The 245,947-nt window shown below is 43.7% G+C and overlaps 6 protein-coding genes across 8 annotated transcripts; 4 read left to right on the top strand and 2 right to left on the bottom strand.

The window, feature by feature from the left end:
- The first annotated feature begins 37,378 nt into the window (after positions 1–37,378).
- On the top strand, positions 37,379–111,887 carry CASQ1 (calsequestrin 1). Of its 2 annotated transcripts, none has more exons than XM_072114843.1 (11): positions 37,379–37,897; positions 59,845–59,929; positions 78,420–78,520; positions 84,783–84,894; positions 89,997–90,070; positions 92,527–92,657; positions 101,767–101,812; positions 103,068–103,122; positions 104,143–104,243; positions 104,680–104,754; positions 111,708–111,887. In XM_072114843.1, exons 1-11 carry the CDS (start codon positions 37,655–37,657, stop codon positions 111,885–111,887), a joined length of 1,203 nt encoding a protein of 400 aa, XP_071970944.1. In that variant the 5' UTR covers positions 37,379–37,654. The 2 variants fall into 2 exon arrangements, with proteins under 2 accessions (XP_071970944.1, XP_071970943.1); XM_072114842.1 differs by lacking the exon at positions 111,708–111,887 and adding an exon at positions 108,150–108,423 and having other exon boundaries at positions 37,380–37,897.
- A 15,166-nt stretch (positions 111,888–127,053) lies between these two features.
- On the top strand, positions 127,054–170,318 carry PEA15 (proliferation and apoptosis adaptor protein 15). The gene is made up of 4 exons (XM_072114841.1): positions 127,054–127,377; positions 156,001–156,178; positions 159,815–159,970; positions 161,145–170,318. The coding sequence occupies exons 2-4, from the start codon at positions 156,007–156,009 to the stop codon at positions 161,207–161,209; spliced, it is 393 nt and encodes a 130-aa protein (XP_071970942.1). The 5' UTR covers positions 127,054–127,377; positions 156,001–156,006; the 3' UTR covers positions 161,210–170,318.
- A 3,052-nt stretch (positions 170,319–173,370) lies between these two features.
- DCAF8 (DDB1 and CUL4 associated factor 8) lies at positions 173,371–195,402 on the bottom strand. Its single transcript, XM_072114840.1, has 13 exons — positions 195,085–195,402; positions 193,868–193,956; positions 189,118–189,791; positions 186,394–186,534; positions 186,215–186,309; positions 186,021–186,131; positions 185,808–185,880; positions 184,733–184,790; positions 182,748–182,855; positions 179,989–180,119; positions 178,453–178,572; positions 178,054–178,170; positions 173,371–174,894 (listed from the first exon to the last, which is right to left on the bottom strand). Exons 2-13 carry the CDS (start codon positions 193,914–193,916, stop codon positions 174,775–174,777), a joined length of 1,797 nt encoding a protein of 598 aa, XP_071970941.1. The 5' UTR covers positions 193,917–193,956; positions 195,085–195,402; the 3' UTR covers positions 173,371–174,774.
- A 6,636-nt stretch (positions 195,403–202,038) lies between these two features.
- Positions 202,039–207,080, bottom strand: PEX19 (peroxisomal biogenesis factor 19). Its single transcript, XM_072114839.1, has 8 exons — positions 206,928–207,080; positions 206,187–206,302; positions 205,926–206,091; positions 205,625–205,710; positions 205,384–205,545; positions 205,132–205,296; positions 203,056–203,100; positions 202,039–202,563 (listed from the first exon to the last, which is right to left on the bottom strand). The coding sequence occupies exons 1-8, from the start codon at positions 206,977–206,979 to the stop codon at positions 202,483–202,485; spliced, it is 873 nt and encodes a 290-aa protein (XP_071970940.1). The 5' UTR covers positions 206,980–207,080; the 3' UTR covers positions 202,039–202,482.
- Positions 207,081–207,118: 38 nt separating this feature from the next.
- On the top strand, positions 207,119–213,148 carry VPS72 (vacuolar protein sorting 72 homolog). Its single transcript, XM_072114838.1, has 6 exons — positions 207,119–207,383; positions 210,931–211,083; positions 211,415–211,529; positions 211,851–212,027; positions 212,147–212,291; positions 212,368–213,148. Exons 1-6 carry the CDS (start codon positions 207,267–207,269, stop codon positions 212,741–212,743), a joined length of 1,083 nt encoding a protein of 360 aa, XP_071970939.1. The 5' UTR covers positions 207,119–207,266; the 3' UTR covers positions 212,744–213,148.
- Positions 213,149–215,333: 2,185 nt separating this feature from the next.
- On the top strand, positions 215,334–244,266 carry TMOD4 (tropomodulin 4). Of its 2 annotated transcripts, none has more exons than XM_072114835.1 (10): positions 215,334–215,425; positions 229,566–229,722; positions 231,568–231,724; positions 232,228–232,350; positions 236,479–236,568; positions 236,713–236,843; positions 236,936–237,043; positions 238,843–238,986; positions 242,669–242,813; positions 243,506–244,266. In XM_072114835.1, exons 2-10 carry the CDS (start codon positions 229,603–229,605, stop codon positions 243,529–243,531), a joined length of 1,044 nt encoding a protein of 347 aa, XP_071970936.1. In that variant the 5' UTR covers positions 215,334–215,425; positions 229,566–229,602; the 3' UTR covers positions 243,532–244,266. The 2 variants fall into 2 exon arrangements, with proteins under 2 accessions (XP_071970936.1, XP_071970937.1); XM_072114836.1 differs by lacking the exon at positions 215,334–215,425 and adding an exon at positions 221,890–222,027.
- Positions 244,267–245,947: the final 1,681 nt, after the last annotated feature.

The following is a 245,947-nucleotide window of genomic DNA, read 5'->3' as shown; positions in this document are numbered from 1 at the left end:
TATTTGAGCTTGTTCACATATTCTAGAAGGTTCTTGAAGATTCTTGAGGTCTATAAATGTTGCATCTTTTAAAAGAACTTTATATACTAATAAGCCAATTCCCATGACTTGAGGGGTCATCATGGCCACCTACGTAGGTAAAGTTGAGTTGATATGATGACCAGTAGGGGTTAGTGTTGGTTCTCCATTCTTCAGGAATATGAACAGCCACCATAAGAATGGTGCTTTCCTGTGGTCTCAGGGTTATTGTTTTTTTAAAACTATAGGTTTGTAGAAGGAGGACAAGGCAGGAGGACATAGGACACTTTTGAGAAGCTGTGTTGACCACATGACTAAATGATGGTTTCATGGGTGCACTGGATAAAATGATACTGAAGGTCCAACCTTTAGGATCTTAGTAATCTTCAAACTGGGTTGTCTTCTGCTGGTCCTATGAAACTCATCATTGCGTTGAAGCCTTGGCCCACTGGAGGATACTCAGGCACTCTGGATGTTCACGACGAGTCTAGGAGTCACAAGATCAGGGACAGAAACATCTGACAATACAAACATCATGCCTCTTATGGATTCAGTTCACCACTGAAGATCCTTTTGAGCCCAGATTTGGTCCATGGCTCCTGTAAAATTATTCTTACATACACGTAAGGGTCAAGAAGAGTAAAAAAAATTGAAGGGAACCTACAATGACTCCTAAACAATCACGACCAATCCTTTCACAATCTTTGAGGTAGCTTCCAGGGTGGTGTCACCTTATGCTGGTAGCCATTGGTTGTCACATTTATGCCAAAAGCTGCTAAACCTGGTGCCACAATTCCACTTCTTGGTTTGGGTGCCTCTTCGCATCATTCTACGTCATCTGATCATGGCCACCGATTGACATATTTGTCAGGTGGTACTAAACGTAATGTCAGAATTTTACTACATGGGTCAGGTGCCTTTTCCCATTATTGAGGCAACAGTTAAGATGATACCAACACAACATGATAAAGATGGTCATGATCCGAAATTAATAAAACTCTTTTGACCAATGATATATATGCTCTAGATTGACCACTAAAGAGTCCACATAGCAGTCCACAAACAAAAGTTAGGCCCTATTCACAGGATAGGGTCTAACTCGCTGATCAGTGGGGGTTTCAGTGATGAGACTGCCAACAGATCACGAAAACGAGGGGTCCGATGGAGTCCCACATACCTCGTTGCTCCGTCAGACTAATGGAGCAGATGGCCTTGCATGACTGTTCTGCTCCATTAATCTCTATGGAGCTGACAGAGATAGACGAGCATGGCGGTCGGCAATTTCCGTCAGCTCCAAAGAGACCCCCACTGATCGGCAAGTTAGGCCCTATCCCGTGGGTACTTTCAGTATATCCTTATGGGTAAACATGTCAACACGGGAAGGAAGAATACAAGGGGTCAAAGGAGGCTCCCTAAGAATCTGCAATGACATCATGACCTCTTGTCCCTGTTAACAATCCATCAGGATATGTTTTCAATGGTGGTGTCACCTCAACTGGCGTCCATAGGTTGTCACATAGATGGTCACATTTATGTAAAGAAGCGTAAACCTAGTCCTACAATTTAGCATAGGATAACACTGTTAGGAACACGAAGAGTCCCTGTCCCACGTAGACTATAACGGACATGAGGTTAATGGTCCCTTTATAAGGATTATTAGTACAAGAAGTCAACAAAGGAAAGAAGAATACAAGGGATTAGAGAAGGTTCCTCTAGAACCTACAACAACACACCTTGACCACTTCTTTCGATTGACATCCATCCTCAGGATGTGTTGTCCATGCTTGAGCTACCTCAACTGGTAGCCATTGGTTGTCAAGGATGGAAGGCACATGAGGCACAAAATCTCGTTCTAAAGTTGGTCAGAACTGGACAACTCTCTTTCCAACAGTCACACTTTTACATATATCAGTTGACAATTATAGCGTCAATATATCCATAGTTTTGAGAGGACATTAGGTCAGACCATGGCCTCATGACCATGACCATGGTTCAGGATGTCAACGCAGGATGAAAGAATATGAGAAGTCAAAAGAGGTTCCTCAAGAACTTGCAATGACTCCAGAGCCATGACCATCATAATGTCTGACCTGATGGTGCAATCTCAGACATTGGTCATCATTCGATTACTCTTTTATAAAAGTTCTTATGAAATTTGGAATAAATAGGTGGACACTCATCACGAGCCTAAGAAGAGAACAACCCCCAAAACATATGTTGTAGAGGATGGGTTACTAAGTGGAGATGTATCTATCTAGAGAAGGGGTGAGGTGTAGACCCTCAGCAGATTCCTCAGGAGACCTCAATCCTTGACCATCCCTCCCTTCTTCTCCTTGGCTATTTATACACAGTCCAGGCTGGCAGCTGTAAAATGTAGCACTCTCTGAAATAAGGTATGAAGCCTGCTGGCGGAGGATAAAGTGTGCCTCATACCAAGTGCGTATCATTACACCACTCCACCACGCCAACAGCTCGAATACATGTACAGCGCTGACCTTTTCTGACCTCACCTGCTCACTGCAACACGTATTCACTCAGACTGTAGAATATTAAAGGAGTCATTTGTGTAATCTGGAAAATCTCCTGGAAACTAGACATAAGATCCCAAAGAGAAATATGATTATGAAGTATGTAGTAATAATTCCTAAGTCATGCACAATTATGTAATATTACCTCCTACTATAATACTGCCCCCTATGTACAAGAATATAACTACTATAATACTTCACCTATGTACAAGAATATAACTACTATAATACTGCCCCCTATGTACAAGAATATAACTACTATAATACTGCCCCCTATGTACAGGAATATAACTACTATAATACTGCCCCCTATGTACAGGAATATAACTACTATAATACTGCCCCCTATGTACAAGAATATAACTACTATAATACTGCCCCCTATGTACAAGAATATAACTACTATAATACTGCCCCCTATGTACAAGAATATAACTACTATAATACTGCCCCCTATGTACAAGACTATAACTACTATAATACTGCCCCCTATGTACAAGAATATAACTACTATAATACTGCCCCCTATGCACAAGAATATAACTACTATAAAACTACCCCTATGTGCAAGAATATAACTACTATAATACTGCCCCCTATGTACAAGAATATAACTACTATAATACTGCCCCCCTATGTACAAGAATATAACTACTATAATACCGCCCCCTATGTACAAGAATATAACTACTATAATACTGCCCCCTATGTACAAGAATATAACTACTATAATACTGCCCCCTATGTACAAAAATATAACTACTATAATACTGCCCCTATGTACAAGAATATAACTACTATAATACTGCCCCCTACGTACAAGAATATAACTACTATAATACTGCCTCCTATGTACAGGAATATAACTACTATAATACTGCTCCCTATGTACAAGAATATAACTACTATAATACTGCCCCCTATGTACAAGAATATAACTACTATAATACTGCCTCCTATGTACAGGACTATAACTACTGTAATACTGCTCCCTATGTACAAGAATATAACTACTATAATACTGCCCCCTATGTACAGGAATATAACTACTATAATACTGCCCCCTATGTACAAGAATATAACTACTATAATACTGCCCCCTATGTACAAGAATATAACTACTATAATACTGCCTACTATGTACAAGACTATAACTACTATAATACTGCCCCCTATGTACAAGAATATAACTACTATAATACTGCCCCCATGTACAAGACTATAACTACTATAATACTGCCCCCTATGTACAAGAATATAACTACTATAATACTGCCCCCAATGTACAAGAATATAACTACTATAATACTGCCCCCCTATGTACAAGAATATAACTACTATAATACTGCCCCCTATGTACAAAAATATAACTACTATAATACTGCCCCTATGTACAAGAATATAACTACTATAATACTGCCCCCTATGTACAAGAATATCACTACTATAATACTGCCTCCTATGTACAGGAATATAACTACTATAATACTGCTCCCTATGTACAAGAATATAACTACTATAATACTGCCCCCTATGTACAAGAATATAACTACTATAATACTGCCTCCTATGTACAGGACTATAACTACTATAATACTGCCTCCTATGTACAGGAATATAACTACTATAATACTGCCCCCTATGTACAGGAATATAACTACTATAATACTGCCCCCTATGTACAGGAATATAACTACTATAATACTGCCCCCTATGTACAGGAATATAACTGCTATAATACTGCCCCCTATGTACAGGATTATAACTACTATAATACAGCCCCCTGTGTCCAAGAATATTATTACTATAATACTGCCCCCTATGTACAAGAATATAACTACTATAATACTGTTCCCCATGTACAGGGATATAACTACTATAATACTGCCCCCTATGTACAGGAATAAAACTACTATAATACTGTCCCCTATGTACAAGAATATAACTACTATAATACTTCCCCCTATGTACAAGAATATAACTACTATAATACTGCCCCCTATGTACAAGAATATAACTACTATAATACTACCCCCTATGTACAGGAATATAACTACTATAGTACTGCCCCCTATGTACAATAATAATATCTACTATAATACTGCCCCTATGTACAAGAATATAACTACAATAATACTGCCACCTATGTACAAGATTATAACTACTATAATACTGCCCCTATGTACAAGAATATAACTGCTATAATACTGCCCCCTATGTACAAGAATATAACTGCTATAATACTGCCCCCTATGTACAGGAATATAACTACTATAATACTGCCCCCTATGTACAAGAATATAACTACTATAATACTGCCCCCTATGCACAAGAATATAACTACTATAATACTACCCCTATGTACAAGAATATAACTACTATAATACTGCCCCCTATGTACAAGAATATAACTACTATAATACTGCCCCCCTATGTACAAGAATATAACTACTATAATACTGCCCCCTATGTACAGAAATATAACTACTATAATACTGCCCCCTATGTACAAGAATATAACTACTATAATACTGCCCCTATGTACAAGAATATAACTACTGTAATACTGCCCCCTATGTACAAGAATATAATTACTATAATACTGCCCCCTATGTACAGGAATATAACTACTATAATGCTGCCCCCTATGTACAAGAATATAACTACTATAATACTGCCCCCTATGTACAAGAATATAACTACTATACTACTGCCCCTTATGTACAAGAATATAACTACTATAATACTGCCCCCTATGTACAAGAATATAACTACTATAATTCTGCCCCCTATGTACAGGAATATAACTACTATAATACTGCCCCCTATGTACAGGAATATAACTACTATAATACTGCCCCTATGTACAGGAATATAACTACTATAATACTGCTCCCTATGTACAGGAATATAACTACTATAATACTGTCCCCTATGTATAAGAATATAACTACTATAATACTGCTCCCTATGTACAGGAATATAACTACTACAATACTGTCCCCTATGTACAAGAATATAACTACTATAATACTGCCCCCTATGTACAGAAATATAACTACTATAATACTGCCCCCTATGTACAAGAATATAACTACTATAATACTGCCCCTATGTACAAGAATATAACTACTATAATACTTCCCCCTATGTACAAGAATATAACTACTCTAATTCTGCCCCCTATGTACAGGAATATAACTACTATAATACTGCCCCCTATGTACAGGAATATAACTACTATAATACTGCCCCTATGTACAGGAATATAACTACTATAATACTGCTCCCTATGTACAGGAATATAACTACTATAATACTGTCCCCTATGTATAAGAATATAACTACTATAATACTGCTCCCTATGTACAGGAATATAACTACTATAATACTGTCCCCTATGTACAAGAATATAACTACTATAATACTGCCCCCTATGTACAGAAATATAACTACTATAATACTGCCCCCTATGTACAAGAATATAACTACTATAATACTGCCCCTATGTACAAGAATATAACTACTATAATACTGCCCCCTATGTACAAGAATATAACTACTATAATACTGCCCCCTATGTACAAGAATATAACTACTATACTACTGCCCCTTATGTACAAGAATATAACTACTATAATACTGCCCCCTATGTACAAGAATATAACTACTATAATTCTGCCCCCTATGTACAGGAATATAACTACTATAATACTGCCCCCTATGTATAGGAATATAACTACTATAATACTGCCCCCTATGTACAGGAATATAACTACTATAATACTGCCCCCTATGTACAGGAATATAACTACTATAATACTGCCCCTATGTACAGGAATATAACTACTATAATACTGCTCCCTATGTACAAGAATATAACTACTATAATACTGTCCCCTATGTACAAGAATATAACTACTATAATACTGCCCCCTATGTACAAGAATATAACTACTATAATACTGCCCCCTATGTACAAGAATATAAATACTATAATACTGCCCCCTATGTACAAGAATATAACTGCTATAATTCTGCCTCCAAGAGGTGAGATTGATGTCCGTAGACAGCCCAGGGAAGGGCCACCCTGGGTGGGGAAGCTCCCTAAGCAAGGCCCAGGTTCCAAGGCCTAATATGGCAAGTAAGCCACCCAGTCAGCCAATGAAAGGGACGAAAGAAGTCAAAGAAATGTATAGACCAAGAACAAGAAGCTGTAAAGAGTAAGATCATGATGAAACTACCTCCCAGTGAAGGATCACCTGCAAGCAAAGGTGAAGTATTAGAAAGTCAAAATGCGAGGAACATGCAGAGTGAGCAGCAGCTTCCATTGCAGGTCACAGGTGGACAATCCACCTCCACCGCAAGCAGGCGGAGGTGGACATTTCTGGAGAGACAGACCATCCAGGAGAACCTGAAGCGGCATGTGATGTTACCATCTGAGCATAGCAGGTCTGGGGTCCTGCAGGCGGTGAGCAGAGGCCGCCATGATGCAAGGCCTACAGTTGCTGCTAATGTTGTATCAGCAAGAAATCTGGGACCCAGTCACCCATCAGGAGATTGTGACCACGAGCAGTGACAGCTTAACGCCTACAGGATCCATGCTAGACAACAAGCTGGACTTGCTTACCAAACAGCTTCCTGGCATTGTGCAGGAGATGAAGGCCACTAGTGAGAAAATGGGATTAGTTAGAGAGACCTACAGGAACCAGCAGAGGCTTGGGGCTTTCCGCTGGACTTTTGTCAGACTGTGCTCCTTTTTCGGGGCTTGCACGAGTATTTAAGAAGTGTGAATGCTTCTATCGTGGCGCGCGCAACCCTTTTGTGGCACACTTGCGCTTTCCTCCATGCAACGCAAATTAGGGGGCGTGCCGTTTAAGTGCAGTTTCCGACTTTCTAAGTAAATGTGCCCCAATGCCTCAACAATGTCCGTTGTCACACCCCTCGCCCCACCCCACATATTATAATATCGTCACTTATGGCTCCCACATAGAAGAATACCCCTTCCTGTGGCCAACCCCCAAAGGACCCATATAATACCCCCAATGGAGCTCAGCAACATATAGTACCCCCTCTTTATCCTCCCTTTACATTTGTTCTCCCACTTATCTCCCTTTCACATACAAATATAATACTTTCTGTACTCCTATCCCTCTCCCCTCCTTATATTGTGGCCCTCCTTTACTCCCCTTCCGATTGTGCCCCCTGTCCCCCATTCCTTTCATAGTGTGGCCCCCTGTTCTCCATCCTACTTCATATTGTGGCCTTCATCTTCCTTCATATTGTGGCCTCCTGTCCTCCATCCTTCATCATATTGTCACCCTCTGTCCTCCTCCCCCCTCCCTCATATTGTGGCCTCCTGTCCTCCATCTTTCATCCCCCTCATATAATGGCCTCCTTTCCTCCTCCATCATCCCTCATATTGTGGCCTCCTGTCCTCCATCACCCTCATATAGTGGCATACTGTCCTCTTCCTTGCTCCCTCATATTGTGACCTCCTTTCCTCCATCCTCCCTCGTATTGTGGCCTCTGTGCTTCATCCTCTTCATACTGTGGCATCGCATCTCCCTCATATTGTGGCTTCCCTCCTCAATAATATAGTGGCCTCCTGTCCTCCATCCCCTCATATTGTGGCCTCCTGTCCTCCATCCTCAATTATATTTAGCCCCTGTCCTCCTCCATTCTCTAAATATTGTGGCCCCCTGTCCTCTATCCTCACTTATATTGTGGCCCCTCCTGGTTATTAAACAAAAAAAACCCTTTCCATCATTCCCTCGCGCCACCCCCTCCTTGTCATGTTGGAGCCCTGGTAAGAGGAGGAATCAGGACTGCAGGGGAAGAAAGGAAAGGTAAGTAAAGTTTTTTTTTAATTAAATACAGAGGAGGCAGCAGGATGTGGTCCTGCCTCCTGGTCTCGGCTCTGGACCACTAGTGTGTTGGGGTGGAGATCAGGAGGCGGGGCATTATAGGACACCACGGGACATTCTCCCTACTGCCCGCGACAGCGGGGCAGTGCCCAAAAAACGGGACTGTCCTGAGTTACTGTACATCTTTGTTGTTTACCCTTTGCCAGAATCTTTCTCTGCTAGGCTCCTTAGCCTGTTCTTCAAACTTTCATGGGGGAAGAAAGGGTGTGTTGCATACGCTAAATCCAAGGGTCTTATTTGACTTTCTGAAAGTTAATTTTGGTAACCTGGACTCAAACAACCATCCCCTGTGAATGAATAGTATCAGGGACTGAATATTGCCTTCTGCAGAATCTTTAATGCAAGGTGGCAATCCCAAGAAGGGTCGATGGACTAATGGCTTCCTTCCCACCACAATATGAATGGGAGGGGATAGGCCACAAATATAAGTGGGAAGTTAGAGGCCACAATATGAGGGGGAGATGAGATGGGCCCAAATATGATCTAACCAAAAGGTTATATGAGAGGCCACAATATGAGGTGGACCACAGAATGAGGTGGACATAACAGGCTACAATATTAGGGGGCCCATAGCATGAGGTGTACATAGGGGGCCACAATGTGAATGGGAGATGTGGGGCCACAATATGAGGAGAAGATGAGAGACCACAATATGAGGAGGAGATGAGAGACCACAATATGAGGAGGAGATGAGAGGCCACAATATGAGAAGGAGATGAAAGACCACAATATGAGAAGGAGATGAGAGGCCACAATATGAGGAGGAGATGAGAGACCACAATATGAGGAGGAGATGAGAGGCCACAATATGAGGAGGAGATGAGAGGCCACAATATGAGGAGGAGATGAGAGGACACAATATGAGGAGGAGATGAGAGGCCACAATATGAGGAGGAGATGAAAGGCCACAATATGAGGAGGAGATGAGAGGCCACAATATGAGGAGGAGATGAGAGGCCACAATATGAGGAGGAGATGAGAGGCCACACTATGAGGAGGAGATGAGAGGCCACAATATGAGGAGGAGATGAGAGGCCACAATATGAGGAGGAGATGAGAGGCCACAATATGAGGAGGAGATGAGAGGCCACAATATGAGGAGGAGATGAAAGGCCACAATATGAGGAGGAGATGAGAGGCCACAATATGAGGAGGAGATGAAAGGCCACAATATGAGGGAGAGTTTAATATGAGGAGGAGATGAAAGGCCACAATATAAGTGGGGGATGAGGGACTACAATATGAGGAGATGAGGGGCCTCAATATGAGAGAGATATCAGAGGCCAGAATATGAGAGGGAGTTAAAAGGGGTCACAATATGAAGGAGAGATAAAGGGGCAAAATATGAGGATGCGATGAGGGTGGCCACAAGAGATTAGTGGCCACAATATGAGTGGGAGATGAAGGGCCACAACATGAGGAGAGATTAGTGGCCACAATATGAGTGGGAGATGAAGGGCCACAACATGAGGAGATGTTGGGTAACAATATAAGAAGAAGATGAGGGGGCCACAAGAAGAGGGAGAGATTAGTGGCCACAATATGAGTGGGAGATGAGAGGCTACAATATAAGGGAGAGATGAGGGGCCATAATATGAGGGGGAGATGAGGAGGGCCACAATATGAGAAGGAGATGATGGCCACAATTTGAGGAGGAGTTGACTCACCAAAATATGAGGAGGAGATAAAGGCCACAATATGAGTGGGAGATGAAAGGCTACAATATGACGGGGAGATGAGGGGCTACAATACGAGGAGGAGATGACTGACCACCATATGAGGAGGAGAAGAAAGGCCACAATATGAGTGGGAGATGAAGAGCCATAATATGAGGGGTAGATGAGGGGCAAAAATATGAGCGGGAGATGAGGGGCCACAATATGAGGATAAAATGAGAGGCCACGAGATTAGGGGCAGATGAGAGGGGACCACAAAATAAGGGAGGAGATTGGGTGTTACAATATGAGGAAGGAGATGAAAGGCCACAATGTTTGGAGAAGATGAGGGTACCACAAAAACAGGGGTATATGAGAGGCCAAAATATGAAGGGTAGATGAGAGGGGTCACAATATGAGGGGGAGATAAGGGGCCAACATATTAGGACGAGATGAGGGGGGCCACAATATGAGGGAGAGATTAGTTGCCACAATATGAGTGGGAGATGAGAGACCACAATACCATCATCCACAAAGCTCTGCATAATGCTGCACCTTCCTCCCTCTCCTCTCTCATCTCATCCTATCGCCCAACCCGTGCTTTTCAATCTGCCAGTGATCTTAGATTAATCTCTACCATAATTCGAACCTCTCACTAACGTCTCCAAGACTTCTTGAGAGCTGCACCTATTCTATGGAATGACTATCAGACTAACACCCAACCTCCAAAGTTTCAAAAGTGCTCTTAAAACCCATCACTTTAGGCACGCCTATAACACTCGTTTACTACATGAAGTTTTAACTCTCGCTACTTACCCATTCTGTTCCCTCCTCCCATCTGTTATCCAGAAACCACATTATGAGGGAGGACATAAAAGGCCACATAAAAGGCCACAATATAAGGTAGGAGAAGAAAGGACACAATGGGGGTCATTTACTAAGGGCCCGATTCGCGTTTTCCCACCGTGTCACCCGAATATTTCCGATTTGCGTCGATTTCCCCTGAATTGCCCCGGGATTTTCGGATTGTGGCGCATCGGCGCTGGCATGCACGCGACGGAAATCGGGGGGCGTGGCCGAACGAAAACCCGACGGATTCGAAAAAACGCCGCATTTAAAACAAAAAATGTGTCGCGGAGCTTGCACTTACCTTCACTCAGCCCGAGCCGGTGAACTCCAGTGCGTTCCGATGCTCTTCAGCGCAGCAGCGCCACCTGGTGGACGGCGGAGGAACTACCTTAATGAATTCCGGCCGGACCCAAATCCAGCGCAGAGAACGCGCTGCTGGATCGCGAATGGACCGGGTAAGTAAATCTGCGGGAGGGAGGAGATGAGTGGCCGCAATATGAGGAGGGAGATTAGAAGCCACATATGAGAGGGAGATGTGAGGGTCCACAATATGAGAGGAAGATTCGAGGCCACAATATGATGGGAAGATGAGAGGTCACAATAGAGGAGGAGATGATGGGCCACAATATGAGATGGAGTTGAAAGTGGACTAGAATATAAGCGGGAGATGAGAGCCAGAATATGAGGGAGAGATGAGAAGCCACAATATGAGTGGGAGATGAGGGACCACAATATGAGGGGAGATGAGAGGCCACAATATGAGGAGAAGATGAGAGACCACAATATGAGGGGAGATGAAAGGCCACAATATGAGGGGGAGATGAGAGGCCACAATATGAGGGGGAGATGAGAGGCCACAATATGAGGAGAAGATGAGAGGCCACAATATGAGGAGAAGATGAGAGGCCACATTAAGGAGAAGATGAGAGGTCACAATATGAGGGGGAGATGAGAGGCCACAATATGAGGAGAAGATGAGAGGCCACAATATGAGGAGAAGATGAGAGGCCACAATATGAGGAGAAGATGAGAGGCCACAATATGAGGAGAAGATGAGAGGTCACAATATGAGGAGAAGATGAGAGGCCACAATATGAGGAGAAGATGAGAGGTCACAATATGAGGAGAAGATGAGAGGCCACAATATGAGGAGAAGATGAGAGGCCACATTAAGGAGAAGATGAGAGGTCACAATATGAGGGGGAGATGAGAGGCCACAATATGAGGAGAAGATGAGAGGCCACAATATGAGGAGAAGATGAGAGGCCACAATATGAGGAGAAGATGAGAGGCCACAATATGAGAGGAAGATTCGAGGCCACAATATGATGGGGAGATGAGAGGCCACAATATGAGGAGAAGATGAGAGGCGGAGAAAATATGAGACCACAATACAAGGGTTAGATGAGAAGGGACCACAATATATGTGAGAGATGAGAGGCCATAATATGAGGAGCAGATGTGAGGGGCCACAATGTGGCATAGGTATAAATGCAGGCGGCAAATTTTCACGCATGTAAATTCGCCAGCTGCAGCAATTGCGTTAATGCAGGGACTGCAATGCTCAGCTTCGGCCCGCTCCCCGCCAGCATCCTCACTTACCTAGTGCGGGGGCATCTAAAATTTAAAGGGCCAGCGCATCGCTAATCGGCGCTAGCCACCTAACTGCCTATAAATACTCAGCCTCTTCCTTTGATACCTGCCAGATCTTTGTGGTTCTATGCCTGAGAGAAAGCTTTGTTTCATGCCTCTTGCGATTATCCTGATTTCCCGTTGTGACCTCGATTCCGTTCCTTACTTTGCTCCCCTGCCGTCTGTCCTGACCGCGACGTCCGCGACTATGATCCTGTCCACGACCTCCTGCCTGTCCCCCAACACGCTTCTGCCTCACAACTTTGTACTAGTTCTTGGCCGCCTCGTAGACAAAGTCACGCCTGTGGAGCGACCTGGTGGTACTGTGCCGCAACAAGTTCAATCTGCTATGCGGCGGCTCTGGTGAAAACCGGGTGCCACTTAGACTCCGGTCCCAGGTGTCGGCTTACGTCATCGTCCACGGTGGTCCAGTGGGTCCACTACCCCTGGAGCCTGACAGTACATGTTATATTCCCATGGAGTAGTAGATAGGCCCCCAGTATTTCACTGGTGGGCTCTAGGTTCCCCAGTCCCTGGGTACATGGCCAACACATGGTCCAAATTTAATTACCTGAACAATGTTATCACCGACCAAAATCACAAAGCAAATGCAGTGCTAAAAATTTTTTGGGGTGCAAATTCTTTCCCTAAAATATCACAAAACCTCTCAATATTCATAGATTTTTCATCACTACAAACAACATGGGGACTAGTGCTTCCCAATCTTGAGGCCTGGAGAGTGACAGGTGTATATAAGCACCGATCTGTCAGCCTCTGATAAGTCGTGTATCGTCTTTCCCCCCTCGTGTGCTCCGTGCCCTCCTGTCCATTTAATTACATTAGTGCGGATGCAATGTGTCAGGGGCGCGACACCAGACAACGCGCTCCACTATCTACGGGAATTTGCATATTTTTGGTGGAGGACATATTTCGTGCCTCTTCCCGCTGACACCTCGTCTGTTATTGTTAGGCTCTTCTTCTGTCTTTAGGAGATTTCTGTGTAATCGGGCTGGAGTGTTAATCGGGGTAAGAGGATACAAGCTGCATTTTAAAAATAAAGCCCCCGGGGTCAGCAGAAAGAAGTGAAATTCTGTCGGGAGCCGTCAGCCACAAAACATTTCACACTTTTCAAAATAACCGCAGCTGTGGAGCCAAAATGCAGATACGATTGTAATTATACCGTAATGCAGAGTAACGGGGAGGCGAGAGCTGCCGGGTGGGCTGCGGAGGGGGCTTATGTCATGGTGGTAGAGGCCTCAGCAGGTGTATGGAAACTGGGTCCATCCATATAGACCCTCAAATACAGGTCAATCAAATTTCAAAGGGGGTTCTAAAGAACTGGCTGTATCCATGCTTTGATATCTGGGGGGTCCAAAAGTCTTCGCGGTCCTTACTAAAGTACATAATGGGGCACATGTACTAAAGGTCCGTGCACTGAATTTCCGTTGGGTTTCCCGACTATTTCCGATTTGCGCCACATTTAACGGGGGTTTTTGGTGCACGCAATCAGATTTTGGCACAATCGCGCCGACTTTCATGCGACACAAATCGGGCCGTGGCCGTCGGACAACCCGACTGATTCGGACTGAGAGTAGGATTTACAATTCAAATTGTGTCGCAAGACAATGCACTTACATGCACCGGGAAGAAGAGGGTGAACTCCGGCGGACTTCAGCGGAGAAGCTACACATGCAGGAAATCGGGCACACAATCTTGAAGAATCGCGCCGGACTTCATCCTCGTCGGAGAACGCACCTCGGGGATCGCGACAAGACCGGGTAAGTAAATCTGCCCCAATATCTTTTGGTCTTGATCATGGCTAAAGTCAGAAATATAAAGGCTCTTGTCAGGATCGGAGGTAGTGGATCCTCTGAACCACCGCAGACGATGACACAAGCCAACACTTATGACCGGCGTGTGAGAGCCCGCAGCAATGCAGGATGGTCATGCTGCAGCGTGGTACCACCAGGTCGTTCAACAGGCGTGACTTGTCCGCGGTGGCAGCCAAGGTCGAGGTACAGGAACGGCAGGCAATCTCGAAGTCGGGGACAGGAGGGAGGTCAGGATTGTTATCAGAGTCGGGTATGTAGCAATAAGTCAATGCAGGCAGGAGTGTAGTTAGGAACGGAACCGGGTCACAATGGGAAATCACAATAATAGCGCTGGGCATCAGACACAGCTTTCTCTAAGGCACAAGGCACAAAGATCTGGCAGGGTGCACAGGAAGAGGTAGGTTTATATGCTATTCTGAAAATGTCCAGCGCTGGCCCTTTAAATCTAGTTAAGCCGGCATATGCGCGCCCTAGAAGGCGAGAACATGCACACACACGGCAGAGGGAGGCAAGACAGGAGGTGTGATGGGTAAGGCACGCGGGCGACTCACCAGCGGGGGCAGAGGGGGAAGTGTGAGCCCACAACCCGTGACGGCTCTTGTGCCATATTTCAGCCTCTCTACACACAAAAGTTGTGTTTGTGCTCCTGATAATCTGAGCACATTGTCAGCACACAGCATCTCACAGCACTAGATGGATCGTGAAGTGTCTGCTTAAAGAGTCCACACTCTGGGATCTTACACTGACCATCACTGAGTGATAGGAGCTAAAACAGCCATAAAACGGAGTAAAATTGTAAAGTAAGGGGTAAAAATGATCTTTATTGTGTAAATATCGCTAGGGGATTCAAATTTCAGAATTTTTTTCCTGGGAAAACCCCTTTGAGTCTCAGGCAGCAACAATCAGCTGTAAGGTATCCGTAATGAAGCGTTATTGTTCGACAAAATTTTGAACAGAATTTTGAAAAAAATTTTGCCTGGTGTTACAAGTATGAAATACACCTGTTCACGGACTTACACACAAATTCAACTTAAAAACAAACCTACAGAACCTATGCTGTACGCACCCTCCTATATAGATCAATTAATTCTGGGAGACAATTTTGTTTGGCCTTCACATAAGGTATTGTAGCCTTCAGTTAGTTCCATCTACATTTCTTAAATTTAGAGAGTGGAAACATATTAGCTCCACCCACGAGGAACTAAAAATAAATCTATATAAGCTGCAATTATTATCCCATACTATAATATAACTATAATACTGCCGCTATGTAAAAGAGAATATAACTACTATAATACTGCCCCCTATGTACAAGAATATAACTACTATAATACTGCCCCATATCTACAAGAATATAACTACTATAATACTGCCCCCTATGTACAAGAATATAACTACAATAATACTGGCCCCTATGTACAAGAATATAACTAATATAATACTGCACCCTATGTACAAGAATATAACTGCTATAATACTGCCCCTATGTACAAGAATATAACTGCTATGATACTGCCCCTATGTACAAAAATATAACTACTATAATACTGCCCCTATGTACAAGAATATAACTACTATAATACTGCCCCCTATGTACAAGAATATAACAACTATAATACTGCCCCCTACGTACAAGAATATAACTACTATAATACTGCCCCCTATGTACAAGAATATAACTACTATAATACTGCCCCCTATGTACAAGAATATAACTACTATAATACTGCCCCCTATGTACAGGAATATAACTACTATAATACTGCCCCCTATGTACAAGAATATAACTACTATAATACTGCCCCCTATGTACAGGAATATAACTACTATAATACTGCCCCCTATGTACAGGAATATAACTACTATAATACTGCCCCCTATGTACAAGAATATAACAACTATAATACTGCCCCCTATGTACAAGAATATAACTACTATAATACTGCCCCCTATGTACAGGAATATAACTACTATAATACTGTCCCCTATGTACAAGAATATAACTACTATAATACTGCCCCCTAAGTACAAGAGTAAAACTACTATAATACTGTCCCCTATGTACAAGAATATAACTACTATAATACTGCCCCCTATGTACAGGAATATAACTACTATAATACTGCCCCTATGTACAAGGATATAACTACTATAATACTGCCCCCTATGTACAAGAATATAACTACTATAATACTGGCCCCTATGTACAAGAATATAACTACTATAATACTGGCCCCTATGTACAAGAATATAACTACTATAATACTGCCCCTATGTACAAGAATATAACTACTATAATACTGCCCCCTATGTACAAGAATATAACTACTATAATACTGCCCCTATGTACAAGAATATAACTACTATAATACTGCCCCCTATGTACAAGAATATAACTACTATAATACTGCCCCCTATGTACAAGAATATAACTACTATAATACTGTCCCCTATGTACAGGAATATAACTACTATAATATTGCCCCCTATGTACAAGAATATAACTACTATAATACTGCCCCCTATGTACAAGAATATAACTACTATAATACTGCCCCCTAAGTACAAGAGTAAAACTACTATAATACTGTCCCCTATGTACAAGAATATAACTACTATAATACTGCCCCCTATGTACAGGAATATAACTACTATAATACTGCCCCTATGTACAAGGATATAACTACTATAATACTGCCCCATATGTACAAGAATATAACAACTATAATACTGCCCCATATCTACAAGAATATAACTACTATAATACTGCCCCCTATGTACAAGAATATAACTACTATAATACTGGCCCCTATGTACAAGAATATAACTACTATAATACTGGCCCCTATGTACAAGAATATAACTACTATAATACTGCCTCCTATGTACAAGAATATAACTACTATAATACTGCCCCCTATGTACAAGAATATAACTACTATAATACTGCCCCTATGTACAAGAATATAACTACTATAATACTGCCCCTATGTACAAGAATATAACTACTATAATACTGCCCCCTATGTACAAGAATATAACTACTATAATACTGCCCCCTATGTACAAGAATATAACTACTATAATACTGCCCCCTATGTACAGGAATATAACTACTATAATATTGCCCCCTATGTACAAGAATATAACTACTATAATACTGCCCCCTATGTACAAGAATATAACTACTATAATACTGCCCCCTATGTACAAGAATATAACTACTATTATACTGACCCTTATGTACAAGATTATAACTACTATAATACTGCTCCCTATGTACAAGAATATAACTATTATAATACTGCCCCCTATGTACAAGAATATAACTACTATAATACTGCCCCCTATGTACAGGAATATAAATACTATAATACTGCCCCCTATGTACAGGAATATAAATACTATAATACTGCCCCCTATGTACAAGAATATAACTACTATAATACTGCCCCTATGTACAGGAATATAACTACTATAATACTGCCCCCTATGTACAGGAATATAACTACTATAATACTGCCCCCTATGTACAGGGATATAACTACTATAATACCGCCCCCTATGTACAAGTATATCACTACTATTATACTGACCCTTATGTACAAGATTATAACTACTATAATACTGCCCCATATGTACAAGAATATAACTACTATAATACTGCCCCCTATGTACAAGAATATAACTACTATAATACTGCCCCCTAAGTACAAGCGTAAAACTACTATAATACTGTCCCCTATGTACAAGAATATAACTACTATAATACTGCCCCCTATGTACAGGAATATAACTACTATAATACTGCCCCTATGTACAAGGATATAACTACTATAATACTGCCCCCTATGTACAAGAATATAACAACTATAATACTGCCCCATATCTACAAGAATATAACTACTATAATACTGCCCCCTATGTACAAGAATATAACTACTATAATACTGGCCCCTATGTACAAGAATATAACTACTATAACACTGGCCCCTATGTACAAGAATATAACTACTATAATACTGCCTCCTATGTACAAGAATATAACTACTATAATACTGCCCCCTATGTACAAGAATATAACTACTATAATACTGCCCCTATGTACAAGAATATAACTACTATAATACTGCCCCTATGTACAAGAATATAACTACTATAATACTGCCCCCTATCTACAAGAATATAACTACTATAATACTGCCCCCTATGTACAAGAATATAACTACTATAATACTGCCCCCTATGTACAGGAATATAACTACTATAATATTGCCCCCTATGTACAAGAATATAACTACTATAATACTGCCCCCTATGTACAAGAATATAACTACTATAATACTGCCCCCTATGTACAAGAATATAACTACTATAATACTGGCCCCTATGTACAAGAATATAACTACTATAATACTGCCTCCTATGTACAAGAATATAACTACTATAATACTGCCTCCTATGTACAAGAATATAACTACTATAATACTGCCCCTATGTACAAGAATATAACTACTATAATACTGCCCCTATGTACAAGAATATAACTACTATAATACTGCCCCTATGTACAAGAATATAACTACTATAATACTGCCCCCTAAGTACAAGAGTAAAACTACTATAATACTGTCCCCTATGTACAAGAATATAACTACTATAATACTGCCCCCTATGTACAGGAATATAACTACTATAATACTGCCCCTATGTACAAGGATATAACTACTATAATACTGCCCCCTATGTACAAGAATATAACAACTATAATACTGCCCCATATCTACAAGAATATAACTACTATAATACTGCCCCCTATGTACAAGAATATAACTACTATAATACTGACCCCTATGTACAAGAATATAACTACTATAATACTGCCCCCTATGTACAAGAATATAACTACTATAATACTGCCCCCTATGTACAAGAATATAACTACTATAATACTGCCCCCTATGTACAGGAATATAACTACTATAATATTGCCCCCTATGTACAAGAATATAACTACTATAATACTGACCCTTATGTACAAGATTATAACTACTATAATACTGCCCCTATGTACAAGAATATAACTACTATAATACTGCCCCCTATGTACAAGAATATAACTACTATAATACTGCCCCCTATGTACAAGAATATAACTACTATAATACTGCCCCTATGTACAAGGATATAACTACTATAATACTGCCCCCTATGTACAAGAATATAACAACTATAATACTGCCCCATATCTACAAGAATATAACTACTATAATACTGCCCCCTATGTACAAGAATATAACTACTATAATACTGACCCCTATGTACAAGAATATAACTACTATAATACTGGCCCCTATGTACAAGAATATAACTACTATAATACTGCCTCCTATGTACAAGAATATAACTACTATAATACTGCCCCCTATGTACAAGAATATAACTACTATAATACTGCCCCTATGTACAAGAATATAACTATTATAATACTGCCCCTATGTACAAGAATATAACTACTATAATACTGCCCCCTATGTACAAGAATATAACTACTATAATACTGCCCCCTATGTACAAGAATATAACTACTATAATACTGCCCCCTATGTACAGGAATATAACTACTATAATATTGCCCCCTATGTACAAGAATATAACTACTATAATACTGACCCTTATGTACAAGATTATAACTACTATAATACTGCCCCTATGTACAAGAATATAACTACTATAATACTGACCCTTATGTACAGGAATATAAATACTATAATACTGCCCCCTATGTACAAGAATATAAATACTATAATACTGCCCCCTATGTACAAGAATATAACTACTATAATACTGCCCCTATGTACAAGATTATAACTACTATAATACTGCCCCTATGTACAAGAATATAACTACTATAATACTGACCCTTATGTACAGGAATATAACTACTATAATACTGCTCCCTATGTACAAGAATATAACTACTATAATACTGCCCCCTATGTACAGGAATATAACTACTATAATACTGCCCCCTATGTACAGGAATATAACTACTATAATACTGCCCCCTATGTACAGGGATATAACTACTATAATACCGCCCCCTATGTACAAGAATATAACTACTATAATACTGCCCCCTATGTACAGGAATATAACTACTATAATACTGCCCCCTATGTACAAGAATATAACTACTATAATACTGCCCCCTATGTACAGGAATATAACTACTATAATACTGCCCCCTATGTACAGGAATATAACTACTATAATACTGCCCCCTATGTACAGGGATATAACTACTATAATACCGCCCCCTATGTACAAGAATATAACTACTATAATACCGCCCCCTATGTACAAGAATATAACTACTATAATACTGCCCCCTATGTACAGGAATATAACTACTATAATACTGCCCCCTATGTACAGGAATATAACTACTATAATACTGCCCCCTATGTACAGGAATATAACTACTATAATACTGCCCCCTATGTACAGGAATATAACTACTATAATACTGCCCCCTATGTACAAGATTATAACTACTATAATACTGCCCCATATGTATCCTATACATGATAACCTGTGTGGAGTTATAGCTGGTGACCCTTATAGTTGTATATAATATGTAATGTCCTCTCTCTCTGTAGTCAGTGTCTGTCTCCTCCGCTCAGTTACTGCTGTCTGGTTGCGGTATCCTGCGGCACTTCTACAGAACAGGACAGGGATATAAATTGGCTTTGTCTGGGGAAATCTCATATAGTTCTTGTTCGTCTACAATCGATTTTCCCTGTTGGATTGAGCAGAGGACGCAGGTGTCTGTCGCCCCGCAGGGTCCTCTCTGCGTTAATTGGGCCCCATGATGAAAAAGTGAGCGAGATGCTTGACTTTATAAAGATTCAGATGTTTCGGGGCTTTGTCTGGATCACTGTAGTGAACTAGAATTAATGTGACGGCCTGTTTACCACCGGCAGGGGTAGGAGAGAACTCGGAGGGGGGGGGGGGGCATGCTGACTTGCAGGAAAACAAAAATAATCCTGTGGAAGAGGCAGAGAGGCTGAGGAGGGCCGGGGAGGGGGATTAAATTACGGCCTGGAGACTTAAATCACCCTGAGGGTAAATATAGAGCGGCGGTCTTGGTCATCCGGAATCTGCGCACAGCTTAGAGATGAGCAGTGAAATCACCGAGCCGAGCCTTGCAACCCTTACCCAAGGAATGTCAACTCTCGGAGGCATGTGGCCGGCTCCGGGATATTTCAGGGGGTTCTTGGGTTCAGTTATGTTGTGAGTTAACAGAGATAAACTCAGAGGAATTGTCCGGAAAAGTCAAAAACTTTCCAAAATTTTTTTAAGACTACTCACAAGCCACACATTCTGGGCTCACCTCGTGGTTACCAGCTGGTTCTGTGGTGGCATTTGTCATGGACACTTAAATATGGCGTAGCGTGCAGATAACATCAGTCATATTTGGAACTCTGTGGCCACAAGTCAGAGTCATAGCTGCAAGACTTCATCGAATATCTATATATGGACCCCAATGGCTCCTTAGACCTTAAAAAAAATATATGAGATGTAGATACCTTCAACTTAGACGTTCACCACAGGGAGTCTTGAGGCAAGACCTCCACCATCTGTCACTTATTTCTATGTCCATCTTTTGTTTCAGTCTTCCAGGATCTGTAGGGATCCAACATCTGATCAGCTTGTTGAAGGAACTTCATTTGTAGAGTCAGGTGTCTACTGATCTATTGATAGTTTATGCTTCTAATTGTCTTTCAATAATCTGATCTTAGAAGTCCTCTATGACCATGTAAAACTGTTGACTGAATTCTTGATGGACAGTAGCTATTCTTCCCAAGGTCAACTAGAAGATACTTTGGTGGGCTGACGATGGAACACACCAATGGGCAAAGCCTAAAAGTGTCTATTTCTTTAGTGATGATGGGCCCCTTCCAATTTATTTCATAGAGTAGCCTCAAGAAGCTCAGATTGATGTCAACTGGACCTCTGTGTATGCAGCTGGCCAAACCCTCATTGGGCCCTAAAGCCATCCAATGGGTAATACGAACCCAGTCCTAATACTACAGGCTGATGCCACTAAACTTTTTAGCGACCGAGTGCCAAAACTGTAACCCCAAACCCTCATTTATTGCGAGGTGCCAACCAAAAATTAAAGCAGTAACTTATTGCTGCCTGTTCTTCAACAACGTTCAATCATACTGGCCTCCTGAGGACACCAACACAGTAGAAAGAAGGAGGAAAAATTTTCATCATTGTAGCTTCTTTCCAGTGTCCCTCTGTACACAGAGAATCATGGGTCCAGCAGCAGGTCCGCCAAAGATAATTTGGCCCTGTCTCCCAAGTAGCCAAGTAAGTATCACTTTAAAATATCACTGAAAGCAGCATCTTTGTTTCCAAGTTGCTTTGAGTCCTGTCTGGTGTGCGATGGCCCGGGTGCCCAAAGAGAGGGCTCAGAGAGCCGCCTCTGGCACCCGTGCCATAGGTTCGCCACCACTGCACTAGGCCATCAATATTTACTGAGCTATGAAACCCCTTAATCACCAGGCCATACAAAACAGATAGTTGTTGGCCCTATGTAGGCCAAAAGCTAGTAAGGCCCAAAGGTTCTTCTGCTGTGCCAAAGCTTTAAAATATAGGCAGAAGCTACTAAGGGTTCATTGACTCAGTGTTGATGGATGTCGACATCCCTGCATTTATTTTATTCATTGTGCCCAAGTAATCCAGTCTGACATTTATTGGTCATTCCAAAGACCCCTTGTAGGAGGAGTTAGATAGCTGTTGTCCCACTGTTGTCCCGACATTCCGGACAGAACCAACTATGGACAGTTTCTTTCATCCTGACCAACACCCGATTTATTCTATACCGTAGGCCCGAGAAGCCTACTTAGACCCTGATTCTTCTTCAGTGGTAGGTGCTGTCATTTATTTACATAGTTTCATCAACAACAAAACTCAGTTGAGGGAGGACATGTTTTTGGGCAATGATCTGGAATGAACATTCCGTGGAAAATTCATTCAACCAACCATCAGTATGTTAGGCCATTAAAAACATGTGTGATGTAGGCACAAAGTTTGCTTACAAAAGGGTTTCTCAGATTGTAGAGAATGCGTTGGTCTACAATGAGTGGGAACTCAACATTTCACAGCAATGGTTGTCCTATAAAACTTCCATGAGAAAACTCAACTTGTCGTTGAGCTACAGAGAATCTCATTCTCTCTACGGAATCTGGTTTCTATGGGGGTTCACCACCTATAAGAAAATTTCTAAAGGGAATATCTGACTAGGACCGACCTTCATCCATCAAATTTTTGATGTTTAACTGAGATGTTTGCCAATAGATCCCACATCAACCCAACAACTATATGTGCTGGTGGGCTAGTAAACCAACCTTGGACATCTACCACTGGGGGAGCAAGCAACGGACCGGCTACTTTTCATGGGTAGTGGATGAGTTAACAGACTGTTGGCTGATTAGAACATTTCAAGTACTCAATAATTCATGCAGCTATAAATATTACGGCCTCAATAATTAAAACCCTTTTAGCAATGTTCCCTATGAGCACAAAGCTATGGAGCTATCATTTAACAAAGGAGGGTTACCGACATCTTAGGTGGAGTCCACATCGATGACATGTGTGGATGAAGAAGGGCATAATGATGAGGGCTCGTCAAGAGAAGTCCTCATTTCTTGAGATAGTCAGCTATCTGATCGGTAGTGGTGGGAGAGGATTTTGGCACAATTATTTGAGGAAAACTGATAAGTTTGAGGTCTTAAACATCTGCTCTGCTAATGGCCAAGAGCGTAGAAAAAAATAGGTGATCAAAGTTCTACAAAGCGCAGATGAAACAAGTTATATGTCCAAGATTTCGGCAGATGTAGAGGGTACTAGATTGGTGCTGATACATTTAGAGGGGATGTGCCAAATTGTGTAGGGTCTATGTACTAATGATCTGTCATGTGCTGACTCGTAAGCCTCGAAAAAATTCCCACAACTCCCAAAATATTGTCACTGCAGAGGTCGATTGGGAGCCAATGACCTTGAAGAGAGTCATGAGTCTTGACAAAACCTCTGGACTGTGAAGGAAGACAAATATATTGCCAGGGCAAAGTGACGTATTCCGAGGTGAGGAGACAGAGTATATTGGGACCAAACCATCGAAAGCACCCGGTATGATATGTCCCATCAACGCATTCAGAAGAAATTGACTTACTCTGAACACCGCAGTTAAGAGTAGAAATGTCTTGGGGAAAACCCATTTCTCCAGAATGGGAAATCCAGAACGGGTTGGGAGAAATCATAGATCAATGTCATCTTCATAGGTGGTGATATGGGAAAGAAGCAAGAAAAAAAAAGATAAACACGTCATGGAAATGGGATGGAGCAGGAGGGGGGAAGTGGATGGTGGGTGGGGGTAGTACTTTGGTCCTAGGGCAGTGACGGCAAACCTTTTAGACACTGAGTGCCCAAACTACAACCAAAACCCACATATTTTTTGCAAAGTTCCAAAACCACAATTTAAGCAGGAACTCCCTGCTCTGTCACAGGTTTAAATTGTATAGGCACCTGAGGACACCAATACAGTAGAAAGAAGGAGAAGAAGTTTGGATCATCATTGTAGCTTCCTTCCAGGGTCCTGGGCTGCCTGTGATTGCAATAGGCATTGAGTCCTGTCTAGAGGGCTCTGAGTGCCACCTCTGGCACCAGTGCCATAGGTTCGCCACCACTGTCCAAGGGGGTCTGATCTTTGGTACCCAAACCAATAACGAAAACAGGGGTCCTATTTCCAAGCCTAATGGAGAGGCAGGTTGAGCATGCACTCTACTCCATTCACAATGGAACTTCTGGAGAAGGCCAAGTCCTGACCTATGCATACGTAGAGAATGTAAGTAAGAACATGGTTTCCCATTCTCATGATCTGACCTCTAGGGCCCTTCCAATCTATGTGTCCTGTAGCATAAAGGTTATCTTTTATAGGTCACCATGAAATCTTAGGTGAACTGAAACATATCCTAAGTTCAGGGCTCCTCAACTACATTGCTGTCATCCTGTTGTCACAGTAACACAACATCTAGGTCAGTGGTGGTGAACCTATGGCACTGGTGCCAGAGGCGGCACTCGGAGCCCTTTCTGTGGGCACCCAGGCCATCACCCCAGCATGAAGTTCACCAGACAGGACTCAAAGAATCTTCCTTTAGAATCTTCCTACAATGATAGGTGAATTTGCCCTCCTTCTTTCAACTGCGTTGGTGTTTTTAGGAGGCTGAACGATTGAAAGTTGTCAAAGAACAAGGAGAAATACATTACTGCTTAAATTGCCGTGGTGGCACTTTGCAATAAATACGTGGCTTTTGGTTGAAGTTTGGGCGCTCAGGCTCTAAAAGGTTCGCCATCACTGATCTAGGGGGTCCAGAAATTAAGCATTTCTAAACCCTGTCCAGCATGAAAGCTTCTGAAACAGTAGGATCCAATATTACTTCTGTCTAATGGTCTACATGCAGATAAAGAAACCCCATAACAGAAATTCGACCAGGGTCAACACCAACTATGTCCCCACCATTACGCTTGGGCCTACACCTTACCACCTTGTTTATAGTACATCTCCTCAAGAGAGTTGAGTCCATCCTCACAATTCGGCACATAAAAAGAATGGAACCAACCAGAATTGACCCCCCACCCCATGTAGACCAACAAAAGCTATGTAGTCCTTTGAGGATTTTCTAATTTTTTTTCTCAATTTTGTACATTTTATTTGTCTATTTCGGATTAATTAGGCCACACTCATTTTAAAGTTCCTTCTGCTAGAAAGAGATGCCTTGACCCTGCAGTGTGATTCAGTCTCAGAGATGTCAGCATAATCTAATTATAAAATTTGTGGGCATAACTCAGGGGCTCAAAGTGCTGACCCACCACTAGCAGCAGTGGAAGCCGCCTGCTATGTAGAGTTACTTGGGGAATGGTTATAGATACTGAGTGATATCTGACCCACTCTAACGTAGGAAAGACAGGAAAAAGATGATGGCTGCCCCAAAATGCATTGCCTTGTAGCCAACAGAGGCCAACGAGACAATGGGTCCAGTGTCCAAGTAATGAGAAAATAGTACACAAGGATAGGAAACATCCAGAGCTGGATAATCCTTAAAGACACATGGCAAAGACTAAACCGCAACTCAATGGTCAACAATCCTAGTTGTCAAAAGGTTTTGATGCACTGTGTTCTTCATAGGACTTTCATGGGGGTTTCATGGGACAACTAGTTGAGCGACTGTGGTATGCTACCTCGGCATTGTGTGTGTGATGCTATAGAAGTGTAAAGATTTGAGCGTATTCTGGGTGTCAAATGCAGGAGAGGTAAACAGGACTGGTTATGACCACAAAGAGCTAGGTCCTTTTTTTGGGACAAGGCACCATTTTGAATCACAATGTTGAGTGTAAGGAGAAGACATCTCATAAAAGAAGAAGGCTTGGGGTCTCTGCCAGAGAAAGCAGATGATCCACATGAGGCCTAAATCTTGTAGTGCCTTGTTCTTCGGGGATAAGGTAGTAAAGTTGAATTTGGAGGTCCAGAGATGTGATCTGAAACCCATGAGGGAAGCACTATGGAAGCTTTCCCTTGGAAAACCTAACTAGCAAATTCCCATTAGCCATAGAAGAATTTCACGTAGGAGAAAAACTTAACTGTATTCTGTGTAGGACGCTTCGAGATATTGATGGCTATGCTGTATTATTGGATCACGTGGTTGCTCTGGGGCAACTGATGGGCCAGTGAAAAGAGCTAATATGGGAACTAGTGTCTTGGATAAGCAGGGCTGTGGAGGGGCTTAGGTTTGGGATTCGAGAAGATACCTTTCTTGGTTGGCCAATGAGGTATCTACAGTAGGTTATGTTGCCCTGGAGAACTGGTGGATGAGTTGTGGCCGAGTGGCAGAATTTAATGGGCATTTCATTGAGTCAGGACCATAGTGTGAAAGGTGGCCTATTGTCCGTGTGACAGTGAGGAGAAGACCCGATCCTTGGTTTGAATTTTCCCGACTGAGCCAACTATGTAAACGTAGAGGAACATGGGAAAGGCCAAACCCTTGAAATGCTCAATATAGTGACAAAGGGAAGAACCCTACAGCCTTAAGATATCTTATGAGACCAGAGCTTCAAAGAGAAGGACTGGCATTAGACTTGTGGCAGGTCCCGAGAAACTGTCGCGAAACTGGTTGACGTAAAGTAGTCGAGGCGTGGTCTTTGTCGGCTGACCATGAGCTTTATTAGTAGAATTTTAATTGCTCTGATTGTATCCTTATCTCTGCTTCCACCTCCCTGGCCTACGATGTCATGTTCACTAGTCACATGAATGTGCTTACAATGTCTGGCTTCATGCTTGGTGGGCCTTGAAGGGTTTTGACACCTTTCGTGGACTAAAATCTAGAGTTTCAGTTGGGGGGGTCTGGCACCGATCCGCTCCCATCTCTTCAAACATTTGATCTGGTTTGAAAAGATGGGAGCGGATCGGTGCCCAACCCCCCCCCCCCAACTGAAACTCTAGTTTTTAGTCCAAAGAAACCACTTTAAATGCCACTCATTTGGTTACATACAAAAAAAAATTTAAAAAGTCTCAGTGCCATTATCTCGGAAGAACTTATGAAGCCAAAGATGGCCAGTTCCGCTACGTAGACAAAGTGGAACAACCTTACAAACTTAAGGAGTCCGAGTCCAGGCTTCGAGCTGACAGGGTAATTCTAGATAAATTCTGGGTGCCTCAGGGACTCACCCACGCAACGTTGTCTCCTATGTCTCCTCTCTCTCTCTCCCCAATCTCTCCCTACTCCTCTCCATCAATCTCTAATTACCCAGCATCCGCACAGGGCCTTCTTATCTTACTCCAGACTCATCTCAAATTATATTTAGATCCAGCGCTCCGTCTCCCTTCTTAATATGGTGATTGGAAAAAAAAAAAATCTCTATCCGTATTTCAGCAGCTTGAAGGAGAACTGCTTAGGGCCACGAAATTAATAGACAGGAGTCGTTAACAGATCGGAGGATTCCAATGGGAGAAGGACACCGAGATGAACGTGGATCACTGCCAAGGGGTTACAGGTGGAATGTACCTCACTGCAAGAAGATCCAGCGTGACCCAAACTGTAGGGGGCGCTAACAGAAACATGCAGAATCATAGGCTGCAGCATACTGACTATATACAGGGAGATGTATAATCAGCTGTACATATATCATCATATACAGGAGATCCCCAGGTTATACCAGCTGTACATATATCACTATATACAGGAGATCCCCAGGTTATACCAGCTGTACATATATCATTATATACAGGAGATCCCCAGGTTATACCAGCTGTACACATATCATTATATACAGGAGATCCGCACGTTATACCGGCTGTACACATATCATTATATACAGGAGATCCCCAGGTTATACCGGCTGTACATATATCATCATATACAGGAGATCCCCAGGTTATACCAGCTGTACATATATCATTATATACAGGAGATCCCCAGGTTATACCGGCTGTACATATATCATCATATACAGGAGATCCCCAGGTTATACCAGCTGTACATATATCATTATATACAGGAGATCTCCAGGTTATACCAGCTGTACATATATCATTATATACACGAGATCCCCAGGTTATACCAGCTGTACATATATCATTATATACAGGAGATCCCCAGGTTATACCAGCTGTACATATATCATTATATACAGGAGATCCCCAGGTTATACCGGCTGTACATATATCATTATATACAGGAGATCCCCAGGTTATACCGGCTGTACATATATCATTATATACAGGAGATCCTCAGGTTATACCAGCTGTACATATATCATCATATACAGGAGATCCCCAGGTTATACCGGCTGTACATATATCATTATATACAGGAGATCCCCAGGTTATACCAGCTGTACATATATCATTATATACAGGAGATCTCCAGGTTATACCGGCTGTACATATATCATTATATACAGGAGATCCCCAGGTTATACCGGCTGTACATATATCATTATATACAGGAGATCCCCATGTTATACCAGCTGTACATATATCATCATATACAGGAGATCCCCAGGTTATACCGGCTGTACATATATCATCATATACAGGAGATCCCCAGGTTATAGCGGCTGTACATATATCATTATATACAGGAGATCCCCAGGTTATACCGGCTGTACATATATCATCATATACAGGAGATCCCCAGGTTATAGCGGCTGTACATATATCATTATATACAGGAGATCCCCAGGTTATACCAGCTGTACATATATCATTATATAAAGGAGATCCCCAGGTTATACCAGCTGTACATATATCATTATATAAAGGAGATCCCCAGGTCATACCAGCTGTACATATATCATTATATACAGGAGATCCCCAGGTTATACCGGCTGTACATATATCATTATATACAGGAGATCCCCAGGTTATACCGGCTGTACATATATCATTATATACAGGAGATCCCCAGGTTATACCGGCTGTACATATATCATTATATACAGGAGATCCCCAGGTTATACCGGCTGTACATATATCATTATATACAGGAGATCCCCAGGTTATACCGGCTGTACATATATCATTATATACAGGAGATCCCCAGGTTATACCGGCTGTACATATATCATTATATACAGGAGCTCCCCAGGTTATACCGGCTGTACATATATCATCATATACAGGAGATCCCCAGGTTATACCAGCTGTACATATATCATTATATACAGGAGATCCCCAGGTTATACCGGCTGTACATATATCATCATATACAGGAGATCCCCAGGTTATACCAGCTGTACATATATCATTATATACAGGAGATCTCCAGGTTATACCAGCTGTACATATATCATTATATACACGAGATCCCCAGGTTATACCAGCTGTACATATATCATTATATACAGGAGATCCCCAGGTTATACCAGCTGTACATATATCATTATATACAGGAGATCCCCAGGTTATACCGGCTGTACATATATCATTATATACAGGAGATCCCCAGGTTATACCGGCTGTACATATATCATTATATACAGGAGATCCTCAGGTTATACCAGCTGTACATATATCATCATATACAGGAGATCCCCAGGTTATACCGGCTGTACATATATCATTATATACAGGAGATCCCCAGGTTATACCAGCTGTACATATATCATTATATACAGGAGATCTCCAGGTTATACCGGCTGTACATATATCATTATATACAGGAGATCCCCAGGTTATACCGGCTGTACATATATCATTATATACAGGAGATCCCCATGTTATACCAGCTGTACATATATCATCATATACAGGAGATCCCCAGGTTATACCGGCTGTACATATATCATCATATACAGGAGATCCCCAGGTTATAGCGGCTGTACATATATCATTATATACAGGAGATCCCCAGGTTATAGCGGCTGTACATATATCATCATATACAGGAGATCCCCAGGTTATAGCGGCTGTACATATATCATTATATACAGGAGATCCCCAGGTTATACCAGCTGTACATATATCATTATATAAAGGAGATCCCCAGGTTATACCAGCTGTACATATATCATTATATAAAGGAGATCCCCAGGTCATACCAGCTGTACATATATCATTATATACAGGAGATCCCCAGGTTATACCGGCTGTACATATATCATTATATACAGGAGATCCCCAGGTTATACCGGCTGTACATATATCATTATATACAGGAGATCCCCAGGTTATACCGGCTGTACATATATCATTATATACAGGAGATCCCCAGGTTATACCGGCTGTACATATATCATTATATACAGGAGATCCCCAGGTTATACCGGCTGTACATATATCATTATATACAGGAGATCCCCAGGTTATACCAGCTGTACATATATCATTATATACAGGAGATCCCCAGGTTATACCGGCTGTACACATATCATTATATACAGGAGATCCCCAGGTTATACCAGCTGTACATATATCATTATATACAGGAGATCCCCAGGTTATACCGGCTGTACATATATCATTATATACAGGAGATCCCCAGGTTATACCGGCTGTACATATATCATTATATACAGGAGATCCCCAGGTTATACCAGCTGTACATATATCATTATATACAGGAGATCCCCAGGTTATAGCGGTTGTACATATATCATTATATACAGGAGATCCCCAGGTTATACCAGCTGTACATATATCATTATATACAGGAGATCCCCAGGTTATACCGGCTGTACATATATCATCATATACAGGAGATCCCCAGGTTATACCAGCTGTACATATATCATCATATACCGGAGATCCCCAGGTTATACCAGCTGTACATATATCATCATATACAGGAGATCCCCAGGTTATACCGGCTGTACATATATCATTATATACAGGAGATCCCCAGGTTATACCAGCTGTACATATATCATTATATACAGGAGATCTCCAGGTTATACCGGCTGTACATATATCATTATATACAGGAGATCCCCAGGTTATACCGGCTGTACATATATCATTATATACAGGAGATCCCCATGTTATACCAGCTGTACATATATCATCATATACAGGAGATCCCCAGGTTATACCAGCTGTACATATATCATTATATACAGGAGATCCCCAGGTTATACCGGCTGTACATATATCATTATATACAGGAGATCCCCAGGTTATAGCGGCTGTACATATATCATTATATACAGGAGATCCCCAGGTTATACCGGCTGTACATATATCATCATATACAGGAGATCCCCAGGTTATAGCGGCTGTACATATATCATTATATACAGGAGATCCCCAGGTTATACCGGCTGTACATATATCATCATATACAGGAGATCCCCAGGTTATAGCGGCTGTACATATATCATTATATACAGGAGATCCCCAGGTTATACCAGCTGTACATATATCATTATATAAAGGAGATCCCCAGGTTATACCGGCTGTACATATATCATTATATACAGGAGATCCCCAGGTTATACCGGCTGTACATATATCATTATATACAGGAGATCCCCAGGTTATACCGGCTGTACATATATCATTATATACAGGAGATCCCCAGGTTATACCAGCTGTACATATATCATTATATACAGGAGATCCCCAGGTTATACCGGCTGTACATATATCATTATATACAGGAGATCCCCAGGTTATACCGGCTGTACATATATCATTATATACAGGATATCCCCAGGTTATACCGGCTGTACATATATCATTATATACAGGAGATCCCCAGGTTATACCGGCTGTACATATATCATTATATACAGGAGATCCCCAGGTTATACCAGCTGTACATATATCATTATATACAGGAGATCCCCAGGTTATACCGGCTGTACATATATCATTATATACAGGAGATCCCCAGGTTATACCGGCTGTACATATATCATTATATACAGGAGATCCCCAGGTTATACCAGCTGTACATATATCATTATATACAGGAGATCCCCAGGTTATAGCGGTTGTACATATATCATTATATACAGGAGATCCCCAGGTTATACCAGCTGTACATATATCATTATATACAGGAGATACCCAGGTTATACGAGCTGTACATATATCATTATATACAGGAGATCCCCAGGTTATACTGGCTGTACATATATCATTATATACAGGAGATCCCCAGGTTATACCGGCTGTACACATATCATTATATACAGGAGATCCCCAGGTTATACCAGCTGTACATATATCATTATATACAGGAGATCCCCAGGTTATACCGGCTGTACATATATCATTATATACAGGAGATCCCCAGGTTATACCAGCTGTACATATATCATTATATACAGGAGATCCCCAGGTTATACCGGCTGTACACATATCATTATATACAGGAGATCCCCAGGTTATACCAGCTGTACATATATCATTATATACAGGAGATCCCCAGGTTATACCGGCTGTACATATATCATTATATACAGGAGATCCCCAGGTTATACCGGCTGTACATATATCATTATATACAGGAGATCCCCAGGTTATACCGGCTGTACATATATTATTATATACAGGAGATCCCCAGGTTATACCAGCTGTACATATATCATTATATACAGGAGATCCCCAGGTTATACCGGCTGTACATATATCATTATATACATGGGATCCCCAGGTTATACCGGCTGTACATATATCATTATATACAGGAGATCCCCAGGTTATACCGGCTGTACATATATCATTATATACAGGAGATCCCCAGGTTATACCGGCTGTACATATATCATTATATACATGGGATCCCCAGGTTATACCGGCTGTACATATATCATTATATACAGGAGATCCCCAGGTTATACCGGCTGTACATATATCATTATATACAGGAGATCCCCAGGATATACTGGCTGTACATATATCACTATATACAGGAGATCCCCAGGTTATCCCGGCTGTACATATATCATTATATACAGGAGATCCCCAGGTTATACCAGCTGTACATATATCATTATATACAGGAGATCCCCAGGTTATACCGGCTGTACATATATCATTATATACAGGAGATCCCCAGGTTATAGCGGTTGTACATATATCATTATATACAGGAGATCCCCAGGTTATACCAGCTGTACATATATCATTATATACAGGAGATCCCCAGGTTATACCAGCTGTACATATATCATTATATACAGGAGATCCCCAGGTTATACCGGCTGTACATATATCATTATATACAGGAGATCCCCAGGTTATACCGGCTGTACATATATCATTATATACAGGATATCCCCAGGTTATACCGGCTGTACATATATCATTATATACAGGAGATCCCCAGGTTATACCGGCTGTACATATATCATTATATACAGGAGATCCCCAGGTTATACCAGCTGTACATATATCATTATATACAGGAGATCCCCAGGTTATACCGGCTGTACATATATCATTATATACAGGAGATCCCCAGGTTATACCGGCTGTACATATATCATTATATACAGGAGATCCCCAGGTTATACCAGCTGTACATATATCATTATATACAGGAGATCCCCAGGTTATAGCGGTTGTACATATATCATTATATACAGGAGATCCCCAGGGTATACCAGCTGTACATATATCATTATATACAGGAGATACCCAGGTTATACCAGCTGTACATATATCATTATATACAGGAGATCCCCAGGTTATACTGGCTGTACATATATCATTATATACAGGAGATCCCCAGGTTATACCGGCTGTACACATATCATTATATACAGGAGATCCCCAGGTTATACCAGCTGTACATATATCATTATATACAGGAGATCCCCAGGTTATACCGGCTGTACATATATCATTATATACAGGAGATCCCCAGGTTATACCAGCTGTACATATATCATTATATACAGGAGATCCCCAGGTTATACCGGCTGTACACATATCATTATATACAGGAGATCCCCAGGTTATACCAGCTGTACATATATCATTATATACAGGAGATCCCCAGGTTATACCGGCTGTACATATATCATTATATACAGGAGATCCCCAGGTTATACCGGCTGTACATATATCATTATATACAGGAGATCCCCAGGTTATACCGGCTGTACATATATTATTATATACAGGAGATCCCCAGGTTATACCAGCTGTACATATATCATTATATACAGGAGATCCCCAGGTTATACCGGCTGTACATATATCATTATATACATGGGATCCCCAGGTTATACCGGCTGTACATATATCATTATATACAGGAGATCCCCAGGTTATACCGGCTGTACATATATCATTATATACAGGAGATCCCCAGGTTATACCGGCTGTACATATATCATTATATACATGGGATCCCCAGGTTATACCGGCTGTACATATATCATTATATACAGGAGATCCCCAGGTTATACCGGCTGTACATATATCATTATATACAGGAGATCCCCAGGATATACTGGCTGTACATATATCACTATATACAGGAGATCCCCAGGTTATCCCGGCTGTACATATATCATTATATACAGGAGATCCCCAGGTTATACCAGCTGTACATATATCATTATATACAGGAGATCCCCAGGTTATACCGGCTGTACATATATCATTATATACAGGAGATCCCCAGGTTATAGCGGTTGTACATATATCATTATATACAGGAGATCCCCAGGTTATACCAGCTGTACATATATCATTATATACAGGAGATCCCCAGGTTATACCAGCTGTACATATATCATTATATACAGGAGATCCCCAGGTTATACCGGCTGTACATATATCATTATATACAGGGCATCCCCAGGTTATACCAGTGTGTTAGTACAATGGTGGTGGTACACCCAGGCTGTGTTTGATATGGCAGCTCACTTTCATTAAAGAGGTTTTCCAAAGGAGTATAATTTTTAGGATGTGACACGTAGGTCCTGGTGACATGTCTTAGCCAATGATTGGTTGGGTGTACAACTAAGAGCATATGTTGACGCTATTGCTAATATCTAGGGGAATATTGTTGTCCCAGAGAAGATGAGTTCAGTAGCGCTAAGCTCCAGACTAGACACTTTTTGCCCTCACATGTGGCACATTTCTTCTATAAAAAATGTCTGTGTTTTTCTACATCTAGATGTCTCCTCAGATATCATGGGGACCTATGATCCGGACGTGGGATGATGTATAAGGTATATATCGGAGGCTTTTATATATCGGAGGCTTTTGTGGTACTATAAGGGGCTGGACTCCTGGTGTTGGTGGCCTAAGAATTTTCGGTTCTCTAAATGTTGTGGGACTTTAGTTTCCATTGTAGGAGGTGGAGTATCAGGACTTTATGGAAGTTCTCCTCCTCAAATCTGAAACCACTACCCCACAAGAAGTTTACGCGGGACAGGCCAAAAAAAACAAGGTCTATGGCTTCGCCCCTGAAGCTCCTGCATGGTGTTTACAATGGTCATTCTGGCTGGATGTCACCTACATAGCAGTAATGTAGGACATCCAGTAGGACAACCAACCATCAGATCTTGATGGACATTATTCTACCAATGGTGATAGAATTTGACTGTTAGGCTGGAAGTTTTTGGTCTACCAAATACTGGAAGGTAACCAGCTTGGCCGGAAAAATACCAATCAAGTGGGAACCCTAACTGTTAGGGTAGGCTAGTCACAGGGGCTACCTAAGATGTCCCTTTTGTGACTGGAATGTCTAAGTCCACGCTGGTTCCTGTCAAAGGAAAAGGTGGAGAATATCCTACATAGCATAAAAAAAAAAACCCAGCCTAACAATAAAAATTCCATCCAGGGTGGTAAAATATCAAGAGGCAACCATACTCGTAAGGGTAGACCATCGATGATGCCCCACTTCCTGCTGCCCAGTATTTTTGAGTTGAATAGATGACAACCCACTAACGATAAGCCACCAATGTGGTCAGCCTGGAAATGAACCCTTTGAGGTCTACTTTATGCTCCTCAAGATATCCATATCTTCAAATCCTGAAGACCCAATAAGGACCATCACATCGAAGAGGCGAAAATATAACGACTCTACGACGAAGAGCTAAGCTCCCGCTACTACAAAATCAGCAGTTTCTGATGTAGAAGAGCCTGATATTCGGTGGTGTCTTAAGTTGTCTCGCTGCCCGTATCCCCCCTGTCTTGCTTCTGGCAGTAGGATACTTGAGGACTCATAGTATATTAGGAGACCGATCTCATGTAGACATATATAGACTGTGGTTACAGGAGGAGGGGGGCTCAAGTGACGAATGTCCAGACTGCCAAACCTGCTAGGATAGGATGTCCCTCCTAAGTTCTTGACCTCTTCCTATCCAGCCCCCTCATCCTCTTTTATGGACTGGGTGTCAGATTTTCCCTTTGCTTTTCAGTCTGTGCACCCTGGGATAGCCTCCACCACTTGTTCCCAGACTCTCGCCTCCATCTCAACCAGCTCGAGGAGCTGTCCCCAAAACCCCTAAGGAGAAGTGGAGCCACCTCACCAAGAAGCCAGAGGAGATACCTGTCCACCTGTAACTATTCCTGAAGGGGGCGGAGAAGGGGTTTTGGTACAATCCTCCTAGAGTTCCCACCCGTTGACTTTAAACTGGGACCCTAATCTGTAACCTGTTGATTTGGAACGTGCGAGAGGATGAAGGGGCTGTGGCTGGTTTTGGCAGCTCTGTGCCTCGCCCTGGCCAACCTGGGTGCCCGGGCCGAGGACGGACTCGACTTCCCAGAGTATGACGGAGAGGACAGAGTCATTCACATCAGCTTGAAAAACTATAAGGCTGCCTTAAAGAAGTACGAAGTATTGGCCTTGCTATACCATGAACCTATTGAGGATGACAAAGCTTCCCAAAGACAGTTTGAGATGGAGGAGCTGATACTGGAGGTACTAAGAGATATATGTCATGGCTGCATGAGACCAAAGTGGACAAATACAATCCTAAAAACTGGTACAGTCCAACTTGTGGTACCATTTAGTGGACCAAAACTCCAACTTTGGGGCTTGTCCCACTAAAATTCATCACAATTTGCTATACTTACTGCTTCTAGGTCTAAAGTTGCTTATTTTTGTCAGAATTCACATTTTGATACGCCCTCCTGCAAACTGTACTAATTTTTTGTGCTTTTCAATCATGTCTTGTAATACAGACGTAGCCAGATATCTTACTCATTCTTGATTAGATTAACTATATAACTGTACAGCTATGTACAAATACATGTTCACTCTCAGAACATGAATTCCTTATTAGTTTGATACACCGTCCTGCAACTTTTACTCTTATTTTGTACTTTTACTTGTGATGCAGACATAGTCGGATATCTTACTTGCCCTTGATTAGATTACTATATGCAGCTGTAGAGAAAAAAAGGTTCACCCTCATACAATGAATGCATTATTAGTTTTATGCGCCATCCTGCAAGTTTTACTCATATTTTGTGCTTTTTATCCATGTCTTGTGTTGTCAAGTATAGTCAGATATCTTACTCTCCTTGAGTAGATAAATTATATACCTGTACAGCTATGTACAAACACATGTTTACCCTCGGAACATGAATTCCTTATTAGTTTGATACGCCGTCCTGCAGCTTTTACTCATATTTTGTGCTTTTTATCCATGTCTTGTGTTGTCAGGTGTAGTCGGATATCTTACTTGCTTATGATTAAATGTAAGATATGCAGCTATATGCCAAACATTTTTACCCTCATGAAGTTGATTTAATATTGGTTAAATACACCCTCCTGCAACTTTTACTTATCACTAATACATTTTTTGCTTTTGATCTTTGCCTTGTGCTGTCACATATCTTAATTGCTTTTGACTACATTTACTTTACATAGCTATACACACAGCATTTTTGCCTTGGTAGTATTGGATTTGATACACCTTCTTGCAACTTTTACTTACTGCAGATACAATTTGTTCTTTTTTATCCATACTAACATTCATTATTGTTTTTTTATACACCCTTTTGTAACTTTTCCTTTTTCCAGATACTTTTTGTGCTTTCTATCTATGTCTTGTGCTGTCAGGAATAGTCAGATATATTACTGGCCCTTGATTGTAATAAATATATGCAAACATTTTCACCTTAGAGCCATTAATCTAGAATTGATTTGATTTGCCTTCCTGCAACTTTTACTAATTTACTGGCACTGATTACTTTTCTTTTATGTCCTGTGTTGGCACGTTCAGTCTAAAATCTTATTTTTCCTGAGTAAATTTCGTATATACAGTTATATAGAAATGTTCATCCGAAATAACATTCAGTTATGTTTTTAAACGCCCTCCTGCAACTTTTACTAATATTATTACTAATACAGTTATAAATTGGCTTTTATCACCCATGTCTTACAGTGTCAAGCATTGGCATGTATATCACTTATCCCTGATTACATTCAGTGTTCACTGCTTCACTCAAAGCGATAATGTGTTATAGAAACTGCCTCTGAAAATAAGTTAAAGTTGTCAGAGGGCTGAAAAACCAATTGACATTTCATGACACAGAAAACTATAGGATATTTTTTTTTATATGCCAATGCTAATATTATGAACAAGGGTGTGACTATTCCATTTATTTATGAATGATGTGCTAATATTCATATTTGTTTATTATGCAAATATATGCAAATTTGTAGGGAACAGCATCTTATTATAGAAGGTTATACCTCTTTTTATGTTATCACATAGGTTCCTTCTGATAATCACCCTTTTCATGCAGAAGCCCCTCACACATGGACATCACTCAACATTGTTGAAATTATGAATTCATTGCATTTTTAGAATTTTATAGATTTTTTTAAGAAAAAACATTCACTCAATTCTAAAAACTAGATACCAATGAACGCATGCATGTGATTGGCTAGTTTTCTAAATCTTATTTTTATACCTGTATCGGACATTTCTGTGGATACTGGGGCGATTGCTTTAAGCCTGTATGCAAAACGGGCCAAAAAGGGAATGCCAACATCGACCAATCAGAGCGCTCGGAATGTTGGGACTTGGAATCTTTGCTGAGATGGAACTAAGCAGTATTCCGAGCTCAGCAAAAGTTGAAGTGACAAGTGACACTGCTGGCAGGACAGATTTTCAGAATATCACTAAATTAGGTCACGGTGTCTGTGTCATAGATGTCATGGAGACATCTGCCATAGCTAGATACTTAAAGGGAATGTTCTAACTATCACCAATACTCCCTAATCCAATAATATATATTATTACAAATCTCTTGTTGCCATTTAAAAGTGTTGTTTTTAATTTTCAGCTGCATTTTTTTAAATTTTAAACATGTTTGTAGAAAACTTTTGTTGTTAGCTGCAGTACCACTTTTGACCATAACAATCTGCCATAGACTTTAATGCAACAGCGCCCCCATTAAGATCTAAACCATGGGAATGTGGTTGAGCTGCAATACCACATACAACCTGTGAACAGGTGTGGCGCTGTTTTGTTGTGAAGCGTATGATATAGGTCACTTCTTCCGTCAAGTTGATGGTAATGACACTCCGCCACTTACCTTAATTGCGGGTTATGAATTGTGGCCGCGTCCTCAGCCTAATCGGTGATATTAGATATTTCTGTGGGTACAGAGAATGAGGATCAGCAGAGAAGAAGTTTCCTTCCCCAGAAATGGCCTCTGCTCTAGGGTTTCATTGAGTGCACATTCTCCTCTGTAAGACAGATGCCAAGGGTTAATATTGCCCAAAATAATGCAAATCCAGATCCCAGGGGAAGAGATTGGGTGTCAGGGGGGTCTCACTGACATCACCCATCTGAGCAGCATACCTGTACACCGAGACCGCCATGGAAGATGATGGATGGATGGATAGATAGATAGATAGGAGATAGATAGATAGATAGATAGATAGATAGATAGATAGGAGATAGATAGATAGATATGAGATAGATAGATAGATATGAGATAGATAGATAGATAGATAGATAGATAGATAGATAGATAGATAGATAGATAGATAGATAGATATGAGATAGATAGATAGATATGAGATAGATAGATAGATAGTTATGAGATAGATAGATAGATAGATAGATAGATAGGAGATAGATAGATAGATAGGAGATAGATAGATAGGAGATAGATAGATATGAGATAGATAGATAGATAGATAGATAGATATGAGATAGATAGATAGATAGATAGATAGATAGATAGATAGGAGATAGATAGGAGATAGATAGATAGATAGATAGATAGATAGATAGATAGATAGATAGATAAATAGATATGAGATAGATATGAGATAGATAGATTTGAGATAGATAGATAGATAGATATGAGATAGATAGATATGAGATAGATAGATAGATAGATAGATAGATAGATAGATAGATAGATAGATAGATATGAGATAGATAGATAGATATGAGATAGATATGAGATAGATAGATAGATAGATAGATAGATATGAGATAGATAGATAGATAGATAGATAGATATGAGATAGATTGATAGATAGATAGGAGATAGATGGGAGATAGATAGATAGATAGATAGATAGATAGATAGATAGATAGATAGATAGATAGATATGAGATAGATAGATAGATATGAGATAGATAGATAGATATGAGATAGATATGAGATAGATAGATAGATAGATAGATAGATAGATAGATAGATATGAGATAGATATGAGATAGATAGATAGATAGATAGATAGATAGATAGATAGATAGATAGATATGAGATAGATAAATAGATAGATAGATAGATAGATAGATAGATAGATAGGAGATAGATGGGAGATAGATAGATAGATAGATAGATATGAGATAGAAATGAGATAGATAGATAGATAGATATGAGATAGATAGATAGATAGATAGATAGATAGATAGATAGATAGGAGATAGATATGAGATAGATAGATAGATAGATAGATAGATATATAGGAGATAGATAGATAGATAGATAGATAGATAGATAGATAGATAGGAGATAGATAGATAGATAGATAGATAGATAGATAGATATGAGATAGATAGATAGATATGAGATAGATAGATAGATAGATATGAGATAGATATGAGATAGATAGATAGATAGATAGATAGATAGATAGATAGATAGATAGATATGAGATAGATAGATAGATAGATAGATATGAGATAGATAAATAGATAGATAGATAGATAGATAGATAGATAGATAGATAGGAGATAGATGGGAGATAGATAGATAGATAGATAGATATGAGATAGATATGAGATAGATAGATAGATAGATAGATATGAGATAGATAGATAGATAGATAGATAGATAGATAGATAGATAGATATGAGATAGATAGATAGATAGATAGATAGATAGATAGATAGGAGATAGATAGATAGATAGATAGATAGATGATAGATAGATAGATATGAGATAGATAGATAGATATGAGATAGATAGATAGATAGATAGATAGATAGATATGAGATAGATAGATAGATAGTTATGAGATAGATAGATAGATAGATAGGAGATAGATAGATAGATAGGAGATAGATAGATAGGAGATAGATAGATATGAGATAGATAGATAGATAGATAGATAGATAGGAGATAGATAGATAGATAGGAGATAGATAGGAGATAGATAGATAGATAGATAGATAGATAGATAAATAGATATGAGATAGATATGAGATAGATAGATTTGAGATAGATAGATAGATAGATAGATATGAGATAGATAGATATGAGATAGATAGATAGATAGATAGATAGATAGATAGATATGAGATAGATAGATAGATATGAGATAGATATGAGATAGATAGATAGATAGATAGATAGATAGATAGATAGATAGATAGATAGATATGAGATAGATAGATAGATAGATAGATAGATATGAGATAGATTGATAGATAGATAGGAGATAGATGGGAGATAGATAGATAGATAGATAGATAGATAGATAGATAGATATGAGATAGATAGATAGATATGAGATAGATAGATAGATAGATATGAGATAGATATGAGATAGATAGATAGATAGATAGATAGATATGAGATAGATATGAGATAGATAGATAGATAGATAGATAGATATGAGATAGATAAATAGATAGATAGATAGATAGATAGATAGATAGATATGAGATAGATATGAGATAGATAGATAGATAGATAGATAGATAGATAGATAGATAGGAGATAGATATGAGATAGATAGATAGATAGATAGATAGATAGATAGATAGATAGGAGATAGATAGATAGATAGATAGATAGATAGATAGATAGGAGATAGATAGATAGATAGATATGTATGGGAAAGTCCAGAGCAGCACAGCACACTACTCTGGAGTGCTGCCTGCTTTTTGTATTATAGATAGATAGATAGATAGATATGAGATAGATAGATAGCTAGATAGATAGATATATAGATAGATAGATAGATAGATAGATAGATAGGAGATAGATAGATAGATATATAGATAGATAGATAGATAGATAGATAGATAGGAGATAGATAGATAGATAGATAGATAGATAGATAGATAGATAGATAGATGATATTAGTAATATTTCCTCTGGAGGGTGAGGTCAGTGATGTTACCGGACGCTTTGTTCCTCTGTGTGATATAACATTGTACGGCAGACATGTGGATTCCAGGTTGTAATGGCCATGGTGGTGGTATTAGGTGGTACCAGTATTAGTAGGGGATAGTAGTAGTACTAGGTGGTGATAGTAGGTGGTATTGGTAGTTACTGGTAATTGTAGTTGTTGCTGGTGATAGTAGGTGGTATTAGTACTTACTAATATGAGTAGGTGGTAGTAGATAATAGAAATAGTAGGTGATAGTTCTGGTAGTAGTAGTTGGTGATAGTGGTGGTAGCAGATGGTAGTAGTAGTAGTAGTAGTACTAGATGATAGCGGTGATAGTAGATGATAGTAGTAGTAGGTGTTAACGGTGGTATTTGATGGTAGTACTAGGTGATAGTGGTGGTAGTAGATGGTAGTAGTAGGTGATATTTGTTTTAGTAAAGTAGTAGTAGGTGATAGTGGTGGTAGTAGATGGTAGTAGTAGTAGTAGTAGTAGTAGGTGATAGTGGTGGTAGTAGATGGTAGTAGTAGTAGTAGTAGTAGTAGGTGATAGTGGTGGTAGTAGATGGTAGTAGTAGTAGTAGTAGTAGGTGATAGTGGTGGTAGTAGATGGTAGTAGTAGTAGTAGTAGTAGTAGGTGATAGTGGTGGTAGTAGATGGTAGTAGTAGTAGTAGTAGTAGGTGATAGTGGTGGTAGTAGATGGTAGTAGTAGGTGATAGTGGTGGTAGTAGATGGTAGTAGTAGTAGTAGTAGTAGGTGATAGTGGTGGTAGTAGATGGTAGTAGTAGGTGATATTTGTTTTAGTAAAGTAGTAGTAGGTGATAGTGGTGGTAGTAGATGGTAGTAGTAGTAGTAGTAGTAGGTGATAGTGGTGGTAGTAGATGGTAGTAGTAGGTGATAGTGATGGCAGTAGATGGTAGTAGTAGGTGATATTGGTGGTAGTAGATGGTAGTAGTAGGTTTTAGTGGTGGCAGTAGATGGTAGTAGTAGGTGATAGTGATGGTAGTAGATGGTAGTAGTAGGTTTTAGTGGTGGCAGTAGATGGTAGTAGTAGGTGATAGTGGTGGTAGTAGATGGTAGTAGTAGGTGATAGTGATGGTAGTAGATGGTAGTAGTAGGTGATAGTGATGGCAGTAAATGGTAGTAGTAGGTGATATTGGTGGTAGTAGATGGTAGTAGTAGGTGATATTGGTGGTAGTAGATGGTAGTAGTAGTAGGTGATAGTGGTGGTAGTAGATGGTAGTAGTAGGTGATAGGGGTGGCAGTAGATGGTAGTAGTAGGTGATAGGGGTGGCAGTAGATGGTAGTAGTAGGTGATAGTGATGGCAGTAGATGGTAGTAGTAGGTGATAGTGATGGCAGTAGATGGTAGTAGTAGGTGATAGTGATGGCAGTAGATGGTAGTAGTAGGTGATATTGGTGGTAGTAGTAGGTGGAATTGGTGGTAGTAGATGGTAGTAGTAGGTGATATTGGTGGTAGTAGATGGTAGTAGTAGGTTTTAGTGGTGGCAGTAGATGGTAGTAGTAGTAGGTGATAGTGGATGGTAGTAGATGATAGTAGTAGTAGGTGATAGTGGTGGTAGTAGATGGTAGTAGTAGGTGATAGTGGTGGTAGTAGATGGTAGTAGTAGGTGATAGTGATGGCAGTAGATGGTATTAGTAGGTGATAGTGGTGGTAGTAGATGGTAGTAGTAGGTGATAGTGGTGGTAGTAGATGGTAGTAGTAGGTGATAGTGGTGGTAGTAGATGGTAGTAGTAGGTGATAGTGATGGCAGTAGATGGTAGTAGTAGGTGATATTGGTGGTAGTAGATGGTAGTAGTAGGTTTTAGTGGTGGCAGTAGATGGTAGTAGTAGGTGATAGTGATGGCAGTAGATGGTAGTAGTAGGTGATAGTGGTGGTAGTAGATGGTAGTAGTAGGTGATAGTGGTGGCAGTAGATGGTAGTAGTAGGTGATAGTGATGGCAGTAGATGGTAGTAGTAGGTGATAGTGGTGGCAGTAGATGGTAGTACTAGGTGTTAGTGGTGGTAGTAGATGGTAGTACTAGGTGTTAGTGGTGGTAGTAGATGGCAGTAGTAGGTTTTAGTGGTGGCAGTAGATGGTAGTAGTAGGTGATAGTGGTGGTAGTAGATGGTAGTACTAGGTGTTAGTGGTGGTAGTAGATGGCAGTAGTAGGTTTTAGTGGTGGCAGTAGATGGTAGTAGTAGGTGATAGTGGTGGCAGTAGATGGTAGTACTAGGTGTTAGTGGTGGCAGTAGATGGTATTAGTAGGTTTTAGTGGTGGCAGTAGATGGTAGTAGTAGGTGATAGTGGTGGTAGTAGATGGCAGTAGTAGGTGATAGGGGTGGTAGTAGATGGTAGTAGTAGGTTTTAGTGGTGGCAGTAGATGGTAGTAGTAGGTGATAGTGGTGGTAGTAGATGGCAGTAGTAGGTGATATTGGTGGTAGTAGATGGTAGTAGTAGGTTTTAGTGGTGGCAGTAGATGGTAGTAGTAGGTGATAGTGGTGGTAGTAGATGGTAGTAGTAGGTGATAGTGGTGGTAGTAGATGGTAGTAGTAGGTGATAGTGGATGGTAGTAGTAGGTTTTAGTAGTAGTAGGTTTAGTAGTAGTAGGTTTTAGTGGTGGCAGTAGATGGTAGTAGTAGTAGGTGATAGTGATGGTAGTAGATGGTAGTAGTAGTAGGTGATAAGGGTGGTAGTAGATGGTAGTAGTAGGTGATAGTGGATGGTAGTAGATGATAGTAGTAGTAGGTTTTAGTGGTGGCAGTAGATGGTATTAGTAGGTGATAGTGGTGGTAGTAGATGGTAGTAGTAGGTGATAGTGGTGGTAGTAGATGGTAGTAGTAGGTGATAGTGGATGGTAGTAGTAGGTTTTAGTAGTAGTAGGTTTAGTAGTAGTAGGTTTTAGTGGTGGTAGTAGATGGTAGTAGTAGGTTTTAGTGGTGGCAGTAGATGGTAGTAGTAGGTGATAGTGGTGGTAGTAGATGGTAGTAGTAGGTGATAGTGGTGGTAGTAGATGGTAGTAGTAGGTGATAGTGGATGGTAGTAGTAGGTTTTAGTAGTAGTAGGTTTAGTAGTAGTAGGTTTTAGTGGTGGCAGTAGATGGTAGTAGTAGTAGGTGATAGTGGATGGTAGTAGTAGGTTTAGTAGTAGTAGGTTTTAGTGGTGGCAGTAGATGGTAGTAGTAGTAGGTGATAGTGGATGGTAGTAGATGATAGTAGTAGTAGGTGATAAGGGTGGTAGTAGATGGTAGTAGTAGGTGATAGTGGATGGTAGTAGATGATAGTAGTAGTAGGTTTTAGTGGTGGCAGTAGATGGTATTAGTAGGTGATAGTGGTGGTAGTAGATGGTAGTAGTAGGTGATAGTGGTGGTAGTAGATGGTAGTAGTAGGTGATAGTGGTGGTAGTAGATGGTAGTAGTAGGTGATATTGATGGTAGTAGATGGTAGTAGTAGGTGATAGTGGTGGTAGTAGATGGTAGTAGTAGGTGATAGTGGTGGTAGTAGATGGTAGTAGTAGGTGATATTGGTGGTAGTAGATGGTAGTAGTAGGTGATAGTGGTGGTAGTAGATGGTAGTAGTAGGTGATAGTGGTGGTAGTAGATGGTAGTAGTAGGTGATAGTGGTGGTAGTAGATGGTAGTAGTAGGTGATAGTGGTGGTAGTAGATGGTAGTAGTAGGTGATAGTGATGGTAGTAGATGGTAGTAGTAGGTGATAGTGGATGGTAGTAGATGTTAGTAGTAGTAGGTTTTAGTGGTGGCAGTAGATGGTAGTAGTAGGTGATAGTGGATGGTAGTAGATGATAGTAGTAGTAGGTTTTAGTGGTGGCAGTAGATGGTATTAGTAGGTGATAGTAGATAGTAGTAGCAGTAGTAGGGGGTAGTAGATGGTAGTAGTAGCAGGTGATAGTTGGGGTAGATAGTATTATTAGTAGGTGATAGTGGTGGTAGATGGTAGTAGCAGTAGGTGCTAGTGGTGGCAGTAAATAGTATTAGTAGTAGGTGCTAGTGGTGGTTGTAGATGGTAGTATTAGTAGGTGATAGTGGTGGTAGATTGTAGTAGTAGTAGGTGATAGTGGGGTAGATGGTAGCAGTACTAGGTGATAGTGATGGCAGTAGATGGTAGTTGTAGGTGATAGTGGTGGTAGTAGATGGTAGTAGGGGTAGGTGGTAGTAGATGGTAGTAGTTGTAGATGATTGTCATGGTAGTAGATGGTGGTAGTAGTAGGTGATAGTGGTGGTAGTAGTAGTAGGTGATAGTGGTGGTGGTAGTAGATGATAGTGGTGGTGGTAGATAGTAGTAGGTGATAGTGGTGGCAATAGATGGTAATAGTACTAGTTGATAGTGGTAGTAGTATATGGTAGTAGTAGTAGGCAGTAGTAGTTGCTGGCTGTGGTAGTAGTATATGGTAGTAGTAGTAGGCAGTAGTAGTTGCTGGCTGTGGTAGTTCCTCTCTGGTGTAATGTCCTGGGGGGATGTTTCTAATTCTGCAGTAGTTGTGTGAGTGGTGCCCGTACCTTTATAAGGTCTGCTGTATGTGGCAGGAATGGGCTGGCACACCTCCCCCGGGCACTGCTTAGGTTACAGGCTGAAGTGCAGGTGACAGTGGTGGTACAGTAGTAGATGGTAGTAGTAGTAGTGGGTGATAGTGGTGGTAGTAGATGAATAGTTGTAGTAGTAGGTGATAGTGGATAGTAGTAGATTATAGTAGTAGTAGGTGATAGTGGTGGTAGATGGTAATAGTAGTAGGTGATAGTGGGGGTAGATGGTAGTAGTACTAGGTGATAGTGATGTCAGTAGATTGTAGTAGTAGGTGATAGTGGTGGCAGTAGATGGTAGTAGTAGGTGATAGTGGTGTCAGTAGATGATAGTAGCAGAAGTAGGTGTAGTGGTAGTACTAGTAGTAGTAGTAGGTGCTAGTGGTGGTAGTAGATTGCACTAGTAGTAGGTGATAGTGGTGGCAGTAGATGGTAGTAGTAGGTGATAGTGGTGGCAGTAGATGGTAGTAGTAGTAAATGATAGTGGTGGCAGTAGATGCAAGTAGTAGTAGGTGTTAGTGGTGGCAGTAGATGGTAGTAGTAGAAGGTTATTGTGGTGGCAGTAGATGTTAGTAGTAGGTGATAGTGGTGGCAGTAGATTATAGTAGCAGTAGTAGGTGATTGTCATGGTAGTAGATGGTGGTAGTAATAGTAGGTGATAGTGGTGGTAGTAGATGGTAGTAGGTGTAGGTGGTAGTAGATGGTAGTAGTAGTAGGTGATTGTTATGGTAGTAGATGGTGGTAGTAATAGTAGGTGGTAGTAGATAGTAGATAGTAGTAGGTGATAGTGTTAGTAGGTTAGTAGGATAGTGTTAGTAGTTGCTAGTGGTGGTAGTAGATAGTAGTAGTAGGTGATAATGATGGTAGTAGATGGTAATAGTAGTAGTAATAAATAGTAGTAGTAGTAGTAGGTGATAGTGGTAGTAGTAGATGGTAGTAGTAGTAGGTGATAGTGGTAGTAGTATATGATAGTAGTAGTAGTAGGTGATAATGGTGGTAGTAGATGGTAGTAGTAGTAGGTAGTAGTAGATAGTAGTAGTAGGTGCTTGTGGTGATAGTAAATGGTAGTAGTAGTAGTAGGTGGTAGTAGATAGTAATAGTAGGTGATAATGGTGGTATCAGATGGTAATAGTTGTAGTTGATAGTGGTAGTAGTATATGGTAGTAGTAGTAGTAGTAGGTGATAGTGGTAGTAGTAGATGGTAGTAGTAGTAGGTGATAGTGGTAGTAGTATATGATAGTAGTAGTAGTAGGTGATAATGGTGGTAGTAGATGGTAGTAGTAGTAGTAGTAGGTGGTAGTAGATAGTAGTAGTAGGTGATAATGGTGGTAGTAGTAGTAGTAGGTGGTAGTAGTTGCTGGCTGTGGTAGTTCCTCTCTGGTGTAATGTCCTGGGGGGATGTTTCTAATTCCGCAGTAGTTGTGTGAGCGGTGCCCGTACCTTTATAAGGTCTGCTGTATGTGGCAGGAATGGGCTGGCACACCTCCCCCGGGCACTGCTTAGGTTACAGGCTGAAGTGCACACTCAGGGGATCTGCTCCATAAGGTCGTCTCACACTCCAGCAGCTCCGTCCAGCAGAATCAAAAATAGACTCTTTATAAGGTTCTGCCCGAGCCCAGACACCAGCACCCTGGACGCCTCTACAGCACCCAAAATACCCCCTGTGGCCTTACCCTAACACTCTGCTCTTACACAAAGTGGCTGATAACAGAGAGCAATAGATTGTGTTCCCCTCCCTTACTGTAAGCCTCTTCCTGACTTGGATTGGCTGATAACTGTGAGCAATAGCTTACATTCGGCAGTAACCCTTTGGTCAAATGACTGATAACAGAAGATCATCCATTATTAAATGTCCGTCTTCACCTGGGAAAGCTGGGTGACAACCCCTATGGCTGCTGTTTATGCTCGCATAAGGGTTTGTTTTATATTTACCAGCAGTTAAAGGGACGGGCACTTTTGTAAAAAAAATATATAATTTCTGCCATTTTCTGATTTTGGGGTGAACTTATGACCCTGTCTAAGCCCATGTTCACATGCAGCACTTTCATCATTGTGACTTGTATCAAGAAGCAATCCCAGAAAACTAGGCAGGGGCTGGGTGAGACTAAAACTGCACCCAAAAGGGGTGACACCGTCTGGTTTGGGACACCCCTTTTTTTTTTGGAGGAGTTCTTCAAAGCCAAATCCAGGCAAGATCTCAAGTGTAGTATCAGAAGTATCAGCAGGCAGTAGGACTATCAGAAGTATCAGCAGGCAGTGGGACTATCAGAAGTATCAGCAGGCAGTAGGACTATCAGAGTATCAGCAGGAGGAGTATCAAAGATATCAGCAGGCAGTGAGACTATCAGCAGTATCAGCAGACATTGGGAGTATCAGAAGTATCAGCAGGAGGAGTATCAGAGGTATCAACAGGCAGTGAGACTATCAGCAGTATCAGCAGACATTGGGAGTATCAGAAGTATCAGCAGGAGGAGTATCAGAGGTATCAGCAGGCAGTGAGACTATCAGAAGCATCAGCAGGAGGAGTATCAGCAGGTAGGGGGAGTATCAGAAGTATCAGCAGACAGTGGGACTATCAGAAGTATCAGCAGACATTGGGAGTATCAGCAGTATCAGCAGGCAGTGGGACTATTAGAAGTATCAGCAGGAGGAGTATCAAAGATATCAGCAGGCAGTGGGTCTATCAGAAGTATCAGCAGGAGGAGTATCAGAGGTATCAGCAGTATCAGCAGGTAGGGGGAGTATCAGAAGTTTCAGCAGGAGGAGTATCAGAGTATCAGCAGGCAGTGGGAATATCAGAAGTATCAGCAGACAGTGGGAATATCAGAAGCATCAGCAGAGAGTGGGACTATCAGAAGTATCAGCAGACAGTGGGAATATCAGAAGTATCAGCAGACAGTGGGGCTATCAGAAGTATCAGCAGACAGTAGGACTATCAGAAGTATCAGCAGCCATTGGGGGGAGCATCCATCAGAAGTATCAGCCATTGGGGGGAAGCATCAGAAGTATCAGCCATTGGGGGGAAGCATCAGAAGTATCAGCCATTGGGGGGAGCATTAGAAGTATCAGCCATTGGGGGGAAGCATCAGAAGTATCAGCCGTTGGGGGGGGGAGCATCAGAAGTATCAGCCGTTGGGGGGGGGGGTATCAGAAGTATCAGCCATTGGGGGGAGCATCAGAAGTATCAGCCATTGGGGGGAAAATCAGAAGTATCAGACATTGGGGGGGGGAGCATTAGAAGTATCAGCCATTGGGAGGAAGCATCAGAAGTATCACCCATTGGGGGGAAGCATCAGAAGTATCAGCCGTTGGGGGTGAGCATTAGAAGTATCAGCCATTAGGGGGGGGAAGCAACAGAAGTATCAGCCATTGGGGGGGGAGCAACAGAAGTATCAGCCTTTTGGGGGAGCATCAGAAGTATCTGCCATTAAGGGGAAGCATCAGAAGTATCAGCCATTGGGGGGAGCATCAGAAGTATCAGCCTTTGGGGGGGGGGGGCATGAGAGGTATCCGCCACTGGGGGGAGCATAAGAAGTATCAGCCGTTGGGGAGGAACATCAGAAGTATCAGCCATTGGGGGGGGCATCAGAAGTATCAGCCATTGGGGGGAAGCATCAGAAGTATCAGCCATTGGGGGGAAGCATCAGAAGTATCAGCCGTTGGAGGGGAGCATCGGAAGTATCAGCCATTGGGGGGGGGCATCAGAAGTATCAGCCGTTGGGGGGGAGCATCAGAAGTTTCAGCCATTGGGGGAGCATCAGAAGTATCAGCTGTTGGGGAGGAGCATCAGCAGTATCAGCCATTGGGAGGGGGGCATCAGAAGTATCGGCCGTTGGGGGGGAGCATCAGAAATATCAGCCGTTGGGGGGGAGCATCAGAAGTATCAGCCATTGGGGGGGAACATCAGAAATATCAGCCGTTGGGGGGGAGCATCAGAAGTATTAGCCGTTGGGGGGGGGGGCATCAGAAATATCAGCCGTTCGGGGGGAAGCATCAGAAGTATCAGCTGTTGGATGGGAGCATCAGAAGTATCAGCCGTTGGGGGGGAAGCATCAGAAGTATCAGCTGTTGGATGGGAGCCTCAGAAGTATCAGCCGTTAGGGGGGAGCATCAGAAGTATCAGCCGTTGGTGGAGAGCATCAGAAGTATTATCCATTGGGGGGAGTATCAGAAGTATCAGCCGTGGGGGGAGAAGAGCATCAGAAGTATCAGCCGTGGGGGGCATCAGAAGTATCAAACGAAGGTGGAACATCAGAAGTATGAGCCACTGGGGGGGGGGGGGGGCATTAGAAGTATCAGCCATTGGGAGAGCATCAGAAGTATCAGCTGTTGGGGAGGAGCATCAGCAGTATCAGCCATTGGGGGGTATCAGAGGTATCAGCCGTGGGAGGGAGGGTAGCATTAGAAGTATCAGCCATTGGGCGGGAGCATCAGAAGTATCAGACATTAGGGGTGAGCATCAGAAGTATTAACCATTGTAGGTGGAGCATCAGAAGTATCAGCCGTTGGGGGAGCATCAGAAGTATCAGCCGTTGGGGGGAGCATCAGAAGTATCAGTCATTGGGGATGGGGCATCAGAAGTATTAGCCGTTGGCCGTTGGGGGGGGGCATCAGAAGTATTAGCCGTTGGGGGCAAAGCATCAGAAGTATCAGCCGTTGCGGGTGGGGCATCAGAAGTATCAGCCATTGGGGGGGGGAGCATCAGAAGTATCAGCCATTTGGGGGGGTAGCATCAGAAGTATCAGCCATTTGGGGGGGTAGCATCAGAAGTATCAGTCGTTGGGGGTGGGGCATCAGAAGAATCACAAGTGCGGGAGGAGCATCAGCAGTATCAGCCGTTGGGGGGGGGCATCAGAAGTATCAGCCTTTGGGGGGGAGCATCAGAAGAATCAGCCTTTGGGGGGTAGCATTAGAAGTATCAGCCATTAGGGGGGAAGCATCAGAAGTATCAGCCTTTGGGGGGGGAGCATCAGAAGTATCAGCCATTGGGGGGGGGAGCATCAGAAGTATCAGCCATTTGGGGGGGTAGCATCAGAAGTATCAGCCATTGGGGGGGGGCATCAGAAGTATCAGCCTTTGGGGGGGAGCATCAGAAGAATCAGCCATTTGGGGGGGTAGCATCAGAAGTATCAGCCATTTGGGGGGGTAGCATTAGAAGTATCAGCCATTTGGGGGGGTAGCATCAGAATTATCAGCCGTTGGGGGGGGGGGCATCAGAAGTATCAGCCTTTGGGGGGGAGCATCAGAAGAATCAGCCTTTGGGGGGTAGCATTAGAAGTATCAGCCATTAGAGGGGAAGCATCAGAAGTATCAGCCATTGGGAGGGGGGGAGCATCAGAAGTATCAGCCATTTGGGGGGGTAGCATCAGAAGTATCAGCCGTTGGGGGTGGCATCAGAAGTATCAGCCGTTGGGGGGGAGCATCAGAAGTATTCGCCATTTGGGGGGGTAGCATCAGAAGTATCAGCCGTTGGGGGGGGCATCAGAAGTATCAGCCTTTGGGGGGTAGCATTAGAAGTATCAGCCATTAGGGGGGGAGCATCAGAAGTATCAGCCTTTGGGGGGGGGAGCATCAGAAGTATCAGCCATTTGGGGGGGTAGCATTAGAAGTATCAGCCATTTGGGGGGTAGCATCAGAAGTATCAGCCGTTGGGGGGGAACAGAAGTATCAGCCTTTGGGGGGGTAGCATCAGAAGTATCAGCCATTTGGGGGGGAGCATTAGAAGTATCAGCCATTTTGGGGGTAGCATCAGAAGTATCAGCCTTTGGGGGGGTAGCATCAGAAGTATCAGCCATTTGGGGGGGTAGCATTAGAAGTATCACCCATTTGGGGGGTAGCATCAGAAGTATTAGCCATTGGGGGGGCATCAGAAGTATCAGCCTTTGGGGGGGAGCATCAGAAGAATCAGCCTTTGGGGGGTAGCATTAGAAGTATCAGCCATTAGGGGGGGAGCATTAGAAGTATCAGCCATTTTGGGGGTAGCATCAGAAGTATCAGCCTTTGGGGGGGTAGCATCAGAAGTATCAGCCATTTGGGGGGGGTAGCATTAGAAGTATCAGCCATTTGGGGGGTAGCATCAGAAGTATTAGCCATTGGGGGGGCATCAGAAGTATCAGCCTTTGGGGGGGAGCATCAGAAGAATCAGCCTTTGGGGGGTAGCATTAGAAGTATCAGCCATTAGGGGGGAAGCATCAGAAGTATCAGCCATTGGGGGGGGGAGCATCAGAAGTATCAGCCATTTGGGGGGGTAGCATCAGAAGTATCAGCCGTTGGGGGGGGCATCAGAAGTATCAGCCGTTGGGGGGGGGGCATCAGAAGTATCAGCCTTTGGGGGGTAGCATTAGAAGTATCAGCCATTAGGGGGGAAGCATCAGAAGTATCAGCCTTTGGGGGGGGGGTAGCATCAGAAGTATCAGCCTTTGGGGGGGGGGGTAGCATCCGAAGTATCAGCCGCTGGGAGGCATCAGAAGTATCAGCTGTTGTGGGGAGAATCAGAAGTATCATACGGCAGGAGTAGTATCAGCTGGGAGAAGTATCCGGAGGAGTATTAGAAGTGGGACATGGAGTGTGCTTCAGTGACAGAATACAGCTGTGTGAATAGCGCCGTATACCCAGGTAGACAGCGGTGTAGAGGATACGGCAGCCACTAGATGGAGTCACATCCTACAATCCTCCCGCTCCTCCAGCTGCTGTTTACTGCCGAGATCACAGGATTTTTATTTTTTATTTTTCTCGTCGTGAGCATCTGTTCATCTCACTAACCGCATCCAAACATAATAGATTCCTACGTGGGCGACGTCACGAGAGCGGGTGTCATGGAAGACAGACGGGAGACCGGGATCAAGAGGCTCCATCATATATACAGTCTATACCTGAGTACAGGAAAGTGTATGGGAGGCGGGAACCAGAATTACTCATCACTTACACCACATGTGTCTACTGATACCCTGCCCAAATACTACACTACAGAGAGAAACACAGCGAGAAGTGTGAGAATAGTGAGACCAGGGATAGTAATCGGTATAGTAGTTATATTCCTGTACATAGGGGGCAGTAGTATAGTAGTTATATTCTTGTACATAGGGGGCAGTATTATAGTAGTTATATTCTTGTACATAGGGGGCAGTATTATAGTAGTTATATTCCTGTACATAGGGGCAGTATTATAGTAGTTATATTCTTGTACATAGGGGGCAGTATTATAGTAGTTATATTCCTGTACATAGGGGGCAGTATTATAGTAGTTATATTCCTGTACATAGGGGGCAGTATTATAGTAGTTATATTCTTGTACATAGGGGGCAGTATTATAGTAGTTATATTCTTGTACATAGGGGGCAGTATTATAGTAGTTATATTCTTGCACATAGGGGACAGTATTATAGTAGTTATATTCCTGTACATAGGGGCAGTATTATAGTAGTTATATTCTTGTACATAGGGGGCAGTATTATAGTAGTTATATTCCTGTACATAGGGGCAGTATTATAGTAGTTATATTCTTGTACATAGGGGACAGTATTATAGTAGTTATATTCTTGTACATAGGGGGCAGTATTATAGTAGTTATATTCCTGTACATAGGGGCAGTATTATAGTAGTTATATTCTTGAACATAGGGGCAGTATTATAGTAGTTATATTCTTGTACATAGGGGGCAGTATTATAGTAGTTATATTCTTGTACATAGGGGGCAGTATTATAGTAGTTATATTCTTCCACATAGGGGACAGTATTATAGTAGTTATATTCTTGTACATATGGGGCAGTATTATAGTAGTTATATTCTTGTACATATGGGGCAGTATTATAGTAGTTATATTCCTGTACATAGGGGGCAGTATTATAGTAGTTATATTTCTGTACATTGGGGGCAGTATTATAGTAGTTATATTCTTGTATATAGGGAGCAGTATTATAGTAGTTATATTCCTGTACATAGGGGGCAGTATTATAGTAGTTATATTCCTGTACATAGGGGGCAGTATTATAGTAGTTATATTCTTGTACATAGGGGGCAGTATTATAGTAGTTATATTCCTGTACATAGGGGGCAGTATTATAGTAGTTATATTCTTGTACATAGGGGCAGTATTATAGTAGTTATATTCCTGTACATAGGGGGCAGTATTATAGTAGTTATATTCCTGTACATAGGGGGCAGTATTATAGTAGTTATATTCCTGTACATAGGGGGCAGTATTATAGTAGTTATATTCCTGTACATAGGGGGCAGTATTATAGTAGTTATATTCTTGTACATAGGGGGCAGTATTATAGTAGTTATATTCTTGCACATAGGGGGCAGTATTATAGTAGTTATATTCTTTTATATAGGGTGCAGTATTATAGTAGTTATATTCCTGTACATAGAGGGCAGTATTATAGAAGTTATATTCTTGTACATAGGGGGCAGTATTATAGTAGTTATATTCCTGTACATAGGGGGCAGTATTATAGTAGTTATATTCTTGTACATAGGGGGCAGTATTATAGTAGTTATATTCTTGTACATAGGGGCAGTATTATAGTAGTTATATTCTTGTACATAGGGGGCAGTATTATAGTAGTTATATTCCTGTACATAGGGGCAGTATTATAGTAGTTATATTCTTGTACATATGGGGCAGTATTATAGTAGTTATATTCCTGTACATAGGGGGCAGTATTATAGTAGTTATATTTCTGTACATTGGGGGCAGTATTATAGTAGTTATATTCTTGTATATAGGGAGCAGTATTATAGTAGTTATATTCCTGTACATAGGGGGCAGTATTATAGTAGTTATATTCTTGTACATAGGGGGCAGTATTATAGTAGTTATATTCTTTTATATAGGGGGCAGTATTATTGTAGTTATATTCTTGTACATAGGGGGCAGTATTATAGTAGTTATATTCTTGTACATAGGGGGCAGTATTATAGTAGTTATATTCCTGTACATAGGGGGCAGTATTATAGTAGTTATATTCTTTTATATAGGGGGAAGTATTATAGTAGTTGTCTTCTTTTATATAGGGGGCAGTATTATAGTAGTTATATTCCTGTACATAGGGGCAGTATTATAGTAGTTATATTCCTGTACATAGGGGCAGTATTATAGTAGTTATATTCTTGTACAAAAAGGGGCAGTATTATAGTAGTTATATTCTTGCACATTGGGGACAGTATTATAGTAGTTATATTCTTGTACATATGGGGCAGTATTATAGTAGTTATATTTCTGTACATAGGGGGCAGTATTATAGTAGTTATATTCTTGTACATAGGGGGCAGTATTATAGTAGTTATATTCCTGTACATAGGGGGCAGTATTATAGTAGTTATATTCTTGTACTTAGGGGCAGTATTATAGTAGTTATATTCCTGTACATAGGGGGCAGTATTATAGTAGTTATATTCTTGTACTTAGGGGCAGTATTATAGTAGTTATATTCCTGTACATAGGGGGCAGTATTATAGTAGTTATATTCCTGTACATAGGGGGCAGTATTATAGTAGTTATATTCCTGTACATAGGGGGCAGTATTATAGTAGTTATATTCTTGTACTTAGGGGCAGTATTATAGTAGTTATATTCCTGTACATAGGGGGCAGTATTATAGTAGTTATATTCCTGTACATAGGGGGCAGTATTATAGTAGTTATATTCCTGTACATAGGGGGCAGTATTATAGTAGTTATATTCTTTTATATAGGGTGCAGTATTATAGTAGTTATATTCCTGTACATAGAGGGCAGTATTATAGAAGTTATATTTTTGTACATAGGGGGCAGTATTATAGTAGTTATATTCCTGTACATAGGGGGCAGTATTATAGTGGTTATATTCTTGTACTTAGGGGGCAGTATTATAGTAGTTATATTCTTGTACATAGGGGGCAGTATTATAGTAGTTATATTCCTGTACATAGGGGGCAGTATTATAGTAGTTATATTTTTTTATATAGGGGGCAGTATTATTGTAGTTATATTCTTGTACATAGGGGGCAGTATTATAGTAGTTATATTCTTGTACATAGGGGGCAGTATTATAGTAGTTATATTCTTGTACATAGTGGGCAGTATTATAGTAGTTATATTCCTGTACATAGGGGGCAGTATTATAGTAGCTATATTCTTGTACATAGGGGCAGTATTATAGTAGTTATTTTCTTGTACATAGGGGCAGTATTATAATAGTTATATTCTTGTACATAGGGGGCAGTATTATAGTAGTTATATTCTTGTACATAGGGGGCAGTATTATAGTAGTTATATTCTTGTACATAGGGGCAGTATTATAGTAGTTATATTCTTGTACATAGGGGGCAGTATTATAGTAGTTATATTCCTGTACATAGGGGGCAGTATTATAATAGTTATATTCTTGTACATAGGGGGCAGTATTATAGTAGTTATATTCTTGTACATAGGGACAGTATTATAGTAGTTATATTCTTTTACATAGGGGGCAGTATTATAGTAGTTATATTCTTGTACATAGGGAGCAGTATTATAGTAGTTATATTCTTGTACATAGGGTGCAGTATTATAGTAGTTATATTCTTGTACATAGGGGGGCAGTATTATAGTAGTTATATTCTTGTACATAGGGGGCAGTATTATAGTAGTTATATTCTTGTACATAGGGGGCAGTATTATAGTAGTTATATTCTTGTACTTAGGGGGCAGTATTATAGTAGTTATATTCTTGTACATAGGGGGCAGTATTATAGTAGTTATATTCTTGTACATAGGGAGCAGTATTATAGTAGTTATATTCTTGTACATAGGGGGCAGTATTATAGTAGTTATATTCTTGTACATAGGGGGGCAGTATTATAGTAGTTATATTCTTGTACATAGAGGGTAGTATTATAGTAGCTATATTCCTGTACATAGGGGGCAGTATTATAGTAGTTATATTCTTGTACATAGGGGCAGTATTATAGTAGTTATATTCTTGTACATAGGGGGCAGTATTATAGTAGTTATATTCTTGTACATAGGGGGCAGTATGATAATAGTTATATTCCTGTACATAGGGGGCAGTATTATAGTAGTTATATTCCTGTACACAGGGGGCAGTATTATAGTAGTTATATTCTTGTACATAGGGGGCAGTATTATAGTAGTTATATTCTTGTACATAGGGGCAGTATTATAGTAGTTATATTCCTGTACATAGGGGGCAGTATTATAGTATGTATATTCCTGTACATAGGGGGCAGTATTATAGTAGTTATATTCCTGTACATAGGGGGCAGTATTATAGTAGTTATATTCTTGTACATAGGGGACAGTATTATAGAAGTTATATTCTTGTACATAGGGGGCAGTATTATAGTAGTTATATTCTTGTACATAGGGGGCAGTATTATAGTAGTTATATTCCTGTACATAGGGGGCAGTATTATAGTAGTTATATTCCTGTACATAGGGGGCAGTATTATAGTAGTTATATTCTTGTACATAGGGGGCAGTATTATAGTAGTTATATTCTTGTACATAGGGGACAGTATTATAGAAGTTATATTCTTGTACATAGGGGGCAGTATTATAGTAGTTATATTCACTTATAGTCAGTTACTATGCATAGGGTGCGGTATAATTTTACAAAGCCTCTTCAGTTTCTTTGTGACTAGGATTGTGTATTGTAGATGCAGTGAATACTGAATCTGGATTCATTGTCCTAAAACATTCTCTCTCTTTTGTCTTTCTCTTCTCTCCCTTTTTGTCTTTTCCCCTAGTTAGCTGCCCAAGTCCTGGAAGATAAAGGTGTGGGATTTGGGTTGGTGGACTCTGAACAAGATGCCGCTGTAGCCAAGAAATTAGGTGAGTGTCCTGTATCTGTGATTGGTCATTGTGCCCGGTGTAGGGGCGGCTCAGACTGCCCTCTGGTGGACAAAACAGCAGAAACCTCCAATACTCCCAGTGACAGGTGGTGACCTATGATGGCCACAGGGTGTTCACTTACAAATTCCTTTAGTTTTCAAACGTCTCCTCTCCAGTGCTTACCACGCTACATAGGATTAGGGGTAAATTTATCTTTGTTGCCCATGACGACCCATTACTTATCAGACTGGAAGAAATGACAGCTGTGGCCTTCTGGATGCACCAGTATAGAAGTTTTGTTAGGACTCTCCTTGAGGAGTGACATACAGTCACTGTGTGGAAATGAAGGTGACCTGTGTATGATGAGTAACACTGCTGCGGGTGAGAGCTGTGTACCCAGGGGTGCTGCACGGTGCCTTGTACTGCTGCGTGAGTGATTACAGTCAGTAATAGATTGCTTTAATGTAAGGAAGTCTGTAGGATAGGGGAAAGGGGAGAAGTCTGTGGGATTGGTGTGTGTAGGAGGAGAAAAGTCTGTGGGATTGGTGTGTGTAGGAGAGAAGTCTGTGGGATTGGTGTGTGTAGGAGAGAAGTCTGTGGGATTGGTGTGTGTGTAGGAGAGAAGTCTGTGTGATTGGTGTGTGTAGGAGAGAAGTCTGTGGGATTGGTGTGTGTAGAAGAAAAGTCTGTGGGATTGGTGTGTAGGAGAAAAGTCTGTGGGATTGATGTGTGTAGGAGAGAAGTCTGTGGGGATTGGTGTGTGTAGGAGAAAAGTCTGTGGGATTGGTGTGTGTAGTAGAGAAGTCTGTGTGATTGGTTTGTGTAGGAGAGAAGTCTGCATGATTGGTGTGTAGGAGAGAGGTATGTGGGGTTGGTGTGTGTAGGAGAGAAGTCTGCGTGATTGGTGTGTAGGAGAGAGGTATGTGGGGTTGGTGTGTGTAGAGGAGAGAAGTCTGCGGGATTAGTGTGTGTAGGAGAGAAGTCTGCGGGATTGGTGTGTGTAGGAGAGAAGTCTGTGTGATTGGTGTGTGTAGGAGAAAAGTCTGTGGGATTGGTGTGTGTAGTAGAGAAGTCTGTGTGATTGGTTTGTGTAGGAGAGAAGTCTGCGTGATTGGTGTGTAGGAGAGAGGTATGTGGGGTTGGTGTGTGTAGAGGAGAGAAGTCTGCAGGATTAGTGTGTGTAGGAGAGAAGTCTGCGGGATTGGTGTGTGTAGGGGAGAAGTCTGTGGGATTGGTGTGTGTAGGAGAGAAGTCTGTGTGATTGGTGTGCAGGAGAGAAGTCTGTGGGGATTGGTGTGTGTAGGAGAGAAGTCTGTGGGATTGGTGTGTAGGAGAGAAGTCTGTGGGATTGGTGTGTGTAGGAGAGAAGTCTGTGGGATTGGTGTGTGTGTAGGAGAGAAGTCTGTGTGATTGGTGTGTGTAGGAGAGAAGTCTGTGGGATTGGTGTGTGTAGAAGAAAAGTCTGTGGGATTGGTGTGTAGGAGAAAAGTCTGTGGGATTGATGTGTGTAGGAGAGAAGTCTGTGGGGATTGGTGTGTGTAGGAGAAAAGTATGTGGGATTGGTGTGTGTAGTAGAGAAGTCTGTGTGATTGGTTTGTGTAGGAGAGAAGTCTGCATGATTGGTGTGTAGGAGAGAGGTATGTGGGGTTGGTGTGTGTAGGAGAGAAGTCTGCGTGATTGGTGTGTAGGAGAGAGGTATGTGGGGTTGGTGTGTGTAGAGGAGAGAAGTCTGCGGGATTAGTGTGTGTAGGAGAGAAGTCTGCGGGATTGGTGTGTGTAGGAGAGAAGTCTGTGTGATTGGTGTGTGTAGGAGAAAAGTATGTGGGATTGGTGTGTGTAGTAGAGAAGTCTGTGTGATTGGTTTGTGTAGGAGAGAAGTCTGCGTGATTGGTGTGTAGGAGAGAGGTATGTGGGGTTGGTGTGTGTAGAGGAGAGAAGTCTGCGGGATTAGTGTGTGTAGGAGAGAAGTCTGCGGGATTGGTGTGTGTAGGGGAGAAGTCTGTGGGATTGGTGTGTGTAGGAGAGAAGTCTGTGTGATTGGTGTGCAGGAGAGAAGTCTGTGGGGATTGGTGTGTGTAGGAGAGAAGTCTGTGTGATTGGTGTGTGTAGGAGAGAAGTCTGTGGGATTGGTGTGTGTAGGAGAGAAGTCTGTGGGATTGGTGTGTGTAGGAGAGAAGTCTGTGGGATTGGTGTGCGTAGGAGAGAAGTCTGTGGGATTGGTGTGTGTAGAGGAGAGAAGTCTATGGGATTGGTGTGTGTAGGAGAGAAGTCTGTGGGATTGGTGTGTGTAGGAGAGAAGTCTGTTGGATTGGTGTGTGTAGGAGAGAAGTCTGTGGGATTGGTGTGTGTAGGAGAGAAGTCTGTGGGATTGGTGTGTAGGAGAGAAGTCTGTGGGATTGGTGTGTGTAGGAGGGAAGTCTGTGTGATTGGTATGGTCCTACATACATACAGTCACTGTGTGGAAATGAAGGTGACCTGTGTATGATGAGTAACACTGCTGCGGGTGAGAGCTGTGTACCCGGTGCCTTGTACTGCTGCGTGAGTGATTACAGTCAGTAATAGATTGCTTTAATGTAAGGAAGTCTGTAGGATAGGGGAAAGGGGAGAAGTCTGTGGGATTGGTGTGTGTGTAGGAGAGAAGTCTGTGGGATTGGTGTTTGTAGGAGAGAAGTATGTGGGGTTGGTGTGTGTAGGAGAGAAGTCTGTAGGATTGGTGTGTAAAGGGGAGAAGTCTGTGGGATTGGTGTGTAGGAGAGAGGTCTGTGGGATTGGTGTGTGTAGGAGAGAAGTCTGTGGGGTTGGTGTGTGTAGGAGAGAAGTCTGGGGGATAGGTGTGTGTAGGAGAGAAGTCTGTGTGATTGGTGTGTGTAGGAGAGAAGTCTGTGGGATTGGTGTGTGTAGGAGAGAAGTCTGTGGGATTGGTGTGTGTAGAAGAAAAGTCTGTGGGATTGGTGTGTAGGAGAAAAGTCTGTGGGATTGGTGTGTGTAGGAGAGAAGTCTGTGGGGATTGGTGTGTGTAGGAGAAAAATCTGTGGGATTGGTGTGTGTAGTAGAGAAGTCTGTGTGATTGGTTTGTGTAGGAGAGAAGTCTGCGTGATTGGTGTGTAGGAGAGAGGTATGTGGGGTTGGTGTGTGTAGGAGAGAAGTCTGCGTGATTGGTGTGTAGGAGAGAGGTATGTGGTGTTGGTGTGTGTAGAGGAGAGAAGTCTGCGGGATTAGTGTGTGTAGGAGAGAAGTCTGCGGGATTGGTGTGTGTAGGAGAGAAGTCTGTGTGATTGGTGTGTGTAGGAGAAAAGTCTGTGGGATTGGTGTGTGTAGTAGAGAAGTCTGTGTGATTGGTTTGTGTAGGAGAGAAGTCTGCGTGATTGGTGTATAGGAGAGAGGTATGTGGGGTTGGTGTGTGTAGAGGAGAGAAGTCTGCGGGATTAGTGTGTGTAGGAGAGAAGTCTGCGGGATTGGTGTGTGTAGGAGAGAAGTCTGTGGGATTGGTGTGTGTAGGAGAGAAGTCTGGGGGATAGGTGTGTGTAGGAGAGAAGTCTGTGTGATTGGTGTGTGTAGGAGAGAAGTCTGTGGGATTGGTGTGTGTAGGAGAGAAGTCTGTGGGATTGGTGTGTGTAGAAGAAAAGTCTGTGGGATTGGTGTGTAGGAGAAAAGTCTGTGGGATTGGTGTGTGTAGGAGAGAAGTCTGTGGGGATTGGTGTGTGTAGGAGAAAAATCTGTGGGATTGGTGTGTGTAGTAGAGAAGTCTGTGTGATTGGTTTGTGTAGGAGAGAAGTCTGCGTGATTGGTGTGTAGGAGAGAGGTATGTGGGGTTGGTGTGTGTAGGAGAGAAGTCTGCGTGATTGGTGTGTAGGAGAGAGGTATGTGGTGTTGGTGTGTGTAGAGGAGAGAAGTCTGCGGGATTAGTGTGTGTAGGAGAGAAGTCTGCGGGATTGGTGTGTGTAGGAGAGAAGTCTGTGTGATTGGTGTGTGTAGGAGAAAAGTCTGTGGGATTGGTGTGTGTAGTAGAGAAGTCTGTGTGATTGGTTTGTGTAGGAGAGAAGTCTGCGTGATTGGTGTATAGGAGAGAGGTATGTGGGGTTGGTGTGTGTAGAGGAGAGAAGTCTGCGGGATTAGTGTGTGTAGGAGAGAAGTCTGCGGGATTGGTGTGTGTAGGAGAGAAGTCTGTGGGATTGGTGTGTGTAGGAGAGAAGTCTGTGTGATTGGTGTGCAGGAGAGAAGTCTGTGGGGATTGGTGTGTGTAGGAGAGAAGTCTGTGTGATTGGTGTGTGTAGGAGAGAAGTCTGTGGGATTGGTGTGTGTAGGAGAGAAGTCTGTGGGATTGGTGTGTGTAGGAGAGAAGTCTGTGGGATTGGTGTGCGTAGGAGAGAAGTCTGTGGGATTGGTGTGTGTAGAGGAGAGAAGTCTATGGGATTGGTGTGTGTAGGAGAGAAGTCTGTGGGATTGGTGTGTGTAGGAGAGAAGTCTGTGGGATTGGTGTGTGTAGGAGAGAAGTCTGTGGGATTGGTGTGTAGGAGAGAAGTCTGTGGGATTGGTGTGCGTAGGAGAGAAGTCTGTGGGATTGGTGTGTAGGAGAGAAGTCTGTGGGATTGGTGTGTGTAGGAGGGAAGTCTGTGTGATTGGTTTACGTAGGAGAGAAGTCTGTGTGATTGTTGTGTAGGAGAGAAGTCTGTGGGATTGGTGTGTGTAGGAAAGACGTGTGTGGGGTTGGTGTGTAGGAGAGAAGTCTGTGGGATTGGTGTGTGTAGGAGAGAAGTCTGTGTGATTGGTTTGTGTAGGAGAGAAGTCTGTGGGATTGGTGTGTAGGAGAGAAGTCTGTGGGATTGGTGTGTGCAGAGGAGAGAAGTCTGTGGGATTGGTGTGTAGGAGAGAAGTCTGTGGGATTGGTGTGTGCAGAGGAGAGACGTCTGTGGGATTGGTGTGTGTAGGAGAGAATTCTGTGTGATTGGTGTGCAGGAGAGACGTCTGTGGGATTGGTGTGTAGGAGAGACGTCTGTGGGATTGGTGTGTGTAGGAGAGAAGTCTGCGGCATAGATGTTTGCTAGTTGTGGGCAGAGGTTACCTCCATTTTGATTTTGCCCCATGTAAACGTCCCCCAACAGGGAAATAACAAAATGGCCGCCTCCTTGTGAGGGCGCGGCACAGTCTACACTTTCATCCTTCTAATTTATGCCATAGAGTGAGGCAGATTTCTCTTCCCCTTGTAAACAATCCTACAGACGGAGCAGGTTATAGACATTAAAGGCTAAGTCCAATTAAATTTAAAAGTGAAGCGCCGTGTTTCCATAGAGACCCCTATTCCGATGATCCGGGGAGGAGGGCGGGGGGGGGGGGCACGGAGCTTCCAGGAGAACACAATGTTTTGTCGGAATGAAGCACAAACAGAGCAGACTGCGCTAACCTCGCTCATCAAACATTTCTTCATTAGCGCTAGATTGGCGTAATGCTTGGCGAGGAGGGCCTGGCACGGAAATGAAAAGCCTCCAAATTGGAAGGGGCTGAGGACATCTGCAGCGGACTCGATAAGGTGCCCCCCTCTAAGGGCTCTCATGTAGAGGTTAGGAGCCCACCTCCAAGGGCTCTCATGTAGAGGTTAGGTGCCCCCCTCCAAGGGCTGTCATGTAGAGGTTAGGAGCCCCCCTCCAAGGGCTCTCATGTAGAGGTTAGGAGCCCCCCTCCAAGGGCTCTTATGTAGAGGTTAGGAGCCCTCTCCAAGGACTGTCATGTGGAGGTTAGGAGCCCACCTCCAAGGGCTGTCATGTAGAGGTTAGGAGCCCACCTCCAAGGGCTCTCATGTAGAGGTTAGGAGCCCACCTCCAAGGGCTCTCATGTAGAGGCTAGGAGCCCCCCTCCAAGGGCTTTCATGTAGAGGTTAGGAGCCCACCTCCAAGGGCTCTCATGAAGAGGTTAGGAGCCCCCCTCCGAGGGCCATCATGTAGAGGTTAGGAGCCCCCCTCCAAGGGCTGTCATGTAGAGGTTAGGAGCCCCACTCCAAGGGCTGTCATGTAGAGGTTAGGAGTCCCACTCCAAGGGCTCTCATGTAGAGGTTAGGAGCCCCACTCCAAGGGCTGTCATGTAGAGGTTAGGAGCCCCACTCCAAGGGCTCTCATGTAGAGGTTAGGAGCCCCACTCCAAGGGCTGTCATGTAGAGGTTAGGAGCCCTCTCCAAGGGCTGTCATGTAGAGGTTAGGAGCCCCACTCCAAGGACTGTCATGTAGAGGTTAGGAGCCCACCTCCAAGGGCTGTCATGTAGAGGTTAGGAGCCCCACTCCAAAGGCTCTCATGTAGAGGTTAGGAGCCCTCTCCAAGGACTGTCATGTAGAGGTTAGGAGCCCCCCTCCAAGGGCTGTCAGGTAGAGGTTAGGAGCCCCACTCCAAAGGCTGTCATGTAGAGGTTAGGAGCCCCCCTGCAAGGGCTCTCATGTAGAGGTTAGGAGCCCCCCTCCAAGGGTTCTCATGTAGAGGTTAGGAGCCCCCCTCCAAGGGTTGTCATGTAGAGATTAGGAGCCCACCTCCACGGGTTGTCATGTAGAGGTTAGGAGCCCACCTCCAAGGACTGTCATGTAGAGGTTAGGAGCCCCCCTGCAAGGGCTCTCATGTAGAGGTTAGGAGCCCCACTCCAAGGGCTCTCATGTAGAGGTTAGGAGCCCCACTCCAAGGGCTCTCATGTAGAGGTTAGGAGCCCCCCTCCAAGGGTTCTCATGTAGAGGTTAGGAGCCCCCCTCCAAGGGTTGTCATGTAGAGATTAGGAGCCCACCTCCACGGGTTGTCATGTAGAGGTTAGGAGCCCACCTCCAAGGACTGTCATGTAGAGGTTAGGAGCCCACCTCCAAGGGCTGTCATGTAGAGGTTAGGAGCCCCCTCCAAGGGCTGTCATGTAGAGGTTAGGAGCCCCCTCCAAGGGTTGTCATGTAGAGGTTAGGAGCCCCCTCCAAGGGTTGTCATGTAGAGGTTAGGAGCCCCACTCCAAGGGCTGTCATGTAGAGGTTAGGAGCCCCCTCCAAGGGCTGTCATGTAGAGGTTAGGAGCCCACCTCCAAGGGCTCTCATGTAGAGGTTAGGTGCCCACCTCCAAGGGCTCTCATGTAGAGGTTAGGAGCCCCCCTCAAGTGCTAATTGAGGAGATGCATTTATCCCCTGGACTCTCCATATGAGAGTACACAGTGACTGCACCAGCAGCAGAATAGTGAGTGCAGCTCTGGAGTATAATACAAATAATTTTGGCCATGGTTGGACAGCACGGTGGCTGAGTGGGTAGCATTTCTGCCATGCAGTGCTGGGGTCCCACCCAGGTCAACATCTGCAAAGAGTTTGTATGTTCTCTCCGTGTTTGCGTGGCTTTCCTCCGGTTTCCTCCCACACCCCGAAACATACTGGTGAGCCCCATTGGGGACAGGGGCCGATTTGGCAAACTCTGTGCAGCGCTGCGTAATCTGTAGGCGCTATATAAATAAAGTATTATTATTATTTATTATAGTATGATAGTATGTGGCGGAGGTGACCTTGGTTTGTATAACCTGTTATGATGTAGCAGCTGCGGTGGGTATCGCTGGATGCACTCGTTGTATACGGATTGTGTCATCTCTTTTTTTTTCTACTCAACAAAGAACCATTTCAAGTTCAGGAATTGGGGGGAGGGCGACGTCAATAAGCATCGTCATGGAAACCGCTTCTATAGTGATACACAACCTGGCTCCACAACACATACACAATACATATAGTGTAATACTGTATCCTGCCACAGAGGATGAGCCCCACATCCCAGGAGAACACAGTGATATTACACTCCGTGCCCCCCACCATATAATTATATATACACATCCCCCGATATGTGCTGATATCTGCTCTACTTGGTCTCAGTTCGGGATCATAATGCAATTTGGCAAAATACCCCTCAAAAACGATACTCCCGCATTTAAAAGAGGCGAATGAGATACAACTACTAGTGGTAATACCCAGTGTCATCACAAGATGGCGCTCAGAGCAACTGTCCCCTATTTATGGGACTAATTTAGGTGGATGGATGATAACAGAGTGCAGACTGGGCCAACAGCGCCAGGACCAGGAGGCCACCGAGGAGGAGATCCACCTCCTGCTACACTGCTCCAGATACTCAGCAGTGAGGGACACTCACTTCAGGACACTCTCAGATCTTCTCCTGGACTGGAGGAGGGAGAGGAGATCCATCCTGCTGGGGGAGAGGAGACCACAATGGCCATAGCACAATGAGGCACATTTACTGAGCGTCCGTCAGACGCATTTCCGTCGGGTTTCCCGAATTTTTCCGTTTTGCGCCGAATTGCCCCGGTTTTTTTGGTGCACACGACTGGATTGTGTCGCATCGGCGCCAGCTTGCATGCAACAGAAATGGGGGGGGGGGGGGCTGGCCGTCGGAAAACCCGGCTGATTCGGACAAACCGCGAAATTTAAAAATCAAATTGTGTCGCAAGATCATGCACTCATATGCACCGGGAAGAAGAAGGTGAACTCCGGCGGACCTTGGCGGGAAAGCGACGGAGGCAGGAACTCGGGTGCACGATCTTCTTGAATCGCGGCTGACCCGAATCCTCGTCGGACATTCGGGATCGGCGACGTCAATGGGACAGGTAAGTAAATGTGCCCCAAAATGTCACTGCCTGTCATAGGACATGTGATACCATGGACTAAGACATATATGAATTACTATTCCGGGGCAATTCAGCGCAAATCGGAAATATTCAGGAAACCCGACGAAAGTGCGGAGTTCGGACCTTTAGTAAATGAGCCCCAGTATATAGATGTAAGATAAACAGATAGATAAATATATAGTTATATATATTACCAATGGATATATACAAATGCAAAAACATGCGCAGTACTCCAATTGTCCAAATTTCAAAGTAAGGTGAACTTTATTGACACCGAAACATTGCCACAATTTCAATAAAGTTCACCTTACTTTGAAGTTTTGACTATTGGAGTGCTGAACATATTTTTGAATTTTGATTATTTTAGGGCCTTGCCCGGACCCTTGGGGGCGCTGCACCCCTGCTTTTGAGGAGCATCTACACTACGGGATTTTACTCCATCTAGATAGAAATGAGATAGATAGATATAATCCAGTGATACTTCCTCCGTCATTGCAAAAATTCTGTAAAAGGGGAGGAATTACTCCACAAAATACACGTTGTAGTAGCAGAACTTTCCCTCAGGCTGTGACGCAGGGGGGAAGGTTGTGGTAGGGAGGACTTGGTATTGGGTCTCTCCCGCCTGTGGGGTCAGATGTTCCAGCAGCGGGAGGATGAGTGGTGATAATTATAGGAGCTGCAGGTACTCATCTGCCATGATATGGAGAGATTTCCAGGAATCCCGGAGATGGCTGCCGCTGGCGATACCAGGAAAATCTGCAGCTGTGGGCCTTGTAATGTGTAGAGCAGACTGGGAGGGATAGGATCTGATTGTACATCAATGTATACACTCCCTAAGGGACATCTGGGAATTGTTCTTGAAGCCAACGTCACCAAATTTTCCATAGATCAGAAATATCACTATGTCTGGACTGACGTTATCCATTGCTTATCAGTTTTTTCCTCCGTAGGCTCAGGTGAGACTGGCTGCTATAATGTCTCCCATACACTGCACCATAACTCACTCAATCACTCAGAAGCATCATCTAGTATCATATAGGACATAATAGACAAGTATTGATGATTCAGATAGAAAACTTACCATTAGCAGCAGAGACTTCTGTCTATGCCCAGACCTCCCCACTAGCACCAGGAGGATCATGTTGGATATTATAGAGAAATTATGCCCTGTAATTAAAGCACTTGGGGTGAGATACCACATACAACTAACTGCAGAAGTTTCTTTTAGTTTCTCTCCTCCCTCACTCAGAAGCATCTGCAGGACCATATAGGACATTATGGAATAGCACGGACCTATACTGATGTAAAAAAAAGTATTTGGGGGGAGGGTATTCTTCAGGAGCAATGACAGGGTCATATAGGATTATATAAAGTGGTGCTCACCTGGACAGATGTAAATAAAGCATTTGGGTGATATAGAAACTTACTGGGGGTCATTTACTAAGGGCCCGATTCGCGGTTTCCCGACGTGTTACCCGAATATTTCCGATTTGCGCCGATTTCACCTATATTGCCCCGGGATTTTGGCGCACGCGATCGGATTGCGGTGCATCGGCGCTGGCATGCACGCGACGGAAATCGGGGGGCGTGGCCAAACAAAAACCCGACGGATTCGGAAAAACCGCCGCATTTAAAACAAAAAATCTCTCGCGGAGCTTGCACTTACCTTCACTCAGCCCGAGCCGGTGAACTCCACCGCGTCCCGATGCTTTTCAGTGCAGTAGCGCCACCTGGTGGACGGTGGAGGAACTACCTTAATGAATCCCGGCCGGACCCGAATCCACCGCAGAGAACGCGCTGCTGGATCGCGAATGGACCGAGTAAGTAAATCTGGCCCACTGTGATCTCTAGTAGCCTCTATCTGTGCCTCTTCTGTATCTTTTGACATAAAAGAATAATTATAACCTGAACAGGTATAAATAACTCACTTGTGAGAGACAGAAACTCACTGTTATCTCCTGAAGCCTCTGTTTATGCCTATGCCTCTCTTTTATCATTAAGAGGCACCAACAGGGTGATATAGGACATTATATAATAGCACTGACATGGCCTGATTGGAATAAAGCACTTGGGGTAAGATAGAAACTTGCTATTTTCTCCAGTAGCCTCTGTCTATGCCGGTGCATCTCCTCTATCCCTATGAAGCACCATCAAGGTCATATAGGACATTATAGAGTAATGCTGACCTGGCCTGATGGGAATAAACACTTGAGGTGAGATAGAAACTTAATATAAACTCCAGCAGCCTTTGTCTATACCTGTTCCTCTTCAGTATTTTTCAAAAGCAGTAGCATGATCATATAGGGACTAATAGAATAGTTCTGACCCGTACAGATGTAAATAAATCACTTGGGGTGAAATAGAAACTTACTATTATCTCTAATAGTCTCTGCCGATGTCTGTTCCTCTCCTCTATCCTTAGGAAGCAACAACAGGGTCAGATAGGGCATTATAGAGTAATGCTGACTTGGCCTGATGGGAATAAAGCACTTAGGGTGAGATAGAAACTTACTATTATCTCCAGTAGCCTCTGTCTATGCCTGTGCCTCTCCTCTATCCTTATGAAGCAACAACAGGGGCAAATAGGACACTATAGAGTAATGCTGACTTGGCCTAATGGGAATAAACCCCTTGAGGTGAGATAGAACCTTACTATAAGCTCTAGCAGCCTTTGTCTATACCTGTTCTTCTTCTGTATCTTTCGGAAGCAGTAGCATCAGATAGGACATAATATAATAGTTCTTACTAGTACAGATATAAATAAAGCACTTGGGGTGAGATAGAAACTTACTATTGTCTTCAGTAACCTCTGAACTATCATTATTGCGCAACAACTGGGTCATATAGGAAATTATAGGATAGTGATGAAAATAAAGCACTTTGGGTGAGATAAAAACTTACTTACTCATCATCCCCAGCTGTCTCTGTCTGTGCGTCTCTTCTGTCATACTGTTATTGGCAATAGCAATATATTAGCTGCTCTTATAATTTAGCTCCTGTTGGTGGGTACAGAGACCACAGGGGCCCTCCCCCCCCCCCCCCCTACCCCGTGTGTCCCTCTCCCATTTTCTAGTGGTGACACTCAGTACTTGCCGATCTTGGCTGTATTACAGCTCATTAGCATAATTAAGAGGCAGCGAGGTAGCACTACATCATGTTCCCGGCTGCTCAGGGTCATTATCACCGGTGCGCGGTACACTCATGTCACGCATGGACCTCCACGCGCTGTAGCAGCTGACATGGCCATGAATACCAGCCTCATTATATGGCCTGAACGTGCAGGATGACTCAGCCCAGGGGTTAACTAGCAGATAATATCCTCTGCGGAGTCAGAGCTGCTGCCCGCCAATGACAGCAGATACTGTGCTACATATGGTCTCTTAAAGGACCCACTTTTGGGTCACGACAGTAAAGATACACAGTGACGGAGCTTCTCTTTCAATTTCTGAAAAATCTTAGATTTTTTTTTAATATTACTTAGGCCCAAACCATATAGCAGCCCCCCCCCCCCCATTGTGTATCCTCCATATTAGCGCAGAGACTCCCCCAGAGAGAAGGCGCTTGTCATACATGGCTATCGGAAAGCGTCTTCTCATGCGCCCAGATGGGCAAATTTAACAAAAGCGAAAAATCTCGATGTTAGAGTCGCTCTAGTTTTCTGCACGCACCTGGTATGACAGCTAAGATAATTATTTCCCGCATTGGTTTGTAATTAGAGACGAGGAGAGAATGACACTACAATAAACAGTGCAGGGGAGGTGCGCGGCTCCCTACACCATCACCGGGGTACTAGTCTGTCATGTACATGGAGGAGAGGGGGCCTTCACCTGGGGCCCAATGACTGGATTCCCTGGACCTTTCTGGGAAGACGCTCATGGAGAGTTACCCATAATACACTGGGCCCTACAAGATATCAAAGGCCTATGATATCATATTACGGCCTAGAGAATGGCTAAGGCTTAAGATAGGCCTAAGATGTCAGAGGCCTGTGATATCATATTCACGGCCTAGAGAATGGCTAAGGCCTAAGATAAGCCTAAGGCCTAAGATGTCAAAGGCCTGTGATATTATATTCATGGCCTAGAGAATGGCTAAGGCCTAAGATAAGCCTAAGGCCTAAGATGTCAAAGGCCTGTGATATTATATTCATGGCCTAGAGAATGGCTAAGGCCTAAGATAAGCCTAAGGCCTAAGATGTCAGAGGCCTGTGATATCATATTCACGGCCTAGAGAATGGCTTAAGATAGGCCTAAGGCTACATTCACACATACTACGGCATGGCGGCATACATCGCTTCTCACCCCATAGAGTAACATAGGGCCCGGCGCCATATTCGGTTGAAAGATAGGACATGTCCAATCTTTCGACGGTGTGCTGCACCACACCGCTCCCGTACGGCGCCGTGAGGTCATTGAAGTGTATGAAGGACGTATATACGCCGTGTATACGTCTCCCGTATATACGTCCCCCATACGTTCGTGTGAATGTAGCCTAAGGCCTAAGATGTCGTAGGCCTATGATATCCTATTAACAGCCTAGAGAATGGCTAAGGCCTAAAATAGGCCTAAGATATCAGAGGCCTGTGATGTCATATTCACAGCCAAGTGAATGTGGCTATGGCTTAACATAGGCCTAAGTTATCAAAAGCCTGTGATATCCTAGTGAATAAGGCTATAATGTAATACCAAGCATGGCCACTATAGATTAGACCAGGGGTAGGGAACCTATGGCTCGGGAGCCAGATATGGCTCTTTTGTTGGCTGCATCTGGCTCTCAGACAGATCTTTAATACATAGTGATGGCTGCTGTGTGTGTCTTAGGCCCCTTCCACACTTGCGTTGCAGATCACGTCAGAGTTTGATCAGGGTACGATCAGGGTTTGGTCAGTAAAAAATGCACATTTTGCATCAGAGTTCAATCAGTTTTCAGTCTCAGTTTGTTCAGTGTCTCAGTTTTTCACGCGCATTTTCAATGCAATTTCAATGCGTTTTTCACGCACAGATAATGGCAATTGATGTGTGAAAAAATTGATTCGTCTCCATAGACTGGTGCGTTTTTCACGCGCGTGACTTGCAAAAGTAGAGCATGTCGAGATTTAAACGCACGTAAAAAAAAAAAAAACCTGCATGTGTGCGTGAAAAAATATGCAAGTCTGAAAAGACCCATTGATTACAATGGGTCAGAGTGCAATGCAAGTTCTGCGTGTCAAAAGCACCTGCAGAAAACACGCGTGAAAAACTCAAGTGTGAAAGGGGCCTTAGACTGATCACTGGACACAGGCAGCGATGTAACCGCAGCCTACATCCTTTGTATGACCCAGGCACCATCGCCTGGCTCAAAGAGAAGAGCGTGGGAGCGATGAGGAGCTGGCTGCAGGGAGCCCTTGTAAGTGAATATTCTTTTTTTTTTTTGCTGTGACTACCTATCTACTTGGAGTATGTGCTGTGGCTACTTATCTACTTGGGGGCATGTGCTGTGGCTACCTATCTACTGGCAGTATGTGCTGTGGCTACATATCTACTGGCAGTATGTGCTGTGGCTAACTTTCTACTGGGAGTATGTGCTGTGGCTACCTTTCTACTGGGAGTATGTGCTGTGGCTACCTATCCAACGGGAGTATGTGCTGTGGCTACCTATCCAACGGGAGTATGTGCTGTGGCTACCTTTCTACTGGGAGTATGTGCTGTGGCTACCTATCCAACGGGAGTATGTGCTGCAGCTACCTATCTAACAGGAGTATGTGCTGCAGATACCTATATACTGGGGGCATGTGCTATGGCTACATATATACTGGGGGACATGTGCTATGGCTATCTGGTAGCCCCTGGTCTTTATAGGAACTGCGAAAGTGGGAAGTGCCCCTTTAAATCCGCGAGTGATGGCGCATGTGCTGGCCAGCCGGGAGGCGGAAAGTGGTGAGTTGAATGAGCTCGGAAAGGGGCGCCGCCACAGAGAGGGGCACAGGTGTGCCTGCGATCCGAGACCTAGATTGCAGGGGCCCGTGACCCTGGGACTACCTATCTACTAGGGGGCATGTACACATGATATGGCTCTTCCGGAATAACATTTTAAAGTATGTGGCGTTCATGGCTCTCTCGGCCAAAAAGGTTCCTGACCCCTGGATTAGACTATATATCACGTTCGGTATGTTGTGGAGATATTGTAACACTCCTCCATACTCTGTGATCTCTTCACACCCTCAATCTAACAATAAGTATAGATTCATAAGTATTTCCTGAAAAAACTCTTTCAAAGGGGTCATCAATTACAAAAACCTATTTCCATTCATCCTATTAGAGAATTCTGAGGTTAAAAAAGGAGGAGTTACAAGTTACAAAGAGCGTCTCTCACTTTGGAGGACCTGTAACTACATAGTGATATGACTGTGCAGTACTTGTTTCCTCCTGCGGGGGTGCTATAGGGAAAGCGCACACTCACTACTAGTGTTTCCTACAGATGATCACTCAGGAGAAAGGAAGCTATGTTACTGACCAGATTGTTGTCCCTTCTAAAAGGGGATCTCCGGTAGTAATTATCTAAGGTGGAGAATCCCTTTAAGGTTTCAGATGCCAGGTGCATCACAGCTGCCAACCCTTGTGTATGGCGTCTAAGTCACCTCCAGAAGGTTTATTCGGCTGCTTGATAAACACCTTTACTTGGCTCCGCTCCGGTATTGATTCCTAGATTCCTGCCGGCAGCTTGCGGAGAGCTTTTATTTATCCAAATATAAATCACCCATCTGATCAAATATTTTACTCCACAACGAATCTCTGCAGAGCCGCAGGCAGATGTCTCCGACACACGGCCCAGCTGGCTTCACCGGCTCAAACGGCTGACAACTTGTGCCTGGAGAATAGCTAATAAGCCCGAAACTAAGAAAAAAACACTTGGTCCCAGAGCTTACAATCCAGGGATCCAAGGAGAACATGTTCACAAACAGCAGAAGAAAGAAAGACGAGATCATCATAGCTATCTGACATCTTTGTAATGGTCAGAGTTCAATTTTACTGATACAAAGCTCCAAATGCTCTACTTTCTTTCAAACGGCCATAGAAATAATACATTTCTGGCTGCCCGCAAAACCACTAGAGGGAGCTAACTAACAGTAGACAGAACTACTGTTGACTTCAATGGGAAGTGGGCTCCCCCTAGTGGTGGCTGCAGGGAGGTAGAATTTTATCAAGCTGAGAAAGTGGAACTATTTCCCCCATTACTCTACTTCCACACCAAGTAGGTGTAAAGGGGGGTACACCCGCTGGCAGAGTGGTCCGGGGAGAGGTATTCCTGCTCCTGTGCACTAGATTTAGCCAGCCCATTGAAGCCTCAATGGGCTCAGGTCAGCACCTTGCCCTATTACGGTACTGATGGGCCCAGCAGTCCGCCAGACACAATAGGAGGCCAGAGCCTCTGGATTAGAGATAAGCGGACTCGATGGTATAGGGCAGGGGTCAGGAACCTTTTTGGCCGAGAGAGCCATGAACGCCACATACTTTAAAATGTTATTCCGGAAGAGCCATATCATGTGTACATGCCCCCTAGTAGATAGGTAGTCCCAGGGTCACGGGCCCCTGCAATCTAGGTCTCGGATCGCAGGCACACCTGTGCCCCTCTCTGTGGCGGCGCCCCTTTCCGAGCTCATTCAACTCACCACTTTCCGCCTCCCGGCTGGCCAGCACATGCGCCATCACTCGCGGATTTAAAGGGGCACTTCCCACTTTCGCAGTTCCTATAAAGACCAGGGGCTACCAGATAGCCATAGCACATGTCCCCCAGTATATATGTAGCCATAGCACATGCCCCCAGTATATAGGTATCTGCAGCACATACTCCTGTTAGATAGGTAGCTGCAGCACATACTCCCGTTGGATAGGTAGCCACAGCACATACTCCCAGTAGAAAGGTAGCCACAGCACATACTCCCGTTGGATAGGTAGCCACAGCACATACTCCCGTTGGATAGGTAGCCACAGCACATACTCCCAGTAGAAAGGTAGCCACAGCACATACTCCCAGTAGAAAGTTAGCCACAGCACATACTGCCAGTAGATATGTAGCCACAGCACATACTGCCAGTAGATAGGTAGCCACAGCACATGCCCCCAAGTAGATAAGTAGCCACAGCACATACTCCAAGTAGATAGGTAGTCACAGCAAAAAAAAAAAAGAATATTCACTTACAAGGGCTCCCTGCAGCCAGCTCCTCATCGCTCCCACGCTCTTCTCTTTGAGCCAGGCGATGGTGCCTGGGTCATACAAAGGATGTAGGCTGCGGTTACATCGCTGCCTGTGTCCAGTGATCAGTCTAAGGCCCCTTTCACACTTGAGTTTTTCACGCGTGTTTTCTGCAGGTGCTTTTGACACGCAGAACTTGCATTGCACTCTGACCCATTGTAATCAATGGGTCTTTTCAGACTTGCATATTTTTTCACGCACACATGCAGGTTTTTTTTTTTTTTACGTGCGTTTAAATCTCGACATGCTCTACTTTTGCAAGTCACGCGCGTGAAAAACGCACCAGTCTATGGAGACGAATCAATTTTTTCACACATCAATTGCCATTATCTGTGCGTGAAAAACGCATTGAAATTGCATTGAAAATGCGCGTGAAAAACTGAGACACTGAACAAACTGAGACTGAAAACTGATTGAACTCTGATGCAAAATGTGCATTTTTTACTGACCAAACCCTGATCGTACCCTGATCAAACTCTGACGTGATCTGCAACGCAAGTGTGGAAGGGGCCTAAGACACACACAGCAGCCATCACTATGTATTAAAGATCTGTCTGAGAGCCAGATGCAGCCAACAAAAGAGCCATATCTGGCTCCCGAGCCATAGGTTCCCTACCCCTGGTATAGGGTTTCAGTATGGCTGCCAACTCTGACATATTGCCGGATTGGCCAGGGGGACAGACTACAGGAGCACTCCTGGCCAATCATAGCCCAAGCTAGTTGCTAGGGGCATTTCTATTCCTGATATATCAGATGCGCAGGTGGGGCAAGGGGAATATCATTCAACTCTGTGTCTCTGTGTATCTCCATGGTAACAGACTACAAATAAAGCCTGTGTAGTCTGTTACCATGTAGACATTTGTCTGCCTAGGAGCTGTATACAGAAAACGGTAGGAGATTCATAACCATGATTTTAAATGCGTCACATGTACAATGTACATATGACATAAACACGTGATTTTGGTAAGTAAATACCAGCATATAGGGGCCTAAAAGTAAAGTAAATCTACACCGAGGATACTAAAGCTTAGAGAGAGAAGAACATCTCCACTCTCTGTGCAGTGGTCTGGCTTGGTAACTACAGCTAGGCTCCCATTCAAGGTAGTAGGAGATGAGCTGTAGTAGCACAAATTGACCACTACATAGAGGACGGCGCTGTTTTCATTTTGACTCTGGCATTGCAGGCCACGAAAATCAGCTGATCAATGAGGGTCCTGGGTGTCCATAAAAAAAAATTATATATATATATATACTTATATATGTGTCGGAAAACTCATTTTATTAATTTTTACCACAAAAATGTAATTCTGTAAAAATGGTGAAAAGATGAAACTGTAATCCAACCCAAACAAAATCTGTAACACATCAATTTATGCCTGAAAACACAGCAATATTTTTTTTAATAAATAACAACAGTAACAGGAAAAATGTGTAATAATGAGCAAATGTGTGAAAAAGCTGCTGAAAATTAGAAAAAAAAGGGCAAATTTAAAAAAAAACAGATGTAATAATGAAATAAACAGCAATAAACAAATAAAATTAAAAAATAATTGCAAACATATGTTTACGAAGTTTACGGTTCTCGCCCAACAGGTCACATGACCACTTTTTTTTTGTCTTTTTTAAAATTAGGACTGGATGAGGAGGACAGTATCTACGTGTTCAAGGACGACGAGATCATTGAGTATGATGGAGAGTTTTCGGCAGACACTCTGGTGGAGTTCCTACTTGATGTAAGTCCATTTTTAGAGATGTTTTAAAGGATTTTATGTGCATATTATACACCTCCTACAAAAGGTAATGGGTATAAAGTAACGTGTGTAGACCCACTGTGTCACCCAACTCATTTGACTTTGATCTTTTCCTAATGGTGTCAAAGGTCAAAGATTTGACCGTTTAACCCATGTATAGGGATCTGGACCTCGTTGCAGGGAAATTACCTGGTGTCTACTTCTTGGACTAATCGCAGTGGCACCAAAGGAATAAGTTGACAACAGGGCATGTGAAGTTCATACCTACGTGGTCAAGAAGTGAGGGTGGGTTCAGGTACACGGTGTGGTCAACACGGGTGAAGCGTATGGTCTCTATTAGCTTGGATCTACATGTAACAGAGCAAATTGTGATTTAAAGGAAGAGTCCATATCTGACGTCCATCATGGTGGTCTAATAGGGTCTGTAGAAGAGGTTTAAGAATCATCCATGGGCCATAAGGTCACCGAATGAACAAATAATAAGCTAAGAAGAGTGAACTCAAGAGATGACTTCAAGAAATTCCACTTTGGACAGAGTAATAGGCTGCCTAGAGATGGGCTTGGTGGAGGCTCAAAATGGCTCTCAACATCTAGAGAAGGTTGGAAGGAAGAGGGAGAATAGGACAAGGTGATTGCTGATGAGCGTTAGAGAGGGCACACAAGACTCAGGATGAAGAGAGAATTAGGACTAGAAGTGGAGCGAGAAAAGGAGGTCTCAGGAGGGAAGAGAGAAAATGGAAGCAACAGAGAAAGAGGAAGAAGAAGAAGAAGTGCTAAGATGAAGAGGCAACCAGAGAGGAACAGAAATGGATGAGAAGACAACAACCTGCAAAGGATTGAATGACAAGTCAGAGAGAACTGGAGGAATGACAGGACAGAGATAAGTGGAGGAATGACCGGACAGAGAGAACTGGAGGAATGACAGAGATAACTGGAGGAATGACAGGACAGAGATAAAGTGGAGGAATGACAGGACAGAGAGAACTGGAGGAATGACAGGACAGAGAGAACTGGAGGAATGACAGGACAGAGATAACTGGAGGAATGACAGGACAGAGATAACTGCAGGAATGACAGGACAGAGAGAACTGGAGGAATGACAGGACAGAGATAAGTGGAGGAATTACAGGACAGAGAGAACTGGAGGAATGACAGGACAGCGATAACTGGAGGAATGACAGGACAGAGAGAACTGGTGGAATGACCAGACAGAGATGACTGGAGGAATAATAGGACAGAGAGAACTGGTGGAATGACCGAACAGAGATAACTGGAGGAATGACCGGACAGAGATAGCTGGAGGAATGACAGGACAGAGATAACTGGAGGAATGACCGGACAGAGATAACTGGAGGAATGACCGGACAGAGATAACTGCAGGAATGACAGGACAGAGAGAACTGAAGGAATGACAGAGATAACTGGAGGAATGACAGGACAGAGAGAACTGGAGGAATGATATGACAGAGAGAACTGGAGGAATGGCAGGACAGAGATAACTGGAGGAATGACAGGACAGCGATAACTGGAGGAATAACAGGACACAAAGAACTGGAGGAATGACAGAGATAACTGGAGGAATGACAGGACAGAGATAACTGAAGGAATGACAGGAGAGAGATAACTGGAGGAATGACAGGACAGAGATAACTGGAGGAATGACAGGACAGAGATAACTGGAGGAATGAAAGGACATAAATAACTGGAGGAATGATAGGACAGAGATAACTGGAGGAATGACAGGACAGAGATAACTGGAGGAATGACAGGACAGAGATAACTAGAGGAATGAAAGGACAGAGATAACTAAAGGAATGACAGAGATAACTGGAGGAATGACAGGACAGAGATAACTGGAGGAATAACAGGACAGAGATGACTGAAGGAATGACAGGACAGAGATAACTGGAGGAATGACAGAGATAACTGGAGGAATGACAGAGATAACTGGAGGAATGACTGGACAGAGATAGCTGGAGGAATGACAGGACAGAGATAACTGGAGGAATGACCGGACAGAGATAACTGAAGGAATGACAGAGATAACTGGAGGAATAACAGGACACAAAGAACTGGAGGAATGACAGAGATAACTGGAGGAATGACAGGACAGAGATAACTGAAGGAATGACAGGAGAGAGATAACTGGAGGAATGACAGGACAGAGATAACTGGAGGAATGACAGGACAGAGATAACTGGAGGAATGAAAGGACAGAGATAACTGGAGGAATGATAGGACAGAGATAACTGGAGGAATGACAGGACAGAGATAACTGGAGGAATGACAGGACAGAGATAACTAGAGGAATGAAAGGACAGAGATAACTGGAGGAATGACAGAGATAACTGGAGGAATGATATGACAGAGATAACTGGAGGAATGACAGGACAGAGATAACTGGAGGAATGATAGGACAGAGATAACTGGATGAATGACAGAGATAACTGGAGGAATGACAGAACAGAGATAACTGGAGGAATGATAGGAAAGAGAAAACTGGAGGAATGACAGGACAGAGATAACTGGAGGAATGATAGGAAAGAGAAAACTGGAGGAATGATAGGACAGAGATAACTGGATGAATGACAGGACAGAGGTAACTGGAGGAATGACAGGACACAGAAATAACTGGAGGAATGACAGGACAGACGTAACTGGAGGAATGACAGGACACAGAGATAACTGGAGGAATGACTGGACAGAGATAACTGGAGGAATGACAGGACAGAGATAACTGCAGGAATGACAGGACAGAGATAACTGGAGGAATGACAGGACACAGATAACTGGAGGAATGAGCGGACAGAGATAACTGGAGGAATGACCGGATACAGAGAACTGTTACATTATAATAGCCCTTTTTCTATATCCCCCACACACCTATTATGTCCCCTTGTCTTTGGAATTTTTGCTGTGAGGAAAAAAATATACATTCCACAGATATATGTAAGTATAAGCCGACCTGAGAGTAAAGCGAGGTACCTAATTTTACCACAAACAAAAAACGGGAAAAACGGGAATATAAGTCCAGGATGGGAATTTCAGCCGCTACTCTTTAATACAATGTCCAGCATCAGCCTCCCTCACTAGTAAAATGTCTGTAGCAGCCTCCCCTCACTAGTAAAATGTCTGTAGCAGCCTCCCCTCATTAATAAAATGTCTGCAGCAGCCTCCACTCAATTATAAAATGTCTGCAGCAGCCTCCCCTCATTAATAAAATGTCTGCAGCAGCCTCCCCTCATTCATAAAAGGTCTGCAGCAGCCTCCCTCATTTATGAAATGTCTGCAACAGAGGCCACACCATTAATGAAATGTCTGCAGCAGCCTACCCACAATTAATGAAAGATCCGCAGCAGAGCCCCCCAATGAAATGTCCACAGCAGAACCCTCTGCACTGAAATGTCCCCAGCAGTGCTCCTCCCAATGAAACATTCCCAACAGTGTTCCCCCCATTATTGAAATGTCCTCAGCAGAGCCCCCTTAATGAAATGCCCCCAGCAGTGCTCCTCTCATAAAATGTCACCAGCAATGCTCCCCCCATTATTTAAATGCCCCCAGAAGTGCTACCCCATAAAATGTCCCTAGCAATGCTCCCCCATAATTGAAATGCCCCCAGCAGTGCTTCCCTTATTATTGAAGTCCTCCAGCAGTGCTCCTCCCCCATAAAATGCCCCCATCAGTGCCCCCCCATAATGAAATGCCCACAGCAGTGCTCTCCACTAATGAAATACCCCTACAAGTGCCCCCCCTAATGAAATGCCCCTAGTAGTGCTCCACCCCACATAAAGTGCCCCCAGCAATGCTCCCCCTATAAAATTCCCCCAGCAGTGCTCCACCCATTAATTAAATGGCCCAACAGTGCTCCCCCCATTATTGAAATGCCCCCAGCAGTGCTCCCCCCCCCACCATAAACTGCCCCCAACAGTGCTCCCCCATCCCCCAATAAAATGTCCACAGCAGAAGTATCCTAAAATTCCCCCTGCAGTGCTCTCCCCTAATGAAATGCCCCCCGAAAAATAATAAAGTCATCACTTCCCTCCGGTGCTCTTCTTCACCCCTCGGCCCTGACAGTAATCTAAAGTGTATATCAGAAGACATGAAGACAAAAGTGATCGGGAGAGGAAGGAGTAAAAAAAAGCCACAAATCCGACATAAAAAATATAGAGAAATAAAGAGGACAAATGAAACCTGTAAGTGAGAAGAAAGATGACAAGAAGAGACAAGGAGCTTCACGAGGTGAAGAGACCGAGGAGTAAGACGAGGAATAAAGGACCGTAATGAGGAAGAGGAGACAGGAGTGACAGGAGGCCACCAGCTAGAAATGTGAAATTAGCAGGAGAGGTAAAATATGTCCAACCTCAGCCTAGTAGTCAGGAGACAGATGACGGGAGGCGGGAGGGACCTCATGGGGTGACGGGGACCTGGGCCGAGGGTGGAAGAGGCCTCATCCTCAAGTAGAGCAGCTCTGATGCCTATTCCTCATTATTAAGATGCCTTTTATTGGCGCCATTATTTAAAGAGCACACACTCTGCCGGGCACAGACCGTAAATCCAGTGTTTACAGAATTAAGTCCCGGCTGACCCCAATTACAGCTCCAGAATATCTCACGAAATCTCAAAGATTGCACAACTCAATCAGAAAAAGCAATTGAATTCCCGTCCCTAGGAAGGAGACATGTTTGGAATAACGCAGTCGGACACGGGCAGGTTATTAAGAATGAATACTAACAATCAAGCTTTCTTTTTTGAAGGTCCTCCAGGCTTCATTACCACAAGTGGTTGAGAAAAGACAAAATAAATAGAATTTTCCACATTAAGAGGATAAAACGTAACTTCTACAAAAATAACCAATACAAAATTATACTCAAAACATGTTATTTGGATGATAAAAAGAACGTAGTAACAAGTAACAAAGACCCAAGGAGTTGGGACTTCCATATAACGTATCTGTTTGTTAGTATCTTAAGAAATGCAGCAACGTTTCCACCACTTGTGGTCTTCATCTAAACACAATGGATTAAGAAACACGTGTGGGCAAATCAATGCCAGCCTTTTCTGGTGCCCAAGATCTTTTGAACTTTATGGATTGATGACCATCAAAAGGTTCAAGGTTGATCCTTGAGCAATGTTTCAGCCACATGTGTTTTTCGTCAGCACAAGAATAAGAATTCCTTGTCCAAGTCCATACGAGGCCAAAATGTTGCAACGTTTTAAAGTCTACGAGATTTAGTTACGCAGTCCATTCGCGATCCAGCGGTGGGTTCTCCGTCAAGGATTCGGGTCTTCCGGTGATTCACTAAGGTAGTGTGCCCGATGTCCACCAGGTGTTGCTGCTGCGCTGAAGTCCATCGGAGTTCACCATCCGTTGCTGGGTGCAGGTAAGCGCTTGTCAAGCGACACATATTTTTTTTTAAATTTTGCGTTTTTTCCGAATCCGTGGGGTTTTCCGACGGCCACACCCCCCGATTTCGGTCACGTGCATTCCGGCGCCAATGCGCCACAATCTGATCGCGTGCACCAAAAACCCGGGGCAATTCGGAGGGAAAACCTGACCAAAAAAAGCGATTCGGGCCCTTAGTAAATGACCCCCTATGTGTTAAGTATCTTCATTACTTTATGGGATGATGACCAAGCAGAAAGCCATACCGAGAGAAGCACAGAAGAAGACAATGGGGGTCATTTACTAAGGGCCCGATTCACGTTTTCCCGACATGTTACCCGAATTTTTCCCATTTGCGCCGATTTCCCCTGAATCACCCCGGGATTTCCCCTGAATCGCCCCTGAATCGCCCCGGCATTGGCGCACGTGATCAGATTGTGGCGCATCGGCGCCGGCATGCACACGACGGAAATGGGGGGGGGCGTGGCCGAACGAAAACCCGACGGATTCGGAAAAACCGCTGCATTTTTTTTAAAAAATGTGTCGCGAAAATTGCACTTACCTTCACTCAGCCCGGCTCGGTGTACTCCAGTGCGTTCCGATGCTCTTCAGCGCAGCCACTTGGTGGACGGCGGAGGAACTACCTTAGTGAATCCCGGCCGGACCCGAATCCAGCGCAGAGAACGCGCCGCTGGATCGCGAATGGGCCGGGTAAGTAAATCTGCCCCAATGTAGTTGGTCCATACAAGCTGTTGTACCAGAAACCTTACTTTTCCTAAGCTCATCCTCTCCCAATGCTCCATCTGAGGGCTAAGGCGTTGAAATATTTGGTCGTTGACCTTATGACGATCTTCTCTACAGGTTTTGGAGGACCCAGTTGAATTCATTGATGGAAGTCATGAACTTGCTGCCTTTGAGAATATTGATGATGAACCGAAGCTCATTGGATATTTCAAGAACGAAGAGTCAGAGCGTAAGTAGGATTGTATTTATTAGGTGGTCACCAAACTCTTGACCGATCCAAGATGGGCATAAATTTCTCTTGTGAGTGAGAATTCTGGGAGAGGAAGTTGTCAGGAGACAAAGCCATGGTTATCCAAAAAGCTCATGATACATTGACACAAGAATATCCATGGACACCTGTGATTATAGAACCTATGGGTGATGGATGTAGCTGTATGTCTGGTCTGCACTGGTCTTGGGGGTCCGGCCTTACATGGACATCTGTTGTGTATCTCTCTGCTCTGATGGCTCTTCTCTCTTTTGACTACGAGCAGTCACTATGTAATCGATGCATGTAAAATGCTGATGGAGGCGTTCCGGCCGGACTGCTGGAGGAATTTTCTATCCATGGTGCCTTGTGAAGAGGGATGAATCCAGATTATATGATGATACTCAGCAGATCCCAGCACAATGGACTCAAACACAGAGAACACAGCTGGGGCATAGCCGTCCATTCAATAGCCTTTATGTGTTATCTATACGTCTTTACATAGCGTCAGCATAGCCTTATGTACTATATACATCCTCACATACTATCTATAGCTCCTATGATATAATATCTACATGCCATAATGTACTCTCTATATGTCCTTATGTACTATATACATCCTCACATACTATCTACAGCTCCTATGACATAATATATACCTATCATAAGGTACTCTCTATATGTCCTCATGTACTATATACATCCTCAAATGTACTACATACAATACATTATCACTTACCATCCATATATCCTCCACTACCATCTATATGGCCTCATATACATCTACCTACTATTCAGAATCTCTAGATGTACAATGTATATCCTCACATACCATCTATTAATAGTAATGACCTGTATACACCCTCACGCGCTATCTATACACCTTGTCTACTTATATACTATCTATATGTCCTAATATCTCCACCTGTAATATCCATATATTATGTTGTACTACTTATATGTTTTCATGGTCAATCTATACATTGATTATGATAACCACTAAGAGTAAGCCATCCTCCAGTGCCAATCTGTAGGACCCCAAGATCTCATCTTGTGCGAGTTTCTGAGGTCGGACCCCACCAATGCCAGAGAGACATCATATCACGTATAATAGCAAGAGTCCCCTATCTGGAGGTGGTCTCATCAGTGCAGTCTGGGGGTCAATGGTGTCGATCCGATATCTGAGGATATGACATTGAGGGTTGGGTCATCTGTGGTCTTCTTAGAAGAACAAGACCATATGTACAGTGGTGACACCTTATCCCTTCACACATATATATGGCCGCTAATATCTTATCAGCATGGGCCAAGTCCAATTGTTGATGGTCTCGATGTAGCAGTTCTGCCAAGAACCTTATTTGGTGGAGTTCTCCTTTAAGATAGTTCTGTTCTGTCAGGAAACTTCTATTTGGCCACAATAGGCTAACGCTCTATAATGAATGCATGCAACTTACCAATGTGTGTCAGTATCAGAAATACATTGATGGTCACTTGAGGGTTAATTGCTCCAATGAAAGGCACATTTAATGGGGGTATTAAGAGATTTAGTGAGTCAGCAGCCAGCGTGCTACCGCTCCATTCACTGCGTCCGTACACAATACATGCTTCCGCAGCACTCCGGGCCTAGTGTCACAGCGAGACCCCCTCCTTGCTTCTTTGTTTGGACCATTAATAGAACTTTACATTCAACTGTTAAAAGATGTCAGGAAAATCCAACAAACAGAACTCAGAAATCATTACAAGAAATCCTTCAACACCTTACCCCCCCCCCCCCCCCTCCGAAACCAGGGGAACCAACAAAAACAGTATAGAATGTATGCCCATGGAGGGTCACTGTCATGTACCCCAAGTATTAGTGTGTCCCTGTCATGTCCCCCAAGTGTCAGCGTGTCCCTGTCCTGCCCCCCCAAGTGTCAGCGTGTCCCCGTCCTGTCCCCCAAGTGTCAGTGTGTCCCTGTCCTGTCCCCCCAAGTGTCAGCGTGTCCCTGTCCTGTCCCCCAATTGTCAGCGTGTCCCTGTCCCCCAAGTGTCAGCGTGTCCCTGTCCTGTCCACCAAGTGTCAGCGTGTCCCTGTCCTGTCCCCCCAAGTGTCAGCGTGTCCCTGTCCTGTACCCCAAGTGTCAGCGTGTCCCTGTCCCCCAAGTGTCAGCATGTCCCTGTCCTGTCCCCCAAGTGTCAGCGTGTCCCTGTCCTGTCCCCCAAGTGTCAGCGTGTCCCTGTCCTGTCCCCCCCAAGTGTCAGCATGTCCCTGTTCCCCAAGTGTCAGAGTGTTCCTGTCCTGTACCCCCCAAGTGTCAGCGGGTCCCTGTCCCCCAAGTGTCAGCATGTCCATGTCCTGTCCCCCAAGAGTCAGCATGTCCCTGTCCTGTCCTCCAAGTTTCAGCGTGTCCCTGTCCTGTCCCCCAAGTGTCAGCGTGTCCCTGTCCTCTCCCCCAAGTGTCACCGTGTCCCTGTCCTGTCCCCCCAAGTGTCAGCGTGTCCCTGTCCTGTCCCCCAAGTGTCACCATCCTGTCCCCCAAGTGTCAGCTTGTCCCTGTCCTGTACCCCCTAGTGTCAGCGTGTCCCTGTCCTGTCCCCCCAAGTGTCAGCGTGTCCCTGTCCTGTCCCCCAAGTGTCAGCGTGTCCCTGTCCTGTCCCCCCAAGTGTCAGCATGTCCCTGTCGTCCCAAATGTCAGCAAGTCCCTTTCATGTAGTGAAAAGTCCCTAAGAATACATGTAGTGTGTATGGATCAGGGACACTGTGTTTTAGAAGCTATTCATCTGCCCATGTTACAGTCATTATGGTGGCAGCTTGCTGGTTCTGGCTGGGCATCATGGTTCCTCTGTGCCAGTAGCAAATGTACTATAAAGCTTTCCAACCAAACATGGAGCCCTCATTGGAGGCATTGGATTCTGCTGGAACCATACCAGTGAATTATGGGAGATTTTTTCCACTATAAACATCCATAAACCATGTTATTGTGTTAATCTGACAAGGGGTTAATGAAACTTGGATTCCCATCCTCAGTATCCATGTCTATGAGCAGAACCCTCGGCAGATAGAGCGCCTTCTTCTCCAATAACATGAGGCTGTACATTGGGCTTCACAGTACATTACTCCTTGTTTATTTGCATATGGTTACCTTCTCCTGCCCACACAGTCCTGACAAGCGTGCTCCCTGAGTAATGAGAAAGCAACTGCGTGACTCGTACCTGGATCTGATACCAGCAATAACGTGAGACGGATCAGGAGACATTCATCATCTGAGAACAATACTTACATGATATATCTCTAGTCTCCTTCACCATGTATAAAACCTCAGAAGTTCACAAATCATGGGCGTTATATAGAGACTAGTGGTGATCACCTGGTGGTAGTTCTGTCTAGGAGATACCAACGTTCATTTGTAGAGGAACCTTAGGTTTTTCCTTTGCTCAACTTAGAGTTCTGCCTAAGGTTCCTGAAGGACAGCGAAGAGGGTCATAAAGATCATAGATCCAGACCTAACAGATGCCATGATGGGGTCCTTGAAAAGAAGAGGCCCAACCCTTGTTCTTTGGTACAATGACCTTTGGGTGGTGAGAACTAGTTCCTTACAGGGTGAATCAGACATAAGGTCCCTTTTTTGTGGTCAGTGAGGTCTTATCTCAAATCAAGAGGTCTACTTTAACGTTATTTATTGGATCCTCCATTTAGCAAAGTCCAATTAGTTTGAACCCATCATAAAGGGTAAAGAGAAGTTACGGAGATTTTGAGACATCTCCATAACTGGGTATGGTCTAGCAGTGGAGCTTTCTACCATACTCCTTAAAAATTAGGAGGGTAGGTAAGTGACCACTTCTCTGACCCCATTTCTTAGAAATTGGTTGTCTTTGGTTGTCAGGCAGTCAATGTTTCGGCAAGTTGAACTAAGGTACACATAGTATAATGCACGGAACTAAATCGGGAGCCCCCCCCTCTCTAAATTTTGCCATTGGAAAGGCAAATGCTAAATCCAATGGCGGCTACTACTCTGGTGACTGGCAAAAGGTAATGACCTCTCTCAAAATGGCCTTTTGGTCCATAAGTCAAAGGAGTCCAAGTTCAACCATATCCTCGGCTACAGAAATATCAAACCCCTCTTAGGAGGACCTTAACATCTTTTACACGTGCCTTCATTCAAAGGTTTCTGTCATGGAGCCCATATTGAAAAATTTCAACCAGATGAAGAGTAGGTTGAACACCGTTATAGTCCTGACCCAGTAGCTACAAGACAAGATCAACCATTTTTTCTACTGACCTCATCATCCAGCTGGTTGTTCTTTTATCGGATTCTTCAGCATAATGTTTAACATGTGTAATGCAATGATAAGAGGCTGACGCAGCCCACGGGGCTCCTAATAATGGAGGAGGCTAATGTGATGCTGCTAAATAAAACTCCATTAAAAATGGATGGCGGCTGCCTTTGAGACGGAGCAGCCATAGAAGTACAATGTATAGATGGATGAGGAAGGGAGACGTGCTTCATCTTCAGAATTCACACGTCCTTGAAGCTGTCATATTCTTCCATAACTATGGAGGCTTTATCTGAGGGAGTCAGAAGAACCCAGTTTATCATTGATGACAAATCACAAGATGTATGGGGCCTAAGAAAGAGCCTATATGTTACTGTAGTGAGGCCTGCAGAACCAGCAACCCCTCCCACAAGGAGTAATCTATAGAGTGTGAGCACTACAATGGTGCCAGATGAACAGTGGGTCTTGTTGGCTTCTTCCTTGTCCTTCCAGTGGGGGTTTATTTTGATTATAGATCCCAATCGAAGACAAATGGTTAACAGGTTCATAGCATCCTGGACCATAAATGGTCCAGCCCAGATGAATATGTCTTCTGATGAAGTCAATTTTCTTGAACCTTAAAAAAGAAGTGACCGAAAAGTCAAAGGAAGTTGAGTTGAAGTGCTGCTGGAGGCTTCCAATAACTGACTGTAGTGGTAGTGGTAGTGGAAGCCCCACCAATCTGTAGGTCCTGGTCTGGACAGCCACTTTGTATCTACCAATTTTGGACTGAGAGCTTTGGTACACTCAACCTATAGCTACTTCTTACAAAAAATATGTTCCTTTTACAGATTACAAGGCCTATGAAGATGCAGCTGAAGAATTCCACCCCTACATCCCATTCTTCGCTACTTTTGACAGCAAGGTAAGAGTCACTCAATACCAGTCCGAAAAAAGTTGATTTTCCTCTGAGCCTATAAGATCTACTTTGGACTCTTACATCCCTTAAATACTGGTTTGATCCTAAAGAGTTGGACCCCATCTATCTTACTCAATATTTAATTTTCGGCTAACTCAACCTTCGTTTAGCTTTGGTTGGTCAAGTCCTAAAATTTTGTTAGACTGGGCCTACTTTCAAGTTTATTTTAGATTTGCGACCATGTTGAAGCTCAAGCTACCAGATTCTTAATATCCAAGGTAGGTAAGCCACCACTAGAGGTATCTGATAAAGCTTTCATGATATGGCACCTGAAACAAGGGTTCATGTGTATAGGGTGGACGGCAAAATAGTTGTTGGCCAGAAGATATTAAATGCATCTAGCCCTTAGAGGTTAAGAAGATAACCTATTAAGGTCTGTTAAGGTTCATGATGGGCCAAACAGCTTTCCATAACCTAGTTAGACATGTCAACCAGGTCAATCAGCAGTACCCATAAATTTCAAGTAAACCCAGATGTTTGGTCAGCACCATGGTAAGTTGGGCTGACGTTGTGTACACTCATGAAACTTAAGATTGCAAACGTAGGACTTACATGTGCCTACTGTTGACCACTGATTTTGATGGTCCTCTTGAGCGTAAAGCACCAGTTAAAACTATGATGCTCTTAAGGACAGGATCATAGAAGTCATAGAAAATTCCCACCAACTCGAAAGGGTTCAACACAATTCTGCAATTAACAGAGATACTAGAGCATCCCATGATGGTCTTCCACTGCCGATATTGTCTCCTGACTAGTCTTGATGACTCCCTTAAAAGATAATGAGAGGATAATCACCTGCTATAAGTTACACACACACTCATAATGTTTGTTGCATCCCTCTAATGTCAGTACACAAAACACAATTTTCAGATGTGACGGAAAGACAAGACACAATTGTGTGGCCAGACCGAGTAATTAGTGTTTTACTAAAATTCCCCACATTGCAATTAAACGCCATGACTGCTACTTTGGCTGTCAGAGAAATACTGAGGGTAGTTAGTCACCGGCTTGTCACATATGGGGGCAGCACTGGGTGGTATAGGTGGGTTATTAGTCATGGAACCACTTTTCCATAGAATTAAAATAGAAATCTTGCCTTGTGCTTTCAACTCATAATTCTAAAAAGTCCTTAAACCCCAAACCTCCAAAATCTGTTATTTTAAAGAATATATTTATATTTTTTATGTTTAACCCATCTCCCAAGCAGTTTCTCAGAGGTGGAACCATCAACACTGCCAAAAATAAGAGGGAAAGCATGTCTGTCCAGGTTAAAGGAGCTACATAAAGGCTTAACGTGACCCTAACATGCCCCAACATTGGTGACCTCTTATGTTTAGGAGGCATCTCAAAGTCTTTTATGGCACCTGGACTTATGTGATAATGCATCTACTGAAGCAACAACCCTGGGGGTTGACAATTTTTGACACATTTTTGACAATTAGTGATGGGTAAAGGACTTTCTGGCTCTTGAGGCTATCTCGAAACAGTAGAATGAAATGGTCAACAAGTTCAAAGAAGTCCACTAGCTGTAGTACCTAGCCCAGTTTTGTCCACATGATTGATGATGTGTAGACTTGTACTGTTGTTCAGCCCCAAGCCAGTGGTAAGACCTTAAAGCCGAACTCTGAGGAAAGACCAAGAAAAACACTTTTATTCCTGATTTTCATTATGGTTGAACATTTTTGAAGAATCCATCCAGTTATACGCAAGTTCTTCTTGATTACAAGATTGTTAAAAAAAATACTCAAAGACTACACCTTGTGTAGAAAGAGTTAAACCGTAGACAGTAAGACAATGGATTAGTACTGACACACTCTATACCAATACAAGGCAATAAAAATACCGCCCGCCTTCACGCGTTACACCTAATATCCGATACATGTGTGCAATAACCAGACTTAATTGCTCGTCCGCGTCCCAATTGATTTCCGCTGCAGGCACAAATTACACATGAGGTATTGGAGTAGACATCTCATTTGTGGGCTACACGTAAATGGCAGAGAAGGCTAAAGTTTCGGACAAAACGGTCATGGGCCATCTCATTGAAGACCCATTATAAAAATGGTGTTATCGTGGTCCATTCAACTTTGACAATTTTCCATTGATCTCTTCTGATCATTTGAGGTCCTTATGGTCATCACCAAATACTCATTCCATGCCAGCTATGGTCATGGGTCCCAAAGTGTAGGAAGCTTAATTTATGAGGCACTTGGTCATTGTTTAGGCTTCAATTGATAACTTTGTTTCAACTTTGATGACATTGATAGGAGTCCAACTCTTGGAGATCTCTCCAGTCTTTAAATAAGGTTGTCCACCAACTTCCCAAAGTATCTAACCCTATTCTAAGAGAGAAGGCCAGATATTCTCATTCGGAATGTACTTTTATCCAATTCTCAATTCAGGTCGCCAAGAAGTTGAGTCTGAAGCTCAACGAGATTGACTACTATGAACCTTTCCATGATGAGCCCGTGACAATTCCCAACAAGCCCAACAGCGAAAAGGAGATTGTAGACTTCCTGCACGAGCACAAGAGGTAAATCTGCACAGTGGATGATTGATCTTAATCAGTGACTCGAGAACAGTTTTAGATCAGCTTTGGCCATCGGATACAGTAGTTTTGGTCTGAAATATTTCTCAAGTATTGATCTCAAAAGTCATGTATAACTCTCTTAAGCCAACACTTTTTAAATGTGGCTTACACCAAAGCAAAGTGACAAGACAAGATTGCAAAAACGAGGGGCCTGAGTTCTAGGTGACTCTAGAAGACTGTCTACCAACCAGTGAGAGGTCCCTGGTCATGGTCAGTGGTACCAGATCCCATTCTGCCCTTCTTAGATGCTGGAGTTACAATCTCCATGGTTTTTCCTGTCTATGGAAGGTTGAGATGGATCACACCAAAAAACGGTCAACGTATCCCTCAGAAACCTCAAGAAATGACCAGTGGTTCTAGCTCCTGACCGGGACCATAGAACTCTGACTCATCCATGGTCCCTGGTCAATGTGATTTTCAGTAGAGTGTCTGTAATCCACTCACCTACTCTCTGAGCAAATTGGTCTTGGACACTGGTATCAGATCCAAATCCACCACTCTTAGGTCCTTCAACTCTTCTCCCGTCTGGATATCTGGTATCTCATGATCTATGATGATTCTTGCAGGATGAATCGATCTAACTCATCTATAGTGATAACCTTTAACATTACCAATGCCGACCGTGGATTCTATCATCTCCATAACAAGCCGTCAAATATTTGACTCCCCCAGTCTCACCGAAGATAAGGTAGTTGGTAATGTAATATGGTGCCAATATTCCACCATCAATGACCGAAGGTCTAGTGGGATCTGGTAGGATCCATAATACAGATCTTGACACTTCAGAACACAAAGAGGTCTCGGCTTCTATCCGAAAGCTTTAGATCTAGAAAATCACTCAAAAACGTATCTTCAGTCCATCTCCAGCAAAGGGCGAGACGCAGCTCTCTGGGGAAGTTACCATGGCACCTTGCAAAATAATTTAGCTGCTATAGAAACATTAGAAAATAGCAGAGACAGTGTCACCTACTTTACATTGAGGTCATTTTAACCCATTGCTCTCCATAAAAATGGAAAATGTATTAAGAATTATACAGAAAGGGGAATTCAACTATTTGTGTATTATAGTAGTTATATTCTTGTACATAGGGGGCAGTATTATAGTAGTTATATTCTTGTACATAGCAGGGAAGTATTATAGTAGTTATATTCCTGTACATAGGGGGCAGTATTATAGTAGTTATATTCCTGTACATAGGGGGCAGTATTATAGTAGTTATATCCTTGTACATAGGGGGCAGTATTATAGTAGTTATATTCTTGTACATAGGGGGCAGTATTATAGTAGTTATATTCTTGTACATAGGGGGCAGTATTATAGTAGTTATATTCCTGTACATAGGAGGCAGTATTATAGTAGTTATATTCTTGTACATAGGGGGCAGTATTATAGCAGTTATATTCTTGTACATAGGGGGCAGTATTATAGTAGTTATATTCTTGTACATAGGGGCAGTATTATAGTAGTTATATTCTTGTACATAGGAGGCAGTATTATAGTAGGTATATTCTTGTACATAGGGGGCAGTATTATAGTAGTTATATTCTTGTACATAGGGGGCAGTATTATAGTAGTTATATTCCTGTACATAGGGGGCAGTATTATAGTAGTTATATTCTTGTACATAGGGGCAGTATTATAGTAGTTATATTCTTGTACATAGGGGGCAGTATTATAGTAGTTATATTCCTGTACATAGGGGGCAGTATTATAGTAGTTATATTCTTGTACATAGGGGCAGTATTATAGTAGTTATATTCTTGTACATAGGGGGCAGTGTTATAGTAGTTATATTCCTGTACATAGGGAGCAGTATTATAGTAGTTATATTCTTGTACATAGGGGGCAGTATTATAGTAGTTATATTCTTGTACATAGGGAGCAGTATTATAGTAGTTATATTCTTGTACATAGGGGGCAGTATTATAGTAGTTATATTCTTGTACATAGGGGGCAGTATTGTAGTAGTTATATTCTTGTACATAGGGGGCAGTATTATAGTAGTTATATTCTTGTACATAGGGGGCAGTATTATAGTAGTTATATTCTTGTACATAGGGGGTAGTATTATAGTAGTTATATTCTTGTACATAGGGGGCAGTATTATAGTAGTTATATTCCTGTACATAGGGAGCAGTATTATAGTAGTTATATTCTTGTACATAGGGGGCAGTGTTATAGTAGTTATATTCCTGTACATAGGGAGCAGTATTATAGTAGTTATATTCTTGTACATAGGGGGCAGTATTATAGTAGTTATATTCTTGTACATAGGGGGCAGTATTATAGTAGTTATATTCTTGTACATAGGGGGCAGTATTATAGAAGTTATATTCTTGTACATAGGGGGCAGTATTATAGTAGTTATATTCCTGTACATAGGGGGCAGTATTATAGTAGTTATATTCCTGTACATAGGGGGCAGTATTATAGTAGTTATATTCCTGTACATAGGGGGCAGTATTATAGTAGTTATATTCCTGTACATAGGGGGCAGTATTATAGTAGTTATATTCTTGTACATAGGGGGAAGTATTATAGTAGTTATATCCCTGTACATAGGGGGCAGTATTATAGTAGTTATATTCCTGTCCATATGGGGCAGTATTATAGTAGTTATATTCCTGTACATAGGGGGCAGTATTATAGTAGTTATATTCTTGTACATAGGAGGCAGTATTATAGTAGTTATATTCCTGTACATAGGGGGCAGTATTATAGTAGTTATATTCTTGTACATAGGGGGCAGTATTATAGTAGTTATATTCTTGTACATAGGGGCAGTATTATAGTAGTTATATTCTTGTACATAGGGGCAGTATTATAGTATTTATATTCCTGTACATAGGGGGCAGTATTATAGTAGTTATATTCCTGTACATAGGGGGCAGTATTATAGTAGTTATATTCCTGCACATAGGGGGCAGTATTATAGTAGTTATATTCCTGTACATAGTGGGCAGTATTATAGTAGTTATATTCTTGCACATAGGGGGCAGTATTATAGAAGTTATATTCTTGTACATAGGGGCAGTATTATAGTAGTTATATTCCTGTATATAGGGGGCAGTATTATAGTAGTTATATTCTTGTACATAGAGGGCAGTATTATAGTAGTTATATTCTTGTACATAGGGGGCAGTATTATAGTAGTTATATTCTTGTACATAGGGGGCAGTATTATAGCAGTTATATTCTTGTACATAGGGGGCAGTATTATAGTAGTTATATTCTTGTACATAGGGGGCAGTATTATAGTAGTTATATTCTTGTACATAGGGGGCAGTATTATAGTAGTTATATTCTTGTACATAGAGGGCAGTATTATAGTAGTTATATTCCTGTACATAGGGGGCAGTATTATAGTAGTTATATTCCTGTACATAGGGGGCGGTATTATAGTAGTTATATTCTTGTACATAGGGGGCAGTATTATTGTAGTTATATTCTTGTACATAGGGGGCAGTATTATAGTAGTTATATTCTTGTACATAGGGGCAGTATTATAGTAGTTATATTCTTGTACATAGAGGGCAGTATTATAGTAGTTATACTCTTGTACATAGAGGGCGGTATTATAAAAGTTATATTCTTGTACATAGGGGGCAGTATTATAGTAGTTATATTCCTGTACATAGGAGACAGTATTATAGTAGTTATATTCCCGTACATAGGGGGCATTATTATAGTAGTTATATTCTTGTACATAGGGGGCAGTATTATAGTAGTTATACTCCTGTACATAGGGGCAGTATTATAGTAGTTATATTCCTGTACATAGGGGGCATTATTATAGTAGTTATATTCCTGTACATAGGGGGCATTATTATAGTAGTTATATTCCTGTACATAGGGGCAGTATTATAGTAGTTATATTCCTGTACATAGGGGGCAGTATTATAGTAGTTATATTCTTGTACATAGGGGCAGTATTATAGTAGTTATATTCCTGTACATAGGGGGCAGTATTATAGTAGTTATATTCCTGTACATAGGGGGGCAGTATTATAGTAGTTATATTCCTGTACATAAGGGCAGTATTATAGTAGTTATATTCTTGTACATATGGGGCAGTATTATAGTAGTTATATTCTTGTACATAGGAGGCAGTATTATAGTAGTTATATTCTTGTACATAGGGGAAGTATTATAGTAGTTATATTCCTGTACATAGGAGGCAGTATTATAGTAGTTATATCCTTGTACATAGGGAGCAGTATTATAGTAGTTATATTCCTGTACATAGGAGGCAGTATTATAGTAGTTATATTCTTGTACATAGGGGGCAGTATTATAGTAGTTATATTATTGTACATAGGGGGCAGTATTATAGTAGTTATATTCTTGTACATAGGGGGCAGTATTATAGTAGTTATATTCTTGTACATAGGGGGCAGTATTATAGTAGTTATATTCTTGTACATAGGGGGCAGTATTATAGTAGTTATATTCCTGTACACAGGGGGCAGTATTATAGTAGTTATATTCTTGTACATAGGGGACAGTATTATAGTAGTTATATTCCTGTACATAGGGGGCAGTATTATAGTAGTTATATTCTTCTACATAGGGGGCAGTATTATAGTAGTTATATTCTTGTACATAGGGGACAGTATTATAGTAGTTATATTCTTCTACATAGGGAGCAGTATTATAGCAGTTAAATAGGGGTGTTATTATTGTATAGTCTGTCAGGTGTATAGAATAGTGAGAACTGGATGAGTTTTTTCCGTAGTTTTATCTCTGTAGTTTATTTCTCTGGGTCTGTCTCTATGGTGAGTGGGGAAAGTAGGTTAATAGTGAAATAGTTGTTAATGTTGCTATTATTTTGGGTCACAGCCCTGCATCATTGTATCATGGCGTCTGTGGGAAGACAATCTGGTATCACGCGGTGTCTGGCTTTTCAGCTCTGAAATAAATGGCCTCAAATCTGTTTTACTCCATTTGGGTGACAATAGTCTGTGTTCCGGGGGATCGCTGCCCTGTCATTTAGTCATTAGTTCACAGTTTGTCACGTTGTTTATGTGCGGACTAAACTTTTCTCGCAAATTTCTTAAAGTGGAACTGACATCTTATCCTCCTCTATTATTCTTCAGCTGTGCCCCTTCTTAAATACATAAGACCTGAAATAAAAGTTTCATTTCAAAATACGTTAATTAGAGCAATACAATGGGGCTCATTTACTAAGGGTCCGAACGACGCACTTTCGTCAGGTTTCTCGAATATTGCCGATTTGCGCCGAATTGCCCTGGGATTTTGGCACACAATTGGATTGTGCCGCATCGGCGCCGGCTTTCACGCAACAGAAATTGGGGGCGTGGCCGTCGGACTACCCGACGGATTCGGAAAAACCTTAGAATTTTAAAAAAAAATTTGTGTTGCAAGATCAAGCACTTACCTGTACCTGGAAGAAGGTGAATTCCGGCGGACCTCAGCGCAGCAGCGACACCTGCTGGATATCGGGCACACGGACCATAGTGAATCCCGGGAGACCCGAATCAGCGTGGGATCGCGACGGGACCAGGTAAGTAAATGTGCCCCAATTTGTACTATGTGCAGTGTCCTGTGTAGTGTACAGGGGGCGCCAGATTAAGGATTTCTGGCGCACGTACTTCATGAATCTGCCGCCCCCTACACTGCCCCGACAGAGTGCACCAACTTTTGTTTGGTGCACCTTTAACATGGGGCGTGTGACACACTTCTGTCTGATTCTGCATGATAAATCTGGCGCACGATCCGACTGAGCACCGGACGCCCCCTGCAGTGCAGAAGATTGTGCTGCATGAAGAGAAGTGCAGCCGCGACACTGCATCGGATCATGTGCTGACTCTTCTTACATACCTGTGCAAGCAGTTTACACTAGAAAGAACGAGCAAAGTCCGACAGAAAACTGGAGCAAGGTCCTTAGTAAATGGTGTATCTAATCCTATCCTGTGTGATACAGTCTGCTGAGCTGTGTATCTAATCCTATCCTGTGTGATACTGTCTGCTGAGCTGTGTATCTAATCCTATCCTGTGTGATACCGTCTGCTGAGCTGTGTATCTAATCCTATCCTGTGTGATACTGTCTGCTAAACTGTGTATCTAATCCTATCCTGTGTGATACTATCTGCTAAACTGTGTATCTAATCATATCATGTGTGATACCGTCTGCTGAGCTGTGTATCTAATCCTATCCTGTGTGATACTGTCTGCTGAGCTGTGTATCTAATCCTATCCTGTAGGATACAGTCTGCTGAGCTGTGTATCTAATCCTCTCCTGTGTGATACTCTCTGCTGAGCTGTGTATCTAATCCTATCATGTGTGATAGTGACTGCTGAGCTGTGTATCTAATCCTATCATGTGTGATACTGTCTGCTGTGCTGTGTATCTAATCCTATCCTGTGTGATACTGTCTGCTGAGCTGTATATCTAATCCTATCCCGTGTGATACTGTCTGCTGAGCTGTGTATCTAATCCTATCCTGTGTGATACTGTCTGCTGAGCTGTGTATCTAATCCTATCCTGTGTGATACTGTCTGCTGAGCTGTGTATCTAATCCTATCCTGTGTGATACTGTCTGCTCAGCTGTGCATCTAATCCTATCCTGTGTGAAACAGTCTGCTGAGCTGTGTATCTAATCCCATCCTGTGTGATACTGTCTGCTGAGCTGTGTATCTAATCCTATCATGTGTGATACTGACTGCTCAGCTGTGCATCTAATCCTATCCTGTGTGAAACAGTCTGCTGAGCTGTGTATCTAATCCCATCCTGTGTGATACTGTCTGCTGAGCTGTGTATCTAATCCCCTCCTGTGTGATACTGTCTGCTGAGCTGTGTATCTAATCATATCCTGTGTGAAACAGTCTGCTGAGCTGTGTATCTAATCCTATGCTGTGTGATACTGTCTGCTGAGCTGTGTATCTAATCCTATCCTGTGTGATACTGACTGCTGAGCTGTGTATCTAATCCTATCCTGTGTGATACAGTCTGCTGAGCTGTATCTAATCCCCTCCTGTGTGATACTGTCTGCTGAGCTGTGTATCTAATCCCATCATGTGTGATACTGACTGCTGAGCTGTGTATCTAATCATATCCTGTGTGATACTGTCTGCTGAGCTGTGTATCTAATCCTGTCCTGTGTGATACTGTCTGCTGAGCTGTGTATCTAATCCTATCCTGTGTGATACTGTCTGCTGAGCTGTGTATCTAATCCTCTCTGTGTGATACAGTCTGCTGAGCTGTGTATCTAATCCTCTCTGTGTGATACAGTCTGCTGAGCTGTGTATCTAATCCTCTCTGTGTGATACAGTCTGGGCCTCTCCTGTCTCTGTGTGACAATCTCTGGAGGGTTAAGTGTAGATAAGAGACGTCTCGTTGCTCGCTATTTCGGATGATGAAAGCCTCTCTCTCCGCAGTTCACAGAGCGCGGTTACCATGACAGCGAGGCCTTTACACCGCGCGCAGCAAATACCTGATTATTGTTGTTTCTCATATATCACATCATTAATACTGAGCGATGGCGGGAGGGGCGCACGCTTGTTTATTTCAGGGGGAAAGTAGAGAAAAGATGATTTTTCATACATAAGCTCCGCCTCATATTTAGGGGACCACCATTCACTTGTCTAACTTGTCCCCCTTTACCAAAGTTATTGTACCCCTGTAACATTGGCCGTGACCGAGGCTAGTCCTGGTACCCCCATAATAATAGCAACGGTATCCCCATAACAATAGCCATGGTGCTGATGCCATCATAACAATAGCCATGGCACCCATAACAATAGCCATGGTACCCCCATAACAATAGCCATGGTACCCCCATAACCACACCCATGGTGTTCCCATAACCACACCCATGGTGTTCTCATACCCGTACCCATGGTGTTTCCATAACTGTACCCATGGTGTTTCCATAACTGTACCCATGGTGTTTCTATAACCGTACCCATGGTGTTTCTATAACCGTACCCATGGTGTTCCCATAACTGTACCCATGGTATTCCCATAACCGTACCCATGGTGTTCCCATACCCGTACCCATGGTGTTTCCATAACTGTACCCATGGTGTTTCCATAACTGTACCCATGGTGTTTCTATAACCATACCCATGGTGTTTCTATAACCGTACCCATGGTGTTCCCATAACTGTACCCATGGTATTCCCATAACCATACCCATGGTGTTCTCATACCCGTACCCATGGTGTTTCCATAACTGTACCCATGGTGTTTCCATAACTGTACCCATGGTTTTTCTATAACCATACCATACCATAGCCATGCTGTACCTTTACATAACATCTATGGTTCCCCTCCAATCTATAATTATGGTGCACCCATAACAATGACCTATGTGACTGTAGAATTGTAATATACTTGACCTCGATGTATCCATCTTTCCAACTAAAATCTATCCCATAATACTGGTTCCCATATGGGTAAAGACACCTTATGGGCTCCCTAATGCTCCTGATCCCTGGTGTGAATGCACCCTCTACACCTCCTAGTTACATTACGAAACTCAGGATTAGTGTTGGCCATAGAAAACAAGGGGACGTTCTATGATTGTCAACACATCCACATTTTCCAGAATCATCCCAAATTAGCATATTCGATCCTAGCAAAATTATTTTCTGAAAATAGGCATTGTTTTGATCATTATTATTACGCATCTTTCTAAAGTGGCCATGTGTGGAAATTTTGGTTGGTTCTTGATTGGGCTTTTATTGCCATTCATGAGGCCAGTATAAAGTTGGTCTACCAGAAGTCTTCCAAGGTTGGATCTTGGCCGATCTTGAATTATGTTCCCCATTCTGTGGTCATGTGGGATAGCAGGCTTGGGACCTTCATTAGGTAGAAGTTAGGTAGAAAGAGTAGAGGTCACCTGGTTTGTGACCTTCTACAGGTAGGAAGCCATAGGTTGACCACAACAGAAAACACAATCTCATGTTCTTTGTGGTTTCCACTGGGTGCGAAGCTTGACTTTCCATAATATCCAGGGGTCACTTTCTGATATAGGTTACTGCCAATGGGTAATGACCCTAACAAACCCTCTTTTATATGTCTTCCAGACCAACACTGAGAAAACTCCAGCCTGACAGCATGTACGAGACTTGGGTAAGTCTATATTCTTCATACCTGGTGCCCGGTCATTGCGTGTATACATGTGGACATCGATGCAGATGGTCCTACGTAAAGCCCTTTAGGCCAGTTTTATATCTTACACTTCACTGTATGTTTTGTGACTTTCATAGATGCTCGGTCCAATTGATTTCGTATGAGATATATCAATACATTGAATCCCGATTGATCTCCTTCAGTAGACCTTCCCACCCTTTTTAATGTGCAGTATATGCTGCCTTCACACAGCCGTGACTCACAGGGGCGATGGAAGGTGCTATCTCCAGCAGGAATCTCAGCTCCGTACAACGATGTGTCATTACAGAGATTAATATAGGGGATACAAAGCAGAACTAATGAAAGTAATAAGTAACAGATGTAATACAGGCGGACGAGAGATATATACGAGAAACGGGAGGCAAGTGCAGAGAGTGTTGAGAGCAGAGACAACAATATTTGTCAGTGTCTGTGACTGAAGCCGTACGCGTAGTGTAACGAAATTGGGCCAAACTCACTCATCAATACACATGCTCTTATCTTAGTCAAAGGTCTATTGGTTTACCAGATCCCTGAACACAACCAGTCGTTGGAGGATCCAGGTCTCTGGAGTAAACCAAGGATCAGATAGAAAAACCTCTTCCAGTTGGGTCCTTGCTTTCCCATAGGGGGGCTCTCAAAAAAACAGTCCACCATGAGAATATGTATCTACCAGGCCACGTAAATTTAGATGGCCAATCTCTGTTAGGAGCTCCACAAATACATTTCGCTGACCTTATTGGAATCTTCCAATCAGCAAGGTCTTGGTAACGGCCTAGAAGACCCATGAATCCAAGGTTGTCATGGATGTTCACACGCAGCCACATTTACACGCATCAGCTTTAGGACATGTGAACATTGTGAGTGCACTGGTTCATGTAGACCATTTACATTCCAAATGCCATAGTGTAGATCTACTTCTCATTGCCATATATACTATTTTTGGGGTGGAATGGAAGTGAAACTTGTTTCAGTTTCCGCAAAATTACTCAAGTCAGTGAGTAAGAGTGACTTCGGCTTGAAAGTTTCCTCAGACTTTATAGAATCACGAATTTAGCCCAGATGGAGAAATAACTATGTTCATTCAGATACACAGCCCCACAAATAACTGTGCAATGGATAGTCCCATCTTCTGACCTGGTGAAAACCGTATTTATTGTAGAAAGTAAGATGACTCCTCCATGTTAATTTTATTTTCACTTTTTCATTCCAACAGGAGGATGATTTGAATGGAATCCACATTGTTGCTTTCGCAGAAGAGGATGACCCTGGTAAGTCCTAAAATTCCTACAAGACAGACCTAATCTACTCTTCTTTGTTTAAAGGAAACCTACCAATTGACCTCCTCACACCACCCTCTGGACTCTTTACCACTGACCCCAGGACATATTTTGTTTAGGGACAAAAACCAATAATTTAGGCAAAAACGGAATTCTATAATTTATAGAAATGAGTCTTCGGCGCTTCACTTATGTCACCCTGGCGATTCCGCGCACCTCCGATATCTAATTATGCCATCTTCGTTGTGTTCCTCCTCGGTGACGTCACTCGGCTCTCGGCACTTCTCGCACATGTTCAGGCAGTGAATCTCGCGCAGCTCCAATGTGTCACTACTGACTGTGCAAGATTCACTGACTGCGGATTGCGCGAGAAGTGCCGAGACCCGAGTGACGTCACCGGCTTTCGGTCCAAGGAGGAGGAACACAACGAAGCATGAAATATCGGAGCTGCACCGAATCGCCAGGGTGACATAAGAGGAGCACCAAAGCCACATTTCTATAGAATACTTTTTTTGCCTAAACTATCGTTTTTAGTCCCTAAACAAAATATGTCCTGGGGTGGTGTGAAGAGGTCTCTTCGACCGGGATCAAGTGGTAGGTTCCCTTTAAAAACACTACAGCTACACAACCACACATAAGCTCAACACCCAAGTGTATGGAGGAGATTGAACCTCAAGAACCCCAGCTTTTTGCTGCAGGTTTTGATTGAAAGCCTCTTTTCCTCTCAGTAGGACGTCAAACTTTTGACTCAACCTTAACTTTTCTCTTGAATAAAACTTTGATGTAAAATAAAAAAACCTTCTACATCAAAATTGTTCCATTATGGTTTCCAAGAATATATTTCTGAAAGCAAATAAAAAAATTCCAATTTTAGCTACAAAGATGTTATGAGGAATTTCACGGTTCTTCTCTTGAATAGTCAATGCCGTGGTTAGGACTTACTAGCACAGGAGAACCTAAGATTACGACATTGGCTTTACGTGAAGGTCTTGCTTATTCTCTGTGTTTTAGATGGTTATGAATTTCTGGAAATCATCAAAGAAGTTGCAGAGGACAACACAGATAACCCCGACCTCAGCATTATCTGGATCGACCCTGAGGACTTCCCATTGGTAAGGAATTTCTGGGTTTTGGAAATAGGAAATGACTGCTGGTTTGATGGACTGAGATTACGGTTAGGTGGAGCTTGTACAAACAACATTTTAGGATTTTAATTCAATTTGCAAAATGAAGTAGAATTTGTTATTCCCCCTGGTACTTGTATCTCTTACCAGCCAACCGTAATCTCACTGCCTGGCTCGCGGGTGCTCGGAACAAGTGTATAACAAAGGCTGTATTTTAGTTGAATAGCAGGCGATACAAGATGGTTGCACACACGGAATAGCTGAACGGCATGTCCTTGGCGTTCTTGGCACCCTCAGTATATCTTCAGAATGTGAGAACTCTGTATCTGGGTGCAGGACGAGGAAAGAGAATAGAATCAGGAGAGACGTGTGGAGAATTGTATCTGTGAGAATTCTCTACTCAATCCTTCCTTTTGTCTTTCAGTTGATTCCCTACTGGGAGGAGAAGTTTGGCATTGACCTGTCTCGCCCTCATATCGGCGTGGTGAATGTGACAGATGTAAGTAAGCCCGAAACTCACAGATAACTCAAGACACTGGGCAAGATTATTGGTCTTGTCTAATATTTAGGCAGTGTAAATCTTAGACCTTCTGGATCTCACTACTATTGATTGGCTTATATTGCACCAAAACTTTGCCACCATTGGTAGTATACCTTTGGTCACACCATTCTTCGGTAAGCCAAACGACTTACCAACTTACTCACCTTGTCATGTGAGCCACCATAATTGTCTAATACACATAATAAATGTGGACCTATCATTTTTGATCTACACACCTTATCCATGATGGATGTTGGCCAATCCTATCCAATAAGGTGGTTAGGTGGCCTGTTTCTTTTAATTTCAAACCCAGTTCATATCTGTGTTGGATGTTTCCATCATAGAAGGACATAATGAAAATGAAATACAGAAGTACAATAAAAGTTCTTCTGTTCTTCGTAGGATCCCAAATATGGAAGGGTAGCTTCTGCTATTGGTTACCTCCTATTGGTTACATCCTAGATGCCAATAGACATCAATGGAGAGGGTCGTATACATACTTGCCTAGTTCTCCTATATGTAGTTGTAATATAGAATCCTGATCCGGTAGCAGAAATAGAACTATATTAGTCTGACTTTCATCCAACACTAAAAAAAAACTTCTCTAAGAACCTTTCCAAACTCTCTGAGCCAGAAGACCACATCGTGGAAAGGATCAATGGCTTCATGTTTCTTAAAAAAAACTTGGGGAAAGTCCAAATTCTCCTAGTAGTCCCAAGTGTCTGCTAAGTTAGGGGCGAGGTCAACCTTCCTCCTCCGAAGAGGGCCGTGGTTACACACAGCCAGTACCCCGTTAGATGTATGGTCTTGAGTGACCATTGATTAGACCCTGCCTTGAAATGAGATCAAACATGTGAATGGGGAGAAGAGCAAAGACTGTGTTTTTCCAATTTGCTGACTCCATGATAAAATAAGATCTTGATAGATATCACATTGTCAGAATATCAGATTCCTCCACTGGTTTATCATACCTGACCAGTTGGACACATTTACATTGACCGAATGATTGACCAAAGCAAGAGTGAGATACCTGATACTTAGAGGAAAAATCTGCAACTGTTCACAAACTACTGTACAGGGAAGAACAATACGATAAACTATTGTAAGCGGTGGTTGACGCGACGAGATACCATAGTAATAGATGATCAAATGTGGACTACCGAGAAACCTCCGCCTTGTATTATCCTTTCAGATCTTCTATCTACGAGCTACTGGCCTCCCCGCTGTTCCTTTGGTTCATGGCCGTCTTCCAATTATTCATTACAACACTTGCCTGATAGTATCAGATCTATCTCCAAGTGCGTAGACCCATCTGGTTAACATCTTTTACAAGCTCCGGGACCCGTGCCGCTTCATCCTCCAATCCATCTATCTAATGAACTAGCTCATCCATGATTCACCACTGTAATGTCGTGCTGCCTATTCACATGTTCTTGTTCAGCCGCCGGTGCTCGCTACCCCCTAAGTTCCATCTTTCCTTTTAAGTCGGCCATCAGTAATGCCTCCGTCTCGTTTTGGTCTTCAGTTTTCTGCGTGTATAAATGTCCCTGTGGAAGCTTTTGTTCCACCTGCCTTCATGACTTCCATCTCGCCCGTCTATTATCCCGGTCCCATATTGTGTCCTTTCTGTGAGACATAATTACTGCTTTCTCCAGCTGCCTCCTGTAACGTTGTGTGTGTGACGGTGCGACACGCTGAGTTCTGCTTATAATCTTCAGACGGCTCAGCTGCACTATTTAACAATCTGATGGGGGTCCGCAGGCTTACCTTTATGAGCTGAATCAAAAAAAAATGAAGACTTTATCATATAAAAAATGAATAAAACCTCATTGCCATATCCCAGGTCTACAATCCAACTTCTACTTTCCACAGTAATGGACCACGCTAACCCATGGCTTCCCTTGGAGAAAAGAAACATATGAGCTCATACATATGACTTAAGTACACCTGACTTACAGGCGACCCTTAGTTACAGACGACTTCTCTGCCCCCTGTGGTCTCCGATGAAGTCTCCGGAAGCTACATTAGTCCCGGGCTGCAATATTCAGCTGTAGGGCGTCTGTGAAGTTTGATTCAATTGTCACTGGGGAACAATTTTTTAATATTTTTAAATATACCTGTTCCAACTTACATACAAATTCAACTTACAGTAAGAACAAACCTAAAGAACCTATACTGTAGGTAACCCAGGACTGTCCGTATTGTACCTGATTTTCTTCAACGCTGACCATGGAGTGTGAAATGTTTTCCCAAGAACTGTTGACATCTCATGGCTTTAAGGTTCTTCTATAAATTTTTGGCCGCATGCACACGAACATACGCCTGCCGGGCCATGGAGAGGAGGAGGGGCAACCCCTTCCCTCTCCATAGAGATCCACAGCATACAGGCCGTAACACGGGGAAAGATAGGACATGTCCTATCTTTTTCCCATGTATGGAGCTATATGTATTGCTCAGTGCGGCCGTTGCCGTCTATAGGGGGCGTATGTACCACCACAAGCTTGCAGCCATACATACATCCCCCATATGTACGTGTACATGCAGCCTTTTACAAAGTTTTGCATACTAAGCTCTTCCGTCAGAGGTTGTCATAGCATTCCATGTAGAGACCATAATTTTATTGTCCTATTACGCTATGTACGGTGGCAACTAAATGGGTCTGACCCAGTTTCATGCACCCTTACTTTCCTGATACCTATTAGGATCTTAATAGAGTGGTGTCCAAATGTTGAAGGAAAGCACTGGCCTCTCTCTCTCAGGAGGGTCTGTCTTTCTCTCCTTCCCCTTGTGCATAAAAAGCATAAACTGTGTCACACAAAAAGTGCACAACTAAATGGTCCATCTGAAGGTACTCTCTAAAAAAAAGAGATGGGTTCGGTTAAACCTTCCAAAACCCTCTGAACCAGGAGGCCTTTCCTTTCTGAAACTTAGGGAAGTCCACCAGGACGTAGGCCCAAGTGTCAGCCACGTTAGGATCGAGACCCACCCCTGGTTGTGGTTGCACACACTCATTCCTCCCTAGAACTCACAGAAGGTCCACCCATAAGAACCAACATCCCCCTAAAATAGTCCCCGTGACACAAAAAAAGTATGATGTTGACGTTGACAGCTGGTACATATACGGAAATAAGAGAACCTATTGACTGGCACTTATAGTTCTTAAGGTAACATATTGGGGTGGACTTCAACACTTCTAAAATACTGCAAAGTTTCCATGAACATATAGGTGAATTCTGGGGGTTCCACTAGAATGGAACTAACCAGAGTCAACAGGTTACATCTGAGATTTATATGGTGGATTTGATGGTGGAACTTCTAGAGAATTAATTAGTGCTTGACCTTTGTCCTCACAGGCTGATAGTGTTTGGATGGACATGGATGATGAAGAAGATCTGCCTACAGTAGATGAACTTGAAGACTGGATTGAAGACGTTCTCGATGGAGACATCAACACTGAAGATGATGATGATGACGATGATGATGATGATGATGACGATGACGACGACGATGATGACGACGATGATGATGACGATGACGACGATGATGACGACGACGATGATGATGATGACGATGACTAAACGGTCATTGATTAAGTCGTTAGCATCTAACTAGATTATACGTACGTTATTCACACGTCAAAAAAAATCCAACTTTAGTAACAACATATTTTTATATGAATTCTCAGAAGCTTATTGAGCTTTACATTGACCCCATTAGTTTAACATCTACTCCAAATCATACAAATCTGCAACTTACATGGTTGACCTGTTGCTTTGGGCAAAGGGCATCTTTAAGAATATCTCCTATAGTCTACCAGGGTCACCACCTGACAACTTTGAACACTCCCGAATACCCACCCAAGGCTTAAATTCTATAAATGACCCCATTCTAAAGAGAACACATCAAAATGAACAGACCTAATTTCCATGACGTTAAACTAGTGGGTACAGCCATGGCCTAAAGTGCCACTCAAGGGGTCATGTTTTCCAAACTCATTTGAAACCAGCTAAAAGGACCTGACGGGGCTGGGACATATGACCCCCCCTCTTGACTATGTCAAATAGAAAGGTTTACAAGAGGAGGAGCTTCAATTGAAGGTCTCCCAAACTCGTGAACATTCTATCAAAAGGTGTCATTACATTAAGAAGCCAGTCCTAGTGATTAACCCATGCCCCACAGTGTTGGATAATATGATTTTTGGAATCCCATATTACACCCCTCATCCTGTTTCTGGAGCAGACATAAATTTGGACAATTTGGACAAAATATTTTTTTCTTCTGGACATTTGACGTTTCCATAAAATTTATACTGAAAACATGAAATCATGCATCACTGTCAAGGTCTTAAAGGTTCTCTACTGTGACTTCTGTGGAAAAAAAATTCCCACCATTTGGAAAAAAAGAAAAATTATAACACCCAAAACCTTGTATGTGTCGTTCTTATATACGGTCATTTGTGGTGGTGGGAATGGCTGTAGATGGTTGTGGAGGTGGCAAGTTATCAACTGGTTAGGACCATCTTATAGATCCTATACAAAGTGACGTCATCGATGGTTGTCACCCATTGGGTGGTAGACCTAAGCTTAGCTGACTCCTTCGAGCTAGGACTCTGGTTGTTATCAGATTTCTACTAATTTGGCACAAGATACCAATACACAAACATATGAAAAGCGTAGGACTATAGAGATAGTAGATTCGTTGGGTTCCATGCCAGCACAGATGCCATGGTAATGACAAACGGAAGCTGGGGGATGTTCTCATATTTGGTATTGTAGTAGGCGGGTGGAGGATTACCAAAGGACTGGGCTTACATGATATTACACATCAAGTGCTCACAACAATCCAGCCTAAAGGGACGGCTGTGACTGTTGTCTTACTAGCTACATAGGACAGGTTCTTATGCCATCATGGTAGGAGAACTTACTCTATCTAGAGGTAAATTGGCCTGAGATAGAGAAAGTTTTCTATAATACAAGCACATTACCATATGGACGTTGGGCAGTACGGGGGCTCAGCACTACATCCTTATGGTACCAGTGTACTGGGTTCAAGTCCCATCCAGGTCAACATCCGCAAAGAGTTTGTATGTTCTCTCCGTGTTTGGGTGGGTTTCCTCAAGGTCCGCCGGTTTCCTTTCACACTCCAAAACATACTGGTAGGGTGATCAGATTGTGAGGATGTATGATGGGTCTTCTATCTAATACAAAAAAACCAAGGTCTATACCTTGAACCCAAGGTCATCTGATAATACCCTATTTCCCCAAAAATAAGACATTTACTTACCCGGTTCAGTCGCGATCCAGCGGCGGGTTTTCCGACGCTGATTTGGGTCCGGCCGGGATTCACTAAGGTCTGTGCGCCGATATCCACTAGGTGTCGCTGCTGCGCCGAAGTCCGCTGGAGTTCACCTTCTATTTCTTGGTGCAGGTAATCGCGTGTTTAAATACCGTGATTTTTCTGAATTCGTCGGGTTTTCCGCCGGTGCCGAAGCGCCACAATCCGACCGCGTGCGCCAAAAACCCGGGGGAACTAAGCGCAAAACGGAAAAATTCGGGAAACCCGACGAAAAAAAAAACGATTCGGGCCCTTAGTAAATGACCCCCAGTGTCTTATATTAAATTTTGCTCCTAAAGAGGCGCTAGGTCTTATTTTCAGGGGATGTCTTATTTTTCTATGAACAAGAATTTACATTTATCGTTGAACAAAAAATCAACTTCTCTAACCTCCTTATAACTCTCCAAACTCTGAATTTCATGCTGTATTTCTTGTGACTCCATTTCTATTAGAATCATTGGCCCCGATCTCCTTCTTATCCTGGTAGCTGCTGGTATCACATTTGTAGCACAACAATCAGTGATCTAATTCCATGAATTCTTCCCCATGTCACAACCTTCTCCAGCATCTAAAAGATTTCCTAATACTAATGTATGGTGTGGGGGGAGCTGCTGCAATGACGGCCGCTAGGTCTTTTTCTCAGGGGAGGCCTTATATTCCTAAACCTGAACAAAATTGTACTAGGTCTTATTTTCGGGGGATGTCTAATTTTAGGGGAAACAGGGTAGTTGAGAGCCCTTGTTCAGGTTCCGTCTTCAATAATGTCTTCCTTTGTCTGATAGTTACGATGAAGTATCAGACAGAGGGTGCATCTAGCAGGCAGGTATGTGCCTACAACCAAGGGTGGGCATAGATCTATATAATATGTCGCCCATTGTACATAAACACTGTTAGGGCCGCAACTAAAATCTTGTGGTACAGGCCCCTCCTTGGAATACAGGCCCCTCCCCTGCTTAAATGACCCCACAAGCCACACCCCTTCTACTTCTTCATTCAGAAAATCACTAGTAGAGCTGTGGTAGGCAGTGAAATTGTTTCAAGGATTTCGGAATAAATGTTATATATACAGAGAAGTATAGAAGAAGCTTTAGACCAGTCTGTGCGTGGAAATAGTCTATTGTTTAATAGGTTCAAAAAATAGATATTATTTTTCCCACAATGCACTGCTTACAAAGGGGTTAACCCAGACTGCAGTCTATCTGTAAACAACAAGGGAATAATTATATATAATATCCACTTTGAGTCTGGTGCTTATGCTATAATTATATGTCTTCCCTCAGCTTCAACTGAGAATCTGCACAGCTCGTGCAGCAAAAAGATGATACCTCACAGACTGACAGGTGCTACCTACATAAGAGTCCCCAAAAATTCCTATGGCAATTACGTCAGTATTTATCTCATCTCAAACCACCCCATCCATTTCACACTTGGCTACTAACAGGGGCGGATTACTATAGCCATGGGCCTGGGCTGTACAAATCTTATAACCCTACAAGTCTTGGATTTACTTCCTACATCAGATACTAGAATCAATCTTCTTGGGGAATGGAGGATGCACCCCACCTTTGTCCTCACAGGCTGATAGTGTTTGGATGGACATGGATGATGAAGAAGATCTGCCTACAGTAGATGAACTTCAAGACTGGATTGAAGACGTTCTTGATGGAGACATCAACACTGAAGATGATGATGACGACGATGACGACTATGACGACGACGATGATGATGACGATGACGATGATGATGACGATGACTAAACGACAGATGGATGCACCCCATCTGTCTGCTTTCAATTTGCGGTTTCAGGATTTTGGGTGGACCATCAAAGGTCCTGAAATGGGCTTTTGTGTACATGTGTATTGAGAGAAGGAACAGATGTAGGAGGATTTCATCGAGGATTTCATCCTTCTCAGTATAAAATTTGGTGGGTGGTAAGAGTGGCCATGGACCATCGAGAAGGTTTGACCCAGGCCTACTGCCTACTAGATAAAAAAGACGTTTGGTCTGTGAGGTACACATTGCCAGGTTGCTACATTTTTGCCTAAATCTACTCATCCAAGCTTGTAACCCTACTAGCTAAGGTCATTCCAAGCCCCATCTGCCTGCTTCCAATCTGCGGTCTCAGGATCTTAGGTGGACCATCAAAGGTCAAAGGTGTACATGTGCATTGAGAGAAGGAACAGATGTAGGAGTATTTCATCGAGGATTTCATCCTTCTCAGTATAAAATTTGGTGGGTGGTTAGGGTGGCCATGGGTCATCGAGAAGGTTTGACCCCGGCCTCCTGCCTACTGGCTACTAGATAAAAAAAGATGTTTGGTCTGTGAGGTACACATTGCCAGGTTGCTACATTTTTGCCCAAATCTACTCATCCAAGCTTGTAACCCTACTAGATGAGGTCATTCCAATATTATAGGACTAGAATAACATGGTTAAGGCCACCATATTACTCCAACTATTGCAGGATGTACACTATTCCACAGAAAGAACCCAAAACCAGAAACCACCATCCTTGGACTTCTATAGAGGTTCTCCTCTATAGTTCATTGTAGAACGGCGGCCATCAGGGTCTAAATTCTACTTTGAAAACCAAGCGAAGAGTAAAAGTGATAGGATCTGATCTGAAACTCCTTCAATTCACCTCAGGCCTCCATCATGGCTTTGCTGTTGCTACGAAACCAGGTAGACAGGACACCACAATATGGTAACTATAGACAAGCCAGCGTTTTGCTGGTGAAAGGCGTACACGCTATGTTATGGAAACTGGACACCCAGAAGAGGAAGCGAGTCTCAACAAACAACAATACTGAGGACGGAGATGAAAGACAATCCAGACAAGCTGCTTAATTACTAATGAAATGGTCCTCATCTTCATGCGTCTGCCGGAAGACTTTCATGCGCGTGAGGTTACTTGTCTGACGACAGATATCTACTGAAAGGTGGTGACCAGAGGAAAGATATTTATATGCCAGGAAATCAAAGCTATCATCTCCTCACATGACATCTACAGAGAATGAGTTGCCCACATCTGGTTTTCCACTTCTGGAAGTTTCCACCACGCTATATCCAATCTTATGAGAATAATATAGCCCAGGGGGGGCTGGTGCGCTTAGATGGAGGTATGACCCAAGATGGGTCGTCATGGTCTTCGGTTAAGCACAGGGTAAAAATCAAGGTTGTTGCCTTCTGGTAAATAATGGACATACATCAAGAAGGGTGGTTGATGTCCTTCGGTAAAGATAGGCCTATATACCAAGAGTTATGGGTGGTGCTCTTCTGTGAAACTTGGGTTATACACTAAAAAGAGGGTTGGTGGTCTATGTTACCCAAGAGGTTATACAGTACAGAAGTATGATTAATGTTCTTCAGTAAAACTGGGGGAGTAGACACCAAGAGTATGATTATTGTTCTTATGTGAATCTTGGGTTATACCAGTGGTGGCGAACCTATGGCACGGGTGCCAGAGGTGGCACTCAGAGCCCTTTCTGTGGGCAACCAGGCCTTCCCCCCAGCACAGAATTTGCTAGACGTGACTCAAGGCTATGCTCTTGACTATGGCTATTTTAAAGCGACACCTTCTTGGCTGCCAGGATTACACAAGAAGCCAGAAAGTGTGGACAGAGATGGATTATCATTGGAGCTCCTGCTCTGGGTCCCCTGATTCTTCCTCTTCAGGGGACCCTGGAAGGAAGCTGTAATCTATAAATCTTCTTTCTATAGTATTGGTGTCCTCAGGACGCCAACACGATTGATACAGCTAGGATCAATAGGTTACTACTTAAATTGTCATGTTGGCACTTTGAGACATAAAAGTAGGTTTTGGTTATAGGTTGGGCACTCTGTCTCTAAAAGGTTCCCCATTACTGGGTTATACACTGCAAGGGTGGTTTGTGTTCATTAGAAAAGGTGATATACACCAAGAAATGTAGTTAAAGGGGTTGTCCGAGTTTAAAAAATATATATATATATGTTGCCGGGAGAGGGCTGCCTAAAATAATAAAGCTGTACTTACCTTCCGGTGCCCTCCGCTATCCACCGCTGCTGTCGCTCCGGTCCAGGCGCCATGTAAACAAACATGGCCTCCGGAGCAGCGCTGCATTCAGCTTCCGGCCGGCTGTGGCCAGGTACGCCTATCCGTCCCTATACACAGCATTGTGTATGGGGACCGGAAGGTTGTCGTGTCCGGCCCCCATACATACATGGCGCCCGGACCGGAGCAACAGCAGTGCTGGATACGGGAGGGCACCGGAAGGTAAGTATAGCTTTATTGTTTTAGGCAGCCCGCTCCCGGCCACATATATTTTTTTTTTCAAAACTCGGACAACCCCTTTAAAGTTCTTTAGTTAAGCAAACTATGTATATCATGAAGGGCGATTAGTGCTCTACAGTCAACCCAACCACAATTGAGCAGAATCCAGTCGCTAAAGAGTTGTCCTAATCCTAGGTTGACTCAGGTTAGGGCAGAACTTTGCAGCCATCACACTTCCAACTTGTCACAGGCCTCAAAACAAAGAAGTGTCCCACATCTATGAATATATATGGCTTATGTATCACTACAGTGGATGGATCTTTTTGACTGATCTTCTGAGGTCACCATAAGACACACATGTACCGTACAAACCTTCTGTGGTCAAACCTGACATGAGTGAGGACTCACTCATTATTGGTATTATTTTTCAAGGTCCACTTGAAGAGTAGAGGTTAGATGGTGATGTGAATTAGGTCGAAGTCGGGGAAGGACTCACGTTTACACTTCAACCCCCCTTTGCTTATGACAGATGCTAAAATTTTAGACAATGGGCCTTGTGCATTGCGGGTTAATGGCAAGTACTGTGATGGCAGTGGATGAAAGCCATGGGAACAGCAGAAGAATCTATAGATGAGAGCGGTGCCCATCCATTAGCATTTATAAATAAAACAGAATCAGAAGCCAGAAGAGACGTGCTGACCACGGTAGGCTGTCTCCAAGATCAATGTGATGTGTATTACGAGCCAGTGATCTGACATTGCCAGGAGCTAATAAACTCCCAGAGACTCTGATTCTTTTGCTTAGAAGCCGGTGGTTTCCCAGCATCTGGCTACAAATTGCTATCAGGTGCAACATTTTGGGTCACATGACTGTGGAAACGAAAAAGGCCAAAATCAGCATCACAGAATATGTCCTTGTAGAGTCTGGGTCAGGATGAGAACCGCCTGATGTAGGAAATGCTCAATGTCACTTTCATAAACCATTTTAATTTGTCGTCCCAAGATTTTAGGCCTTTAAAGGGAACCTGTCACCAGGAGAGCCATTTTTAGCACTCCCCCAGTCCCCACAGAGCATAGTACATACACTGCCAAAGTGTTTTTGTATAAAAAATAGGTTTTACAGAAAAAAAAATATGTTATATTGTACCTTTCATTAGCATCTGCTGTGTGACTAGGCACTCGTCCCCTGGGAGGGGCTGGAAAGGAGCACTTAAACCCCTCCCCCCACCCTTGGGAAACATGTGACCTTTTCAAATATATGAATAACTCCCCACACTCGGGATTGGCTGTAGAGGAGCAGGGGGCGTCGCTAAGCCCAGTGATGGGTGTTTTCATATATTTGAAAAGGTCACATGGAGTAGCTGTTTCCCAAGGGAGGGGGGGGGGGACTGCTCCTTTCCAGCCCCTCCCATTTGGCAACTGCCTAGTCACACAGCAGATGCTAATGAAAGGTACAAAATAACATATCTTTTTTTCTGTAAAACCAATTTTTAATACAAAAACACTTTGGCAGCGTATGTACTATGCTCTGTGGGGACTGGGGGAGTGCTAAAAATGGCTCTCCTGGTGACAGGTTCCCTTTAAATGTGTTGAGGGGCATTTTATGGTAAGTTGGATTAGGACCACCACTTTCTTACAGATGTAAATTAGCCATACGATATAGATCTCAGGTCATTGCCCTGCCAAGCTTCTGACCAAAAATTTGGCAGGGGTTCATATCCATTCGACTACAGGAGAATTATTGGGGTCAAAATCTGATCATGGGGGTCCAAAGGTGGAAAGGGTTACGTGACTACTTTTATGTTGACATTGAACTTCTACCAACCAGGGGTGACTTTTGCTAATGGCCACCATAGATATCAGATATTCCAACTTGATCCTTATTTTCCACGATATCTGCCATTGATGAAGAATAGAGGAGATACCAGAGATCTCATAGACATAAGAAAGTCAAGTGAACTCGGGAACATAAGTGAGGTCCCAACGTGAGGTCAATACAGGGTTGGTCCTCCCTACCAGAGTATCAGAGGTTTCTTTGTTGTATCCAAACGCCAACACAATAATGGACCAGAGATCCAACAAGACACAACCCTGTATGGACCACTAGGATCTTATACATTGATGGATAGTGGGTCCCCAGAATCATATGGATTCAACATTGAGTCACTCGCTTGATGACCTAAGAACATGCCCTACAAAAATTCTTACCGAAACACGTTAAAACGGTGTCTACAATGTTGTAGGGTTAGAAGTTTATAGAAATTAGGGTATGATTGCCCGAATCTTTGTACCCATCAGCAATCTCTTCTTCCTACGTCCATAGCTGGCCAACATTTGCCTCCACTCTTCTCGTAGTTCAGGGTCCCTCAATTCTAACCTTTATTCATCCCACTCACTCTGGGTTTTTAAGTGGCACTGATGCCTGTTGCTTGGAGAATTATAGTCCTGGCATAAGTCTCACTGTGTGACTCTACCTGACCAATCGTGAGATGTCCCCCATCGAGAGCGCCCGGCAGGAGCTCAGAATATACATTTGATGTCATCATGGCTCATGTTGTGAGAGACACATTTGCAATGACAGTCAGTATTTCGGTATATAAATAGTACTTCCTTCCTGAGCACGGCCCAGCTGTGCTGCATCTTATATGAGGTGCCCAGTGTGACGGCTCATGATGAGCCGCTGAGAAACATGGAAATCCGTCCCATCGGAGGACCCTGAGCCGAGATCTTATTCACCGAGCAACGGGCAAAAGTTACCAATGTCTCTTCACTTATAATAATAGGAACATTTCATCTATGTGCTAATAGAGAGGTGGGATAACGGTAATATCCATGGTTAACAAAGTCCTCTAAATATTTTATGCCACAGACTCTAGAAACATGAATATTCTATGTGTTCTCTTTTGTGTACATAGGAGGCAGTATTATAGTAGTTATATTCCTGTACATAGGGGGCAGTATTATAGTAGTTATATTCTTGTACATAGGGGGCAGTATTATAGTAGTTATATTCTTGTACATAGGGGGCAGTATTATAGTAGTTATATTCTTGTGCATAGGGGGCAGTATTATAGTAGTTATATTCTTGTACATAGGGGCAGTATTATAGTAGTTATATTCTTGTACATAGGGGGCAGTATTATAGTAGTATATTCCTGTACATAGGGGGCAGTATTATAGTAGTTATATTCCTGTACATAGGGGGCAGTATTATAGTAGTTATATTCCTGTACATAGGGGGCAGTATTATAGTAGTTATATTCCTGTACATAGGGGGCAGTATTATAGTAGTTATATTCTTGTACATAGGGGGCAGTATTATAGTAGTTATATTCTTGTACATAGGGGCAGTATTATAGTAGTTATATTCCTGTACATAGGGGGCAGTATTATAGTAGTTATATTCCTGTACATAGGGGGCAGTATTATAGTAGTTATATTCCTGTACATAGGGGGCAGTATTATAGTAGTTATATTCTTGTACATAGGGGGCAGTGTTATAGTAGTTATATTCCTGTACATAGGGGGCAGTATTATAGTAGTTATATTCTTGTACATAGGGGGCAGTATTATAGTAGTTATATTCCTGTACATGGGGGCAGTATTATAGTAGTTATATTCTTGTACATAGGGGGAAGTATTATAGTAGTTATAATCCTGTACAAAGGGGCAGTATTATAGTAGTTATATTCTTGTACATAGGGGGCAGTATTATAGTGGTTATATTCTTGTACATAGGAGGCAGTATTATAGTAGTTATATTCTTGTACATAGGGGGCAGTATTATAGTAGTTATATTCTTGTACATAGGGGGCAGTATTATAGTAGTTATAGTCTTGTACATAGGAGGCAGTATTATAGTAGTTATATTTTTGTACAAAGGGGGCAGTATTATAGTAGTTATATTCTTGCACATAGGGGCAGTATTATAGTAGTTATATTCCTGTACATAGGAGGCAGTATTATAGTAGTTATATTCTTGTACATAGGGGGCAGTATTATAGTAGTTATATTCTTGTACATAGGGGGCAGTATTATAGTAGTTATATTCCTGTACATAGGGAGCAGTATTATAGTAGTTATATTTTTGTACATAGGGACAGTATTATAGTAGTTATATTCTTGTACATAGGGGGCAGTATTATAGTAGTTATATTCTTGTACATAGGGAGCAGTATTATAGTAGTTATATTCTTGTACATAGGGGGCAGTATTATAGTAGTTATATTCTTGTACATAGGGGGCAGTATTATAGTAGTTATATTCTTGTACATAGGGGGCAGTATTATAGTAGTTATATTCCTGTACATAGCGGACAGTATTATAGTAGTTATATTCTTGTACATAGGGGGCAGTATTATAGTAGTTATATTCTTGTACATAGAAGGCAGTATTATAGTAGTTATATTCTTGTACATGGGGGGCAGTATTATAGTAGTTATATTCCTGTACATAGGGGGCAGTATTATAGTAGTAATGTTCTTGTACATAGGGGGCAGTATTATAGTAGTTATATTCTTGTACATAGGGGGCAGTATTATAGTAGTTATATTGTTGTACGTAGGGACAGTATCATATTTTTGTACATTTTATGTAAGTATATGTAATACTATAATAGTTATATTCTTGTATATTCTTACCTGCTAAAATTAGATGTGCTTAGACCATGGAAATGTTGCAGAGAGTTATGAATGTGCCAGTGATGTGATTCCTATTTAGCAGTGATGGAGTTAATAGTTTTGGTATTAGGGGTGTTTGGGTCTCCTTAGGTCCTTATCAGTAGATATTAGTGGAGTTTGGCTGTGGATAAACACAGAGATTGGGGAATTATTTCTTACTCTATAATTTACTGAATGAGATATGACTCATGGGGGCATTTACAGAGATAGTTGATGTCCGAAGGGCAGGACAGTGATGTGAATGTATATAAAGTAAGTTAATGTTCACCTGTGGATTGTTAATGCTGTAGCTTCTCCAAGTGCCCTGGATGCATGTCCTCACACTGCTGTGCTCTAATGTCTGTGCACGCACTGCCCTTACTGTGCGTTCATGTGTGGCAGTAACTCATGTGTTTTCAAAAGCATCAGAACAGCTGAGAAGAGGAGATTTGCCTGATTACATAGCTGTTAACATTGGGTTAAACATACATGTGTGCACTAACGTGTGTGTTTGTTAATGCTATGTTAACAGCTATGATTTGTAAACCGCTGCAGTGTTCATCTGTGTTATGTAGTGACATGCTGTGGGGTTGATCAGACCCTTCACAGGCTGCAAGCTACATGGTGGGATGTATTCCCAACAACCCCTCTGCCTTGCATCGGCAGGGGTGTTGCATACCCCCGGGGCAGTTGAAAGAGCCGCCCTCGGCTCGACTACGGACTGGTTGGGGCGCAGAGGACCGCTAGGGGGGTCCGTGCAAGTGACGGCTGGTAGAGGTGAATTAAAAAAAGGGCACTTCTGTGAAGTGCAGGCTACATGATCTGTAGGGACAAGCCGCCCATGGTCCTGGAGACAGGCACCTGGGTTGGTGTCGGACTAAGACAAGGACATGTGAATGCGAAGGGTGATAGTTGGTTGCTGACGCCATTAAACCAAACTGTACAGTAGGAAAGGTGTGGTGTCACGTATTGTAATCCACTCCTTGCACCAAGGCCTGTATATTTGTTTCATGAACACTTCTTCCCTGGTGACAAATATATAGTGTATATGCATTACATTGGCACAATAAGACATTATACAAAGTACAAGTACCTGCCGACTGACATTCTTACCCCTGTGTGAGTGGCATCCAAGTGCTACATCTTTAGCACCCCCGGTCCCCTAAGGACCCGCAGTTTACAGACTTCCCTCACTTACGAAGCTTCGGTTTGAGGCATAAGATAGCGGTCAGGGTTTACATATAAATGGTCCGACCCCTTCATAGGTCTTGGAGTAGATGATGATGTCGTCCAAGTATAGCAGGACGTTCTCGAATTTTCGATGACCCAAACATCTCTCCATCAGCCGTTGAAATGTGCCTGGGGCTTTGCATAGCCCGAACGGCATGTTGTTGAACTCGAACAGGCCCATTGGGGTGGTGAAAGCCATCTTCTCTCTGTCTTCCGGCGCCATGGCCACTTGCCAGTAGCCACTGGTCAGATCCAGGGTAGAGAAGTAGGCAGCTGACCCTAGGGCTGCAAAGGATTCCTTAATTCGAGGCAGCGGATAGGCATCCTTGTGGGTGATATTGTTGATCTTCCTATAGTCAACACAGAATCGAAGGGTTCCATCCTTCTTTTTCACAAGGACCAGTGGGACAGCCCATGTGCTGTGACTCTCCCGGATCACATTGGCTGTCTTCATCTCTTGTACCAGCTTCTTCACCTCTTGGTTGGAGGTATGGGCCGGTATCGCTCTTTGATAGGAGGATGAGAGCCAGTAGGGATAGTATGTTGGATCAAGGTAGTCTTCCCAAAATCCAATGGGTGTTTGCTGAAGGCCTGGTGATGCTGCATAACGACATCCAGGACACTTTGTACTTGGTCCGCAGGAGTAAAATCGTCGTCTCCAATATTGAGCTCAAGCCACCAGGATTGTTCGGCAGGCTCACCCTCAGCACTTTGCTTCACTTCCAACTGTTGGGAGGCAGACAGAGAAGTTTCCACTAAGTCTTCAGGATGGACGCTGAAGAGAGTGGCTACGGCTTGGTATTTTCTCAGATACACTGGGGAGTCTCCCACATTTAGTAGTCGAATGGGTACTTGTCCTTGGGATACAGTGACTAGACTCCTGGTGGCTAGAATGGGTAGGTCTTCGTTAGCTGGTAGAGGTTCTACCATAACCTGGTAGTCTTGACCTTGGACGCCCATGCAGGCTCGGCACCATACCAACGTCTCAGTCCCAGGTTGAAGGCGGACAGGTTGTGGATCTTTGATCCGGGCTCTGCAGATTTCTCCATTAGGGCCAGCAAACTTCTGTTGCACCGCCAGAACCTGCATAGTCTCCTGAATTACCTTTTGGGAACCATTGGGCACTGTTGGCAAAGAGTCATGGAGAGCCTTCAGCACTTCCGGGTAGCAATTGCGGAGGACATTGGTACCCAGTACCAGGGAGAAGTTACCATTTTCGGGAATACTCGTGTCACCACTACGCCCTGTCTGGTTAACTCAGTGGGGCATATTTACTTACCCGGTCCATTCGTGATCCGTTCTGTGCGGTGGATTCGGGTCCGGCCGGAATTTATTAAGGCAGTTCCTCAGCCGCCCACCAAGTGGCGCTGCTGCGCTGAAGTCCGCTGGAATGCCCTGAAATTCACCGGCCTATTCCTAGTGAAGGTAAGTGCAATTTTCGCGACACATTTCTTTTTTTAAATGCGGCGGTTTTTCCGAATCCATCGGGTTTTCGTTCGGCCACGCCCCCCGATTTCCGTTGCGTGCATGCCAGCACCGATGCGCCAAAATCCGATCGCGTGTGCCAAAATCCCGGGGCAATTCAGGGAAAATCGGCGCAAATCAGAAATATTCGGGTAACACGTCGGGAAAACATGAATCGGGCCCCCAGTGTCTCCATGGTTAGTGTGGGCTACCAGTAGCCGCGGATGGGTACGGTTTTTCCGTTCGTAGCAATAATGTTCAAGTAAGCCTTGGGAGGCTGGATTAAGGATGTTCCTCTTCGGCATTTCTCGAAGGTAGCACTCCGGAGGGTGGTCACTTGAGAGCCAGAATCAATTAAGGCTGGTAGGGTAACTCCGTTGAACCTGGGCATCCAGTTGGCATCTCTGGGACTTAAAGTTTCTTCCCTTGGGGGTCGTCCCTTAGCATCAAGGGTTTGTCGTTTAACTGACGACATCCATCCTCTTCATGCCCGTATCTACGGCAGTAGCTGCACCACTGGCGGGGTTCCTTCTGACTCCAGGTGCTTAACGACTTCGCTTCCCTTGGGCGCGGTTTGGCCGGGGAGTCACGAGGGGTAGCTGACCGTACAGAGCCCTCTGGAGGTTTCTTCCTCATAGAGGAGACGGTCACTTCCAGTTGGGTCAACCGATCGAGTATTTTACTCAGGGTGTCCGCCAGATTAGGGACCTGTCTTGCTAAGCCAGCAGCCTCCGCAGCCGCAGGAGTAGGTGATGCCGGCTGTGTTGGATGGCAAGATAGAGCAGAGTCCTCCATTTCCACGGATTCAGGATCTTTCTGCGGTCCAGTAGGCGGTCGGTCCCCTAATATGTCAATGGCAATTTCCTTAAACTCAAGAAAGGAGACCTGGGCATGTTGAGAAGAGATTATCTTTAGTTGACACCTTTGATTTCTATCAACAAGTACATTAATGAATTGTTCTCTCAGGGTTTGGTCGAAGGTTGCAGCCTCTTTGGGATCAAGACGGGTTATGGCCTTCCATGTCTCCTGTAGGGAGAGGGCAAAGTTTCTGAGGGACTCTTGAGGCTTCTGTCTTTTCCCAAAGAATTTCTGCTTCAACTGTGAGGCAGTACATTTGTCAAAGGTGTTGCGCAGCATATTGAGAATTTGGACCACATTCTGGCGCTGTTCTCGGGGCCAAGACTTGACTTCCCGGAGAACGGGTCCTTTCAACTGCCCGGTTAGAATGCCCACTTTCTGTTCCTCTGTGAGCGGATACAGGGCGAAGGAAGCTAACAACTTGGCTCTGAATTCAGGGAGAGTGTGTGATTCTCCCTCGTAGTGGGGTAACCAGGGGGCCCCCAGATAGTAGGGCATAGTCAGAGGCATAACGGTGGGAGTCCCGGGGACACTGGCTGAAGGGACTCTCTGGCGGGCTTAACATGCTCCGGTACCCTGAGGAGGGACCAGGGGACGGGACCTGCTCCAGTCCCGTATCTTCGTCCTGGGCGGACATGACTGGCCTAGCTGAGGGAAGTCTGCAGGGTTACACAATATCCATTGCTATGGGCGATGGATAGAATGGGACGTGGGCACTTTAACACACAGTCACTATTCCCTGGCAGGTGAGCCAATAACCTAGCGTCGGAAACAATCTCTACCCCCCTTTAACTTCCCCAGCGGTAGTCACTCAGGACCAGCCGCAGTGACAGGACAGCTCCGCTGCACTCCGTTCCCGATGTCCGTCAGGCAGCAGGGGCTCGGTGATGCTCAGCGGTGCTCTCCTCCAGTCACAGGACACGTGCGCCGGGACTCCGGATGAGGCGCACGTTGCTGGCAGGCTTCAGGCGCGGCCTGTGCCGAAATCCAAGATTAACCCTCTTCGTTGCCGAAGGCCCTCTACGGTCCTTCGCGCCTCACGCGCAGGGGCTGGAGCTTGGTGACGACTCTGAAGTTCCCGCCAGTGAGGATTTGGCGTGCTCGAATTCCGTGCTGCGCCACACGCCTCTGAGGTAAATGCTTCAAGCGGGCCAGATGTAGCAGAGCGGACTAAGTTCTTTGCAGGAATTAACCTCTTGAGTGCTGGAGCGATGCTCGACAGCACGTGGCAGCAGTAATACAGTCCAATGTAAAAATGCACACAATCACTTGGGCCTAAACCCCGGATGGCAGCAGGGTTAGGCAGCACAGTCTTTGTAATAAAGTACAGTCTATAATGCCAGAATAAGGCACAGAAGTATAAATCCTGTTCGAAGCGATGCCACTTGCAACATCCCCCACCGGGGCCTAGCCTTATCTTGGGGCCTTGAGACAGCCGGGGCCCGCAGTACTTGAGTGGCTGGCGGTTGCGGACTAGGCATGCTAGTGTCACGGTGTTTGGTAGGGGGAACCGGAGGGCTGTCCTACAGCCTGGCAGATCTCCAGCAGGGTGGTGTTGGCAAGAAATGATGAGGGAGAGGCTGCTATAGCGGTTCTCCCTGGGGCAGCCCTTTGGTGTCTAGAGTATGAGTCTCTGTGTGGTGGACAGGGTGCCTGTGATGGTGGCAGCCGTAGTAGCAGGAACCAGACGGGGGCAGACGTTGAACAAAAATAACTTACAGTTCTTTATTGGAACCGACAGGAACAGTAGCAACGTGCCTTGACAAATGGTAGAATGCTGGAGATGCAGTTGGAGGGAGCCACAGGATGGATCATCAGCCTGGATGCAAGGGCAGGCTGGGAGAGAGCTGTGTCCTAATAGGATGCTTCAGCTTGTCCTGGGTTGCTTCAGATATCACCCTTGAAGGTAGGATGATACCCCTTTCCTCTCACTAACTATCTCTTAGATCCACTCTTCAGGCAGGGAGCTGAGCCCTCCTGCTCTGGTCTGGTGTGCTGGCTACACTGACTCTTCAGAGTCTCTAATCTGATCTGTACTGGATTAACTCCAGTCTTCTTCTCTCTCTAGAACTTTCCTGACCAGGGGTTTTATTACTCCCACTGGTCAAGTGGTGGCTGCTCCTCCAATTACATCTCAGCTCACAGAAACAAAGTATAAACACATGTGATTGGTTAACACATATTACATCACATTCTTCACTTAACTCCTGCCTTACCAGGCAGACTCTACCGCTGCTGTTCTCCTCTGTGTTATGTAGTGACCTGCTGTGGGGTTGATCAGACCCTACACAGGCTGCAAGCTACAAGGTGGGACATATTCGCAACAACCCTCTGCCTTGAATCGGCGAGGGTGTTGCAGAAGGCTAGGCCCCGGTGTGGGATGTTACACATGTGTTACTGCCACATGTGAATGCACCCAGTATGAAGATACATAGGAGATAGATATATAGATGATCGATACATAATATATATGGGAGACATGCGCGGCTTGTTATATAACAGAGAGTAATCAGAGCCGTGTGATATAACGAGCCGTGCACCTCACATGTCCATCACATCACCATGGACAGGTTTCTATCCACTGGAAGTAAATAGAAAAGGTTTCTATAGAAGGACAGCAAGCAGAGATCTAGAAAACCGTGAGGATTTGATACAGAAAGTATGTAGGAAAATTATAAAACTTTGTATAATACAAACAATATCAATAATTAGATAAAGTGGACAACAACTTTACGTGAAGTCACAAAAGCTCCACATCAATGTCTGGAAGCAGGAAGTCTCTGCCCAGTCCTGGCCTGTAGGTGGCGCCCACACGATGACACCACAGCAGCAGCAGCAGCGAGCGGAGCCATGAAATAACTTTATGTGAAGCGTTACACATCCTCACACCTGACATGTCACTTACCTTCGTGTCATTGCCGCCAACATACGTCTTTAGACAATTTATTAATTTTAAAGCCACCTCTCTACTCCCCCATTGTCTACTCCCCCATCACAGGGGCGGGTAAGCCCTGATATATCAATTCATATATCACAGTCCTGCTGCTACTACCGTAACTACATACACAAAGGTCTCTCTCTCCAAGGACTGCCAGGTGTCCTGCGCTGTATGAATATTATACCTCCTCTGGAATCACTTCCTACATAAGGTCCTAGAATCAGCTTCTTGCTGATCCTTCCCGTCTGCTGCTTTCAATCTGCAGATTCAGGACCTATGGAGGACCTTGAAAGGTCCTGAAATGGCTCTTGTTTACATGTATATTCACAGCAGGAGAAGATGTATGAGGATTTCATGGGCCAAGGTCCTTTTCAGTATAAAATTTGTTAGGTGGTTTGATGGCCACGGGCCCCCTAGTAGGCTTGGGCCCTGGGGCTACCGCCCAAACCGCCTATATTATAATCCACTACTGGCCCTAACACTGCTGTGCTCTTATCTCTCTGTACTTGCTCTTCTCTGGTCCCTTTGGCTTCTGTGTTATTCAATATCCTACATGTACTGAGAGAGGGGCTGTAGGATATTTGGATGCAGAGACCACAGCAGTGTGAGGACACCCCCCAAGTTGGAATAGTATGATTAAACATCTCTGTGTCTGGCACCTACACCTGGTGGTCTTAAAGAGGTCCTCCAAGTTAGGGTGATGCCACACGTGGCATCTTTAACCTGTTTTTGGTCCGTTTTTAAGCAGTCCGTCCAAAAACGCATGCGTTTATTGAAAACTCATCAGTTTTTGACCAGTTTTAATTAAGATAATTGGAAAAACCTGTCAAAAACGGATGCGCTTTTTAACGGACTGCTTAAAAACGGACCAAAAACGGGCTCAAAACGCCACATGTGGCATCACCTAAAAAGATCTCAGGGTGATGTCACACATGGCATTTTTGGGCCGTTTTCAGATCGTAAAAAACGCATGTGGTAAAAAACGCATCTGTTTTTAAAAACGCATGCATTTTTGTCCGTTGTTAATTGCGCACATTTGGAAAACCAGACAAATACGCATGCGCTTTTAAAAACAGATGCGTTTTTTTACCACATGCGTTTTTTAAGATCTAAAAACAACCCAAAAACGGCCTAAAAATGCCATGTGTGACATCACCCTCATGGAGTCACCACCAAAAACTTGACTCCAACTACACCTGATGCGAATGACACTGATGATACTAACCCATGCATTGCCAGCCGTAGTGAAACAACGCTCCCCCAATTAACCGGATTAGATTGCAAGCTCCTTGACACACCCTATCCCTAATATACCAATACTATACATGTTACTATTGATTGCTGGACAGTCCGCTACTCCTCTAAGCCCGACCCAGGATATTAACCCAGTGTGATCCGTCTCTCCAGCAATTAGGTACATCCTACCCCCCACCACCCATGTAAAATTACTCCCCCCCCCCACTCCCTGTATACAATGGGTGTGTAGTCATTATAGGAATACATCTGTAGCTCTCTCCCTCGCTCGCTCCCTCACACACAGATCCACACGCACAATGTGACATCACTCAGTACAAAGGGTGGAGTGAGTGAGACCACATTGAAATCAGTTCTGTCTGTAGGGGAAGGGAATTTCTTTGCAGACAACAGCAGTAGCAGCAGCAGCAGGAGAATCCACCGGCTCAGCCACATCCACCCCGGCTGGCATCAAACCCAAAGGAGACGCCACACTGTACCAGAAGAGCAGCAGAGCTCACCGTCACCTCCAGAAACTACACCCAGGACTTGGCTGGAGAAGTTATCCCCCACCTGAAATACCAGAACACCACTTCATCGGCTTGACCACCGGGAGACGGTAGGGTTGGTGGACTTTTGGGTGAGGTTTACACAAGGGTTAAGATGTGGGTTTCCTCAGGCATGGGATCCGTTGGGAGTGGCACAGCTTTGGCATAGACCAGCGTTGACGTCTCTCCTTGCTATACTCAGAATATGATAATGTATCTTCTGCTCAGTAGAACTTTAGGTGATGGGACTAGTTCTCCTCGCGTGGATTTAGTCAACTTTACCTAGGAGACGCCTCCGAGCCCTGTGTGAAATAGTTGACAAGCTTTGCAAATTTGGGGCTGGTCTACCATCCTGGGTGGGGATGACTGAATAAGATCTTTTAGAAGATCCTTTACTTTGTGAAGGCATCTAATGGACTTTGTAGGTCAATGATTAAGGAGGGAAAGTATAATGTTCCAGTTTAGGGCTGATACCGAAATATAGATAGATGTTTTCACTAGTCTGATACCAGCATATAGATCTGGGAGAGTATGCGGGAAAATTCTGAAGGCATCCGGTGGACTGTGTAGGTCAATGATTGAGGGATAAAGGGATAGGTTCCTCGTTGGGTCGTATACCAATATACAGATGATGTTTCCATTGAGTCTGATATGTTCCTCGTTGGGTCGGATACCAGTATAAAGATGATGTTTCCCTTGAGTCTGATATGTTCCTCGTTGGGTCGGATACCAGTATAAAGATGATGTTTCCCTTGAGTCTGATATGTTCCTCGTTGGGTCGGATACCAGTATAAAGATGATGTTTCCATTGAGTCTGATATGTTCCTCGTTGGGTCGGATACCAGTATAAAGATGATGTTTCCACTGAGTCTGATATGTTCCTCGTTGGGTCGGATACCAGTATACAGATGATGTTTCCATTGAGTCTGATATGTTTCTCTTTGGGGCGGATACCAGTATAAAGATGATGTTTCCCTTGAGTCTGATATGTTCCTCGTTGGGTCGGATACCAGTATACAGATGATGTTTCCCTTGAGTCTGATATGTTCCTCGTTGGGTCGGATACCAGTATACAGATGATGTTTCCATTGAGTCTGATATGTTTCTCTTTGGGTCGGATACCAGTATACAGATGATGTTTCCATTGAGTCTGATATGTTCCTCGTTGGGTCGGATACCAGTATACAGATGATGTTTCCATTGAGTCTGATATGTTCCTCGTTGGGTCGGATACCAGTATAAAGATGATGTTTCCCATGAGTCTGATATGTTCCTCGTTGGGTCGGATACCAGTATAAAGATGATGTTTTCCTTGAGTCTGATATGTTCCTCGTTGGGTCGGATACCAGTATAAAGATGATGTTTCCATTGAGTCTGATATGTTCCTCGTTGGGTCGGATACCAGTATACAGATGATGTTTCCATTGAGTCTGATATGTTCCTCGTTGGGTCGGATACCAGTATAAAGATGATGTTTCCCTTGAGTCTGATATGTTCCTCGTTGGGTCGGATACCAGTATAAAGATGATGTTTCCCTTGAGTCTGATATGTTCCTCGTTGGGTCGGATACCAGTATAAAGATGATGTTTCCCATGAGTCTGATATGTTCCTCGTTGGGTCGGATACCAGTATAAAGATGATGTTTCCCTTGAGTCTGATATGTTCCTCGTTGGGTCGGATACCAGTATAAAGATGATGTTTCCCTTGAGTCTGATATGTTCCTCGTTGGGTCGGATACCAGTATAAAGATGATGTTTCCCTTGAGTCTGATATGTTCCTCGTTGGGTCGGATACCAGTATAAAGATGATGTTTCCCTGGAGTCTGATATGTTCCTCGTTGGGTCGGATACCAGTATAAAGATGATGTTTCCCTTGAATCTGATATGTTCCTTGTTGGGTCGGATACCAGTATAAAGATGATGTTTCCCTTGAGTCTGATATGTTCCTCGTTGGGTCGGATACCAGTATAAAGATGATGTTTCCCTTGAGTCTGATATGTTCCTCGTTGGGTCGGATACCAGTATAAAGATGATGTTTCCCTTGAGTCTGATATGTTCCTCGTTGGGTCGGATACCAGTAACCAGTATAAAGATGATGTTTCCTTTGAGTCTGATATGTTCCTCGTTGGGTCGGATACCAGTATACAGATGATGTTTCCATTGAGTCTAAAAGTAATATATCAGTCAGGGGAGGAATGAGGGAACTTTTTGGAGGCATCTGACAGACTTTGTCGTCAATGATTATGAGATGTTCGTATTTATTGCTGATACCAACATATTGATGAGAGATGGAATAAAGGGGCTTTTTGAAGGCATCTAGTACATGTTCTAGGTCAATGATTAATAAAAAGACATTTTATCTGTTGGGTCTGATAACGATATAAAGATGTATGTTACCGATATCTGGGATGTGATGGAATGATTGAACTTTTTGAAGTCATCTGGTAAATGATTTTAGTCAATGGTAAAGAAGAAAGGATCATGATCCTGTTTGGGTCCAATACCAGTAGAGTGATGGACTTTATACCGACCAAAATTTCAATGAGGGAAGGGTTGGGGTGAAGGAACAATTTGAAGGCACTTACCGTGGAAGGTCAAATTTGTTGCCAAGATATCTTTTTGAAGGCATCTGGTAGACTTTGTAGGTCAATGACTAAGAGAAGAAGATGTCCCAGTTTGGTTCTAATATTAATAGATTGATGACGAGTCTGAAACCAACATTTCAATGAAATTTTTCTTGAACTTGATACCAACATATTGATGACGGATGGGATGAGGGAACTCTTTGAAGGCATCTGGTAGGCTTTGTAAGTCAATGATTAAGGATAGAGTAATATGTTCCTGTTTGTGGGCTGATACTTATATATTGATGACATTTCATTGAGTCCTCATGAGAGATCTTATACCAATGTGATGATGAGTTATGGGATCGGATGATGGAACTTTGGTAGATTTTATGGACCAACGATTAAGGAATGAAGGTAATACTCCAGCCTGGGAGCTAATACTAATATATGGATGATGTTTCATTGGGTTCTCTACCAATATATCAATGTTGGGCCTGATACCAATGTTTTGATGACCTTGAATCAATCAGGAACCAATATTATGAAGAAGTTTGGGGTGTAACTACATATCCAGCTGATATGTTCCCACCCATTTCCTCAATATTGGTTCTTATTAGCCTCCCGCCACATAGTTGAACGTCCTGAGGAATCAACACTCAAGCCACATTCGGAAGTTTGGGCGTGGGATGTGGGGGGGAGACAGCGCAGAACAGGCTGACAAACCCACTTCCTATAAGCAGCCAGCATGAAATACAATGGACTCTCCGGAGTATTACCGCTCGCTCTGATCTAGCAAAGTCACGCTCGCACACAGGAGGCTGATCACTCCATGCAACGTCAAATACATAACCCGGCAACACGGCGAATGTAAAACGCGTTACTCATAAATATTAGACATGGTAATGGCATGCTGCGTGCATGATCCAGCTGTAAAATATTCGCTCTGCAAAATACAAGGCTCTTAAAGGGGAAGTCACTGAATACCCCAGCATTGACCTATAGAGAAGATCTCATATAACTAGAACTGTGGATTGTGCAGGAACCGGTCAAGGTCCTGGTGTATCTCCACTGTGATGATAGGCTACAGGACTTGCTTCCAATGACTCCATGTTGGACTACAGATTATAGTAGTCATGGCAGGAAATGGTTAACAATTCCAGCACACGAGGAAAAGCATGTGACCATACGTGGGGGCATTGATTTAGGAAGCTGAGCCTTAACTAGTTCTGTCAGTAAGGATATTGGTATTTCCTGTTTGCTTGCACCTCGGGTGAGGATGTCCATAGCGGGGCCTTACACACTGCCAACAGTCCATAAAACCAGCCAAGGTGCCCATGGACAACATAATGCTATGATAAGTGGCAAGGTGCCCCCGTAAATATTACCAAATTATAAGCCTATGATAGGTACCCCGTAAAAAGTTTCAACAAATAAACCAATGACCACAGCCGGTGTCCCCTTTAATCAGTGTCAACTAAGTGTACCATAAACAGTGCCACCATTGTTCCAAAGTTCCCCCTAAAAACAGAATGCCCCATCAATGCCCCCCTTTAAGAACGTCCAGTGGAGTGCCAAATAAACAGTGTCACAATGGGTCTCTCCCCTGAGAATGAGGTAAGTGGCTCCATATACGCTGTCCGAGTTCTGTAAAGTGGTTGGGTGAGTAGCATGAAGCTCTCTGTATAGTTGTAGGATTATATATATGTGTGGGTTGTGTTGGTTTCTGTGCCATGTGACATTTCTATATGTTTTTTATATGAATGCCCATTATAGGGGCTTCCGTGTGAAAACCCAGGGAGTGAACAGTGGCTGAAGTGTCTTCTCCTTCTCTCACAACATCTGCTTCCTGTGAGACAATTATATGCTGAAGGCAAAGCCGGGAGTTCCCAGAGAGCGGAGCTTATTACAGTTCTGTAGGGTAATATATCAGTATGTCCTCACTTACAGGGGCTCTCTTCCTCAAACAATTCAGCATTTTGTGACACCAAGTACACAACTGTCATTTTATGCTACAGAATGCACCACTGTCATTTTGTGGCACAGAATACACAACTATCATTTTGTGGCACAGAATACACAACTATCATTTTGGGGAACAGAATATAGAAGTATAATTTGTGGCACAGAATACACCACCGCATGAGGGACGTATAAACAGACGCAAATTTGCAGCCGGATATATGTCCCCCATAGGAGGATGTGGCACACCGGCTGTGGCCGCAAAAAAGACATCTTCGGCCATTATATATTTTCTATGGAGAGGGGAGGAGTGAGCAGTGGTCACTCCTCCTCTCCAGCTCACCTGACGTGTGTGGCATACGTCCATGTGAATGCACCCTTACTGTCACAGAATACATTGCTGTCATTTTGTGGTACGAAATACGCAACTATGATTTTGTAGTGCAGAATAGCCCACTGTCATTTTGCAACACAGAATACACCACTGGGATTTTGTGGCACAGAATACACCGCTGTCATTTTGTGGCACAGAATACATTACTATCATTTTGTGGCACAGAATACACCGCTGTCATTTTCTGGCACAGAATACACCGCTGTCATTTTGTGGCACAGAATACACCGCTGTCATTTTGTGGCACAGAATACACCGCTGTCATTTTGTGGCACAGAATACATTACTATCATTTTGTGGCACAGAATACACAACTATCATTTTGTGGCACAGAATACACCGCTGTCATTTTGTGGCACAGAATACACCGCTGTCATTTTGTGGCACAGAATACACAACTAACATTTTGTGGCACAGAATACACTGCTGTCATTTTGTGGCACAGAATACACCTCTGTAATTTTGTGGCACAGAATACACAACTAACATTTTGTGGCACAGAATACACCGCTGTCATTTTGTGGCACAGAATACATTACTATCATTTTGTGGCACAGAATACACCGCTGTCATTTTCTGGCACAGAATACACAACTAACATTTTGTGGCACAGAATACACTGCTGTCATTTTGTGGCACAGAATACACCACTAAAATAAAGTGGTACATCCCTAAAATTCTATCGCACAAAATACACAGAATTCATTGCTGTCATTTTGTGAAACAGAATAATCTTTAGTCATTCCGCGACCTAGAATACACTGCTGTCATTTTGTGACACAGAAAACATCACTGTCAATTTGTGACACAGAATAGAACAGCATACAACATTTAGCACAGGATACAACGTTGTCCTTTTGTGATGTAGAATTCACAGCAAAAATTTTGTAGCATAGAATACACTGCCATAATTTTTTTCTTACAGAATACATACGTTATTTTGTGACATAGAATAGACCACTTTCTTTTCATGACTGAATTCTTTGTGTCATTTTGTGACCTTAAATAAGCTGCTATCATTATGTCACATAAAATACACTAATGTCATTTTGTCAAATGGAATACACTACTGTCATTTTGTGTCACAAAATTCATTGCTGTCATTTTGTGATCTAGAATACACCGCTGTCGTTTTGTGACACTCAGTATACTGCTGTCATGTTGTGGGCCTGAGTACTCCTACAATACACACTGTAGTATACACCGCTGTCATGTTGTGGGCCTGAGTACTCCTACAATACACACTGTAGTATACACCGCTGTCATGTTGTGGACCTGAGTACTCCTACAATACACACTGTAGTATACACCGCTGTCATGTTGTGGACCTGAGTACTCCTACAATACACACTGTAGTATACACCGCTGTCATGTTGTGGGCCTGAGTACTCCTACAATACACACTGTAGTATACACCGCTGTCATGTTGTGGGCCTGAGTACTCCTACAATACACACTGTAGTATACACCGCTGTCATGTTGTAGGCCTGAGTACTCCTACAATACACACTGTAGTATACACCGCTGTCATGTTGTAGGCCTGAGTACTCCTACAATACACACTGTAGTATACACCGCTGTCATGTTGTGGACCTGAGTACTCCTACAATACACACTGTAGTATACACCGCTGTCATGTTGTGGGCCTGAGTACTCCTACAATACACACTGTAGTATACACCGCTGTCATGTTGTGGGCCTGAGTACTCCTACATTACACACTGTAGTATACACCGCTGTCATGTTGTGCACCTGAGTACACCTACAATACACACTGTAGTATACACCGCTGTCATGTTGTGGGCCTGAGTACTCCTACAATACACACTGTAGTATACACCGCTGTCATGTTGTGGGCCTGAGTACACCTACAATACACACTGTAGTATACACCGCTGTCATGTTGTGGACCTGAGTACTCCTACAATACACACTGTAGTATACACCGCTGTCATGTTGTGGGCCTGAGTACTCCTACAATACACACTGTAGTATACACCGCTGTCATGTTGTGGGCCTGAGTACACCTACAATACACACTGTAGTATACACCGCTGTCATGTTGTGGACCTGAGTACACCTACAATACACACTGTAGTATACACCGCTGTCATGTTGTGGACCTGAGTACTCCTACATTACACACTGTAGTATACACCGCTGTCATGTTGTGGACCTGAGTACTCCTACAATACACACTGTAGTATACACCGCTGTCATGTTGTGCACCTGAGTACTCCTACATTACACACTGTAGTATACACCGCTGTCATGTTGTGGACCTGAGTACACCTACAATACACACTGTAGTATACACCACTGTCATGTTGTGGACCTGAGTACTCCTACAATACACACTGTAGTATACACCGCTGTCATGTTGTGGGCCTGAGTACTCCTACAATACACACTGTAGTATACACCGCTGTCATGTTGTGGGCCTGAGTACTCCTACAATACACACTGTAGTATACACCGCTGTCATGTTGTAGGCCTGAGTACACCTACATTACACACTGTAGTATACACCGCTGTCATGTTGTAGACTTGAGTACTCCTACATTACACACTGTAGTATACACCGCTGTCATGTTGTGCACCTGAGTACACCTACAATACACACTGTAGTATACACCGCTGTCATGTTGTTGACCTGAGTACTCCTACAATACACACTGTAGTATACACCGCTGTCATGTTGTGGACCTGAGTACTTCTACAATACACACCGTAGTATACACCACTGTCATGTTGTGTACCTGAGTACTCCTACAATACACACTGTAGTATACACCGCTGTCATGTTGTAGGCCTGAGTACACCTACATTACACACTGTAGTATACACCGCTGTCATGTTGTGGACCTGAGTACTCCTACAATACACACTGTAGTATACACAGCTGTCATGTTGTGTACCTGAGTACTCCTACAATACACACTGTAGTATACACCGCTGTCATGTTGTGGACCTGAGTACACCTACAATACACACTGTAGTATACACCGCTGTCATGTTGTGGACCTGAGTACTCCTACAATACACACTGTAGTATACACAGCTGTCATGTTGTGGGCCTGAGTACTCCTACAATACACACTGTAGTATACACAGCTGTCATGTTGTAGGCCTGAGTACTCCTACAATACACACTGTAGTATACACCGCTGTCATGTTGTGGACCTGAGTACACCTACAATACACACTGTAGTATACACCGCTGTCATGTTGTGGACCTGAGTACACCTACAATACACACTGTAGTATACACCGCTGTCATGTTGTGCACCTGAGTACTCCTACAATACACACTGTAGTATACACCGCTGTCATGTTGTGGACCTGAGTACTCCTACAATACACACTGTAGTAGACACCGCTGTCATGTTGTGGACCTGAGTACACCTACAATACACACTGTAGTATACACCGCTGTCATGTTGTGGACCTGAGTACTCCTACATTACACACTGTAGTATACACCGCTGTCATGTTGTGGAGCTGAGTACTCCTACATTACACACTGTAGTATACACCGCTGTCATGTTGTGCACCTGAGTACTCCTACATTACACACTGTAGTATACACCGCTGTCATGTTGTGGACCTGAGTACTCCTACATTACACACTGTAGTATACACCGCTGTCATGTTGTAGGCCTGAGTACTCCTACATTACACACTGTAGTATACACCGCTGTCATGTTGTGGGCCTGAGTACTCCTACATTACACACTGTAGTATACACTGCTGTCATGTTGTGGACCTGAGTACTCCTACATTACACACTGTAGTATACACCGCTGTCATGTTGTAGGCCTGAGTACTCCTACATTACACACTGTAGGATGTATATTGTACATGTATGACTGTGTATACTGTGACACAATATGATTAGGGTGCATTATGCGGCGGCCCCACCCTGCAGAAGGAGTTTATAATAAAAAGCTTTGCCTCCCTGCGGCCTGCACTCCGCTTCCTGTCGGATTAATTCCGTACTGACAGGAGATTTCCGTACATTAGTGGCCGTAATGGGAAATTTCATCCTCATTCATTTTCCCAGATTGATGTCACGGGTTCTCTCTCCTATGGGGACCCTACAACCCTGATACATGTGACAGGAGTGACTCGTGTCTCCGAGGCGACTACTAGAGCCCGGACAGGGATGAAAGTGTTAAAACGCAGCGTTGAGAGCGAATGAATTAAAGGCGTACGGCTTCCCTCAGTGTAACATTAGCAGGCCGGCCATGTAGAGATAAGGCCGGCAGGAAGCCAGACTGATTGTCACACTGGGGGGGGAACAAGAATTTAGGATTTCAGCACAGGAAGAAACAAGTTAGAGGGGAACGCAGGAGGAAGGGGGAGACCGGCCGGCCATGACCTATTTATTATAAAGAGAGCACTGTTCCTTTAAGAACACAGTTAATTCATCAAACAGATCCTGACCTATTTATGAGGTAAATCACAGCCAAATTCTGCCTCCCCCTGTAGAATCTGCATGTTATAACTAAAGCCGTGTTCACACGACGCAATCCACGCGCTGAGGTAGACATTGCTTATAGCAATCGCGAAGGAAACGTAACGTTACCTCAGCATGTGATCACGGTGGGAGCCTTCAAAGCGCATTGGGGCACATTTACTTACCCGTCCAAGTCGCGATCCCCGATCCGGACTCTCTGATAATGCACTAAGATGGTGCCCCCGATGTCCTGCATGTGACGCTTCCCCGCTCAGGTCCACAGGAGTTCACCTTCTTCTTCCTGGTGCATGTAAGTGCATTGTATGTGACACAAATTTAAATGTTAAATCCCGCACTTATTCCGAATCCGTGGGATCGTCCGACGGCCACCCCCCCCCCCCTGATTTGAGTCATGTGAAAGCCGTCACGATTGCGACCCAATCCAATCGCGTGCGATCACAATCCTCAGCTTGATCCCTGTAAAGTCGGGAAACCCAATGAAAATGCGGCCGTGGGACTCTTAGTAAATAAGCCCCATTGTGTGAACGCGGCCTAAGCGATCCTGCATGGATACACAGACAGTACCGACAAATTCACCCAGAATCTTTCTGGTCTAGACCCCTAATTGTTACATAGAAGTGAATGTGAATGAGCTGCAATACCAGGAACAATCTGTTTACAAGTGTGGCGCTGTTTTTGGAGTATAATTTGGAGAAGAAACCCAACACAATTCTACTTTGAAGGGTCAATTACTAGTGACAAGGGATTCTCTTGAGGGTCTTTTTAGTCCTGGTAACCCCTCTTGTCTGAGGCACAGCATGGACAACTACAGTGTGAAGACCCCAACAAACAATCACTACTTGTGGGTGATTCAATGTTTGGATTGTGGGTCATTGGGGTTTAGCGTAAGTCCGACCTGGATCTTTACATTATGGGCAGAGATAAGCTTTAAGGCTCCATTCACATGTTGCATTTGCATTTGCATTGTTTAGATAGTAGGAAGAGAAGAGTCCTCAGCAGCACAGAGTATTTCAGGAGATGAGTATGTCATGTACTGGTCCCAATCATGTGATGCTGGTGGGGAGGACTGGGGGCATATGACCAAGCGAGTGTTCTGATAAGGAGATTACAGAGCAATCTAAAGAGGCGCTGCAGCACAGAGGATTTCAGGAGAACAGTGTCAGCCTATTAGTAAAGAAAGGGATATGTGTCATTGGAGCAGCGGTACGTGATGGGGGGGGAGTAGATGGCATGAACAGAGACCCCCAGCAGCACAGACTATTTCAGGAGAGGAGTATGCTTGTGTTTTGGGATTTTCCCCAAGCAGAACAGAGTATTTAAGGAATGATATATATACTGGACCAATCATAGTCATGGCTTAGCAGTGCTTTATTATGTACCTATTATTTACGGCCACCCCCAACCTGATATTAGAAGGGATTTGCGCCTTGTCGTGAGCACTCACATGCATTTGTGAAGAATCTGCAACTTTCCAAGAAATACATTACTATGGAAAGCCAGGAAAATACTAACTTCTGGAGCGTGCGGGGGCGTCACATAGGAATTTATGAATCCGGGTAGCGGAGTGATGGGTGCATCTGCAACGAGATGTGCACAGCTAGTAGCAGGAGTTCTGAAAGGTAATATAACATATACATATATCTTGATCCTCTGCTTGCTGTCAGTGAACAGAGAGTACTCCGGTATGACCTGCTTCATAGGTATAATACTGATACACTGTAACGATTCCTGCACCTACGTTTGTAGATAACAAGCAGAGATGTGCAACAGGAATCAGTAGAATATGTTTAATGCAAAACTTGAGCTTTAAAGGGGATGTGCAAAATGTTGACTGACATATGTCTCCAGAATCTCGCCGCTCCCCAGAGCAATTTGATGTTTGTTTCATTGAATTCCGTCCATCCGTTCAGAAGATACGGCCCTTGAAAGTTTATATGTGAATGAGCCCAATCTAGTCAAGGGGGAGGAAACCTTTTACTGTCTTTAGGGTGTGGTCCTGAATGTTACCACCCCCTTAGCTTTATGATCTAATTGCCCATATCTTTTGAATGGGTAGACGGATTTTCAAAAAACGAATGCCAAATTGATCAGGAGCAGATGGGCCACCTCATCAGGTATGTCATTCAGCATTTTGAATTTAGTGACTGGTCGTCTTTAATTAATAGGTGTAGTAGAATTATTATTATTATTATTATTGTTCTCAGCCTGAAAGGGCTTGTCAGCTCTGGATGATCAGTTTGGGTTAAAAATACTGTATAAATAGATTTCAGGAAGTTCTTCTGGAATCTTTAGGGATCAGCAATAATCTGGATCGAGAACTCAGCAGTGCCCCCATAGGAAAACCTAAGCATTACACAGGATCTACTAAAATCTGGTCAGGTCAGGTCCTTCAGAGTAGGAAAAGCCCTTTAGAACTACTCCCTGCTTTAACTAAATTACACTTAATTATAATGGCTTCACAAAGGTAAGTAATTAACCTTTAACCTTTAGGACAAGCGTCTGTCAAGTGCCATAGAGTACAACTCCAACAACGCAAGACTTGGGTCCTGATCCACCCTTCTTCAGAATACGTTGACTGAATTCAATGAGACGTTTATTCCAGTTTTTGGGAAGTTGGTAAAATGGGAATCCATTCAGATATGGAAATTCATTGGGTGCTAAACTGACCAATAAGACGAGTCAGATTTGTAGTATCTTTACAGCTGGATCAAAAACAAAATGGCAGACAGACCGTTCTGGGTCTAGACAAGTTTCACATCAAAAAAGCCCATAAATATTTTGCTTTGGAAACTAAAAAACCCTGCGGGAGGAGGAAGTGAAGGTCAGATGTGAGAGTAGCCCCACAGATTTTACTTCCTCTACAAAAGTGACTGTCAGCCCGCGCTCAGTGAAGCATCTACATCCGAAAGCGTTTCCACAGATTATTAAACCTTTATCACCAAACTTACTAAAATGTGACTCCCTTTACCACCGAACCATCAACATTTTATAAACCTAGTTTAATTCAAGTTAAAGCACCGCAATGGGGTCCACGGACACCCCCAGTATTTAAGAATTCTTGCAAGGTCAGGCCCATCTCACTACTACTACTACATGGATATCAATAGTACTGCAAGTGCTGGCATGTAATAAAATAATTGGGTGGACAAAGGGGGGGGGGGCTTTAATACACAGAAAATATAAGGATAATATAAGAATAAGGAACTGCCATGGGCACCAACCTAGTGCCACCCATGAGAAACACACATTAATTTCTGCTGTTTCTCAATAGATACCTTAGTAATCATTGTCTGTATATTCCACCCATGACTAAAAAATGGCAGATTGCTCGTTTTTCTGCATAGGTGAAGTATTATAGTAGTTATATTCCTGTACATAGGGGGCAGTATTATAGTAGTTATATTCTTGTACATAGGGGCAGTATTATAGTAGTTATATTCTTGTACATAGGGGGCAGTATTATAGTAGTTATATTCTTGTACATAGGGGGCAGTATTATAGTAGTTATATTCTTGTACATAGGGGGCAGTATTATAGTAGTTATATTCCTGTACATAGGGGCAGTATTATAGTAGTTATATTCTTGTACATAGGGACAGTATTATAGTAGTTATATTCTTGTACATAGGGGGCAGTATTATAGTAGTTATATTCCTGTACATAGGGGGGCAGTATTATAGTAGTTATATTCTTGTACATAGGGGGCAGTATTATAGGAGTTATATTCTTGTACATAGGGGGCAGTATTATAGTAGTTATATTCTTGTACATAGGGGGCAGTATTATAGTAGGTATATTCTTGTACATAGGGGGCAGTATTATAGTAGTTATATTCTTGTACATAGGGGGCAGTATTATAGTAGTTATATTATTGTACATAGGGGGCAGTATTATAGTAGTTATATTCTTGTACATAGGGGGCAGTATTATAGTAAATGTTTGTACACCATGTAGAGTATAAATAGTTAATATGGTCAGATGTCACGGTTGGCTGGGTGGATATAATGGGTTCAGAGATTTTTCGGGCAGGGTGGGGCTTGTGTAATCTCTCTGCAGTGATGTGTGTGGTATAGAGATGTCTCAGGATGCAGTGACATCTCCTCTACCCCTTTCGGATGGGGCTTTGCATTGAGAAGCTTAGAGGCTCAGCGTTCGGTGCTCTGCCTTGTGTCGGGCCCATCTGTCGGAGGAGTCAGCTGACTCATGTTCTGCAGATTTCTGTTTTGACCTGAATACTATGGGGCTCGATGGGACTGAAGAGGAGGAGGGAGGGAAATGCTTTCAGATCACTGCAAAATCTCCATCATCACATAGGAAATGAGTCTCTGAATGAGGACGAATTCCATTCATGAGGAAGAATATGAAGGGCGGGGTCTCCAAATAAAATCTTAATACAACAGCCTTCACTGACATCCATATGGACATGTCCTTTAAATGTGCCTTTTTTACACACTTTAACATGTAAAAATGTGAGTTTAAGGGCTTAGTTCCTCAAGGATACAGTTTTCTTTGTGGAGACTTCTGAGTTGTAAGGCACCCTGGGTAAAATAGAAAGCAAAATAGTTCTCATGACTTACCTGTCCATGTCCTTGATGTGACACATTCCCTGTTGGATTAGGGTATGTTTGCTGCTGTGCATTGCATTGTGTAAACACATCAGTGGAGGAGCCAATCAGCAGGGCAAAGACAAGTCACATGACTCATCCACTTCCTAATGTGGACACTTTAACTCTCAGAGCCAATCAGCAGAGCGTAGACAAATCACATGACTCAGCCACTTCCTAGTGTGGACACTTTCACTCTCTGAGCCAATCAGTAGAGCATTGACAAGTCACGTGACTCAGCCACTTCCTGTTTCTAAGAAACAAGGTGGTTCTGCATGTGTCACCTGACCAATTCTTAATTCAGCTTATTTGCCCCTTGACTAGAATTATAGTGGGCACTTAATGGCAGCAATCACCCACTAGCCACCAGGATGTCACACGGTGGCCAAAGATGAGAGCTGACAGGATCATTTTAAAACGTATAGTACAGCTAAGGGGTATTCCAAGGTAGTAGTTAAGCTCCCGGGTGGGCTAATGGGTGGGCTTAGACTTTGCCTTTAGCATGAGAAGTCTGTGATGTGGGCGGGGCCTTTAAAATAATATTTCATATGATATCCCCTTTTAAGATAATATTTGCCTAAATCAAACGCCAAATATGATTTTTTTCACCCCTCGTTAAAGGGGCTTCTTTCAAGTGTGAATTTTTTATCATATCCCCCCTCAGACAACAGAATCTTTCAATGTTATATTTTCTCGGAGGCTTTTTGTCCTGTGACGGGCGTCAGATCCTTACAATACCCAGTAGTTCAAGGTCCAGGGGAACACGGAGATAAAAGCCCTATTGTTCGCTCAGACCCCAGTGCACCCCCTCTCCATTACTCCTTTTGTTTGCTCCCCACAGTATTTTTGCATAAAGCCATCAGCCATCCGGACATTCCATTCCATTTAGAGGGGGGGAGGAGGGGAGATTGAGGATGAAGTCTATGGGAGCAAAGCTGGTTCACAGCCTGAAAATGAGAACCTTGTGTGGAGCAGGTTAAAAGGACAAGAAGAAAGGAAAAGCAGGCGGATGTTTGGGGGGAACAATAACTGACGGGGAATTGGAAGGATTTGGGAAAAAAAATGTTTTGGAGAGTTAGATCATAGAATATCAATGACGTCTGGGATTCCCCAGAATATTTATACCTCCTATTTTTGACAAATTATTTATTAGACTCTTATATTATTTGTTATATCATGATGTGATTGATATAAAAAAAAATGTATAAGAACTAAATTATAAATGAGAATGTTTTTTCGAATTTATTTTTTACGTTAAATTAAATATCCTTAAATTCCTTCAAAAATTTAAATGACAAATCCCCCAAAAATGTATAAAAAATTCTCTTGATCTTGGACCGCTGGAAGCTCCCTGTCGCAGTCGACTTCAGACCTCAATTAGGTTGGATGTGATCGATAAATTCCGTAAATTCCCTGCGTTGTAATAATATGGATTTAGAATTAGGAGTCTGGGAAAGCTGGGTGACTACACATATGGGAGCTGTTCATACATGGCAGATATGATGCAGATTTTCCTTGAGTGAATTGCAACGTTTGTCGAAAGATTAAACTAAGCAATTTTTCTAAATGTCTAAATTTTCTAAATTAAATTTTTTTTCTTGACTTTTACATGTTTTTAGGGTGTGTCAGATGATATAATAGGTGCAAGAATTAATCTCAATTACCAAAAACAATTAATTTAGCTTTCTGGTGGTCCCCAGTTCCAGCATCAGTGCTCTGGTCCCCAAGGCTTCTGGTATTCTTGGACAGGAAGTGGTGACATCACTTTCTTTGTGCATGTGACCCCAATCTCTGGGGCCCTGAGCACCAGCACTGGAACTGGGAGGTCTCCAGAGAGGTAAGTCAAGGTTTTTCTTACTTATGTTCACACAAAGGCTGTTCCCTGCGATGTTAAAAAACCCCTTTAAGATTTCACTTGATTTCATGCCGCTCTATGAAGCGGGGCTTATTATGACAGAAAACAGAATAACAAATAAAGAAATCGGCAGCAGTTGGGGATGCGAGGGCCAGTAAAGGTGGGATCGCTGAGCCGGCAGCGCTGGATTATACAACAATTCAGTGTTGTCACTTTCGATATGATATTTTCTTTCCTCGGTAAATACCTGTGTGAATTATTCATGCCGCTGCTCAGGAGGAATCGGAATTTTTCACAATTGAAGAATTTTTTTTTTTCTTAAAGACATAGAACCGAGAGAGAGTTCTTAGAATTATATAACTGTATCCCTCCGCAGTATGGCATGAAAGGAGACTTAATCTCCATGAATAAAATGACTAATCTATGGTAAAGACTGACACAGACTGAGCTGCCAGGTTCCCTCCTTACTCATGGTCAGGTTCTATGGATGGACAGGTACACATTAATGATATTGGGGCAGATTTACTTACCCGGTCCATTCGCGATCCAGCGGCGCGTTCTCTGTGGTGGATTCGGGTTTTCCGGCGATTCACTAAGGCAGTTCCTCCGACGTCCACCAGGTGGCGCTGCTGCGCTGAAGTCCGCTGAGGTCCGCCGGAGTTCACGATCCATTGCCAGGTGAAGGTAAGCGCGTGTACAGCGACACATTTTTTTTTTTAAATGCGGCGGTTTCTCCGAACCCGTCGGGTTTTTGTACGGCCACGCCCCCCGATTTCCGTTGCGTGCATGCCGGCGCCGATGTGCCGCAATCCGATCGCGTGCACCGAAATCCCGGGGCAATACAGGGAAAATCGGCGCAAAACGGAAAAATTCGGTTAACCCGTCGCAAAAACGCGAATCGGGCCCTTAGTAAATGACCCCCATTATGTATAAAAGAGGAGATATCTGGAATATTGAGGCTCTCTGGGGCACAATAAAGAATACTCAAAAAGTTGAAAAAAACTTGATGAGACATAATGAAATGACATAATGGGGCACATTTACTTACCCGGTCCCTGCGCAATCCCCAAGGTGGGTTGTCCGACGAGTATGAACTCTGCCACGATTCAACAAGATCGTGTGCCCGATATCCTGCATGTGTCGCTTCCCCGATCAGGTCCCCCAGAGTTCACCTTCTTCTTCCCGGTGCATGTAAGTGCATTGTCTTGTGACACAATTTGAATTGTAAAACTCGCGCTTAGTCTGAATCAGTCGGGTTGTCCGATGGCCATGCCCCCCCCCCCCCGACCAATTGTGTCGCATGAAAGTCAGTGCAATTGCGTCAAAATCCAATTGCGTGCAAACGGAAATAGTTGGGAAATAGACGGAAATGCGCCGTGCGGACCCTTAGTAAATGTACCCCTATGGGTACATTTTGTGACCATTTTGTGACATATTATGAGACGGATAAAGATATCTTCCTTTTTTTTGTATTTGAATATCAGGTACATTCATTCTCGACCCAAACTTTCCCAGGATTTGGGGATAAGAACTTACCCACCTTAAGGTAATATATTATGGGGGGGGGGGGTGTTATTTGCCCAGTGGGATACAGCTGCCCCCTGTCAAGTGCTGGGGAGCAGGAGCACTTGATAAATGTGCCCCTATGTGTATACATGGTTGCGATCAAAGGGGGGAATAGTGGGACTCCAGTCAAGGGCCCAGTCGGGAGAGAGGGCCCCATACCAGAGACTCAGTATTCCAGCAGTATTATACTACTGTATATCATTCAGCGGTAGAGGACATTGTAGTGGAGGTTTGATGAGAAGCAGTCAGATTTGGCTATTCAATTCTCTCAACACTGATTGGCTGATAGAACTTTTTTAAAGCTCCTCCTACATCTGCTTTTTAGCTGGATGCCAGGCTTGGTTACCGTCCTAGTGGGCAAACCAAACCCCATGTTCTTAATGCCCTTGTTCCCTGAGGTGACTCTTCATCATTTTATGCACTGTTTTATGCACTGTTATATTTTATCCACGTTTCCGTAAATAAACACGGAGAACGCGACCATCGCCCTAAACTATTGAGGCATGTGCAATGATATGCAGCGGCGGAGAGCCCGGACGCTCTGCACGACGTGTATATTGTCTAGCAAATGCGCAAAGGTTGTAAATCATGAAAGGAGGGGACGCGTTCACACAGACTCGTCAGTTGCCATGGCGATTTCATTGCACATAGATGGAGGAAAACATACTTTTCCCTCTAGGCCTCCCGCCCGCCCTGGCTGTGTGCACTAAGACAATTTTCACATTTCTATCAGGATTCGGAAGTGTAACGCAGTCTACCGGACTTACTAAAGTAACGGTTAAATGGTGGAGGGGTGCAGAGAAAGCAATATCTATATCTACGTATATACACAATGGGAAAAAGAAGAGGAAGGGGTTAACAGAAAGATAAAAATGAGTAAAATATTAAAATAAAGGCTCACCCTGCTCAAAACCTGTAAAAAAAAACAAATATAACTTGAGTGAATCCCTATAACTCTGTGGAATAGCCGCACTCAGGCGCTGGTCACAGCAGGGACAGCAGAGAGCTTCAAGAAGGACCTAGATGCCTTTTTACACCTAAATAACATTGATGGTTATTTTATATAGAATTGTTTCCCCTAAACGCCTTCCTCATCTAATCCCTTCCCTTCCTTGGTTGAACTTGATGGACATGTGTTTTTCCAACCATATAAACTATGATACTATGCACTTAATTCCGTGATATCACATATGTAGGAGTCAAGGAGGAGGAGATATGGAGGTAGTGTGCAGTGTGTTCGCACTAGTCAGGTGGGCGTGGTCGAGTGATATGTGGGGAACATGGTGATCACTGGGGAAATTTTGTAAAATGAAAGCCGGGAAGCCCCTTATGGAGCACAGTAATATATATTTATATATATATATATATATATATATATATATATATATATATATATATATACCTTATTCATTTTAGGGCCTTGTTCCCCCTCTAAGGAACAGGATAACAGGATAGACATTTACCCATTTATTACAACTATCGCTAAAGAAAGATGGAGAAGATCCCATAGCAACCAATCAAATTGCTTTATACATTCTTCACTGGGCCTCCTGGAAATATGAGCTGGAATCTAATTGGTTCCTTATTACATAGCAATTATTTTGGTCCTTATTATGTAGCACAGTAATATATATGGACCTTATACATTTTAGGGCCTTGTTCCCCCTCTAAGGAGTAGGATAGACATTTACCCATTTGTTACAACTATCGCTAAGGAAAGATGGAGAAGATCCCATAGCAACCAATCAAATTGCTGTATACATTCTTCACTGGGCCTCCTGTAAATATGAGCTGGAATCTAATTGGTTCCTTATTACATAGCAATTATTTTGGTCCTTATTATGTAGCACAGTAATATATATGCACCTTATACATTTTAGGGCCTTGTTCCCCCTCTAAGGAGTAGGATAGACATTTACCCATTTGTTACAACTATCGCTAAGGAAAGATGGAGAAGATCCCATAGCAACCAATCAAATTGCTTTATACATTCTTCACTGGGCCTCTTGTAAATATGAGCTGGAATGTGATTGGCTCCTTATTGCAGCCTCCTCATCAGCGGGCGGCCATTACTCAGGCTATGACTGAGCGTCCTGCTGCTTTACATTCAGGGCACGGGACGCTCGCCTATAGTCTGAGTCACCATTACTCTGCAGATCTGGGAGAATTCTCTGGAAATGTCACTGGAGAAATTGTCAGATTTCTAAAGGGAAAAACATTTCCTGTGGAAAAGCTCCCCTGGGACAGGGGGCGTCCGGGGATCAGTCGGTCCGTGCTCTAGATTTATCATGCAAAGTCAGACAGAAGTGTGTTGCACGCCCCATGTTAAAGGTGCACCAAAAAAAGTGGTGCCTTTTGTTGGAGCAGAGCAGGGGGAACCAGATTCATGAAGAACTTGGGACATTCTGCAGTGTCCTCTACCTAGAAGAATGTTATTTTCTTGTTGTTGATAGATAGATAGATAGATAGATAGATATGAGATAGATAGATATTGGATAGCTAGATATGAGAGATAGATATAAGATAGATAGATAGATAGATAGATAGATAGATAGATAGATAGGAGACAGGAGATAGATGAGTAAATAGATAGATAGATAGCTAGATATGAGATAGATAGATATTGGATAGCTAGATATGAGAGATAGATATAAGATAGATAGATAGATAGATAGATAGATAGGAGACAGGAGATAGATGAGTAAATAGATAGATAGATAGATAGCTAGATATGAGATAGATAGATAGATAGATAGATAGATAGATAGATAGAAATGAGAGAGAGATAGGAGATAGATAGATAGATATGAGATAGATAGATAGATATGAGATAGATAGATAGATAGATATGAGATAGATAGATAGATAGATAGATAGATAGATAGATAGATAGATAGATAGATACATGGATAGTGCAGTATTATACATCAGTGATGTGACATGTAGCAGATGTCGGGAGAAGGATGTCACCTGTGTATACATAAAGCGGTACAGGATATGGTCTGGGTGCTAGATAGATAGATAGATAGATAGATAGATAGATAGATAGATATGAGATAGATAGATAGATATTGGATAGCTAGATATGAGAGATAGATATAAGATAGATAGATAGATAGATAGATAGGAGACAGGAGATAGATGAGTAAATAGATAGATAGATAGATAGATAGATAGCTAGATATGAGATAGATAGATATTGGATAGCTAGATATGAGAGATAGATATAAGATAGATAGATAGATAGATAGATAGATAGATAGGAGACAGGAGATAGATGAGTAAATAGATAGATAGATAGATAGATAGATAGATAGATAGATAGATAGATATGAGATAGATAGATAGATAGATAGATAGATAGATAGATAGAAATGAGAGATAGATAGGAGATAGATAGATAGATATGAGATAGATAGATAGATATGAGATAGATAGATAGATAGATAGATAGATAGATAGATAGATAGATAGATAGATACATGGATAGTGCAGTATTATACATCAGTGATGTGACATGTAGCAGATGTCGGGAGAAGGATGTCACCTGTGTATACATAAAGCGGTACAGGATATGGTCTGGGTGCTGGATCCGGTATCTGCGCTATGTCCATGTGACAGTGACATTACACAGAGATGACTCCATCATATCCACCTACTGAACCACAGTGTATTATCATCAGAATCCAGTATTCAGTATCTAATCCTATCCTGTGTGATACTGTCTCCCGGGCTGTGTATCTAATCCTATCCTGTGTGATACTATCTGCTGGGCTGTGTATCTAATCCTATCCTGTGTGATACTGTCTCCCGGGCTGTGTATCTAATCCTATCCTGTGTGATACTATCTGCTGGGCTGTGTATCTAATCCTGTCCTGCTTGATACTGTCTGCTGAGTTATGTATCTAATCCCGTCCTGTGTGATACTGTCTTCTGAGCTGTGTATCTAATCCTATCCTGTGTGATACTGTCTTCTGAGCTGTGTATCTTCTACTTCCCGTTGTATGTAAGTGCTTGGCTTGCGACACAATTTTTAAGTTAAATCCCGCGGTTTGTACGAATCCGTCGGATCACTCGACAGCCCGCCCCCCCAATTTGTGATGCATGAAAGCCGGCATGATTGCCCAAAATCCGATCGCGTGCGCCAGAAACCCCTTTTAAATACCTGTCCCAGCCGCGCAAAATAGAAATCGTCAGGACAAAATTGCGGTCCGCGAGGCCCTTAGTAAATGAGCCCCATTATCTTTAGAACCAACAGCAAACATAAATAAAAGCGGACTGAACATCAGTCCCTGGTGGCAGGCAAGGCTAGTAGCTAAGCTGGCTATATGGCTTCTTCTCCTTTAATTCTGAAGTCTGCAGGCCAGACAGTCTTTGTAGTCTTGGGTGATCCCTCTTGCTGTACACCCCAGCCCCGGTACATCTTGGTGGCGATGGTGCTGTGCTGCAGCCTCCCCTCCGCTCGCTCAGTCTATGTCACATGTCATCAGCGTCAGGCTCGCGCAGACAGGGTATCGAGCAGTTTACGGAGATCACTGTCGCCCTGCGTTGTGCCGTGTGTTAATCTCACAGACAGCATGTCTGCCTCCGCCCGCCACGGCTTATGTAATAGCGGGGCACGGGGATCATCCACCAGACTCCCACTGGCATTGACCTTGGTATTTAAAGGGGAAGTAGCCCCACATTGGAAGTTCATTAGTGTAAAGTTAATTTTATAGATAAGCCCCACTGAATACCCCTGCTATGGTTCTTACAAAACAAGGTGACCCCTAGGCCTTAAAGGGAACTTCCCATTGGGCATGATCATGATGACTACAGACAGTGCTAATATATTCACTACTGAAAGAGATTGACTTTTCCCCTCCTTACATGTTCAGAAGTCTCACAAACTTAAAGTGGATGTCAAGTAAAATAATGGATCGTTCCCATGACACCTATCACCCACCATCAACTTGCTCCCTAAAGAAGTTTCTCTGCCCAGGTCCAGCTTCACAGTCCACGTACAACATCTTTCTATGTTATGTGGCCTCTGTGTAGATCAATCCCATTCAAGTGAATTGCTCTGGGCTGCAATACCAAGCACAGCCACTAAACATTGTCTGTCAGCCTGCTTGGCAGGGAGTGAAGAGACTGCAGCGCTTGTCTTAGCAATTTGTCCTACACAAGGGGCAGATTTGGTGAGGTTAAAAATATAATGTATAAAAACACTCAAATCAAATATAAACAGTATATCCTGAAATAATTGGCTCTGTGGGGGAGGAGCATAGCACAGACCACACCAAGAAATAAATTTGTGTTTTATGCTCCACCCCCGAAGAGCCTGGAAATTGGAAATTACACTCTATATCAGTTTTTGCATAGCGTCCCTTTAAAACGCATTCATTATAAATATCACATTATTCCAATTTTGCTGACCAACGCACAAATTAACGTGTCGCTCTGCTCGTTAGCCAATTAATTCCTGCGGTTGACACAGCCATGGAGATGTGCATGCTAATTAGTACACCTCTATGTAATAGCGGAGAAGGTATAATCTCATTATATCGGCATCAATTGTGCTCTTTCTAAGAGACGGTGATGTTCACCTGCCGGATTCCTCTTCCTGGATGTCGCCCCTCCAATTTTTACTGTTTCTCTTCACACCCGCCCCTTCCCCCCTTCGTCTCCCCCTGCAATCAAGTGTAAAGATGTAGTTAATAACTGTTAATTAGTTTCTCCCCGAGCTGTGAGCAGGAAGGTAACACATTCAGACAGCTCCAACTTTACATGGAGTCAATGCCATGAGGGGCCTGGTTTTTTTAAGGAAAAAAAATCTATAATTAGTACGATGAGGATATATGGTGAACAGACTTCTGGGTAGCTGGCTATATCACGCCATATAGAGAGGTTATTTGCTATAAACCCTTGTTGGCATGTGTCTTAAGGGATTGTTTAAGTGATCCACCTGTTCCTCCCTTGTTTGGAATCATCAGCGCAGGATAGGTTGTAGTGAAGTGTCATCAATATTATTGTAGCGCGTTGAAATTTTTGTACATTCTTTTTAGATATTATGTTGCTGACGACTTGTTTGACTCTTGAAAAGACTCATTTTTGCAGGGACACAAGGGAAGATTTTACTATACACATATTAACAGGCATTAACCTAAAGAAGAACTGTTACATTCCTCATTAGTGTAGCATAGGTTCCTAATATCTCAAAGTTAAGAACTAGGCTAAAGAAAATTTTGGCTCAACTTTGTAAACTGGTTGTTGTTTGGGAAAGGAATAGTTACGTAAACTATTTCACAGCACATGTAGAAAACCTGTTTCCCCCTCACTTGGACTCATTAGTGCAGGACAGGTTGTTGAAGTCTATAGAAAATAGTGCAAAACCATAAAAAAGGTCACAAAAACTTTACCAGATATTAGCTACACACAGATTTGTATGCATCACCAAGTTGAAGATCTGTTACATCTTTGTTGGACTCATTAGGAGGTTCCTGTGATCTGAAGTGCTGCTGAAAACCTGCCCCCACACCTTCCTTTTAACTCATTAGTATAAAACAGGTCGAAGTTTAGGAATTGGTACTGGAATTGGTACCTAAACAATGTCATTAAAAAATGTAGACAATCTGTTGCAGCTTTGTAGGGACTCATTAGAGCTGGACAGGTTGTTGTTGCCTGCATCAACATGCAGATGTTCCTGTGATCTGAAGTTGAAGAGCTGTAAATAGGGATATTAAAAACATGTTCTCCCTTTTTAAACTTATCAGTGTAAAACTGCTGTTAAGGAAATTAGTTAATAGTTTTAGTTGCAGAACAGACAACCAGTTTCACTCTTGTCTGGATTCAATAGTGCAGGACAGGCTACTGTAGCCTATAGGAAATAATACAAAACCATACATATTGTCCAAAAACTTTTACTATAATTGTCACAGGTTCTTGTAATCTGGAGGTAAAGATGTCAAAATAGGGCTGAAAAGAACCTGTTTCTCCCTTTTTGTAACTCATCAGTGTAAAACAGGTTGTTGTATTTAAAAGAATAGGTACATAGTATATGTCAGTTGCTGATGGAAGCAGACAACCAGTTTCTCTCTCATAAGACTCATTAGTTCAGGGCGACCTGTAATGGATGATAATGAGAAGGGCCACATGTAGCATTTTGTCAATATTGGCTACACACAGATTTGTAGACATCAACCCATAGAAATCTGTTTTGCTCTTGTGAACTCATTAGTGTAGGAGAGATTCCTATAATCGGCATGGGAGGAAAAGGCATGCATGTAAAATTGGACCTAAAAGAACCTGTTTCTCCATTTTGAACTCATCAGTGTAAAAAAATGACAGTAATACATTTAGAGAACCTGTTTCACCATTATGTGAGCTCCTCAGTGTAGGACTTCTCATATGTTCTTCTCATATAAGTTCCACTTACTTATCAATCTGGGGGAAGTGAGCACCATGTGACCTGTTTAACCCTTCATAGGACTCTATGCACAAGGGTAGGAGAATAGACAAAAATACCCCCAGTGATGTCACTTCTCCCTGATATATAACTGATATATATATATATATATATATATAACTGTGCAGACAATAGACGCATCTCATGGGAGCTGAAGCTGTTAATTCATAGGAATGTGCAGAATTCTGTGCTCAGCATACGGGGTGTGAAGTATGAGGAGAAGCGGGAACACTGCCGGGTGTCGTGTCATTAACACTTCATCACCTCCGCTCTATCACCGCCACAGAGTGTGCGACAACCTGACACGCTACAGACATCATGTCAATGGCGGCTCTTCATAGCTGTGTCACCAATCTGTTACTTCCGTCACATAGTGTCCCAAACTACTGCACACAATATGGGAAACTGGAATAATACTCCAATAAAAAACATATATAGGGGGCAGTATTATAGTAGTTATATTCTTGTACATATGGGGAAGTATTATAGTAGTTATATTCTTGTACATAGGGGGCAGTATTATAGTAGTTATATTCTTGTACATAGGGGCAGTATTATAGTAGTTATATTCTTGTACATAGGGGGCAGTATTATAGTAGTTATATTCCTGTACATAGGGGGCAGTATTATAGTAGTTATATTCTTGTACATAGGGGGCAGTATTATAGTAGTTATATTCCTGTACATAGGGGGCAGTATTATAGTAGTTATATTCTTGTACATAGGGGGCAGTATTATAGTAGTTATATTCCTGTACATAGGGGGCAGTATTATAGTAGTTATATTCTTGTACATAGGGGGCAGTATTATAGTAGTTATATTCATGTACATAGGGGGCAGTATTATAGTAGTTATATTCTTGTACATAGGGGGCAGTATTATAGTAGTTATATTCCTGTACATAGGGGGCAGTATTATAGTAGTTATATTCTTGTACATAGGGGGCAGTATTATAGTAGTTATATTCTTGTACATAGGAGGCAGTATTATAGTAGTTATATTCTTGTACATAGGGGGCAGTATTATAGTAGTTATATTCTTGTACATAGGGGGCAGTATTATAGTAGTTATATTCTTGTACATAGGGGGCAGTATTATAGTAGTTATATTACTGTACATAGGGGGCAGTATTATAGTAGTTATAATCTTGTACATAGGGGGCAGTATTATAGTAGTTATATTCTTGTACATAGGGGGCAGTATTATAGTAGGTATATTCTTGTACATAGGGGGCAGTATTATAGTAGTTATATTCTTGTACATAGGGGGCAGTATTATAGTAGTTATATTCTTGTACATAGGGGGCAGTATTATAGTAGTTATATTCTTGTACATAGGGGGCAGTACTATAGTAGTTATATTCTTGTACATAGGGGCAGTATTATAGTAGTTATATTCTTGTACATAGGGGCAGTATTATAGTAGTTATATTCTTGTACATAGGGGGCAGTATTATAGTAGTTATATTCCTGTACATAGGGGGCAGTATTATAGTAGTTATATTCTTGTACATAGGGGCAGTATTATAGTAGTTATATTCTTGTACATAGGGGGCAGTATTATAGTAGTTATATTCTTGTACATAGGGGGCAGTATTATAGTAGTTATATTCTTGTACATAGGGGGCAGTATTATAGTAGTTATATTCTTGTACATAGGGGCAGTATTATAGTAGTTATATTCTTGTACATAGGGGCAGTATTATAGTAGTTATATTCTTGTACATAGAGGGCAGTATTATAGTAGTTATATTCTTGTACATAGGGAGCAGTATTATAGTAGTTATATTCCTGTACATAGAGGGAAGTATTATAGTAGTTATATTCTTGTACATAGGGGGCAGTATTATAGTAGTTATATTCTTGTACATAGAGGGCAGTATTATAGTAGTTATATTCTTGTACATAGGGAGCAGTATTATAGTAGTTATATTCCTGTACATAGGGAGCAGTATTATAGTAGTTATATTCTTGTACATAGGGGGCAGTATTATAGTAGTTATATTCTTGTACATAGGGGGCAGTATTATAGTAGTTATATTCTTGTACATAGGGGGCAGTATTATAGTAGTTCTATTCCTGTACATAGGGGGCAGTATTATAGTAGTTATATTCTTGTATATAGGTGGCAGTATTATAGTAGTTATATTCTTGTACATAGGGGGCAGTATTATAGTAGTTATATTCTTGTACATAGGGGGCAGTATTATAGTAGTTATATTCTTGTACATAGGGGCAGTATTATAGTAGTTATATTCTTGTACATAGGGGGCAGTATTATAGTAGTTATATTCTTGTACATAGGGGCAGTATTATAGTAGTTATATTCTTGTACATAGGGGGCAGTATTATAGTAGTTATATTCTTGTACATAGGGGGCAGTATTATAGTAGTTATATTCTTGTACATAGGGACAGTATTATAGTAGTTATATTCCTGTACATAAGGGGCAGTATTATAGTAGTTATATTCCTGTATATAGGGGGCAGTATTATAGTAGTTATATTCCTGTACATAGGGGCAGTATTATAGTAGTTATATTCCTGTACATAGGGGCAGTATTATAGTAGTTATATTCTTGTACATAGGGGGCAGTATTATAGTAGTTATATTCCTGTACATAGGGGGCAGTATTATAGTAGTTATATTCCTGTACATAGGGGGCAGTATTATAGTAGTTATATTCCTGTACATAGGGGACAGTATTATAGTAGTTATATTCTTGTACATAGGGGGCAGTATTATAGTAGTTATATTCCTGTACATAGGGGGCAGTATTATAGTAGTTATATTCCTGAACATAGGGGGCAGTATTATAGTAGTTATATTCCTGTACATAGGGGGCAGTATTATAGTAGTTATAGTCTTGTACATAGGGGGACAGTATTATAGTAGTTATATTCCTGTACATAGGGGCAGTATTATAGTAGTTATATTCCTGTACATAGGGGGCAGTATTATAGTAGTTATATTCCTGTACATAGGGGCAGTATTATAGTAGTTATATTCCTGTACATATGGGTAGTATTATAGTAGTTATATTCCTGTACATAGGGGGCAGTATTATAGTAGTTATATTCCTGTATATAGGGGGCAGTATTATAGTAGTTATATTCCTGTACATAGGGGCAGTATTATAGTAGTTATATTCCTGTACATAGGGGGCAGTATTATAGTAGTTATATTCCTGAACATAGGGGGCAGTATTATAGTAGTTATATTCCTGTACATAGGGGGCAGTATTATAGTAGTTATAGTCTTGTACATAGGGGGACAGTATTATAGTAGTTATATTCCTGTACATAGGGGCAGTATTATAGTAGTTATATTCCTGTACATAGGGGGCAGTATTATAGTAGTTATATTCCTGTACATAGGGGCAGTATTATAGTAGTTATATTCCTGTACATATGGGTAGTATTATAGTAGTTATATTCCTGTACATAGGGGGCAGTATTATAGTAGTTATATTCCTGTATATAGGGGGCAGTATTATAGTAGTTATATTCCTGTACATAGGGGCAGTATTATAGTAGTTATATTCCTGTACATAGGGGGCAGTATTATAGTAGTTATATTCTTGTACATAGGGGGCAGTATTATAGTAGTTATATTCCTGTACATAGGGGGCAGTATTATAGTAGTTATATTCCTGTACATAGGGGGCAGTATTATAGTAGTTATATTCCTGTACATAGGGGGCAGTATTATAGTAGTTATATTCCTGTACATAGGGGCAGTACTATAGTAGATATTTTCCTGTACATAGGGGGCAGTATTATAGTACATTTTAGTCACATTTTGTAATGTCTCCATCTTGTTTCCAGGCAGCCATGGAGGAGTACGGCGCTTTGTTGCAAGAACTTTCTGAAAACATTACCAATGAGGATCTAGACCAATTAAAATCAGCCTGTAAGGAGGATATCCCCACCGAGAAAAGTGAGGAAATCACCTCTTGCCAAGACTGGTTCAATTTCCTGGAAAAACATGATAAATTGGCAAAAGGTAAGTCCGCTTGTCTCATGAACCTGTATCATGTTGCGTCTTCTTTTGCATCTGATGAAACTTCCTTTAATGATGTTATGAGGGGACCTGTTGGCGCCATGTTGCGTGTCACTAGCAGCTCCCCATGTTATCCCCGATCCCGATAAATATACGGATGATTTCCAATATCTCGCACACATCTGGGCAGTTTGTGACTGATACAAAGCGATGGTTCAGGGGCTATTTTCGCAGTATCGGATACATTAGCGGAGGAGAAGGAATAATTACAGGAGCGGCCGTGTCCTGCGGCGCTGTAGGAGGGGGGGGGATTCATACCAAGGCCTTTACATCAATTCTCAGCACAGCGCCGGTCAGGCCTGTGTTAGAGTCTTCTGTTGCTATGCCAATGCTTGTCTGATGCTTCGCAGGGACCACCGCCAGCGATTCAGCTCCCCCGCCTCTGTGAAAACGTTTAACCCCTTGTCAGCTCTTAAACCAAGATTAATCCAAAGCCTCGGGGCTAAAAACACACAAAAACATTGCGTAGAGCTGCTATAACATGTCACAATACACCTCAATCCACCACCAAATTCCCATTTCTAAGCTATGGATGAGATCTACCACCAGTCATCTTCTTCAACCCAATTTGTGTTATGTCCGGTGTGTGATGGTGAAGAGCGGCGCCCCCTCCTCTCCTTATCTCCCCTCTTGTTTGCACAGGAGATTGTTATTTTCACGCAATAATTAAAGTGACATTTCTCCCTACATTGGAGCACCAGAGCCGGGTGACCTTTTCTGAGCTTCGGCATCTCGTTGCCAACCTGGTTCCCTGGCAACGTAGAGCTTGGTCCTTTTAACTCCAAGCAATTCGTGTTTTTTTAATCTATGAGTCTAGAGGAAGGAAACGGCTCGATCATGAAGCTGTCTGGACTCAAAGATGGGGACCACTCGTGCCAGGGGGTAATCAATGAGGCTGTTCGGTCTGCTACAGCTTGATCGTAGCCACCACTCTTGACCTCTGGACTCAAAGACGGGGACCACTCGTGCCAGGGGGCAATCAATGAGGAAGTTCGGTCTACTACTGCTTGATCGTAGCCACCACTCTCGACCTCCCCAACAGGGGTGTAACCAGAAGAGGCTAGGCCCGGAGCACACTTCTGCATGGGGCCCACCCTGTGCTTAAATATGAAAGTGTATACACTTATACTACTTCACCCCGAATTAATTAAATTATAGAGTCTCCCAATTAATTTCATGATATGAAGTACCTCTTCCCTAATAAATGATATACAGGGCCCCTCCCCTTACTTATAAATTATGGGGGGCATGTTATGTCATCTACTAGGGAGGGCTTGGCATGTAATTAATTCGGATGAAGCATGGCAATATAATATATGCATGCCATGCCCCTCCCCTAATATATCAGATCCCCCCCCTAAAATATTACATGCCATGCCTTCCCCTTAGTAGATTACATGCCACCCCCGCTAATAACTTAAATGCTATGCCCCCTAAGTTGAATGCCATATCCCTCCTAGGATACAGTGCCCCTTTTGCCAACATTACATTACAATGGTCAAAAAGAATCAACTATTTAACTTACCTGCATGGCTCCTACATTTTCAATCATCTCCTCCTCTGTCCAGGCTAAGACACAACTACAAAGACAGACGATGTACCCCAGAAGTCAGCCCCAACAGCAGTAGGAAGCAGGATTCTTTCCATGAGTGTGATAGTACTCCAGTGACCTTGTCATTCGAGTACTACAGCCTCTCCCCACCAACATTGGGCCCCCTGACCGTGTGGGCCTCATGGCAGCCCCTACGCTAAATACACTACCCAAATACAAAGAAGATGGGGTTGGCCAAACGTTCATGTACTCTCCATGTGTCCTAAAATTACGTCCATTCAGGATCCCCCTTTGTTAAATTTAACACACAGACCGTTCTTTCCCACACTGGTCAACAGAATCTGGAAACTCTCGAAACAAATTGTGAGCCCTTCAGAAGTCTTGGTCACATGTTACATGGTGGACACAAATAATTTATACGGATACCAGAAACCCTAACTTGAATCTTCTTCTCTTGCCACTTTGTCCGGCTGCCTTGGTGTGGAATTTTTGTTTTATTTTTTTGGACCAAATTTACTTGGACTTTTCGATCAAACCCAAAATATTACGTCTCTCTTCTCATAATATGTCGTTGTCTCTATGTGAGGTGTGAAGGGACAAACCCAGTTCTGCTACATCCATAAAATAGAAATGATTGTCCAGAGAATCCAGTCATTCTCATCTCTCCAGCCACTCAAATATTCCTACGCACGGAGCCGAGGCATGAACAGTATGCATTATTCACCACCCAACCATCGATGGCTTGAGTCCTCCAAGCCTCCTTCGAGTCTGTCAAGATGTTGGGACCCAGCAAATAAACTGTATCAATAATATATCACAGGAAAAGAAGATCTGACTGAGGATTCGCCTGAGCACAAGAAACATAAAGTTCTACCTAAAGACATTTACAAGATGGAACATTTGTCCGATGTGACTGGGGGTGGTGGTGAAGGAGGGGGGGGATGTGTCGGGACAGGGTCATCTATTCACCAGAAGTTAACGCAAGGACTAGGCCTTTGTTATCTGACAGAACAATCCGTGAAAGCCTGAACCATTCTAAATCCAAACAACTGGAGCATTGTACCTTGTGTCACCCGGGCGTCAAGCTCTTGTCTGTGGATCCGATAGGAAAATTCAGCTTTTCGAAAGAAAACAGGAGGGAATTTTATTTCTACAATTATTTATTTTATTGTTTTCTTTTCTTTTTGTATTGCTTTTAAACATTTCAACCAAAGCCAAATAGTTCTATAAGTACAAGCAGGTTTGGATTGGGTTGAGGGCTACTCATCATCGGCTAAGTGAACCCCTGGATGTCAACCTTTAACCCACATCTAGGCAGGGGACCACCAGGAGACATCTGGGAATGGCCTCTGTTCAACAAGTGTATGACAAGTTCAACAAGTGTATGACATCGAAAGGACAAGCAAAGATGTAGTCAATGACAAGTCCGAGGTCAGGACAGGCGGAATTTTTGATTTTTGCATTACAGTATTTCAAGCAGGCAATAAACAGTCCAAATTGGAAGATACAAAGATGTAGGAACCATTGCTCAGGCACCTGCTCATGCCATCTTGTAACATGTTACTCAGTTGTACAGGATTAGAAACATGGTTACTTTCTTCTTTGCTCCACTTGGCTGAACTGCAAAACCTCGGACAAACTGTGACCAATTTTGTCTGTTTTTGGAATAAATCTATTTTTGATCCTGAACAACCGTTAGAGAATCTTAAAGAGGTAAAGTACTGATAATTAATGCACCAAATGGCAGATCAACGAGGGCTTCTACTCCAACAGGTCTATCATAGTGGTATGCAGAATTCTGTATTTTTAAAAAAATTTGGCAAATTTTTTTTTGTTATTTTCAAGCCTAATCTGTCCCCTTTTCCAGTCCCATCCTACGCAGCGACACAGACATTCAATAGAGGTTTACACATGTGTCAGAAGATTGAGCGCCATCTCCGCTTTAAGAATAATATAGCCACCACGTGTCTACATGACTTCATTCAGATATTATGAAAACTTATTGTTTTGTTTTTTTCATTTTGCAGATAATCTTTCATACATCGAACACATTTTTGAGATCTCTCGACGCCCAGACCTTCTCACCATGGTCATCGACTACCGGACCAGAGTTTTGAAAATTTCAGCAGAAGAAGAACTTGACACAAAACTTACTAGGATCCCTAGTGCTAAAAAATACAAAGGTATTTTATCATAAAATTGGATTATAGCCCTCGGCCCGGTGTATAGATTTTGGATCGCAAAAAGTTTAATACAAGAGCTTTAAAAAAATGTGTTGCTTTGACCGAGATGACCTTTACATCGGATAATGCAAAAAGAATCAGTCCACTGTAGGTGGCCACCTTCCCATGGTGCCATTGAAGGTCAGTCTTAGTGGTAGGAGGAAGAAGATCGTAGCCAGGAGGTCCAAGAAAGATTAGGGTTTTCTATGGCTGGTGGATCATGCACCTGCCGATCTGTAACTGTATTTATTAACATAAAGTTTTTGGAATAAGGCTAAGATTGGACCTATATGACTAGGTCATAGAGTCAATAGAAACATTGCATGAATTTGGTCTACAGCATTGGACCAGTCAAAAGAGTCCACTATAAGTGGACAGTGTTTCATCGATGATGAGTCTGGTGGTAGGATGATGGTGACCATTACCAGAAGGTCCAACAAAGATTAGGGTTCCTCAAAACTTTCCATATATTAAGAAGAGTCCACTATAAGTGGACAATGTCTTACAGTTTAATTGATGACGAGTCTGGTGGTAGAATGATGGTGACCATTACCAGAAGGTCCAACAAAGATTAGGGTTCCTCAAAACTCTCCATATATTTAGAAGAGTCCACTATAAGTGGACAATGTCTTACAGTTTAATCGATGACGAGTCTGGTGGTAGGATGATGGTGACCATTACCAGAAGGTCCAACAAAGATTAGGGTTCCTCAAAACTTTCCATATATTAAGAAGAGTCCACTATAAGTGGACAATGTCTTAGAGTTTCATCGATGATGAGTCTGGTGGTAGGATGATGGTGACCATTACCAGAAGGTCCAACAAAGATTAGGGTTCCTCAAAACTTTCCATATATTAAGAAGAGTCCACTATAAGTGGACAATGTCTGACAGTTTCATCGATGATGAGGCTGGTGGTAGGATGATGGTGACCATTACCAGAAGGTCCAACAAAGATTAGGGTTCCTCAAAACTTTCCATATATTAAGAAGAGTCCACTATAAGTGGACAATGTCTTACAGTTTAATTGATGACGAGTCTGGTGGTAGGATTAGGGTCCAAAAAAGATTAGGGTTCTCCAAAACTCTCTATATATTTACATATAGCAACTTAAAGATAACTTGCTTTTTCTTCCAGATATAATAAGGCAGCCGTCAGAAGAAGAAATCATTAAATTGGCCCCACCACCAAAGAAAGCCTGAAGAACACGAGAGATGGAATAGAGAAGACTCAATCCTATTTGGTCTCTGTTGTTCTACCCCTCTTGTTTACCTTAAACCTCCCTGGTCTCCACCACAGGAGTCGAGATTGGGGAGGGGGACGGGGAGCGAAAGGAAAATCTGCACCCACCGATGACCACTAACAAGAGTCCTAATCCCGTTGTGTGTGCTCCGTGACCTGCAGTCTGTCCTACGATGCGTTTCGTAAGCGTGTGTTTAAGTAGAAGCATTTTTATTTTATATATTATATTATATATATATATATATCCACGTGGGATAATGTGGCTAAATACGGTTTATATTTCATTTTTTTTTGTGGTTTGGAGATTTCTATGCAAATGGAAATGAGGCCCTTGTATATTTTTATCCCTCGTCGTTTCGAACTGGTTGGCAACGACCTTCGTGGAAACAAAGAAAAAAGTTGCAGTGCGGTCAGGAGAGTGTGATAGTGTGCTGTGTCTTTATGTATTACCGTGTATCCATGTCTAGTACCCTCGTAGGCAGCCATTTTGAAGATGAGGGCTGATGTGTGGCCGGTAGGACACAGTAACTTCTCTTAGGCCTCCATTGGTTCCGACCAGTCTTAAAATGGCCACCTCTTGTTACTGGTGCACTTTCTTAAAGGAAATGGTGATTGGTCTCCTTTGAACATTCCAGTGTATCGAATATAAGTCACCACCTTTGAGTTCATAATTTTATGGTCATATAGTGTAATATATTATTTTTTTAGCGGCAGCATTGGAGTTGGACAGTAAAGTGGAGAACAATGCAGCCAAAGCCAACAAAATCCGAATTTTAATTGTCATGTTGTAGACATCGTCATAGAAAGATTTTGCTCATGGAACTTACACAGTATTGGATCCCAAGCCAAAGGGATACAAAATACGGAAGATGGTCAACAGAAGCCAACAATACCTAAAAAATGTGGAGCCCAACTATACAGAACCAAAAAATAACAATAAAACAACAATAGTGCCCCTAGTGTATGGCAACAATTATTACATATTGGTAAAAAGAAAATATAGAAAAAAATTCACCGGAAAAGTTTGCGTTCCTTTAGAGGTTTTGAGAAATAGCAAAATGGGTAGAAATAAAATGAAAGTGATGAATATAGATATAGGTAAAGGCTAAAAGATAGAGAAGGAAGAATATGTACAGTAGGTAGTAGGTGAGGTCAGAGGTAAAGATAATAGGATGAGTCGACATGGCAGTTTTAAAGGGGATGTATGGGAATAGAACTTTTTTTTTCTTATTATTTTTTGAGAAAAATTTCCACTTTTGACCATGGGTTGGCTATGGAATAGCAGATTATATATAAATAATATGTAATAGAAACATTATTTGAGAGTCAACAAGTGGTTCCATATTTGAAAGCATTGGTTTGGAGTCTGCAGAATATTACAACACAACAACTCATGCTTGGATTTGGAATATTGTTATTATTAGGACAGTAGTACCTACCCAAAGTGAGTCTTTAAAGGACAACTGTAAAATATAAAAACTTTTGCCAAACTCTGCATTGAGCAAAAATAAACAATTCCCTAATTTAATCTAATTAGTTATCTGCAGGTGTTTAGCAGCTAGCAGAGGTTGTACCTTGCCCCTCCAGGCAAATCTCTATTTGCCATGCTACCTGGTAACCATGGGAAACTGTAAAGCAAAGCGAGAGACAACAGGAGGCTTGTTGATGGGGGCTGTAGGGCTTGTAATGATGTCACAAGCATGTGACTCATCACATGCTTCAGGTCGGTCAATTACAAACAAGCTGTCCTGCATCATTTGAAAGTACTTAGTGTGATGCAAAGGACTTTCAGTGATGTCACAAGCATGTGACTCATCACATGCTTCAGTTTGACCAATTACAAACATGCTGTCCTGTTCTGGCTTCAGTGGAGTGAGCTGATGTCACAACCAGGAAGTGCCCACCCAATATATATATATATAAATATATATATATATATATATATATATTACAGGCTCCAGCAGTGCTAAAACCTTTTTTTGTCAGCAACTTTACTCACCCATACCCTAATAAGCCATGTAGATTTACAAGAGTTTATATTTCTAGGGCCTTCTATGTGAAAATAAATTTACTTTGTTTGGAATGTTCTGAATTAGTCATGTGACGAAACAAAAAGGATGTGCAAATATATAAATTGAAGAAAAATCTGAATCAAGCTGAAAAAATAAATTTATTTTGTTAGGTCTTGAAGTTTAGTTTTTTTTTCAAAATTTGCATAAATATTTTTTCATATTCAGTAAAAAAAAATCAGACTGGCACGATAGGAGTTAAAAATGTCCTGATATATGAAGCAGGAAGGATATGACAGCACGAAGCAGCGCACGTGGATTACTGTTGGAGAAAAAAATTCTTGGCAAATGCGGATGAGACTTGAAAAAATAAAATCTGATTTCCTCCTTTAATACAAAGAATATAGAGAAGGCTGTAATAATATCCAACCAGACAGTGGTGGCTGCAGCTGGCTGAACAATAACACATAATGGAGATTGAAATTGGAGTGAGACACACAGCTGCACTGCGCCAGCTCCCAGGAGCCGTGCCAAATGGGTGTGTCTTGGACCCCTAGTCGGAATCACTGGGTCTGACTTTTCCTTAAACAAGTTAACTCATTCTGGGTAGTCGAAAGGGTTTGGTCCCAGGTGGCGACAAGTTCTTCTTGAATCTTCCCATTCATGGTGTTTTTTTTCTCCCGGACAAACCCCCAATAATTGGTTGACAGTTGGCAGCCACTTATCGACCTGGTCTGGACATGCTGGGAATTTCCAAGGAAAGTCTCATAATATGGATTCATGTATCAACATTTAGTAGGGAGACATATTCATGGCACGAGAAAGTCCTTCACTGCCCCTTAACGAGTCCAGGAATGTAGAATATTCTGCACAGGAATGAAGCTCCCGTATATCGGCCAGATTCTTGTACTCCAAATGTTACATCACAACACAAACATTCTGATCAGCTTTTCTGAGTTAACCCTGAAGCTGCAGGAATTCATCCTGGAAATTCCTCCCCATAAGTCAACTCAGCCAACTCGGGCCAAGGTAAACTACCTGAGATTATCTGTAAAAAGTGATTTACGCCCCAAATTATTGGATTTTGGTTCTCGAGTTTCACATTCCGGAGCTGCATCTGTGTGAACAACAACCACCATAATGTCTTGGCAACCCCTGACCGATAGGTCAGATTTGTCAGTCTGAGGTAGTCGTAGAAGAACCCAATAAGTCTAAACAACATCCTGCCGCAGAAAACCTTAAGGGAAAAACATTGTTCCATGATGTTCTGGAAGGCAGATTACTGCTATTTCCAGCAAACAGATGGAAAACAGATCAGGGAGATTTCCCAAAAGTTGAGAAGGGAGAGAAGTCACATTCCTTGCGTCCTACAAGATGGATTCTGGGTGATTACGGTCAATAAGAGGGAGGAGAGGACGGGGAGTGAGTAACAGGCCAGGACAAGTGAAAATTGTATCCGATCCAGAGTGATCCTAGACCAAATGTAACGTCAACGACAGAAGCCGAGGAAGCGGTGACAGATGAAACCCAATGATATTTCCAGGAGAAAGTGAAAATGTCAAAGAAATGTTAGAAATGAAAGAAAAGAAAATTAGCAAATGGAATATAACGAAAGCCACACCCGTCACGAGCCTCGAGGGACCGCAACACATTAACGAGAACAATTACTTAATTACTTCCAACTAGTTAAAATGTCATCGAACTGCTGGAGCGGCAGTGACATGAGTCCAAAAAATTCTAAGATTTTACAAAAATTGTTCAAATGTATTTTTTTGGTTCTGCTGTGACACATAACTGCGGCTGCCAGGGGCGGATTAGGAACAACAAAAATGTAACTGATGCTACCACCCCAAAATCAAATGCTTAGTAAATTTAATCGGAATGTATAGTTGGCTTCTGTTGTCCATATTTCGGTGCAGCTTGTGGTCCTTGAAACTTTTAGAAATATTTAAGGGAAACTTCAACTTCTTAGCAACCGTTAATAGGTGCCGCTCCACTCATTCCGATGCAGTCAGAATTTTTTGCTCCAGTATAATTAGTGCCATTAGTTTTAGCACTTCAGGATCTTTATTGCCAGTTGGGCGGTGCCAAGCTTTAAGAACCACCCATCTGACGGTAGAGAAACCTTAAAGATTACTGGTGTAGAGTGTCCTAATTAGACTTCTCGTTTGGTCTAGGGGATGGGGGGACTGTTTTTTAAAAGTTTTCTGGCATAACGAAATATCAACTTTGTAAAACAGCTGGTGGCGCTCAGGCTGACGGCACCCGAGCGCCTCTTGGCTTCCCCTGTTTTTAATTTATGCACGCTCCTCTCTGCAAGCCTCCTCACGCTCCCGGCCGGGAAATTAGGATCCAGCCGGTGACGTCAGAGCCGGGCCCTGGAGAGAGGGGGGTGTGTGCTCTCTCCTAGTTCCCCGACAGAAGAGCCCGTCTTTTACAAAGTTAATATTTAGACGGAACGAGCAGCCTAATTCGGACACCCTACCACCAGTAATCTGACGATAGAGAAACCTTAATACTGGGTACCGAAGTGCAAAGCACTGACTGCTTAGGAACTGTGAGGGGGACAGCAAAAAATTCCAACTGTGCCGAAATCAGTGGGACAATACAAAGTTTGGGTACTTTTTAAAGGGGTAGTCAGACTCCTTAATCCTATGATATGGAAAGACCCCAGGTAGAAGACCAACCGATATTAGAATTTATTAGAATAGTAGATTGAGAGGTAAAGAGGGGACAGACAACTCAAAATATATATTTTTTGTGTTTTTAGGTAGGTCCTCCAATTATTCTCCATGTTGCAGCATCGATAATATCCCCTGATTATATTCTTTTCAGTGCAGAGTTCCGAGTATTGTAACAACATCCCCCTCTTCCCTGAGTCAATGGGAAGCTCTTATCCACACAAGTATCACTGATTATAATGATAGCGGTTTCTTTGGCTGCCACGTTGACAGTCGCATGCGGCCGAACGCTGTGAAACAGTAAGAATTTTTTTTTTATTATTGTTCATTCGGGAACCAATCACCCACTCGTATTGTTTTCTGTTATCACTCAATTTTGCCAAGGGCGAGAAGATCACCGATTCTTTCACACTGCTGGGAGGGAGCGTATGTTGTTGTTGCTTTGTGCCGTGTTTGTTGATACATTTTTCGGTGTTGAGCCCCCTCCTCTACAAAAGATGTACTATACCCTCATGAACAAAGGGAACATCTTCCCCTACCAACATAAACTACCTAGAACAAGAAGCCATGATGAAAATTTTGCAGACTATTTATTGGGAAATATGGGAAATATTATTGTTGGCTTATTGACTATGACATTCGTGAGGAAGGCGAGAAAATTCAGTCAAATATTTTTGAAATTTTTTTCTGTATATCGAAGATAAAAATGCCTTTAATGTGTAAGCCAGACAAAAACATCAAACTCACCCAGACTAGATTTTGAGGATTTTGTTTTGGACCCATCCTGTACTCAAATACTCATATACGTATGTGTCCGTCCTTACCTTTAGGCAAATTTCTTTGAGCATACCCAAATTTTAAAGTTAGAAATCTGAAACATTCTAAGTCAGGCCAAAAGGAACTTTTAAAAATCGAGTTCACAACTTTAAACTCAATCTGGGTGGTGGCAAGAGTTATCGCCCTGTTCCCTGTCTAAACTTAACTCAGTAAGTCATTTAAAGGAAATCTACCACCAGGATCAATGATTGTAATCCAAGTACACTGACATACTGGTGTGTGCTTCCTCTGCCAGGTTTCACTCTTCTTTTAGCTTCTTATGCCCTTATTTTTCCCAAAAAAAGCTTTAAAAATTATGCAAATGAGCCTGAGGTGCTATGGAGCCCCTCAGGGTCATTTGCATAATTTGTAAAGCTTTTTCTTTGGAAAACCAGGGCATAAGAAGCTAAAAGAAGAGTGGATCATGTTAGAGGAGGCACACACCAGTATGTCAGTGTACTTGGTTTACATTCATTGACCCTGGTGGTAGATTTCCTTTAAGGTCAGCTGACTAGGATCTAGCCCAGTAAATGCTGCCAACACATAGACTAAGCAAATGCAGCATTTTTATTTCTGCTACGTTTCTGTTCATGTAGCCTACAAGAAAAGGTAGGGAAGGACACACCTGTAAACCTATTGAATGATCACAAGTAAATGAGTTAAGTAGCCATCACTTTCATTCAAGACTCCAAATTGTCCATTCCTAGGCAAAAATTTAACATGATGTTTTGGATAATTGTATAATGTTACCATCATAACACATCACACAACAATACAGTATGCTGTAAAGTCTAAAAAGCCAAAATTGCCATAAACAAATATATATTTTTGTAAAATTTGCCTACCCACCACTTATTACTGTGCCTTCCAAACCATAGACTGCAGACTGTTTTTGATTTTCTAGAGTGGTATGATGGGATCACTTAACTTCTATGGTTTGCCCAAAACCTTATATGATGTGAAACCCAGAAAAGGAAAGCATCTTTACACTTTACTACCCATTTCATCATACGAGCATGAAATATTGGGGGCTCATCCGGGATAATATTGCAATTATTCTATTTAAAATTTATCAAAAATATTCTTTGGTAAAAAAATGGTCTTCTGGGAAAGGATTAAATAAAATGCTTTAACACATAAACATCAATATTCTATACTTCATCATGTTATCAGATGACATTGCAAAGTCTTAAGCAGGTATGGAAGAGGCTTTCGCAATCATATCAGTTGACAATTCAAGGTCATGAAATCATGCTAAACTCTGTCCTTCAGCACGGTATAATCAAGGCTTAACGAAGGGGATTTTAGATTGGGATGAAGGAATGAAAACCATCCACGCAGGTCAGGTTAGTGCACTTATGTGAAGACGAAGTGAAAAAATAGACAATAGTCCTGAAAATTGACGAAAAGGGGGTTGGACCACAATGTTCGATACAACTCTCGAACAACAGTACCGTTTTCAGTCTTTTTAGACTACCACTCTCCTTCCACTCTCCCACAGACTAATACAATTTAAGTCATAAAATTAATTTGCAGTTGGGTAACTAGGAAATAAACAGTATGGACAATGTGAACCAGATAACAAGGCCCGTTTCTGGTGTTTGTGGACTCATTCCTTAGTGTAACAGCGGGAAACCTGTCCATCTCACCATCGGTTTGTCAAATTTTAAGCACCCTTAGGCTACATTCACACAAATGTATGGGGGACTTATATACGGCGTATATACATCCCCCATACACGGCAATGGGCGCACGGTGCCCTACGGGAGTGGCCCTACGTTCCATAGCCGGGAGAAAGATAGGACATGACCTATCTTTCACCAGAAAACTGCGAATTCCGCCATGTATTACTATGGAGAGGGGCGGGGTGAGCGGTGCTCATCCCCTCCTCCTCTCCCCGACGGCAATGCATACCCGCCGTACTGTGGCATACATCGTGGGAATGTAGCCTTAACCAGATGGACGTACCACTCAATGTACTCTCAATGGACCCTAACGGTGGCCCAGGTTAAAATTGTGCTTAACATGTTGTTCTTTCTAGTAGTATGCTGTAGTATGCTTTAGAATGCTGTAGTATGCTGTATGTTGTGAGCCTCACCGACACAAACTAGACAATACCGACCAAAATTCTATGATCTGTTCAGCCACCTACGGAACAAGTTTCAGAGTTTCAATGGCCCCAAAAGGGAGATATATATATACACACACAAAAAATATGCCATGTATCAACTAAATAAGTAAAAAAAACATAAAATAGTGGGAGTGAATATCTACCGGAAATACGGCACACATCGGAACGTACAATCAGTGCATGGAAAGGATATAGCTAAAGCATATATTTTATATATATATATCGTACAAGTGTCCTTCATTACCTGAAACTTTTTGGGAATTAACGACGAAAAAAAAACTAAGTTAAAAAAGTTAACAGCCATGTCCATGATATTTTTCCGTTCACGATATGGTTGCTGCCTATGGAAAAAGCCATATTAGAAAAAAAAAAATTAATATTGACCTTAACATAAAAGTTAAAAATCTCACGCAACGTTTTAACGATTTCCTCCCTTTTTTGCGTTGGTATATTTAAAAAAAAAAATAATTAAAATTTTTTGGAAAAATGTTTGGTCTTAATATTGTCAAATGAGTTTTTTTAGTTTGCTCTTTTCCCAGCATCCACCGCTCAGACCGTGTTAACTGTGTGTACATATATATTATAAATATATGTATATGGAATATTCTAAGTGTTCCTCTCGCTGTTTAGTGTTAATTTATTGCAAAGCAACAGGACTTGAGATGAAAGAATTCAGTTTTTGGTTTTTCTATATTCCCGAAATATTAAATCCACGATCCGTTATTGTCGAGGAGAAGAACACGAACAAAAAAATATATATTTTATAAAAATGGAGGAAAAAAAAAATCACAATCTATTTTAAAAATATATATATTTTTTAGACTGCTGTCATAGTGAGAGAGATAGAAAGTGGCTCCAAAATTTTAAGTAAATTTTTTTTTTTTTACAAAAAATATATTTAATACATGGAGATGTGCCAAAACTATGAACGGTATTAGATATTCAAATTCAGAAAATTAAGATTTTTAAAAATTTATTTTCACCAATTATTCTAACTAAATATAAAAGTGATTTATAAGTGGGGGGGGGGGGATTTTTTTTTTAAAACTTCCATGGACATGGAGTCATCGTTCTTTCACAATGACAGCAAAAATGTAAAGATATATTTAAATGGGGGGGGGGGGGAGGACATCAAAATAATGTGAATCTAGAAGTTGTAACAGCAAATTGCACTGACCACTTGGAACCACCTTCCATCATAAGTCCCTTGTTTGCTAAAACTTTGTTATATAAAAAGTTAAGAAAAAAAAAATTTAAGAAAAAAAAAGTGTAAAATTTTAAGAAAATGCATAATTGTTAGAAAGATTATTGAAAGTGAATAAATCCCGAGCTTGGCTTTAGCATTCTATTGAAATTGTAAAAGTTAAAAAAAAAACAAACAAAAAAAAAAGTGACAAAAATAATTGTGCTAATAAAAGTTCATTGTATTGAATTGTGGTTTGTGTTACTGAGTCATGTAATCTATTTTATGGGTTCAATGGACAAGTAACTTGCTCAAGGAATTAAATAGTACTGTGTATACTCAAGTATAAGCCGAGACTCCTAATTTTAACACAAAAAAAATGGAAAAACCTATTGACTCGAGTATAACCCGAGGGTGGGAAATGCATTTGTCTCAGCCTCCCCAGCATACAACCAGCAAGCCCCCAGTAGTAAACAGCCAGCCTCCTGTAGTATATAGCCTGCCAGTCCCCTGTAGTATATAGCCTGCAAGTCCCCTGTAGTATATAGCCTGCAAGTCCCCTGTAGTATATAGCCTGTCAGCCCCTGTAGTATATAGCTTGCCAGCCCCCTGTAGTATATAGCCTGCCAGTCCCTTGTAGTATATATCCAGCCACCTGTAGTATATAGACTGCCAGACCCCTGCAGTATATAGATTGCCAGCCCCTTGTAGTATATAGCCTGCCAGTCCGCTAGTATATATCCTGCAGCCCCCTGTAGTATATAGCCAGCCAACCCCCTGTAGTATATAGCCTGCCAGCCCCCTGAAGTAGAAAAGAAAATAGGAGAAAAAAGGCACGTAGGGGACGGCGCCTCGGGTGATAACGTTTAAACCAATCTGGATGGAGTATTTAGCAGATGATATGCTCACCTTATTAACACTTGGTTTGATGCATATAAGAGCCCAACCTGGGGTCCGGTGTAGATCCAGCAGATGCTAGAGGTCCAGGGTTAGGAGTTGGTCCGAGGTGATGGTCCAATATAGTATAGCAGAAGGACACTGAAGTATATAGCCTGCAGTCCCTGTTGTATATAGCCTGCAGCCCCCTGTAGTATATAGCCAGCCAGCCCCTTTATATATCACCAGCCAGCCTCCTGTAATATATAGCCTGGCAGCCCCTATAGTATATAGCCTGGCAGCCCCTATAGTATATAGCCAGCCAGCCCCCCTAGTATATAGCCTACAGCCCCCCCTGTAGTATATAGCCTGCCAGTCCCCAGTAGTATATGGCCTGCCAGTTCCCTGAAGTATATACCCTACCAGCCCCCTGAGGTGTATAGCTAGCCAGCCCCTTCAGTATATAACCTGCCAGCTCCCTGTAGTATATAGCCTGCTAGACCCCCTGTAGTATATGGCCATGCAGCCCCCTGTAGTATATAGCTTGCCAGCCCGGTAGTATATAGCCAGCCCTCTGTAGTATATAGCCTGCCAGCCCCCTGTAGTATAAAGACTGCCAGCCCCCTGTAGGATAAAGCCTGTCAGCCCCCTGTAGGATAAAGCCTGTCAGCCCCCTGTAGTATATAGCCTGCCAGCCCGCTAGTATATATCCTGCAGCCCCCTGTAGTATATAGCCTGCTAGCTCCCTGTAGTACATGGCTTGCCAGCCCCCTCTAGTATATGGCCTGTCAGCCCCTGTAGTATATAGCCAGCTAGCTCCTGTAGTATATAGCCTGCCAGCCAGCTAATATATATCCTGCAGCCCCCTGTGGTATACATGGCAGCCCCCAGTAGTATATGGCCTGTCAGCCCCCTGTAGTATAAAGCCTGTCAGCCCCTGTAGTAATATAGCCTGCCAGCAACCTGTAGTATATAGCCTGCTAGCTTCCTGTAGTATATAGCCTGCCAGCAACCTGTAGTATATAGCCTGCCAGTCCCTTGTAGTATATATCCAGCCACCTGTAGTATATAGACTGCCAGACCCCTGCAGTATATAGATTGCCAGCCCCTTGTAGTATATAGCCTGCCAGTCCGCTAGTATATATCCTGCAGCCCCCTGTAGTATATAGCCAGCCAACCCCCTGTAGTATATAGCCTGCCAGCCCCCTGAAGTATATAGCCTGCCAGTCCCCCTGTAGTATATAGCCTGCCAGTCCCCCTGTAGTATATAGCCTGCCAGTCCCCCTGTAGTATATAGCCTGCCAGTCCCCCTGTAGTATATAGCCAGCCAGCCAGGCCCCTGTAGTATATAGCCAGCCAGCCAGGCCCCTGTAGTATATAGCCAGCCAGCCAGGCCCCTGTAATATATAGCCTGCTAGCCCCCTGTAGTATATTGCCTTCTAGCCCCCTGTAGTATATAGTCAGCCAGCTCCCTGTAATATATAGCCTGCCAGCCCCTGTAATACATAGCCTGCTAGCCCCCTGTAGTGTATAATCCTGCCATTGCCCTTGTATATAGCTTGCTAGCCCCTTCTAGTATAGTCAGCCAGCCCCTTCTAGTATATAGTCAGCCAGCCCCTTCTAGTATACAGCCTTGCATCCCCCTGTCGTATATAGCCTGCCATTGCCCTTGTATATAGCTTGCCAGCCCCTTCTAGTATAAAGTCAGCCAGCCCCTTCTAGTATACAGCCTTGCATCCCCCTGTAGTATATAGCCTGCCAGCCCCCTGTAATATATAGCATGCAAGTTAAATAGGAATGTCACAGCAAAGGGGCTCAATACTTACGACCATGTGATATTTCAGTTTTTCTAAATTAATTAGCAAAAATATCTACATTTTTGTTTTCTCTTCTGTCAAGATGGGGGAGAATGTACATTAAATAAGCAAAAAAAACTTTTTTGATCTTCCCAACTGGCTGCAATGAAACAAAGACTAACAAGGGGCCGAATACTTTCCATAGTCACTGTACAATTGCTGCTGAGCAATTTGGGGTTTGCTTTTCAAAAATCCGTCCAGCCTTTCAACAGATGTGGTCACTGGAAATATGCATGTATGAATTCGCTTATACTGACAAATCAGTTGGTAACCTTTTACTCGGGGGCGTGTCCATTACCACCCACTAGGAGTTCCTTCACATCCAAAACTACAGGGTCAATAACTTTTGAATGTAGTTTAGAGAAAACCTACATGAAATTGCTCAGGAGGTGCACTCACAACACAAAAATAAAAATAAAAAAAAAAACCCCACGCAAAACACAATCCCTTAAAAAAATAAAAAGCCCAGGCACAGACAGAGTTAACTTCTCTTATTGCATTTATTTCTATATAATATATAATATTCATTTATTTAAACTTAACAATTTGCAACTTCATAAACATCCAGCTGGATAGATTAATAAAACAGTGATAAAGCAAAGCAATTTTAATTTTTTTTTTTTTTTACTGCTTCAAAATCCTCAAGTTTGGTTCAGCCAGATTTTTCATTATTTCTCAGAAATGCACATTAAACAGTTGTTGGAGAAGGTGAAGATAATTTTTTTTTTTTTTTTAAATAGATTTTCTAGAATTTTTTTTTTTCCTCAATAGAGGTTTAATGAAAACTGTAGAGAAAAAAAAAATTATTATATATAAACAGGGGAAAAAAACTCTGGAAAGTGCAAACAAACGCATTATATACATAGGATCTGCTCAGGGAGGGGAAAAAAAAGCCATCGACTCCAGAGTGTGATTGATCCGCTAGGTGGGAGATCCGGAATATACTACCGATATCTAAACATGAGCGTCACCATAGACTCTGGGAAGCTTCAAAATAAGGAAAAAAAAAAAAAAAAAACAACGAATTTCTCCCCATTGAAACAATATTCAGCCTATGACTAGGACCTTGTGCGATAGTGACGCCACTACTCCCAAGCAATAGAACCGTACGGGGCCGGAGGAATTCTCCACCAGGTCCGGAACTGAATGGTAATGAAAAAAAGTGATCGAGAAGAAAAAAAAAAAAAAAAAAAAAAAAAAAAAAAAAAATTCTAACAAATAAGAAAAAAAAAAAAATTTACAATAAAATCACTCATTCAAGCATGGATGCACATTGATCTCGCTCCGTGCATTTTTTTTTCTCTTTGTGGCATGCAATTTTTTTTAAATTTTCGTAACCAAACGCACAATCTGAAGTTTAAGACTTTACTGGATTCTGTGACGGAAAAAAAAAAACAACAAAAAACAGAATAATGACGGGGGTGTACGAGGTGGCTAAAGATGGCCGGTTATTCTTTTTGTCCTACAAACAAGAAGAAAAAAAAAAAAAAAAATTTACATACAAAAATAATTCTTACTCTCCCCTCGACCGAGAATTTTTAGGTTTTTTTTTTTTTATCCTTTATATATACAGTCCCCTTTTTTGTTTTTCCTCCTTCTGGTTCCATAGGCTCTTAAACTGCTGGTAATAAACGGGTCTAGAATAAAGAGTCCGGATAGCGGGAAGAGACTGAAGGTTCCGTCGCCCGGATCGCCCTCTTTTTCACCCGACATATTCAAAGTGCAGTTATGCAAAAGCAAAAAAATAAAAAATTATCGCCCCCCCCCCCCTTTTCTGATGGAGAAACAAAAATACCAGAGAGGAGCAGCGCGGGGTCTTACACTACAGTCCTAGAACTTTCATAAAAAGCTGTCAATTAGTAAAGTGCAGCCCCCGGCCACTCGTCCTCTTCACAGGAGGAAGGGGGAAGCTCCGCCCCACAGAGGAAAGGGAAGCTCCGCCCCACACAGAGGAGGGTGGGGAGACAGGAGGCTCAGGAGGGGATGCACTGGACTCGATCCGGACCCTCTTCGTCGTCGTCAGAACTGTCTGAGGTGCTGGGGGAGTCGTCAGAGTCCGCGTCGGCCGTGTTCAGACCCGGATCTCTTCTCCTCTGTTCATCATGAAGCGGGAAGGTCATTTTTAAAAATAAAAAAAAAAAAAAATCATATATTTGTAAATTTTTTTTGTTGTTTTAACTCTTTCTTCACAAATTTTTGGGCCTTGACGATGAAGTCACTTAATTTTATTTTTTCAGACATTTGTTATGATATTATATTATGATAAAGTATTTTTTTTTTAGGAATCGGGTAAACAAATTTTTTATTTTTTTGTACCCATTACCCACGTTGTAATATCACGCCTTCGTCTGTCTTCCAGTAACTTACACCTGATGTGTTGGAACCACATTTGGAGTGTTTTCTTTTTACTATTCAACCACCTCCCCCCCCCTAAATTTTTTTAGGTTGGTTTTTGGATTTTACTGCTTCATATATAATATTGTAATCACGTCGATGCTTTGGTCGCAGAATATTGAAGATCACCATTCAAGATGAGCGGATCCCAATATTACCATATTGTCAGCAGAAAACCCAAAATCGGTTAAATTGATGCCCCTAGCAACTAGCCTTGGCTGTGATTGGCCGGGCGGACACCCATACACATGGCTAGATGCTAGGGGTGTCCATTGGCCGGATTGGATGTTGGGCCGTCAGGGTCGTAATATGTCCAGTTCAGGTGTCAGAACCCGACTATCAGGTCCTCCCATCTCTTGTCAAGATCAAGAATTCTTCTGTCCTGGACCTGTAGTGCGGATACTTGGCTGCCCGAAATATGAAGGCACAAACCAAAGCGTCTCTTTACCGCAACAAGAATATGAGAGGTTAAAATATGCGAAATGATCAACAGCAGAAGGTACAACCCCAACTACACGACGAGCGGTGACACATTGTAACCAGGGAGGGAACTGTCACCCTTTATGAGAAGAGTCAGAAGGACAAGACAGACCAATCATCTCCACACCTGCAGCTCTAAGCCTCAGCGCAGGACCCCTAATTATAGCCATGGGGAAGAGAGATCAACCATAGGGGGGCTCAATATTATAGTAGTCATATTCTTGTACATAGGAGGCAGTATTATAGTAGTTATATTCCTGTACATAGGGGGCAGTATTATAGTAGTTATATTCTTGTACATAGGGGGCAGTATTACAGTAGTTATATTCTTGTACATATGGGGCAGTATTATAGTAGTTATATTCTTGTACATAGGGGGCAGTATTATAGTAGTTATATTCCTGTACATAGGGGGCAGTATTATAGTAGTTATATTCCTGTACATAGGGGGCAGTATTATAGTAGCTATATTCTTGTACATAGGGGGCAGTATTATAGTAGTTATATTCTTGTACATAGGGGGCAGTATTATAGTAGTTATATTCTTGTACATAGGGGGCAGTATTATAGTAGTTATATTCTTGTACATAGGGGGCAGTATTATAGTAGTTATATTCTTGTACATAGGGGGCAGTATTATAGTAGTTATATTCTTGTACATAGGGGGCAGTATTATAGTAGTTATATTCTTGTACATAGGGGGCAGTATTATAGTAGTTATATTCTTGTACATAGGGGCAGTATTATAGTAGTTATATTCCTGTACATAGGGGCAGTATTATAGTAGTTATATCCTTGTACATAGGGGGCAGTATTATAGTAGCTATATTCTTGTACATAGGGGGCAGTATTATAGTAGTTATATTCTTGTACATAGGGGGCAGTATTATAGTAGTTATATTCTTGTACATAGGGGGCAGTATTATAGTAGTTATATTCTTGTACATAGGGGGCAGTATTATAGTAGTTATATTCCTGTACATAGGAGGCAGTATTATATTAGTTATATTCCTGTACATAGGGGGCAGTATTATAGTAGTTATATTCCTGTACATAGGGGGCAATATTATAGTAGTTATATTCTTGTACATAGGGGGCAGTATTATAGTAGTTATATTCCTGTACATAGGGGGCAGTATTATAGTAGTTATATTCTTGTGCATAGGGGGCAGTATTATAGTAGTTATATTCTTGTACATAGGGGGCAGTATTATAGTAGTTATATTCTTGTACATAGGGGGCAGTATTATAGTAGTTATATTCTTGTACATAGGGGGCAGTATTATAGTAGTTATATTCTTGTACATAGGGGGCAGTATTATAGTAGTTATATTCCTGTACTTAGGGAGCAGTATTATAGTAGTTATATTCCTGTACATAGGGGGCAGTATTATAGTAGTTATATCCTTGTACATAGGGGGCAGTATTATAGTAGTTATATTCTTGTACATAGGGGGCAGTATTATAGTAGTTATAGTCTTGTACATAGGGGGCAGTATTATAGTAGTTATATTCCTGTACATAGGGGGCAATATTATAGTAGTTATATTCTTGTACATAGGGGGCAATATTATAGTAGTTATATTCTTGTACATAGGGGGCAATATTATAGTAGTTATATTCTTGTACATAGGGGGCAGTATTATAGTAGTTATATTCCTGTACATAGGGGGCAGTATTATAGTAGTTATATTCTTGTGCATAGGGGGCAGTATTATAGTAGTTATATTCTTGTACATAGGGGGCAGTATTATAGTAGTTATATTCTTGTACATAGGGGGCAGTATTATAGTAGTTATATTCTTGTACATAGGGGGCAGTATTATAGTAGTTATATTCTTGTACATAGGGGGCAGTATTATAGTAGTTATATTCCTGTACTTAGGGAGCAGTATTATAGTAGTTATATTCCTGTACATAGGGGGCAGTATTATAGTAGTTATATTCTTGTACATAGGAGCAGTATTATAGTAGTTATATTCCTGTACATAGGGGGCAGTATTATAGTAGTTATATTCTTGTACATAGGAGCAGTATTATAGTAGTTATATTCTTGTACATAGTGGGCAGTATTATAGTAGTTATATTCTTGTACATAGGGGGCAGTATTATAGTAGTTATATCCTTGTACATAGGGGGCAGTATTATAGTAGTTATATTCTTGTACATAGGGGCAGTATTATAGTAGTTATATTCTTGTACATAGGGGGCAGTATTATAGTAGTTATGTTCCTGTACATAGGGGGCAGTATTATAGTAGTTATATTCCTGTACATAGGGGGCAGTATTATAGTAGTTATATTCCTGTACATAGGGGGCAGTATTATAGTAGGTATATTCTTGTACATAGGGGGCAGTATTATAGTAGTTATACTCACCCGGCGGTGCCCCCTTTGCCGAAGATGGTGCATTAGAAACCATAGCATGTGGTTATCAAACAGATCTGCGTGGTGTAGACTGTCTTCGTCTCTCTCCCGCTTGTTTTTCTTAATAACCTGGGATCAGAGGATTGAGGAGAGAAATTCATAAAGTTGTGGGTACCCCCTCAGTAGATCCCAGCAGGCCCTATCATTACCCTCCATGCTGGTATAGCGCCCCCCCCTCAGTGTTTTGTATCTCGCACGGCACGAGTCTCGTCTCCCGGGAGCGGTGACTACAGCACCATATGGATCAGAGATGAGCTCACCGCCGAGCTGACTAATTTTGGGCCCACACATTCGGAGGACGCTTTTGAGGAGGGGCTGTTAACCCTTGAGAGCCTGGAGCTCAGGACTCACCTCTTTGAGTCCGTCCAGCCCGGTGGGATCTTTGGCTGTAGGGATCCAGATCTTCACGTCATAGTCCAGGCCGCTGGTCGCCAGGACGGGGAGGTGGGGGTGAGGCTCCAAGCAATTCACCTGCAGAGACACCAAGAGGTCACTACTCATTGTCACTACCCACATAGCTCTGCTGCCTCAGGGTTACCTCCTGAGGATCTCTGCTTGCAGTCAGTGACTAGAAACCTCATATAACCTCTCAACGTAGTGCAGAATTTGGAAAAAAAGCACCACTTTTTGGTACAATTAACCCCTATAGATATCCAGCTGCAGAAACTTTGTCTGCTGATGCCAAATTGCAAGAACTTACTAATATCCTTCCAGCTCCTCCTCCCCTCTCACAGCTCAGCCGACACAAAGTGAGCTCCATCCCCTTCTCAGAATTCAGTCACCCCACCAAAACCCTAGTCCTGTGGAAAGGAGGATACCACCAAGTCCTAGGACAATAACTGCAATCTGAAAGCAGCTCCTCCTCCCCTCTCACAGCACAGTCACACCAAGCAACCTGTGTCCTATAGAAGGAGGATAGCATTTAATCCTAGAACAATAACAAACATCTGCAGACAGAGAGCAGTTCCTCCCTCCCTCTCTCAGCATATGAAGCTGCATCCCCTTCCTCTCAGGATTCGTTCAGCCGCCCCCCCCCTACTGACCAGCATGTGCAACCCTGATCCTGTGGAGAGAGTTTATCACCTAGTCCTAGGTGATCATGTGCAATTTTAGAGCAGCTCCTCCTCCCCTCTCACAGCACAGCCACACACTTGGCTGCAGCTGCATCCCCCTCCTCTCCATCAGTCTCATTTTCTATTGGTAGTTTTTTTAACAACAGAAATTTTGTTTAAGTGTGAACAGGTAACTATAGCCTGGAATCAGGGATAACCATACTTCATCCACAATAATTAAATACATTCTGACAATAATCTATCTTGTGGGGCGCTTGACTCATTACAAGGATATTACAGCAAATTGATGGGAGACCAAGTTATAGCCATGGGACTATGACCAGGAAAGAGACTTATTCCATGGAAGGAAAAAAAAAAACCTTGAAGATCTCTATTCAATGGCAGCAAGCATGGATCTATTATAAACCCATACAGGGAATTTTAATTTTCATAAAACTCCTATTAATATTAACATAGTTAAACAGTAAAAAAATTATATATTAAATTATTATTTTTTAATTATAAATTCAATTTATTGTATGAAAAAAATAAATAAATATATATATATATATATATATATATTCAATACTAAAATATTAATTTAAAAATAACATTTTAATATATTATATATTAATTAATAATAAATTACTTAATTTATGAATAATAATAAAATATATTGCATTTCATTATTTGTATCATTTATTATTAAATCTAATATTAGTGTAAATAATAATAATATTAATAATAATAATAATATTATTATTAATGAAGTGCTATTAAAAAAAAAAAAAAAAAAAAAAAAAAATTTATGTATAGACGGGTTATTTTTCCTTACCACTCCGCCCTTGTCGCCGTCCATGAACTGCACAATCTGACAAGAGGATTTCTCCCACAGGAAGATGTGGCCGCAGTCGCTTCCGCTCACCACGAACTCGCTCTTCGGCCCATAGAAATTAACCCCTTTCACTAGAAAAATAAAAATCGATAACTGATAGAGAAAGCAAACAATCAGGGCGCCTGAAACATCCTGCAACATTGCCGCTAGCTCTAGGTGCAATCTAGGATTTCGGGGGTACTACAACCCCCAGCCTCCCCTCCCTGTGCCAGGAAAGTTAAAAGGCGCTAAAGAATTTGGTGTCAGCATAAATCTGCATAAACAGGGGAGCACTTAGCTGGGAATATTTAATGAGCTCGCACAGACGGGGGAACGAGAAGACACAGCAGAAATGTACTGCCTGCAGAGCATCGCACCGGCCTGCTGGAGACGCTGCAGCATGGGAAGGGTTAATGAGCCCTGGTGAAGTACAGGTTGCTGCCTGGTGTGATCAGGGATAAAGCATGGGGCATGTGCTGGCCTGTACTGCCCTCTGCTGGACTGATGAGGAGCTGCATGCAATCACCAAGACAAAAGCAGAAACTAAGGGAACCCGTCAGCAGGTGTCACCATACAGACCAGCCATGTATTGTCCATGGAGATATGGATAACAGTGCGTGTGTGCTCTTAGTATCAGCAGGACTGTGAAATATGGTGTCTCCCGTACAGTATCGGGTCTTGTCCCTGAACAGTTGTATAATCAGACTTTTCTGTAATAATAATTCTTTTATTTAAATGTATAATCAGACTTTTCTGAATATTGGTAGTAGCAGCAGGACTGTGAAAATGGATTTGTAGTCCAGGATAATGCTGTGGATATATCCTCACACTGCTGCGCTTTGTGAAGCCAGTGTTGTGTATGACCATGGAGAGACGTTCAATCAGACATTTGTGTATGTTTTTAGTAGCAACAGAACTGTGATTTACACTCACCGGCCACTTTATTAGGTGCACCATGCTAGTAACGGGTTGGACCCCCTTTTGCCTTCAGAACTGCCTCAATTCTTCGTGGCATAGATTCAACAAGGTGCTGGAAGCTCCTCAGAGATTTTGCTCCATATTGACATGATGGCATCACACAGTTGCTGCAGATTTGTCGGCTGCACATCCATGATGCGAATCTCCCGTTCCACCACATCCCAAAGATGCTCTATTGGATTGAGATCTGGTGACTGTGGAGGCCATTTGAGTCCAGTGACCTCATTGTCATGTTCAAGAAACCAGTCTGAGACGATTCCAGCTTTATGACATGGCGCATTATCCTGCTGAAAGTAGCCATCAGATGTTACAGGGTACATGGTGCTCATAAAGGGATGGACATGGGCAGCAACAATACTCAGGTAGGCTGTGGCGTTGTACCAAGGGGCCCAAAGAGTGCCAAGAAAATATTCCCCACACCATGACACCATCACCACCAGCCTGAGCCGCTGATACAAGGCAGGATGGATCCATGCTTTCATGTTGTTGACGCCAAATTCTGACCCTACCATCCAAATGTTGCGGCAGAAATCGAGACTCAACAGACCAGGCAACGTTTTTCCAATCTTCTACTGTCCAATTTCGATGAGCTTGTGCAAATTGTAGCCTCAGTTTCCTGTTCTTAGCTGAAAGGAGTGGCACCCGGTGTGGTCTTCTGCTGCTGTAGCCCATCTGCCTCAAAGTTGGACGTACTGTGCGTTCAGAGATGCTCTTCTGCCTACCTTGGTTGTAACGGGTGGCGATTTGAGTCACTGTTGCCTTTCTATCAGCTGGAACCAGTCTGCCCATTCTCCTCTGACCTCAACAAGGCATTTCCGCCCACAGAACTGCCGCTCACTGGATGTTTTTTCTTTTTCGGACCATTCTCTGTAAACCCTAGAGATGGTTGTGCGTGAAAATCCCAGTAGATCAGCAGTTTCTGAAATACTCAGACCAGCCCTTCTGGCACCAACAACCATGCCACGTTCAAAGGCCACAAATCACCTTTCTTCCCCATACTGATGCTCGGGAGAACTGCAGGAGATTGTCTTGACCATGTCTACATGCCTAAATGCACTGAGGTGCCGCCATGTGATTGGCTGATTAGAAATTAAGTGTTAACGAGCAGTTGGACAGGTGTACCTAATAAAGTGGCCGGTGAGTGTATATTTCAGTATTATGCAGTATTATGTCCTCACACTGCTGTGCTCTGTGTTCTCTGGATTGAGCTGCTCCGCAGAGCCTCCCCACTGGTTTACAGCTATTCTCCTAAGAGTCTTTGACTTCTGTAGTATCCAACCAGAAGACTGGAACGAACTGGACAATACAGCAAGAGCAAAGCAGTGTGAGGACATGCTGCCTCTACACTCAAAGAGGCTACAATTCTGGAATACAAGTCCTTATTTCACAGTCCTGCTGCTACTAACAACATACAGGTTGATTACACATCTCTTCAGGAACAAATTCCCAACACTGGCTGCAGAGAGCACAGAGCACAGCAGAGTGCACAGAGCACAGCAGTGTGATGACACACACTCTGTATAATCCTGCAATATAAATACATATCACAGTCCTGCTGCTACTAACATGCACAAAGTTATGATTACACATCTCTCCAGGGAAAATACCCAACACTGGCTGCAGTATTACATGGTCGCACTTGCTAACTGGTTCCCTGTAAGCATCATCCAGCATTCCAGACTAATATATAGCAAGTGAGGCAGTATAGGACCTTAATAAAGAGGTCTCTCAGTTTCCCTCACCTGTGGCGTTATTCCGGTGCCCCTTGTACTTCTTTATATACTCCGCCCCGTCCGTGTGAGAGGAGTTGAACAGGTAGATGTCTTCGTCGTTATAGCTGGCGAGGAGCTCTGGACGGAAACAACAACATGGAGAAAGAAACACATTTACACTAAACCAATACTTTTCTCCCGGAGATCTGAAATAGCTCCTCGGGGGCGGAGCCTGTAAGACAACCCATTTTCTAGCCTCCTAATTGGATACTTTGTTTCTAGGAAGAGGAGTCGAGTTACACAATCCAACCCCAGATCCAGATCACAAAATTATCCAATTGTATTTATGTAGGAATCTTCTCATCCATTATCTATAGGTGCATTATATAGTGTAGCAGATCTTTCTAAAACTACACAGCAGTCAGGGGTCTGGTTTATGCAAATGAGTAACATGATTTCTGGTCATTATGTTACTTGTCTTCATCTACACCTTTCCCCTCTCTATGCTATTGGATGGAGACCTAGCCACAGCCAGTCAGAATCCTCCTGCCCCTCCCCACAGCCAGTCAGAATCCTCCTGCCCCTCCCCACAGCCAGTCAGAATCCTCCTGCCCCTCCCCACAGCCAGTCAGAATCCTCCTGCCCCTCCCCACAGCCAGTCAGAATCCTCCTGCCCCTCCCCACAGCCAGTCAGAATCCTCCTGCCCCTCCCCACAGCCAGTCAGAATCCTCCTGCCCCTCCCCACAGCCAGTCAGAATCCTCCTCAGTATCTATGCAGATTCTTTACTGTAAGAGCATAATACTGTGGTGCAGGGGTGTATTTATATCCAGCATATCCTGTATATTTATATACAGCAGTAAAACTATTCCATCCTCGGCTGAAACCTAGCGAAAAGAAGGTCCTTAAACATATAGGAGATAATTATTTATGTAAGAATTTGCCGTTCTCTGCCAGGATCAATTATTTATAATCATTGCTGTCATATTGGTCCTCACGAATATGAAGGAGGATTCTTTACTGTAAGAGCAGTAAGACTATGGTTTCCTCCATCAGAATATCCTCATAGAACTCGAACAAGAACCTACATACATATAGAGGAGGATTCTTTACTGTAAGAGCAGTGAGACTATGCAGGACTCTGCCAGAGCATTGAGGAAAGAAGGTCCTTCCTGCTCTTACAGTAAACAATCCTTCCCTATACAGGAAGGACCCGTTTTCCTCAAGGTTCTGGCCAATAAGAGCAATGATTATACAGAATAGATAGTGGAAGAGAAATTAGATATTTTTATGGATTCTTCAGTTCTCGGTCAGGATCTATTCATCACCAGGACTGTATCCTCTACATTTACGGTATCTGGTCACGTTGTGGATTGTCCTGCGGAAAATCCACATGTAATCTGCGACGTGTGCCGTGTACATGGGAGGAAGGTTCCTTACGGTAACAGCAGTGTCCCTATAGAGCTCTCTGTATATTGTCGCCAGGCCCAAAAACCTACCCAGACCCCTGTTATGGCAACCACTGGTATTCCCCTGGCAGGTGTATACAGGAGGCAGCCCCAGGGACTGATCTGCGCCAGTATGGACTGATCTGTGAAATCTCTGCCTTTCTCCCCCTCCACCTGGCACTGAGCAGAATAATCCAGTGCTGAGGGCTGATAACGGAGAGCAATAGCTTCCGAAAAGCTTCATCCTGGCATGCGAGGCGTGACACACAGCCGCAGCTTCCTCCGTGTGGAAACATTTGGATTATGCAGTGTGAATGAAGCCGAGATCTCTTCCCCGGCAGATCTCAGGGCGGTGGGGAAGGGGGGGATATATAATAACTTGGAGCAGACAGATAAACATGGCCGCTGCACACGTTAATCATCAACTTGTGACCTGCAGACAGGCAGCGCGATAAGGGACTGACCTAGTTAACCCCCCTTTAAAGGCAGATGTACTCTGCCCTTTAAGGGGCACAGAAAAATGACATTCCCTTTAAACGCCCCTGGCGGGAGGCGGGTGGGCGCTCACCTGTGCCGTCATGGCTGTACACCAGACACGTGATATTTGCTTTTGCTTCACTTGTTACCTATAAGAAAAGAACATGCAGTCATAAAGAGGCTCCTGGCGCCCCCTACTGGATAAAATTGGTCAGTGTGTTTTCTGCAGAGAGCACTGAAGACCCCCGTATATGGGCATGTCACGGCCCCCCAGGGCTGTCAGACACTGAGCATGCTGAGAGCACTGAGGGATCGAATTCTTCCTTCTTTTTGACCTGTCCTGTCTGCAAAACAACCACGCAAGCCCATGTAACATGTTCTCTGACCCCCTGCTCAATGGTGATCTCAGAGCCACTGCACCCTGTGAAAGCACAAGAGACCCCTACAAGTTATGGAAAGTTTCCGTGTACCCCCTTCCCCATTGCTTACTGGCCATAAACACCCCTCTACCGGTATACAGTTATGTATTGTCCATTTGAATGGTCCTGTCCGCTACCCAACGATCAATTCTGTATTTTATTGAGACATTTCGCAGCTTCAATGGGAGACCAACCAAAAATATGGTGCACTCCGTAATCTCCAAGACTGCTCCGGTATCTCCGGCACTTCCATTTACGGTCCATGGGAGTGCAGGATATACCCGGAACACACTGCTCAGCAAATTTCTGACACTCCCATACTACAGGAGCGGAAGAATGCATGCTACACCATCCCATCTACCAATTACAGAGCAGCGCGTCTCAGTGGTTAGCACTACAGCCTTGCACCGCTGGGGTCCTGGATTCAAGTCCCATCCAGGTCAACATCTGCAAAGAGTTTGTATGTTCTCTCCGTGTTTGCGTGGGTTTCCTCCTGGTCCTCCGGTTTCCTCCCACACTCCAAAACACACTGGTAGGTTGATTAAATTGTGAGCCTCTGTGCAGCGCTGTGTAATCTGTGTGCGCTATAAAAAGCAATTATCATTATGGCCAACAGGATCACCATTATCCGAATTCCTGGTCTCATGATCCCAGAAGCTGGATCCCCACCGATCACCTCATCCTGTGGATAGGTGAATAACCTTTTGTACAACCCCTTTATGGGAAGGGCTCCCTCATAGCACTTACCAGGTGATGAGGACAGAACTTCTTCAGGACGCCGTTATTTTCATTCTCGTTAATTTTCCGCTGGTCGTAAATCCTACAAGAGGAATCCACAGAGAAATCAGCCCACACACACACACACACACACACACACACATTCAGGACTAAGGGAAAGCTGTGTACTATAGGGGGGGGGTCACCCAGCTTTCCTAGTCCCAGAATTGGTGTATGACTCACCGGACAAACTGGTCTCGTCCTCCCACGGCAAACTGGTAAGTGTTAGCGGGATTGACGTAGATGGTGTAGAGTCCGATCTTCTTTTCCTTCTCCTTTGTGACCACCAGTCGCCTGTACAAGAGAAAGGTCAGGTAAAGAAGAAGTAAAAAATCGCAGGAGGGCGCAAGGACGTACAGACAGTAGTGGGTACTCACGAGGCCGGCCGATCTTGCCGCAGGTCGATGGTGAAGACCACAGCGTCCTCACCGGCCGACAGGAAAGTGCATGGAGAGTCTGGTTCCAGGGCGAGCTGCGGGAGAGGAGCAGATCCCGTCATGTCAGAGAGGAGCGGGGATGCAGTGTAAAGCATGAAAGACAAGGACATTACACCCACCTTGTGTGAGGCTCCTTTGTGCTGGGCCACTCGCTTTGTGTTTTTGCAGCACTGAGTAGCCGAGAGCTCTGCAACACGAACCTGCCCGTCCCGAGCGCACATCGCCAGCGTGGAGTCTCCGCTGTTAGGAAGAAATTTTGCCTAAAAAAAATAAATAAATAAATAAATGATATGGAAGGTCGCATCAAGGCACAGGCAGAGTCCTGAAATACTTTGTGCTGCTCTGTGACTCTGCCCCTTGGATGTTCATATCGGAATGGGGGGGTCCAGTCCCTACAACATTTATTTTTAACCAAGATTACACAGGTAGCAAAAGAAACACTATACTATAATACTGCCCCCTATGTACAGGGATATAACTACTATAATACTGCCCCCTATATACAAGAATATAACTACTATAATACTGCTCCTATGTACAGGGATATAACTACTATAATACTGCCCCCTATGTACAGGGATATAACTACTATAATACTGCCCCCTATGTACAAGAATATAACTACTATAATACTGCCCCCTATGTACAAGAATATAACTACTATAATACTGCCCCCTATGTACAGGGATATAACTACTATAATACTGCCCCCTATGTACAAGAATATAACTACTATAATACTGCCCCCTATGTGCAAGAATATAACTACTATAATACTGCTCCCTATGTACAAGAATATAACTACTATAATACTGCCCCCTATGTGCAAGAATATAACTACTATAATACTGCCCCCTATGTACAAGAATATAACTACTATAATACTGCCCCCTATATACAAGAATATAACTACTATAATACTGCCCCCTATGTACAAGAATATAACTACTATAATACTGCCCCCTATGTACAGGAATATAACTACTATAATACTGCCCCCTATGTACAAGAATATAGCTACTATAATACTGCCCCCTATGTACAAGAATATAACTACTATAATACTGCCCCCTATGTACAAGAATATAGCTACTATAATACTGCCTCCTATGTACAAGAATATAACTACTATAATACTGCCCCCTATGTACAAGTATATAACTACTATAATACTGCCCCTATGTACAGGAATATAACTACTATAATACTGCCCCCTATGTACAAGAATATAACTACTATAATACTGCCCCCTATGTACAGGAATATAACTACTATAATACTGCCCCCTATGTACAAGAATATAACTACTATAATACTGCCCCCTATGTACAAGAATATAACTACTATAATACTGCCCCCTATGTACAAGAATATAACTACTATAATACTGCCCCTATGTACAAGAATATAACTACTATAATACTGCTCCCTATGTACAAGAATATAACTACTATAATACTGCCCCCTATATACAAGAATATAACTACTATAATACTGCCCCCTATGTACAAGTATATAACTACTATAATACTGCCCCCTATGTACAGGAATATAACTACTATAATACTGCCCCCTATGTACAAGAATATAGCTACTATAATACTGCCCCCTATGTACAAGAATATAACTACTATAATACTGCCCCCTATGTACAAGAATATAGCTACTATAATACTGCCTCCTATGTACAAGAATATAACTACTATAATACTGCCCCCTATGTACAAGTATATAACTACTATAATACTGCCCCTATGTACAGGAATATAACTACTATAATACTGCCCCTATGTACAAGAATATAACTACTATAATACTGCCCCTATGTACAAGAATATAACTACTATAATACTGCCCCCTATGTACAGGAATATAACTACTATAATACTGTCCCCTATGTACAGGAATATAACTACTATAATACTGCCCCCTATGTACAGGAATATAACTACTATAATACTGCCCCCTATGTACAAGAATATAACTACTGTAATACTGCCCCCTATGTACAAGAATATAACTACTATAATACTGCCCCCTATGTACAAGAATATAACTACTATAATACTGCCCCCTATGTACAAGAATATAACTACTATAATACTGCCCCCTATGTACAAGAATATAACTACTATAATACTGCCCCCTATGTACAAGAATATAACTACTATAATACTGCCCCCTATGTACAAGAATATAACTACTATAATACTGCCCCCTATGTACAGGTATATAACTACTATAATACTGCCCCCTATGTACAAGAATATAACTACTATAATACTGCCCCCTATGTACAAGAATATAACTACTATAATACTGCCCCCTATGTACAGGAATATAACTACTCTAATACTGCCCCCTATGTACAAGAATATAACTACTATAATACTGCCCCCTATGTACAAGAATATAACTACTCTAATACTGCCCCCTATGTACAAGAATATAACTACTATAATACTGCCCCCTATGTACAGGAATATAACTACTATAATACTGCCCCCTATGTACAAGAATATAACTACTATAATACTGCCCCCTATGTACAAGAATATAACTACTATAATACTGCCCCCTATGTACAGGAATATAACTACTATAATACTGCCCCCTATGTACAAGAATATAACTACTATAATACTGCCCCCTATGTACAAGAATATAACTACTATAATACTGCCCCCTATGTACAGGAATATAACTACTATAATACTACCCCCTATGTACAAGAATATAACTACTATAATACTGCCCCTATGTACAAGAATATAACTACTATAATACTGCCCCCTATGTACAAGAATATAACTACTATAATACTGCCCCCTATGTACATGTACCTGAAACACGTTGCTTTTGTGGCCACTTTCGAACTCCAAGACAGGTTTTTTCTTCACCCAGTCCCACACCACCACCTTGAGGTCGTCGCTGCCGCTCGCTAGCCACGTTCCCCTCTGGTTGAAGTGCAGGGTGTTGACGCAGCCCAGGTGCCCGTCTAGGCCGTGCAGTAGCCTGAACCTCTGTACGAAGCCTCTGGCCCCGCAGGCGTCGTAGATGAAGCGGCGGCTCGTCCCGATCTCCCTCTGCCGCAGCGCACGGATGGCCTTCCAGCGCGGCCGGGGGAGCGGCGTCTTGTCAGAGGTCACCCAGTCTTCTAGGGCCTTCTCGTCATCGGATGAGTCCTGCTCATGATTGGCCCTCTTTCTCTGACTTCTTTTGCGTAGGCGGTCCTCGTCTTCCTCCTCCTCGTCTTCCTCCTCATCCTCCGAGTGGGATCGGTCATTCCCCCGGTTCTCGTCGTTGATGGAGTAGTGTCCCGTATCGTCCATACTATCAGAGTCCTTATCCTCTCCAGAACTTTCTGAGCAGCTGTCCCTACTTTCAGCGCGGGTCGTACCCGTCTCATCGCCGGTGAGGCTCAAACTCATGTCCGATGCCTCCACCTCAATCCCGGAGGAGTTTTCCCGTCCCTCGTCTGCTCCGGACATATCTTCAGGACTACTCGAGAAGCTTCCTGCGAGGACACAAACATTCACATACTCAAAAATTATTGGTGGCAACTTAATTTTTTTGTCCACCGTGCCCTTAAAAGGTCAGTAATTATTTTTTTCCCAACCAGTCAACACAGACACAATAAAATCAAAATACAACCTGTCCTACAAAAAACAAGCCCTATTGTGGCTTGTTTTTTGTAGGACAGGTTGTATTTTGATTGCACTATTATTTGAGAGGTGTAATAAAAAAAAAAAAAAAAAAGAGTTTTTTGGATTTCATTTCACAATGAAAGATGACCCCTTATGTTTATTCTATGGGTTAACCTTAACGGAGCACGATGGATCTTCGTGTCGTTGATGTACAACGAGTGCTCATGGTTGGAATCCAGCAAACACACGCCCCCAACATCCGATCACTGGTGCGGTTGCGGGCATAACTATTAAAATTGTCTATCCCCTTATGGCATTTTCAGTTATATTGCAGTATATAGAAGGAGTGATCAGACCCCCTCGGGTTAAAAGTACCCTAGGGGGCCCTAAAATAAAAAAAAAATAAAATAAACCCCCGATTTCAGATCGCCCCGTTCAACATACAACTATCAAAAGGGGTTGTATAGTCCCCAAAAAGGGAACAATTAAAATGTCAGCTCCTTCCACAAAAAATTCAAATTATGACACCTTACACAGTTCCATACATGAAGTACAAACGTTATTGGCAAAGGAAATACAACAACGAAAAAATTTATTATTTTGTTAAAAAAAAAAAAAAAAACACCACAACACACACAAGACTCATTTGTGAGTGGAGTCAAGTTAAGAGGCTGTAGGATGAGAGTTCAAATGCCCCCAACTTGCGCTCTGTAGCACCTAGAAAAATGCTGTGATATTAAAGATAGGAATCACTTCTTTTAGGTCATGTGAGCCACAGAACTAGAGAGATTCCGGCGAGAACTGGATCTTTATCAGTACCTCACATCTCCAGCCATGTAGTTCCGTTTCTGTAGATCATACAACCACAAGCCAGGTGCGATCCGAGAGAGGAGATTCATACGTTTAATATGACACCAGCATCAGGTTTTTAGGTGCTAGAGAACGGACGATAGAGGCGTCTGAAGTGACACTTCCCCTGCAGACTCATCACAGGTAAAAAAGTGACTCTTCTCTGATCACTGTCACATGTCGGCTGAGACTTCAAATTTAAAAAAAAAAAAAAAAAAATCTAGAAAGGAATTTCATCCCTTACCTGAAAGGGCTGGGAGCTTAACGGGGTGAAATATCCAGAAGCACTTACCTCTTTTCCTTAAGGTTTACTCAAAAATACCAACAAGCGCGATACGAGGGAGGGAGGGGAGGACGTCTCACTGTATAGAGCGTTGGCTGCTCCGTGGGAGCTTCTTCCAGCTCTACCGCAAACATGTGCAGTACCTGGAGTAGTTATACCTGAAGGTGGTGAACACCCCACACCGTGACTCACAACCTACCTCATGTATTAACTCCTAGCGTGCCGGAGCTCCAGCCAAATGTCCTGCCCGCAGCCTCTAAACAGCCTTGCTTCATGTATAGAAACGCAAATCTCGTTATCCGACTTATTTCTTACTTTGACGCAACCTATAGGAACTCTGTTTGATGTTCTCCATTCCCAAGATGGCGTTGAACCTACACGGACACGCTTTCAGCGTCTCCTGTAATTGGGTCGCAGGCGCCGGGCAAAGACGTGGGAGTACAGGCAGTCCCCGGGTTACATACAAGATAGGGTCCACAGGTTGGTTCTTAAGTTGAATTTGTATGCAAGTCGAAACTCTACATTATATAATTGTAGTTCTAGAATTTTTTTTTTTTTTTTGGCCTCAGTGACAATTGGAGTTTTAAAATTTTTTGCTGTAATGGGACCAAGGATTATCAATAAAGCTTCATTACAGACACCTTACAGCTGATCATTGCAGTCTGGGACTATAGTAACATCCAGAGAGGTCACCAGAGGTCACAGGGGTCCGTCTGTAAGTTGGGTGTCCTTAAGTAGGGAATAATGCACAACCGAAACAGACTTTTACCCTGTGTTACACGTATGGACCGCGCGTCCCCTGAAGATCCTCATTGAGAAGTTTTATGGACAGCGCCACTCACATCTACCTTTGGCGTTTAATGGGGCAAAATCCAGTGAGGTGCCCCTTTAAGAGTAGCTGCAGATACCATGTAATAGAGATAAAAGTTACAGACGTGACCTCTCTGCCCCCGGTGACCTCTCAGGACCTTACTTTAGTCCCACTCAGTAATGATCGGCTGTAAGACATCTAAGTCAGGATATATTGATAATCCTTGTTCCCATGACAACACAAAATTTAGTTGTCACTGGGAAATAATATATAATAATAATAATTTTGTCTGGAGCTCCAATAATAAAATATATAGTTCTGAATTGCATCCCGGCAGTAGTTCCTGTTCCAGTGCTGGAGATGCGCTTGACTTTCCATAGATTCCTTGCAGCCAGCAGATGAATAAGAGCTACAGCGCATGCACAGAGCTCAGGAGAGTCAGGCACAGCTCAGATGCTGGAACAGGAGCTACAGCGCATGCACAGAGCTCAGGAGAGTCAGGCACAGCTCAGATGCTGGAACAGGAGCTACTGCGCATGCACAGAGCTCAGGAGAGTCAGGCGCGGTTCAGAGACAGGAACAGGAGCTACAGCGCATGCACAGAGCTCAGGAGAGTCAGGCACAGCTCAGATGCTGGAACAGGAGCTACAGCGCATGCACAGAGCTCAGGAGAGTCAGGCACAGCTCAGATGCTGGAACAGGAGCTACTGCGCATGCACAGAGCTCAGGAGAGTCAGGCACGGCTCAGATGCCAGAACAGGAGCTACTGCGCATGCACAGAGGTCGGGAGAGTCAGGCACGGCTCAGATGCCGGAACAGGAGCTACTGCGCATGCACAGAGCTCAGGAGAGTCAGGCACAGCTCAGATGCTGGAACAGGAGCTACAGCGCATGCACAGAGCTCAGGAGAGTCAGGCACAGCTCAGATGCTGGAACAGGAGCTACTGCGCATGCACAGAGCTCAGGAGAGTCAGGCACAGCTCAGATGCTGGAACAGGAGCTACTGCGCATGCACAGAGGTTGGGAGAGTCAGGCGCGGTTCAGAGACAGGAACATGAGCTACAGCGCATGCACAGAGCTCAGGAGAGTCAGGCACAGCTCAGATGCTGGAACAGGAGCTACTGCGCATGCACAGAGGTCGGGAGAGTCAGGCGCGGTTCAGAGACAGGAACTGGAGCTACTGTGCATGCACAGAGCTCAGGAGAGTCAGGCGCAGCTCAGATACTGTAACAAGAGCTACTGCGCATGCACAGAGCTCAGGAGAGTCAGGCACGGCTCAGATGCCGGAACAGGAGCTACTGCGCATGCACAGAGCTCAGGAGAGTCAGGCGCGGTTCAGAGACAGGAGCTACTGCACATGCACAGAGCTCAGGAGAGTCCGGCACGGCTCAGATGCTGGAACAGGAGCTACTGCGCATGCACAGAGCTCAGGAGAGTCCGGCACATCTCAGATGCCGGAACAGGAGCTACAGCGCATGCACAGAGCTCAGGAGAGTCAGACACGGCTCAGATGCCGGAACAGGAGCTACTGCGCATGCACAGAGCTCAGGAGAGCCAGGCACGGCTCAGATGCCGGAACAGGAGCTACTGCGCATGTACAGAGCGCAGGAATGTCAGGCATGGGTCAGATAAAGGAACAGGAGCTACAGCGCCCCCAGAGCTCCCTTGGGCTACTACATGCCCCTAAGAACCTGTGAAAATAATTTTCATTAAGATGGATTCAAGTTTATTTTGGAGGCAGCTGCATCCAAGATTTGATGGGAAATCTGCATCTATAACCCGGGGACTGCCTGCACACAAAAGAGAAGGGTTGAGATTTGGTGGAGTTCCCCTTTACACTGCCAAATCTAGTGCTTACACCCTCTTGCAGTGCAGGGGGCACTGTGGCATTTGCAGACAATGTAGTGACTTAAAGGGACTCTCCATGTAGGTGTTTTTTGGTTTAGGCAGTTTGGATGTTCCCCGGTATTTTCGGTGGGGGATGATCCTTTATGTGGGACTTACCATTGGTTAGGTCGGTTTTCCCTTCGGCCATCTCTCCGTTGAATGACATGACGATTCCCCAGGATCAAGAGGAAGAAAGTGCAAAGTCCCTGCAGCGAGAAGAAGAGAGCGGGGTCAGGCCTGCGGGAGGGTCCACATCACCCAGCTTTCCCAGGATCAGATATGATACACAGATACCGGGGTATATATATAGGAGGAGAGAAACCCTCCAGGAATCAGATACACAACAAGTTCAGGGAAATCTATAGATAGGAAGGGAGGGGCGCAGGGTCATACATTATATATACACACATTATGGGGGTCCAATGTACCAGTAAGGGGTCCTATGTTTGTATACGTTGTTGGGTTCAGGTTCTATAATCACACAGATGAATCCTTTATACATTGGGGGGGGGGGGGGGGGCACAGGTCCGATATACACAGTGGGGTCCCCTCTCTATACATTGGGGGGCACAGGTCCTATACACACAGTGGGGTCCCCTCTCTATACATTGGGGGGCACAGGTCCTATACACACAGTGGGGTCCCCTCTCTATACATTGGGGGGCACAGGTCCTATACACACAGTGGGGTCCCCTCTCTATACATTGGGGGGCACAGGTCCTATACACACAGTGGGGTCCCCTCTCTATACATTGGGGGGGGGGCACAGGTCCTATACACACAGTGGGGTCCCCTCTCTATACATTGGGGGGGGCACAGGTCCTATACACACAGTGGGGTCCCCTCTCTATACATTGGGGGGGGGCACAGGTCCTATACACACAGTGGGGTCCCCTCTCTATACATTGGGGGGCACAGGTCCTATACACACAGTGGGGTCCCCTCTCTATACATTAGGGGGCACAGGTCCTATGTACACAGTGGGGTCCCCTCTCTATACATTGGGGGGGGGCACAGGTCCTATACACACAGTGGGGTCCCCTCTCTATACATTGGGGGGCACAGGTCCTATACACACAGTGGGGTCCCCTCTCTATACATTGGGGGGGGGGGGGGCGGCACAGGTCCTATACACACAGTGGGGTCCCCTCTCTATACATTGGGGGGCACAGGTCCTATACACACAGTGGGGTCCCCTCTCTATACATTGGGGGGCTCGGATCCCGTGTGACTCGGGGCTGCACATGTAAACATGGGGGGAGGGGAGCGCTATGTAAACAGATGTCGGACCCCGGGAGGTGACAGGAGGAGGGGGACAGGGGCAGAGCAGTCACCCGAGCTGTGGAGCCGTCAGGTCCGGAGACGAGGCCTCCTGAGCCGCCTGTACGTGCTGCGGGAGGTGCCCGGGGAGAGAGGCCGGAGGCGGGCGCTGCGTGCAGGACAGTCCGAGGCTGCAATAGGCCGCGGTGCTCCCCGGGCTCGGGATCGGCGTCCTGGGCCCCGGAGCTGTAATAATCCGTATCCCGGGTGTAGAGTCCGGGCTGAGCGCTGCTCCAGGCCCCAGGGAGAGGGGAAGATCAGCTTATCCGATCAGCTGCAGCCATGTCCTGCCCGGCTCCTCCCCCGACTGACGGCCAAACCTGCGCGACACCCGCCTGCCTCATGTGCCCACCTCACCCGAATATATACACCGACACCCGCCTGCCTCATGTGCCCACCTCACCCGAATATATACAGCGACACCCGCCTGCCTCATGTGCCCACCTCACCCCAATATATACACCGACACCCGCCTGCCTCATGTGCCCACCTCACCCCAATATATACACAGACACCCGCCTGCCTCATGTGCCCACCTCACCCCAATATATACATCGACACCCGCCTGCCTCAAGTGCCCACCTCACCCGAATATATACACCGACACCCGCCTGCCTCATGTGCCCACCTCACCCGAATATATACACCGACACCCGCCTGCCTCATGTGCCCACCTCACCCCAATATATACACTGACACCCGCCTGCCTCATGTGCCCACCTCACCCCAATATATACACCGACACCCGCCTGCCTCATGTGCCCCCCTCACCCGAATATATACACCGACACCCGCCTGCCTCATGTACCCACCTCACCCCAATATATACACCGACACCCGCCTGCCTCATGTGCCCACCTCACCCCAATATATACACCGACACCCGCCTGCCTCATGTGCCCACCTCACCCGAATATATACACCGACACCCGCCTGCCTCATGTGCCCACCTCACCCGAATATATACACCGACACCCGCCTGCCTCAAGTGCCCACCTCACCCGAATATATACACCGACACCCGCCTGCCTCATGTGCCCACCTCACCCGAATATATACACCGACACCTGCCTGCATCATGTGCCCCCCTCACCCCAATATATACACCGACACCCGCCTGCCTCATGTGCCCACCTCACCCGAATATATACACCGACACCCGCCTGCCTCATGTGCCCACCTCACCCGAATATATACACCGACACCTGCCTGCCTCATGTGCCCACCTCACCCCAATATATACACTGACACCCGCCTGCATCATGTGCCCACCTCACCCCAATATATACACTGACACCCGCCTGCCTCATGTGCCCACCTCACCCGAATATATACACCGACACCTGCCTGCCTCATGTGCCCCCCTCACCCCAATATATACACCGACACCCGCCTGCCTCATGTGCCCACCTCACCCGAATATATACACCGACACCCGCCTGCCTCATGTGCCCACCTCACCCGAATATATACACCGACACCTGCCTGCATCATGTGCCCCCCTCACCCCAATATATACACCGACACCCGCCTGCCTCATGTGCCCACCTCACCCGAATATATACACCGACACCCGCCTGCCTCATGTGCCCACCTCACCCGAATATATACACCGACACCCGCCTGCCTCATGTACCCACCTCACCCCAATATATACACCGACACCCGTCTGCCTCATGTGCCCACCTCACCCAAATATATACACCGACACCCGCCTGCCTCATGTGCCCCCCTCACCCGAATATATACACCGACCCCCGCCTGCCTCATGTGCCCACCTCACCCCAATATATACACCGACACCCGCCTGCCTCATGTGCCCACCTCACCCGAATATATACACCGACACCCGCCTGCCTCATGTACCCACCTCACCCCAATATATACACCGACACCCGCCTGCCTCATGTGCCCACCTCACCCCAATATATACACCGACACCCGCCTGCCTCATGTGCCCACCTCACCCCAATATATACACCGACACCCGCCTGCCTCATGTGCCCCCCTCACCCCAATATATACACCGACACCCGCCTGCCTCATGTGCCCCCCTCACCCGAATATATACACCGACACCCGCCTGCCTCATGTGCCCACCTCACCCGAATATATACACCGACACCCGCCTGCCTCATGTGCCCCCCTCACCCGAATATATACACCGACCCCCGCCTGCCTCATGTGCCCACCTCACCCCAATATATACACGACACCCGCCTGTCTCATGTGCCCACCTCACCCCAATATATACACCGACACCCGCCTGCATCATGTGCCCACCTCACCCGAATATATACACCGACACCCGCCTGCCTCATGTGCCCACCTCACCCGAATATATACACCGACACCCGCCTGCCTCATGTGCCCACCTCACCTGAATATATCCACCGACACCCGCCTGCCTCATGTGCCCCCCTCACCCCAATATATACACCGACACCCGCCTGCCTCATGTGCCCACCTCACCCGAATATATACACCGACACCCGCCTGCCTCATGTGCCCCCCTCACCCCAATATATACACCGACACCCGCCTGCCTCATGTGCCCACCTCACCCCAATATATACACCGACACCCGCCTGCCTCATGTGCCCACCTCACCCGAATATATACACCGACACCCGCCTGCCTCATGTGCCCACCTCACCCGAATATATACACCGACACCCGCCTGCCTCATGTGCCCACCTCACCCGAATATATACACCGACACCCGCCTGCCTCATGTGCCCACCTCACCCCAATATATACACCCACACCCGCCTGCCTCATGTGCCCACCTCACCCGAATATATACACCGACACCCGCCTGCCTCATGTGCCCACCTCACCCGAATATATACACCGACACCCGCCTGCCTCATGTGCCCACCTCACCCCAATATATACACCGACACCCGCCTGCCTCATGTGCCCACCTCACCCCAATATATACACCGACACCCGCCTGCCTCATGTGCCCACCTCACCCCAATATATACACTGACACCTGCCTGCATCATGTGCCCCCCTCACCCCAATATATACACCGACACCCGCCTGCCTCATGTGCCCACCTCACCCCAATATATACACCCACACCCGCCTGCCTCATGTGCCCATACATTGGGTATGTGCTACCCTCACCTAAATACCCAGTGTCCATACTAACCCGTGCCTCAAGGCCATATCTCCTCCACCCAATGACACGACCGCAGCCTCTATTGCCCCCCCTTCAATGAAATGTCCACAGCAGAGCCCCCCTGTACAGAAATGCCCCTTGGGGGGAAAAAAAAACCTCTACTCTCACCTCCATCTTCTCCTCTTCCGGCCTGCGTGACGTCCGGCTGCGGGAAGAGGAAGCTGGAGGTGATTTTTTTGATCTTATAGGACAGTGATGGCGAACCTATGGCACGGGTGCCAGATGTGGCACTCTGAGCCCTTTGTGTGGGCACCCAGCCTGTCGCCCCAGGTCATTGTTCACTAGACAGGACTCGACCCTTCATGCAGTCGCAGACAACTTGAGATGCTGCTTTCAATGCTCTTTTAAGGTGACACCTCCTTGACTGATTGGAACGGCAGGAGAAGTGAGAAGGTGTGAACAGAGACAGATTATCTCTCGACTCCCCTTTGCTGGCCCCATGATTCTTCCTGTACAGAGAGACCCGGGAGAGAAGCTACAATGATGTCTGAATTTGCCCTCCTGCTTTCAACCGTATTGGTGGCCTCAGGCGGCCGATACAATGAAATGTTGTGGAAGAACAGGGAGCAATAGGTTAAAGTTTAAATTGTCATGTTGGCACTTGATGGTAAATAATTAGGTTTTGGTTGTACTTTGGGCACCCGGTCTCTAAAAGGTTCGCTGTTATAGGATATGGTAGGCTGCCCCTACCGCCTATATGAAGATCCGCCATTGATCACCCTGGGTATATTTTGGATCTTACCCAATATTTCTCTATCCGCAATACCCCTCACCTGGACTGTATATCCCGCCTCACCTACTACTGTTAGATAACGTACAGGCCCTCTACTCAGCCTCATAACACCACAGGCGGATTATATTCTGCCTTTCAGGAACAGAAAGGGGAACAATGTTTTGGACTTCCGGCTCCATATCTCATTAACCTGCACAGCTCTGACCACGGATCTGCTTTACCCCTTGTTGTTGTGTGACAGGTGACATTGTCCTGTATGAAAACTGCTGCTGATTGTTGTCGAAGAAGGTTCTGATACTTGTATCACTCTGCCCTGTAGCTGTATGAGAGGTCCAACTCCTGCTGCAGAAAACATTCCCCAAACCCTGACACTTCCTCCACCTCCTGTCACTGACTCCTTTAGTCAAAAGTGACATTTTAGACTCCGGGTGCTACTTACCATTACAGGGTTTTAAATACTGGGAATAATATTTTAATAGATCTGACATTTTGGGATTATGTTTATAATTTTAACTCTTTATTTTTATATGTCGGTTCTAAGGGAAGTGTCTAGGGAAAAGATTAGAATTTTCACGTTTTATTTAACTTTTAATTATTTTTAATGCTCTTTCCTATTTTTCAAGCCCCCTAGGATACTTTCACCCTATGGTATCTGATTGATCCTACCATATACTGCCATACTACAGTACGTGGGGATTTTATTGATCATGTATTACAATGTGGCACTGTGTAACAAATGATTATAAGCTATACAGCTTTGGGTCTTACAAAGACCTGGGGCTGTCATAGAAACAGACTGGTGCTCCCCCATTACGTCATGGGGACCGGCGATCAAAATTAAGATGGCAGTGCTCACGCGCCATCAGATTTTTAACGCAATCACAGGATTAATGCAGAAAACACTTTTGGTTCAGTCTTTTCCCAGTGTTTGGAAGTACAGAATGTTTCCTATCAGATCCAAATAAATGAAACTTACTTTCATCAGTAAATTGAATTTTGGACACTTCTCCTCTGTCCACACAAAATGCTCCTCACCCAAGGCGAGTCAAGTCTTCTGATTCTTATGGCTAATGAGCGGTTTGGTCACTGCTTTCAGCATGACGAGACAGATCCTTAACCTGTTCAGTGCTGCACTGGCGAGCAATTCCAGCTGCAGCGTGGAAACAATTACCCATGGAGATTCTCCGCATTATCCTGTCCTCTCTTGAATGAGGGTCACCCCTTTGGCCGTCATCTGGACAACCTGCTGCCGGAGGGTTTTAGTCACTTCCGAACGGCACAACATTTTTGCAACGTTGGAGAAAACTGGAAAGTTTGGCACCAGTTACATCGGATTAGTAAGATAATTAAGGGAATTAGGACCAGGTGCCAGAATAACGCGAATAACGTGCAGGGATCTGAACGTGATCAGTGTTTTATAGGCTGCCCTCACGCGTTCATATTATGTTACGGAATCGAAACGCACTGGTCCGTGCCGATCACATATGCGTTTGTTTCGGCAATCGGCACCCAGTGTCTTACATTTAGACTATAAGAAAATACATAAGGGTGCTGATCGCCAATTGCTTGTGTTTGTATACAAATGCATATGTGATAGGCCCGGATAGGACGACACAATGACCGCAACATTAAGGAAATTGTGTGTTTGATCTCCGGTGTATTATAGTGTTTGCACCCAAATTTTCTGTCTTTTGGGCAGACGATGCATCTGTCAGATTTATTTGTTTGCCTGCACCGAAAAGAACAGATGTTTGCACTGTGGGGGCCATGGTATAGGATAGTCACCCCTAGAAGTGATAGGAGGACACATTGCCCCTGCTGGTGTGATGATGTGGGGGCCATGGTATAGGACAGTCACCACCAAGCAGTGATAGGAGGATACACTGCCCCCTGCTGGTATGATGATGTGTGGAGCCATGATATAGGACAGTTACCCCTAGTAGTGATAGGAGGACACACTGCCCGCTGCTGGTGTGATGGTGTAGGGAGCCATGGCATAGGACAGTTACCCCTAGTAATGATAGGAGGACACTGCCCCCTGCTGGTATGATGATGTGTGGAGCCATGATATAGGACAGTTACCCCTAGTAGTGATAGGAGGACACTGCCCCCTGCTGGTATGATGATGTGTGGAGCCATGATATAGGACAGTTACCCCTAGTAGTGATAGGAGGACACACTGCCCCCTGCTGGTGTAGGGAGCCATGGCTGAGGTCAGTCGGGCACCCCTAGTAGTGATAGGAGGACACACTGGCTCCTGCTGGTGTGATGATGTTGGAGCCATGGTATAGGATATTTTACCCCTAAGTAGTAAAAAGAGGGCACAATGCCTTCTGCTGGTCTGTTGATGTGGCAACCATGGTACAAGACACTCAGTCACCCCTAGTAGTAACAGGACACACTGCCCCCTGCTGGTGTGATAAGCCAATGTACAGGACAGTCACCCCTAATAGTGATAGGACACGCTGCCCCCTGCTGGTGTGATGATGTTGAGAGCCATGGTACAGGACAGGCAGGTACCCTTAGTAGTGATAGGAGGACACACTGCCCCCTGCTGGTCTGATGATGTGGGGGCCACGGTATAGGATAGTCACCCCTAGTAGTAATAGGACACACTGCCCCCTGCTGGTCTGATGATGTGGGGGCCACGGTATAGGATAGTCACCCCTAGTAGTAATAGGACACACTGCCCCCTGCTGGTGTGATGATGTGGGGGGCCACGGTATAGGATAGTCACCCCTAGTAGTAATAGGACACACTGCCCCCTGCTGGTGTGATGATGTGGGGGCCACGGTATAGGACAGTCACCCCTAGTAGTAATAGGAGGACACAATGCCCCCTTCTGGTGTGATGATGTGGGGAGCCATGGTACAGGACATTCTGTCACACCTAGTGGTGATATCCACCCTAAAGCTCAGATGTCAGGGCCATTTCACAAAGGACATGGGTTTTATTTTTAAAATATATCAGGTGGTACCTGTAGTTGGTGTGCACGAGGCCCCGGCTCACTCCCTTTTTAAGGATATGGGCAGAGTCACCGCCCTGTAATAGGCTCAGTCAAGATTTATTTATTTCTCTTCTATAGAAACCGATGATATCAGTGAGGCACGAGGCACCGGGTAACTCACAGGTGTACAGAGCAGCATTACCATGAGCATCGGAGCGCCCCCTCTAGTCCGCAGTTATTTGGGCACTGGTGGGGGGAGGGTTATTATACAGAGTAGTCACAGGGGGCAGAGAAGTCTTTCCTACATGCGTTTCTGTCACCGGGAGGAGCCGGCGGTATTATTAGTAAGGCAGCCTCAGGTAAGACGCGGGACTGTCCCTGCAAACGCGTTTCGCAGTCTTCGGCCAATGGGTGTGCTCGCTGGTGTCAGAGGTTGTGCACATTAGTATCCATCCTAAAGCTTCTACCCACAATCCTTCACCAGACCAAAGATGGAGGCCGACCTCTCGCTGTGTGCTGAATCCTCCGCTGCAGTTCTGGGGTCACATAATCCGGCACTGTTCACCGCTGGCACTTCCGGAGTTTAGGTTCATTCCTTCCAGATCAAAGTTCAACCCCGGTGGCTGGAAAATAATCAAATCGTCAACCAGAGAGTGAACCTACCTGCTCTGATGATGCGGCAGAATGTATTTCAGTTACTGAAAGAGATATTCCAGTCCAGACCACATGTTATAAGGCACCTCCAGTCCCACCCAATAGGGGGAGTAGGACACAACATTTCTGCTCCCTCCCACAGACTGAAAGCAGAGTTACTAGATGCAAGACAGAGCCAAGAAGCCAAAAGGGGTCAGAGCAGGCGTCGTATCACAGCGAGCCACGGCCTCAAATAGCAAGCAAAGGGGGGAGTATGACACCCATCATCTATTTATACATGCAGGCCACAGGCAAAACAGCATCGCTGAGAGGAGAAACCTGAAGCAAAAGCTAATACCCAGCATGCAGTGCAGATAGAGAACCGCTTTATATGGGGAGGGTTCCCTAAAGTCTTCAGCATTGGCTGTGACTGGAGTAAAAAAAACGATAAGGGGTCAGTGCAGGGTTAAGGTTTAACTTACCGAATCTCCTGCCAACTCCTTGGGAGGATGCCCGAGCTCCTGCAGCTGAAATACACAAAATAAAACAAGATAATAAGGGAGAAGAACGCCATCCCACGCCGGCTCCCGCCCCCGAGAAGAGGACAGAGGGGCGCCATCCCACGCCTGCTCCCGCCCCCGAGAAGAGGACAGAGGGGCGCCATCCCACGCCTGCTCCCGCCCCCGAGAAGAGGACAGAGGGGCGCCATCCCACGCCTGCTCCCGCCCCCGAGAAGAGGACAGAGGGGCGCCATCCCACGCCTGCTCCCGCCCCCGAGAAGAGGACAGAGGGGCGCCATCCCACGCCTGCTCCCGCCCCCGAGAAGAGGACAGAGGGGCGCCATCCCACGCCTGCTCCCGCCCCCGAGAAGAGGACAGAGGGGCGCCATCCCACGCCTGCTCCCGCCCCCGAGAAGAGGACAGAGGGGCGCCATCCCACGCCTGCTCCCGCCCCCGAGAAGAGGACAGAGGGGCGCCATCCCACGCCTGCTCCCGCCCCCGAGAAGAGGACAGAGGGGCGCCATCCCACGCCTGCTCCCGCCCCCGAGAAGAGGACAGAGGGGCGCCATCCCACGCCTGCTCCCGCCCCCGAGAAGAGGACAGAGGGGCGCCATCCCACGCCTGCTCCCGCCCCCGAGAAGAGGACAGAGGGGCGCCATCCCACGCCTGCTCCCGCCCCCGAGAAGAGGACAGAGGGGCGCCATCCCACGCCTGCTCCCGCCCCCGAGAAGAGGACAGAGGGGCGCCATCCCACGCCTGCTCCCGCCCCCGAGAAGAGGACAGAGGGGCGCCATCCCACGCCTGCTCCCGCCCCCGAGAAGAGGACAGAGGGGCGCCATCCCACGCCTGCTCCCGCCCCCGAGAAGAGGACAGAGGGGCGCCATCCCACGCCTGCTCCCGCCCCCGAGAAGAGGACAGAGGGGCGCCATCCCACGCCTGCTCCCGCCCCCGAGAAGAGGACAGAGGGGCGCCATCCCACGCCTGCTCCCGCCCCCGAGAAGAGGACAGAGGGGCGCCATCCCACGCCTGCTCCCGCCCCCGAGAAGAGGACAGAGGGGCGCCATCCCACGCCTGCTCCCGCCCCCGAGAAGAGGACAGAGGGGCGCCATCCCACGCCTGCTCCCGCCCCCGAGAAGAGGACAGAGGGGCGCCATCCCACGCCTGCTCCCGCCCCCGAGAAGAGGACAGAGGGGCGCCATCCCACGCCTGCTCCCGCCCCCGAGAAGAGGACAGAGGGGCGCCATCCCACGCCTGCTCCCGCCCCCGAGAAGAGGACAGAGGGGCGCCATCCCACGCCTGCTCCCGCCCCCGAGAAGAGGACAGAGGGGCGCCATCCCACGCCTGCTCCCGCCCCCGAGAAGAGGACAGAGGGGCGCCATCCCACGCCTGCTCCCGCCCCCGAGAAGAGGACAGAGGGGCGCCATCCCACGCCTGCTCCCGCCCCCGAGAAGAGGACAGAGGGGCGCCATCCCACGCCTGCTCCCGCCCCCGAGAAGAGGACAGAGGGGCGCCATCCCACGCCTGCTCCCGCCCCCGAGAAGAGGACAGAGGGGCGCCATCCCACGCCTGCTCCCGCCCCCGAGAAGAGGACAGAGGGGCGCCATCCCACGCCTGCTCCCGCCCCCGAGAAGAGGACAGAGGGCGCCATCCCACGCCGGCTCCCGCCCCCGAGAAGAGGGCAAAGGACGTCATTCCACGCCTGCTCCCGCCCCCGAGAAGAGGAAGAGTGTTGCCCCACTGCTCGTCCCGCCACAGTGAGGAAGTAGAATGCCAGCCCCCTTGTCTCATCCTAGAGAAGAGAGAGGGTCAGCCTGGTACAATGAAGTGCAATGTCAGCCTGATCTTGTTCGGGACCAGAGAAAAAGAAGGGAGTTGTTACGGCCTCAGAGGTACAGAATCCATAAGCCCTTTCTCACCCTTACCCAAGAGGCAACAGCCCACACCCAAGGAACAAGAGCGTCAGACCCTGCTTTTCCTGACTCAAAGAAGAAGCCCATCAACCTCAGTCCCCCCAGAGACCCTCCTTGTGGCCCCTTCTCTGCCACTCATCATGGTCACCTGCTGCATGAGATCCATGACTGCCTCAAACCTGGTCGCCTCCTCTCCCGTCGGCTCAGTCTCGAAGTGCTGACAGATCCGGGCCATCAGGTTGTGCTGCTCCTGGTACTTGCGGTACTCCTCCGGGGGCAGAGTCTCCTGGTTTGTCCGCAGCCATTCAGGGAACTGCGTAACAGGGGAGAACATGTCAGACCTACATCCAATATGGCCACCGGCCCTTACAAAGCTCAGTATATTGGGGGACAGGACCACCTTCTCTGTGATCTCCTTGAGGGAGGGGTAGAGGACTTCCTTAGACAGCAGGTTCTGCATGATATTCTGCATGAATGGGAGGATGTTCCCTTCCCCCTCTGTCTCATCCATGCCCAGTCCTTCCATGGCGCGGGACAGCTCTTCCTCTGACAGGCTCGAATTCTAGAATTACAAAAGGGACATTTTAGGGGGCGCTGTGGACCCTCTTATAAGCAGGGCTTAGGGGTCTTGCGAATCTGACCTGCAATTCATTGGCATTCTTGGCCAGTCCCGTCAGAGTCTCCTTTAGGCAAGACGTAAATTCTTGCTGTGAATTTTCATCGCTTCCTGCGGATAAAAGAGAAAACAAAACATCTTCTGTTAACAGCGCCACCACTGTCTGCAGGTCATGTATGGTACTGCAGGTAGACCTTATTTATAACTAACTGAGCTGCAATGCCACGAATCGTGTGGGGATCTTTACACCATGAGGTAGACTCTGACCTTTGCCCCCCTGGCTGAGTGTTGACATCTGACAACCTTTACCCCCTCTGGAGTCTTACCCACTTTTCCAGCGGCCTCAGACAACTTCTGGAACTGCTCGACCAGGTGGGGCTCCTCCTCGGCCAGCTCCTTCATGGCCTTCTCAAACTCCTCGGTGGCCTGCGCTGCCAGCTCACTGCTGAACAGCTCCTGGAAGAACTTCTCCTGCGATGTGAAGAGCGCGTCCTGCGGGGGACAAGACACAGGGGAATGGGGGAACCAAATATGACCCCCCCGTTACCCGGGCACGGCCTCCAGGACAATTAGCGGGGTGGTCTTACCTTGGCAGCATCTGCGGGCGGCCTCTCTGCTGTAGCGGGCTTTGCAGATTGGTCTGAGGCTGAAGCAGGAGGAGGAGGAGGGGGGATGCTGGTCTTCTCAAAATCATCAAGTGCACCTGTCATAGAGATAACATGTGATCCTGTGCCTGACACCAGAGAGTAATAGCTCATCGTAAACCATAATGGGAAGCAACAATAGAAATACAAAACCTGACATCAGAGAGCAATAACCCACCTAGGCCCATACAAAGGACATATGACACTCCCTGTGCAGTACGGAATGCAGAATATCTGACACCAGAGAGTAATAGCTCATCATAGATCAGATATAGGACAAATGACACTCCCTGCGCAGTATGGAGTACAGAATATCTGACACCAGAGAGCAATAGCTCATCATAAATCATATAGAGGACAAATGACACCCCCTGTGCAGTATGGAGTACAGAATATCTGACACCAGAGAGAAATAGCTCATCATAGATCACAGCAAGAACCAACAGCCAGACTACAAAATCTGACATCAGAGAGCAATAGCATGCAAATACCCCCCCTCCCTCAAAATACTCAGACTGCGTTCACACAACGCGTTTGAAACCCAACGGGGGCTGTGACAGCGTTTAAACGCCGTTTGCAAACGTCCAAAGCGCGTTTCAAACGCTAAGTGTGTGAGCACAGCCTCGGGACCTGTCAGCTGCAGGCTGACACCAGAGAGCACTAGCCCGCGCCCCCCGCTCTCACTGTCCAGCAGCTCCTCCAGCTCCTTGTCCTCGCCCCCAGCTCCGGCCGCCATGGTAGATCGGATTTCCTAGAGGGGTTAAAAGGACTCTCGTGACGTCATAGCCATGTGACCACAATATGGACGGGGTAAAGGGGGGGAGCGTTTGACCGCGTCACGTGACTTTTGCCCATACCTGACCGCCGACGTCACGCATCTTACCTCTTCTCCTATTGGCTGAGCTCAGCTGCTCTTCTCCGTTCTGTCCGATGATTGGCTGCCCCGCTGGCCGTTCGGCGCTCGGTTGTTTCTCCTAGCGCCGCAGACCCGTCTAGTCGCTGGCCGATATCTAGAACCGCAAGATGAGCCTGGTGGAGAGTAGAGCGCCCCGGAAGACGGCGGGAAACCGCATGTCCGGCCTGCTGGACCGGGAGGAGGAAGACGAGTTCTATAAGACGACCTATGGAGGTTTCAATGAGGTGAGGCCGAACTACATCTCCCAGCATGCACAGAGGACCATGCTGGGACTAGTAGTCCTCCTCCTTCATAGCAGTCCTGCTCCTGCTTTACGTGTGTCAGTCTTTACTGCAGCTCTTACATTCTGATCATGAACCAGGAGGCGCAGGATGAGCTCTGTTATAGATTAGTGCCAGATATTTGAGTCCTGTCATGGGGTGGGGGGGGTCTCGCTTATTTAAACAAAACAGGAGGCTCTGGATGAGCAGTCTTATTTCTGGGGTATAAGGTGCATTTGGGAGTGATGACTGTAATGACACTTAACCATTCTTCTCTTTTGTGTGTGTTTCGGTTCTGACTGCAGTTCTCTACCTGCCGTTAATGTACCAGGGGGCTCAGGATGAGCACTCTTATAGATTACAGCCAGTTTTGTAATTTATTCGTGAATCGGGAGGCTCAGGATGAGCAGTAGTATAGATTGTGTGATCTTTTATGCAGCTTCTCTTATGTTTACCATTCTTTACTGTAGATCTTGAATTCTATTCATGAAGCAGAGAGCTCAGGATGAGCAGCGGTATAGGTTATATGATTCGGGAAGGAAAAATACAGTGTGTTTGAGGGGTGACTTACCTATACCGCACCCCCCCCCCCCCCAACCTTCTTTGCAGTTCTTCTTTCTGTAGCCCAGGCATTCTATCAATGAATCAGGGGGCTCAGGATGAGCATTCTTATAGATTACAGACAGTTTTGTAATTTATTCGTGAATCAGGAGGCTCAGGATGAGCAGTAGTATAGATTGTGTGATCTTTTATGCAGCTTCTCTTATGTTTACCATTCTTTACTGTAGATCTTGAATTCTATTCATGAAGCAGAGAGCTCAGGATGAGCAGCGGTATAGGTTATATGATTCGGGAAGGAAAAATACAGTGTGTTTGAGGGGTGACTTAGCTAAACCGCACCCCCCCCCCCCCCCCAACCTTCTTTGCAGTTCTTCTTTCTGTAGCCCAGGCATTCTATCAATGAATCAGGGGGCTCAGGATGAGCAGTAGTATATGATGTGTGATGTAGGGAGGACACATAATATATTTGTGGGGTGACTCTCCTATATCAGCACCTATCCTCCCTCGTCTCCCTCGCAGTTTTTGCTATGTGTGCAGCTCTTGTATTCTATTCATGAATCAGGAGGCTTAGGATGAGCAGTAGTATAGATTGTATCATGTAAGAATGGCACACAAGAAAGATAACTCAGGAATTGGACAAATGGCAAGGTCTTCCTCTCTCTCTACTGGGCAGAAATCATCTTTTAAAAATGATGAGCATGTCCAAACTGCTCTACCCACTGCAAACGATCCCAATGCTACTGAAACATATAGACCCAAAAAGGTTGGAGAAGGCTTTCTTTACCTTCTTATGGAAGGGGAAGAGACCCCGCATACACAGGGACAAATTAGGAGCATCCAGGGAAATGGGAGGAATAAACACACCAAGGGTTAGAATATACAATTTAGCATGCTTGGGGAGAAACATTTTTGATTGGGTAAAAGGGACGAGTGCATACTCGGACTATGAACTCGAATCAGCATTCACACACCCATATTCATTAGCAGCCCTTCTGCATGCCCCATTAAATACAATACCACTACCCCTAAAGAAAGCAGTCATATGCAGAGACACAATAATGGAAATGCTTAAGGAAAAAATCTGGAGTTTCATGTCAGATCTCCAAACATTTACCATTATGGACTTGGCCGGCATTCCAACAGGGCAGAACGAATAAACTTTTTCACAAATGCAGAGATAAAGGGATATTAAGAGTGCAGCACCTACTGCATGAAACAGACCCACGCTGGTTGACACGAGAGGAAATAGAGGCGAAATATGATCTAGGCCCCTCAAACTTTATTCAGTATGCACAAATAAAATCGTCTATAATGAACAAATTAAGAGATGTAAGTAAGGAAACAACCAACAATGTATTTGACAACACATAGAAGCAAATGGATGAAGGATGAGGATCGCACTCTGGCTTGCTTGTATCCAAAATATGAAAAACTTTATTAACGCATGGAAGCAGCGATACAAAAAATTGGAATAAAATCTGACGCGTTTCTGACCTTTGCGGTCAGATCATCTACGACTAAGGACCGCAAAGGTCAGAAACGCGTCAGATTTTATTCCAATTTTTTGTATCGCTGCTTCCATGCGTTAATAAAGTTTTTCATATTTTGGATACAAGCAAGCCAGAGTGCGATCCTCATCCTTCATCCATTTGCTTCTATTTGTGTAAGAGGACAGAGGCGTCCTCGGAGGGCAACGCACCGGGAGTAGAGCAGGTCTGTATCATGTGATCATAGATCACCATTGTCTGGACCTATTTGACAACACAATACTGGTGGGATCAAGGGGTTCCAACATATCCCTAACATATAAAAGACTAAGAGATGAATGGACTAAAGGAGTGGCGGAGCGGGCATTTGATCTATGGGCAACAGTAATAGAGGGGGAAGACATAGGGAAAAAGATCCAGGAAGGATGGATGGATACTAAGGACAGCAAGTTTTAAATGGGGTATGGCGAGATACACATTATCGTATAATCCACAGAGCTATTTATGGGTTTAATTTACCACCCTCTCCATTACACCCGGATAGGATAATTAATTGTCCGAAGTGTAAAGAACCGGGCACAGATCTATGGCACGGTCTATGGACATGCCCCGAAAATAGTAGAACTGTGGGAACAGATTAAAAGATTATGCACCTCGTTGTGGGGGTGGGAAATACCACTGCACCCTCTGGTATATATATTTCATTTTAGAGATGAAACAATGGGAGCTAACCCCCCTCTATTTACCTAAACTGTTTCATGTGATCTGTCTGGTGACAAAAAGGTGTATATTACAACATTGGCTACAGGAAACAATGCCAGCGACCGCACTGATTACTGACCAGATGAATAAGCTTTTACATGTAGAAAGGATGCAAACGGAGCGAAATAAGAGCAAACTGGCAAAAAATTTCTTTAAAAAGTGGCGAATGTTTATTGCACATTGTATGTCTCAAGAGGAAAGGGTCCAAATAATGCAACCGTTCACACTGACAGAATGGTATGTGACTGAGAGTTTGAGGGGCACATTAGGTCCGTTACAAATATAGAGAAAATGGAACCGGGTGGAATTTGCGAGTCTTCTCCCATTGGATGTGATCACAGAGGGGTCTCGGGCAGACACTTCGTACTTCCAGATGTCGTGTTAGGGAAGGAAAATCAATAACTTAAAACAAAAATCTTTTAAAACAGTTTTTTCACCTTCAGAGACAAAGTGATGTTTTATTGTTTGAAGGGGGGGAGGAGGGTGGGGGGGGTTATTTTAAAGGGTCTGCGTACCCAAGTGTTGTATATTATGTATGTATAAAATCGAATAAAACATAAATATTAAAAAAAAAAAAAAAAGAATGGCACACAATGACATTTGAGGGGTTACTTACCTATGGAGGCACTTACCCCTCTATGATCAGAGATGTGAGCGCCCCCCTTTCTGTAGCTCAGTAACTCTTATTTTTGTGTCCTTAGGAATCTGGGGATGACGAATATAACGAGGTTCGCTCCGAGAGCGAGGATGAGGTGGACTCCGACTTTGACATTGACGAAGGGGATGAACCCACCAGCGACCACGAGGAGGACGAGCCCAAGAAGAAGCGCAGGGTCGTGACCAAGGCCTATAAGGTGAGCGGCGGAAATTAGGAGACAACAGCTGGAACACTGGCGCCTCCTAGTGGAGAGATCTATGAGGAGCAAGTGATCAGTGGAAGGAGCTGAGCAATAAGATGCTTGTACAACCAGGTCAGGGGTCATGGGGTGAAGGGTTCCATCATGGAGCATGTGGTCAAAGACCTGTCAGATACATTATGGGAAGAAGCAACTGAGGGTCCAGGGCCTCATGGGTCACAGACGAGGGGCCACACGAAAGAACCGAGCACTTGGGGGTAGGGTGGGCTACATTACACCTCTGCCCTGTGTAGTCTCTACATCTTTTTATTGTCTCCTCCCCCTCCAGGAGCCCATTCAGCTCTTGAAACCTAAACCGAAGCCCAAACCTGAGGCCAGCACCGCACCCAAAAGCCGACCGGAGAGACCTCCACCGCAGGAGGCCACCGAAGAGAGTGCTGAGAGTAAGTGTTACACCACTGGGATATATAACTAAGGCTTGTGTATGTGAGCTATTTCTCTCCGTAGTCTTGTAGTCCTCTTTAAAGGGCATCTCCCACCAGGATGAAGGACTGTATGCAAATGAGAATGAAGGGCTCCGGGCTGCATAGGTGTTAATGCAGCACAGAGCCCCTCTGGCTCATTTGCATACAGTCTTTCATCCTGGTGGTAGATTTCCTTTAATTACTTAAAGGGTCTCGTGGAATATGTGAGGTTCCCCCCTGATCATACGTTGGGCATAAACTTGTGAACCTGTATTGCTCAGAATACCCCTTTAACCCTAGGCCGTAAGCAGATGCGGCAGTCTACCACGGAGCACACGCGGCAGACCTTCCTGAGAGTACAGGAGAGACAGGTGCAGTCCCGTAAGAAGAAAGGACCCCACCCTGACAGACCCTTGACCCAGGAGGAGCTGCTGGAGGAGGCCAAAATCACAGAGGAGATCAACATCCGCTCTCTAGGTATGTGCATGGTGCCAGCCACGGGTGCACGGCTTGTTGGCACTATATTGCACAATACTTTATTTTTTGGCCTAGGCGTCTCTTACTGTCTCCACAACGTTCATGTCTTGTTTTTTCAGAAAACTATGAACGTTTAGAGGCGGACAAGAAGAAGCAGGTACAGAAGAAGAGGCGGTGCGTGGGGCCGACCATCTGCTACCACTCGGTGGCCATGCCGCTCATCACTGATGTCAGCGTGAAGGAGGAGAACGTGGACGTGGAAGGGTGAGTGCTCCTCTAAACACGGCTATTATTGGGGGTGGTGACCTCTTATACTAAGGCACCTACATCTGTCTTCCAGGTTGGAGCATGAGCAGAATGGTGACTCCGTAGCGCCCCCTCCCGGCAAGTGTTCCCGCACCTTCATCACCTTCTCAGATGACGAGACTTTTGAGCGTATTTTCCCCAGAAATAAACCCAGACTCCCCATCCGAGAGCTGTGCCCGGTCACCCATAAGCCGGCGCAATACCGGGACCCCATCACCGACATCCCCTATTACAACGGCCGTGCCTTCAAGGTCATCCGCGAAGCTTATAAGAAATACATCACCGCACACGGCCTGCCCAACGCCGCCATGGCTGCCGCTTCCATGGGTTCCACAGCGACAGCGCAGGACTCCGCGCAGCGCAACACACGGCAGAAGATCGTCATCAAGCAGAGCGTCCCGACTACATAGTGACCAGGGATGGGTCATTCACGTTCTACAAGTCTATGTACCAAGTTATGTCCTCTAGAGGGCGATGCTGCTCCCTGAGGAGGGAAGGGAGTGGCTTATCACCGTTACCACACCCCTCTTCAGCCAGACATGTGACAGGAGGGAGGAGTCGGGTGATGGATCTCTCCTCCTGCACCACCATGATTTATGTATTTTTATAGTATTTTTCTTTTGTAAAATATTGGACCAAATCCCATCAGTTAATGTAGCACCGGACTCCTCCTTCATAATGGAATATTTCCCACTGGACCCCGGCATCCAATCAGAGTGCTGCTACTTGTTGAAACTGACTTTGCTAAAAATATCTCGACCCGGATTGTTTTTTTTTTTTTGTACTGTAACCTGCAATAAACACGTCTGATGGTTTCATGTTCTACGTGTGATTCGTGGCTTTGGTGGTCTGTAGAAGGCTGCAGCACCCTGTATAGTGGTGTATACACTGTACCCCCATAAAATATCAAGGACCTGTACATTAACACAGACTGGGGGCACCGCGCAGCTATTGCTAATGGGTTTATGGGTAGAGAGGAGCCGATGTGATCGAGTTCGGCCACCTGACCCCACGCAAAATTGTCTGGCTCTGGTGGCTGGACATAATAAGTGGGGTTAAAAAGTACGTATTTTTAGGAAAATTCCTTGCTGAAGGGTGAATCAGTGCCATCCGGTCCACCCAGACCGGACGCTAGATAGAATTGTGGATGCCCCCATTGTGGGGTCACATACATTACATTCGGACAAAAACAGGTGCAAGTACAAAATACAAAACTGCAGTGACAAGCGAAGGACCATGAGGGCTGACAATGCACATGGTGGGGGGGGGGGGGATAGCGACAAGAGGTGATATGTAAAGGTTATGAGGGGAGACACGGTCTTGTATCAGAGCGGTGCTAGAAATCACTGCAGGATCTATCCCACAGCCGTCCCGATCTTCAGCTTCACTTCTAGCAAAGTTACAAATAAAATGAAAAGGAAATCTACCGCCAAAATCCATCATAGATCCAGGCACTGTGACTATGCTAATGACTGTGTTACCAGAACCCCTCCGTGCCGCAGTTTCACAGTCTGTTACACTGTGCAGAACATGTGTCACCCCCTCCCAACACACAATAAAAGTTCTGTGATAAAGAATCTGAAATCTAGTTTAAAGGCATCTACCACCAGGATGAAGCCCCTCTGGCTCATTTGCATACAGTCCTTCATTCTGGGGGGTAGGTGCCTTTTAAAAAGAAGTCAAAAACTTTATAGAAAATTAAAGCTTTATGAAAATTCTGAAGCCAAACAAAAATCTCAAAAAAAAAAAAAAAAAAAAGGAAAATAATAAGATCATAGAATCATCTGTGATGGGTTTCTCCTTTTAGTAAGAGGCCCTGTCCTTCCCCCCTCCCCCGGTGACTGCACAGGTGTCATAGGAGGACAGCTAAGAAAACATTCTGCCACTTCTGTTCCTTAGATTCATGTCCAAAGGGACTGGAGAGACCAGTGTCAGTATAAAGTAAAGTGTGTGTGTGTTTTTTTTTTTTTTTTCCAAAGCTTTATAAATAACCATAATTATAAGAAAAAACACATTATCCAAAATGACTTCGTTTTTTTTTTTTCTCTCTTAAATTGTTGTCAAATTTTTATCCTACATCCTATTAATATTAAATATCAAGTTAATAGCAAATCGGGTGAAATGCACTACGTCAAGCTTAAAATTTCTTAAAAAAAAAAAAAAACTTAAGGTATTATATGTATGGATATATAAAATTTAAGTAATGTCACAGCCCTGTATGTGTGATGTCAACTCAAGTTTTTCTTTAGTAAAAAAAAAATGCTAAAAAAATGTAAAAAAATACTATTGAATTTATTTATTGTAGAACCATTCTATTTGTGATATTATGACAAATTCATCTTTTAGAGTTTTTTGGGATTTTTTTTGTCACTTGATAAATTTACCCTATTTCTTGAGGGGCTTTTAAAAAAAAAAAAAAAAAAAAAAAAAAAAAGCATGATTTTTTTTTTTTAATTACTCTTACTATTTTATTTTTTTCAAATAATATTTTTACTGAATTCACTTTAAATTGTATTTTTTTATAGATTTTTCTTTATTTTTTGATCCTTTACAATGAAAACTTTTTTTTTCACTTAATTTAAACTTGAACATGAATTTTCTTTTGTTTTTAGTTGCGTTTGTTAACTGTATATTTTTTTTTTTTAGGCAATTTTTTTTCCAAATTGCACTAAATGTACATTTATGGATAATAAAATTTAGTAAAAAAAAAATGTACAAAAACTTTTTGTATTTCAGAAACTTTCTTGATTCATGGCAAACGTGGCAGCGCCTCATGCGGGGTAAAACCTAATCTTTACCATTTTACAATTTTTTAAGTTTTTTTTATTTTTCCCTTTATGTTTTTCATGTGTGCAGGGCTCTTCTCTTACGTAATGTCTCTGCTTCTCTCTGGTGTTAGTGAGTTTTCGGAGCAGGTGATGGGGTGTCCAAGGCTGCAGTACCCAGGGGTGACCACTAGGTGTCCGCCGGAGGCCAGAAGAATGCGTCCAGCAGCTGGAGCCTAATGACAGCAGGGTCACACCCCTTCCACCAGGATCCCCTTTTCAGGCTCGCTCAGACCCCCCTCACTCAGCACGCAGGAGAGTCACAAGGTAAGCATGCTGATATTTTAGGACAATCGACACTTTTTCTTCTGCATATGTTCTGCAAATTTTTTTTTTTATTGCATTTTTTTCACGTCCTTAGATCCTAAAACTTTATACGTTCTTGAAATGTGACTGTAAAAACTTCGTTAAGTTCTAAATACTTTGCATCGGAACTTTTTGTAACTTTTTGAAAAAAAAAAAAAATTTGAACGTAATTTGGTTTTAAAAAATTAGATTTTTAACTCCTCTGAAGGCCGAGATTGATGTTTTATGGTGGAATATTGTTAGCTCTTGGAAAGTTTATGTCAGTCTGGGAAGGAAGGGGTGGGGTGGGGGGCTCGGTGCCCAAAATATCCCAGTTTAGGGTCCTGGACGGCTCCGCACCATATTTGTGTGTGGCAGGGACTGACCTCCCCGCGGAGCTGACAGCTGGGAGACATAGTCCTAGATCCAATATTTCGAAAACCAAAAATATTCAAAAATCCCTCTCCCAAATCTGTAGATCCTCGGGATCTGGTAGGGATCAGTGTAAATCCCAGGGCGCTGCGCTGACTTTACAGCAGCGATCCCCATGGGTGAGCCGCAGGTCCTGCTGCAGCTGCTGTGTTGTCTTACAGAGTTAAGGAGCTTGCAAGGGGGGATTATTTTTAACGAGGGCCCCTCAGGGATCGGGCACAGACAGGTGGTTCTATATAATGGTGGTGGTGGTGGTGGGGGGGTGTTGCTGGGAATGTGTGTGTGCGTGTATATATATATATATATATACAGTATATAGGTGGATATCTTGTCTGCTGTTTTCCGGTATATATGGAAAGGGACATTATTTAAAGGGATCGGTCAGCAGGTGTGATCATGCAAAGCTGCTGGCGGTGTGTTGGGTATTATCCATGGGGATGTGTGTAATGTATTGTCCTTGGAGAGGTTTGTTATTGGTAGCAGCAGGACTGTTGAAATTCCAAGTTTGTAGCTTTTGGAGACATGTCCTGACACTGCTGTGCTCTAAGCTCTCAGCATCGAACTGCTTCATAGACCCTCACTTTTCTATACTTAAATCTTAAGGGGAATCTGCCTTTATTAGCTACCAGCCCTGGAGAGATGTGTATGTTGTAGTAGCAGCAGTACTGTGAAATATGGTTATCCTAGGATCCTCCAAGTGCTCTTGGGGGCTTGTCCTCATACTGCTGTGCTCTTAGTTCTCTGTACTGGGATATGCCCTCACACAGCTGTGCTCTTAATTCTCTGCACTGGTGTGTCCTCACAATGCGGTTCTGCTAGTTCTCTGCACTCTGGGGAGGGGTGTCCACACACTGCTGTGCTTAGTTCTCTGCACTGGGGGGGGAATGTCCTCACACTCCTGTGCTCTTAGATCTCTGCACTGGGGGTGTCTTCACATTGCTGTGCTTAGATCTTTGCAGTTGGGAGAATGTCCTCACTTTGCTGTGCTTAGTTCTCTGGACTTGGGGGAGTGTCCTTACACTCCTGTGCTCTTAGATCTCTGCACTGGGGGTGTCCTCACACTGCTGTGCTTAGTTCTTTGCACTGGGGTTGTGTCCTTGTACTGCTTTTCCTCTTAATTTTCTGCTCAGGAGAGTGTCCTCACACTGCTGTGCTCTTAGTTCCTGGAAAGAGTTGGCACTCATCACAAGTTAAAAACATCTTTGTTTTTATTCCTTCCTTAAAAAACATTCATGTGGCACAGAAGGATATCCTTAGCAGGAGAAGGGAAAGTGTGAAAGACAACTCGTTCCACGCTGCTAAGAGCACTTCTTCTGTGCTCTTAGTTCTCTGCACTGGGGGGAGTGTCCTCACACTGCTGTGCACTTAGTTCTCTGCACTTAGTTCTCTGCACTGGTGGTGGGGGGGGGAAGGGAATCCACACACTGCTGTGCTTAGTTCTCTGCATGGGTGTGGGGGGGGGGATGTTCTCACACTGCTGTGCTCTTAGTTCTCTGCACTGTTGGTAAGTCCTTATAGTGCAGTTGAAATTAGATCTCTGCACTGAGGGGAGTGTCCACACACTGCTGTGGAATTAGTTCTTTGCACTGGGGGGGAGTGTCCTCACACTGCTGAGCTCTTGGTTCTTTGCACGGGGAAGGGGGGGGAAGTGTCCTCACACTGCTGTGCACTTAGTTCTCTGCACTGGGGGGGGAGTGTCCTCACACTGCTGTGCCTTGTTCTCTGCACTGGGGGGGGAGTGTCCTCACACTGCTGTGCACTTAGTTCTGTGCACTTAGTTCTCTGCACTGGGGGTGGGGGTGGGGGGGAGGGAGTCCACACACTGCTGTGCTTAGTTCTCTGCATGGGTGGGGGGCTGTGTTCTCACACTGCTGTGCTCTTAGTTTTCTGCACTGTTGGTAAGTCCTTATAGTGCAGTTGAAATTAGATCTCTGCACTGGGGGGAAGTGTCCTCACACTGCTGTGCCTTGTTCTCTGCACTGGGGGTAGTGTCCTCACACTGCTGTGCCTTGTTCTCTGCACTGGGGGGAGTGTTCTCACACTGCTGTGCCTTGTTCTCTGCACTGAGGGGAGTGTCCACACACTGCTGTGCCTTGTTCTCTGCACTGGGGGGAGTGTCCACACACTGCTGTGCCTTGTTCTCTGCACTGAGGGGAGTGTCCTCACACTGCTGTGCCTTGTTCTCTGCACTGAGGGGAGTGTCCTCACACTGCTGTGCCTTGTTCTCTGCACTGGGGGGAGTGTCCTCACACTGCTGTGCCTTGTTCTCTGCTCTGGGGGGGGGGGGGGGGGAGTGTCCTCACACTGCTGTGCCTTGTTCTCTGCACTGGGGGGAGTGTCCACACACTGCAGTGCCTTGTTCTCTGCACTGGGGGGAGTGTCCTCACACTGCTGTGCCTTGTTCTCTGCACTGGGGGGAGTGTCCTCACACTGCTGTGCCTTGTTCTCTGCACTGGGGGGAGTGTCCACACACTGCAGTGCCTTGTTCTCTGCACTGGGGGGAGTGTCCTCACACTGCTGTGCCTTGTTCTCTGCACTGAGGGGAGTGTCCTCACACTGCTGTGCCTTGTTCTCTGCACTGGGGGGAGTGTCCTCACACTGCTGTGCCTTGTTCTCTGCTCTGGGGGGGGAGTGTCCTCACACTGCTGTGCCTTGTTCTCTGCACTGGGGGGAGTGTCCACACACTGCAGTGCCTTGTTCTCTGCACTGGGGGGAGTGTCCTCACACTGCTGTGCCTTGTTCTCTGCACTGAGGGGAGTGTCCTCACACTGCTGTGCCTTGTTCTCTGCACTGGGGGGAGTGTCCTCACACTGCTGTGCCTTGTTCTCTGCTCTGGGGGGGGAGTGTCCTCACACTGCTGTGCCTTGTTCTCTGCACTGGGGGGAGTGTCCACACACTGCTGTGCCTTGTTCTCTGCACTGGTGGTAAGTCCTTATAATGCAGTTGTAATTAGATCTCTGGATGTAAATGTGACAGTCCTGGAGAGTCTGGTGAATTCCCTTTTCTTTTCGTGTCACATGTAGAGGAATGATGTCCTGCCGCCTGATGACGGTTTCTGAGGAGAGTGATGGCTGTGTCCTGGATGGCATATAAAGAGTTACATGGCCCTCAGGGGGTAGGGTGAACTTTTTGGAAGCAGCGATGCAGATAGAAAGGGATAAGCTCAGGCTGGGCCAGAACATAGAGCTTCCCCTCAAGCTTTCAGACCTGACTCTTAAAGGGGCAGTATCCCTACAATCTCCATATTTCCCATAATCCTCCTCTTATTTATATATGAAGCAGTGCAGTATCACACATGGGATTAGATACAAGGCTTAGCACACAGTATCACACAGGGTAGGGTTAGATACACAGCTCAGCAGTCAGTATCACACAGGGTAGGATTAGATACACAGCTCAGCAGACTGTATCACACATGCTAGGATTAGATACACAGCTCAGCAGGCAGTATCACACAGGATATGATTAGATACACAGCTCAGCAGACAGTATCACACAGGATAGGATTAGATACACAGCTCAGCAGACAGTATCACACAGGGTAGGATTAGATACACAGCTCAGCAGACTGTATCACACATGATAGGATTAGATACACAGCTCAGCAGACAGTATCACACAGGATAGGATTAGATACACAGCTCAGTAGACAGTATCACACAGGATTAGATACACAGCTCAGCAGACAGTATCACACAGGATAGGATTAGATACACAGCTCAGCAGACAGTATCACACATGATACGATTAGATACACAGTTTAGCAGATAGTATCACACATGATAGGATTAGATACACAGCTCAGCAGTATCACACAGGATAGGATTAGATACACAATTTAGCAGAGTATCACACATGATGCGATTAGATACACAGTTTAGCAGACAGTATCACACAGGAGAGGATTAGATACACGGCTCAGCAGACAGTATCACACAGGATAGGATTAGATACACAGTTTAGCAGACAGTATCACACAGGGTAGGATTAGATACACAGCTCAGCAGACAGTATCACACATGATACGATTAGATACACAGTTTAGCAGACAGTATCACACAGGATAGGATTAGATACACAGTTTAGCAGACAGTATCATTAGATACTCCTCTCCTGTACTTTGTGTGTTGTAAATCTGTGAGGTGAACGCAGGGACCTTGCATAACTATGAACACCAGGACCTAGGCCCATAATGGCAAATACCTCTCTGTGGGTCACACAGCACAGGGATCAGGGATTACTCTGCTTAAAGGGGTTGTCTAGGATTAAAAAACAAAAACCATAGCACCACTTCTGACTGTATGAGGTAAAGACGCCACATTTGGAGACATCTGGACCTACAGCTTACTGTCCACTGACACCATGAGCGTCTTACCCGGCCTAGCTACTATAGAGGCCATGACCAAAATATAAAGAAAATTAGGAGGGTGGTGGGGTCTTCATAATAAGAGTTCCTGAGTGATGGGCGCTGCACGAACAGGACCCAGTCCTCAAAGTCCGGTTTATATAGAAAACAGTAACATTCTGTATGACAGAACCAATCCTAAACAATCGCTGGGCAGATCTTAGAGATCCCCTGGAAACCATCTGTCATAGGTCATGACATAAACCTATCAGCTGCTGTCACTGGGGGGCAGGAAAGTAACTCAGGTGACAACAGCTCCTGATAGGATAACTAAACCGTCCAATCAAAACTGTCACCATCCTGACAGAAATATACCTCAAGTTTTGGAGGGAAACTTTCCCTCCAAAAGTTTAACCCTTTCCATTAACATAGCTAAACTGTCCATTATCACATGTGGATCCCTCCTCCTAGGGCTGTGTCCACATATTCAGGTTTTCTGATGCAGCTTTTATGATCCACAACTACATTTGGCTTTAAAACTAAACACGAGAACGCAACCTAAGGCGTGAAGCCTCATCAGAGAGGATATAGAAGATGGGAGGGAGGACTTGTGTGCCCCTTCCTCCTATTATGCTTATTGAATGATTAAAAAAATACACCAGATACTCACTTATCCCTGTTCCCCCACAGCAGTCCAGGTCCTGGACAATGCTGTCATCAAATAGACATATCAAGGGATTCAACTCTGTCTGTAACCAGAGGACCTGGGACCTACCTCCCTCTGCCAGGGACAGAGCCCGAAATCTATGACTGTCCCGCCAGATCCAGTATTGTTTGGAGCGTGTATATGGACAGTACTGCTTCTCCTGTATACTCGGGCAGTGCACAGTACTACTTCTCCTGTATACTCGGGCAGTGCACAGTACTACTTCTCCTGTATATATACAGTGCACAGTACTACTTCTCCTGTATATATACAGTGCACAGTACTACTTCTCCTGTATACTCGGGCAGTGCACAGTACTACTTCTCCTGTGTATATATACAGTGCACAGTACTACTTCTCCTGTATATATGGACAGTGCACAGTACTACTTCTCCTGTATATATACAGTGCAGAGTACTACTTCTCCTGTATATATATACAGTGCACAGTACTACTTCTCCTGTATATATACAGTGCACAGTACTACTTCTCCTGTATACTCGGGCAGTGCACAGTACTACTTCTCCTGTATATATATATACAGTGCACAGTACTACTTCTCCTGTATATATATACAGTGCACAGTACTACTTCTCCTGTATACTCGGGCAGTGCACAGTACTACTTCTCCTGTATACTCGGGCAGTGCACAGTACTACTTCTCCTGTATATATACAGTGCACAGTACTACTTCTCCTATATATATACAGTGCACAGTACTACTTCTCCTGTATATATACAGTGCACAGTACTACTTCTCCTATATATATACAGTGCACAGTACTACTTCTCCTGTATATATATACAGTGCACAGTACTACTTCTCCTGTATACTCGGGCAGTGCACAGTACTACTTCTCCTGTATACTCGGGCAGTGCACAGTACTACTTCTCCTGTATACTCGGGCAGTGCACAGTACTACTTCTCCTGTATACTCCTCCTGGTGTCGGTGTAGATACGGATCTCCCTGGCGCTGAGTCAGTTTGTTTTCTGGAGCTGATTAACTGTTTGTTGCCTGCGGTGGGAGATGAGGTTGGGACCGTGACGCCTCGGCTCAGGACTCTCCATTGATCCTGAGGAGACTCTGTGTGACCCGTCTGGTGGGTATACATGGGGGTGTCCATTATACACGGGGTGTCCTCTACTATTACTATGCTATAGTATGGCGGTATTATGTGTATGACATTCGTCACTCCGTGGTGGGAGACATGTTGTGTATGTGTGCTGTATTATGAGAGTATTTGTGTACTGTATTACGGTATTCTATTGAAACAGTGTGGCGGTATATTAATGCACTGTTTGAAGTCATTATTTATATATTTTTTTACTGTATTCTGCTATTATTTATCCATCATACGTTGCTATTAATTATACATTGTATGCTGGTAGTATCTAAGCACCATATGGTAGTATTATACAGCCAGTATTATGTTTACACAGTATAGTGATATTATATATCCACTATTTATATGTGTATGTATGCACAATATGGCGGTATTATCCATGGTAAAGTGTTTTTTGTACTCTTTAAGCCAGTATTATGTGTACATTGTATAGTGCTGTATGAATACTCCATTCTGCCCCAGTTTGTGGCCCCATATATCTAAACTCAGCTAACATATATACACACCGCACCATACTCCTACACCGCATTCACACGGCTGTAATGTGGACCTATTTGTACCATTTGTGTCCGGATATGTTTCCCACAGTGCTCATCCCTCCTCCTCCTCTCCAGCTCGCTGACATGTGACAAACGAGCAAGTACCTGCGAGCTTCCCTTATTAGTATACTGTCCAGCAGCAGCTTCCCTTATTAATATACTGTCCAGCAGCAGCTTCCCTTATTAATATACTGTCCAGCAGAAGCTTCCCTTATTAATATACTGTCCAGCAGCAGCTTCCCTTATTAATATACTGTCCAGCAGCAGCTTCCCTTATTAATACAGGCGGTCCCCTACTTAAGGACACCCGACTTACAGACAACCCCTAGTTACAGACGGACCCCTCTGCCCCCTGTGACCTCTGGTGAAGCTCTCTGGATGTTACTATAGTCCTAGACTGCAATGATCAGCTGTAAAGTGTCTGTAATGAAGCTTTATTGATAATCCTCGGTCCAATTACAGCAAAACATTTTGAAACTCCAATTGTCACTGGGACAAAAAAAAATTGTGTAGAACTTCAATTATAAAATATACAGTTTCCAGTTACATACAAATTCAACTTAAGAACAAACCTCCAGACCCTATCTTGTACGTAACCTGGGGACTGCCTGTATACTGTTCAGGAACAGCTTCCCTTATTAATATACTGTCCAGGAGCAGCTTCCCTTATTAATACAGGCAGTCCCCGGGTTACATACAAGATAGGTTCTGTAGGTTTGTTCTTAAGTTGAGTTTTTATGTAAGTCGGAACCGTATACTTTATTATTGTAACCCCAGTTAAAATTTTTTTGGCCTCTTATGACAATCTAACATTTTTAAAATCCAATTGTCAAAGAACCAGGATTAACACTAAATCTTAGTTACAGGCACCATTGATAACTACTACGGGTCGTATGTAAGTCAGGTGTTCTTAAGTACAGGGGACTGCCTGTATACTGTCTAGAAGCAGCTTCCCTTATTAATATATTGTCCATCAGCTCTCATTAATGAAATGTGTACACCAGCAGCAGCCTCTTTTGTCTCAACCAGCAGCAGCCCCCTTAATGAAGAAATGTCCGTCCACACTGTATGATGCACACCCTGTCCTCTCCATCAGGGCCAATTCTAGCCTCTTTGCTACCTGAGATGAAAATTGAAAATGCTACCCCCCACCCCCGCCCCACCACGCCCGATGATGCTACCTTACACATTTAGTAGTCAGTCAGGGACACAGACATTAGTGACATCTAGTAACTAGTACCTTACAGGTGATGATCTGCTCCATCAGGAAGAAGCCTTCTTTACGATTTCTCCCGGCCACGGGACATAACATCCTTTATATAGGCCCCCAAATAAATTATAATATGTACAGCCTCCCAAGTATGCACGGCCCCCCAGTATACTTGAAGAAATAAAAACAATACATCACTTACTTAGCTCTAGTATCACTCCCACACAGCCGCTGACATCCCCAACACTTCTCCCGCCAAATGATCTGTGCTTGGACGCAGGTGGCATAATGTGATCACATTCCACCAGGGTCCTCCAGAGCAACAGAGCAGCGCAGCCAAACAGGACTGCGCCGCTCTGTATATTAATCACGTCTGTGTTCTTACCCACATTACATACACCCAGGCTGTCGCTCCCGTGAGGGCTTGGGCATCTGCCGCCTGAGGCAAGATTCTCATTTTGCCTCATGGCAGATGTGGCCCTGCCCTCCATACATCTCTCCTAATCTCCTGATACCTCCTCACATGTAATCTTCACTCCAAACCCTGCCCTCTCCATACATCTCTCCTATTCTCCTGTGACCTCCTCACATGTCATCTCCAGGTCACAACCTGTCCCCTCCATACATCTCTCCTAATCTCCTGCTACCTCCTCACATGTAATCTACAGTCCTCACCCAGTCCTCTACATACATCTCTCCTAATCTCCTGTGACCTCTTCACATGTAATCTCCAGTCCTCACCCAGTCCTCTCCATACATCTCTACTAATCTCCTGCTACCTCCTCACATGTAATCTACAGTCCTCACCCAGTCCTCTCCATACATCTCTCCTAATCTCCTGATATGTATCACATGTAATCTCCAGTCCTCACCCAGTCCTCTCCATACATCTCTACTAATCTCCTGATATATATCACATGTAATCTCCAGTCCTCACCCAGTCCTCTCCATACATCTCTCCTAATCTCCTGATATCTCCTCACATGTAATCTCCAGTCCTCACCCAGTCCTCTCCATACATCTCTCCTAATCTCCTGATATCTCCTCACATGTAATCTCCAGTCCTCACCCAGTCCTCTCCATACATCTCTCCTAATCTCCTGATATCTCCTCACATGTAATCTTCACTCCACACCCTGCCCTCTCCATACATCTCTCCTAATCTCCTGCTATCTCCTCACATGTAATCTACAGTCCTCACCCAGTCCTCTCCATACACCTCTCCTAATCTCCTGATATCTCCTCACATGTAATCTCCAGTCCTCACCCAGTCCTCTCCATACATCTCTCCTAATCTCCTGATATATATCACATGTAATCTCCAGTCCTCACCCAGTCCTCTCCATACATCTCTCCTAATCTCCTGATATCTCCTCACATGTAATCTCCAGTCCTCACCCAGTCCTCTCCATACATCTCTCCTAATCTCCTGATATATATCACATGTAATCTCCAGTCCTCACCCAGTCCTCTCCATACATCTCTCCTAATCTCCTGCTATCTCCTCACATGTCATCTCCAGTCCTCACCCTGTCCTCTCCATACATCTCTCCTAATCTCCTGATACCTCCTCACATGTAATCTCCAGTCCTCACCCAGTCCTCTCCATACATCTCTCCTAATCTCCTGATATATATCACATGTAATCTCCAGTCCTCACCCAGTCCTCTCCATACATCTCTCCTAATCTCCTGATATATATCACATGTAATCTCCAGTCCTCACCCTGTCCTCTCCATACATCTCTCCTAATCTCCTGATATCTCCTCACATGTAATCTCCAGTCCTCACCCAGTCCTCTCCATACATCTCTCCTAATCTCCTGCTATCTCCTCACATGTCATCTCCAGTCCTCACCTAGTCCTCTCCATACATCTCTCCTAATCTCCTGCTACCTCCTCACATGTAATCTACAGTCCTCACCCAGTCCTCTCCATACATCTATCCTAATCTCCTGATATATATCACATGTAATCTCCAGTCCTCACCCAGTCCTCTCCATACATCTCTCCTAATCTCCTGATATCTCCTCACATGTAATCTCCAGTCCTCACCATGTCCTCTCCATACATCTCTCCTAATCTCCTGATATCTCCTCACATGTAATCTCCAGTCCTCACCCTGTCCTCTCCATACATCTCTCCTAATCTCCTGCTATCTCCTCACATGTAATCTCCAGTCCTCACCCAGTCCTCTCCATACATCTCTCCTAATCTCCTGCTATCTCCTCACATGTAATCTCCAGTCCTCACCCAGTCCTCTCCATACATCTCTCCTAATCTCCTGTGACCTCCTCACATGTAATCTCCAGTCCTCACCCAGTCCTCTCCATACATCTCTCCTAATCTCCTGCTATCTCCTCACATGTAATCTCCAGTCCTCACCCAGTCCTCTCCATACATCTCTCCTAATCTCCTGCTATCTCCTCACATGTAATCTCCAGTCCTCACCATGTCCTCTCCATACATCTCTCCTATTCTCCTGTGACCTCCTCACATGTCATCTCCAGGTCACAACCTGTCCCCTCCATACATCTCTCCTAATCTCCTGTGACCTCCTCACATGTAATCTCCAGTCCTCACCCAGTCCTCTCCATACATCTCTCCTAATCTCCTGATATATATCACATGTAATCTCCAGTCCTCACCCAGTCCTCTCCATACATCTCTCCTAATCTCCTGATACCTCCTCACATGTTATCTCCAGTCCTCACCCTGTCCCCTCTATACATCTCTCCTAATCTCCTGATACCTCCTCACATGTAATCTCCAGTCCTCACCCTATCCCCTCCATACATCTCTCCTAATCTCCTGATATATATCACATGTAATCTCCAGTCCTCCCCCTGTCCTCTCCATACATCTCTCCTAATCTCATGTGACCTCCTCACATGTCATCTCCAGGTCACAACCTGTCCTCTCCATACATCTCTCCTAATCTCCTGATATCTCCTCACATGTAATCTCCAGTCCTCACCCAGTCCTCTCCATACATCTCTCCTAATCTCCTGATATATATCACATGTAATCTCCAGTCCTCACCCAGTCCTCTCCATACATCTCTCCTAATCTCCTGATATATATCACATGTAATCTCCAGTCCTCACCCAGTCCTCTCCATACATCTCTCCTAATCTCCTGATATCTCCTCACATGTAATCTCCAGTCCTCACCCTGTCCTCTCCATACATCTCTCCTAATCTCCTGATATCTCCTCACATGTAATCTCCAGTCCTCACCCAGTCCTCTCCATACATCTCTCCTAATCTCCTGATACCTTCTCACATGTAATCTCCAGGTCACAACCTGTCCCCTCCATACATCTCTCCTAATCTCCTGTGACCTCCTCACATGTCATCTCCATGTCACAACCTGTCCCCTCCATACATCTCTCCTAATCTCCTGCTATCTCCTCACATGTAATCTCCAGTACTCACCCAGTCCTCTCCATACATCTCTCCTATTCTCCTGTGACCTCCTCACATGTAATCTCCAGTCCTCACCCTGTCCTCTCCATACATCTCTCCTAATCTCCTGCTATCTCCTCACATGTAATCTACAGTCCTCACCCAGTCCTCTCCATACATCTCTCCTAATCTCCTGATATCTCCTCACATGTAATCTCCAGTCCTCACCCAGTCCTCTCCATACATCTCTCCTAATCTCCTGCTATCTCTTCACATGTAATCTCCAGTCCTCACCCAGTCCTCTCCATACATCTCTCCTAATCTCCTGATATATATCACATGTAATCTCCAGTCCTCACACAGTCCTCTCCATACATCTCTCCTAATCTCCTGATATATATCACATGTAATCTCCAGTCCTCACCCTGTCCTCTCCATACATCTCTCCTAATCTCCTGATATCTCCTCACATGTAATCTCCAGTCCTCACCCAGTCCTCTCCATACATCTCTCCTAATCTCCTGATATCTCCTCACATGTAATCTCCAGTCCTCACCCAGTCCTCTCCATACATCTCTCCTAATCTCCTGATATATATCACATGTAATCTCCAGTCCTCACCCAGTCCTCTCCATACATCTCTCCTAATCTCCTGATATATATCACATGTAATCTCTAGTCCTCACCCAGTCCTCTCCATACATCCAGTCCTCACCCAGTCCTCTCCATACATCTCTCCTAATCTCCTGTGACCTCCTCACATGTAATCTCCAGTTCTCACCCTGTCCTCTCCATACATCTCTCCTAATCTCCTGATGTCTCCTCACATGTAATCTCCTGTCCTCCCCCTGTCCTCTCCATACATCTCTCCTAATCTCCTGATATCTCCTCACATGTAATCTCCTGTCCTCACCCAGTCCTCTCCATACATCTCTCCTAATCTCCTGATATATATCACATGTAATCTACAGTCCTCACCCAGTCCTCTCCATACATCTCTCCTAATCTCCTGATATCTCCTCACATGTAATCTCCAGTCCTCACCCTGTCCCCTCTATACATCTCTCCTAATCTCCTGATATCTCCTCACATGTAATCTCCAGTCCTCACCCAGTCCTCTCCATACATCTCTCCTAATCTCCTGATATCTCCTCACATGTAATCTCCAGTCCTCACCCAGTCCTCTCCATACATCTCTCCTAATCTCCTGATATCTCCTCACATGTAATCTCCAGTCCTCACCCAGTCCTCTCCATACATCTCTCCTAATCTCCTGCTACCTCCTCACATGTAATCTCCAGTCCTCACCCTGTCCCCTCTATACATCTCTCCTAATCTCCTGATATCTCCTCACATGTAATCTCCAGTCCTCACCTAGTCCTCTCCATACATCTCTCCTAATCTCCTGATATCTCCTCACATGTAATCTCCAGTCCTCACCCAGTCCTCTCCATACATCTCTCCTAATCTCCTGATATCTCCTCACATGTAATCTCCAGTCCTCACCCAGTCCTCTCCATACATCTCTCCTAATCTCCTGCTACCTCCTCACATGTAATCTCCAGTCCTCACCCAGTCCTCTCCATACATCTCTCCTAATCTCCTGCTACCTCCTCACATGTAATCTCCAGTCCTCACCCAGTCCTCTCCATACATCTCTCTTAATCTCCTGATATATATCACATGTAATCTCCAGTCCTCACCCAGTCCTCTCCATACATCTCTCCTAATCTCCTGATATCTCCTCACATGTAATCTCCAGTCCTCACCCTGTCCTCTCCATACATCTCTCCTAATCTCCTGCTATCTCCTCACATGTAATCTCCAGTCCTCACCCAGTCCTCTCCATACATCTCTCCTAATCTCCTGATATATATCACATGTAATCTCCAGTCCTCACCCAGTCCTCTCCATACATCTCTCCTAATCTCCTGATATATATCACATGTAATCTCCAGTCCTCACCCAGTCCTCTCCATACATCTCTCCTAATCTCCTGCTACCTCCTCACATGTAATCTCCTGTCCTCACCCAGTCCTCTCCATACATCTCTCCTAATCTCCTGCTACCTCCTCACATGTAATCTCCTGTCCTCACCCAGTCCTCTCCATACATCTCTCCTAATCTCCTGCTACCTCCTCACATGTAATCTCCTGTCCACAGTGTAGTGTATGGAGTTTACTGTCTGCTATAGTACCACATGTGACAACGTGATAAGACAGGGTGGACACTTATGTGAAACCGATGTTTATACTGATCTGTATATTACATATAATACTGGAGAGATCTGCTGCAGTATGTAGGAGAAAGCTTGGATGTGACAAATAACAAGACCTACTATATTCTTGTTCTTCCCTAGAAGGGGCTGAGAAGCCACCACCACCTCCACCACCACCATGTCTTACCAGAAGGAGCTGGAGAAGTACCGGGACATAGATGAAGATGAGATCATGCGGGGAATGTCTGCAGAGGAGTTGGCCCAATTGGACTTAGAGCTACAGGAGATGGACCCTGAGGTACTGATGACCAATAGGGGAATTATTATAGTAGGTGTATTATTGTACATAGGGGGCAGTATTATAGTAGTTATATTCCTGTACATAGGGGGCAGTATTATAGTAGTTACATTCTTGCACATAGGGGGCAGTATTATAGTAGTTATATTCTTGTACATAGGGGGCAGTATTATAGTAGTTATATTCCTGTACATAGGGGGCAGTATTATAGTAGTTATATTCTTGTACATAGGAGGCAGTATTATAGTAGTTATATTCCTGTACATAGAGGGTAGTATTATAGTAGTTATATTCTTGTACATAGGGGGCAGTATTATAGTAGTTATATTCTTGTACATAGGGGGCAGTATTATAGTAGTTATATTCTTGTACATAGGGGGCAGTATTATAGTAGTTATATTCTTGTACATAGGGGGCAGTATTATAGTAGTTATATTCTTGTACATAGGGGGCAGTATTATAGTAGTTATATTCCTGTACATAGGGGGCAGTATTATAGTAGTTATATTCTTGTACATAGGGGCAGTATTATAGTAGTTATATTCTCGTACATAGGGGGCAGTATTATAGTAGTTATATTCTTGTACATAGGGGCAGTATTATAGTAGTTATATTCCTGTACATAGGGGGCAGTATTATAGTAGTTATATTCCTGTACATAGGGGGCAGTATTATAGTAGTTATATTCTTGTACATAGGGGCAGTATTATAGTAGTTATATTCCTGTACATAGGGGCAGTATTATAGTAGTTATATTCTTGTACATAGGGGGCAGTATTATAGTAGTTATATTCCTGTACATAGGGGGCAGTATTATAGTAGTTATATTCTTGTACATAGGGGAAGTATTATAGTAGTTATATTCTCGTACATAGGGGGCAGTATTATAGTAGTTATATTCTTGTACATAGGGGGCAGTATTATAGTAGTTATATTCTTGTACATAGGGGGCAGTATTATAGTAGTTATATTCCTGTACATAGGGGGCAGTATTATAGTAGTTATATTCCTGTACATAGGGGGGCAGTATTATAGTAGTTATATTCTTGTACATAGGAAGCAGTATTATAGTAGTTATATTCCTGTACATAGGGGGCAGTATTATGGTAGTTATATTCTTGTATATAGGGAGCAGTATTATAGTAGTTATATTCTTGTACATAGGGGGCAGTATTATAGTAGTTATATTCTTGTACATAGGGGGCAGTATTATAGTAGTTATATTCCTGTACATAGGGGGCAGTATCATAGTAGTTATATTCCTGTACATAGGGGGCAGTATTATAGTAGTTATATTCTTGTACATAGGGGGCAGTATTATAGTAGTTATATTCTCGTACATAGGGGGCAGTATTATAGTTGTTATATTCTCGTACATAGGGGGCAGTATTATAGTTGTTATATTCTCGTACATAGGGGGCAGTATTATAGTAGTTATATTCCTGTACATAGGGGGCAGTATTATAGTAGTTATATTCTTGTACATAGGGGGCAGTATTATAGTAGTTATATTCTTGTACATAGGGGGCAGTATTATAGTAGTTATATTCTTGTACATAGGGGGCAGTATTATAGTAGTTATATTCCTGTACATAGGGGCAGTATTATAGTAGTTATATTCCTGTACATAGGGGGAGTATTATAGTAGTTATATTATTGTACATAGGGGCAGTATTATAGTAGTTATATTCTGTTATAGTAATTATCGTGTGTCATGTAGAACTTGTTGAGATCTACTATGACTGGGATTCCCTTTCAGAATAACATGTGAGGAAGTTATCAGTAGATCAGGTTGTATTACAGATCTTACATGCACAGACTGATTTATTGGTCTCTGTGATACAGAACATCCTACTCCCGGCCGGTTTGCGCCAAAAAGACCAAACCAATAAGGGCGCCACAGGTCCGCTGGACAGAGACGCCCTCTTACAACATCTGGAGAAGGAGGCAATGGATGTGAAGGAGCGAGAAGATCTTGTCCCATTCACGGGGGAGAAGAAGGGTTAGTGATTTCTTTCTCTGTCTTCTATGTTCTACTATGACCTGTGTACACAATCCTATCCACCATACGTCCTATTCCTATACGTTGCCCATACTGATGTATTTCTCCTGTCCTGGAGTGTCTCCTCTGCTCGGCCCGTTGGCTTCCCTCCCCCATGTGTTGGACAGTGAGAGGCATAGACAGGTGCGGGCTATATTCGCTCTGTTGAATTCACTGACCCCTTTTTCCCTCTGCCATGTTTATGCTGAAGTGTAATGATTTGTATAATGTATACAGATATACGTTATATTCACTTCCAGTCACATCCAGAGCTGCATCAAATCCCACCTAGTTTCCAGTGAACTCTCAGGGGTACTCACCACATTGCACTGCCCCTACTAATCCCGTATCTGTACACTGCATCTGCTTTGTAGAACCAAAATTTAAGGGCGTGTGGGTTATTTTGTGAATGCAGCTTTGGATGTAACTGGAGTTGGACCATTGACCTTGTCTTTTCTCAACAGGGAAACCATTTATCCCAAAACAGGCAAAAAGAGAGATCCCTAAAGAGGAACAGATCACACTAGAACCAGAGCTGGAGGAGGCCTTGGCCAATGCCACCGATGCCGAAATGTGTGACATTGCAGGTATGAACCATGTTGATGATGCCTTATACCAAAATAATGAATATGGGGTACAATGATTTGACTATAAATTATTGAGGAGCGTCATTTTTGGATTATGAATAAATGTGAAAAGGGGAGGAACCTTTTTCCAGCCACGTATCTCATGGCTCCACCCCTGCTTAGATTGCCAACCAGTAGTAGGGCTTGACTTTGAGTCATTGGTTGCTACCTGATGCATGTTAGAAGTTGCTACAATCTTTATTGCTGGAAAGTTAAAATCATGAGTCATGAATGTGAGCTTAATTCCCAGCAGCCATCTAGAATGACCCACCCCTGCTTAAATAACCAACCAATCAAAGGACCTGAGATTGTATACACAGGGAAGAGCAGGAGCTAAATTGCATCTAACCATCCAGGAAGGCTTGAATTTTCAACCAATTGTAGGGCATTGCTTTGTATGAAGGGGCCAACCGATTTGTGTTTTGTAGGTTGTTTTTATAAAATTCATTGCTGAAAAGCTAATTTTTAAGGACCCTTTAGCTGGCACAGAGTTAATAAAGTATATCCTCTAAAAAAGCTCCACCCATGCTTACATTACCAACCAATTTTTTACACTGTAGTCTTTGGTATTCACCTAATACCTATTGAAATGTGGTCCTAACAAAATTTCCTGCTAAAAACTAATATTGATGAACCTTTGACTTGCACAGGCAGCAAGAAAAGCCACACCCCTGCTTAGATTGCAAACCAATTGTATGGCTTGACTGTGCCTTAAAAGAAACCTACAATAAGTAATCTACTATCAGAATAATAATAATAATAATCATTCCTTTATTTATATAGCGCACAGAGCTTGCCAGATCAGTCCCTGTCCCCAATGGGGCTCACAATCTAATCAACCTACCAGTATGTTTTGGAGTGTGTGAGGACACCGGAGGACCCAGAGGAAACCAACGCAAACAAGGAGAGAAAGTAGATGTGATGGTAGATTCCTCCTGCTGCCTCTGCCCTAATCTGTAATTTAATAATCCTGGAACCTTACTTGTTAAAAAATTTATTTTAGTAATATGTAAATTAATTGCATAGGCTTCCGGGGGCGTTTACTTGCCTGGTACTGGGAGCTAAGGCTACTCCACACCCCAGTAGCCTCTGCAGGTAATTTACATATTACTCAAATAAAGTTTGTTAACAGGTTAGGTTCCAGGATTATTACATTACAGATTAGGGCAGAGACAGGAGGAATCTACCATCAGGTCTACTTCCCATAGTAGATTCCTCATTTTAGGTTTCCTTTAAGTGATTTGTGACATCCGTCTTTCAATGCAAAAATTTAGATTTTGAGCTCCATTGGTGATGACAATCCCTAAAAAAACAGAACAGCTAAATTAGTATATAAAATAACAATAAGTACTTTATTAATACAAATATTTTTAACAAAAATTAAAAAACACGTTCCTTTTATGAGGACATAAGAGCAGGCGGTTATTTTACATTTCACACTGCGGCGGGATGAGTACATGATATGGATTTAGCTGGTGAGGTGTGCCGTGATTCAGGAGGTCATACTCCAGTTGATGATCTAGCTCCTTAGTCTTGAGGGTCTGAAGCTCCCATGTGACCTCAGCGAGGAGCTATGCTCATCTCCTGGAGACCTCAACATCAAAACTCCAGAGAGGCCATTACTGAGAGGCGCAATGCTGTTTCTCGTGGTAACTAGAAGATAAGAAAACATTCAATTTACAGATGTTGCAGAGATGAGTTTATTTTTTTTGTGTATCTCCACACACAGAAGATAAGATGTCCACCTCCAGAGCAGTAGTAAGGGTGGTCATGGTAGACAGTTCCCCTAAACTCCGAAATGAATGTTGTGTGGTCCTTTTCCGAATTAATCCTTTATTGTGGAGTGGCTTACAATAGATAAAAAACTTTTTCAGTTCATAAAACTTTAAAGAGCCCCTCTAAAGAAGCATCAGCATCTCCAAGTCTGAATCCATTGATTCCGGCACAGCTGAAATTTAAACCATGTTTGATGAAAAGACCTGAGTAGTCTCGGAAGTTTGCAGTTGTCATCAACCTTTTTTAGTTAGCCAATAAATCTATTCTCTAGCTTCCCCTTGTTCCAACAATGTTGGTTTGAGCACCCGATATGCTAATTAGTCTCTATACTGTCCGGTGGATGGTGCTCAACTGTGCGTCCAACCCAACGGTTGGACCCGTCCAACCCGTCCAACTGTGCGCCTACATGACCATAAAGAGTGTCATTAGCATATTGGGTATAGAAAATAACAACACCGGTTGATCGGAGCGGTGACTGGATTCAAAAATTCCATCTAGAGGATGGAAAGAGTTGGAGAAATTGGGGAAAGTCTGGTTTACGGAGAGAACGTTCCTCCTAAAGGCCGAGGGATGGATGGTGGACACCACATGATGGGGAGAAGAAAGTAAGGACTTCTACATCTCCAAGTTAATAGCTTTGTCTGCGAAATTGACCATTGTCGATTTAGCAGACAAAGTCTGGAGATGTTTAGTGTTGTACAAAGAAATCATTGCTTCCTTCTTCCTATCACGTGGTGTCCACCATCCATCCCTTGGCCTTCAGGAGGAACGCTCTCTCCATAAAGTTCTCATGTTGTCCTGATAGTACACTTTTTTCACTGCTCCGGTAGCTTGGACTGCAACATTTACCTCCAGTCAGCAGAACTCCGAGGATTTGGATCTGAGTCAACTGTTATATTTAGTATGGGAGAGTGCAAAGCCGGGGGGGATATCTTCTTACGCTGTGTTGAGGGTGAGGACATTGTATATTAATCATTTCTCACATCCAACCTTTGGTTCCATCAAGAGGGATCATGTAACTCTGTGGTTAATTCCACTAAAAAAAAAACCTGGTTTCCTAAAGAGGTAGCTGAAGTCTTATTATATCTACGTTTATGGATGGCAGATGTCCACAAAGCTGAATTTAGACTTTCATTTCTATATTATATAACAGTGACAGTAGACCTTCTCAGGAGACCTTCCCTCTTTAAGAACTTTTTTGTGAAGAATTTTGCACCCTTTATACTGTATAAAAGCAGCAAGTACATCAAGATTTGGTAGAGAAATTGAGTGATATATATGTATAAGAATGATCAGGACCTGGAATAAGAGATGCATGGTTGGGGATCTGGAAAAGGAGAGTAGACCATGTTCAGGAGAAGATAAATGTAGTGGAAGACTTCCCACCAAATGAGTGGTAGAACAATGCTGGAAACGAGGAATGAGAGAAGAGATGAGCTTTGGGGCCATGTTGGGAACCAAAAATGTTGTGGCTTTTGATGGAAATACTATGGTTGTGTGTGAGTGGCTTGGGAGAGACCCCCTATGTTTAATTGTGTAGGCTGTGATGGACGCCCTATGGTTATATGTGAGGGCTAAGATGGGCCACTTATTATTATGATTGTGGCCTTGGATGCACTCCCTATGGTTGTATGTGGCTTGAGACCATGTGGTTGTGTGTGGGTTCGGCCCCCTATGGTTATATGTGTGGGCCGGAACGACATTAGCACCAAGCATAAATTAGATAATTTTGTGTGTTTTGGAGGCTTGTTTGTTCATATTTTCTGACTTCATTGGACACATTGGGGCAGATTTACTTACCCGGTCCATTCGCGATCCAGCGGCGCGTTCTCCTCCGACGTCCACCAGGTGGCGCTGCTGCGCTGAAGAGCATCGGAACGCACTCAAGTACACCGGCCTATTCCTAGTGAAGGTAAGTGCAAGCTCCGCGACACTTTTTGTTTTTTAAATGCGGCGGTTTTTCCGAATCAGTTGGGTTTCCGTTCGGCCACGCCCCCCGATTTCTGTCGCGTGCATGCCAGCGCCTATGCGCCAAAATCCGATCGCGTGCACCAAAATCCCGGGGCAATTCAGGGAAAATCGGCGCAAATTGGAAATATTCGGGTAACACGTCGGGAAAACGCGAATCGGGCCCTTAGTAAATGACCCCCATTAACATGAATCCTGTGTGTATTTCTATCCATATAAAAGACGACTTTGTTATTTCACAGAGGTTTCATTGTATACTACATTATGTTCAATAGCAGTATATAGCTTCACACATTGGTTAGGGTTATAGAACCATGACTGATGCCATGTATTCTTCTATTTCAGCCATCTTGGGGATGTACACACTGATGAGTAACAAGCAGTATTATGATGCCATCACTTCTGGAATCATTATGAATAAGGAAGGAATCAACAGTAAGTATTCTTCTTTCTACCATAGTCATATAGAGAGAAAAGTCTTTTGTCCTCCATTATATTACTACTCATTTTTCCTACGGCAGGAAATGAAAGTTATACTAAAGGTTAACTAGGTCATATATGTATCTCTAATTGTTACAGGTGTTGTACAGCCAGACAGATATAAACCCGTCCCGGACGAGCCCCCAAATCCAACCAATGTGGAGGATACCCTACAGAAGATAAAGAGCAACGCATCCGACCTGTTGGAAGTTAATCTGAATAATATCCATGTAATTATCTTATAGAATATAATATATTTAGCTCATAAAGTTTAAGTCAACCCTTCAGTCATCTGTGTCCATGGTGTGTTCTCCTTTCGCAGGACATTCCTATCCCGACGCTAAAGGAGATTTGTGAAGCCATGAAAAGCAACACTCATGTGAAGAAATTGAGCATAGTAGCTACACGCAGTAATGATCCTGTGGCTTATGTAAGTGTTATCTACTGATCAGATTTTGTCTCTTCTAAGCCCTTCTTTTACCCCTTCCCTTCCTGTGCTATAACACGATTGATGGTGATTATTGGATCTAATCTTTTGTCAGTTTTACCCTTAACAGAACTCATAACAATGCCCCAGAGAGTTGGAAATCTTTATCCAGTGCATCAATGCATTCAATTTCCTGACTTACGGAGCATTGCGATTCTTATCTGCAACCATCTGTGTGCTGTATCAGCAGCCAAAGGATGCCTATACATCCTCTGTCAGGATCCTCTCTTCTTTTAGCTTCTTATGCCATAAAAGGTTTAAAATATTATGCAAATGAGAGGGCTACGGGTTCCATATCTGTTAATTGTTCCCAGAGCCCCTCAGGCTCATGTGCATAATTTTTGCCTAATTATTTTGTTTCATTATGTCGATAAACACATACATGAAACATTGGTCCAACACAGCAGACAAAAACAAATGTACAAAAAAAAAACTTCAATACAATAGAGGGTGTGTGTTCAGGAGATCTTTCTATATTCGGATGAGCGCTGAAAATCCAAAGGGGACCAGCATTCCAAATAGGAGCCAATGGTGGAGTGAAGCTCAGTGCCTCCATCCGCCCAATATGTTTAATTTCAGCAAACCAATCTGAGACGGAAGGGGCTCACGGACTTGCCCAATCTTGTAATGACCGTCTTTGCTGCTACCAGGAGTTGGCTAATACCGGCGCCTGATGGGGAATGGGAATAAGCAGAGCAAGGCTAAAGCCAGAAAGTTCTCCAAGTGATTATCCAGAAGCATATTGATAAAGTCAAAGACCTAATCCCAAAAAAGTCCCACCACACATGACACATAGTACTCCTAACTCCAGAGCAACCCCAACACTGGTCCGAGACTGAGGGGAACAGAGAATAGAGTCGGGATGGTCCTCTATACCAGCGAGAGAGCACTTAATAATTGGTCTCCGGGGCCAATGTCTCACGACATAGAGAACCTATGACAAAGCTCGAGTGATCTGAGCCAAGTAGACTGCGGAAACATCTTCCCAAGTTCACGCTCCCAATAAACGGGGGGAACAAAGTGGATATGTTATCCATCAGGATGCCATATGCGCAAGAGAGGTGACCAGCTGTAGGAGATGTAGAAACACACAGGGCGTCTCAAAGGGCATCGGGTCCCTACACACGCACAGCTTCTCCTTACAAGTGTTAGTAAAATGCCTAAGTTGGTTCTACTCCCAAATCAGTTTGGGGCCTGCGGCTGAGCACGCAGCAAGGTTTCAATGGGTTGTAATGATGACGGGGTTGTAACATCACGAAAGGTTGAGGGGAAGGAAGGAAGGAGCAAGTTTAACAGAACTTTTTATACTCCAACCATAACAGCAGATGGCAGCACAGAACTGCGACACCAAATAAAAGCGGCACACGGAACGCTGAAAAATAACACGAATGATATAAAAAACCTTCCTCATGGCACAACAAATGGGGCACTTAGTAAACCGGCCTCGTGCTGCTTGTATCCATTAGATGTTAAATCTACAAATGTTCTCTCTCCACATGTGACGTCCATTATCTCAAACAACAACTTGTAATTTCCAGTAAATGTATAGAATCACACAGCCGGGCCACTGGTTCACCAGGGTCGGAATGATTTCTGTAACGTGGTGCCATCAGGGCTCCGGCAGGAGGTGCACAGCTCTTAAAGGAAACCTGTCAAACCTCTTCTTATGGACTGGTGGTTTAGTGTCCTTAAATCGGGGACCTTGTTCTTCGGCCCCGTAACAATTTTCTATCTCTTTGCAGGCCGTGGCCGAAATGATGAAGGAAAATAAGACTCTGGAAAGCTTAAACATTGAGTCCAACTTCATCTCCAGTGCGGGAATGTTGTCCGTCATCCAAGCCATGAAACACAATTCTACATTGACTGAACTGAAGGTGGACAACCAGGTAAAACGACTCCCATGAGAAACCGAAGGAGAACATACTCACACACCATGTAGACCAAGTCGTTTAGGTTCTGGTGGACATTAAAGGGAACCCCAATACGCTACTAGCCCCTCCGGTCGTGGATGAAATGTCCATAGAATTTTACCTATTTACCTATAAAAAAAATATGCCCCAAAATCATGCAAATGTGACTCTTCTCACGCCATTTTCATGTGATAAAAGTCATGTTTAGTGGTTGCAGGGGTAGTGTCCCTTCAGAAGCCGCTATATTCTGTTCTGTAGCACCTAGAAACATGCTGCCGGTGTCATATTAAAGATAAGAATCTCATCGTCTTGATCCAAGCTTATGGTTGTGTGAGAGAAAGAACTGGACAATACAGGCAGTTTAAAAAATAGGTGGGAATTGGATCTTTTCCTGCACTTGCCTTTCCAACTATGTCTTTAGCTGCCTGTATCTCCGGCTGTGTAGATCATAGAACCAAAAGCGAGATTTTTATCTTTCATATTAGATAAAACCATGTTCCTAGGCACTATAGAACCGAAAATAGGCGGCTGTTGACACGATAACACCTCCTTGCACTGCTGACAGTGCAATCCGTGAGATTTCCAGCGAGAGCCGATGACGTCACCAGCTCTCAGAGCGTCCCATAGGTTCTGCCACTGGCACCAGGGGTGCGTAAATCAGACTGCGGGGGAGCAAAACTCGAGCTCATAAGCATATTTTATAAAGTACATTTTTAATAAAAATCGCCCGTTCTAAGAAAAAATAAAAGATGCTGGCTAGACACAGTGCTATTAACGAAATTGAACAAACCAAGAATAGGGAAAAAAATGATGATATATATGTTGTACCGTACTGGTGTACTAGAACCTATGTTCATCCCTATATGATTTAGTACTATATGGCTTGTTGGTAATTTATAAATGAAACCTATTGGGGGTCATTTACTAAGGGCCCGATTCGCGTTTTCCCGACGTGTTACCCGAATATTTCCCTGAATTGGATTGTGGCGCATCGGCGCTGGCATGCACGCGACGGAAATCGGGGGGCGTGGCCGAACGAAAACCCGACGGATTTGGAAAAACCGCCGCATTTAAAAAAAAAAATTGGTTGCACGCGCCACACTTACATGCGCCAGGAAGAGATCAGTGAACTCCGACGCAACTCGGCAGACCTCGGCGCAGCAGCGACACCTGGTGGACATCGGGCGCAGGACCTTCATGAATCGCCGAAGACCCGAACGCTCGTCGGAGAAGCCGCCGCTTGAACGCGAATGGACCGGGTAAGTAAATGTGCCCCATTGTTCTTCCTTTCAGAAAGAGGAAGGAAGAATCCAACAATATTGCACAAATTTACACAGAAACAAGTAGTGGCAAAAAATATTTAAATTCTTTATTGTAGTTAAGTGACAAGTACTGGTTAAAAAATGATCCTGCCCCAGAGGGGACACAAGACAATGTTGCATGCCAGACTACAGATCAGAGTAATAAAGATGTGTTTTACACAGGGCCATATCCATCTGTGTAGTACTAATGCGAAGCATTAACCGACAGAAATACATCAGAAAATGGTAGTCAGAGATAAGTGAAATATAGCTTACACATGTAGAACTGATCGTTGCCTGGAATGACAACAGCCCCGACGCGCGTTTCGGCTGGTTTGCAGCCTTGGTCTGGGGGTGGAGTCATCAGGGCAACGAGCCACATTAAAAAATATATGTGCAACCAATGAGCATGCCCGGTAATGGTCATGTGACCAAGCCGAGTGGTGGATCACGCTATTAAGTCAGACTATCGTGAGCACAGGCTGCAAGCATGAGTCAAGCGCCGTGCGACAAAAAGAAGAAGGGAGGTAAGTCTATCAAATCCGGCGCCTCGTCTGAGCATGCGTAGCAACTAAAATAGAAAAAGCCAGCATACATAGGCTTGAACTACGGTGGAGACCCGCAGACAGACCCAGCTCGGAAAAATATCACAATTAGGCTGCATTCACACACATGTATGTGGGACGTATATATGGCTGATATATGTCCCCCATACACTTCTATGGGCTGATGGCATCGTACGGGAGCTGGAAGGTGCCGCACACGTGCGGCACCGTACCGCTCTGTAGCCCGGGAAAAGATAGGACATGTCCTATCTTTTCCCATATTACGGCGCCGTTGCCCATACTTTCCTATGGAGAGGGGTGGGGGTGAGCGGCGCTCACCTCCTCCTCTCCCCGCGCTGCCGTGTGCCTGCTGTGCTACGGTGCGGCGGGCACACGGCAGTGTGCATGTAGCCTTAGTCTACCAGAATGGTAGGTATGAATCACTATAGGGACAGATACTAATTTGGAGACATATAAAACAATGAATTCATCAAAGATATATACATAATAATGGGTAAAACGCAGAATGGTGTACAGAATTGCCCTGATGACTCCACCCCCAGACCAAGGCTGCAAACCAGCCGAAACGCGCGTCGGGGCTGTTGTCATTCCAGGCAACGATCAGTTCTACATGTGTAAGCTATATTTCACTTATCTCTGACTACCATTTTCTGATGTATTTCCGTCGGTTAATGCTTCGCATTAGTACTACACAGATGGATATGGCCCTGTGTAAAACACATCTTTATTACTCTGATCTGTTGTCTGGCATGCAACATTGTCTTGTGTCCCCTCTGGGGCAGGATCATTTTTTAACCAGTATTTGTCACTTAACTACAATAAAGAATTTAAATATTTTTTGCCACTACTTGTTTCTGTGTAAATTTGTGCAATATTGTTGGATTCTTCCTTCCTCTTTCTGAAAGGAAGAACAATAGGTTTCATAGACACAGTACTGGTACGGTGAGGTGAGCGATACACATCTTCCATCAAGTAAACTGATCGTAGGTGTCCTTTAAGGGGAAATTTAAAAAATATAAAACAAATAATAAAACGAGACGAGAGATTTTAATTAAAGATCTATTTTAGAGGACTAGAGGGAGCAACATTGGTTTAGACCGATTAGATTTAGACACATCTTTTAAAAAATTCGACTCATCTCAACTGAACTTGGAGAACCACATTTCCGTTCTCCTGGACGCTAGGTAGTACCGTTCATGAGAATATCGTGTTTGGGTCATGTGCTTATTATCTAAAAGTTACCACTCAGAATCAGGGGTGTTGTAGAAAGGGACTCATTTTAAAGAGAGGTTAATCATGGACAACATGAAACGCTAACAGGGTCCTTCTTTAGGGGCTTTTCTCTGTGTTAGGCCCCATGCTCACATCCACATGATGGCCGCCGTGAGCTAGCCTGCAAAACCGCTAGCTAGCTCACGGCTTCCATAGACATGCATTGCATGCGGGAACGTTGTGGGGTGCACATTTTTCTCAGCCGGGCCACTCGGCTTACTTTTGGAGAGGGGAGGGGTAAACTGTGCTCACCCCCTCCTTCTTCAGCCGGCTTGTGGCTCACGGCACACGCAGCGGACATGTGCGTGAGGCCTTACTCAACTTGTGTGACAAATCTCTATAAAGACAACAGGGAGAGACCTCTCATTCAATATTAGCAGGGGGGGGGCACTTCTCCCCATGTTTTCTCTTGAAATTAAACTTTTTTTTAGAGCTTTTTTGAGATTTCATTCTAGGTTCCTTCAGAAAAAATATTAGCAAGGCCCGATCACAGTCCTCTCTTCTTCCTATTCCCTTCAGCACCAGAACCTTGGAGACACTGTAGAGATGGAGATGGCCTCCATGCTGGAGAACTGTCCTTCTGTTGTCCGCTTTGGGTACCACTTTACACAGCAGGGACCAAGGGCCCGAGCTTCAAACGCCATCACTCGAAATTTGGAGACCCGTAAGTTTTATTCCTTATGGACAAAAAAAAATTACTATAGAAACATAACCTATAGCTTTGTTTTAAATGGTTTTTCTTAGAGTATTAACTTTAAGGTTTTGTTGGGGTATTTCATCTCGAGGATCCCACTCACTACTGAAGCCTTCAATAAATTCATACACTCCATAAACTATACAAACCATAGACCTGCAAGCCCCACCATCTACCTGTGTAGACCCTTCTTCTCCAGATTCATGACCCTCATCCATTGCAGGTTCCTAAACATCTTCCACCATGTTGGTGCTGTACATACTGTTGTACTCGGCAGTTTAATCCATGATTTATGGCAGAAATTGACCAAACTGCTTTGTAGGATGAAGAAGATTTGGTCAGGTTGAATTTTAACATTCGCAGTTGCTCTTACCGGAGATAAGAAACCGCTATAGGTGACTTTTGACTTCTTTCCATGAGATAAGTCACGTATGGGATGAAAGCACGTCAGCCTATACTATACCAAGTATCCTTGTAAGATCTTGAGAAGGTGGTGTCATCTCAGGTTCTTCTAGCTCTTACGATCACCGGTCACATCTGTGGCCCCCACAGGCAGATTAGGCATCACCTGCTCACCACTGTAGCGTAGAAGACGCCCTGATATAGAGGAATTAGGGGGGTGTTCAGGCTACTCTCATTAAAAACTCTTTTTTTTTTTCCAGGTCGTAAGAAGAAGATGAGCGCCTAATTGAATATTTTATCCCAAGACTTTCTTTTCTAAATCTCGTAGGTGCCGTCTATGTCCCATTTCTGCCCAGGATTCATATTTATCCAATCCGTGCCCCTTTGTGTTGTCCCTCACCTGTGTGTCCCCCTACATCCCAATTCATCATTGTCTCACATTTCATATCACTTTAGGTAACACTGCCATGGAGTGTCTTAAGTTTACCCACCAAGTACCAAACTATAGGAAAGAAGCCATTTTGTACATGTGACCATCCGGTCTATCAGTTTGATACACGCTCCTTTCGAGTCTTAAGGTGTTGCCTACACCTGTCTTGGAAAAATATCATTGCGACCACTGCCAACATCTTACTGTTTGGACCCCTGGAATAGAACTCGGAGTAAATAGAGTAGAGGGAAAGTTTAAGTGATGTAGGGATGTGTGGAGGCCCTTTGCCCTTACCATTTGGTGTCCTTCTATTGGACGTGGTTGAAACTGTTGTATCTGCACTCCCTAGTGGCCCTGACCCGATCCATTAAGGTTTTAAACCTCGCACTTACATCTGTCTATTTAGAACACACAATGGCTGCCTCAGGGGGGGTGTGATGGTCACATGAAATACAAACTTCTGTACCCCCAACCAAAGGTCTGACTTTATAAGCTCACGGATCGAGGGGACAGAATGAAACGGGAGCCGAACTGGAATAAAAATACAATAATTGTATTTAAAATATGTAAATAAAGTGATCTTGACCTGTATCTCCAGAGTCTTCATTTTACTGCAAAATGTCTTGGTCACATGATCCAATATTTATGTATTTTCCATCGACCTTACCGGTACTGAGATATATTGAAGTGGGTCATCAAAGGAATGCTACCATTACGGATACACCTAATAAGATAGATCCGATGGTAGGTTGCCGCTAGAACTGTTAGCCCCAGTCATTAAATGTATTAGTAGTAATTCTTTATCTTTATGCAAATGATCAGCAGAGGCTACTGGGGCGTGAAGGAGCCTCTCTGTGAAGCGGGTGGGAAGGCTACTCCACGCCCTAGTAGCCTGTGTCGATCCCGCCTACCAGCTCTGCGCATGTGCAGCAGCTCTGGTTTCTGAGCCATGGCCTCGCCGCTATGCGCCTTCATTCTGCATAGACTATCCATGCACAGCCGCGCATGCGCAGATAAAGGACGCACAGCTGCTGGAAGGAATCCGATGAAAAGTCGCAGATAGGTGGGATCGACACTGACTACTGGGGAGGAGGCTAATTTGCATACATAAAAAAAATATAGAATAACTTAAGCACTTAATACCTCTAATGAATATGGGACTAACAGTTATAGCAGCAACCTACCATCAGATCATATTAGTTATATCCGTAATGGTAGCTCCTCAAGGTAACATCAAGATCATCTAAAGTCCTTCTCTGGGACCTGTATGTAGTCCTTACACAATGGGGCACATTTACTAAAGGTCCAAGTCGCTCTTTTTCGTCGGGTTTCCCAAAAATGACTATTTTGCACCGAATTGCCCGCGATCGGCGCATTGGCACCAGCATGCATGCAATGGAAATGGGTGGGCATGGCCATCGGAAAACCCGATGGATTCGGTAAAACCGGGGTATTTAAAAAACAAAAATGTGTCGCTTGACACGCGCTTACATGCATCGGGAATAGGTTGGTGAACTCCGGCGGACCTCGGCGCAGCAGCAACAGGCGCACCTCGGCGCAGCAGAGACACCTGGTGGACATCAGGCGCACTACCTTAGTGAATCGTCGGAAGACCCGAATCCTCGACGGAGAACGCGCCGCTGGATCGCGACAGGACCAGGTAAGTAAATGTGCCCCAATCTGTCCATGCACCCTCTACTTATAGGGCGTGTACAAATTGCCAAATCATCCTACAAGTAACCCAGCATCGTGTAGGGCACACCATAAGCTTTCTAGCCATTTAGACCTCTGTTCTTCACGGAGGTTTATCTTTCCCCGTGTGTGCGGCCCGTGTGCCGCTATTCTCTATGGAGGGGGAGAGGGGTCATCTCCTCCTCCTCCTCTCCAGCGCATGGCGGTATGCCCGCACGCCCGGCGTACCGCTGTGTGTATGGACCCTAATGATGAGGGATACCTTTATGCAATTACATTGTAACACTGAATTGAATAAGTGAAAATACCAATAATTGAGTGTGAAAAATGCACATCACAAGCCCCGCCCCGCGTGTGGTGGAGGATACAAACGTTCACTTACTGATTACATGCACCACGCAGTTATGTAAATCTGTGAAAAATACTAAGGAGGCCGACAGCGACCAAAATAGTGAACCAATGCATCCATCACACAGTTGATAATAGAACAGACCAAAGTGGATGCATATGAAGGTCAAAAATATAATAATAATAATAATAATAATAGTTAAAATAAAATCTTTCTTTATTCGGCGGCATC

This window comes from Engystomops pustulosus, chromosome 7, assembly GCF_040894005.1.
Source record: "Engystomops pustulosus chromosome 7, aEngPut4.maternal, whole genome shotgun sequence".
In the NCBI taxonomy this organism is placed as follows: Eukaryota; Metazoa; Chordata; class Amphibia; order Anura; family Leptodactylidae; genus Engystomops; species Engystomops pustulosus.
This window is presented reverse-complemented; position numbering and strand designations above follow the sequence as displayed.

What these genes read in the sequence shown, in the direction of transcription:
- VPS72 (XM_072114838.1), top strand. Translation starts at nt 207,267, where the DNA reads ATGAGCCTGGTGGAGAGTAGAGCGCCCCGGAAGACGGCGGGAAACCGC. An exon ending in TCGTGACCAAGGCCTATAAG is followed by an intron (nt 211,084 to 211,414) that starts GTGAGCGGCGGA and finishes CTCCCCCTCCAG; the next exon opens with GAGCCCATTCAGCTCTTGAA. An exon ending in GATCAACATCCGCTCTCTAG is followed by an intron (nt 212,028 to 212,146) that starts GTATGTGCATGG and finishes TTGTTTTTTCAG; the next exon opens with AAAACTATGAACGTTTAGAG.
- CASQ1 (XM_072114842.1), top strand. Translation starts at nt 37,655, where the DNA reads ATGAAGGGGCTGTGGCTGGTTTTGGCAGCTCTGTGCCTCGCCCTGGCC. An exon ending in TCGCTACTTTTGACAGCAAG is followed by an intron (nt 90,071 to 92,526) that starts GTAAGAGTCACT and finishes TTCTCAATTCAG; the next exon opens with GTCGCCAAGAAGTTGAGTCT. An exon ending in ACAGCATGTACGAGACTTGG is followed by an intron (nt 101,813 to 103,067) that starts GTAAGTCTATAT and finishes TCATTCCAACAG; the next exon opens with GAGGATGATTTGAATGGAAT.
- TMOD4 (XM_072114835.1), top strand. Translation starts at nt 229,603, where the DNA reads ATGTCTTACCAGAAGGAGCTGGAGAAGTACCGGGACATAGATGAAGAT. An exon ending in TTAATCTGAATAATATCCAT is followed by an intron (nt 236,844 to 236,935) that starts GTAATTATCTTA and finishes CTCCTTTCGCAG; the next exon opens with GACATTCCTATCCCGACGCT. An exon ending in GTAATGATCCTGTGGCTTAT is followed by an intron (nt 237,044 to 238,842) that starts GTAAGTGTTATC and finishes ATCTCTTTGCAG; the next exon opens with GCCGTGGCCGAAATGATGAA.
- PEA15 (XM_072114841.1), top strand. Translation starts at nt 156,007, where the DNA reads ATGGAGGAGTACGGCGCTTTGTTGCAAGAACTTTCTGAAAACATTACC. An exon ending in ACATGATAAATTGGCAAAAG is followed by an intron (nt 156,179 to 159,814) that starts GTAAGTCCGCTT and finishes TTCATTTTGCAG; the next exon opens with ATAATCTTTCATACATCGAA. An exon ending in TAGTGCTAAAAAATACAAAG is followed by an intron (nt 159,971 to 161,144) that starts GTATTTTATCAT and finishes TTTTTCTTCCAG; the next exon opens with ATATAATAAGGCAGCCGTCA.
- DCAF8 (XM_072114840.1), bottom strand. Translation starts at nt 193,916, where the DNA reads ATGTCATTCAACGGAGAGATGGCCGAAGGGAAAACCGACCTAACCAAT. An exon ending in ACAAAAGCAACGTGTTTCAG is followed by an intron (nt 186,535 to 189,117) that starts GTACATGTACAT and finishes TATTTTTTTTAG; the next exon opens with GCAAAATTTCTTCCTAACAG. An exon ending in GTACAGCCATGACGGCACAG is followed by an intron (nt 182,856 to 184,732) that starts GTGAGCGCCCAC and finishes GTTTCCGTCCAG; the next exon opens with AGCTCCTCGCCAGCTATAAC.
- PEX19 (XM_072114839.1), bottom strand. Translation starts at nt 206,979, where the DNA reads ATGGCGGCCGGAGCTGGGGGCGAGGACAAGGAGCTGGAGGAGCTGCTG. An exon ending in AGAATGCCAATGAATTGCAG is followed by an intron (nt 205,546 to 205,624) that starts GTCAGATTCGCA and finishes TTGTAATTCTAG; the next exon opens with AATTCGAGCCTGTCAGAGGA. An exon ending in TCAAGGAGATCACAGAGAAG is followed by an intron (nt 205,297 to 205,383) that starts GTGGTCCTGTCC and finishes CCTGTTACGCAG; the next exon opens with TTCCCTGAATGGCTGCGGAC.